The 257,689-nt window shown below is 38.4% G+C and overlaps 1 protein-coding gene, 1 non-coding gene and 1 pseudogene across 2 annotated transcripts; 2 read left to right on the top strand and 1 right to left on the bottom strand.

Annotated features, from left to right (window-relative positions):
• The first annotated feature begins 35,486 nt into the window (after positions 1-35,486).
• Positions 35,487-216,924, top strand: EPSTI1 (epithelial stromal interaction 1). The gene is given in 14 exon segments (XM_090258298.1): positions 35,487-35,815; positions 65,332-65,390; positions 67,149-67,232; positions 70,407-70,480; positions 71,152-71,235; positions 83,066-83,139; positions 127,842-127,935; positions 154,714-154,797; positions 196,644-196,717; positions 208,850-208,949; positions 215,104-215,135; positions 216,377-216,397; positions 216,399-216,495; positions 216,497-216,924. Coding segments are annotated over 14 exon segments (1,188 nt in total). The 5' UTR covers positions 35,487-35,639; the 3' UTR covers positions 216,632-216,924.
• On the bottom strand, positions 42,412-42,518 carry LOC149996102 (U6 spliceosomal RNA). Its single transcript, XR_016507571.1, has one exon. It is a non-coding gene; the product is annotated as a U6 spliceosomal RNA (small nuclear RNA).
• Positions 59,930-60,293, top strand: LOC149996101 (COX assembly mitochondrial protein homolog pseudogene; annotated as a pseudogene).
• Positions 216,925-257,689: the final 40,765 nt, after the last annotated feature.

Here is a 257,689-nt window from a genome sequence, read left to right as displayed (position 1 = left end):
GAATGCTCTCCTTGTGACATCACAAAAACCCTACTTCTACTGGCAACAATCTGATGATAAAATCCAAATTAGCTAGTTTTTCTTTTTCTTCCTGCTATGTAAACTCTGGTATCTATACATGGAGACATAGAATTACATATTCCTCTCCTTATATGTTTTTAAAAGAATATATTCTAGAATATTCTAGAATGTGGGATGGGTGATGATCACTATCTTCCCAGTATGGATGACTCTTTTTGGTCAGGTTACCAGTGACCACCTACTTGCCAAATTCAGTGACCATATTTTATCCTTATCTTCCTTGATTTATCTATAGGTATCTGGTGTTTTTCACTATTCCATTCTTCTTGAAATTTTGTTGGTTTTCATGAACCCACTCTCCTTGATGGGGTACTCAAATGTTCGGAAAATTTTAGCTTCAGGTAATAGCTAATAAGCTTAGTAATCAATGTATGTAGAAAGCTATTGTCTCGGGAATTTAAGGTATTCAATTGAACCTGTTACAGAACCCCTGGGCTGCTCCAATTGAAAACAAAACCCACGGGCTCTTTAGTTAGGGACCCGATTGTCCGCTACAAAATTATAACTCTTAGTATGAGAGTTTAGTGAAAAGAAAAAGAATTGTTTATTTAACAGTTATATAGATTTAGCTATTTACGGATTTCTGCTGTTAAGTCTTATGTTCTTCAAAACACCCATAAACACATATCCTTGCCTCCCCCCTACCAAACCTGGCCAGTCTTAGGAAGGTCAGAAACACCGTTTCCCTACTTTCCAAACACAGTTCAGCTTTACCAGCAGCTGCCAATCACTCAATTCTGATTGGGGAGGTCCTTTCTGTGCTGTGGTGCCCTCCAGCTCTCAGTGCAGAACTGCCTGGATTCTCAGCCTCCTTGTAAACTGCCTTCTTCCTGCAAACCTCATGGATCTCCTCTCCTCAAAACCGCCTGGCAACAGCCTCTTCTTAAAGCAGCCTGTAAGCCCCCTCCTCCAAGCCACACGGAGGGAACTCGCAAGAGCGAGAGCAAGCTAAAATGTCCATAGCTGCTTATATATCCCTGACTGCGTCCTCTGACGCAGTGGGTGTTGCAACCAGTTCTGACCATTCACAGAACCCCACCCAGGCTCTGTGTGCTTTCCATACCGTCCCCTGGTCCAAGACCCCTCCCATCTACCTGAGGCTTTGAATTCATTAAAGCCATTTTGCATAAGAAAGACACTAGCCACCAGCCTCAGGCATGTGGAGGCATTCTGAAAGCTGCTTCTTTCTCCCCATCCCCCAGCCACAAACTCTGGGGATTTTTGGACTCCCCTGTTTCTGTAACAAACCCACCTTGACTCCAGACCATAAGCAGTTCCACCTTTGTGCCTCAGGAGGACTGCAAGCCATTTTACTCCAGAGTGAGACCACTGACTACCACCCAGGAGACAGATGAAAGAATGCTGAAGCTTTTATCTAATGAATTTTTCCCTGAATTCCAAATTTCTTATCTACACTTTTCTTCTCCTTATAAAAAGGGTCCATTTATAATGGAATTTAAGACAGTCTGTTAGGGTAAAAACCCACCATCTTCTCAGATCGCTGACCATCTGAATAAAGCGCCCATAAAGATTCAACCCCTGTCTCTGCTCATTGGGTCTGGTAGATGACAGGCAGCACAAACGTCGGCCTTTCCAGTTTCATCCTGACTTCTATTTCTTCTCTGTCTCTGGAATGCTTTGTTTGCAAATACAGAAAACTCAGCTAAGAACGAGCTGAAATATAGGGTGATAGTTTATTCAATAAGTCAATAGCACAAAAAAAATACTGTGGAAGGAATTTTTGTGATTAAATGAGACTGATGTACGTAAACATCAACTGCTGTTTGTGGATTTGGAAGTTTATATGAATAAACCAGCTACTTAAGTTTCTTTTTTTTTAATAATCAGGGAAATTTGAATTTGAATAAGAACTGGCTATTAAGTGACACACAAAGTTATTAATACTTTTTGCAAGGTACGTTGAAAAGAAAAGCCATAGGCCCAAAATGGTGTCACTTGTCCTAAAGCCCATGAGATCAACCCTCCTTGCAGTTTCTGCTTCTTTTGGGAGTAGAATTTTAAGCCAATCAGTCTGGAATTTCCTGGTTGATGAGAATGAAGTAATATGCCTGATAAGACCCACTGTCTTCTCCTAAGGCAGTGGTTCTCAACCTGTGGGTCACAACCCCTTTGGGGGTCGAATGACCCTTTCATAGGGGTTGCCTAAGACTATTGGAAAACACATATATAATTACATATTGTTTTTGTGATTAATCACTGTGCTTTAATTATATTCAATTTGTAGCAATGAAAATATATCCTGCATATCAGATATTTACATTACAATTCATAACAGTAACAATATTACAGTTATGAAGTAGAAACAAAAATAATTTTATGGTTGGGGGTTACCACAACATGAGGAACTGTATTAAAGGATCATGGCATTAGGATGGTTGAGAACCACTGTCCTAAGGGAAGGTGTCCTTGCCAGGAATAAACCAGTTTGAACTTCTTAGTCCCACCCTCTTTCTGCCTATAAAAACCTACTTTGTACAACCCCTGAGAGGGCTCTTCTAGTTTGTAGATGGGATGCTGCCCAATTCATTAATCACTAATAAAGCCAATTAGATTTTTAAATTTACTCAGCTGAATTTTGGTTTTTTAATAGGTTTCACGAGGGCTTGATAAGTAAGGAAATGTTCATATTTAGCAGAAACACATGCTGAAATACTCAGAGTGAAATAACACGGTATCTTGATTTGCTTTAAAATACTCATAAAATAAAAAAGAGCAAATAGAAGAATTGTGGCAGAATGTTGACAATTGTTTAATGTGGATTTTGGTGTGTGAATGTTCTTTATACTATTCTTTCTTTTTTTAAATGCTTTAAGTTTTAAATACAAAATTAAAGAGAAATTAAAGTAAGGGGAATTTTTACTACATAATTTTTTAATCTCTTTGTGGTTTTCAATGCTCTTCGCTTCATCTAAAGGACATTTCTTCTAATGGTAGGGGCATCATATATCCTGGTTCACCAGGCAGTCCCCGTTATATTTATTGCCTTAACATAATTATTTATACACTACATTTTATTTAAATGTGGCCAAGTTTTGGATGATAAACAGTCACCTTAACCCATGGTTGCCAAATGATAGCCAACCACAGCTACATCTTCACAATTCTCTGTTTGTGTGCAGCTGAAGAGAGATGAAGCTGCTTTTCCAGAAGCATCCAGGAAACTTTTCATATCATTCCAGTTTTCTGGAAGGGCTATGTGCCCATCCATAAAACAAAGACCATGGTTAGAATGATGGGATGTATTGGTTGGCTATGTCAATCATGGCTCACCTTGAGAGTAGAGGAGAAAGTCAATCCTTGGTTACTTGTTAGGTGAGGACAAGAGAAATTAAATGTGTAGAGGAAACCAGTAACGGTTACTACACTTCTCCTTGCCATGTCCTTGTCACTGCCCTTGTTTAGGTCTCAACTTCTCTTACTCAGATGTAACACGCAGAAACCTTATTTTATTTAACCTGGTCTTTTATTTTGATTTTTCTTCTTTTGACTCAAACTGGCCTCACCCAGCACCCTGAGACACCCAGCTCCACCTCCCTTGTTCAATCATTAAGCTCCCAGGACAATGAAATTCTGATCAGCGTCCAGTAGTCTTAGGAACACTGTTCTAGCTGTATTGACTACAGAGACAGCTTTCGATCAAACAAAAGATAACATTTTGGCCTCAGTTGTGTTTTAGCTCCAGACCCAGGAAAGCAAAACGATCACACCAAACAAATCCTTGAGAAACCAGACAGAAAGACTCCATGGCTGACATCAGGATCACATGCAATGATCAATTACTCCTAGCACCCCTAACCCCTTTAGTCACCATGATTAATGATTTTTTCCCCTTTACAATCCATCCCCCAGAAGCCATTAAGAAGCCAGGTCTTTGAGCATTAGCTCATTTTTTAGTCTGGGCATGGTGCCATCTCCTCAATTAATAAACCCTTACTTTTTACTTTTTTGGCTGCAAACTATTCTTTGTGTCTTACTGGGTTTGATACATGCAGGTAAATGGACACCTTCAGTCTGGTAACAGAACTGCAAGATCAGCAAGAACTTTTCTTACTGGTGCTCCTTTAGTTTTGGCCCATCAGTCCCATTTGCTTATTAAATAAATCTGTTCAATATCTGCCTTTGTCTAGTTGTCTGTTTACCCTTATCCATGTTAAGCTTCAGCAAAACTGAATTACTTGTAGTACTGTTTATATATAACGATTTCTCATACCTTGTTCCCCCAAACCTACCTCATTCTTACCATTCTAGGAGCAGATTTGTATTCAGCTTGAGTACTCTCTGTTCTGACTCCTTCTTCAGTTTCTTCAGGGCCCTTCTCCTTTGTGCCCTCTGCACTTTGTCGAACAGTAGAGCTCTCTTTTTCTGACCAGACCAGGATAGTGGTTTGTGGATTAATTGAAAAACCAATTAAATTTGGGATCATAACAATAATGATACATATTTAAACATTATTGTTTAAACATAACTTACAAAATTCTGTTTTTTCTATCTGTTTTTTAATATCTCCCCTAAAGAGCTTTGTTAGATTTTGTTTTTTTTTCTAATGATACCACCTCCTTTGCCCCCCTATGAAATTTAACACCGCAACAGACTACACAATAGCTAGTCATATAAGTTCTTTATATATTTTGGAGATCAAACCTTTGTCCGAGGTATCATTGGCAAATATGTTTGCCCATACAGTTGGTTCCCTTTTCATCTTGCTGATGTGTAATTTCGCTGAGCAGAAGCTTTTTAGTTTGATGTAGTCCCATTTGTTTATTCTTTCCTTTATTTCCCTTGCCCTGGGAGATATATAGGCAAAAATATTGCTATGTGGGATATCTGAGATTTTACTGCCTATGTTCTTCTCTAGGACTTTTATGGTGGCACGGCTTACATTTAAGGCTTTTATCTGTTTTGAGTTTCTTTTGGTGTATGGTGTAAGTTGGTGTAGTCTGGTTTCATTTTTTTGCACATGCCTGTCAAGATCTCCAAGCACCATTTATTGAAGAGGCTATTTTTACTCCATTTTACACTCCTGCCCCCTTTATCAAATATTAATTGACCATAGAGACTTGCATTTATTTCCGAGCTCTCTATTCTGTTTCATTGATCTATATGTCTGTTCTTATGCCAGGACCAGACTGTTCTGATTACAGTGGCCTTGTAATATAGTTTGATATTAGGTATTGTGATTCCTCCTACTTTGATCTTCTTTCTCAAGGTTGCTAAGGCTATTCAGAATCATTTTGGTTCCACATAAATTTTCAAAAATTTTGTTCTAGATCTGTGAAATATGTCATTGGTATTTTAATAGGAATTGCATTGAATCCATAAATTTCTTTGGATAGTATGGACATTTTAATGATGTTAATTCTTCTAGTCGATGAATACAGTATATGCTTCCATTTATTTGTATCTTCCTTAATTTATTTCTTCAGTGTTCTATAGTTTTCTGAGTATAGGTCTTTTACCTCTTTGTTAAGTTTATTCCTAAGTACTTTATTTTTCTTGTTGCTATAGTAAATGAAAATTTTTTCTGGTTCTATCTGATATTTCATTGTTGGTGTACAAAAATGCCTTCAATTTCTGAATGTTGACTTTGTATCCTGCTATTTTGCAAAATTCACTTATTGGGTCGAGTAGTTTTTTGGTGGAGTCTATAGGATTTTCTATGTACACTATCATTTCATCTGCAAATAATGACAGTTTTACTTCCTCCTTTCCAATCTGGATGCCTTTTATTACTCTTTCTTGTCTGATTGCTGTGGCTAGAACTTCCAATACTGTGTTGAATAGAAGTGGAGAGAGTGGACATTCTTGTCCTATTCCTGATCTTAGGGGGAAAGCTTTTAGTTTTTGCCATTCAGGATGATGCTGGCTGCAGGTTTTTTGTATATGGCCTTTATTATGTTGATATATGCTCCCTCTATTCCCAGTTTGCTAAGCATTTTTATCATAAACGGGTTCTTTACCTTATCAAATGCTTTTTCAGCACCTATTGATATGATCATATGGTTTTCTCTTTCATTTTGTTTATGCATGTAGTACATTTATTGATCTGGGAATATTATAGCATCCTAACATCCCTGGGATGAATCCCGCTTGATCGTGGTGTATGATCTTTTTAATGTGTTGCTGGATCCAGTTTACCAATATTTTGAGGATTTTAACATCTATGTTCATCAACAATATTGGCTTGTAGTTTTCTTTCTTTGTTGTGTCTTGACCTGGTTTTGAAATTAGGATAATACTGGCCTCATAGAAAGAGCTTGGGAGTCTTCCCTCTTCTTGGATTTTTTTGGAATAGTTTGAGAAGAATAGAAGTTAAGTTCTTCCCTAAATGTTTTGTAAAATTCACCTGTGAAGCCATCTCGTCCAGGGCATTTGTGTGTCAGGAATTTTTTTGATTACTGCTTCAATTTCACTTGTTATCAGTTTATTCAGGCTTTCTGTTTCTTCTTGCTTCAGTTTTGGAATATTATATGTTTCTAAAAATTTGTCCATTTCACCTATGTTTTCAAATTTCTTGTCATATAGTTGTTTGTAGCAATTTCTTACAACCTTTTGTATTTCTGTGGTTCAGTTGTGATTTCTCCTCTTTCATTTCTGATTTTATTTATTTGGGTCTTCTCTCTTTTTTGCTTGATGAGTCTGGTTAAAGGCTTGTTGATTTTGTTTATCTTTTCAAAGAATCAGCTCCTGGATTTATTGATCCTTTGAATTGTTCTTTTAATCTCTATATCATTAAATTCTGCTCTGATCTTGATGATTTCCTTCCTTCTACTTGTTCCAAGCTTTGTTTGTTGTTGTTCCTCTAGTTTATGTACCTGTAGGGTTAGCTTGTTTATTTGAAACTCTTCTACCCTTTTTAGGTAGGCCGGTATTGCTATGAACTTCCCTCTCAGGACTGCCTTCGATGTGTCCCATAGGTTTTCGGTTGTTGTGTGTCTATTTTCATTTGTTCCCAGAAACTTTTTGAGTTCTTTCTTGATCTCATTGTTAACCCACTCATTATTTAAAGCATGTAATTCAGTCCCCATGAATTGGAATAATTTTTAGTTTTTTCCTTGAGGTTGGTTTCCAGTTTCAAGCCATTGTGATATGAGAAGATGCTTGATACAATTTCTATTTTCTTGAATTTGTTGAGGCTTGTTTTGTGTCCTACCATGTGGTCTATCATTGAAAATGTTCCTGTGCACTTAAAAAGAATGTATATCTTGCTTATTTGGGGTGAAAGATTCTGTACATGTCAATTAAGTTCATTTGATCTAGAGTTTTGTTCGGTGCCTCAATATCCTTGGTGTTTCTTTGCTTGGAAGATCTGTCCATTGTTGAAAGTGGGGGGTTAAAATATCGTATTATCCCCTACTATGAGCGTGTGCTGTTGGTATCCTTCTTGAAGTCCTCCAAGATTTTCCTTATATATTTGGGTGTTCCTATGTTGGGTGCATATATGCTTACAATGGTTATATCTTCTTGATGGATTATCCCCTGAAATATTATGAATGCCCTTCTTTGTCTCTTTTTAAGGCTTTTGTTGTGAAATGTATTTTCACAGATGTAAGCATTGCTACCCCAGCTTTCTTTTCATGTCTGTTTGCTTGAAATATTTTTTTCCATCCCTTCTCTTTCAATCTGTGTAGATCTTTTGTTCCGAAGTGGGTCTCTTGTAGACAGTGTACATGCGGGTCACATTTTCTAATCCATGGCACTACCCTATGTCTTTTGACTGGGGCATTTAATCCATTTACATTTAAGGTTATTATTGATAGGTATTTATTCATTGTGATTTTCTTCCTCTGTACTTGTGTTCCTCTCTCTCTCTCTCTCTCTCTGTTTATTCTTCTTCTTAAAGCAGGCCCTTTAGCATCTTTTGCAATGCTGATTTGGTGGAAGTGTATTCTTTTAGATTTCTTTTGTCTGGGAAACTCCTTATTTCCCCTTCCATTTGAATGAGAGCCTTGCTGGGAAGAGTAGTCTTGGCTATATGCCTTTACTTTTCATTGCTTGGAATATTTTCTGCCATTCAGTTCTGGCTTGTAGTGTTTCTGTTGAGAAATCAGCTGTTAGCCTTATCAGGGCTCCCTTATATGTTATTAACTATTTCTCTCATGTTCCCTCTTGGATTTTCTCTTTGTCTTTGAGTTATGGCATTTTAATTATTATGTATCTTGGTGTGAGCCTCTTTTGGTTCACCTTCACTGGGACCCTCTGTGCTTCCTGGACTCATGAGACTTTTTCTATCATCATGGTCCAGAAGTTTTCTGTCATTACCAAACAGGTTTTCTATCTCTTGCTCCTCTCCTTTTCCTTCTTGTAGCCCTATGATATGGATATTATTATGTTTCATGTTATCCTGCAGCTCTCTTAAAACCTCTTCATTCTTTTTCAGTCTTTTTTTCATTTTGTCGCACTGTCTGGCAATTTTTTTCTACATTGTCCTCCAGCTCACTGATCTGATCCTCTGTTTCATCTAGCCTGCTTTTGATTCCTTCCACTGTGTTCTCCAGTTCATAAATTGTATTCTTCATTTTATCCTGGCTCTGTTGATAGTTTCTATATCCTTTTTAATGCTGGTGTAGTTTGCAGTAAGTTCCTTGTAGCTTCCTTGGAATTATTTGTAGTTTCCCTGGAGTTCTTTGTATTTTTCTCTGAGCTTGCTGAGTTCATTGAGCTTCTTTATAACCATTATATTGAATTCCATGTCTGATAGTTTGCTTGCCTCTATTTTATTTATCATTCTTTCTGGGGATTCCTCCTTTCCTTTCTATAGGGGTTTTTTCTTTGTCTCCCCATTTTAGGTGATTCTTCTTGTTTATTTCTGCTTCTTAGATTGATCTGCTTTGACTTCCTGTCTTCATGGTGTGACCTTCTGTGGTAGGAGACCACTTTCTTCCTTTTCTGGGTCCACCCCTGATGACATCAGATAATGTCCCAATCTGGGCCTAGGCAGCCTGTTCGAGACTTCTGGCATTCTACTGACTGTGGCTGTCTCCTTCAGTTGTTAATCCATTCAATCTGTAATCAGTAGTCAGCCTTAAGCACCCAGGATAGGGCCAAGTAATTCCAGTGGGCAGGGCTGTTGCTTCCTCTCAGGTTGATGCCACTTGGAGGAGAGTGGTCTGCCTGAGCTAGATAGCTCCTACAGTATGGGGGATGAGTCATCACTGGGGTCTCATCAGCTGCTCCCTCAGTTCCCTCACCAAAGCCACCACTCCACACTCTCCTCAATTTTCTCTAGTCCACTCTGCCCTCCCTCTGCTAGAGCCCAGGGTAAGTGAGTGAGAATGAAATTTTGTGCATTTTCCCTTAAGAATCTCTCTCAGGCTGGAAAACAAACAAACAAACAAACAAAACAAAACAAAACAAAAAAATTGCTTTTTGCTTTTCACAGCTAGATGCTATCTGGTTTACTCTCAGCTCTGATGCTGTAGTCTAGGGGGGCCCAGCTTGAGGTTTAGACCCCACATTTCTCAGTAGGAACCAGAAGCAGATTAAGGTCAGTTGAGGTCCCAGGCACAGAAGAAAATATTGTTCCCCTTAAAAAAAAAAGAGAGAGAGATGGGAATATAAAAATACATGTTAACCATATTTTTAAATAAATAAAAAATATTATGTACTATTAATGTTTTATTTCCAATAAAATTAGAATATATGTATAATTAATAATAGCATAATAATAATCACAAAGTTTTTAACTAATAATTGAATATATGTAAAAATATAATTATAATTAATGATAATATACATATAATAGGAGTAACAATCAGAAACTGAAACAAAAAAATCGTAGAATTTTATTTGAAATTAAAATTACAAATGTGAAAATATTTAAATAAGCTAAAAAATTATTCATAAACTATGAAAATCCAGATGCTGATGTAACAACAGGAATTAATTTTATCTTAATATAATTTCAACAATAGCAATTAATTTTATTTTAGTATAATTTCAACTACCTGAATATTTATTTATATGCACAGAAAACTATTTTTTAAACCATAAATGAAACAAGTATATATCCACAAACTAATTTACATACCTGCATATTTGCGTACATTGTAAATCTGCACTGCAGGAGAACCTTTGTAAGTACAAAGTAGAAAATATGATTTTATTGCTCCAATGAGCAGTAGCGCAGCTGTGTGGGGCCTATGCAGTGTAGTATGTGTATAGTATGCAGCATAGTAATGAAATAATAAAAATAAGTGAATATAAAGATACTATCAGGTTTTACCACTGATTGTAAACTTGTATGTAATTAAAATTGCATATATGAAACCAAACTTGCTGTCATTAGAAAAAAGTATAAAGTTGGGGTTTTGCGGGGCCCTTCAGAAGTCGGGGCTCAGGGTGCACTCCCGGTTCACCCGCTGTTAAATCCGCTTCTGGGAGGAACTCTTGGGGCACTGAAATATTTTCTGTACCTTCAGCTATCACCCTTGGGAGCCCAGTCCTCTCGCAGCTCCTCCGCACTCTGTGCCAGACACATTGTGACGAAGCAGTTTCTTCTGTCCATCCGTGGTTATAAGTCTTCTCTCCAGCTAGTGTTCAGTTGGTTATTCCAGATGACTTCTCCACAATTAAGTTGTAATTTCAGATTCATCCTGGGAGGAGGTTAGTGTAGCTTCCACTACTTCTCTGCCTTCTTGGATCTCCCTATATTTTCTCTATATGTCTTCAGGAAGCCTAGAAGCAATTACATTCCAGTAAAAACAAGCATATCTTGCAAATGTTGGTTTCTAAATAACAAGTCCCCACTCAAATGAAACAAGGTACCTTGAAGAAATGGACAATTCCATGGCTAAAGCAGGGAAAGTACAAGATAAGCCTGGAACATTTTGTTATACCAGAACACACGGAAGTGCTCAAAAAATGATGAAGACATTTCAAAAGGATACAAGGGCTGGCATAAAGGGGCTCTCACTGGCCAAATGTGACACTCAAGTAATGACAGTAATGGATTATAACCCATTGAATAAAATAACTATCCATGAGTCCTATTTATATAACTGAATACATAGGGTACAAGTGAAAGCTCTTCCTTAAAGTAGAATGTCAGCTAATAAATGTTGAAATAATGAGGGAGTTAGATATTACTATGTTGCAATCATAAATGATTCTGACAAAGAACATCAGTGGATGCTAAAAAGAGTGGTTTTAAAGTTTGATGAGAAATAGGATATTTACTCAGCCTCACAGTAACTCCTTATAAATTGCAAACCAGTTTCTTATTAATTATTCATTAACTATACAGTGGAGAAATTCAGCATGTACTATCTTAACCAAGTGATCATAGTCTGCATAGCTAATAATGGGACAGGTGGCCATCATATGTTTCCCAATATAATGCACTGAGAAAAGCAGAGCAACTCTGCTGCGCTATTTCTGCCAAAAAGCATAGCTTTAGTTGAATCTTGAGGAAACATCCAACAAAACTTTGTAAAAGACACTCTGCAACAGAATTGGCCTGAACTCTTCAAAAAATGTCAAGTTTGTCCTGACAAGTGTGGCTCAGTTGGTTAGACTGAGGTAGGTAGGTAGGTAGCTGGTTTGAATCCTAGTCAGGGCACAAGTCTGGGATGTGGGTTTGGTCCCATTGGGACTGCATGTGAGAAGCAATGGATGAAAGTTTCTCTCCCTATCTCTCTCCAACTTTTCCCCCTCTCTAAAACTAAATAAAATCTTTTTTTAAATGTCAGTGTCATTATACACAAGAAACACTACACAGGTTCCAGTGTGAATAATATCAGGGAAGAATTTTGCTTTTGTTCTTTGTTTTTTTATGAAGGTTTTTTGGGACAACTGGAAAAATTTGAATGGAATCACACTTAGATGGTAGTAGGCATCCATGTTAATTTCTTGGTTTTTATCAGTGAAAATACTGCTACATGAGATATCTGAAATTTTCCTGCCTATGTTTTCCTTTAGGACTTTTATGGTGTCACAGCTTACATTTAAATCTTTTATCCATCTTGAGTTTATTCTGGTGTGTGGTGTATTTTTGCTGATAATATCTCCTAGGGCAAGGGAAATAAAGGAAAGAATAAACAAATGGGACTACATCAATCTAAAGAGTTTACTGCTCAGCAAAAGAAAACATCATTAATATGAAAAGGGAACCAACCATATGGGAAAACATATTTGTCAATAATATCTCAAACAAGGGTTTGATCTCCAAAATATATGAAGAACTTGTATGACTCAACACCAAAGGACCTGAACAGACACTTCTTCAAAGAGGTCCACAGGCGTATGAAAGAATGCTCAACATCACTAGCCATCAGAGAGATGCAAATTAAAACTACAATGAGATACCACCTCACACCAGTCAGAATGGCCATCATCAATAAGTCAACAAACAAGTGCTCATGAGGATGTGGAAAAAGGGAACCCTAGTGCACTATTGGTGTAAATGCAGACTGGTGCAGCCACTATGGAAAACAGTATGGAATTTTCTTTTTTTTTTTTTTTTTTTTTTTTTAAGTATATTTTATTGATTATATTGTTACAATAGTTCCAATTTTTTTTCCCCTTTGCTCCCCTCCGCCCAGCACCCCCCTTCCCCAACAATCCCCTCTCCAAGTCCATGCCCATGGGTCGTACATACAAGCTCTCCCGCCTCACCCTTTCATATATTCTTCTTCTTCTTTTTAAAAATTAATTAATTAATTAGTTAAATATTTTAACAATAAAAAATAACAATTCCTCCCTCTCAGACTTAAGACCCTTTACAATCTTATAAAGGACAATGGATGAAGGTCTCGAGCTCCTCTAGCTGCTTCAAGCTGGACATGGTCGTCGTCCTACCTACCCGTGGGTCAAGAAATCCCTAATAAGAGTGGGGATGTGGAGGGGAGGGTGGCCTTCCCACAAGGGGAAGGATCGTGCAGACTCCAGGTTGGTTGGCTGTCTCTGGACAATGGCATGCTTGGTTTGACAGGCTGGCATCCTTGTTGTATTCTGGGGGCAACAGGGTTAAAGGACATCATTTAATCCGTAACCACTAGATGACAAAAGACAGGTATTAATTTTTCAATGTCCCACATTAGGGAAAAGAAGGGCTTCTTTGGAGGAAGGTGTGCCAGGTACATCTCACCTGTCCAAAACCCTTTTGCCCATTATACTTATTTTGGACTGAGGGAAATATTTTAGGTTTCCCCCATCTCAGGCCTCTGGGCTTTTTCTGTCCAAGCCATTAGGATAGAAAAGAGAAACCAGTTTTAAAGTGAAGCCCACAGACCACCCCGTTCTTCACCAACCCAGCCACTTAGTTCAGCCAAACCATTGAGTCTCAGGAGGCAGCAATGCAGACAGGATTAAGTGAGGCCTATGCATACAGATAATCACTCAGGTAATGAGATTGTAGGCTTATGCCCTTTGAAAACAGAAAACACATGTTAATTTATGTAACATAACCCACATACAAGTCTCTAAATCTGTAGGACTGTCTTATCGGAAGGAAAATCCTTGTCCTTCTAATATTCACTGAACTTGCATTTCTATTCTTTATATTTTTATTCCCCCCCCACTAAAAAATTTTGTTTGTTTGTTTTTCCACTACAGTTGTCTCACTTTTTTTCCCCCTCTTGCTTCCCTGCACCCTGCCCCCCCCCACAGTCAGTCCCCACCCAGTTGTCCATGTCCATGGGTCATTCATACATGTTCTTTGACTAGACCCTTCCCCTTCTTACCCCTTCTCTCCCTCCCATCTCCCCCTTTGTTACTGTTAGTTTATTCCTTGTTTACATACCTCTGGTTCAATTTTGCTCATTTGTTTGTGTTGTTCATTAGTTTCCTGTAACAGGTGACAGCATAAGGTAATTTTCTTTTGTTGCCTGGCTTATTTCGCTAAGCATAATTCTCTCTAGTTCCAATCATGTTGTTGCAAATGGTAGAAGTTCCTTCTTTCTTTCAGTACTTATTCATTGTCATTTTCCCCCTTTGTACTCGTGTTCCTCTCTGTCTCTCTGTTTCTTCATCTTCTTAAAGCAGACCCTTTAGCATCTCTTGCAATGCTGGTTTGGTGGAGATGTATTCTTTTAGCCTTCTTTTGTCTTGGAAACTCCTTATTTCACCTTCCATTTTGAATGAAAGCCTTGCTGGGTAGAGTATTCTTGGTTGTAGGCCTTTGTTTTTCATTGCTTGGAATATTTTTTGCCATTCCCTTCTGGCTTGTAGTGTTTCTGCTGAGAAATCTGATGATAGCCTTATTGGAGCTCCCTTGTATGTTATTAGTTGTTTCTCTCTTGCTGCTTTTAGGATTCTCTCTTTGTCTTTGAATGTTGGCATTTTAATTATGATGTGTCTTGAAGTGGGCCTGTTGGGGTTCATCTTCATTGGGACCCTCTGTGCTTCCTGGACTTGCGTGACTCTTTCTCTCGTCATGTTAGGAAAGTTTTCTGTCATTAGTTTTTCAAAGAGGTTTTCTATCCCTTGCTCTTCTTCTTCTCCTTCTGGAATTCCTATGATACGGATATTATTACGTTTCATGTTGTCCTGCAGCTGTCTTAGAACCTCTTCAGTCTTGTTCAGTCTTTTTTCATTTTGTTGCATTGTCTGGGAGTTTTTGTGTAGGTTGTCCTCCAGCTCGCTGATCCGATCTTCTGCTTCCTCTAGCCTGCTTTTAATTCCTTCTACTGTGTTCTTCAATTCAGAGATCGTATTTTTCATTTCCTCCTGGCTCTTATTGATAGCTTCTATGTCCTTTTTCATGCTCATGTAATTTTCTGTGAGTTCCTTGTAGTTTTTCTGGAGTTCTTTGAAGTTTCCGCTGAGCTCATTCAGCTTCTCCATAATCCATGTTTTGAATTCCATATCTGATAGTTCGCTCCCCTCTATTTCATTTAGCACTCTTTCTGGGGATTCTACCTTTCCTTTTGATGGGAGGTTGTTTCTCTGTCTCCCCATTTTTTTGACTCCTATTGTTTGTTGGTGCTTCTTGGAATGATCTGCACTTCCTGGATCTGCCTCTGGTGGCGTCAGATCATGTACCAGTCTGGCCCTAGGCAGCCTGTTGGAGACTTCCAGGGATCTACTGCTGTTGTCTGTCTTCTTTGATTGTTAATCTATTCAATCTGTGATTAGCTGTCAGGCTTAAGGACTGTGGGTGTGGCAGCTTAATTCCTGTAGGCAGGGCTTTTGCTTCCCCTCAGGCTGACGCCACTTGGAGGGGAATGGTCTACCCGCAGTACTGGGGATGAGTCAGCACTGGGACCCAGTCAGCTGCTCCTCCAGTTCTCCCCTCAAAGCCACCGTGCCAAATTCTCCCCAAGTGTCTCCAGCCCTCATTGCCTTCCCTCTGCTTGAGCCCAGGGTAAGTGGTGGCCAAAATATTTTCGTATGTGATCCACTTAAGAGCTCTTTTTCTCCTGCTGTTTCTCTCCGGCTAGCAAGAAAGCCTGTGGCTTTTCGCTTTTCACAGCTGATACTATTTTACTTTCCACTCTGTCGCTGTAGGCTGGGAAGCCCAGCTGGGGGTTTAGACCCTGCCCTTCTCAGGGGGAATCCCCGGCTGCTGAGCTGTTTCTCAGCCCCTTCAGCTGCCACCCGTGGGAGCCCAGCCAGCCCTTCCACGTCTCCGCACTCCCTACCGGTCACGTTGTGATGTAGCGGCCTTTTCTGTCTCTCCGTGGTTATAAGACTTCTCTCCAGCTGGTGTTCGGTTCGTTATTTCTGGAATTTTCTTAAAAAACTAAAAATGGAACTGCCTTTTGATATAGCAATTCTATTGCTAAGATTATACCCAAAGAATCCTGAAACCCCAATTCAAAAGAACCTATGCACCCATATGTTCATAACAGCACTAATTACAATAGCCAAATGCTGGAAACAGCCTAAATACCCATCTGTAGATGAGTGGATTAAAAAACTGCAGTACATTTACACAATGGAACACTATGCAGCAGAAAGAAAGAGGAACTCCTACCATTTGCAACAACATGGATGAAACTTGAGAATATTATGCTTAGCAAAATAAGCCAAGCAGCAAAAGACAAATACCACATGATATCACCTAATACAGGACACTAATGAACAACACAAACAAATGAGCAAAATTGAACCAGAGGCAAGCAAACAAGAAGCAGACTAACAGTGACAAGGGGGGAGGGGGGAGGGGCAAAGGGGGAAAGAAGGGAAAGGGTCCAGTAGAGGAAATGCTATAAATGACCCATGGACATGGACAACAGAGTGGGGGTTGACTGTGGGAGAAGGGGTAGGCAGAATAGGGGGGGAGAAATGGGAGAAAAAGTGGGACAACTGTAATAGAAAACAATAAATAAATTATTAAAATTTCTTGGTTTTTGCGGTATACCGTGGTTATGTAGAAAAGTCCCTATTTTTAGGAAATGCACATTGAAGTATTTAGGAATGATGGGGCTATATGGTTGCAACTCACATGTAAATGTTTCAGCAAAAATTTTTAAAACCCTGTTATTGGTCAAATTGTGTCCACTAAAGAGAGTTGTTGAAGACCCAACTCTGTACCTATAAATGTGGTGGTTTTGGAAATGGAGCCTTTGCAGATGTAATCAGGTTAAGATGAGGACATACTGATTGCAGTGGGCCCTCAAAACAATCAATAATCAGTATCCTTATAAAAGACAGAAATTTGAAGACACATGAACATGCAAGGAAGAAGACCATGTGAGAGCAGAGGCAGAGATTGGAGTGATGCAGTTATAAGCCAAAGAAAGCCAATGATTTCCAATATCAGGATCTAGCATGGAACAGATTCTCTCTCAGATCCCCCAGGAGGAACCAACTCTGCTGACACCTTGAGTTTGAACTTCTAGCCTCTAGATTGTGAAAGAATACATTTCTAGTGTTTTAAGCCACTCAGTTTGTGGTACTTTGTTATTTCAGCCCTAGAAAACTAACACAAATCATTTGTTTGCTTGCTATTAACATCGGCCTCTTATGTATGTCATTTTCTGGATTCAAATATTCCAAAGGACTGGTTAAAAGAGGTATATGAGAATGTATTACAATAGAGACAGACATAGATAGAGAGCAGGCTGACAGCTCTGGGGGCAGGGTTAGGGGGTGGAGGGATCCAGCAAAAAGGAAAAAGGACTCATGGACATGGATAACAGTGTGGTAATTGTGGTAGGGAGGCAGATATAAGGAGGACAAATGGTAATAGAAAAAGAAAAGGAATGTATTGCTATATACATGCAAGAAAAATGCATCACTTTGCTATGTATATATCTGTCATCCACATACCTATGGGAGACTTGCTTGTGATTTCACTGTATTCACTATAGTCTGAATGTTTGTGTCCTCCCCCCCACCAAACAATTTGTATTAATTGGATTAGTGGCCCTTTAAAAAAGATTTCACAAAACTCCTTAGCCCAGTCTACCATGAGATGACACAACAAGAAGTCTGTGACTTGGGAGAGAGCCCTCGCCAAGCTATGCTGGTGCCCTGATTACAGACTTTTGGTCTCCAAAATTGTAAGCAATGCATTTCTACTGTTTATAAGTCACCCATTCTGTGGTATTTTGTTATGGCATCCTGAATACATTAAGATTATATCTTTTAATCCTTACTTCCTTGCTGTATAGTGTCTCATTTAAAATGCCCAATATGGTTGAACAGAGCTAGGTAGTGGAGAGAGCAGTAGAGAGGAATTAACTTTGAAGCCTGATTTTAGAACTAATTAAAGAGGTAAAAGGACCAAACAGCATATGTCATATAGTTGTAGCCCAGTAACTGTGTATGTGTGTGTGTGTGTGTGTGTGTGTGTGTGCTGGTGGTGGTGGTGGTGGTGGTGGTGTGGCAATAATTGTGAGTTGCTTACTTTACTTTTAAAACTCATAGGTTAGCCTGGCCAGGTAGCTCAGTTACTTAGAGTGTCATCCTGATACACCAAGTTGCAGGTTGGTTTCCCAGTCAGGACACATTTAAGAATCAACTAATGAATGCATAAATCAGTGGAACTACAAATATCTCTCTCAATCTCTCTCTCTCTCTCTCTCTCTCTCTCTCTCTCTCTCTCTCATCAATAAATAAAATTTTAAAAATATAAAATAGAATTCATAGGTTTTATCAGGATAAATAATGAAATGTAATTTTTCCTTTTAACCTCTAAACCCTCCTGTAGAGAACATCTCCTTTACTGTATAAATGTCACCATCTCACTAATACATGCTACAGTACTATTTGCAGATCCAGATTATGGAGTATGCCATTGTTAACTTGTTAAATAATAACTACAAAAACACTTTATAATTTCCAGGGTAAAATTATCACATTTGGTCCTTAAATCATGTAAAAACAAATGGGTAAGACAGGTCTTACAGAGAAAGAAACAGGTTCAGAAGAGTCGAGCAACTTACTCAAGGTGATGTAGCTTTTAAGAAGAGACAATATGTGTAGCTTTCCTGTTTAAAATTAATACACTACCAGTGTCAGCCATCTATTTAGAACACAGTTTGGCATTCTGACCAGAATTAAACATCTAGTTTGAAGCACAGATTGTTGATGCTTTCTGAGAACTAATCCACCGATTACTATTTTTAACATGATACATTTGATTGCTTCATTTATTTTCTCAGTGGTTTGAAACTCAACCTTGGCATTTCACAACCCAGAGGCACCTTTTTCTTGAATTAAATGCACCTTAAAAGGAAATAACAACATGGTGATCCGAGGCCTTTTACCTCAGAAAAGCATTGCAGAAAAGCAACGAGGAAATAGAAAACATTATGTTTTTATTTGGGTTTCCATTTTGTTTTTGTGGTCAGATTCTTTGTGAATATGTGAGGTTTTGGGACAAAATCTGTTGGATTGTTTTAACTAAATTGAGCCCCCAAACCTCTATCTAATACTGACATAGTACAAACTGTATTGCTTTTCTAGCATTTTACTTATTCTTCCTACATTGTTGCCATGTTACTTTATAAAGAACAAAATGGTGATGAGGGTTTGCTCTTCAACTGCTTTCATTTTTTACCACACTGCCACAAAACCCATCTGTAGATGTGACATTTCAGCACTCCAGCCACAAGGACTGTGTGACTTCTTCAGCGTCAGCTGCATGGGGTCTAACAAAGTGACATACCAGAACTATGTTTGGAAGGAGTTCTGAAAGCAATGTCTAAACAGTTATAAAATTCTTATATTAATAAACAATTTTTATGTCCTTATTTTTTCCACATTCTCCTGAAAAATATCAGGTATTAAAGTCACCACCATAGCCTGGGTTTTAGTACGTTCTGTCTACACATTTCTGTTATTCTTTATTCCCAGAGCAGCTGATGATTCTTCTGCTCAGTCACAAACTACAAAAAAACACAAAATATCCTTATGCTTGCATACAGCCTATGGTCCTCACCTAATGCTCTGAGAAATGACCTACTAGAAGCAATTCACAATATATAGAGAATATCAGATTATGTTGTACACATGAAATGTAAATATTGACCAATGAATAAAAAATTAATTAAAAATATGTTCAAGACTTCTCCATATACTTTGTCTATTTTTCAGCTTTCTTCATTGTCATTCTGTTACAGTTTAGTAATTTCTCTCTAAAGTCTTCTGAACAGGAAGCAGAGCTGCTCCTAAAAGTGCCAGTAATGAAGATGTTAATTGTAGTGTTCTGCATCTACAGTGCTGATTATCAACCTTGTCTGGACTTTGGAATCCTTGGTAAGCATTTAAAACTCCCAGTGTCTAGGCTGCACCCCAAACCAATTAAATCAGAATTATTGGGTGGGACCTAAGCCTTAGTGATTCTAAAGCTCTCAAAGTGACTACAAAGTATAGACAACTTTGAGATCTATTGAGCTAGAATATTGTCGGCAGCCGTCCGTCTCGAGAGACGATGGTGTAGCTTCTTAAGAGTCTATCTGCACCGCCGAGAATGGCTGTGCAGTCCGACTCGGGAGTGACACGGTATCTGTCTCCTCCCGTGTTGAATCGACATCTTACGATGACGCTGGAGTGTCCTCTCCAGTGAAGCTGAAGCTACAGAGCCTGGGCAGGGTGATATGGAGGGTCTGCTGTTGCCCATGCAGCAGACCCCCTCTCTCTTCGCAGCTGAAGGGTCCAAGGGAAAGACGGAGTCAATACAGCTTGGCTTCAGGTGCGCCGCAGGAGTTGCCGGTGTTGACTACAACGTCAAACCGCCTTAGGGACTCCGGCTCCGGATTTTCTGTCGGGGTTTACTCCCTTAGCCTTTCCCCTGAAGAGGTATGCCGCAAGGCAACGGAGGTTTTTTGGAGTCAGAGTTTTCCTTCTCTGATGTACCCTGACTGGAAGATCGAACCAGCGACACTTAGCTCGCAGGCCGACGCTCAATCCACTGAGCCAAACCAGCCAGGGGTAGCTAGAATATAGAGAACTGGATTACCAGCTACTAGTCAGCAGCTTTTTTATCTCATCTAGGATCATGCTCATGATTGGACTTGAGATTTGGAGGTTCTGATGAGTTCTGTTTGTTCTTGCACTCTCAGTGTTGACCCCACACCCCTGAAACTTTGGTCTGGTTTGCTAATGTCCATCCTTGAATACCCATACATTTCTACTAAATGACCAGCCTCAGCCTGGACCTGGAATGAGCAGGGAGAGAATTCTAGTTATCTTTCAATATCCTTTCCCCCTTTCTAATATAGTGATAAAATTGATTCTATAATTTAAAATTAGGAACAGGGACACCCAAACTTTTCTATCTAAATTATTTTCTAGGTAACCTCATCCATTCACTCAACACTGCTGGCAAAGATGGAGGCCTATACAGACACACTGCATCTCCCTCCACAACTAAGAAGGAATACAACTACCTCAAAACTAAAGACAACCAGAGTTTCAGAAAATCAAGCTACATGAAAGTCCAACAAACAAAGAAATAAAGAAGAAATACTCATCCAGACAGGTAGGAGGGGTGGAGCCAGGGTGGAGAGGATGCGGTGTGGTGGTGGCAGCAGCAGCAACAGTTACAGGCCAGCAGAAAGTACAGTCACATGTTTTAAAAAGTAGGGAGGGACACCTGGGGAGCACTACTAGCCCCAGACCAGACTGCACAGCTCATGGTTCCAGCACTGGGGAAAATATGGACTCATTGGTTCTGACTGTGCAAACCAGTGGAGGTTGGGGCGGAGGAAGAAACTGCCAGTCTTTCAGCAAAATCCGCTTATTTAAAGGTCCCCCATGGTCCTAGAACATCTGCAAGCTTACCCATGCTGGGAACGATGGCCAGGGCAACAGCCAGTCCCATACGGAAGCAGGAGAAAGCCTGGAAAAGGGGCGAGTGCTGAGCAAGCAGCATTGTTCCCTCTCAGACCCGTCCCCAACGACAGTGCCCCAACATGGTGAAACAGGTTGCCTGTATCAATAAATACCTCAGGCTGCATCCCTTATAATTTAGCAGATGTGACAGCTCTACCTAAGACACAGAGGCAAACAAATGCAGGAACCTGTTGAGATGAGGAGACAGAGAACTATGGCCCAAACTAGGGAATGGATCAAGGTTCCAGTGGGAGAACTAAGTGACAAGGAGATAGCCAACTTAACAGATGAGGAGATAGCAAACTAACAGGTCTAGAGTTCAAAACACTGGTGATAAAGATGCTCACAGGCTCGACAGGTATGCTTCAGTATGGCAAACACATAAGGGACAAAGTGAAGGCTATGCTAAATGAAACGAAGAAAAATCCACACAAAACCAATGGTGAAGGGAAGGAAACCGGAGTTCAAATCAATAATTTGCAACATAAGGAAGAAAAAACAGTCAACCAGTACAGAATGAGAAAACAAGAATTGCAAAAAATGAGAAGAGGCTTAGAAACCTCTGGGATAACTTTAAACGTGCCAACATCCAAATCATAAGGGTGCCAAGAGGAGAAGAGGAAGAACAAGAAATTGAAAGCTTATGTGAAAAAATAATGAAGAAAAACTTTCCTAATTTGGCAAACAAAATAGACATACAGGTGCAGGAAGCACAGAGAGTCCCAAACAGGCTAGACCCAAAGAGGACCACACCAAGACACATCATAATTAAAATGCCAAAGGTGAAAGATAGAGAATCTTAAAAGCAGCAAGAGAAAAGCAGAGAGTTACCTACAAAAGGGTGCCTATAAGACTCTCAGCTTATTTCTCAAAAGAAACTTTGCAGGCAAGAAGGGACTGGCAAGAAGTATTCAATGTGATGAAAAACAATGACCTACAACCAAGTTTACTCCATCCAGCGAAGCTATCATTTAGAAGGGAAGGGCAGATAAAGTCCTTCCCAGACAAGGTAAAGCTAAAGGAGTTCATCATCACCAAGCCATTATTATATGAAATGTAAAAGGGACTTATTTAAGAAAAAAGAAGATCAAAACTGTGAACATTAAAATGACTACAAACTCATAACTATCAACAACTGAATCTAAAAAATAAAAACAATCAAACTAAGCAAACCAGAATAGGAACAGAATCGTAGGTATGGGGATCATTTGGAGGGGTATTAGCTGGGAGGGGAAGGGGGATAAATGGGGAAATGGTGCAGCGATTAAGAAGCATAAGTGGTTGGTACAAAATAGATGGGGAAGTTAAGAATAATATAGGAAAGGGTGAAGCCAAATAACTTATAATCACAACCCATGAACATGAACTAAGGGGCGGGGGGTGGAACTGCTGGAGGGAGGGGCATACTGGATAAAGGGGAACAAAGGGAAAAAATTTGAGAAACTGTAACAACATAATAAAATATACTTTAAATAAATAAATAAATAAATAAGTAAATAAATACACTACAGTCATGAGTTTCAAATTTATATCTTCAGTCTGGATATCTTCCTTGAACCCACACTTGTACTTCAGAAACTTGCTCTTCTTGGGTGTCTAGTAGACTTTTAAAACTTAACATATCCAAAAGTGAACCCATGACAATACCTCCTCCTCAGCACCACTGGCAGAAATCCCCTTTTCATAGTCTTCCCCAAGTCTGTTGATGGCAAATTCATTCTTCCAGCTACTGATGCCAAAAGCCTTGATAACATCTTTGACTCTTACATTCAATCAGTTCTTGTTTATCCTACTTTCAAAATTCTGTCCATTATACTTTTAAAACATATCAAGAAACTAACCGTTTCTCGTTACTTCTTGTGTCATGCTCTCCCAAGACACCATTATTTCTCATCTGGATTATTGCAGTAAACTCTCGACTTGCTTCCCTGCTTTTACTCTTGCTCTCCTCAGGCAATTCTTTCATGGACGATAAACACTTTTTTATTTTAAGGTTAAAGTGGACACATAATATTATATTAGTTTCAAGTGTACACCGAGTAATTAGATATTAGATAACTAAGTGCTCACCCCAATAAGCCACCCAACACCATGCATACTTATTACAGTATTATTGACTATATTATCCATGCTGTACTTTACATCCCCGTGACTATTCTCTAACACTCATCCCCCTAATCCACTCCCATCTGGCAACCATCAAAATGTTCTCTGTATCTATGAGTTTGTTTCTGTTCTGTTTGTATGTTTTTGTTTTTCTGGATTCCACATATAGGTGTAATTATATGGCATTTGTCTTTCTCTGTCTGACTTATTTTGCTCAACACAAAACCCTCTAGATCCACCCACATTGTTGGAGAAGGCAAGATTATATTCACTTATATGGCTGACTCATATTCCATTATATATATGCACCCCTTCTTCTCTATCCAGTCATCTATTGATGGACTCTTAGATTGCTTCTATAACTTGGCTATTGTAAATAATGCTGCAATGAACATAATTGATGCATATGTCTTTTCAATTTTGTGTTTACGGATTTTTCAGAAAATACCCAGAAGTGGAATTGCTGGGTCCTTCTCTTTCCCTTGTTATATAGCCTTTTAAAAAAGTCGAATTTGTCTGGCATAAGTATTGCTACCCCAGCTTTTGTTTGTTTTTTTCCACTTCTGTGAAATATCTTTTTCCATTCCTTTAGTTTAGTCTGTGTGGTCTTTCAATCTGAACTGTATCTCTTGTACACAGCATATGTAAGGTGGTTTTTCTTGCTTGTTTTTTTTTTTTTTTTTTTTTTTGTTATCCACTCGGCCTCCATCTGTTGATTAAAGCATTTAATACATTTGCATTTAAGGTAATTGTTGATAGATATGTATTTATTGTCATTTTATTATTCATAGTTTTGATCTTTTTCTTTTTTCTTCTTAAAGAAGACCCTTCAACATTTCTTGTAATACTAGTTTGGTGGTGATGAACTCCTTTAGCTTTTTCTTGTCTGGGAAGCTCTTATCTCTGATTCTAAAAGATAAGTTTTCTGGGTCAAGTAATATTGTTCTATTTTCTTGCTTTTCATCATTTAAAATATTCTTGCAACTCCCTTCTGGCCTGCAAAGTTCCTGTTGAGAAATCAGCTATAATCTTACAGGAACTCTCTTATAGGTAATGAACAGCTTTTCTCTTGCTGCTTTGAAAATTCTCTCTCTGTCTTTAACCTTTGATATTTAGTTATGATGTGTCCTGGTGTGGGCTTCTGCATTCATCTTGTTTGGGACTCTCTATGCTTCCTGGACTTCTATATCTATTTCCCTCACCAGGCTTGGGATGTTTTCCAGCAATAATTTTTCAAGTACGTTTTCAATCCTTGCTCTTTCTCTCCTTCTGGCACCCTCTCATGTGAATGTTGGTACACTTGAAGTTATCCCAGAGGCTCCTTATACTATCCTGATTTTTTTTTTTATTCTTGTTTATTTTTGCTTTACTGATTGGGTACTTTTTGCTTTCTGATCTTCCAAGTTTCTGATTTAATCCTCTACTTCATCTACTCAGCTATTCAACTATTAATTACCTGTAATGTATTTTTTATTTCAGTTAATATATTCTTCATTTATGCCTACATTTTTTATGTTTTCTATCTTAGATATATATTTCAATAGTATAAATGAAGTTATCTTGTAGGAAATTTAAATGAAACTGAATGGTAACAATAGCAGAGAACTGAAAACCCTAAAAAGGAAGTACAACTAAAGCATAATTTGACATTTAGTATTTCATCTTCAGTTTTCATTGACACTTGATGCTTGCAAATTTTGAAACAAACTTTGAAATCAGGATGACTATTCTGAAGAGATTTATTTAAGCACTAGCACTCAGATTTGTACATTTAGATGGTTTGCAATTATGTTTCCTATCACTTTGTTGAAGTTCTTACTAAGTGTATCTACTCTTCTCCTAAATTGATTGAACATCCTTATAACCAGAGGTTTTTTTCAATATTTTATTTATTTATTTTCAGACAGAGGGCAAGGGAGGGAGAAAGAACGGGAGAGAAGCATCAATGTGTGTTTGTCTCCATTTTGTTTAGTTCTTTTTCTGGAATTTTGTTCTGCTCTTTCATTTGGGACATGTTTTTTTGTCTCCTCATTTTGGCAGCCTCCCTGTGTTTGTTTCTGTGTGTTAGGTAGACTTGCTATGTCCCCTGGACCTTCAGAGTATCCTAATGTAGTAGGTTTCCTATAGGGCCCAGTGGTACTGTCTTCCTGATAACCTGAGCTGGGCACTCCAGCTATATCCCCCACATGGGGTATATACATTCCTCTTATAGTTGAGCTTCGATTGCAGGCTGATTGGCTGCAAGGACTGGCTGTGACCACTGTGGAGGATCATTTGCACAGGGGCTGGTCCCACAGAACAGGACTTGCTTCACTGGGGCTTTGGTGCCTGGCGTGAGCTATAAAGATCTGCAGATGGCTGCTCCTTGTGCTGGGCTTGAAGATGCCCAGGAGAAGCCAAGCTGTAAATCAATGCCAGCTGCCACTGGTGTCAGGCCTGGGGCCACTTAGTGAGAGGTATGGAGCATGCCAATACCAGAGGCTGCTTGGGTTTTAATTTTTGTTTTATTTTTCAACCACAGTTTACATTCAATGCCATTCTGCACCAATTTCAGACGTACAGCAAATTGGCCAGAAAACCATTCACTCTACAGAGTGGTCCCCTGCTGCCCCAATCTCTCACCTGGCCCCATAACCTGTTATCCTGACATTATTGAACCTTTCTCTATGCTGCAGTCTAAACCTCTGTTGGCTATTCTACAACTACCAATTTGTACTGCTTAATTTCTTCACCTTTTAAACTCAGTTCCCCAGCCTCTCTCTTCTCTGACAGCTGTCAGTCTGCTCTCTCTATCTATGAGTCTGTTTCTACTTTGTTTTCTAGTTTATTTTGCTCCTTATGTTTCCAGGGAGAGACCTGAGTCAGGGGATCCCCGAACTTGTTCCTTGGTTCTTGCCTCACTCGCAAGAGATGAATTCAAATGAGAGACAAACATGTATAGGGAAATCAGATAGCAAATTTATTTACGAAACACATATGAACATAAAGCTGTAAGCAGGCACCTGGCTAGTCTGAATGCCTCATGTAGAGAGGAAATAAAGTTGTTAGTAAGTTTGTTGTATACACTCGAGCCCAGGCTACAAGTGGCACTCAGCTAACCTGAGTGTCTTAACTATTGTGGTTCAGGGGTGATATACTTTAGTCAGTTTCTAGGTACTCCTCCTTCTCCCCCTTCTAAACCTTGGGAATAATGTACAGCTACAAAGGCTTTCTTTCTCAGTTAGTAAAGGCTCTTTGTCTTAGTGACATTGCTACAGAGACTCCCTTTCCCAACACAGAGTCTCAAGGACTCCCTTCCTCCTGCTCTATCCTTGCTTGTGATGTTCAGAACACCCGGCAATCTTAATGAACCAGGCTCAGGACTGCTAAGTCAACAGGTGAGACATGTCTCCCTCCTCCCTGCCTTAGTTCACAACCTATCCTCCCTAACAGGAGGAGGCAAATACTACTTTACCTACACTGGCATCTTGACTGGAACCTTCCTCAATCTATTCTAAAGAATCACTGGAGGCCTCCTAGTCTTCAAAGAGTCTGTGTCTCCCACATGCAAATATACTAACCTCCTGCCAAGGCTTCATGAGTCTCATCCTATTAAAGCATTATTGAGGCTTCTCGCATGTAGTTCCCCTAATATATACAAAACAATATGGTAAGATATGCTTAGGATATTCTATTGAAAGGGAAAAATGGGAGGCACATAGGTATCACTGGATATAGCAATTCTGAAATCTAGCAAGCTACACATTGGCATTCCCTGTATTAGTACTCAAGGTATTAGAATAATTTTTTGTGGCATTTGGTTAGCTGCTCTGGGCTTTAAGTTCGGTCCTTTGAATCATCTTTCCTCTTTCATGAAAGGTAGCCCATGCATGCAGTTGCAGTTTTCCTGGCCTGGTTCCTGTCAGTGCAAGACTTCTGTTTGTTTCATAACGTATCTGTCTCTTGTATTCCAAACTGGTGGAGTTTGTGCAAATACAGTTCTCTTAAAAAGTCTCAGCATTTTTTAATGAATCTCATATGAGTTTTTCTACTGAACAAAAACACACCTGGACTTTTGTCTACTTTGGGCTTCTGCTGATACTGTTGAAGGACAACACTCTTAAGCTTCTGAAAATTTTATTCTTTGACTGAATGATTCCCTGAGATATTTATTACCTTAGATCACTCTGATGCCTTAACAATGGGATTAACAGCCACTTTCTCAGTTTCCTCTTTAGATCTGGCATTCCCCAATTTGATGGTGCTCTGACTTGATCTCTTCCAGGAGCAGAGCCATTTCCTCATGTTAGCATAGTTTGCCATTTAGAGAGGATGGGAACTTCCCAAACCAGAAAGTCCTAGCTCCATTATAAAAAGTAATTTTTATTTAGGTTATCTCTCTCCTTTGACTATAAATGGCAAGCATAAATTAGGCAGGATTTTCAACATTTTGCATGGACATATTTTTTAGTTATCTCACTCAGTTTATTGGTATATTTTATTTCTTTTTCATTCTTTCAGATTTATTTTATTTTTTGTGTGATTTAAAACAATTTTTTAAATTTTTTTTTCAATTACAGTTTACGTTCAATATTACTTTGTGTTAGTAGATACATTTCCTACTTTCTACATTATAATAGATAGTGTTGCTAAGCTATCTACTGCTACATAACACGGATCCCTTATTCTTTAGTAGCTCATAACATTTTCTCTAATCTTCCATAGCAGCAGTTTCTTTAATATTTTTACACTTGTGCTAACACTGTTCTCAAAGTCCTTTTAGCTTCTGCCTTCTGATCAGTTCCAAAGCCAAGCCCATATTTCTATTTTTGTTAAACTGCACCACACTTCCAGGTACTAAAATCTATATTACTTATCTACTGCTACATTACACTCTATCCCAAATTTGGGGTAGGAAGCAAGAATCACTGGAGGCCATCTTGAAACCTGACTTCTTGGCAATATCTAATGCACTACATATTTTACTTATATACTTTGTTGGTTGCCCATCTAGAATGAAAGCTTTATTGTGTCAGGCCTTTTTGATGGTTTTATTCACTACTAAAACCCCAGTGCCTGGAATTGTACGTGGTATTCATGAATATGTTTTGAATGACTGAGTGAAGATTTTATTTTTTGTCCTTTATTGTATCTAGGTTTGGGTATGTAAATTTAGATCAGTGAAATGTGATCAAAAGTGATCAGTGCAATCTTTCGGTTGTGCATTTAAAGGAAACAGACTTGTCTTTCAGTTTTCTTTTCTCCCTCCTCATTGGCTAGATTATTTATGCATTAGGTACAGATAAGGGAAACACCTTAGAGAAGTCAGGGTAACTAACATATGGAAGCCTGAACCCTTGACACCGTAAAGTCACTATACTAGCCCTGGCCTGCATATGCCAGGACTAGTACATGAGAGAAAATTGCTAAGCTGTTTAAACCACAGTCACTTTGAGTCTTTGCTATTGCAGATGAACCTGTAGTTTAATATAAGTTTCATGAGTGAGGGGGGCTATCTAGAAGTACAATAATGCTTGAAAATAGCCTGAGGAAGTAAGATAATGGCCAACTAGTACTTAGATAATAACAAATATAGATCTCATATAAAGCATTGTATTATAGGGTATGCCACAATTTATTCATCTATTGTTGATAGGCATGTGAATAGTTTCTAGTCTTATACCCTTATGAATTAATGCTCATATAAACATTATTGCACATGATTTGGTGAACACAGTTACAGTGGATTGGCTGGATATGAAAAAGTTCAGCTTTAGAAGATTATGCCAAACAGTTTTCTAGAAAGGTTATGCTACTTTACAAGCCTACTAGCAGAACACAAAAATTCAGTTGTTTCATATCCTTGTCACAGTAGTTTTTTTCTCTTTCATTATGCATTCTGTTAAGTGTATAGAGATATTCATTGTAATTTTAGTTTGCATTTCTCCAATGACAAATGAAGTGGGGTTCCTTTTTATATACTCATTAGCCACTTGAATATCTTTTTTGTGTAAAGTTCTTGTTCAAGTATCTTGCTCAGTTTAATTTATTTTTTGAGTTTAAATAATAACAATAACTAGACTTATTGATTATACCATGTTGGATATATGGTACTGAGCACTTTGTACTTACTGTATACAACAGCACTATTCAGTAGGTTTTTATGACTCTCATTCCCATTTTAGAGTTGAATACTGAGTCCCTGAAATATTCAGTATTTCACCCAAAGGTTCTCAGTTGTAAGTGTTGGAGTCAAGATCTAAATATAGGTTTGCATGATAGCCTGAAGTATGAGTGAAAAACCCTGGTAGATAACATAGAATCACTCCTTTCCCTCAGAATGCATGTAACTTCATTATCTTAGCCATTTTCAGGGCTTGTCTTACTGGTACCTCAAGAAAAATAGCCCTAATTGGTGGGCTGCTGAGGACTACTCAGGAGAGTCTTGAACTCCACTCTGTATGGTATGTCTGTGGGGAATTCCAACCCTAACCCCACTCTTGGAAGCATTCAAAGGCCATGGGAATTTCTGATATGACTTCTTCCCCAAGTCTAGTCATATGGAACACTATATTTTAGCCATAGAAATGAAACTCTTATCAGCTTCTTAAAGACATTACAGATCAAACAATGTCAAAAAATGTCCATGGAGTGCTCAGTGCCTTTCAGTTATGCCAAAAGAGTTCCAGCTTTGCTAGGGACTACTCCTGTGCAAGGTATTTATATGTTGGTAAGTAAAACTATATATACTGCTTTTTTTTTTTCTGTTCTGAAAGGGATTTCAAGATAAAACACACTAAGGATATAACTCTGTAATGTTTTAGCAATTGAAAGCCAAGAGCTGCTGGGACTGAAGTTAAGAACTGATCAAGGACAAATCTAAGTATTATTAGAAAATACATTTAAAGCTCTTCCATTTATATAACATCAAGGTGCAATTTATGAAACATTTTCACATATGTTATCTCAATTGGTGTTCATAGGCCCCTAAAGGTAGATCAGACATATGTAGTTATGATTAATATTTCCACCTTTACAAGTGAAGCAACCAATGCTTAGGGAGTTTTAATGGTAGTCTGAGGTTACAAAATTCTTAAATGGCTCTTCCAGGTCTCAAGGTCAGGTCTTCTACCTTTTATCCTGCACCACATATTCTCTTACATCCCTAGTGATATTTAGAAAAGACTGTCAATGCTCACAAAAGAGTTGGCTTAGAGTTAAAACATCAGAACAATTAGGAGTTCCCTAAGAGGGAGCACTTTTGGAAAAGGCAGAGTGGTTGAGTAAAAAATGAGCAGCGCTGTAGAGAGTTTCTGTTCAATTCATTTATCACAGCTAAAGAAACCATTCAAGGGAATCTGACAGAGTCCTCAGAAGTTTTTTTGAAGTTAAGGGAAATATCTTTCATCCCTGCAGCCAGCAGAAGTGTTGTGACAGCAACTCAAGAGATGCTAGAACCCAGAAATGGGAGCAACTATCTAGCCCTCAGATGTGAATTTACAAACAAGGTAATTCAGTCACCTTCCAGAAGATAGAAAATATCACTGAAAGCACATTTCTACAGTCCTCATGTCCCCAAGTGACAGCACACATTGTCATCAGAAAAACAGAAGGAATAAATGTACATCTTCCCATTCTTAAGTAGAATTCTTTGTGTTATACTATAAAGCTCATTATTTTAATGAGCTAAATAAACTAAATTCTAACCAAAACTAGTGTTTGCTATTTATGAAAATTTAATGAGTCCTATAAAGCACTGTCATTGTATAGATAATTTTGATCATGTAGTTTTGAGATGAATATTGGAGTGTTAAGGCTTTTATTAATGTTGATTCTGATAGATATAAAAACTTTGACATACGGTTTTGAAAAATAATACACAGCTGCTCATTGGGAAACTTATAGTAAAGAAAAAGCATTCCAAACCCTGAATTTTGTCAGAAGATATATTTGTCAAAATCATCTTCCAATATGTGTGAAAAAGTACACTTGGACTCAGAAGACCTAAATTCAAGTTCTGGTTCTGTCACTAATTTGTTATACAATGCTGGCAAGTCACTTGACTTTTCTAAGTTTCTGGGTTTTTTTTTTGTTGTTGTTGTTGTTGTTGTTTGTTTGTTTTTTTGTTTTTAATGTCTAAAATGAGGTGGCTAGATGAACTTAAACATGTATCTAGAATAACAAGGTTCTGTCTGTTCCCACCTTTGGCTTCAGGGTCTTACAGAGTGAGTGGTATATGCTTATCATTCACTAAATATTTATTGCATGAACTTAAGGTGACTATAATTGTAGCATTCCATAATTCTATGATATAAATTTGAAGAATTTCTAAAAAATATGAAATTGTCAAGATACAAATATGCACACACATGCACACACATTTAAAATGAGATGATGCCAAGTATTAGTGGAGTTTTACATTATTCCTTTGTTAGAAGAGAAGAAAGCTTTAAAATAACTTCTCCTTAAGCTATTGGATAAATCTAACTTTTCACTGCAGAATCAAATTTAAGAAAGCATGGCTTTTAGAATCTTCAGAAACTTTTTTCATTGAGATACTTCATGACAAGAAAAAGCTGAATCTGAGGATCTTTATTTTACACATATTTATTAATACTAATGAAGGAGTAAGTCACCTAATTTACAACTCGGATATACTTTTCCATTTGCTTCCTTGGAAGATAAAACATAGTTGGATATGTCAACCTCAGACCAAACTGGTAAAGGTTCTTTTTGAATTAATTTTATCTTAGCTCACTGGGCTAGCTAAAATTGTTCATTGTAGTCCTGAATTGCCATTTTCCATAAATGTCTCATTATACATTTTCCTTTGTGCATCTTTTTGAATCCTTTCATTTTCACTTAGCTTCCCTCTTTTTTAACCAAGATGGTTTTTGCTCAGATTAAACTTCTTTACCTAAAGGAATACATAAATGATTATTTCCTGGAGGTAGTTATATTTTAAAAGAAAATCACTCCTTAAACAAATCTGTAACTGGCCAAATTTCAGGCAATTTAACAATCTCACTAGATCTCAGGTGTTTCCCATATGCCATATAACATATAGGTGATAGTCTAGTACAGTGGTTCTTTAAAGTTGTGAAGCCATGGAACTCACACTTCAAACAAAATCATGCAGAAGTCCAATGTGTAGAGGAGATGTGGATTAAAGTACTCTGGTGCAAGCAGGGGTGGAAATCCAGAACCTTCCCACTCATCCTGCTTCTTTCTACCAGCCTTTGCTATATAGAAATACACCCCAGAAAAATCCTGGTGAAAGGACAGCCCATGTTCTTATAGCAATGAACACACCAAGTGAGAGAATGGGTGATATAATTCACTATCCAGCAGCCTAAGGGAGCCTGTAGATGTCTATTGCAATCATAAATCACATTCACATTTTTTAACACTTTGAGAATGTAGTGAAAAGAGAAGTGAGCAAAATAAGCAGTTCAGATTTTTCCTATTATTTTCTATTTCTACTTCATGTTTGAAAGTTTGGTGTGTTACAAAATAAATATGGTCAACCAAGAGTATTCCTGAGGTCAGTAGTACTAGTATTATTTCTAGTTCCTTTAATATAATCGGTTTTCCCCTAATTTGGGTTTTCTCGTACTCATAATTTGAATTTAATCCAACCACCAAAACAATTGCTCTCTCCTCTGAAACAAAACTTCCAGTGGTATTTCCCACCAGTAAAGAAGAAAATGGCCTCCAGAAAGACCACCAGATCCACTTTTTTTTACATTTCTCATCCTGCAGGTACCTCCAACCCAAAAGTTTCCAAATCAAATTCTTTCACCTTTACTTAAAACCTGACTCTCTTCCTGGTTAATGGTTGATGGTTCTGCCATCTATCCAATCACAAAGCTAAAACCTTAAAGTCACCATAAAAACAGCACCATTAAATTATTGGGGCTTTAATCTAGGCATATTGTATGTTGAGCAGGATTTCTCAACTTCAGCACTACTGATGTTTGGGGCAGGATGATTCTCTGTTGTGGAGGTTGTCATGTGCATGGTAGGTGTTTTGTAGCATCCCTGGCCTCTTCCCATTAGATGCCAGTAGCCTGACCCCCACCTACTTCTTAGGCTTCACAACAGAAAATGCTTCCAGGCATTGCCAAATGTCTGCTGGAGATAAAATCAACTCTATTTGGGAATTACTGATGTGAATTATGTCTTTATTCCTCACAATACCCAACAAAGTAAGTACTGTAACTTCATTCCGCTTCATACACATGCAGAAACTGGGCCTCTGAGAAATTAAGAGACTTAGCCTTGGTCGTATGTCTAGGATGTGGCAAAGCTGGGTCAAAGTACTGTATAAACTATTCTCTTTGGGCCTCTCGTGCTCAGTTCTCCTTTGCATCTAGTGATTTTTGTTGTTGTTATTGTTGTTGTTGGTTGGGTGTTTTGTTTTGTTTTTTACTTTTAGTCTAACCATATTAATCTTTGAGTGGGAATGTCTTGATTTTGCCCCCTGCTTTCTATTTTTATTTTTTCCTTAGCTCAGACCTGTATTTCTTACCTAGATTATAATAACTGGACTCTTAATTTATCTCTCACATTTCAGTCTATTTTCAATCTCTCTTTTACATTGCTGGTAGAGCTAGCTTTTTCTAACTGGTATTATTATGTAACTGCCCTACTGAAAAGCGTTTTGTGTCTCCCACATTGCCTAAAGCAGTGGTCCTAATAGGTGGTCCTAGCACCAGCTGCATCTCCTGGAATCTTATTAAAAATGCAAATCCTTGGGCCTCATTTCAAACCTATTGAATCAAAAACTCAAGTGTTAGGGCCCAGAGTCTGTTGTGACATACCCTCCAAGTGGTTCTGGTGCTTGTTAAAGTTTGAGACCCTCTGGCCTAGTTGATAGAGCTCAAAGGCCTTAGGGTGCCACGGAAAACCTTACTTCCTTTTCTCCCATCTTCCTTGCCACTACCTTCTCCCCTCCTGTCCTGCCCCCTGCATTTACCTTATCTTGCTTCAATTCATTCTTTCAACATCTATCAAACATGTATCTCTGTTCTAAGCAGTATTATATAGCAAGACGGTCCAGCTCTTAAATGGCTCACTGGCCTGGGGCTGGGATGCTCCAGTGTCACCACCCCACCTGGAGTTAGCAATACATGTTGCCCTTTTAAGCCGCAAGTCTCTGCCATTGTGTCTCCTTCCTGGTGAACTCTTATGTCTTTCATGGCTCATTCCCAAATGTCCCTTTTCCTTGAATTACTCAGAGGGCTAATCCCCAGTTTCCCCAAGCACCCACTTGTTACTTCACTTATCTCATGGTAGCATTAGCATCTGTTTACCTGTCCCTAGAACACAGGTTAAGTGAGGGAAGAACCTTCTCTCATCTTTGTATAGCCAGCATTATGACCATGATGAAAAATCCAGTACACATCAGAATCATCTGGGAGCTCTTTAAAATACCCTAGTGCCTACAGAAGCAGAATCCTACAAATCTGTATTTTTAAAAATCCCCACATGCGAGTTAAATTGTTGCCCAATGTCTTGCACAGAGCTGGTATTTAACTAATATTTCTTGAATGCCTGATAATGACTTAGCAAGGCTGCCTGGAGAACATCTCTGTCTACCCCTCAGCTTGCTTCTCCAGTTTTGTGTTTTCTCTACTTTTGATTTCAGTTTCCATTTCCTTTAACTTGAAAGTACTTGCGCAACAACCAAAGAACAGTCATTACTGCTAAAGTCAAATTTTTGTTTAGGTGATTTTAAGTGAGGACCAAATCTCTGGCATCTGAAGGTTAATATATAGTCTCAAATACCCATCGGTAACCTCAAGTTAGGGATACCTGTGAAACAGTCCCTAAAGTATCTTTCAGGAATCTAGCCATCTTGTGGCTACTCACAAGTTGTAGCTGATCATAGAATAGTTTACCTTTATTATCCTCTAAGGTTGGTTGTGAGACTTTACACTGACTCACCTGTCGCGCACCTGTAGCTCGACTCACCACCCCAGGAAGGGCAAGGCAGGGCGGGCGGGGCTGGAGCTGTTAACTGAGATAATTTTGGGTCTGCTCCAGTGGAGCACAACTGGGGAAGTCCCGGGGGCGGGCGCAATCTGCAGCTGTAGGCAAGAAATTGAAACTCGGCTGCTACAACCGCTGCCCCTGCTCTTTCGAATCTCATCTCGAGACTCGCTAAGCACCCAGCCCCTCATCCCCCCCTGCAGCGGCGGCGGCTGGGGTCCAGGGGGATCTGAACCATGTACACTCGCAGCAGGCAGTTGGGCTCCGGGCTTGGCTCCTCCGCTTCACGCCCAGCCCGGGACTCCTCTGGGCAGCATCGAGAGCCGGGCGCGCTGCAAGCCCTGGGGCAAGGTTTGGCGGCGCCTCCTGAGAACCCTTCGCGGGAGAGACCGGTAGACGCTGGCCAGAGACTGTAAGTATTTCACAACAGGTCACGGGGAGCGTAGGATCCTAGACCTACTAACACACTGACTGACACCTCCTTGATCATTAGAGTTTGAAATGACATTAGCCTAAACAAAAGCACACGTAAATCGAATGTGCCAGTCTGCTGTTCTTTCTTTCAAGACCACTAGTCTCCTGATTCTGGTGACTGGCTACAGGATTAAAAGACATGGGTGAGGAGAGATTGCCTTAGCTTCTTACTAATTTTCCAGGTATCCTCAGAACTCATACTCTAACAAGTATAAACAAATGTTCCTTTTGGTATTACAGTTTGGTGCCCTAAATGGTATCTCCACATCAGATGCAAGGGAAGGGTGAAGAGGGCAAGTGATCTGGGTAGGTCCAAATGCTGCCTCCCAACAAAACTCCCACATAAGCTAGCCACTTAGGACAAGAGGAGTCAGAGTGAGTGAGGCAGTGACTGCAGTTTCCTGTCCCTGACCTTAACTGCTCTTCATTGGAACAGACAGGTACTATTTACTCTTCATCTTTGGTTCAGGGACTGCAATTGGCATCTGGGAAACATTTATTATGCAAAGTTTCAGTGGTTCTCTTTCTGCCCCATGGAATAAGCTTCTGTACCTCAACAGTATGGTTTGTATAGACATTATTGCTTTGAATTGGAACTGTCCAAGTGGTTCATTTTTGGTTCCCCCTTTTCATTAACTTCTAGTCACATGAAAGACAAATGCTGGTTACTGAGGAACAATATATAATCTTATGACCAATAAACAGATTTTATTTCATCTCTTAACTTTTGGGAGACTCTGTAAATAGCAGTCATTTAATATTCAGCTTAGGGTTAACCTTAGTCGAGGTGGATAATCTAGGTGATTTCAATTAGAGATTGCTGCACTTCTCTCCCCCTCAGAATAAGAGGTATCATGCCATAGTAGAAGCTCATCAATTTCAAGTAAAATATATCTCTATAAGCTGTAGCATTTAATGTATCAGAGGTCATGAACATTTAGTTTCAGATTGATGCTAAGCACTCTCTACATTCTTTGTTTCCTATTAAAAAGCATCTACTTAGATATAATCATTTATTTACAAGCTCATATCTCATAAACATTTGCAATTTTATCTGTTTTCTTATTTGATTGTAAATTGACCTGGCATCTTACTGGATCAGCCTCTTCGAAAGGGGCAATTCTTCACTGAATACTATTTTGTGATTTCTAGGGTTTTCTAATAGGCCATTAGAGATTACATGGGAGAGTTCAGTTATCTCTCATAGAACTCTCTTATTTATTTACTTTTCATGTGAACCAATTGCCATAGCAGAGCATTATAAGGTATACCAAGTCTGTCTGGAAAAAGTCCAGTCATTGTTAATATAATGAGAATGGTTTGTGCTACATCAATGTAACCTGGCTTCCAGGGAGAGTGGACTGGAATGTGCATGCATGAACAATGACGACTTCACTGTACTAGTTATTCAGAGAGCATGTGTACTGTGTGGCTGTTGCATTCAAAATGACTGCAAAATGACAGTAGAGAAACTAAGCTGCATAAAATTTTGCATTAAGCTTGAACACTTCTCCATGGAAATTATTCAGATGATTAAGAAGGCTGCAGCTATGGGCACCTGGTGATTGGCAGCTTCATCACAACAATGAGCCCGCTCATGCATCATGTCTCGTGCAGAGTTTTTGGGCAAAATATCAAATCACCCAGGTATCTTAGCCCCTCAATAGCCCAGGTTTGGCACCCTGAGACTTTTGGCTTTTCTCAAAACTAAAATCACCTTTGAAAGGGAAGAGATTTCAGACTGTCAATGAGATTCAGGAAAATATGATGGGGCAGCTAGTGGCAATTGGAGAACTGTTTGAGGTTTCAGGTCCCTACTTTGAAGGGGACTGAGACATCACTGTCCTATGTACAAGGTTTCTTGTATCTTGTATATTTTTCAATAAATGTCTCTGTTTTTCATAGTACCTGGATGTATACCTTCCGGACAGACCTTGTATTCCCTTTTAGGTGTTTAACATCAAGATCCAATTGGCCCACTCTAAATTCTTTTTATATCTGCATTAGTCACTTTTATCCTCTATTTTTTTTCACATCTTTTTAAAAAACTTATTTTTAGAGAGAAGGAAAGGGAAAAAGAGAGGGAAACATCAATGTGTGGTTGCCTCTTGCATGCCCTCAATCAGGGACCTGGCCCACAAACTAGGCATGAGCCCTGACCGGGAACCAAACCGGCAACCCTTTGGTTTGCAGGGCGGTGATCAATCCACTGAGTTACACCAGCCAGGGCTCTCATGTCTATTTTTTTTAAGTATATTTTATTGATCATGTTGTTATAGTAGTCCCAATTTTATCCACTTTGCTCCCTTCTTCCCAGTACCCACTTTCACCATGCAATCCCACCCCCCTTAGTTCATGTCCATGGGTCATGTATATAAGTTCTTTGGCCTCACCCTTTCCTATATTATTCTTAACTTCCCCATGTCCATTTTGTACCAACCAATTATGCTTCTTAATCCCTGCACCATTTCCCCATTTCTCTCCCTTCCTCTCCCAGCCGATAACCCTCCAAATGATCCCCATACCTATGATTCTGTTTCTATTCTGGTTTGCTTAGTTGGATTTTGTTTCTATTTTTTTAGATTCAGTTGTTGATAGTTGTGAGTTTGTTTTCATTTTAGTGTTCATAGTTTGTTATTCTTTCTCTTAAATAAGTCCCTTTAATATCTCATACAATAATGGCTTGGTGATAATGAACTCTTTTAGCTTTACCTTGACTGGGAAACACTTCATCTGCCCTTCCATTCTAAATGATAGCTTTGTTGGATAGAGTAATCTTGGTTGTAGGTCCTTGCTTTTCATCACTTTGAATACTTCTTGCCAGACTCTTCTTGCCTACAAAGTTTCTTTTGAGAAATCAGCTGACCATCTTATAGGAACTCCTTTGTAAGTAACTCTCTTCTTTTCCTTTGCTGCTTTTAAGATTCTCTCTTTATCTTTCACCTTTGGCATTTTAATTATGATGTGTCTTGGTGTGATCCTCTTTGGGTCTAGCCTGTTTGGGACTCTGTGCTTCCTTGACCTGTATGTCTATTTCCTTCACCAAATTTGGGGAGTTTTCCTTCATTATTTTTTCACATAAGCTTTCAATTTCTTGCTCTTCTCCTTCTGGCACCCCTATGATTTGGATGTGGGCACATTTAAAGTTGTCCCAGAGGTTCCTAAGCTTCTCCTCATTTTTTGCAATTCTTGTTTCCTCATTCTGTACTGGTTGATTGTTTTTTCCTTCCTTATGTTGCAAATCATTGATTTGAACCCCAGTTTCCTTCCCTTCACCACTGATTTTGTGTGGATTTTCCTTTATTCCATTTACCATAGCCTTCACTTCTTCCCTTATGTGTTTGCCATACTCAAGCATATCTGTCAAGCCTGTAAATATCTTTATCACCAGTGTTTTGAATTCTGTGTCTGTTAGGTTGGCTATCTCCTCGTCGCTTAGTTCTATCACTGGAACCTTGATCCGTTCGCCCTTTTCGGCCATAGTTCTCTGTCTCCTCATCTTGACAGGCTCCTGTGTTTGTTTGCCTCTGTGTCTTAGGTAGAGCTATTGCTCCTGTGATGTTGTAAGGGGCTGAGCCTTAGGTATTCATCAGTACAGGGTGACCCATTTCACCATGTTGTGGCACAGTATGTGGGGGAGGGGTCACAGAGGGAACAATGCTGCTTGCTCAGCACTTGCCCCTTTTCCAGGCACTTCTCCCTCTTTTGTATGGGACTGGCGCCCCTCTAGCTGTTGCCCTGGCCATCGTTCCCAGAGTGGGTGGGTCTGCAGATGTTCTAGGACCGTGGGGGCTCTTTAAACAAGCAGACTCTTCTGAGATATGGGCAGTTTCTTCCTCCATCCCAACCCCCACTGGTTTGCACAGTCAGAAGCAATGAGGAATGAGGCTTGATTTTTCCTGGCGCTGGGACCATGAGCTGCATGATTTGATCAGGAACTGGGAATATTCCCCAGGTGCGCCTCCCCACTTTTTGAAATGTGTGACTGTGCTTTCCACTGGCCTGCCACTGCCACCGCTGCCACCACCACACCATGTCTTCTCCGCCCCTCCTACCTGTATGGATGAGTATTTCTTCTTTATATCTCTGTTGGACTTCAATGCAGCTTGATTTTCTGGAACCTTTGGTTGTCTCTAGTTTTGAGGTATTTGTGTTCCTTCTTAGTTGTGGAGGGAGACACAGCGTGTGTCCGTCTAGGCCTCCATCTTGGCCGGAAGTCTCTCTTACGTCTTTTTTAATGGAAGTGGCAAACCAAGGAAAATGGTTGAATGAAAAGTAGCATCTTAGTAAGATCAACAACAACAAAAAGTCAATTAAATTTGAATTATTATTTTTTGAGAGAAATTGGAAGCATATTCTGATATAAAATTAAGAAAATAAGGGATAAAATTAACTGCTTAACAGTCAGACCTAATTTGTTCACTCTTATAATGAGCTTAATTGTATGATAAAGGGTTGGAATTTGACCTTGTTTTGTGTTCCTCCTTCTATGTGTTCCTTAAGAAAGCCTCAGTGTGGGCATAGGAGCATTGGCTTTGATGCCAGGCAGATTTGGGCTGAAGTTCTGATTGTGCCATTACTTGCTCTCTGGACTTCAACAAGGTGCTTAGCTACTTTATGCCTCAGTTTGTCACTCCTTAAAATGAGTTAATACCAAACTTTCAGAGTCTCTTTCAGTATGCGTGTGCATGTTTGTGTGTATGCATGGATATTTTGCTGGATATTTGCAATACTTTATTAGATACTTGCTTTGTATGTTTATGCATAAAACAAATAAATATCCAGTATAATATTGAGTGCTGATGGCCTTACATTCATTGAACATATGTATATTGACTAAGTACTGTGCTGTCACCTTGAAGTGGAGTGTTTATGCCTTGTAAAAACATACTGATTTAAAACACCTACTTACATATAAATATAAAGACATGTTAAGACAGTCTCTTAAAATGATTTCTGAGGACCATTACCTAATAGACTCCAAAGCAAGACAGAGTTCTTGACTATATTTGGATTTAAATAATTATAAGTACTTACTAATTCATATTGGATTTTCAAATTATTTTTAGTTGGTGATTTTTGTCCTTAAATATCATAAGCTATCTACATAGACTGAAAGAGAAAAAAGCTGCCACAAAGTTCTAATCCAAAGTAATCTTTTACCCTTTCTTTCAATATTTTTCTTGTTTGTAAACATCTTGTTCTACTTATTTATAGCTAGATAACTAAGACTAAGGCAGGATTTTTCTGGGAGGGATTTTTATCTTGCTTAATCCAATTCTTGGCAATAAGCTCTTGCCTGTGACCACAATAAAGGCAGGGTATTCAGATACCTGTCTATAACCATACCTGGATCCTTTTGATGTTGTTCAGAGAAAATCAAAAGACATTATGAAAATGTCCCCACAGTGTGGACTTTTACTAAACAGTTAACTTTAACATCGTGTGCTTACAAAGTCATTTTATCTTAATGTATTTGTAGCCTACTTTATACTGAGAACTGCAGAGACTTAAAGTTGAGCAGTAATAATAGCAAACACATGTTGTGCTTGATATGTGAAAGTACATGATATATATTCACTCTTTCAATGCTCACACAACAACCCTATAATAAGAGAAGATGTCTAGCTCTGAATATTTAATTTAAAATATAGGGACAAATAACCACTCCACAAAAGACAAGCCCTTATGAGGCTTACATTCTAATTAATGGGGAAGACAGTTTTCAGATAACTACATGAATAACTCTTTATATGCATTATAAAGGAAATCCAGGCCCTGAGCTATTCTTGGGAGCAGGAAAGGCCATCCTAAGAGGTGATGTCCCAGCTGCAAGTCCTCAGGATGATTAGGAGTTGTGTGAGTTTTTTTCTCTCACAAAGATGTCATTTCAATACCAAATAACTACAATTGAATTCTGACTCTAACACGTGAGAGGTTGCACAGGTCCCACAAGTTAAGGGTTTATTTCCCTAAGTCTGTTCTCACTTCAGGAGCAATCCACAAGTGTAGTCCCCAGGCAACTCACATTTCTGTCCTGATTATGACAAATTTGGGATTTCCATGACTTCTCTCCACCTTCAGTTTCAGTAATTCACTAGAATGAATTAAAGGCTCATGGAAACCACTCTACTTATGATTACAGTTTTATTATAAAGTATATAACCCAGGAACAGTCAAATGAGAGAGATTCATAGGACAAAATATAGGGGGTATGTTGTACAGATTTCATACCCCACCCTCTCTAGATGGGTCACCATCCTAGCACTTTGATGTGCTCACAATCTCTGAGTTCCCTAAACTTCATTATTCAAAAAATTTTTTAAAGAATTATTAAGATTATTATTATTAGGGTTTTTTTTTGTTTCTGAAAACAAGTTTTATTTAAATAAGGGCTTAAATACATTACACAACATTAAAACTGAAGGTGAAAAACACAAAAATCAGTTTGTTACTTCACATGGCATTGGGCAGCTGTTCCTAGTATGTTGTAAGCTCTATAGCTAGCTACATGAGTAACACAACAGTTGGAAAAAAAATATGGAATGTTTCACGAATTTGCATGTCATCCTTGTGCGAGGGCCATGCTAATCTTCTCTGTATTGTTACAATTTTAGGATATGTGCTGCCAAAGCGAGCACTATTATTAGTTTTTAATAGTTTATTTTTTATTGTAATGAAAAAAAATAATTTATTTATTTGTTTGTTTTTATTTATTTATTTTTAGAGAGAGGGGAAAGGAGAAAGAGGGAGAGAAACATCACTGTGTGGTTGCCTCTCACTCGTGCCCCCGCCCCCCTCCCCCGCCCCCTGGTGACCTGATGTGCAACCTAGTCATGTGCCCTGACTGGGAATCAAACCAGCGACACTTGGCTCGCAGGCCGATGCTCAGTCCACTGAGCCATAGCAGCCAGGACTTGAAAAAACTTTTTTGAAAGAATTTTTATTCAGTCTCCACTCCATAGGCATAATTGATTACATAACTGGCCAGTGGTGATTGAACTTAAAGCCCCAAAGATAAGGGGCAGAGTGGATCTCAAAGTTCTAACCTCTAACCACATGGTTGTTTTTTGTGGCAAACAACTTCCATTCTGAAGCTTCCTAGAGCCCTCACAAGAAGTCATCTATTATGTTAGCGTATAATCCAGGCCTTTATTATTTGGAATTCCAATGATTTTAAGAGCTCTGTGCCAGGAGCCAGGAACAAAGACTAAATGTTTATTTATGTATTTATTTATTTTTAATATTTTATTTTATTGTTTTTATATTCCAGTTGTTCCATTTTACCCCCATTTCTCCCCCCCCACCCAGCCCACCCCTTCTCCCATCGTCATTCCCCACCCTGTTGTCCATGTTTATGGGTTATTTATATTATTTCCTTTACTAGACCCATCAGAGAAGGAAAACTCTGACTCCAAAAAACCTCCGCTGCCTTGCGGCATACCTCTTCAGGGGAAAGGCTAAGGGAGTAAACCCCGACAGAAAATCCGGAGCCGGAGTCCCTAAGGCGGTTTGACGTTGTAGTCAACACCGGCAACTCCTGCGGCGCACCTGAAGCCAAGCTGTATTGACTCCGTCTTTCCCTTGGACCCTTCAGCTGCGAAGAGAGGGGGGGTCTGCTGCATGGGCAACAGCAGACCCTCCATATTACCCTGCCCAGGCTCTGTAGCTTCAGCGTCATCGCAAGATGTCGATTCAACACAGGAGGAGACAGATACCGTGTCACTCCCGAGTCGGACTGCACAGCCATTCTCGGCGGTGCAGATAGACTCTTGAGAGGCTACACCATCGTCTCTCGAGACGGACGGCTGCCAACAACTAGACCCTTCCCCTACTTACCCCCCTTCTCCCCCCCCAATAACTGTTTTTTTGTTCCTTGTTCAATTTTGTTAATTTGTTTGTGTTGTTCATTAGTCTCCTATATTAAATGATATCATACGGTATTTTTCTTTCATTGCCTGGCTTATTTCACTAAGCATAATTCTCTCTAGTTCCATCCATGTTGTCACAAATGGCAGGAGTTCCTTCTTTCTTTCTGCTTCATACTATTCCATTAAATAAATGTACCACAGTTTTTTAATCCACTCATCAACAGATATGCATTTAGGCTATTTCCAGCACTTGGCTATTGTAAACAATGCTGCTATGAGCATAGGGGTGTCTAGGTGCTCTTGAATTGGGGTTTCAGGATTCTTCGGTATAGTCCTAGCAGTGGAGTCGCTGGTTCAAAAGGTAGTGCCATTTTTAGTTTTTTGAGGTAATTCCATACTGTTTTCCATAGTGGCTGCACCAGTCCGCATTCCCACCAACAGTGCAGTAGGGTTCCTGTTTCTCTACATTCACATGAGCACTTGTTGTTTGTTGATTTGTTGATAATGGCCATTCTGTCTGGTGTAGAGTGGTATCTCATTGTGCTTTTTATTTGCATCTCTCTGATGGATAGTGATGTTGAGCATTCTTTCGTGTGTCTTTGGACCTTCTTTCTGTATGTCCTCTTTGGAGAAGTGTTTGTTCAAGCCCTTTGCCCATTTTTTAATTGGGCTGCTTGTCTTCTTGGTGTTGAGATGTGTAAGTTATTTATGTATTTTGGAGATCAATCCCTTGTCTGAGGAGTCATTGGTAAATATGTTATCCCATATGGTTGGTTCCCTTTTCATCTTGCTGATGTTTTCTTTTGCTGAGCAGAAACTCTTTAGTTTTATGTAGTCCCATTTGTTATTCTTTCCTTTATTTCCCTTGCCTTAGGAGATGTATTGGTGAAAATATTGTTACACGGGATATCTGAAATTTTCCTGCCTATGTTTTCCTCTAGGACTTCTATGGTGTCACAGCTTACATTTAAGTCTTTTATCCATCTAGAGTTTATTCTCATGTGTGGTGTAAGTTGGTGGTCTAGTTTCACTTTTTTGCACATCCCTGTCCAGTTCTCCCAGCACCATTTGTTGAAGAGGCTCTTTTCACTCTATTTTATGTTCCTTCCCCCTTTGTCTAATATTAGTTGACCATATAAACCTGGGTTTATTTCTAGGCTCTCTGTTCTGTTCCATTGATCTATATGTCTGTTCTTATGCCAGTACCAGACTGTTTTGATTACCATGGCCTTGCAGTACAGTTTGATAATAGGTATTGTGATTTCTCCTACTGTGTTCTTCTTTCTCAAGATTGCTGTGGCTATTCGGGGTCTTTTTTGGTTCCATATGAATTTTTGGAGTATTTGTTCTAGGTCAGTAAAATATATTGATGGTATTTTAATAGGAATTGCATTGAATCTATAAATTGCTTTGGGTAGTATGGACATTTAATGATGTTGATTCTTCCCACCCATGAACATGGTACTTGCTTTTATTTATTTGTATCTTACTTAATTTCTTTCTTCGGTGTTATGTAGTTTTAGGAGTACAGGTCTTTTTCTTTTTGGTTAAGTTCATTCTTAGGTACTTCATTTTTCTTGTTGCTATAGTAAATGGGATTTTTTTCTAGTTTCTATCTCTGACATTTTATTGTTGGTGTACAGAAATACCTTCAATTTCTGAATATTGACTTTGTACCCTGCTATTTTGCCAAATTCACTTATTATGTCGAATAGTTTATTAGTGGGGTTTATGGGGTTTTCTATCTTCACTGTCATGTCATCTGCAAATAATGACAGTTTTGCTCCCTCTTTTCCAATTTAGATGCCTTTTATTTCTTTTTCTTGTCTGATTGATGTGGCTAGAACCTCCAACGCTATGTTGAATAGGAGTGGAGAGAGTGGACATCCTTATCTTGTTCCTGAACTCAGTGGAATGCTTTCAGTTTTTATCCATTGAGCATGGTATTGACTTCAGGTTTCTCTAATGGCCTTTATTATGTTGAGGTATGCTCCCTCTATACCCATTTTTCTGAGAGTTTTCATCATAAATGGGTGTTGTCTTTATCAAATGCTTTTTCAGGATTCATTGATATGATCACGTGATTTTTGTCTTTCGTTTTGTTTATGTGGTGTATTACATTTATTGATTTGCAAATAATAAACCATTTTTGCATCCCTGGGATGAATCCCACTTGATTGTGGTGTATGATTTTTTTAATGTGTTGCTGGATCCTGTTTGCCAATATTTTGTTGAGGATTTTAGCGTCTATGTTCATAAGCGATATTGGCCGGTAGTTTTCTTTCTCTGTTGTGTTTCTTGACCTGATTTTGGAATTAGGGTGATACTGGCATCATAGAAAGAGTTTGGTAGTTTTCCCTCTTCTTGGATTTTTTGGAATAGTTTGAGAAGAGTAGAAATTAGTTCTTCCCTAAATGTTTTTTAAAATTCACCTGTGAAGCCATCGGTCCAGGGCTTTTGTGGGCTGGGAGTTTTTTGGTTACTGTTTCAATTTCACACTTTGTTATTGGTCTGTTCAGGCTTTCTACTTCTTGATTCAGTTTTGGAAGATTATATGTTTCCACAAATTTTTCCATTTCATCTAGGTTGTCAAGTTTTTTGCCATACACTTGTTTGTACTAATTTCTTACAATCCTTTGTATTTCTGTGATGTCAGTCATGATTTCTCCTCTTTCATTTCTGATATTTTTTATTTGGGTCTTCTCTCTTTTTTTCTTGCTGAGCCTGGCTAAAGACTTGTCTATTTTGTTTACCTTTTCACAAACCAGCTCCTACTTTTGTTGATCTTTTCATTTGTTTAGTCTCTATGTCATTTAATTCTGCTCTGATCTTGATGATTTCCTTCCTTCTTCTTGCTCTAGGCTTTGTTTGTTGTTGTTGTTCTAGTTCTTATAGCTGTAGGGTTAGATTTTTTTATTTGAGATTCTTCTATTTTTTTTGAGGTAAGGCTGTATTGCTATGAACTTCCCTCTCAGGACTGCTTTTGCTGTGTCCCATAGGTTTTGGGCTGTTGTGTGCTCATTATCATTAGTTTCCAGAAACTACTTGATTTCTTCCTTGATGGCATTGTTAACCCATTCATTATTGAATATCATGTTATTCATTCTCCATGAGTTTGAATGTCTTTGAGTTTTTTCCTTAAGGTTGATTTCTAGTTTCAAGGCATTGTGGTCTGAGAAGATGCTTGATATAATTTCTATTTTCTTGAATTTGTTCAGGCTTGTTTTGTGTCCTACCATGTGCTCTATCTTTGAAAATGTTTCATGTGCATTTGAAAAGAGTGTATATTTTACTTCTTTGGGGTGAAAAGTTTTATATATTTCAGTGAAGTCCATTTGATCTAGTGTGTTGTTCAATGCTTCAATATCCTTGGTGTTTCTTTGCTTCAAAGATCTGTCTATTGTTGATAATGGGGTGTTAAAGTCCCCTACTATAAGTGTGTTGCTATTGATATCTTTTTTGTAGTCTTCTAGTATTTTCCTTATATATTTGGGTGCTCCTATGTTGGGTGCATATATGTTTACCTGGGTTATATCTTCTTGATGGATTGTTCCCTTAAGAATTAGGAAATGTCCTTCTTTGTCTCTTTTTATGGCCTTTGCTGTAAAATTGGTTTTGTCTGATATAAAATTGCTACTCCAGCTTATTTTTCATGTCCATTTGCCTGGAATACTTTTTTCCATCCCTTCACTTTCAGTCTGTGTAAATCTTTTGTTTTGTGGTGTATCTCTTGTAGACAGCATATATGTGGGCCATGTTTTTGTATCCATTCCACTCCCCTATGTCTTTTGATATACATTTAAGGTTATTATTGACATGTATTTATTCATTTCCCTTTGTACCTGTGTTCCTTTCCCTCTCTCTCTCTCTCTCTTTCTTTTTTTTTTCTTAAAGCATTGGCTTTAGCATGTCCTGAAATGCTGGTTTGGTGGAGATGTATTCTTTTTATCTTCCTTTGTCTGGGAAACTCCTTATTTCACCTTGCATTTTGAAGGAGAGCCTTGCTGTATAGAGTAGCCTTGGTTGTAGGCCTTTGTTTTCATTGCTTGAAATATTTTTTTGCCATTCCCTTCTGGCTTGTAGTGTTTCTGTTGAGAAAGCTGATGATAGCCTTATCAGACAGAGCTCCCTTGTATGTTATTTGCTGTTTTTCTTTTGCTGCTTTTAGGATTCTCTCTTTTTCTTTAATTGTTTCCATTTTAATTATGACGTGCCTTGGAGTGGACGTTTTTGTGTTTATCTTCATTGGGACCCTCTGTGCTTCCTGGACTTGCATGACTTTTTCTCTCATCAAGTTACAAAAATTTTCTATTATTACTTTTTCAATTAGATTTTCTATCCCTTGCTCCTCTCTTCTCCTTCTTGTATCCCTAGGATTCTAATGTTGTTTTTTCTCATGTTGTCCTGCAGTTCTTTTAAACCCTCTTCATTCTTATTAAATCTTTTTTCATTTTGTTGTATTGTCTGGGAATTTTTTCCTACATTGTCCTCCAAATCACTCATTCGATCCTTTGCTTCATTTAGCCTGCCTTTGATTCATTCTACTGTGTTTTTTAGTTCATAAATTGTATTCTTCATTTCTTCCGGGTTCTTATTGACAGTTTCTATGTACTTTTTTAATGCTCAAGTAGTTCTCTGTAAGTTTCTTGTAGCTTACCTGTAGTTCTTTGTAGTTTCCATGGAGTTCTTTGTAATTCCCCCAGAGTTCATTGTAGTTTTCTCTCAGTTTGTCAGTTTCATTGAGCTTCCTTATAACTATTCTTTTGAATTCCACGTCTGAAATTTTGCTTACTTCTGTTTCATCTATCTCTCTTTCTGGGGATTCCTCTTTTCCTTCCGTTGGAAAATTGTTTCTGTGTCTCCCCATGTTGTATGTTTTTTGTTTGTTTTTGTTTCTTAGATTGATCTGCTTTGATTTCCCGCCTTCATGGTATGAGATTCTGTATAGGAGACCTGGGGGATTTAGTGGTGCAGTCTTTGATCTCCTGAGCTTGATGCTCTTGGGATGCCTTTTATGTTGTTTGTTTAAGCTGTCTGGTTGTATTTCAGTTACTCTTTGGTGTATCCTTCCCTATGGCTAGCGATTGAGAGTCACTCTGCCCACCTTATCTTGAGTTCTTTTGTGGAGATGCTCTTAAAACATAAACACACAACCCAGGCAAGAAATCCACACCCTCAAAAATACCCCCCACCCACAATCACACTATCAGCAGCAAATGAGCCAGTATTCATATACATAAAGAGGTTAAGACTATTATACTATATGAAAAACTGATGAGTTTTTTTAACTGATAGAGAGATGATTTTTGAGAGGGAAGTTGGTAGTATAATAGTTGTAGCAAGTAGGGTCAAGGCTATGAGAGACAGTAAGTAGTATTTTATGTTGTGTGTTGAAAAGTGGAGGGAAGAATGCAGAATGACGTGAGAAAGTGGAAGTGTATAGTATTAGGTTTATATAACAGTTAAATGTTGTATATTTAGTGCAAGAGGGAGGATAAACAAAACAGACAAACAAAAAAAAGTGTTAAAGAAAATTTAAAAGAAATTTTTAAAAAATTAAAGAAGAAGAGGAGGGAGAGAAGGTAGGTAACATTAAAGAAAGAGTTTTTCTCCAGTACAACTTTTGGGCACTGTCCTTCTTTTTCTGGACCTGCCCCTGGTCAAAATTCCATGGGTTTCAAATCTTCCTTTCTGGCTGGCTGTTAGGAGATCTAGCTGGATTCTGGGGGCTGCTATTCTCTCACTCATGGGCCTGCCTCAGCTCTCTGCTGTAATCTGTACTTAGTCGCCCCCTGCCCCCAAGTCCTGTGGCACCCTCTGGCACTCCTCAGGCTTGTCTAGCAACTCTGCTCTGCTGGAAAGCCAGTGGACAAGCCCCTAGTCCCTGCCCAGCCTCGGGTCCTGTCTCCACTCCTCCTCCAAAAAAAGTCTCTGTGTTGCCTCCAAGCTGCAGCTCTGGCCTGCATCCCTGGCTGGCAGCGCCTTGTTGTGCGCCTGTGCATACCGCCTGCCTGCCTGGGGTCCCTACCAAGTCTGCGTTTTCACCACAGCATTCCTGTATGGGCCCCTGTCCGCCGCTCAGTTCTGATTTTTTTTTTTTTCTTTTTTGGTGGAGCTTTGATGCGAGTGCTTGGGACGCAGGGTTGCCAGCCCAGGGAGTCCCCACCTAAACTCAGTTCGTACAGTTTCTCGCAGTCCGGGCTATATGTCTTCCCATGCTTCCGGCTGTCTCAACCAAACTTTCTCGCTGACTCTCTCTGGGACTTTGCTGGCCAGATCGCCTATGGCAGGGTGAAGTTTCTAAGCAGATCCAGGCTACTGAGATGGTCAGATGTCCCTTTCGGGTGTGGTGCGGCAGAGGCACCGGAGTGGGAAGCCCAGCACCTCCGCTTGGAGAGTGCAGGCTGAGCTTTCAGCCCTCTTTCACACCACTCCCACACTTCCATCCCTGTTCATGCTATCTGGAATCTGCACTCATTCACTCCTCTCCGTGTTTGTACTCCTGCTTATTTGCTTTTTATTATACCACAGGAGTTGAAGTAGCTTCTCTAGTGGCCAGGGAAGCTTGCTATTCAGGTCTTCTTCAAAAGGACTTACTGTAAGGGGCATAGTCAATGATGGCCTCAGTTATCACTTTTGGATCCATTATTTTGCTTCGAGAGCATACATATTCTGCACTCTTCCCAGCCAGTATCTGGGCAGTCCAGGGTACTAATGCCAGCCTATTCCTGCCCATGTGGAACTCCTCTATTGGTCAATGTTTGCCAGAAGACTCCCTATTGATCTATCCAAGATTTTCTCAGAACTGTATAGCAGCAGTTTGAAACTCTTCACTCTTCAATCTCCATATCCTTTTTCCTTTCATAGGTATTAGCCCTGCTTATGTTCTCAAGGCTTTCCTGCCTACTCCTGCCTGCTCCCATGTTATCCTTTACTGGCATTCCCCCAGTAAATCTCTTTCATGTCTAATCCCATCTTGGTGCATCTTGATGTCTGCATCTTGGAGAACCCAAACTGACACAGCCTTTAAGATGCACCATATCCCTGATCACAACAGCTTAGACACTTTGTCTGTTGGAGTGTTCTATATGTGTACGGTGAAAGCCACTCCTTTGTCTCACTTCCTCCCTTGGGGCTCAGGAGACATTCCCTAGCTTTCTTACTCTAACTTCAATACTTTCCACAACTCACTGTGCTACTGGAAAGGAAATGACCCTGGTCACTAATTCTTTTCCTTTCCTTCATCCTCAAACTCTCAAAGAAGAGTGAAGGGAGAATAAAGGTGTTACTGGACAGGGGCCTGGCCCTTAGTGGGTCTTCCCAGGGCCAGTTGGTAGTGTGTGGGTTCTTGACTTTGTGCAGGAAAGATTTCACAACGTGAGTCCAGGTGACTAGGAGAGTATGTTTATTAAAGCTGGGGACAGTGAAACAAGGAAGGGCTCAGGGTAGAAGAAGCAATAGGAGAGCCTAGGCTGGGCTGCCTTAACTCACTGGGAAGTCAGAGAAAAGGAAGCCTTGGGACAGGTTCAGGGGATTAGCCTGGAATGAGCTGCTGCTGCCCATTGCTCCCCTGGTTGCATGTCCTGTGGAGACCCTTAGAGTTTAGGAGATGTATGCCTGTAGGGGAAGAAGAGAGTGAACAAGTGGAGGAAGAAGAGGTGGAAGGGAATGGCTCAGGATGTTCCCCAATGGGAGAGTGCAAACTGGGTCCTATGTCTTGAGGCTTTTCTTTCTCTCTTGCAGGTGAGAGTCTTAGGGGAGGTCTCAGGGTAGGGTTTCAGCAGACTATTTAACAGTTTTCCAGGTGTGCTCTTTCAGGGTTGTTGTCTCTACTGATTGGTCAGATCCAGGGCAGGGAGTCATTAGTCATTGCAGCTGGTCCTAGGCCACCCACCTGGATTTGCTGCTTTTCTGGGCCTGGAGCTTAAGTACAACTAAGGCATAGAGGTGACCTTCTATGTCTGGTTGTAAAATAAGCAGCCAGTTTGTTCAGCTATTTGTCTCAGTTTCTCCATTTCAGTCCTAGCTTACTGGCCTGTCTCAAAGGACAGCTTAGCAAGACCACTTATTAATGGCCAATCCCTGGTATTTCTCTCTTTTCCCCTTAAATAGCACTGTGGTACATTAGTATTAAACATTTTGTAAATATAAATTCAGATAGAAGGTGGAATATATGATAACATAGTCATTTAGTTTTAGTCCAATTTTTCTAAACTGCTATTTAATAATTGGTATGTATATTCTGAACCCTTAAGTATAATTTCTTATGTCTGAGAGAGATTATCAAAAATTTAACTCATTCTTGATTCACCTTGTTTGAACCCAAACTAGCCACATAAAACAGCCTTAAACAGAATGCAAGTTTCTACAAACTATGAGAGCCAATGAGAACTGCTTTTACTATTTACTATTCTTCACTGCAATGCTTCAGTGTCTGTTCATGGGGCTATGAGAAAATAGTCTTTGCTTATAGATGCTAAATGGCATGAAAGCATCAGGCCATCACTCCTCCCTGGACATAGAGAACTGAATAATGCCAAAGTTCCTTTTAATGCTATGCAATAGTAATACACAGGGAGAGAATAATCTGTGATTGATTCTGATGAGTACTCTTCTTGATGGCTTAATATTGATGGTTGTTCATTAGGGGACTATTTAACCCAATCTCCAGGCAAGACTCATAAGCACTCAGGAAGTTTGTAAAAAACAGCATATAGTATTTAACAGTACTATTTAATGAATTTCTAACTTTATGATAATAATATGGCTTAATGTGCTGGGTAGTCCCTCAGTGAGGATCAGATTACACTACCAAACTAATCAGTAGAGCTCTCCCTAGTTGACCTATTTTTTTAAAGATTTTATTTATTTATTTTTACAGAGAGGGAAAAAGAGGGAGAAAGAGAGGGAGAAAGAGAGGGAGAGAAACATCAATGTGTGGTTGCCTCTCATGCACCTCCAACTGAGCACCTGGCCTGTAACCCAGGCATGTGCCCTGACTGGGAATTGAACCAGTGACCTTTTGGTTCTCAGGCCAGCACTTAATCCAATGAGCCACACCAGCCAAGGCAGTTGACTTATTTTTGAAATGAGAAGTGTGACAAAGCAATGCAATACTGTGGTAGCATAAAGTGTATTAGTTGTGACCTGAAATAATTAAACTGAGAGACTAAAACAAAAATAACAACCAATAACTGGAACTTTTATGTCTGGAACTCTTAACCATGTAGTAGACCTTGTACTAAGCATATTACATACTTTGTTAAATTTTCTTTTCACAATAAAGACATTGTTACTTTATAGATAAAGAAACTGAGTCTTGAGAGATTAAATGATTTCCCCAGGTCTCAGAACCAGCATTCAAACCTGAGTCTACCCACCTCAACCTGGATCCTGAACATGATGTAGAGCTGGAGGAAGGAGTGAAGTGCAACTAGATAATTTCCTGTCAGTTGTCAGATTTTCACATCCAGAAAATAGAACTTCTATAGGCTTGTGGTACTATAGACACAGTATTGTGACAGTTGCTTACAGCTTTAAAATTATTTGGATAGAGAAGTAGTTTGTAAGAGCAAAGTTTCTGTGGGGATCCTTGCAACATATGATACACTCCTGACATTTTCTCTTCTTATTCATTAAAAATAAATGTTCCATTAGTGGGTCACCACCTACAGTTTGAAAATCACAGTTCTGTGTGTGGCTGAAGAGATTACTGAAGTGAATGGAAGGAAAAGACATTTTGGTCTGATTAGATAAAATTTACCTTCCTGTTTATGCAGGAGGGTAGCAACTATAGTCCTGCTTAGAATGGATTTCCCTCTTCTTTGCTAGATTCCACTCAGTATGGTATGAATTCACAGCCTGCCAAGTCTTAGGGAGTAGTCATTTTTGTTCAAAGACAATATCGTAAAAAATGAGCAGGCATTTCTCAAAAAGCCTTTGACAGCTGAAACAGTGAAACAGTAAATCAACAAGATGATGAAAGCTCCAAAACACATAATACCTATAATAATTGGTAGACACATAGCAGAAATGAGGGGGAAAAAAGAAACTTAGTTCAATTACACAGTAAGGTTACTTACTTCAAAGTCAGTACAGTGCTGTAAGGTTATACATATTGTTAAGGTTAATTGCATCTATTCAGAATGTATTTGAATCTGAAACAAAAGCTTAGGAGGAAAAACATCAAAGGGAAAAGACTGCATTTGAAGGTTCTTTTTATATCAGAGGATCAATTGACGATGGTTCCTTTGTTCTGTAATGTTTTTAATCCCCCCCCCCCAAAATGAACACTTAAAAGGCAATCCATTAAAGTCTTGTAGGAAAACCGAAGACATTTACCATCATTAAAACTCAATTGCTCAGTGATTGATTGTTTTACAGTAGAACAACTGGGAGTGGAAATCCTGTGCTACCTAATCTTGTAAGAAAATGAGAGGCTCCAAGTCTTTAAATATTTTCTCATTTAAAAATCTTTGGAATATTTTTCCTTGCTTATAGAGGAGAAGTTACATCTGCATGTTATAAACACTCAAACATTGCAAAAATAATATAGAGAAAGTCCCCATGCAATTCCAGTCCTTAGAAATAAACACTTCAAACAGTTTGATATAAAGACATTTTTATTTTTAATATGTAGGTTGTGCTCTTTGACTCTATGCCAAGTAGAAAGTCTTAGGGCCATCATTATATCCTTTGAATTTTACTGCCAACAGAAGGTGATAGGTAGATGACATGTGCTCTTTCTAATCTTTATTTTAAAATGTGATTGCTTTCTATCATGTAGGCAGATAGTGGTTTTCACATTGGTTTATTATTTATTTGTACAAGGAGACAGCGCTAGTTCTAACAATGGAATCTTGGATAACATCTAGTATGTGGTACTCTTCTCAAAAATGCTTAACCTAAATTAATATTTAATTGTGAGGGAAAGCATCCTTTCTCAAATTCAGATTGTGGGGCATTCTGTAAGTTCTGTAAGACAATTTACCTGGTGTATTAATCGGGGTTCTTTAGTGAAATGGAACCAATGGTGTGTGTGTGTGTGTGTGTGTGTGTGTGTGTGTGTGTGTGTATGTGTGTGTATGATTTATTGCAAGGAGTTGGCTCTCACAATTGTAGAGGCCGAGAACTCCCATAATCAGCCAGCTGCAAGATGAAGACCTGGGAAGATGGGTGGTGTAGCTTGAAGGCCTGAAAGCCAGAGAACTGATGGTGTACTGTAGATTCCACTCCAAGTCTTAGGGCCCAGGAACCTGGAGCACTGAGGGCAGGTGAAGATCACTGTTGCAGGCAGAGTGGTTTTAACCTTTTTTTTTCTATTAATGAAGGTCCTCAGTGAATTGGATGATGCCCACCCATATTAGAAAGGGGCATCTGCTTTACTCAGTTTATCAATTCACATGGTGCTATCTTCTAGAAATACCCTTACAGACACATCCAGAATTAATGTTTAACCATATATTTGGGCATCCAGTGGCCCAGTTAAGTTGACACATAAAATTAACCATCACACCTGGACTCTTCAAAAATGTCACTCATAAAAGGAGTCTAAAAGAGACATGTCAAACCATCGGAATATATGATCTACGATTGGATCCAGGACGAGGCAGGGTTAGGGAAGAATATAGAAAAATTGGAGCAAGTTAGAAATTTAAATATAGATTGAATATTAGACGATATTGTATTAATTTTAAATTCCTTGGTTATGATACTGTTATTGTGTTTAAGTAGAAGAATGTCTTTGTTCCCAGGAGGAACATGCTGAAGTATTTAAGGATGATATGTCATGACTCTGCAGCTTACTTTCATGTGATTCAGAAAAAATGAGAAGAGGAGAGAGAAAAAGCAAATGTGACAAAACGTTAACAATTGCTAACTTTAGGCAAGTAGTGTATGGGTTTTTATTTTACACAATATTTTAATTTTTCTCATTGGCTTAAAATTTAAAACATTAGGGAAAATAAGTTAGATAATATTCTAAAATTTATGCTGCTTCTCTTTTTTTCCCCTTTTTTCTTTTTCTTTCTTTGGAATGTGGAAAAGTTAAAAGTAGGCTTGTCATGGAGCTGTATATTTAAATTTTGAGTGGTTTAACCTGGGCTCAGAGGAGACCTCCAGCCAAGAAGGAGGCCTAGACTGACAGACTCCATATCCCTCCACAATTAAGAAAGAATACAACTACCACAAAACCAAAAATAACTAGAAGTTCCAGAAAATAAATGGAAGTCCAACATATGAAGTTATAAAGAAGTGGTGCTCGTCCGAATGGGTAGGAGGGATGAAGCCAGAGTGGAGAGGTCAAGCTGTGCTGGTGGTGGCAGCAGTGGCGATGGCCGTGGGACAGTGGCGGGACAGCAGTAAGCACAGACACCCGTATTTAAGGGGAGGCGAGAAGTGCCTCGGGAGCACCCCCGGCTGCAGACAGACCTGTCAGCTTGTGATTCCAACGTCAGGGAAGGCAGACTCCCATTGCCTTGGACTGTGAGGCCCTGAGGGGGTGGGGATGGAGGAGGAGGCTCCCAGTATCTCAGCGGAGAGTGAGCAGCAGGATCCATCTTGGACCCCCACCCCCTGCAGAAAACACCACAGTGTGGTTGAGAAGGTTTGCCTGGTTGTGACAAGTGCATGGAACTCTTCCCCCTATAGCATAGGAGGTGTGACAGCCCCACCCAAGGAGCGAAGATAAACACAAAACTGTCAGGATGGCACAGATCACGATAGAGATTCCAGCGACACAGCTGACCAGACAGCAAATATCTAATCTAATGAAGCAGCAAATAGGAAATCTTCCTGAGGCACAGTTCAGAGCTTTGGTTATAAAAATCCTTACAGACCTAACAGCAGATCTTAAACAAGACAGGGAAGCAATGAAGGCTAGTCCTGCTGAAATGAACAAAAACATATATGAAACTAGTGGTGAGGGAAAAAAACCAGGGATCAAATCAACAAATCAAAACATAGGGAAGGAACAAACAGTCAACCAGTGCAGAAAGAGGAAACGAGAAGTGAGGAAAATGAGGAGAGGCTCAGAAACCTATGGGACAGCTATAAGCGGGCCAACATCCAAATCATAGGGTTGCCAGAAGGTGAAGAAGAAGAACTAGAAATTGAAAAATTATGTGAAAAAATAATGAAGCATAACTTCCCTAACTTGGGGAAGGAAATAGACTTACAGGTCCAGGAAGCACAGAGAGTTCCAAAAAAACTGGACCCAGGGAGAACCCCACCAAGACACATTATAATCAAGATGTCAAAAATTAAGGATAAAGAGAGAATCTTAAAAGCAGCAAGAGAGAAGAGAATTATGTACAAAGGGGCCCCAATAAGACTCTCAGCTGATTTCTCAAAAGAAACTCTTCAGGCAAGAAGGAACTGGCAAGAAATATTCAAAGTAACGAAAAGCGAAAACCTACAACCACAATTACTCTATTCAGCAAAGCTGTCATTCATAATAGAAGGGCAGAGAAAGTGCTTCCAGGACAAAGTAAAACTGAAAAAGTTCATCAGATCCAAACCACTGTTATAGGAAATGTTAAAGGAACTTGTTTAGGATAAAGAGGATCAAAACTATGAACATTAAAATGAAAACTGTATCACAACAACCAGCAACAGAACTAGGGAATCAAAACAAAGGCAAACTAAGTAGGCAACAAGAGTAGGAAGAGAATTATAGGTATGGGGAACATTTTGGGGAAGGGGCGAAAGGAGGGAGATGGTACAGGAATTAAGAAACATAGTAGGAGGGAGTGGAGTAGACAGGAAGATGTTGAGAAGCACTATATGCACAACCAATGGGCATGGACTAAGGGGGCAGACAACTGGAGCAGGGGTGTCAGTGGGTGGAGGGGAACAAAGGGACAAGAAATTGGGACAACTGTAACAGCATAATCAATAAAGCATATTAAAAAAAAAAAAAAAAACCTGGGCTCAGCCATGCTATTTTTCTAGAGGAAAACTACTTAGTAATGTTTAATGACATATTATTTATCAATACCATTTTTTCCAGTGGTTCTTATTACTCCTGGGACACAGAACAAAGAAAAGAATCAGGAACCAGGATGTAGATGTGAGAGGGAAGAGCCAGAACCAGGGATGTAAAACAATAATCTGAAAAATTAAATTACATATTTTGTAGAAGAAGATGCAACAACGGATTTAGTGAGAGCCTGAAAAAGGACATGTACTTGTGATTCTGGGCTTGGATCTATTACTGTATGGATAATAGAAGTCTGTAATATTATATCTGTTATATATAATTATTACAAGTACATACAATAAAATATCTTCAAATAGGTGTCTTAATAGATGACTTTATTTATCCACTTCTCTCCTATAAAATAAGTCTGAAGGTAGGTAGTCTAGGACTGAGATAGTACAAATAGTAGGCAACCATAATGGAACACTTATTTCCAAGCATTGTTGTTGTTTAAGAATTGAGGAGTGTTAAACATAAGAGCAGAAATTAATTATATGATCAAATTGTCTCTGGATTTTGGTAATGCAAATGGGATATCTAAAGAAGAAAATTTAAATGTGGTCCACATTCCTCTTCAGGGTACTGATTTTAGAGGCCTATTAGAGTTTTCTTCTGGATATTTTTCTATACAGAGGTTTATGTTTTACAATTTGTACATCCTGCAAGATAGTTTATAATAGTGAATAATAGAAACATGGCAAAATGAGTAATTATGTTATGATGTGTCTATGTTATGAAATATTATAAGGCCATTTATTATTAAGCTTGTTATAGGTATAATTGGGAAAACAATTTATAAATGAAAGCAGAATATAAATTTCCACTTAAAATATAATTGCAACTTAAGACATGCACAGAGAGAATATAGAGTGGGCTGAAATATACCCAAATAAAACTGCAGTTGCAGTATCTGAGGGGTGGGATTATGAGGAACTTTAAAATGTTTTAAAAATAATTTTATGCATTTTTCTATGAGAATGTTTCTTTTAAAGTCAGAGGTAAATAATGAATATCATTTTTAAATGTTCTATACAGAAATTTAGATATAATTTCCTATTTCTTGCATTTCCTATTTTTTTCCTTTAAGTTACAAATAATCTTGAGGAGCTTTTCCTAAAACATATGTACATAACTAGATCATAGTCTATTAATAATAATAAAAAAGAAAATGTATAGCCCAAGTTTTTATGCAAATGCTGATTTTCTTATCATTTTGCCTTTATTAGAAAAGAAGGTTAAGCCTAAATATTCTGTTTTTGGAAAAGACAGTCTTCTTTGGGATTCTTCACTCTCATATGACTTACTGGGTGTGCCAAGACTGACTACTTGACCATTCTTTAACCTGGACAACTTCTCAGGGTTGTTATGTAGCTTAGAAGGATGAGGAACACTCTCTCCTAGGACAAAGACCAGTCTTGCTTACTACCTGCCATAAAAATGGTAGATCTCCCAACTCAGTGTTCCTCAGCTGCAATGCAACCATAATGTGCAGTGTTGCCCCATAAGACTCAGGGCCAGAGAGAGCAGATGTAAATATGCTGGTGTTCATGCTGCCTGCTGTGCCATTAGTCACCAAGTCCTTTGTTTCTGACCCAGAGTCTTATGATTTCTGTCAGCCTCCATGAAAGAGTAACAGGCTAAGGTTAGTTCATTGGGTTAAGGTTAGCATGTAAGTAAGGTCAAATCAAATCCCAGACCTATGTCCTATATTCTGAAAATGTGAATTTCTTGTTGTTATTTTTACTGAGGAAGCATGTTTATGCATTTTGCAAGTATAGCTACTAGGTGGTTCCCACCTCAACTTCCATCTTTGGTTTTTGACATCTTAAAGATGATGAATCTCTATAATATTGTATTTCATATATACCTTGGTATCTTCAGAGTGAATCCTTCTTGTTTTTTTTTTTTCCATAGATTTTATCATTTATGTGTGTGTATGTTTTAAGTAAAGAAATTTGACAGTGTTCAGGTCCACCCTGTAAGATTGTGAAGGTTGGTAACTGCACAAACTCCTCTGGCTAAGGTGGTAATTTGGAGCTGAAATACAGTTGACCCTTAAACAAAATGGGGGTTAGAGACCCCGACCATCCCAGCAGTGAAAAATCCACAGATAAGTTTTTACTCTACAGTTGGCCCTGTGCATTCACAGGTTCAACCAATTGTGGATCAAAAACAGTATTTTTGGCTTTCCCCTGTCACGGAGATGGCACTTGACCCGGTAACATAAATCCTGAGAAGTGTGTTTGCTAGGTCATATGAGCACCATCTCAGACATGTCAAAAATATATTCTGATCCCTAAATTAATGAGAGAAAGAGCCCAAGGAAGGTTTCTGAAGAAGTCCAAGATTTTACCAAATGTTGTAAGGGGACTGGAACCCTTAAGGTAGTAAAATGCCAAAAATAAATTCTTCATTGGAAGAACAACTAACAGCTTACTATAATGATCCTGTTTTTTCTGAAGAATGCAAAAATGGAATACTGGAAGAAAAGGGAAGAATTCAGTAAAACTGGAATCCCTACCATAAAAAGGCTACAGAAGCTTCCAACAAGGCCAATATTCAAATGATACTCAGTAACTCTATTCATGAAAATGACAATTACCTAAAATAATAGACTCAAAGAAGTGTGTTTGCTTTATCCTAAATTATGGAAATATTAATTTTATTTGAACTAAAGATTTTTTAAATTAAAAAAGAAACAGTATTTTGAATTAGAGGTGAGACTCTATGCTTGAGAATGTGAAAATATTAGTTTTGATCTGTGGTTGGATGCAAAGGGCAGACTGTTTTTATCGATAAAAACATCCAACATCAAACCCATGTTGTTCAAGTCTCAACTATATACATCAAACCATGTGTCCTGGTGTGGAGTTACCTCCGTCTGAAAGAAGAGGCACTTTTTTATCATTTGCCTAAGTTTACTGTGCCTCACTAAGCCTTGGACCTGCATGGGAATCTGGCATGGTTTGTGTGTGCATGTATACTTCTTTCTACTTTCCTTCAAGGGATCCCGTGAACAAAGGCTCTGATGACCTGATGATCTCTTGTTTGTTTATCTTTTCCCTCTGGGCATCTGGTCAGCCCTCTGGGTATCTATTTCGCTCTCTAACAGAAGCTGTGAGTTGTAGAACTAAGCAGCTTCACATCAATCAGCCTCTTGGGTGTGCAGACAATGTTTTGGGATCTGCACATTCTGAAACTGAAGTGAATTCACGCAGGAGATGTTCAAGATTATTTAGTAAAAAACAATATGGAAAGCCTCACCTAGAGAATCTCTATCCACTGCCTTTGATTAACCAAAAATTCTTCCTTTTATAATCTCACCTAAGGATAAGATTTTTTTTTAACTATGAAAACCTCAAACCAATTTTTTAGTAGGACAATAGACTATGTCTAGTAGTCTGCTTGAAATTATATTTGTCATATAATCTACCACTTTCTGAATTTTTGCTGTTGACTTTTTTTTTTTTCAGTCAACCAGTGTTGTTCTTAATTAGAATTGAAATTACATCTGCAGTTTGTACACACCAGAGGATATATTTATGTAATACTTTTAGCCAGCCAAGATATTTTTCATAACTTCAACATAACATTTTTTCAGAATGCTTATTGATGAGACTTTATAAAAACTGTGCAAGAATGTATGCAAGAGGAGCAGTTGCATAGCTCAGGAGAGACCTTGCAAGAAAAACATTTCTTGAATATATTTATTTTTTATGGTACAGGAAAACATTTTTCTTTTTGTGCTATTATTTTATATGTTCTCCCTTTGTATATCTCTGATACATGCTGTTGGAAAGTGAAAACAATCTTACAAATTGAGATAGTTCATTAAATTTCAATGGGGCGATTAAGAAAATTTATTTTTAAAGATATGTATTTATTTCAGTAGCTTGAATGTTGCTTAATCAGGAAATGACCAGAATACTAAATACTAAAAGGTAGGTTGAGCTTGTGTAGATGAGCAGCTTTAAGTCAGACTTTGAGTCAGGCTGTTGAAAGGGATGACAGGGAGGTCAAAACAGCAGAGGCCCTTGCTATGGGCAGAAACTAATTGGCTTGAAAACATGAATAAGTTATATTTGTTATTTATGTCGAGGAAAAGCTAAAAGGGAAGGGACTAGTATTTTTATTTTCCAAGGTATTATGTTCTGCCATATGATATAAAAAATAAAAAGCAGATCCTTTGAGTTAAACTCTTCTTCCTATAGCAAGTAAGAGGAATAGAAGCTAAATTTCTGGGTAGGGCTTTCTTCTGGATATTATTACTTATATTTGGCATTCTCAGCCAATACAATATTACTAAGATGGTTGCTAAGAAATTCTGTAGCAGGGAAGGAGGGGTGGAGGTGGAAGAGGGTATGGGGGGAGCAATGGTAATGGAAAAATACAATTAAAAAATTTCTAACATAAAACATTTATACTGTGACCACTGTCCTTGAGCCTGGGATTATGTCTAAATGCTTTCAATGAAAAACCTCTGACTTCAGGGCTAGACAACTTTATTCCCTCTTTTCATGGCCCTGAACTATGCTGGGTACCTGTAGCCTACAGACACTGGCCATAGATTGACCACAGCAACATTATTCCCAAGACTAAAAGATTTTAGTATGATGTTATCAGACTTAAACTTAATCAGCTCAGATATTGTAGAATGAAATCTTTTACAAACATATTCATTTTACTTTCCAAACCTTTTGCAAAATTTTTATAAGTGAGACCCATAGAACTTGGAAAATTCTCTATGAAGTTGCTCTTAACAAAGTACAAGCAAAAAACACTTATAGCCATTTTTAGATCCTATCTTTTAAGCCTCAACTTGCTATTCTTCTCTGAAGTATTCTCCCCTTCTGGGGTCTCTAATTCCTCCACCTTAGATCTACCACTACTTCTTTCTTCTCACTTTGATGCTTATTTGGGTATCCTTGTGGTGTTCAGCTCTGTTAAAGTGGTTGTATCTGTTTTTGGTATTGTCCCTAACAAAACAAGCCCATGTAGGTGCTCAGTTAAATTAACTACATTACTCTGAAATCTATCAAGAGGCTGAAGTTAAGGACGGTCATATTTTATGCTTTCTACATTGAACTTAAAAGTTAGCTGCAGACACCCAACTGATCTAAGTCAAAAGTCCTGGTTTGCACCTCAGCACTGGTTCTTAATTAACCTCATAATCTTTGGCATATATGTCCATATCGATGGTTTATTATTTCCTAAGTTCCCTTTTAGGCCAGATGTTCAAAGTCAGCTTGAGATCAAAAACACCGGCATTACCTGGGACTCTTAAAAATGCAAGTTATCAGGCCCCAACCCAGACCTACTGAATCAGAAATTGCACTTTAACAAAACTTCCAGGTGATTCTGCCATGCACTAAAGTTTAAGAATGACTAATCTGCACTATAGTCAAATCCCTGGTATGGTGAGAAGCTTCATACCACAATCTTAGTGAATATTGTGGATTGTGTAGTCATTTCATGGTTGGCACTTAAGTCCATCATCTCATATTTCATCTTTAAGGCTCTGCAGAATGGCTTATTGTTGTATCATACTCATGTTTGCAAGGCACTATCCACAGAATTGCAACTCTCAAGCTCCTATAAAGTGCTGGCAAATGAGGAGTGAAAAATCTTTCTTAGGGTGAATGAGAAATATGCAATGGACTAGGGATTAATGTTCAGCAGCAGCCTCCTAATTTTGTATTCATGATGTGTATGTATGTTAGGCTACATGTGCAACATCTGCTGATATACATTAGGTAATTGGGCATCCAGCAGCCCCATTTGTATGCAAAGGTGGGTGCACACCTCCTATTTACAAGTCAAAAATTAAAGTCCAGCTTGAAGCTGGCTGAAGGCTCACTGCCTGGAACATAAAGAGATAAGGAAGACATGGCATCAGTTAATCAGCACTTTTGGCCTCTACTGTTCACTCTTTGCTAATTTGTTCTTTGAAACTGTGCACTCTCTGTTGAATAGAGATTTATAAGAGTGTCTTTTTTAAAAAAATAAAAACTACATTTATAAGCTGATTGTGTTTATCAATAACATTTCCCCTAACACTGTAACCACATGCATACTACAGTCTGTTGCTATGCTATATTTTTGCTCTATGAACTATTCATGCTCTTGTGGGACCACGTGAATCACCTCAAAGAAGAGACATCCGGCACAGACTCACAGATGGAATGTTGGCATCATTTCATTTCATTTAGCCCACATTCATCAAGTAGCTACTTTGTGCTAGGCACTGTGCCAAGGGCTGGGCCCATACAGATCAATCAAGCACAGTTTCTGCCCTCAACAGTTCACAATATTTTAACAGCTTCTTGATAACTCAGAGTTGAAGATTTTTGCATAAATGAAGTTTTCCCTTATAACCCCATGAATTGCAGTGACTCCTTGCTTCTTTGAGCTCCTAATTATGCTCAACCAGTGTCCCAAGGAGAATGAGGGATCCATGCCTGGAAGAGTCAAACTCAAAAGCACAGGAGTGTGGTCAGCTGGCCACTCAGATGGGTCATCAAGAAGAGGTGACTGCATTAATTCAAAAGAATATATGCATTCCTATGTTCATTGCAGCATTCTTTACAATAGCCAAGATTTAGAAGCAGCCCAAGTGCTCATCAATAATGAGTGGATTAAAAAAAAAAACTGTGATACATTTACACAATGGAAAAACAAGGAAATCTTACCTTTTGTGATAACATGGATGGACCTGAAGAGTATTGTGCTAAGTGAAATAAGCCAGTCAGGGACAGATAAATCCCATATTATTTCACTTATGTGTGGAAGCTAATGAACAAAACAAAGTAACAAACAAAATAGAAACAGACTCATAGATACAGAAAACAGACTGACAGCTTTCAGAGAGGAGGGGTGTTGGGAGGATGGATAAAAAAGGTGAAGGGTTTAAGCAAAAAATAAATAAACAAAAACAAAAAAACCAACCTCATAGACACAGACAACAGTGTGATGATTACCAGAGAGAAAGGGGGTGGGGTAGAAAAGGGTAAAAGGAGGATAAATGGCAATAGAAGGAGACTTGATGTGGGTTGGTGAATACACAATACAATATACAGATGATGTATTATAGATTTGTACACCTGAAACCTATATAATTTTATAAACCAATGTCACCTCAATCAAGTAAAAAAAAATAATGTAAGAAGAGATGGCTGCATTGCAAATGGCTCATATTCCCAGTTTGTGGAAACAAAGAATGCATGAGCATTTTTTGTACTCCCAATACAGGTCACATGAAAGAGAAGGCTGATCTAAAGCCATCTCAAAGGGACTTTCCCATGAGCACCACCTAGAGGTACAGTGGATCCCTGCAAAGAGAGTTTACCAAGAGCCAACAGTGAAGCAGTCACTTGTCACTTACCAACTGCTTTGTATTCCCTATTTGGCCACGTGCATTTGTTTTATTCTGGCAACTAGATAATAAGCTTCTGGAGAACACACCTACTTTTTAAAAAGATTATCTTCCATAGTACTTATTTGATGATGATGATAGTAAATACAGTATATTAGCAGGAAGAATGTCTGGTGGTTTATAGGCATTAGTAATTTCTCATGATAATAAGCAATTTTTTTCCTTTGTTCTAGAGTAGGTGCATACACCTTGATAACACCAAATGAAAACCGAAGAAATCAGATACAAAGAAGTATGTATATTTATTTAATATTCAGAAAGCTTCTCATTCTCTTATAGCATACAGTTGGCTTGCTTTGGTCTGAAGTATTCTTATTTTCTGATTTGAATATACTCACCAGATCTCATCAATTTTTTTCTTTATTTAACTTTAGCAGCTTAATTATACTTTTAAAAATTATTCTTTTGTTAATGCTTCTAAGTTTGTTTCTCTATATTAACAGCAGAATTGTAAATCTTAGATTTCTGTTGGGCTTAAACAGTTTCATACCTGTTGCCAATAGACCCATTTAGTTGCCATGAAGTTGGGCTGACTGCAGACATTTTTATAGAACTATGAATACTTTTGAAATAGACAAGTTGTATACTTGAAATAATTATGTAATTTAGATAATTGGTCTCTTTCCTGATATATTTTATCCCTCCTTAATGCAATTGTTTTTAAGCTTCTGTGCTCCCATAATCTGTAACTTATCACAGTCTACTCTCAGCTATTTTTGTGTACAGTAGGTAAATACACTTCACATAGTTGATAGCTTTTGCAACTTCAAGTGCAACAACGTATAATGTAACCAGTTTTACCATAGGCTACTTGATATAAACAAGAGCTAAGTTCCTATGGCATCTCATCAACATTATAATGAAACAACATTATTGGAGGATCTGCTGTACTTCCATTTCCTTCTCTAGAGTATAATCTGTTTGAGGACAGGGACCACACTATACTCGCTTTTGTGCTTATACCTAGTGGATGTATAGCATATTTAATTGAATTTGTACAGTAAACTACATGCTGCCATTTGAAGTTACAGCATTAAAATTAGAGTTGGAAGGAGAACTAAAATTAATTTAGTTCACAAAGAAGTTTTGAGGCTTGTTCATGTCAAGTTGTGGGAGTAGCGCTGAGATTCTGTGCTCTCCTTCATTAGATCTTGGTAGCAAATTTAATTTTATGACTAAAGATGGACGACACAAGGGCACAACAAGAAAGTAACTCTGTAAAGGGTCTCCACCAGAGAGGTATCCCCCCTGGTGTTAAAACTGAGTACGTGCAGAATATGACAAAGTTGCTGTGCAGAGTGCCACATATTTTGACATCTCACAAGCTTTTGATTTAAATACTTAAGCCTTAGTGTGGTCCAGATTTTTGAGGTATATCAAAAGTTATTTTTCTCTAATAATTAAAAAATATAAAAAATGGACGTTTGGAACAATCAGGTCTAATGGGGAGATTTGGGCATGCGTTAGTACCAGTATCTCTGGCACCCCCTGCTGTCACTCAGTGTATACAAAGGGAATTAGCACTGCTGTCTCAAGTGCCAGAAACCAGAGCAAGGTTGCTCACCTGTAGTGCAGAACCCCCACGCCCTATAGTTGCAATACGTTTAGGGAACATTTAAAATAAAGAATATGGGCATCAGGATTACCTGGGGATATATATTTACCTATGTGTGAAAAGTTCTTATTGACACGAATATTCTAGTTTTGCACACATTCTATAGAATTGGAAGAAAAACAAAACTTATTTTAGTAGTAGTTCAGGTTGTTTTCCAGAATTGAACCTCCTATGCACAGGAAGTGCCACAGATGTGGGTCCAGGGTGACTCTGAGGGGTTAGGAGTGAATGGTGTCTTCCTTTCCTGGATAGCTCTTCCACCCATGCTTGCATGTGTTTAATTGCCCTCTGATGGTTGCTTTTAATGCTTTAAAGGGACCAGTTTCCTTTTAATATCCGAATAATTGATGATTTGATATTTCTCACTTGGTTTAGTTGCTGAGAAAGAGCTAGAGAACCTGGCAAAGTGGAAGGAGCAACACAGAGCAAAGCCTGTTAACCTGGTGCCAAGCCGGCTAGGTAAGTGTCTGAATAGGGGAGCACAGGGAGTGCTTGATCCTGTCAGCACCTTGCCTGGGACTGTCTTTGAATGCATCTTACAGGTTGTTGGGTCACTATGCTGCTTGGAATGGAATGCATTTAAAATGGAATCACTTAAGTAGGAAGGTATATTGTTCTTAATTTTCTGCAAGTAGCAAATGTATGATGCCATAGATATGTGAGAATAAAGTGATGACTTAATTCCCAGATAATGTAGAGCCTCTTAGATGATCAAGTCTGAAGAAATCTTACCTGGGGCACTGCACATGCCATATCATAGCACTAGTCAAGATGGGAGTAAAAGCTATCACAAGCATAGTAACCGTTTCACTTAAATGCTAATGGGGAAAAATGAATGGAGAGTCCATTTCAAAGCTAAGATGGAATTGAGCTGGGGACCCAGTGGTGGGTCATGTCTGTTTTCATTCTGCAGATAGAGATGTTTGGGCCTCTGAAGCTCATGCTGCCAGTGTGATGAATTGTCTGGGCTGCCTTTGCCTGGTGTTTGAATTTTTCAATGGGGAGGCCATCTAATGGGAATCAGTCAGTCCTTTCTTTTCTTTCCTTTTATAGCAGCAGCTAAAACTTAAGGACTGGGCACACAGTTTCCACATATTTAGTTAATATAAATGTGTCCAGCATCAGGGGCCACTAACTATCATAATAGTTTTAGAGAAATCTTTTTTGCCAGGATATAGGTAAAAATAAGCTAACTTGGAAATAATTTAATGGGTGAAAGTAATAGTATTATCACCATACCCCCACTGTATTTCATGAAAAGGGTTAATCAAGTGTTACTTTATACTGAATGAACCAGATCTGAGGGGTACACCAGGAAACAGCTTTGTCCTGCCTAACTGGACGACTCAAACTGGCCATGTGGGACTATTTTTTTCCCATAATATTTGGATGAAATTCTATTTTTTTTTTTTTTTTGTCTTTCTCAACTAATAGTGTTGTTCACCCAATTCTAGGTATAAAACAGTGTCATTTTAGTAATTAATCTTCAGTTCTAGCTACCAATCAAAACTGTTACTGATGGAGATTAAAACTTCTTCCACACTTCAGCTCAGTTCTATTTTGGGTAGAAATATAGCAAAGGAAATGGGGGCATAGCTGAATTTTTCTCTATTGGCTGCTCTGTTTCCACATTCTGGCCCCTCCAGAGTCAAAGGGAGAAGGGGAGAAAAGAGACTAATCCCAATTTCTTCAAGTCTTGGCATATGCTTACTATGCATGATCCCCTTTGGGGTTCTTGGAGTTCTTCTGAGTCCCTCCTTGCCTACCCTCATATTTCACCTGGGTTCCCCTGATGATACACTTTCCTGCAGGTGTGCTTGGCTTCACCGTTGGCTCTTGGTAGGTAGCATCTCTTTGTAGAGCTGCATTGTTCCTCCAGATGGCCCACATGGGCAAGTCCTTTTAGGACAGCTTTAGATTAACATACTCCTGTTTGACAGCCCAGACTGCGAGTACAGGAAACACTTGTTTGTCCTTCGCCACAAATTTTGGGAACATAGGCCATTGGTCATGCAGCCACCTCTTCTGAGTAGCCAACTGACAATAGCCTTTAGGTTCTGACTTTTCTAGGCCTGGGTCCACTAAGCCTCTCAGTCTTTTGGGGACATGGATTGAGATCTCCAAGTGATCTTCTTTAAAACTCTCTTGTTCATATTATGTGAAGATTCCTCCTTCCCCAAACACACAGAGAAGATGAGATTTACAAAGACATCTTTCCTCTGATTTCTACCTTACTCTGACATATCCAACCTCTTTTATAGGATGAAGATAAGTTGCTAGTTAATGTTCCCCAAACTGGTTCAGTTACCCCTTTGAAGATCCTGCTTAGGGACCCAAGCACCTTGTTTTGGAATTTGGAATAGTTGGCACCTCTTGTCTTCGGACCTTAGCTAAAAATGAAGACTCTCATTTTTGACATATCTAGAAATGGCCAAGAATATTTGTGCCGGAAGAGGCTAGGGGGTAGAAAAAATGTTCTAAAATGTATTAAACTTTGTGATGATTTTTGAAGAAAACCTGTAAACACTTAAGCATTTGATGTTATTCATTTATTTTTTTATTCTCAGGTCTTTCCCTTTTCCTTTACCCATTAAAATATTGGAATAGTTTGAGAAGATAATGAAAGTGGCTGTAATATTAGGTAAAAGCTTCAACAGCCCTCACTGTTTCTTTCCCTTTCCTTCATCCCCTATGACAGAGATAGAAGGGTCAAAACCAGACAGGCTTTATGTATTTTTTGGGACTCAGATGAGAAGTCTCTATTGTATCTTTATCTGTTCAATTATAAAAACTATGGTAAATGCAAATTGTTTTAATGCATCTTCTGTGAGAATGAACCTTTCAGAGAACTGACACTTTTAGAGACTAAAACACCAGAGAATTATATCAAAGGGATCATTATAATACACACATCAAACTTGCATAAACACTGAGAAATCCCTAAACAGCAATTCTTAGATGATTATCAAGCTGCATTCTGGCCCCAAATTACTTTAGATTTAAGAGGGAGAAGGCACATGATCTAACATCCATATTTTTCTCTTGAATACCTAAAGAAAACAAATAGTATAAATTGGCAATTAATTACTAACTAGAATATTTCCATTGTACTTTAAAAAATTGGGTTATACACGCTACATATTTGCTTAGTGGCAAGAGCCTGAGAGTTTCCAGAGCTTTGCCACTTGAATACAGTGCAGTAGGATCCTAAGAAGAAAAGCAATGGAAGTATCATTGATCATAATCTTTATTAGGTTAATGAATGGCCATACTCAGGCAGGAAGAATGTTCTAGAATTTCCAAGACAGGCACTATTTCTTATTATTTAGTATGGATCTCGAGGTATAATTTCAGTCTAAATGAAAATTTGAATACTGAATGACTGAAAAACTTTAGTAGGATTGCCCTGTTCTTTTAGGAATTATGGCCTTTCTGTTTAGCTCTGTTTTTCTTTTAAGTGATTATCATTCTTTAATGTCTTTTTAAGAAAACTGGTTATGTTCTTATTTCTCAAGGTATGAAAATGTTAAAGAAACTCTTGGTGTTGTCTTGTCATGCATTAATTAGTTTTTGATGGTTGACATTTCAGCTTAACATTCATGTTTCAACTTCATGAGTTTACTTTTTCCTTAGGTGGAAGCCAATCAGAGACTGAAGTCAGGCAGAAGCAACAACTCCAGCTGATGCAATCTAAATACCAGCAAAAGGTCAGAATCCATCTCTTTTAGTTTAATTTTGGCAAGGAATTTGAGCACCAGCACTTTCTGGTAACCATGAAATAGCACAGTAACTTAATCAAAAGTGTAAAACCTTTCAACCAATTGTGAAAGGAAGCTTTCAAGAGCAAAGAAATCAGGACTGAGAAGTACAGAGATAAATACCTAGAATTTTCATCCAAGTCATATATTAGTCAGCTGGACCTCTGATTTAGGTAATTTTTTCTACTTTAAGTTAATTCTACTATGTTTTGAATATTTTGATTCCAAGAACACAGATTTGTTTACTTAATAACTGTTATGAAAGTAGTACACCCCCCCCCCCAAAAAAAGATTTAAGGTACCTAGTGATTTCTTTTTTACAATGAAATCTGAGTTTTATAATCAGGAAAAATGATCTGCCCAATTTTTTTCCTGCAAAGGGTGGGGTAGGTGCAGAGAGACAGAGAGACCAAGGAAGAAATACAAAGGGAAATTTCATAGGCAGGAGAAGTAGCATGATCATTCTCTGTGATCTCAGTGGCTTGAAGTACTAACCTATAATCATGGTAAGGTAGAACACAAACAATACTGTAATTTGCCTTTCATCATAATTTTGTGTTCTAGAGGTTCAGACAGAAAAATAGTAACTTTTTGTCTTCTATAATCTCAATAAAATTTAGCTAAAAAGAGAAGAGGCTATAAGAATCAGGAAGGAAGCTGAAGAAGCTGAAATCCAAAAAATGAAGGCAATTCAGAGAGAGAAGGTAAGACTGTGGAGAGGGTGATTCGCTAACATTTACTCAGGGTGTTTTATGTGCCAGGTTCTCTTCTAGACATGGTCCATATACAAACTCATTTAATCCTCATAATAACCCTATGAAGTATATGTTATTCTTATTATCCTAGTTCACAAATGAGGAAACTGACACAGAGAGGGTATATAACTTGTCCAGGCCTCACAGCCAGTAAATAGAAGTAGGATTCAAATTCAGGCTGATGGGTCTCAGAGCTGGAGTTCTTAGTCAACACACTATCTTGACTCTCAGGCAAGTTATCAAAGTGGTCACTGTATATTTGGCTACAAGCAAAACAGTTAGTAAGAATGGCAATCAGTGGTGCACAACCATATCTATATCCAAATGTTGACTTTCCCAGGGTGAGTGTGACATTGGTGAACATACTCTCTTACTGATAGAAGAGAACACTTGCATTTGCATTTCAGTATTAGTGATATGATCTATTCAAACCTCCAAGTGTTTTTAGTGTTGATACTTATTCTGGGACTTGGGGAAATTAACCTCCTAAAAATGTTCATCTGCTAGAGAATAAGGAAGAAGGTAGCGTTATTCTTTCACACCCTCTCCTCCTACTTTCATTCCCCACAAAGCCCTAAACTGTAATAGGTTTTAAGTGCTGAAGGTTTAGGGGCAAGGGGTTGACTCATGATACTGACTACCAAGTATTACCTCTGCTGCAAGTATAAGTCATGGAAACATAACTCCTGTTTCTGCTGTCTGTCTGTCTGTCTCTCTTCCCCTCTTATTCTCTTTTTCTTTTAAAGATTAACTACATGTCAAGATTTAAACTTGGTTACGAAAGAATAAATATTTTTACCAGTTAGAGTTAATGAAGGCAAAAGCTGATGACTTATAGAATGCATGAGAGTATATGAGCCTCTTCTTCCCCCGAGGAGCTCTCTACCTGCTGGGGAAAGTGAGTTTTTCTTGGAAGGTGTCCTGTTTTACTGTGTGACCTTGAATAGGCCACACTCCTTCTTAAACTATTGGGTTGGCCAAAAGAGGCCATATAGTTTTTTCCATAAAAGACACATTTTTCATTTTCACCAATAACTTTATTGATTTGGATATTTTTGAGTATGTCAGCTATCTCCCATGTGGTATAACATTAATTGGTCTCAATTCTCAATTTGATTGCTATCAACTTCAACTAGTCTCCCAGATTGTGGAGCATTGTCCAGTGAGAAATCCCCAGCACAAAACTCTGCAAACCACTTTTGACACATTCGATTAGTCACAGCACCTTCTCCATACACTACACAAATCTTTTCTTTTCTTTTGCATTTCAGTTCCATTTTTACCTTTCTTGAAATAATAAAGCATAACATGCCAAAAATGTTGCATATCTTCTTCAATCTTCAATATTTAAATAGCTACATAAAAACTCATCAGTTTTGATAAGTTTTTAAAAAACTGCATGCCAATATGACAGCTGTCACAATACAATCTAACAAAATTGTCTCATATGAAGTTAAAGAAAACTAAGTGCTACTAGTTTGGAAAAATATAAACAAATTCTTTGGCCAACCCAATATTTCTGTAAAATGAGTCCATGAGCCACACCTCCTCTTCTCCCAAGGCCTAGGAAGATATGTAGATTTAGATGCAATATCTATAAAGATGGAAGCTCTGGGGAGGAGATGACTGGACTTACACATGTGGAAATGTAGTGAAATGCTGAAGGTATAAGGAAAAAAGAGTATAGGAACTCTGGTTACAAAGTTCAACTCAGCAATTTGTTTCCAACTGGTCAGATATTACACCCTCACTGAAAACATTTTTTATTACAACAACCTTTTAAAACCCATCTTTCTCTTTCTTTCTATTTCTCTATTCCTCCTCTTTTTTCATCTAACTCCCCCTTTCTCCATTTTCTTCTTCAGAGGTTCACACATTGGTCTTGTGGTTGTAGAGGAGTGCCCCATTATGTAGAACATAGTTTGTGTGCATTGCAGGTGGAACTGGGAAAATCATTAAATCATTACCAGGAACTGATTAAAGAGGCTTTCAGATTCTGAAGAATTACTGTGTTGCAACCTTTTAACTTAAAATCATTTACTACTTGTTTAATGCCAATAACTGGCTGGCATGTGGGTCATTTGTAACTCATTTCATCATGGGTCAAATAATGTATATGATTCAAATATGTTAGTGGCTGAAATGGTTTTCTTTAACATTGAGTAAAAGCAGCATTTTTCCCTTTTCAAGTTATACAGTAACATTAGTTGTCTATCAATCAATAACTATAGAAATCTTAATTGGGTTGGCTTTTCTAGCATAACTGTAATAATTATTGGTATAAATTTGTTTGAAAGTGAGAGATGGGAAGACAAAGTATGTAAATCCTTTCCATTCAAAATGTGGTCCCTGGACCAGCAGCACTAGCATCACTTACTAGAAATGCAGAATCATGAGCCCCACCCCAGACCTTTGGAATCAGAATCTGCATTTTAACAGGCTCTTCATGTGATTGTTGTGCACATAAACATTGGGGAGCATTGATCTAAACTACCTGACAAGAGATGGAGCAGTCCACCCTGGTCCTTCCACAGACTTGATTTTTTTTTTGGCTAATTGGCCTGCACTGCCACCATGACCTAGCTCTTCCTGTTGTATATAAATCTGTGGCTTTTCATACTAAATGGGAGCCTATTTAGTAGTTTGTGTCGGATAAAAGAAAAATGATGTTAGCCATCTAGACACAGCATACTTCACATTGCCCTTGTGAAAATGGTCAAGGGACTATTTGATAATAGCTGTGCTTATGGAGCATTTATTCTTTAAAATGCACAGTAAACACACACATGGACACTGACCTGCAAAATACTGCCCTCCTCCCTAGGCAGCTGGCTGCCATACAGGAACTCTGAGCCCAGTAGAATCCATGCAGCCTGTTGCCACGGGAGAGCCTCTCCCTTGGCCTCTGGTCTTAATGCCTGTACCCCCCCACCCCCACCCCAGTTTTCCCTGGGTCTCTCTCTGATTAGTCAGCTCCTGTGTGTAATTGAGGGGAGAGGAAACCACATTCTCTACCAGCACATGTTCTTTGATTCTTAATAAGCACAGGGGTGTGATTGGCAGCCAGCTCTTTAGCATCTGGTCAGGTCAGTGGGGTCCAAGAGGAGTTAATTTATGGTTGAAGGGGAGATTTGGAGAGGGCACTGGTATGCCTCAGTCAAACTTGTATTCCCTATGCTAGATTATGTTAGTGTTATGTAGTCTTCTCGAGGTGTGCTGGAGGGTTGTTACATTTTCAGGATTTTTTTTTTAACTAGTTGACTTTATATTGGGAGCTTGATACTGACCATGTGGGAGTGTTTTCACCATGGCAAGCAGTAAATAATTTTTTTCCAGACTTTCATAATGCCCACAAATCAACCTCCCATCCTTCTCCTTGCAGGAGCTAGTTAAGTTTATCAGCACACCACTGCTTAACCCTAACAGGTTCTCCCTCACCCTCCCCTACCATTCACATTCCAAAGCCAAGCCTCAGAGGACTAGGAGGGCAAGAATTTTGTGAATTATCTGCCATATTATGTGTGTGACAGTTATTGATTTAAAAACATTTAACCCATGTGGTAAGCAAAATAATGCCCTCTGTTTGCCCCTCCACATTCTAATCCCCGGAGCCTAGGACTGTGATATGTTACAGGGCAAAAGAGCATTGAGTTTGCAGGTGGAATTAAGATTGCTAATTGACTTACCTTCAAATGGAGGGAGTAGCCTGCATTATCCAGTAGCCTGGGTCCTATGTAATCACCAGGGTCCTTAAATTGGAATAGGGAGGCAGAGGATTGAGAGCATGAAGAGATAGTAGCAGAAGAAAGATTTAGGCTGCCATTGCTGGCTTTGAAGATGAAGGAAAATGTCATTAGCTAAGGAATGTGGGAGACCTCTAGAAGGTGGAAAAGACAAAGAAACTGATTCTCCGATGGATCCTCCAAAAGGAACGTGAATGTGCTGAAAACTTCATTTTAGCCCAGTGAGGCCCATTTTGGACTTCTGACTTCTAGAACTGTATGATTATTAATAAGTTTCTGTTATTTTAAACCACTATGTTAGTGGTAAGTTGTTACTGCAGCAATAGGAAGTTAATAGAACACGTCTGGTTTTATAATGATGTATTAATGTCCCTTCCTGGAAATTTATAAAGCAAAGAAAATATCTCAAATATCTAGAACGTCAGAGTGAAAGAAAGTTATTAAAAATAATAAAACAGCAGCATACCAGATGCAAGTGTTTTCTTTGCCACTGGAGTTTACAGCGTACATAGACAAGTTTTCATAAATCCTCACAGCAAGCATCTCGCTGGATTTTAGTGCTTCAGAAGTGAACCTCCACCATGTTTTCCCCTCATAGTCACATTGAAGAATTAACTAATAACTTGATTTTTCAACTTCCATAATGCCCACAGATTTAAAAAGCAAAAATCTTCCAATTCTATGTCAAAGATCCTCCCCACCTCCTGGGTTCATCTTATTCTGCCTTGGGCTACTTGTGCTTGAAATAATATTATACAGTGCTATATAGTATACAAACACTTTCATTTAATTCTTACAACCTCTTGGGGTAGCATAACTGCAGAAAGGGCAGGAAAACAGCTAGAGATCTGAGTGGCATCCAAAGCCTTTCCTTGCTCTTTCCAATAAACCATAAAGTTGTAAAGCTAATAAAGTTATTGGGAGCATTGGAGGTCACGGTGTCTTATACAGACAGTGAGAAGTCTTAATAGCATTGCATTTAATACTATTAAGTGAAGTAGGAACTCCACCGTAGGAAATAAGGTGTACATATTAGATGCAGAGATGCATACATATACATATTTTTAAAGAATCAAACTTGTTACTTAGTCTAGGAAACTGGTAGTAGCAAGGGCTGAGGGTTTTAAGGATAATTTTTGGGTAAATCCCAACATTGGGAAAATTATTTCAATATTGTTTTTATAAACTAGGAAAATGTTCATTTCTGAAAACTTTCAAGGAACATCAGTATTTCCCAGAAATACAGTTCCACCTCATGCATTTCTTTCTGATGCATTGGTATGGAGCATTAAACCTCTAGTTGTTGAAATGCTGTAGGACCCCATTAATTAATTGCCTAATGTTGGGATGTTAGTAATATGCCTGAAATATGGATGTAGTACTAAGAGGGTAAGCTATTAGCTTCTCCATGCTTCACTTTCTCTCTCTGTAAAATGGGTATAATAGGATATAGTAATGGGACTGGTAGGCTTAAAGGATGCAATGACTTGCACTTCATAAACACTAAGTGAGGGTGCCCTAACTAATTAATTAAGCATGTGAAGAAATGCCTAAACACTATCTCATTTGATTCTATTATATGAACCTCTTGAGTGAAAAGCAGGCAGAGGGGATTATTCTTATTTAAATGCAAATTAATTGGCTCAATTATGTCAGTTCCATCAAGCCTTCATGAATAAGTTTGCTGGAGAGAAAAAAGAGAACACTCAAGAATTTTTTTCTTTTTTTTTTTTTTTTTTTTGATACTCTAGATTTCTGGGCTTCCTTCTCAGCTGCGTATTTAACAATGCCTAAAGCCTGACATTTTTCCTTTGCAGTCAGGCCCATCTCTAATTACCAAGGTTCCTTCCCTTGCTTTTGAAAATCCTCTTCTTTCATTTTTATCTCATCTCTTACCTTCTAGGAAGTAAAGGCCATCAGGACATAAGTACATTTATTTTTCTGTTTCCTTACTCTCCCTTTGCTATTTGTACCCCTGCCTCATCTCAGGAGGAAAAAGTGCTTTTCTTTGCTGCTATAATGAATTCTGCTGCTCATGCTTACCATCTCATCTTGCTTTCATTTTCTTGGAACCTTGCTGCTATAACATTAAGCCTCCTTTTCTCTTGTCACGTTTTTTTTTTTTCTTTTCTTTTCTTTCTTTCTTTTTTTTTTTTTTTTTTTTTTGCGATCTTGGAATATAATCATACCAAAGTCTCTCATCTTAGAAACAAAGTGTCTCTCTATTCTCATTTGCTTTCTAATCTTTATTGTATATATTTTCCATTACCATTTAGTCCCCTTACACCCTCCTCTCACCAGCCATCACCACACTGCTGTCCATGCCCATGAGTCCTTTTTCCTTTTTGCTCAGTCCCTCCATCTGTTCACCTCCCCCTGCTGGCTGTCGTCCTGTTCTCCATCTATGAGTCTGTCCCCATTTTCCTTGTTAATTTTGTTTGATCATTAGATTCCAAATATGAGTGAAATCATATGATATTTGTCTTTCTCTGATTGGCTTATTTCACTTAGCATAATGTTCTCCAGTTCCATCCACACTGTTGCAAAGGGTAAAATCTTCTTTTTTATAGCTGAGTAGTATTCCATTGTGTAAATGTCCCATAGTTGTTTTATCCACTCATCCACTGATGGACACTGGGCTGCTTCCATATCTTGGCAATTGTAAATAATGCTGCACTGAACATAGTGGTGCTTCTGTTCTTTTGAATTAGTGTTTTGGGTTTCTTTGGATATATTCCTAGAAGTGGGATCACTGGCTCAAAAGGCAGATCCATTTTAAATTTTTGAGCTATCTCCACACTGCTTTCCACAGTGACTGCACCAGTCTGCATTCCCACAGACAGTGAAAAAGGGTTCCCCTTTCTCCACATCCTCATCAGCACTTGTTGTTTGTTGATTTATTAATGATGGCCATTCTGACAGGTGTGAGGTGGTATCTCATTGTTGTTTTAATTTGAATCTCTCTGATGGCTAGTGATGTTGAGCATCTTTTCATATTATATACTTTTTGGAGAAGTGTGTATTCAGGTCCTTTGCCTATTTTTAAACTGGGTTGTCTTTTTTTCTGGTGTTGAATTTTGTAAGTACTTTATCAATTTTGGATATTAACCTCTTATCAGATGTATTGGCAAATATGTCCTCCCATTCTGTGGGTTGTCTTTTAATTTTGTTGATTATTTCCTTTGTTGTTCAAAACCGTTTTAGTTTGATGTAGTCCCATTTCTTTACATTTTCTTTTATTTCCCTTGCCTGGGAAGATATATTGGATAAAAAATTTCTATGAACGATGTCTAAGATTTTGCTGCCTATGTCTTCCTCTAGGATTTTTATGGTTTTGAGTCTAACTTTTAAGTATTTGATCCATTTTGAATTTATTCTTGTGTATGGTGTAAGAAGGTGGTTTAGTTTCATTCTTCTGCAGGTACCTGCCCCATTTTCCCAACACCATTTATTGACTAAACTATCTTTAGCCCATTGCAGGTGCTTGCTTCCTCTGTCAAATATTAATTGACTATAAAAGTTTGATTTTATTTCTGGACTCTCTATTTTGTTCCATTGATCTATGTCTGTTTTTATTTCAGTACCATGCTGTTTTGATTACTATGGCCTCATAGTATAGTTTGATATTAGGTAGCATGATTCCTTCAGTTTTGTTCTTTTACAAGATTGCTGTTGCTATGTGGGTCTCTTGTGGTTCCATATACATTTTTGGTATATTTGTTCTAGATCTGTGAAGTACACCATTGGAATCTGGATAGAAATTGCATTGACTCTATAGATTGCTTTGGATAGCATGGACATTTTAATGATGTAAATTCTTCCTATCCATGAACATGATATGTGCTTCCACTTATTTGTATCTTCTTCAATTTCTTTCTTCAGTGTCTTATAATTTTCTGAGCACAGTTTTTTTACGTCCTTGGTTAGGTTTAGTCCTAGGTATTTTATTCTTTCTGAAGCAATTGTGAATGGGATTGTTTTCTTAATTTTTCTTTCTGTTAGTCTGTTATTGGCATATAAAAATGCAACTGATTTCTGGATTGTAATTGTGTATTCTGCTACTTTGCTGAATTCACTTAGCAGTTTTAGTAGTTTCTTGGTGGAATCATTGGGGATCTCTATGTACATTATCATGTCATCTGCAAATAATGATAGTTTCATTTCTTCCTTTTCAATTTTGATGCCTTTTATTTCTTCTTGTCTGATTGCTGTGGCTAGGATGCCAGTACTATGTTAAATAAGAGAGGTGAAAGCAGAGATCCCAGTCTTGTTCCTGGCACTTACTCCTCCAACATCTTGGATCTTTCTCATTTGCTTTCAACTCTACCCCAAACATCATGACTTAACTTCTGAAAGCTCCTCTACCACATGTGGTTTCCACATGTTAGTCTGTGCACTGGCTCTAACAATCACCTGAACCACACAGAATCTCTGTTGCAGAAAATGTTTTTCAGGTGTTACTGAGTTCAGCTGGCTTGAGAACCTACCTTCTTTGAGTCCTTGCCTGAGTGTACTTCTTCCTTGGTGGGCTGAATTTGCCTTGTCTCTAGTATTTCACTGGCATTGATCTAGCCAAGATCACCAATGGTGCTCTTAATCCAAAAACCCAATGGAGACTCTTTAATTCCTAACTTATTAAAACTCTTTGTAATACTCTAACTATCAAGAACTCTGTCCTTCAAATTCCACCCCTCTAGAATTCTTCTGGATCTTTTTCCTTCACTTATTTTTCTAGTATTGATGTTCCATCTTGTCCCATCCTTGTTCTTTTCTAATATTCCTATGCCTATACCACCCTATTCTTAAGTTGAAGCACCCACATTTCCACATTCAATGGTTCAGTTATTGCATGTGCTGCTGATTTCTGAAAGCCATAGATTCAGGCCAGATCATATTCCTAAATCCCAGTACAATATATTTTACTGTATGCTTGATATTTCTCTCTAGATGTTCCACAAGTATATCTCAAATCCAATAGGTACAAAACAGACACATATATCCATCCTGATGCTCTTAAATGGCATTCATCCTGTACTCTTCCTTCTTTTATTACTCATCCTATATCAATATAGTCATACCTTCTGTTATTTCAGTTTTCCCTCCCATCCCCTGCATTTTTCTAGAGTTTGTCCTTTCTTCTCTGTTCCTGCTGCTTTAATTTGGTACTCTTAATTTATAGATTACTGTGAGAATCACCCCGTTGGTTTTTATATTTATGGTCCTTCCTCTGTGATACTTTCAGAGTGAGTTGTTTACTTTCATGCTTAAAATAATGTAGTGGCTTATCATTGCCTTTAATGAAGCCCAGACTTTTTTACTTGGCATACAAATTCCTTTATAGTTGCCCCTTTTTACTTTCTTAACCTTATCTTCCACCCATCTCACTACAACCACCTTTAAATTAATCAAGAAGCTTCTTAGAGTTCCCTGAACTGGCATATTCTCTCAGGCCTTTGTACACTGAAAATACTATAAGCTGTGGGAATGCCCTTTTTCCATCCAGGGCCACTACAAGTCCATCATTGCCTTTGTGCAAATTAGAAACAATTCTCCATCCAGGCAATCAGTTTTGTGGGAGTGCAGGCTGGTGATAGATGTTACCTTTGTAATAAATAGAAAAAGACACCTCTGTTGTGCTGAAGCACCCCATTCTGGGATGTAAGGGTGGTGAGCTGAAAGCTGGCTGTTTTTCAGTCTTTCCAATCCTGCCTGCTTGGCTCCCAAGGGCAGTGAATAACTTGTACAATGGAGTACAGTAGCCCTACTCCCATCATCCCCTTCTCCTCCTGGAAAGCTCTTGCTTGTTTAAGATTGGCCTCTATCTAGAATTTCCACCTCTCATTAGACCCTTGGTTCACATCCTCTTATTTGATCATCAGTCCCTTGGGGAATCTGAAGAAAGCTATGAGCCCACTCTTGGTAAAAGTGAGCATGCTCCTAACATACAGCTCATCCCTGAACCCAAGGATAGAAAGCACATTCCCAGTGTTATTCAGCCACTTGGCTCCCACGCCCAGGATGTGGCCTGACACTTAGTAGGCACTAAATGAATGTTAGTGGAACTATTGAGAGCATTTCCCAACAACCCACTTTCACGATCTTTCTGTGTTCATATTACATTATTTGTAAACCTCTATCTTCTAACATATTTTACATACTGCCATCCTTGTTTTCTTGTGTATGTCCCCGCTAGCTTCTGAAATTTTTCAGGATAGGCAAACTGCTCTGGTCATATCTGCATTCCCAGTCTCTAACACATGACAAGAATATAATAGGCATTTCATAAATGTTTGTTGAGAGTCAATGATATTAAGTGACTTAAGGTCACTCAGTCAGTGTTAGTGAATCTAAAGTAGATTCTGTATTTTTTTCTTCTAGGTCTCATGTTCTTAGATATTTTAAATTATATATATGTATATATACAAATATACACAAATATATTTGGGTGATTGGTTAACTAAATGGAAAGAAATAAAGTCTGAGATCCAAGTATTTGGGTACCTATAAATTGGTAGGTATTGGATATAATTTTTCAAATAATCCAGTATTTTGCAAGATACTTCTCTATAAACTTCTGAGGGATAAGCAGACCTTTGCTAGATCAAATTTAGCTACTGCTTTTGTGAGATGAATTCAATGATACTCTATTAGTGAAGAGATTAAACCATTTTTAAATTTCTGACCTTGCCAAAGGAACCCAGCCTTGGTCTCTAGGTACTTGTGTGGCTTTTTGCCTCACCATTCTCAAAATAGCATTCTAATACTGGTTTTAGCAATACCTACTGCTTGCTTGCTATCTCTTAAAGGTTTTCTCCCCCCCCCCCCCCCACAGATGTAGGGAGCTCATCCTAACTGATCAGTTTTGGTTTCATGAGTCAGAATTTTTTTCTATATTGGGATCATATTTATTTGGGCTTATAATTCTCTATAAGTTTACTTCCTAGAACTGTGTTTCATTAATATTCCAGTTGCTTTGTACTGCAGTTGATTCATGTTGGTTGTAGTAAATTTCCTTTTTTTTTTCTTTCTGAAACGGAAATCATCTACATTACCCTTCAGAATGGGTAAATAGTACTGTTAAATGAAGTGTTTTATCAAAATGAAAAATATGAATAAGTTCTGCCTCTCCTTGAGAGGTGAAGCCAAACTTACATCATGATTTGGAATGGATGATCTCCATTAGTTCCTTTTCACAGGTCTTCCTGCTGGGCAAACCTGGTTCTTCCTATTAAAGTAAACCCAGCTGCTTACATCTCCCTTGGATTTGTTTAAAACTTCAAGTCTCTCCTGTGTTGTAGAACTTGTTTCAACTGCCCATTAACTTTGTTGTTTAGGACTTTTACTCGTTTTTCATAGGCAAGTTTTTAAAAAATGACAGTTGTGGTGTAGTGAATAAAAAGCAACTGCTCTGAGTTATTTAAGTTGGATTCAAATATGCCCGAGTCATGATGACTGTAATATTAAATAGGAAGTTCATTGTCTCTAATAAACAACTAATTTTAAAAAAAGAGACCTTTCTATTTAAGTGGATGGCTTTTTACTGGCATTATACTGTTCAGTCTCTCGACAGCTTTAAGTGTCTGATTCTAAGTCAGAAGGGAGTTGGGTTGGCTTATTGAATATCTTGAATGCATTAGTATATAGAAATTTTGTATAAACTATTAACCATTTATTATAATTTTAATTTAACATACTTGGTGTAGAAATTTCATGTTTCCCTCAGAATATTTTGAAAACACTGCTTAAAATATAAATGTTACTTAGTTGTTTGAACAAAGGAATAAAAATGTGAAATGCAAATTCTGAGATTATACCAAACAAGTTGAAAGCAGGAAGCCAATGAAAGAACTTGGGGATCCTGGTTTTCAGTATAGTGCGTGTGGGCTCTGAGTGGCATATGCTTTGTAATCCCTGGTAGGTACTGAATTGGACTATTGAGGCCGTTTAAGCCTAAAGGCTTCGGCCCTTGGGTAACTTTAACAGTATGATTCTGTTTGCTTCTCTAATAAGTTACATTTTTAAACTTGAAATTTCAGAGCAAAAAACTGGAGGAGAAAAAAAGACTTCAAGAAAACCACAGAAGAGAAACATTTAGAGAGCATCAACAATAGTAAGTTTATTTTATTTTATTTTTTTTACGGCGCGTGCGACTCGGCCTCGATGCGAGCCGGCCCCAGCGGGGCGAGCGGGCGGGTTGGGGTTGGGGGGGAGGTGGTGGGGCACACGCCCGCCCGACGACCCACCCCGTCCCGCATGGCCGCGGGCCGGTAATTTTATGTTTTCAGAACTTTGTACCGTTATAGGCATATTATTCATTATACTTTTTACTTCTGATATGGGATTATTGGTTGTTATATTAATTATGTAATTGAATTCCTTCATTATGTAAGCAAGGTTCTAAGGTTAGAAACATCTATATTTACCGAAGTATTTTTTAGTCAATACTGCTAAACTTGAGGAATTCTTCATTATAAATGATTTGGAGGACTCTGGTGATTTAGGGCACTTCTGATTATATTGATTTCCAAAACACTGACATAAGGAAGAGGGTGTTTGAAAAAAAGTACCCATGCAGAATCTAAACTAGGAATTAACCTAATGGATAGAGGACTATTCCACACATGTATTTTTATAGACAAGAATTGAAAATTTTTTTTAGCAATTATTGGCAAAACTGCCAATTGGTGGTCATACACCAAGGTACTTTTTCAGTGTGATTTGTGAATAACAGCAGCTAACATGTATAGGACAGCTACTCTGTGCTTTATAATGTAGATAATGTATTCTGTTATTTAGGCTTTAAGGATAAGCTCGTGTGCTAAACTCTGTGGAGCTAGGTTACCTGCACACTACTTAAAAGAATAGACAAAACCAAAGGAACATATTTCTGGCCCGAGACTGATTCTTCTTTTTAAGTATATTTTATTGATTATGTTGTTACAGTAGTCCCAATTTTTTCCCCCTTTGCTCTCCTCTGCCCAGTATCCCCCTTCCCCCAGCAAAATGAAAGTTGGCTGATTCATTCAACAAGGACCTCTATAAATTATAAAGTTTCATTTCAAATCCCTATAATATTCAGGCATGTATATGCCCTTTACAGGAGATATCTTATTTAATCCTTGCAAACTGACTATGGGAAAGATTATCATCCCCCCCTCTTTTTTTTTAAACTGAAGTTCAAAGAGGTTTAGTAGTTTGTCCAGGGTCACAACTGGGAAACAGGGATAGGACTTAGAATGCAGATCTGCTTGATTTTAATTCTACCACATTAAGAATTACCTCGGGATTTCCAGCCAAGATGGAGGCCTAGACAGACATGCTGCGTCTCCCTCCACAACTAAGAAGGCATACAACTACCTCAAAACTAGAGACAACCAGAAGTTCCAGAAAATCAAGCTGCATGAAAGTCCAACAAACAAAGATATAAAGAAGAAATACTCATCAAGATAGGTAGGAGAGGCGGAGCCCAGGCAGAGAGGACGCAGTGTGGTGGCAGTGGCGGTGGCAGCGGCAGGCTGGCAGAAAGCGCAGTCACACATTTTAAAAAGCGGGGATGGACATCTGGGGAGTGTTCCCAGCTCCTGACCAGACTGTGCAGCTCACAGTCCCAGTGCCAGGGAAAATCAAGCCTCATTGCTTCTGACTGTGCAAACCAGTGGGGGTTGGGGCAGAGGAAGAAACTGCCAGTCTCTCAGCAGAATCTGCTTGTTTAACAGGCCCCCATGGTCTTGGAACATCCACAGACTCACTCACTCTGGGAACAGCCAGGACAACAGATAGAGAGGTGCCAGTCCCATAGGAAAGTGAGAGAAGAGCCTGGTAAAGAGGCAGGTGCTGAACAAGCAGCATTGTTCCCTCTCAGACCCCTTCCCCACATACAGCGCCACAACGTGGTGAAATGGGTCACCCTATACTGATGAATACCTAAGGCTCTATCCCTTACAATGTAACAAGAGCAACAGCTCTACCTAAGACACAGAGGCAAACAAACACAGGAGCCTGTCAAGATGAGAAGACAGAGAAGTATGCCACAAAAGGGGAAATGGGTCAAGGTTCCAGTGCGAGAACTAAACAACAAGGAGACAGCCAACCTCACTCATGAGGACATAGCCAACTTAACAGAGGAAGAATTCAAGACACTGGTGATAAAGATGCTCACAGGCTTGACAGATATGCTTGAGTATGGCAAATGCATAAGGGAAGAAGTGAAAGCTATGCTAAATGAAACAAAGGAATATCCACACAAACCAGTGGTGAAGGGAAGGACACCATGGTTCAGATCAATGATTTGGAATATAAGGAAGAAAAAAACAGTCAACCAGTACAGAATGAGGAAACAAGAATTTTTTTTTAAATGAGGAGAGGCTTTGGAACCTCTGGGATAACTTTAAATGTGCCAACGTCAGAATCATAGAGGTGCCAGAAGGAGAAGAAGAAGAGCAAGAAATTGAAAGCTTATGTGAAAAAATAATGAAGGAAAACTTCCCAAATTTGGTGAAGGAAATATATGTACAAGTCCAGGAAGCAGAGAGGGTCCCAAACAAGCTAGACCCAAGGAGGACCATACCAAGACACGTTCATAATTAAAATGCCAAAGGTGAAAGACAAAGAGAGAATTTAAAAGCAGCAAGAGAAAAGCAGAGAGTTACCTATAAAGGGGTGCCTATAAGACTGTCAGCTGATTTCTCAAAAGGAACTTTGCAGGCAAGAAGGGACTGGTAGGAAGTATTCAATGTGATGAAAAGCAAGGACCTACAACCAAGATTACTCTATCCAGCAAAGCTATCATTTTGAATGGAAGAACAGATAAAGTGCTTCCCAGACAAGATAAAGCTAAAAGTGTTCATTATTTCCAAGCCATTATTATATGAAGTGTTAACGGGACTTATTTAAGAAAATGAAGATCAAAACTATGAACATTAATATGACAAAAAACTCACAACTATCAACAACAAAATCTAAAAAAATAAAAACAAAATCCAACTAAGCAAACCAGAATAGGAACAGAATCATAGGTAAAGGGAGCATTTGGAGGGTTATCAGCTGGGAGGAGGAAGGGGGAGAAATGGGGAAATCATGCAGAGATTAAGAAGCATAATTGGTACAAAACACACAGGGGGAAGTTAAGAATAATATAGGAAATCCGGAGTCGGAGTCCCTAAGGCGGTTTGACGTTGTAGTCAACACCGGCAACTCCTGCGGCGCACCTGAAACCAAGCTGTATTGACTCCGTCTTTCCCTTGGACCCTTCAGCTGCGAAGAGAGGGCAACAGAAGACCCTCCATATCACCCTGCCCAGGCTCTGTAGCTTCAGCTTCACTGGAGAGGACACTCCAGCGTCATCGCAAGATGTCGATTCAACACGGGAGGAGACAGATACCGTGTCACTCCCGAGTCGGACTGCACAACCATTCTCAGCGGTGCAGATAGATTCTTAAGAAGCTACACCATCATCTCTCGAGATGGACGGCTGCCGACGATGATGAGGAAAGGGTGTATGAGATTTCTGGTCCATGAGATCTAGTCATTGACCTTCCATTTTCAGCTGGATTGTTCTTTGACTACGTCTTTTCTCTTCTCATCATTGTACGTCCTTTGCAGAATTTAAGTTATTTTGATGTTGGGTTAAGCATATGTGACACCCTGAATCATGCACCTCCTGTAAGTACAGTATGTTCTGGTTTTCTAATTCCACCGAAATTGTCCTGCCTCTATCATTAGCACCTCTTTCTTGCCCTAACACTCAGAGGTAGGGACTAGAAAAGAAGTTTCTCAGCACTTCATTTTACACCTAAGCAAGTTAGGTACTTGGCTCTGCTACCCAGGCTAGAAAATGAGTGGAAGATGAAATAGGGTTTGGTGGAAGTGCTAATGGGTGACATTCTCTTCTCTAAGTTAAAAGAAGCATTACTCTTATTTGAGTCATAACATCCATAGTTTGTCTTTCCCTACTCTTCTTCTAAGGCAATAACAGTGAATTGTTGTTGAGGGAGCTGATGGGAAGCTAAACACCAGAAATTCTATATCTTAGAGTGATAGCAGGAGGGAAGCAATAAATTAAGGGTGTTACTGTATTACTGAACCCCATTCATAGGTAAAGAATGGATGAGAGTTTCGTTCTAGGCCAAACAGAGCAGGTGAAGAAGATAAGGAAATATCATGGGGCAATTGTAGCCTAGAGATACAAGAATAACAAGTTTATTCATCCTATGGCATCCTAGTTTTACACTGGAAAAATGGAAGACCTGCTTATCAATGAGGGCTTGTAGGTACAAGACTGGGAAATTGCTTGAGTCTATTTTCTGAAGCTTTAAACATGGTAAGGTGAAGTATGAGAGATGATTTTAGAGGACATGGAGACTGGGCCTCCTTTCTTTCATAGTCTTCCAGCTTCTTTTTTTTTTTAAGATTTTATTTATTTATTTCTAGAGCAAGGGGAAGGGAGGGAGAAAAACATCTACATGTGGTTGCCTTTCGCATGCCCCCAACTGGGGACCTAACCTGCAACCCAGGCATGTGCTCTGACTGGGAATCGAACCAGTGACTCCTTAGTTCACAGACTGGTGCTCAATCCACTGAGCCACTCCAGCGAGGGCTCTTCCAGCTTCTTATGTTTTTGTTTTACTGAATGCTAGAGATCAATCATCATTTTTCCATGAAGAAAAAAATGTTTTACCCTCAACAGCCTCACAACTATCAGTGGAACAGAATTCAATTACATGCGCATTTCACTCTTGATCTTTTTTCTGCTTATCCTGAGAGTCCCAGTTAACCAGGAAAAAGAGAAGTTGACTAAAAATGAGAAACATCTCAAATTGATTTTTAAAGCTTGTTGAGAAACATTAGCATTTTGAGTTTTTTTAAAGAGCATTTTTGAACTAATAAAATTAAAAGATAAATAGTTCATGAAATGAATGACCATTATATAACTAGAACTACAAAAGGCACTTTTTAGAAAATATGGATCTTCTAATAACAAGCCTTGGTCATACCTTCTTAGAGTCAGTTTATGGGGCAAAAATTGTCTAGGAGAGCTGTAAGAATTTTAATAGCACAAAGATCTCACCAGACTAAACAGGACAGTCTCCATATCACTCCCCATCCCACCATCCCCTCAAATTAGCTTCTCCTAAAGCTGTTGGACCAAAAAACACAAAACAGAGACACAAGTAAGAAAAAATTTTGAACTAGTCAATACTTCATGTCCTTGCCAGTTTCAGTGTACTGTGACATGTGGTTCAAAGAGCAGATCAGGGAGCGTTTTTCTTTCTTTCTTTCTTTTCTTTCTTTCTTTCTTTCTTTCTTTCTTTCTTTCTTTATTTTCTTTCTTTCTCTCTCTCTCTCTCTCTCTCTCTCTCTCTCTCTCTCTCTCTCTCTCTCTCTCTCTCTCTCTCTCTCTCTCTCTTTCTTTCTTTCTTTCTTCCTTTCTTTCTGTAGAGAAGGGTAACCATGGACTTGAGCAGGCTGTAAATCCAAGCTGCTAGTGAAAATGCTCGTGATAGCATGCTGGGGCACCACCATGAGAATCTTAATGTTCTCTTTCATAGCACCTCGTTCCTGACTTTGTTCATTGGCTTCTGATTATTTTTAGTGTTGTCATTTATTTAGCTAACAGGCAGAAAACTAGGCTTTTATTGACATCCAAAGGGACTCTCCTGAGTGTAATAATGAAGGCAGTTTATTGAATGCCTGTGAGGTTGCTTTCTAATTGTATGCATTAATCTGCCCAGGCAAGCTGGCTGAAAATACCCAGCAGATTGCATGTGCAGATGGAGCACACAGGATGATTTTTATGAGAAGACCTCTGGAATGCACTTCTGCAGTACTGTCTTTTCCTTAAAAATCAAACAACTGTGACTATTTCAATTGGCAGCTGAGAGCAGACAGATTAATAGTGCATTAAGTCTGCTACTCTGGCTGGAGACAGACTTAAATTTCACAACTTAGTTTTTGTTCTAGGATTCTTGAGCATGAAAGTGAAGGGTAGAAATCGACATCTAACCTTGGAGTAGTTTTCACTATTATTTTTGCTCTCTAAGTTTTTCCCCCTTATAAAAAGTCCAATGTCATACTTTTCAGGATGGTATTTTCTATTAATATTGCTGGTAGATTTGAAGATTTGAAGTAACAGTTAAACCTTTTTTTTTTTTAAATATCAAAGAAAGGATGTTGTGATTTAGATTATTTAAAACACTGAGTGAAACCTCAGCACTTAAAATTTTAAATAGTAATTTATTTTGAGGGCTATAGTCATCTTTCTAATCATTTTTTTTTGATGGATATAGAGACAGGTTTAATTTTTGAGCCTATTTAACCAATGGCAGGAGCTTGGGTGGGATACATGGAGGGTAGTCAGATGCATTTTGTGTGTGGGTGTCAGGAAAACAATGTTCTCTTACAGCTTTGCTGAAGAGATGAGTATTGGGTAGCTTTCAAACGTTTAAAATGTTATTTCATATCTAATAACAATTTAAGGTAATAGATTATACATTTGTAGAAAATACAAAGTGCTTGGCTTATTTAAATTAAATAACCAAAGTAATAATAAGCTGCTGCTGTATTATTGAGAATCTATGGGGTGTCAGATGTTATAGCTACATTTTTTTCATTTAATTTTCAGATCAGCCCTATTAGAGCTATATTATCCTATTTTACAGTTAGAGAATTGAGTAATTTAAATTGCCCAAAGTCACAGAGTCAGTAAGCACTGTGGCCAAATCTTGATCTAGAGATTTGATGGGTTAGAGAAAATATGAATTACCTTTTGGAGGGCAGGCCCCTTGTACTACAGGCTTCCCCTGCTAGGTGAGAGTTCTAGGAACTCATTTGTATCAGTGTACCGCTGGCATTGTTGTGAGAAGCTGCATTTGGCTTCAGTGAATTTTTTTTGGAAGACTTTCAACAATCCATTTGTCCATTTCATGGTGGGTGATTTACAAGTGCACCTACCTACACCGCACTGAATGTTCAGCAGTTTTGACCAAAAATGGCATGACCCCCATGCCCCACCCTCCCTATTTATCCAGTCAACTTTTATTTTTGTTTTCCTGGATGAAAAAAGTCCTCAAAGGGAAATGTTTTGCCAGTGTGAAAGAAATGAATCAAAAAATGGCAGAAGCACTAAAAGGCATCAAAATCAGCAAGTTCAAAAACTGTTTTGAGCAGTGGAAAAACATCTCAATAGGTGTATTGCATCAAATGGAGAGTATTTTGAAGGTGACTAAAGTTTAAACATGTAAGAATAAATGCACAATTTTTAATAAATAAATTCCATTTTTTTGCCCCTCACCCCGGGTTGTAGGTAATTTAGAAATATGGTATACTTTGAAGGTTAGAAGTGTCTGCCTTGGGTGGGGGTGATAAGTACTGTAGCAACATGAGGGACATGTGGAGAAGACTACAGGGTAGGTCAGTGCAGAGAGGAAGACTTGGGCAAAGTTGACTTCTGTTTCTTCCTACCAAGATCTGAATTTTGTCTAGTGAAAGAAAAACTAAGGAAGCTTGTCTTATCTGATTTTCATTATATGTGAATGGGTTTCTCTTCCAGGTCCAACACTGAGTTAGTACCACCATTAAACTTATTTGTAGGGTATATGGGCTTTGTACCTTCCTGCTTATACTCTACTCCTAGGTCTAATTTCCAATACTTATAGGGTTTTATTCTTAAAACCCTAGCTTGAAAAGGTCTCAGGATCTAGCTCATTTCAAAATAGGATGTTCCTATTTCTAAACTGTGAAATGCCACCTTGTGCTCAGGCTGTCAATTGTATTGTTGGGAAGTTTTCTGCATTTTTGCTATGAAACCATGCATCTTTTTTATTTCCATTTGAATAATAATGTGATTAGTTCCTAGGAGGCACATCTTTATTCATTTTAGTTTCTTAGAGCTAAAGATCTAGACAGGTATGCTGAATATGCATACTTAGGCCTCAAGTTTGCCTTCTAATGTGCTCACAAAACTTCTAATGTCCTTCATGGGAGCTTCTGAAAGACACTTCAGGGCTAAATTGATCCCTTATTCATATGGTAGGTTTAAAGCCAAGCTCACATTTTATAATCCAAGTAAGGTGAATCAAAACTCATCCTTTTCATAACTTTCTATCTTAGACTAATGAAGTGAACTTAAAGATACAAAAATCCCCTATTTTGCTCAGTGTAAGACTGACCATTTTATGAGAAATCTGATCTCTGCCTACTGAATGTTATATCATGTTGATGGTTAAGGCCGTATCAAAATTTTTACCCACTCTCAATTCTTTCTGCAGATATTCTAGTGCATGTTAACTCATTTTTATTCCCACTGCCACCACCTTCATATGCCGTTTGCATTGTGTCTTCTATCTCCTTGTCATCCTCTGGACTTCTGGAATGGCTTCATAATTGTCTTTGCTAACAGTCTCCTCTTCTCTTGATTGTCTTAAATGTTTTGTCAGATTTTGTTTTCTAAAGCACAGCTTTGGTCATGTTGCTACCCTACTCTAAAAGCCTTGATTCTTTCCCATTGCTCATAAAATAAATTCTAAACACCTTATCCACACCATGGGCCACTTAGTAAGAAGATGTCATGGCTACTGTTGTAAGAAGGTACAAGAAATGATTAATAGGAAAGAGTTGGCCTTTTGTCAGGTGATTTGGTGGGGGAGGTTTTGAAGCAGCAGGGCTTTCCTCCAGAAACAGGGGTAATTCTATTTTGGTATCTTAATCAATCTTACCTAAAAGGAGAGGGGATACCCCAGTGAGATTAATTCTGTAATAGATAAAGAAGCAGCAGTCACTCATATTAACCAGAATTTGAAGGTGTTGGTCACTATATTGGCTAAGAAAGATTTATATGTTTTTCTTTAAAGGTTCATATATTATTTTTCCTTGTTCAGACATGTTGTGGAGTAATCTTATTTTTTATCATGATCCATCACAGTTACAGAGTAACCTCTTCTGATGTTGATATTGTGTAAAACTACTTTCAACAGGAGAACACCAGGGCCCAGCCCTGAGGGTCTGGCTGTCAGGGATAGCTTCTGTCTTTCTCAGTATTTAGTGAACAAATGGTAAAAGATAAAAGTTGACCAATGCCTTATTTTTAAACTAGTTTCACTTAATTATCTCATCACTGGAACCTGGTACCATTGATGCACCCACTTGGGAGGGCAGATCGGGGATTAGACTGGCTGTCTGGGGTCAAACTTGAACCTCCCTCCTTACTAATTGAAGAACATTATTTCACTTTCATGAGCCTCTGTTTCCTCATGTTTAGCATGGGGTGGGGTTAGAAATTGCTGCTAATTCAAAAGAAGATTAATCAATATAATTCATGTTAGAAATATAGTACAGTGCTTGGAGGATACAGGGAAAGAAAGTATGAAGGAATTCCAAACAGGACTGTACACCATAAAAAAATTTATTATGAGACCCAAGATGGCAGAGGAGTAAGTGGAAGCTACACTAATGTCCTCCAAGGACCAATCTGGAATTACAACAAGTTGTAGAGAAAGCATCCTGAATAACCAACTAAACACTAGCTGGAAAGAAGTCTTATAACCAAGGACAGACAGAAGAAACCACCTCACCACAACATGACTAGTAGGGAGAGAGGAGGAGGTGCGAGAGGGCTGGGTGTGCTCCCACAAGTGGCAGCTGGAGTTCTGGAGGGACATTTCAGTGGCTGGAGGGCTCCCCCTGAGAAGTGTGGTATCTAAACCCCAAGCTGAACTCCTCAGATTAGAGCACCAGAACCAGGAAAAGAACCCAAATAACATCCAGCTGTGAAAAGCAGCAGGGTTTCTGTCTGTTAGGGAGATACTGCTGGAGAAGCAGAGAGCCTCATAAAGAGCCAATCCACAAAATATCATTTGCAGCCACTTACCCTGGGCTCCAGGAGAAGGAGGGCAGAGAGGACCAGAGATACTTGAGGAAAGCCTGGGCCTGGTGGCTCTGCAGAGAGAACTGAAGGAACAGATACCAGGATCCTTGTGCTGAGTCATTCTCCATACTACAAAAGCCATCTTTCTCAGTCAAAGCACTCCTCTCTGAATGGCATCAGCCTAAGGGGAAACAATAACTCTGCTCACAGGAATTACTCTGTCACCCTATGGTGCTTAAGCTGGAGTTTACAGCTTAAACTGATTAACAGATTAACAGCTGATCAGTTTAACAACTAATTACTTTAGCACCTAAGGTGGGAAATAAAGACAGCAGCCAAAATGGGAAGACAAAGAAACAGACCCCAAATAAAAGAACAAGAGAATTCTCCAGAATAACTAGATGAAATGGAGGCAAGAAATTTATCACATAGTTTAGAGTAATGATTATAAGGATACTCAACAGCATGAAAAAAAGACATATAAACCATAAAAGAGGACCAGTCAGATATAAAGAATGCAATATCTGAATAAATAATACCCTGGAGGGAATAAATAATAGATTAGGCTAAGAGAGGATTGAATCAGTGTTTTGGAAGACAAAGTATAAAAAGACTCCAAGGCAGAGAAGCAAAAAGAAAAAAGAATTTAAAAAATGAGGAGAGCTTACGAAATATTTTGGACAACATGAAGCGATCCATATCATGGGAATACCAGAAGAGAGCAAGCAAAAGATTGAGAACCTATTTGAAGAGATAATGACCAAAATTTCCTTAATCCGGTGAAAGAAAAAGTCACGGAAGTCCAGGATGCTAAGAGAGTCCCAAACAAGTTGAACCTAAAAAGGCCAACACCGAGACACATCATAATTAAAATGATAAGGCTAAAAGACAGGAAAAGAATTCTAAAAGCTGCAAGAAAAAGCAGATAGTTACCTATAAGGGAGCACCAATTAGACTGGTGTCTGATTACTCAACAGAAACATTTTTAAATCAGAAGGGAGTGGTGTGAAGTACTCAAAGTGATGAAAAGCAAGGACCTACAACCAAGACTACTTTACCCAGCAAAGTTATTTAAAATCAAAGGGAATATAAGGAGCTTCCCAGGCAAGAAAAAGCTAAAGGAGTTTGTTAACACAAACCCAGTACTGCAATAAATGTTAAAGGGATTGCTTTGAGAACAAGAAGACAGTCTGACAATAAAATAGCACTACATATGTATATATCAATAATCACCTTAAATGTAAGTGGCTTAAATGCTCTCACCAAAAGACATAGGGTAGCTACATATATGCTGCCTCCAAGAGACCCATCTCACATCAAAAGATACAAACAGACTGAAAATAAAGGGTTTGAAGAGATATTTCATGCAAATGAGAAAAGAAAAAAAAAGCTGAGGTGTAGTGTTTGTAGTGTTGGATGTGATCAAGGACGCTTGAGATAATTCCAGCAGACTGAATTATTGGACGAACAGGGGGACTACTGCACGCTCAGGCAAGTCAGCACTGAGCAGAGCAAGCACCGTCCTTTTATTGAAATCTGAGGGTGGCAATTACAGGATACACACCATATTGCTTAAGGAGAAAACAGGATGCCAGGGTTCAAACATTAACTAGTTTGGAGATAACAACAAAACTATAAATCCTTAAGGCTAAGCTTCAAACAAGATGATAGGACAAGGGAGTAATGGAGTACTCAGCAATGTCTCTTTATTCTCAGGATACCATAGCTCAGTGGCCTAGAACAGCTTACAGCTGCTGGCGTTAGCAAGTCCAGCTTCCTTATCTGAGTCACAGGACACCTGGATGGAGGGGCATGAAGAAATGCCACTACCCAGAGACTTGATTTCCACCAACACTGGGGTAGCAGTACTTATATTTGACAAAATAGACTTTAAAACCAAGGCTATAGTAATAGACAAAGAAGGACACAACAGAATGATAAAGGGAGCAATCCAACAAGAGCATATAACCCTAGTAAATATTTATGCACCCAACATAGGAGCACCTAAATATGTAAAGCAAATCTTTAAAGGTATAAAGGGAGAGATTGACAGAAATACAATCCTAGTAGGGAATTTTAACACTCCATTGACTTCAGTGGATAGCTCTTCCAGATCGAAAATCAACAAGGAGATAACAAGGACACAATAGATCAAATGCATTTAATTGATATCTTCTGAGGATTTCATCCCAAAGCAGCAGAGTATACATACTTTTCAAGTACACCTAGAACACTTTCTAGGCTAGACCACATGTTAGGACACAAATCAAGTCTCAGTAAATTTAAGAAAATTGAAATCATATCAAGCATCTTCTCTGACCACAATGCTATAAAACTAGAAATAAATCACAAGAACGCTGAAAAACACGCAAAGATATGGAAGCTGAATAACATGTTATTAAACAATGAATGGTCAACCATGAGATCAAGGAAGAAATCAAAAGATACCTTGAAACAAATGAAAATGAGAACACACAGTCCCAAACCTGTGGGGCACTGGGAAAGCAATCGTAAGAGGAAAACCCAAAGCATTACAGGCCTATCTCAAAAAACAAGAAAAAGCTCAAATACACAATCTAACTTCATACTTAAAGGAACTTTAAAAAGAACAACAAACAAAGCCAAAAGTTAGCAGAAGGAAGGAAATAACAAAGATCAGAGTAGAAATAAATCTAAAAAAAAATAAAAATTAAAAAATGTCAGTGAATCAAAGAGCTGATTCTTTGAAAAGATAAACAAGATTGACAAGCCTTTAACCAGACTCATCAAGAAAAAAAAGAGAAAGGACCCAAATAAATAAAATCAAAAATGAAAGAGAAGTGAAAACAGCTGACACCAAAGAAATATGAAGGATTGTAAGAAAATATAAAGAACAATTATATGCCAACAAATTTTGACATCCTGGATGAAATGGATAAATTCCTAGACATCCAAATATAAATCAGGAAGAATCAGAGAATCTGAATAGACAGATTACACTTAGTGAAATGAAGCAGTAATCAAAAATCTCCAAACAAACAAAAGCCCTGGACCAGGTGAATTTTACCAAACATTCCAACATGAACTATCACCTCCCCTTCTGAAACTATTTAATAAAATTCAAGAGGACGGAAGGTTCCCAAACTTAATTTATGAGGCTAATTCCTAAAACCAAATAAAGATACTAAAAAGAAAGAAAATTATAGGCCAATATCCCTGATGAACATAGATGCTAATTTCTCAACAAAATGTTAGCCAACTGAATACAGCAGTGCATCAGAAAGATCACACATGATGATCAAGTGAAATTTATTCCAGAAATACAAGGTTGTTATGACATTTGAAAATCAATAAGTGTGATTCACCACATAAACAAAATGAGGGATAAAAACTACATGATCATATCAATAGTTGCAAAAAAGCTTTTGATAAAACCCAGTACCCATTTATGATAAAAACTCTTAGTAAAATGGGAATAGAGGGAGCATACCTAAACGTAATAAAGGCCATATATGACAAACCCACTGTCAGCATCATACTCAATGGGCAAAAACTACAAATGTTCCCCTTAAGATTGGGAACAAGATAGTAATGTCAGCTTTCACCTCTCTTGTTCAACATAGTATTAGGAGTCCTAGCCACAGCAATCAGACAAGAAGAAGAAATAAAAGGCATCCAAATTGAAAAGGAAGAGGTAAAACTGTCTTTGTTTTCAGATGACATAATACTGTACATAGAGAACCCCAAAGATTCCACCACAAAGTACTAGAACTGATAAATGAATTCAGCAATGTAGCAAGATAAAAAATTAATATCAAGAAATCAGTTGCATTTTTATATGCCAATAACAAACTAACAGAAAGGGATATTGAGAAAACAATATCATCCATAATTGCTTCAAAAAGAATAAAATACTTAAGAATAAACCTAACCAAGGATGGAAAATACCTGTACATGGAAAATTATAAGACACTGAAGAAAGAAATAGAAGATACAAATAAGTGGTGTTCATGCTAGGAAGAATTAACGTTATTAAATGTCCATATGACCTAAAACAATCTATAGATTCAGCACAATTCCTCTCAAGATTCCAATAATGTATTTAACAGAACTAGAACAAATATATCAAAAATTTATATGGACCCACAAAAGGCTCTGCGTAGCAATAGTGATACCGAGAAAGAAAAATAAAGTTGGATAAATCATGCTACCTAATGTCAAACTATAATACAAGGCTATAGTAATCAAAACAGCATTGTACTGGCATAAAAACAAACACATATATCAATGGAACAGAATAAAGAGCCCAGAATAGCCAATTAATATTCAACAGAGGAAGCAAGCATTTACAATGGTTTAAAGATAGTTTGTCCAATAAACAGTTTTGGGAAAATTGCACAGATGCATGCAGAGAAATGATTCTAGACAATCTTCTTACACCACACACAAGAATAAATTCAAAATGAATTAAAGATTTAAATGTTAGACCTTAAACCATAAAAATCCTAAAAGAAAACATAGGCAGCAAAATCTCAGACATTTATCATAGAAATTTTTTATCTGATATATCTACTCAGGCAAGAGAAATAAAAGAAAAATTAAACAAATGGGACTACATTAAACTAAAAAGTGTTTACACAGCAAAGGAAATCATCAATAAAATAAAGACAACCCAGAAAATGGGAGAATATATTTGCCAATACATCTGGTAAGGGGTTAATATCCAAACTTGATAAAGTACTTATAAAACTCAACACCAAAAAAAAAAAAAAAAAACCACCAAACAAGTCTATTAAAAAATGGGCAAAAGGACCTGAATAGACACTTCTCCAAAGAGCACATACAGATGACCAAGAAACGTATGAAAAGATGCTCAATGTCACTAATCAGAGAAATGCAAATTAAAACCACAATGAGATATCATCTCACACCTGTCAGAATGACTATCATCCATAAATCAACAAATAAGTACTGACAAGGATATAGAGAAAGGGGAACCCTTTTTGCACTGTTGGTGGCAATGTAGACTGAGGCAGCCACTATGGAAAGCAGTATGGAGATACTTCAAAAAATTAAAAATGGATCTGCTTTCTGACCCAGCAATCCCACTTCTGGAAATTATCTGAAGGAACCCCAAATACTAATTTAAAAGAACATGAGCACCCTTATGTTCACTGCAGCGTTACTTACAATCCCAATATATAGAAGCAGCCCAAGTGTCCATCTGTGGATGAGTGGATAAAACAGCTATGGGACATTTACACAATGGAATACTACTCGGCCATAAAAAAGAAGGAAATTTTACCCTTTGTGACCATATAGATGGACCTGTAAAACATTATGCTAAGTGAAATAAGCCAGTCTGAGAAAGAAAAATACCATATGGTTTCATTCACATGTGGAATCTAATGAACAAACTGAACTAACAAGCAAAATTGGGACAGACTCATAGGTGAAGAGCAGATGACAGCTAGTGGGCGGCGGAGGTTAGGGGTGGAGAAATTGGGCAGAAGGGAAAAAGTACTAATGGACAGGGACAGCAGTGTGGTAATTGCTGGGTATAAGGAGAGTAAATGGTAATGGAAAAAATACAAAAAAAAACCTCAAGAAAATAAAGTGGCAAGTTACATAGAAAAATTAATTATGAGATATAATTGAAAGAGAAATTTTATTTGTAATAATCATTTACACTATATGACAGGTGGGCATAAGTCTAATGGGTAGATGTATAAAAAAGTAAAATACTTTAAAAAGATGACAATAAATGTAGACCACCTATTTATTATAAAAGAAAAAAATGAAGACAAGGATATTTTCCCTCTTTTTAATATATAAATAAAATAGGATTTCTTGTGGAATTTGACCCAGTTTTAAAGAAAAAATATTCAAAAACAGACAAACTTGAAAATGAAAAATTGAAGGGACATGAGATATTCCCTTTGTACTGCATTAAATATATAGATATATATGTGTGTGTATATATATAAACATAAAGAGATATGATAGTAATAATAAAGTGTTATTGGCATTTTAATAAATAAATAGATCTACTGAATGAGCATCTACAAGTAGATTTGTGAATATATGAGAATTTAGTATTTAGCACTTTAGCTATTGATAAAAGTATTTTTTCAAATCAATTTCAAAAGGAATAGCAATTTAATTGTATTTAGTCAACGCAATTATAATAAATGTGATGAAGAATGTATAGAAACTTTTTTCTAAGCTTTGTCTATAACTCAGAAGCCATAAAGAAAAATGCAGATTTGACTACAGAGAAAATTTTTGATAGAAGTCACAGTGAACAATGTTACAAGTAAGTGATAGGTTAGGAGAAAATATTTGCCTCTAAAGTGATTGTCAAGGGCTCAATTTCACAAAGAACTAGAAAAATTGGCAAAGGGCTTGAATAAGCAGTTAAGAGAGAAGAAACATAAATCAATAAAAATATTCAGCCTCACTAATGACCAGAGAAATGCAAATAAAGTTTTTATTTTTTACACTGTCAAAAATATAAATGCATTGATAATGTTTAGCTTTAGGAAATGTGCTTCCATTTATTCAACAGTGAGCACTTGGCATGTGTTAAGCACTAAATTACTTTAGTAGGTTCTAAGCATGTATTGTGAATAGAGTAAACAGGGCTCCATGATCAAATGTGGAAAGCAGATAATAAAGAAGCTGACAAAGAAATATATAGCATAACAGACTATAATAATTCCTGTGAGGGAGCATAGTGGTGGAGATAGTGATCTCTATTTGTGATCAAGAATAATGGGACTGGGAGGAGAGAATCTCCTTAGCATCGTAGGGGAGAGAAAATGGCACTTGAACAGAAAATAGGAGGTTGGGAAGGAACCAGCCATGCTGAGAACCAGGGAGAGAGCACTAGGCTGAGGGACTAGCATGCAGTGTATTTCATAACCTGAAAGAAAGCTGGTGAATGTGGGTTGAAGTGGAAAAAGAAAAGAGTAATCATGAAGTTGACAAGATAGGCAAGAGTCAGATATTCAGGCCATGGCACAGGGGTGAGCCTGGGTTTTATTAAAACCACAGGGGTGAACCTGTAGAAGCTTTTTATTCTTTTAAAGATGTGACTACTCCCTTTCGTTGTGTTGAGAATAAGTTTGAGGAGACAAAAATAGAAAAGAAGGAGCTAGTACATGTATAACTTGTTTTATTGTGCTTTGCTCTATTGCATTTTATATATACTACATTTTTATCAACATCTAGGCAACCAACAAAAAGATTACAACTTGCTGAAGGCTTCAAAGATAAAGTACTTTTAATTTAGATATGCATATTTTTAGACATAATGCTATTACACACTTATTAGACTACAGCATAACTTTTATAAGCACTGGAAAATACCAAAAATTAGTGTGACTCACTTTATTGAGGTGGTCTGGAACCAAACCCATAATATCTCTGAGGTATGCCTCTTAAAATATTACTGCAGTAGTCCAGGTAGGAGTTGGTGGTAGTCCAGATTAGTGTGATGTCAATGCAGAGACGAGTAATACGGAAGTCTCCCCTCATCTGTGGTTTTACTTAACACAGTTTCAGTAACCTGTGGTGAACCATGGTCCAAAATTCCAGAAATAAAAAATTTACAAATTTTAAATTGTGCACCATTCCAAATAGTGTGATGAAATCTGACACTATCGTGCTTTGTCCTGCCTTGGATGTGAATCATCCCTTTGTCCAGCGTATTCATCCTGATTTTGTTGCCTGCCCATTAGTCACTTAGTAGATGTCTAGGTTAGCAGATCAATTATCAGAGAGAGACCACATTCACATAACTTTTATTATAGTATATATTATAATTGTTCTATTTTATCATTAGTTATTTTTTAAAATCTTTTCCTGTGCCCAATTTATAAGTTAAACTTATGTATGTATAAGAAAAACATAGTATGTGTGAAGTTGATACTGTTCATGGTTTCAGGCATCCACTGAGGATCTTGGCATATTCCCCCATGGATAAGGGGGACTACTGTGTATGCTGTATGGAAAATCAGTAAGACATTTTTAGGAATGAGGAAGAAGGAAGAATCATGGATGATTCCCCAGTTTCTGACCTGATATATTGGATATACAATGTAATGGTGTCATGTGCTGAGATGGGGACTATTAGAAGAGGATCAAGGTTTGGGAAGAAAAATATCAAAAGCTTGATTTTTAACATGCTAAGTTTGAGATGCCTGAGGGATGCAGTTATACATATGAATTTGGTGCTTGGTTGAGCAGGTAGGTGGGAGATAGAAGTTTAGAAATTATGAGCATGTAAATATAAAGCCATGAAAATGAATAAAATCACTTAAAATGTAGTACAGATACACTATGGAATATTACTCAGCCATAAAAGGAATGAAATCTTGCCATTTGGGACAACATGGGTATTAAGTAAAATAAGTCAGAAAGAAAAAGACAAATATATTATTGCATTTATATGTGGAATCTAAAAACAAAATAAATGAACAAAACAGAAGCAAAATCATATATACAGAAAACAAACTGATGGTTGCCAGATAAGGGGGCAGCTGGGATAACAGGTAAAATAGGTGAAAGGAACTAAGAAGTACAAATTGCCAGTTATAAAATAATATAGGGATGTAAAATACTGTACAATCAATAATATTGTAATTACTATGTTTGGTGCCAGATGGGTACTACACTTAGTGTGGTCATCACTTCATAAAGCATATAATTGTCTAATCACTATGTTGTATTCATTGAAACTAATATAATATTGTATGTCAGGTACAATTGAAAAAGTAAAAAAAATATTAAAAAAGAAAAAAAAAACAGTTGTGGATTTGAGAAGGCTCACAAATGCAGAGGAGCTCTATCAATTACAGTATCAATAGATATGAAAGAGCACCTGAGAGGTAGGGTAAATGAAGAGTGTGGTGTCATAGAAATCAAGACATATGTGTTTCCAGAGAGAGAGATTAGTGAATTTTCTATGGCTGCTGGAAGGTGAGAGGAGAGGAGGACCAATGGACATGGCTTTAAGGAAGTCATTTACCATCCTGTCAGGAATAATTTGGCTATAATGGTGGGGATAGAGTTTGACTACAAATGGACTCGGGAATAAGTGGAGATATGGAAGTAGAGATGGCATTTATCAACACTTTTTTGAGTAAACTGAGGTGAGCAAAAAAATGAGCCAGTAGCTGGGTGGGGCTATGGGATCAAGGAAGAGTTTTTTTGTTTGTTTTGTTTTTTTTGTTTGTTTGTTTTTTTATTAGAGTTACTGGGGTGAAATTGATTTAAAAAATTATATAGGTTTCAGGTGTACAATTCTATAATGTATCATTTGTATTTTGTATTATATGTTTACCAACCGAAGTCAGGAAGGGAGAGTTTTCTTAAACTGGGCACTCCTGATACTGATAAAAATAATTCTGTAAAGTAGGGAGAGACTGGACAGAATGGGTGACAGAACTAACAAAGTCCTTGAAAAAATATATGTGGATAGGTTCCTGAGCATATACAATCAATGAATTAGCAAATGATTAAAAAGAGATCACCTCTCTATTATAAATGAGGAAGTACTCTTTTTTATTTGTTTTTTTTTCATTTTTTATTTTGTGTATGCTTGACATTTTTTATAATTACAATAAAAAATCCTAATTTAAAAACACTTTTTAAAAAGTTGCAGGTCAGGGTTTATCCCAAGAAATGGTTTATAGTGAGAAATATCACAGTCTCTGGAAGGCAGCAATCTTTTCACCTACTTGGATAAACGCCTTTTTTGAATACATATCAGATCACTTTGTACACTGACCTGAGAAGAAAAATAGTTTCAAGGTTCAGAAAAACCAAATATACCCAATAATGTATAATTAAATCAAAATAGCTCAACAAAACTTTACCTGGCATCATGGTAAAAACATTCATTTGCACTGAGATTTGTATGACTGAAGTGGATTTATTGGCTTCAAGCTCTGATCACTATTAAAAGGCAGATATTGTTGGGAGAAAGAGACTGAGTGCATATAGAGGGAGTCTCGAAGACTTGGTTTGGGGGAAAATAAAAGATGTGATTTCTCTGTTCTTGCTGAAGTATGAGGAGATTGTCAGCTGAGAGTAAGTTGTTAGCAGAATGAATAAGACATTGAGTAGAATTCGTAAGTGAAATGGAGTAGAATTACTGAGTGAATGGGGTCATGAATTTCATGTGAAAAAAATTATTGCCACTCCTTATCCATCCTCCTTCATATCTACCATCCCAAATACCTATTCTGTTATTTTCCCCAAGTTTGATTCACTTGCTCTGGTGCAGACCCAGAGAAGGCACATGGTTGACTTTTATCTGGTTTCAGTTTTTCCAGGAAAGTACTATTAAGGAAGAGAGAGAAGAGAGAGAATTGAAGGCATTTGTAATGGAAAGATTGTGAGAATGGGTCATGGTATTTAAGCTGTACAACGAGTAAAGAAAGGCGGGAGCTAATGATGAACAAGAAAGGGAAACATTGGTTTGGAAAATGGTTGTAGTGAGATGTTTGTGCAAAGAATATGAAATGATAGAAAGTTCTGTTGAAGAGAAGGATTTGTCATCTTCTATTTTGCAGGAGGACATTTGTTAATGACAATGAAGTCTAGAAGTGTGACTCAGGCAAAGTGAAGCACTATTAGAGATGAGAAAATCAGGAAATAGCCAGGGTATGGAAGGTGGGGAGGAGATAGAGCACATCCATGTTGAGAGAGAGGAAGGTCTTAAACAAGTGAGATGTGGTTGACAAGAGGGTTGGAAGACGACAATGGCAACGAGGGAAGATTATGGTATGTACTGATGCTAGGAATGCTACAGGGACAGACAATTTTTTGCAAGTAATGAGGAGAGAAGTAATGGTCTGGACATAGCATGGGGAGCAAAGAGGATGATGGCTTCACCCCTAAGCACTGAGGAATATGTGTAGTGTGAGAAATAAAACAGCTTCTTTTAGGGAACTCAGGGGAAAGCACTGTCTTCAAGACAAAAGTAATGGTTTCAGGTAATGCAGAGAGCTGAAGGAGATTTTTTTCTTTTTGTTGTGAAATAATTTTCAGCTTAGAGAAAAGTTGCTAAATAGTAGTATTTTCCAGTAAACTCTTCACTTAACCTCTCCTAATGTTAATATCTTATATAACCATAGTGTAATTATAAAAACCAGAAAATTATCACTGATAAAATAATGTAAACTACAGACTTTATTAGAATTTCATCTTCTTCCCAGGGCTCTTTTTCTATTTCAGGATCCAGGTCAGGAGCACATAATATATTTTAGTCATCACAACTCCTTAGTCTCCTCTAATTTATGACAGTGTCTCATTTTTCCATTATCTTTCATTACCTTGACACTTTCAGTGGGTACTATTGGTTAGTTACTTTGTAGAACGTCCCCCAATTTGGGGTTTGGCTGATGTGTTCTCATGACTTGACTGAAGTTTTAATTTTTAGAATACTAAGAAATGATGCTGTGTCCTCAGAGCATCATGTCAAAGGATACTTTATGTTAACATCCTTGTTACTGATTATGTTAACTTTGATTATTTGGTTAAGGTACTTTGTGTTGTAAAGTAACTGGTTTTCTTCTATAATCAGTACTTTGTAATTGGAGAGATATTTTAAAACTATTATTATTATTTTAATATCCTGCCATTCTCAAATTTTTCCCCATAGATTTTAGCATTCATAGGATCTTGCCTGCAATGATTTTATCTTAGTGTTTGCCTAATACTGATTTTGTATTTGAGGAATACTTTCTGAAATAAGGTAAAGATATAGAATTGTTAGCTCTAATATCAAAAGTTTGCTGCCACTGTGGAAGAACCTAGGAGGGTAGATGAGGTGTGTGGGCTACAGAGTGGCAAATGTCCAAGGTAGCACAGGATTGAGAGACTGAGTGATGATGGGGGAGGTGGGCCACATGGAGGTGAATGAGATAAACAGAAACATGTGAGACAGGATGGGATTGATACTTGAGAAGTTTGGCAGTAATTCTGAACTTCACTTTCATACAGTTAATTTTTGATAAGAATATAAATTTATATAGAGAAGCTTGGCACTGTTATGCATAGTTTAAATTTAAACAATTCTACTTGCAGATATATATCCTAGAAAATTACTCATACATGTGCACAAAGATATATGAGGTCTGTCTGGAAAAAGTCCAGCCATTGTTTACGTATCAAGAATGGTTTGCGCAACATCCATTGTAACCTGGCAGCCAAGGAGAGTGGACTGGAATGTGCATGCATGAATAATGATGACTTCACTGTCCTAGTCAGTGGGGTGGTAGACTGAGCATATGTACTATGTGGCTATAGCATTCAAAATAACTGAGCGAGTAGAGTAATGAATCAGCACCAGATTTTGCATTAAGCTTGAGCATTCCTTAGCGGAAACTATTCAGATGATTCAGAAGGCTGCAGGTATGGGCAACTGGTGATTGGCATTTTCATCACAACAACACACCCACTCATGCATCACATCTCATGCAGAATTCTTTGGTGAAGCATCTAATCACCCAGGTGACTCAGCCCCCCTACAGCCTGGATTTGATGCCCTGTGACTTCTGGCTTCTCCCAAAACTAAAATCACCTTCGAAAGGGAAGAGATTTCAGATGGTCCATGAGATTCAGGAAAATATGACAGGGCAGCAGAAGGTGACTGGGAGAACTGGGAGATCCCAAGGTGCCTACTTTGAAGGGGACTGAGGTGTCATTGTCCTATGTACAATGTTTCTTCTATTTTCTTCAATAAATGTCTTTTTCATAGTACATGGCTGGATACCTTCTGGACAGACCTCATATATATCAGGATAGTCTTTGGAATCAATATAACTATCTTATCAGTAGCAGTGGTTAACTACATTATTTTTATCCATATTATAGAATGCTATACAACTGCCAAAAGAATAAGGTAGCTATAGAGTAATATGAAAAAATCTCAAGGATATTGTTAAATTTAAAAAGCAGGTTTATAGAACAAAATATAATAGTATTCCAGTTATGAAAAAAAAAAACCTCTGTTAAGGTAGGAAATGCTATGGTTAAAAAAAAAAAAGACATCAATTTTAAGTAACTTAAAGAGCAAGAAGTTTATATTTTTCTTATGGGATAGTCCAGGAATACTGTCTGAGACATCAGGCTGGCTTTCTCTCCTCCACAGGCAGTAAGCAACTCAAAGTGTGGATATACCATGGTTAGCAAGTAACTTCCAAGCTCACTTTAGGTGCTGCAATCAGACAGAAAGAGGGAAGACTATTAAGAATCACATGGGAAATTACTGATGTGTGTCACTTTAGTCTCAGCTCATACTTTTCCTTACATTCTATTAGCCAGATCTTACACAGGAGGCCACATATAATTGCAAGGGAGGCTGGGAAATGTAATCTAGCTATGTATCCAGAAAATTGGAAAACACATTATAGAGAACAGCTGGCAGTCTCTGCCTTACCTAAATTATCTCTGCCGCCAATCCAAAGTAAACCACTGCTCATCATTCTAAATAGATATTTGTCAATTAATAAAGACAGTCTGTAAGACTGCATACCTGTCAAGTCATGGTATTTACCTCTGGGGAAAGGAGTGAGGTTGAGGGGGATTTTAAGCAGGACTTTTAACTTTATTCTTTATACTTTTCTATTTTCTATTCCTATGTTATGGCTTATATTTATACACTACTTTTGTAATTAAAAATTAAAACATTAAAGACCAGTTAAACTTGGAGAAAGAATTGTTTAAAGTACATGAGTGGTTTGATTACTATGATAAAATACAAAATTTAGCTCTCCTGATGTTACTACCTCGAATCCATGCCTAGTTTCATACCTCTCATTCTGAGATCTTTTAAATGGAACTTGTATACCTATTCCAGTATATTTTCTCTCACCTTGCTACTTAAATGGGCTCTATGTATGCTTAAAGGTGTGCAAAGGTCTTTTGCTCACATCCAGTTATATGAAACTGACTTAGGCAAAGGAATACCTGTTTAGATTATTCTATAACATGTAATTTTAAGCACAAAGCAGTGATGGGGGATATATTTGCTGCATGCGTGAATGCATGTGTGAGTGTAAGAAAGGTTACTTGCTCACCTAAACCTCATCGTGGCAAAGTTCAGGTTTGTGAAGCTTTGTGAAATGTAGGAAGAATGTAGTGTTAAATAGTACTTATAGAGAAGATTCCTAAGACACTCTGAGGTTTTGTTTCAAAACATGTTGTATAATAAAAAGTGTTCATAAGTCAGAATAATGTGGACCTGAGATACTTATGTATATTAAATACCCATGTGTACTACCATAGTAGTTCTCAAGGCATGCTTTTAAGATACACAGATTCCCAGATCCCAGATCCCATTCCAGATACATTGAATTTGGAAGTTCAAGTCTTGAGTGCAATTATTTCTAAGAAGCACCACAGATAATTCTCATGGTTCCAGCCCCACACATGTCTTCCTACTGGCATTTTGGAAACTATTACTGTTTTATGGAACCCACCATGGCATATGCCAAGCCTTTCCCTAATAAAAACCACAATTATTAGTGAAATTGAATTATCTTTTCACATGGTTATTGCTCATGAGAAGCAGTCAAGTATAGTGACCAAAAGCATGGACTCTGGAGCCAGGCTGCCTGGGTCTGATCCTGGCTTTGACATTTAATTTACCAGCTCTACTGTATGATTTTGAGCATTGTAATAGTGCCTTCACAAGGTTGTCATGAAGTCAATATATAGAATGTGATTACAACAGGGCCTGACACATAATAAGCACTATATATGTCCTAAGCTATTTTGTTATCTTTATTTGCCCACTTTTCTATTGGGTTGTCTTTTTATAATTGATTTATTATATCTTTATATACTTTTTCAAATTAATCCTTTTATTTTTCTTTTGTTATGAATATTTTTGTGCATTATATTTTCATCTTATAGTGTCTCACCATTATTTTCATGTAGTAACACAAATATATACATATAATTATAGACTATAAATCAAATGATATACTTTAATGTTTGATATAAATATGAACTATGATATACCTTCTCTCTCTTGCTATTAACTGATACACATAAACCAGTGTAGCAATTGTTCCTGAATACCCTCTTCAATACCAGAATTCAACCTTACTTGTTTTTCCCTTTTTTATTATGAGTATAAAGAATATATAATTAAATACACAAGCCTGGACATGCAGAAATGAAATCACCTTGTCACAATCAGGTGGCCTTTGGGGTCACATTTGACCTGCCAAGGATTTTTTTTGGGTGGGGTTATTGTTGGGGTTTCTTGTTTGGGGGGGGTGTTGTGGAATTTGTTTTTTCAGCACAGTATTGGCCCACAGTATTTAGTTTTTTTAAATTAATTGCCAACATATTTCATCTTAAAAGTTGTTAGCATTTTTATTATACCTACAAAAACTAAGACATCTGGTAGTGCTGGCCAGGGTCCCCATGAGGCAGTGATGACCTGGAGCTGAGTAGCAGATGACCTTTTAAAAAGAGGATCATGCTCCAGTTTGTCAAAATCCTCTCTGCTCTCTCTGGTTTCTTCAACACTGACCTGAGTGGCAGTTGTCATTTATCATTGAATCTGAGCTCCTGTGCCCTCACTCCAGGCCCACTTCATTCATTGACATTACTTGTCTACACCCTGCAGACATTTGAGTCATTGGAGATGATAGAAGGTAAACTTGTCCTATCCACTCCCAGCAAGACAAAAAGTACCAGGGTGTGTAACTGGTATTTTTTTTCAGTGAGGGCACCTTCCTAATTATGATGGTTTAACTTTAAAAACTGTAGCTTACATTTTTATTAGAATATTTTCATGTGCCCTGTCATGTTGAAAAGTTGACAGATATGGGTTAACCAGGTAGAGAAAGGTACTTAGCCCTAAATGAAGTATGATGAGTGGCAGGTGTGTGACTCATAAACTCCTAAATGTCTAAGTTAACTTTTCGATTGTTTCTTGAACACTAAAACCTTAGTGTTCTTTTCTAACTAAAAATAAACAAGTAGCCTTATAGGAATTGTCTTTTGCAATTCTATGCTATTGAAATGAGCTAACAGGCACATATTACACTCTATGTGGCCTTCTCTTGTATTTTGTCCTTTCAAAAATGTCATATTTTGTTTTTTTATTGATGAATCTCCATTAACAGATTTTAAATATGCCATCATATTAAATATAACAAGCCACATTCCTTTTCTTAACTTTATTACGATGCAGCTTTTTTTCCCAGACCCCCACCTGTTCTGAAACTAGACAAGATTGATATTATTAGTAATTGGGATTAATGCCATTAGTGACATTAGGGCACATTTTATACATCAGGGTGGTGCTAGCTCCCAGATCTGACAGAAGGACAGCTCAAGGATGAATAGGGTCCTCCCTTTGCCCACCCTTCCCTCTCCCCACTAAGGTTCTGAAGAAGCAAAGATGCCTAGATGGATTCTTTTTTTTTTTTTTTTTTGTTAAGGCATAATTTATTGTATTTTTCATTACTATTTATCCCCCTAATACCCTCTTCCAAATCCACCCACACCCTTCCCCAGCAATCATCACACTGTTACCTGTGTTCATGAGTCCTTTTGCTTTTTTGCTTGATCCCTTCACCCCCTAACCACCCTCTCCTCAAGCTATCAGCCTGCTCTCTATGAATCTGTCTCTATTTTTTTGTTAGTTCAGTTTGTTCATTAGATTCTACATATGAATAAAATGATATGCTTTTTGTCTTGCTCTGACTGGCTTACTTCACTTAGCATAATGTTCTGCAGGTTCATCTATGCTGATGCAAAGGGTAAAATTTTCTTCTTTTTTTTTATGGCCAAAGAGTATTCCATTGTGTAAATGTACCATAGCAATTTTTCTAATCATTTATTGGTAGGCACTTGGGCTACTTCCAAGTCTTGACAATTTTAATAGTGCTGCAATGAACATAGTGTTGCTTATATTCTTTCAAATTAGTGTTTCGGGTTTCTTTGGATAAATTCCCAGAAGTGGAATCACTGGGTCATAAGGCAGTTCCATTTATAATTTTCTTAGGTATCTGCATACTGCCTTCTACAGTGGTTGCACCAGTCTGCATTTCCACCAACAGGGCAAAAGGGTTCCCTTTTCTCCACATCCCCATCAGCACTTGTTTGTGGATTTATTAATGATAGACATCCTGACAGCTGTGAGATGATATCTCATTGTGGTTTTAATTTGCATTTTTCTGATGACTAGTGACATTGAGCATCTTTTCATATGTCTGTTGGCCATCTGTATGTCCTCTTTAGAGAAGTGTCTACTCAGGTCCTTTGCCCATTTTTTAATTTGGTTGTTTGTTTTTTTTGGTGTTGAGTTTTATAAGTTCTTCATAAATTTTGGATATGAACACCTTATCAGATGTACCATTGGTGAATATGTTCTTCCATTCAGTGGGTTGTCTTTTTATTTTGTTGATGGTTTCCTTTGCCATGCAAAAACTTTTTAGTTTGATGTAGTCTTATTTGATTATATTTCCTTTTTTTTCCCTTGCCTGAGGAGACATATAAGAGAAAAAAAATATTGCTATGGGCAATGTCCAAGATTATGTTGCCTATGTTTTCTTCTAGGATTTTTTTTGGTTTTGTCTCTAACATTTAAGTCTTTAATTCATTTTGAATTTATTCTTGTGTGTGATGTAAGATGGTGGCCTAGTTTCATTTTTCTGCATGTACCTGTCCAATTTTCCCAACACTGTTTATTGAATAAACTATATTTAGCCCATTGTAAATGCTTGCTTCTTCTGTTGAATATTAATTGACTATAAAGGTGTGGGTTTATTTCTGGTCTCTCGATTCTGTTCCATTGATCTATGGTCTGTTTTTATGCCGGTACCATGCTGTTTTGATTACTTTGGCCTTATAGTATAGTTTGATATTAGGTAGTATGATTCCTCCAACTTTATTCTTCTTTCTCAGGATCAATGCTGATATGTGGGACCTTTGGTGGTTTCATTCAAATTTTTGAAATAACTAATTCTGTGAAATACATCATTGGAAACTTGATAGGAATTACATTGAATCTATAGATTGTTTTGGGTAGCATGAATATTTTAATGATGTAAATTCTTCCTGTCTGTGAACACGGTATGTACTTCTACTTATTTGTATCTTCTTCAATTTATTTCCTCAGTATCTTATAATTTTCTGAGCACAGGTCTTTTCCATCCTTGTTTTGGTTTATTCCTAAGTATTTATTCTTTTTGAAGCAATTGTGAATGGGATTGTTTTCTTAACTTCCCTGTATGTTAGTTTATTATTGGCATATAAACTGCAACTGATTTTGGATATTAATTTTGTATCCTACTACTTTCCTGAATTCATTTATTGGTTCTAGTAGTTTTTGGTGGAATCTTTGGTGTCCTCCACATACAGTAACATGTCCTCTGCAAATACATACAGTTTTACTTTTCCCTTTCCAATATGAATGCCTTTTATTTCTTCTTCTTGTCTGATTGCTATGGTGAGGACTACAATACTATGTTGAATAAGAGAGATGAAAGCAAACATCCCTGTCTTGTTTGCCTTCTAAGGGGAATGCTTGTAGTTTTTGCCCATTGAGTATGATACTGGCAGTGGGTTTGTCATATATGGCCTTTGTTATATTTAGGTATATTCCATCTATTCCCACTTTGCTGAGAGTTTTTATCATAAATGGGTGCTGAGTTTCATCACATGTTTTTTCTGCATCCATTGATATGATTATATGGTTTTTAGCCTTCATTTTGTTTATGTGGTGAGTCACATTTAATGATCTGTGTGTTGTACCAAACTTGATCATGGTGTATGATCTCTTTGATGCATTTCTGTATTCAGTTTGCTAATGTTTAGTTCAAGGTTTTATCATATGTGTTCATCCAGGATATTGGCCAATAATTTTCTTTTTTTGCATTGGCTTTATCTGATTTTGGAATTAAGATAATGCTGGCCTCATAAAATGAGTTTGGAAGCCTTGCCTCCTCTTGAAATTTTTGGAATAGTTTGAGAAGAGGAGTTTGTTCTTCTCAAGATGTGTGATAAAATTCACCTGTGAAGCCATCCTATGCAGGGCTTTTGTTTGTTGGGAGTTTTTTTATTATTGCTTCAATTTCGCTAAGTGTAATCTGCCTATCCAGATTCTCTGATTCTTCCTGATTTAGATTTTGAGGTATGTATTCCAGGAATTTATACATTTCCTCTGGGTTGTTAAGTTTGTTGGCATATAGTTGTTCGTATTTTCTTACAATCCTTTGTATTTCTTTGGTGTCAGTTGTTATTTCTCCTTTCATTTCTGATTTTATTTATTTGGGTCCTCTCTCTCTCTCTCTCTTTTTTTTTTTGATGATTCTGCTTAAAGGTTTGTTAATCTTGTTTATCTCTTCAAAGAACCAGCTCTTGGATTCATTGATTTTTTTATATCATTTTTTAAAGACTCTATTTCTGCTCTGTTCTTTATTATTTCCTTCCTTCTACTAACTTTGGGTTTTTTTGTTCTTTTTCAAGTTACTTTAAGCGTGAAGTTAGATTGCTTATTTGAGCTTTTTTTTTTTTTGGCTGTATTCCTGTAATGCCACGAAAGTCCCTTTTAGGAATGCTTTCCTAGTATCCCAGACATTTTGGATTGTTGTGTTCTCATTTTCATTTGTTCAAGGTATCTTTTGATTTATTCCTTAATCTCATTGTTGACCCATTCATTGTTTAATAACATGTTATTTACCTTCCATGTATTTGTTTGTTTTTCAGTGTTCTTGTCATTAATTTCTAGTTTCACAGCATTGTGGTCAGAGAAGATGCTTGGTATAATTTCAACCTTCTTAAATTTATTGAGGTTGTTTTGTGTTCTAACATGTGGTCTATCCTATAAAACATTCTATGTGCATTTGAAAAGTATGTATATTCTGCTGCTTTGGGATGAAAATCTCTAAAGATGTTAATTAAGTCCATTTGATCTAGTGTGTCATTTATGGCCACTGTCTTCTTGCTGATTTTCTATCTGGAAGATGTATCCACTGAAGTCAAAGGAGTGTTAAAATCCCCTACCATAACATTATTTCCATCAATCTCTTCCTTTATGTTCATCAAGATTTGTTTTCCATATTTACGTGCTCCTATGATGGATTATAAATATTTACAAGGGTTCCATACTCTTATTGGAATGTTCCCTTTATCATTGTGGAGTATTCTTTTTTGTCTCTAACTATAGCCTTGGTTTTAAAGTCTTTTTTTGTCACACATAAGTATTGCTAGCCCAGTTTTTTTCCTTTCCATTTTCATGAGATATCTTTTTTGATTCCTTTACCTTTAATCTCTGTGTATCTTTCAATCTGAGGGGAGTCCCTTGGAGGCAGCATATATATGGGTCTTGTTTTCATATCCATTCAGCTACTCTCTGTCTTTTGGCTGGAGCATTTAAGCCACTTACATTTAAAGTGATTATTAACAGAGATGTATTTTTTATGTATTTTATTGATTATATTGTTACAATAGTTCCAATTTTCTCCCATTTGCTCCCCGCCACCCAGCATCTCCCGCCCTCAGCAATCCGCCCCCCCCCCAAGTCTATACCCCTGGTTCGTAAAAAATAACTATCCCTCCCTCTCAGATATTAAGACACTTTGTAATCTTGTAAAGGACAATGGGCGAAGGTCTCAAGCTCCTCTAGCTGCTTCAAGCTGGACATGGTCGTCATCCTACCTACCCTTGGTTCCAGAAAACCCTAATAAGAGTGGGGGTGTGGAGGGGAGGGTAGCCTTCCCACATGGGGAAGGATCGTCCAGACTCCAGGTCAGTTAGCTGTCTCCGGTCAACGGCGTGCTTGGTTTACCAGGTTGGCGTCCTTGTTGTGTTCTGGGGGCAACAGATTTGACGAAAAGGGTTAAAAGACATCATTCAGTCCATAACTACTAGATGACAAAAGGCAGGGATTAATTTTTCAATGTTCCATATTAGGAGAAAGAAAAAAAAGAAAAAAAGGGCTTCTTTGGAGGAAGGTGTGCTAGGCACATCTCACCTGTCCAAAACCCTTTTGCCCGTTATACTTACTTTGGGCTGAGGGAAATAGTTTACAATTCCCCCCTCTCAGACCTCTGGGCCCTTTCTGTGCAAGCCATTAGGATAGAAAAGAGAAACCAGTTTTAAAGTGAAGCCCACAGACCACCCCATTCTTCACAAACCCAGCCATTTAGTTCAGCCAAACCGTTGAGTCTCAGGAGGCAGCGCTGCAGAGAGGATTAAGTGAGGCTTATGTGTACAGACAATCACTCAGGTAATGTGATCATAGGCTTATGTCCTTTGAAAACAGAAAACACATGTTAATTTATGTAACATAACCCACAAAAAAGTCTCTAAATCTGTAAGACTGTCTTATTGGAAAGACACCCAGTTGCAAGGCACTTGACATTCTACTTGCTTGTGACCTGATTATCTTTGATGATATCACAGACATGGTTTAATTTTCAAGTGAAACCATATTTTAAATGAGAAGAAACTTTTAAGACAGTTAGTTGCCCTATTTTATAGTCTACTACTGCTCATTGTGATTTTCCTTGAATAATAATTTTTCTCCTTAAGATTACCCTCCTTGTCTTTAAAGGGACTACATTAAGTCCATTTTTAATTTATCCTGTTCATTTGCATAAACATAATAAGAGCAGCAAATGATCACTTATGATCCTTAGTTCTGCTTTGCTGGAATTTGCCCAAGGAATATTTAGGGTGACCCTCAGTCTGTTCTTCAGGGCACAGAAGCTGAGCCACATATCTGGCATTCATCCTTGCCTGTACACACCTGTCCTTTTCAAGTCTTTCTGGTTTTTCATTGTGCCTTAAGGTCCCTTCTAGCCATCTTTCAGGAAAACAACCTTCATTCCTTCCCTGGAAAGATTGCTGTGGACCGCACAACCAACCATGGTACCAGGCCTTTTATCTCACGGGCTTTTATTACCTTTGAAAGTCATTCCCCGTTCCTCAGGGCTTTTTGGTTACAACCTGAGCCCAAGTATGTCTCCTTTAGGCTTGACATTCCAGTCAAAGACTTGAAAAAAAAAAGGAATCTTTATTAACAACTGGTCTTATTAGTTCTATGCAAAGAAACTAATGTCATTACTTACTTCTTTAGAATGCCAAACTCTGGAGAGATCAAATAGGGAGAAAAATATACAACGTGAAGGAAAATCTTTGTCCTAATATTCACTGAACTGGCATTTCCATTCTTCATATTTTCATTTTTCCCCCACTAAAAAAAAAAATTTTTGTTTGTTTTTCCATTACAGTTCTCTCACTTTATTCCCCCTCTTGCTTCCCTGCATCCTGCCCCTCCCTTCCCCCACATTCAGTCCCCACTCCATTGCTCATGTCCGTGGGTCATTTATACATGTTTTTTGACTTGACCCTTCCCCTTCTTACACCCTTCTCTCCCTCCCATCTCCCCCCTTGTTACAGTTAGTCTACTTCTTGTTTACATACCTCTGGTTCAATTTTGCTCATTTGTTTGTGTTGTTCATTAGTTTCCTGTAATAGGTGACAGCATAAGGTATTTTTCTTTCGTTGCCTGGCTTATTTCGCTAAGCATAATTTTCTCTAGTTCCATCCATGTTGTTGCAAATGGTAGAAGTTCCTTCTTTCTTTCTGCTACATAGAACTCCATTGTGTAAATGTACCACACTTTTTTGATCCGCTCATCTACAGATGGGCATTTTGGTTGTTTCCAGCACTTGGCTATTGTAAATAGTGCTGCTATGAACGTTGGAGTGCATAGGTTCTTTTGACTTGGTGTTTCAGGATTTTTTGGATATAGTCCTAGCAATGGAATTGCTGGTTCAAAACACAGTTCCATTTTTAGTTTTTTAGGAAATTCCAAACTGTTTTCCACAGTGGCTGCACCAGTCTGCATTCCCACCAGCAATGCACCAGGGTTCCCGTTAGTCCGCATCCTCTCCAGCACAAGTTGTTTGCTGATTTGTTGATGATGGCCATTCTGACTGGTGTGAGATGGTATCTCATTGTGGTTTTTATTTGCATCTCTCATGGCTAGTGATGTTGAGCATACTTTCATATGCCTATGGACCCTCTGTATGTCTTCTTTGGAGAGGTGTTTGTTCAGGTCCTTTGCCCATTTTTCAATTGGGTTGTCTGTCTTCTTGGTGTTGAGTCGTATGAGTTCTTTATATATTTTGGAGATCAATCCCTTGTCTGAGATGTCATTGGCGAATATATTTTCCCATATGGTTGGCTTCCTTTTCATCTTGCTGATGTTTTATTTAGCTGAGCGGAAACTTTTTAGTTTGATGTAGTCCCATTTGTTTATTCTTTCCTTTATTTCCCTTGTCTTAGGAGATATATCAGTGAAAATGTTGCTACGTAGGATATCTGAAATTTTCCTGCCTATTTTTTCCTCTAGGACTTTTATGGTATCATGGCTTACATTTAAGTCTTTGATCCATTTTGAGTTTATTCTGGTGTATGGTGTAAGTTGGTGGTCTAGTTTCATTTTTTTGCAGGTCCCTGTCCAGTTCTCCCAATACCATTTGTTGAAGAGGCTCTTTTCACTCCATTTGATATTCTTTCCCCCTTTGTCAAATATTAGTTGACCATATGAACCTGGATTTATTTCTGGGCTCCCTATTCTGTTCCATTGATCTATATGTCTGTTTTTATGCCAGTACCAGATTGTTTTGATTACCGTGGCCTTGTAGTAAAGTTTGATATCAGGTATTGTGGTTCCTCCTACTGTGTCCTTCTGCTTAAGATTGCTGTGACTACTTGGGGTCTTTTTTGGTTCCGTATAAATTTTTGAAGTATTTGTTCTAGGTCTGTGAAATATGTTGCTGGTAGTTTAATAGGGATTGAATTGAATCTATAAATTGCTTTGGTAGTATGGACATTTTAATGATGTTGATTCTTCACATCCATGAGCATGGTATATGCTTCCATTTATTTGTATCTTCTTTAATTTCTTTCTTCAGTGTTATGTAGTTTTCTGAGTACAGGTCTTTTACCTCCTTGGTTGAGTTTATTCCTAGGTATTTTATTTTTCTTGTTGCTATGGTAAATGGGATTTTTCTTACGGTTTCTATCTCTGAGTTTTTATTGTTGGTGTATAAAAATGCCTTCGATTTCTTAATATTGACTTTGTATCCTGCTATTTTGCCGAATTCACTTATTAGGTTGAGTAATTTTTTTGTTGGAGTCTACAGGGTTTTCTATGTACACTATCATGTCATCTGCAAATAATGACAGTTTTACTTCCTCTTTTCCAATTTGGATGCCTTTTATTTCTCTTTCTTGTCTGATTGCTGTGGCTAGAACTTCCAAGACTATGTTGAATAGGAGTGCAGAGAGTGGACATCCTTGTCTTGTTCCTGATCTCAGGGGGAATGCTCTCAGTTTTTGCCCATTGAGTATGATGTTGGCTTCAGGTTTCTCATATATGGCCTTTATTATGTTGAGGTATGCTCCCTCTATTCCCATTTTGCTGAGAGTTTTTATCATAAATGGGTGTTGTACTTTATCAAATGCTTTTTCCGCATCTATTGATATGATCGTGTGATTTTTGTCTTTCATTTTGTTTATGTGTTGTATTACATTTATTGATTTGCGAATATTAAACCATCCTTGCATCCCTGGGATGAATCCAAGTTGATCGTGGTGTATGATTTTTCTAATGTGTTGCTGGATCCAGTTTGCCAGTATTTTGTTGAGGATTTTAGCATCTATGTTCATCAGCGATATTAGCCTGTAGTTTTCTTTCTTTGTTGTGTCTTGACCTGGTTTTGGAATTAGGGTTATACTGGCTTCATAGAACGAGTTTGGGAGTCTTCCCTCTTCTTGGATCTTTTGGAATAGTCTGAGGAGGATAGGAGTTAGTTCTTTCCTAAATGTTTTGTAGAATTCACTTGTGAAGTCATCCGATCCAGGGCTTTTGTGTGCTGGGAGTTTTTTTGATTACTGCTTCAATTTCACTAGCTGTTATTGGTCTATTCAGACTTTCTGCTTCTTCTTGATTCAGTTTGGGAAGACTATAGGTTACCAGGAATTTGTCCATTTCCTCTAGGTTGTCAAATTTCTTGCCATAGAGTTGTTCGTAATAATTTCGTATAATCCTTTGTATTTCTGTTGTATCAGTTGTGATTTCTCCTCTTTCGTTTCTGATTTTATTTATCTGGGTCCTTTCTCTTTTTTTCTTGATTAGCCTAGTTAAAGGCTTGTCAATTTTGTTTATCTTTTCAAAGAACCAGCTCCTACTTTTGTTGATCTTTTGAATTGTTACTTTAGACTCTATGTCATTTAATTGTGCTCTGATCTTGATGATTTCCTTCCTTCTACTTGATCTGGGTTTTTCTTGTTGTTCTTCCTCTAGTTCTTGGAGCTGTAGGGTTAAATTTTTTTATTAGAGATTCTTCTAGCATTTTTAGGTAGGCCTGTATTACTATGAACTTTCCTCTTAAGACTGCTTTCGCTGTATCCCATAGATTTTGGGTTGTTGTATGTTCATTATCATTAGTTTCCAGAAACTTTTTGATTTCTTCCTTGATGTCATTGTTAACCCATTCATTATTTAATAGCATGTTATTCATTCTCCATGAGTATGAATGTTTTTGAGTTTTTTCCTTGAGGTTGATTTCCAATTTTAAGCCATTGTGATTTGAGAAGATGCTTGATGTAATTTCAATTTTCTTGAATTTATTTAGGCTTGTTTTGTGTCCTACCATGTGGTCTATCTTTGAAAATGTTCCATGTGCATTTGAGAAGTATGTATATTTTGCTTCTTTGGGGTGAAAACTTCTATATATATCGACTAAGTCCATTTGATCTAGAGCGTTGTTCAGTGCTTCAATATCTTTGGTGTTTCTTTACTTCAAAGATCTGTCCATTGTTGACAATGGGGTGTTAAAGTCCCCTACTATGAGTGTGTTGCTGTCTATATCTTTCTTGGAGTCTTTCAAATTTTTCCTTATATATGTGGGTGCTCCTAAGTTGGGTGCACATATATTTATAAGGGTTATATCTTCTTGATGGATTTTTGCCTGAAGTATTATGAAATGCCCTTCTTTGTCTCTTTTTATGGACTTTGCTGTGAAATCTGTTTTGTCTGATATAAGTATTGCTACCCTGGCTCTCTTTTCATGTTGATTTGCTTGAAATACTTTTTTGCATCCCTTCAATTTCAGTCTGTGTAGATATTTTGTTCTAAGGTGGGTCTCTTGTAGACAGCATATATGTGGGTCATTCTTTGTAATCCATTCAGCTACCCTATGTCTTTTAATTGGAGCATTTAATCCATTTACATTTAAGGTTATTACCGATAAGTACTTATTCATTGTCATTTTTCCCCTTTGTACTCGTGTTCTTCTCTGTCTCTCTCTGTTTCTTTATCTTCTTAAAGCAGACCCTTTAGCATCTCTTGAATTGCTGGTTTGGTGGAGATGTATTCTTTTAACCTTCGTTTGTCTTGGAAACTCCTTATTTCACCCTCCATTTTGAATGAGAGCTTTGCTGGGTATAGTATTCTAGGTTGTAGGCCTTTGTTTTTCATTGCTTGGAATATTTTTTGCCATTCCCTTCTGGCTTGTAGTGTTTCTGCTGAGAAATCTGATGATAGCCTTATTGGAGCTCCCTTGTATGTTATTAGTTGTTTCTCTCTTGCTGCTTTTAGGATTCTCTCTTTGTCTTTGAATGTTGGCATTTTAATTATGATGTGTCTTGAGATGGGCCTGTTGGGTTCATCTTCATTGGGACCCTCTGTACTTCCTGGACTTGAGTGACTCCTTCTCTCCTCATGTGAGGGAAGTTTTCTGTCATTAGTTTTTCAAAGAGGTTTTCTATCCCTTGCTCTTCTTCTTCTCCTTCTGGAATTCCTATGATACGGATATTATTACGTTTCATGTTGTCCTGCAGCTGTCTTAGAACCTCTTCAGTCTTGTTCAGTCTTTTTTCATTTTGTTGCATTGTCTGGGAGTTTTTGTGTACGTTGTCCTCCAGCTCGCTGATCCGATCTTCTGCTTCCTCTATCCTGCTTTTAATTCCTTCTACTGTGTTCTTCAATTCAGAGATCGTATTATTCATTTCCTCCTGGCTCTTATTGATAGCTTCTATGTCCTTTTTCATGCTCGTGTAATTCTCTGTGAGTTCCTTGTAGTTTTCCTGGAGTTCCTTGTAGTTTCCCTGGAGTTCGTTGTAGTTTCCGCTGAGCTCATTCAGCTTCTCCATAATCCATGTTTTGAATTCCGTATCTGATATTTTGCTCCCCTCTATTTCATTTAGCACTCTCTCTGGGGATTCTACCTTTCCTTTCGATGAGGGGTTGTTTCTCTGTCTCCCCATTTTTGTGATTCCTATTGTTTGTTGGTGCTTCTTAGAATGATCTGCTCTTCCTGGGTCTGCCTCTGGTATCGTCAGATCATGTACCAGACTGGCCCTAGGCAGCCTATTGGAGACTTCCAGGGATCTACTGCCTTTGTCTGTCTTCTTTAGTTGTTAATCTACTCAATCTGTGATTAGCTGTCAGGCTTAAGGACCTTGGATGTGGCAGCTTAATTCCTGTAGGCAGAGCTTTTATTTCCCCTTAGTCTGATGCCACTTGGAGGGGAATGGTCTGTCTGCTGTACTGGGGCTGTGTCAGCACTGGCTGGTCCTGGGAAGAGGTTAGTGTAGCTTCCACTTACTCCTCCGCCCTCTTGGATCTCCGTCTGTGTTGTCCTTGATGTTATTTCTTTAATCTGTCTGGTTGTATTTCAGCTACTCTTTGGTGGATCTTTTTTTCTGGTTAGTTGATTGAGAGTCACTCTGCCCACCTTGTCTTGAGATCTTTTGTGGAGGTGCTGCTAAAACATAATCACACAACCTAGGCAAGAAACCCACACCCTCCAATATCTCCCCCAACTACAATCTCACTATAGGCTGCAAATGAGCCCGTATAAATATACTTGTGGAGATATTGGGACTCTTATTTCGTAGGAGAAACAGATAGGAGTTGTTTTAAATGAAGGGTAATTTTTGAGAGGCAAGTTGATAGAGTAATAATATTAGTAATTGGGATCAAGGTTATGTAAGACAGCAATTAACACGTACACTGTATGTTTGAAAAGGAGGAGAGGGTTACAGCGTGGAGTGAGAAAGTGGAAGTGTATAGTATTAGGATTATATAATCGGTATATGCTATATGATTAGCGTGGGAGGGAGGATAGACACAACAGACATCCAGGCAGACAGACAGCCAGAAATTGAAAGAGAGGGCTGAGGAGGTTAGAAGGTAGAAAACAGATTGAGAAAGAATTTTTCAATAATAGAAATACAGAGTAGAAAATAGCAAGACAGGAAGGGAGAGAGGGAAGAGAGAGAGAAAGTAGAGAAGAGAAGGGTAGGAGAGAGAATGAAAGAAGAAGGGGAGGTAGAAGAGGGGGCACTGGATTGAAATTCTTTTTAAATTATATATTATAAAAAAGATTAGGAGATTAAAACATGATATAAAATTGGAAGATAGAGAGAAAGAGAGAATATAGAGAGAGAGGAATAGGAGATGGGAAAGCAAGAGGATGGGGGAGGGAAAGAACACAGAGGAGAGAAGGAAATCAGGAGGAAGAGGAGATATTAGGGAGGGAAAGACTGAAATTGAAGAGTTGACAAAAGATAGGATGAAGGAGAGAAATATAAGAGGGAGAGAAAGAAGAGGGGATGGGGTGGAAAGAGAGAAGGGGTAAAAATGAGAGGGTGAAGGGAGAGGGGGATAGATTAGAATTGTAATTTGAATATTAAAAGATTAGAATATAAAGTGGAATAGGGAGAGAGGAAGAAAGAGAGAGAGAATATGTATATGGAGAGAAGGAAAATAAGGGCAAGGGATGAAAGAAAAATGAATGTAGACTGAAGGGGGACAAAATAAAGAAAGAAATTTAATAAAATTGAAGGAGTTTAGCGCAGAGAAAGGAGAGAGAGAGAAAGGGAGAGAACGTAAAATTAAAAAAATAACTGAGAATAGGATGCAGGGGAGACATGCTAAGGGGAGAGAAGGGAGGGAAGAGGAGGGGAGAAAAGGAAAGAGAATAAGAAAGGACGGTAGGGGCAGTTAGAGAGAGAGTGAGAAATAAAAGAATGAGAGGATTTTAACTCAATTCAACTTTTAGGCACAGTCTCTGGGTATTTTTGGTTTGTTTGTTTTTTTGTTTTTCCTTCCTTCTTTCCTGAGTCCGCTCCTATTCAAAATTCCATGAGTTTCAAATCTTTTCTGGTTGGTTGGCTGGCTGTGGGAGGGTTCTGCTTGATTCTGGGATTGCTAGTCTTTTATTCGTGGGCCTACCGCCTCTCTGCTGTGAGCTGCATTTAGTTGTCCCCTCCTGAGGCAGCCTCAGCCCTCCTCAGGCTTGTCCAGCTACTCCTTCCCTCTCTTGGTCCAGACTGTGCCTGCCAGCAATCCCCGTCCTGCCTCCAGTCCTGTCTCTATTCCCAGGCTACAGCTTCTGCTCTCTTCCCTGTCTATATGCCTGCGCACCCTACCTCTCTCCCTGTCTCAAGACCGTCCCTTTGTTCTGCAGGACTCTGGCACAGTCGGTCAAAGCGCCAGGCCCAGTGGCACTTTCCTGCTCAGGGCCTCTCCCCTAGTCTGGAGCTCTGCAGCGGCTTTCCCGCGTGGGCTCTTCTCCTTGCCCCCAAACTGTCTCTATTCCGAGCTACAGCTTCCACTGGCTTCCCTGTCTATAGGCCTGCGCGCTCTATCTCCCTCCCTGCCCCAGCACCGTCCCTTTGTTCTGCAGGATTCCAGTGTGGTCGGTCAGCGCAGCACTCTCCTAACCAGGAGTTCTCCCCCAGTCTGGAGCTCCACAGCAGCCTTTCCCTTCGGGCCCTTCTCCCCACCCTAAAACCATCTCCAATCCAGAACCTCCGCCTCCGCTCTCTTCCCTACTTACACACCCTGCGCGTCCTATTTCTCTCTTAGCCCCAAACCCACCTTTTGTTCTGTGGGATTCTAGTGCGATTGCTCAGTCCTCCCCCAGTCCGGAGTTCAGCAGCAGCTTTTCTGTGCAGCTGGTCTCCTTGCCCCAAAACTGCTCCTTTGTTCTGTAGGGCCCTAGCGCTAGTGCTGGGCTCGCCCGGAGTGCCGAGCTTTCAGTCGGAGGTTGCAGCTGAGGATGTTTCCCTCTAGACTCAGATCACACAGTTTCTCCCAGTCCTGGTTGTTCACTGTTCTCTCCCTCCTCTGGCTTTTTCGGCCAAGTCTTCTCCCTAACTCCCTACAAGAATTCACTTATCGGTGTGCCCCTAGCAGGGGGAGCCTCCAAGGAGCTCCAGGCTATTGAACTCTCCGGCTTGTTACTGCAGATGCACCGAGTCTTGGAATGACTCAGCCTACAGTGTGTGGTAAACCCCTCCACCCCCCTCCAGGCTGCTCCCACGCTCTCCTCCCTGTTCATGCTATCGGAGATCCACACTCACTCAGTCACTCCTCTCCGCATTCATTCCTGGAGTCTCTCCTTAACAGGAGCGAGCTGAGAACACTGTCCCTACTCCGCGGCCATCTTCCCCTCCTCCAATAGATATGTATTGAATGCCATTTTATTTTTAATTATTTTCCTTTGTTGTTTTTTCTTTCTTTTTCTTTCTTTCTTTCTTTCTCTTCTTCTTCTCTCCTCCTCCTCCTCCTCAAGTGTATTATTTCAGATATTGCATTCTTTATTTCTGACATCCTTTTTTATGATTTCTTTGTTTTCTTTCATGTTGGTGAACACCCTTATAATCATTAGTCTAAACTCTCTATCTAATACATTGCTTGCCTCCATTCTATCTATTTTTTCTTCTGGAGAATTCTCTTGTTCTTTCATTTTGGCCTCTTTCTATGACTTCCCATTTTGGCTGCTTCTTTGTATTTGTTTCTATGCATCAGGTAGATCAGCAAAGACTCTGGTTCAGATCTACATTAAATTCTGTTTGTGACTGGCCCTGGGTAACCTGTTTGGAGCTATACAGGATTCACAGTTTATGGCTCCCTCTACTTATCTGGAGTGTGTGCAGAAAGACCCAGGCTGCATACCAGTGCTGGATTTTATGATAACCATGCCTGGGGGAGGGTCAACTAAAATCTCTGAGCTCCCAGAGATCCACCTTAGTTGTTAAACTTAATCACTGAGATAACAACTTCCAGCTGTACTCAGCAGCCTGGTTTATGCTCCACAGGGTGGGGCTATTGCTTCCCCTCAGGCTGATGCCACTTGGAAAGGAATGCTCTCTGCCTGAGAAAGTTGGCTTATGCAGTGTAGGAAATGACTCAGCACAGGGGGATCCTGGCAGATGTTCATGAAGTTCTCTTTCTGCAGCCACCCACGCCAGACTCTCCTTACACATGTAAAGGCCACTCTGCCCTCCCTCTGCCAGAGCCCAGGCTAAGTGGCTGCAAATGATAGTTTGTGTATCTGCCCTTTAAGAGGGTCTCTGCATCTCCAGCTATTTTACCTGGTGGACATAAACCCTGCTGCTTTTCACAGCCATGTTATTTGGGTTCCATTCCCAGATCTGGTGCTGTAGGCTGGAGAGACCAGCTTGGGGTTTACACTGTTTAAGGTGAACCACTCGGCTGCTAAAATATCCCTCTGGAGCTTTAGCTGCTGCCTGTGGGAACCAAGCCAGCCTTCTTGTGTCTCCTCTGCACTCCATGCCAGTCTTGTTTTAGTGGTGTGGCTTCTTCTATCTGTCTGTGGTTTTAAGTCTACTCTCCAGAGAATGTTCAGGAGCTTATTCAGGATTATTTTTCTATAATTTAGTTGTAATTTTAGTTTGCTCTTGGGAGGAAGTTTGTGCAGCTTCCACCTACTCCTCTGCCATCTTGGGTTCTTCCATCCATTTACTTTTAGTCTGTGTGTATCTTTTTGATTTGAAGTGGGTATTAGGAGACAGCATACATATCAGTCTTGTTTTTTCATCCATTCAGCTACCCTACATCTTTCGATTGGAGAATTAGGTCATTTACATTGAAAGTGATTATTGATAGATACGTATTTAGTGCCATTTTATTTTTTAAACTATTTTCCTCTGTTTTTCTTTTTCTTCGTCTTCTTAAAGCAAGCTCTTTAACTTTTTTTTTTTTTTTTTTTTTTTTTTTTTTTTGCAATACCAGTTTGGTGTTAACAGGCTCCTCTAGCTTTTTCTTGTTTTGGAAACTCCTTATTTCTCCTTCGATTTTAATGATACCTTTTCTTGGTAAAGTAGCCTTCGTTGTAGGTTTTTGCTTTTCATCACCTTGAATATTTCATGCCAATCTCTTCTGACCTAAAATGTTTCTGTTAAGTAATTATATGACAGTCGAATGGGAATTTCCTTATAGGTAAGTAAGTGCTTTTCTCTTACAACTTTTAAGATCTTTCCTTGTCTTTAAGCTTTTCCATTTTAATCATGATGTGTCTTGGTGTGGGTTTGGTCCATCTTTTGGGGGCACTCTCTGAGCTTCCTGGACTTCTGTGTCTTTTTCCTTCACTAGGTTAAGGAAGTTTTCAGTCATTTTTTCTTCAAATAGGTTCTCTATCCCTTACTCACTCTCTTTTCCTTCTGGTATCCCCATGAGGTAGATGTTACATTTCATGTTGTCCCAAAGGTTTCTTAAACTCTCCTCATTTAAAAATTTTTTTCTTTTTGCTACTCTTATTGTTTTCTGCTATCTTTTCTTCCAAATTGCTTATTCAACCCTCTGCTTTGTTCAACCTACTGTTTTTCCTTCCAGTTTATTATTTCAGATATGCATTCTTTATTTCTGACTGGTTATTTTTATGGCCTCTATGTTCCATTTTATGCTTGCTATCTCTTTGTAAATTCTTTTTTATGATTGCTATGTCTTGAGAATTCTTTATTCTACTCTTCCTCAACAAATCTCAGCCTCTTTGTGTACTTTTGAAATTGATCACCTAAATTGAGAAATTATTCTCTTGTGAATATTACCTTATGTTGTATTATTTGAGTAGGGTAGTTGCTGTATAAGTAGACCTCAAAATATGTAATTGCTTGGTTACTATATATTTTTCATGCTCATTTAAGACATGGATGAACAGGTTTGAGAGGAGGCTCCCTCCATTCATATATTCAGACAGCAAAACCAATATAGGTCCTTCCATCTTTAATATATATGACTTTCAAGTTTGTGCTGGGGGTTGTTTTCTAGGTAGCCAGAAGAAAAGGTACATGCATTGGAACTTTATAATTAGTTAGTCCTGGAAGTGGTGGTGTATATCACTTCCTTTCACATACTGTTGGTCAAGACTCAACCATGTGATACTGTGCTAATAGTAGAAAAATATCTGTTAATTTGGTAACTTGAGACTTGTCTTGTTTGTATAGTTAATCATTTGGGAGTAATTCATATTCTCCATAGGCTACTACTTACATTTTTGTGACAGTTCTGTGGCCTTGTCATTATGATTTAATCTTGTGGCATGAGCGGGACAGTGACACTGGCACAAAGTGCATACTGGTAGTTAGCTATCCAGCCTGCTTTGTGCTGGAATTCGCAGGTAAGAAGCAACCATCAGAACACAATGCAGGGCTGTCAGTCAGTTTGGTCTGAACTTCCTTCCTTGCTTGTCATAGTGTTTCTTTTTCAGTGCTTTTTCAGTGCTTTGCACTAAACTAAGGATATTCAGAAATCTCATCCAAACTTCTGGCAACTTTCTTGTCTTTATACTTTTGATTGATGACTTTATAAAGCCCCAGACACTGGGGCAACTTCCAGACTCTGAGACTTCATTAGTCTCCTTGTCTATTCTTGGCAAGATAAGCAATTCTGGACAAATGGAAAGGCTGCTTGTCTCAGCTGCTGAAGCTTTATGTTTCTCAGGGTTATGTACATCATTGAACTTTTAGTTCTTTCTTTCCCAGCTCAAGCTTCTGAGCTTGTTCAAATGCCATGTTCCATTTAAGTAATTATTTGAAGTGATGTTGGCATCTCTGCTTATTTTCTTATTCCTTGTTTTGATTTTCACCTAACTGGATATTATTTATTTTTATCAGGCTGTTTGTGTTCCCTTGATGCCCATGTCCCAAGTGCTGATGAATTGGATCTTAGCATTAGACCTAAAATATCAGGGGAAAGCAGAAATATACAAGGAAGGAAGCAGATGGTGCAACATAAATGAGGTGTTTTGTTCTGAATGAGGAATGGAGGAGTAATAAATCCCACAGATTACATGGAGGAAAGGACAAAGGAATGTAAATAAATCAATGATAGGTAGAATGGGGCAGTTATTGAAGTAAGGGCCAGGGAACAATTTCAGTGTTCTATGCTTGACATACCTGAGAGGCAAAATTGGGGTGATGGTTTATATTTTTAAAGGAAAAACAAAGAACCGAACTCTGAGGACATGTCTAGACCAATATTTTATGTCATAAATGCAGACCAGAATTACAGCACTTCTTACAAATCAAAGACGTGTGTGTGTGAGTGCCAGGAAGCAGATGGTTCATTTCTGCCTTCAGAATCCCAAAGGGGTCTATGACCCATAAATGTCTAAGAGTTAATGGATTAGAGGGTCCGTGTATCCTGAAAGTAGTCAGAACTATGAAGGAAATGAGATGACCAGGAGAAAGGTGAATGGCCTAATGCAGAACCAGTGCAGAATAAGATGTTGTGAGGATTAATGTTTCCCTCTGTAGTGAAGTCTGAGTATCAGGCTTTAAATGTTCAGATAGGAAATTAGGGCCCTATATGTGGAATCTGAGAGAGTACCTATTTCCATGTCAAAGTATATGAAGTAGAAAAGCGAAAGAATACCTTTAAATTACACAAGCCTAAACTTATATTTTTCAGACTAATGTTCTCTAAGAATACAGTTTTGCAATAGCATTTTGTTTTGGATTTTCTACTCCACTCAAACTAACCTTTTGTTCTACCTAAGAAGTTTTTAGGCATCACTCAATACAAGCCTAGGCTAGTATCCAAAGTCACAATAAATAATTATTTCTATCTTTATGGAGGAACTAACACCTATTTTTGTGCCTGTTAGCAAAACTGCTGAGTTCTTGAGCAGAATGGAGACAGAGCGGCCAAACAGAAGTACTTGTCAGACTGCTCGCTGTGACCCACAGTCTTCAACTTTGGTAAGTAGAATGCCATGCAGGGTGTGTCTGGCATTTTCAAAAGAGGTTTTTAGTAAGTGAAGATTAAGTGCATAGAGTGTAACCTATACAACATAGAATATTGGAAGTAAAGGCAGATGTCCTAATCTGAAACTTTAATTGCTGCTTCAGCTGTAAAACAATGTTTGTATTTGTTACCTGTATTATGGGCACCTGAACTAAATAAACATAAACCTCAGAAAAGCCTTTGATCTCACCCAGTCATCCAACCATGTATCCATCCTCCATGTAAGGACTTTAGTCAAGTGGAGAAAACTGTAGTTATAAAGCAAAGTAGTGAGTGTAGAATGTATAGTAAATAGAAAGCTGAGGTTTAAAATATGAGTCTATAAAGTGAAGAGAGTCATTCCAGGTGTCAAGTTAAATTAGTCAAGACACAGAAGCAAGAGTTAAGGTATAACGGCAAGAAAAAACATGACTTGTGCTAGGAGTTTTGTGTAGGTGCAGGCTAAGGAGTGCAACTCTAGAAAAACTGCAGTCTAGAATGCTGGAGAGGTAGGTAGGAGCCATGAGGACAATTTCTCAGAGGGCTCTCTTGGATACCACAGGATGTTTAGCATTCCTGACCCCTGGGCACAAAATGCTAGTAGCATCCCCCAGACATTGAGACATCCAGAAATGCCTCACACAGGAAACTTTGGTGCTCCTGATAGAACACTACTGCAGAAATTTGTGCAGCATCTTGGAGACTTGGACCTAATTCTGTGAGGACTGAAGGTAATGAAAAATTTTAAACAGGGAAGGTTCAATGTCAGGTTTGTACTGGTAACCATGTAAAGGATGGATCTAAAAGAACAGAGGAGGCAAAGGGGCCTGTAAGACCCTTCTGTATTAGGCTAGGTGAAGAATAATGAAGACTTGAAGTTGAGTGGTGGATGAGAGGATAGAGGTTAGAGTGCAGGTCAGGGAACTGCTAACAGGTGAAATTGGCAGGGCTTGGTTATTGACTAGCTGATTGGGTACAACAAAATAAGTATAATTAAGGATCAGTCTGGGAAAGAGTTGTAATTTAAAAAAATATATCAGTTTAAGTCTTAAAAGGTCAGTGTTTCCAGGATTTGAGCAGGTAAAAAATAAGTTGATAGAGAAATCTGATCTTCATCTTCTCCCACCCACCCCCTTTCTCATTAGTGGCCACATTTTTAAAATGTCACGAAGTTATTATGATACTCTATGGGAAAAGGTCATTTTTTTTCTTGCTTCTAATGTGATGTTCCAAAGTCTGAATTTGCTAGTATGGGCTCCTCAAGCCATGTCAAATTTGTAGTTTCTCTCCCCTCATTGCAGGGCTCTGGAAGAAAGGGTTAAGAAGTTATAGGTAGTAGAGTTAAATCATGTGTAGGAACAGCCTTTGCATTTGTCCAGATACCCTGTGGCAGTGAGAAAGGGGAGCGAAAACAGGAGCTGGCTAGACTTACCAACTGGGTGTTTGGCTGCCCAGGATGGTCTTGCTTTCTGTTTCAGAGCTTCCTGATGCCTTTGGTTTGAACACCTGGTGGAACTGTGTGTGCTTGTTCTGTTGATTTTGGCTCAATTTATCAATTTAACAAGATCATCCTGAATTTTAATACTGTCATAGAAAGCATTAGTAGTGTCTCCCAGAGCCTCATGTTTTGTGGACTGATAGTGCATTAGCCACATGGTCCTCAGCATTAGTAATAGAAAATATGAAGCAGGATTAGACTCAGGATGATTCCTTATGAACTGCATTCAATAGCTTCTGATTTTGACACCAAACTGTTACTAATTTTGTGCTATTTATTTAACTTACTTTTTACTCATATCATCCTCTTCTTATTCTGTCTAATGCATCTGCATAGAACTCCTCTGGGAACGCTTTGCAGGAACCATTTCTAATGCTTTAGGAAAGTCAAACATGTACATTGCATGTTTGCAGAGTTATGACACCTGTGGTTTGCCTTAACTATGGTCAATATATGGAACATGAATACTGTGTGATACTCATTTATATGGGATGTGAAGAGCTGCAGGGTTTCAACTTTTTTAAAGAAACAATTTTAATTTTACTACATAATGCAACTTTCCTGAGAATACTGTTTTCCTTATGCTGTTTATTTGTGGATCTGTCATGGGCAGATAGGAATTTAATAAGTACTATACAATTATGTCAGTGAAGAAGACAAGAAAATTCATTTAGATGCTACACATAAGGACTTCAGACAAAAGATTGTACATTAAATGGTTTCCGGTCTCTGGTTTGCTATCCCCTGCTTCCTCTTCTTCTAGAGAAAATAATAATTGTTTAAACTCTAATCCTGTGTCCCACTGCCCAGTGGCCACTATAGCTTCAAGGATAAAGTCAAAATGCCTTAGCTTAAGGAAAAAGTGCTCTCTGCTCTCTGCTCTCTTCCTTTTAACTCACCTCTCTGTAGTCGTAAAGTCTATGTCTTTGCCACTCCTATTATGGTCCATGGACCAGCAGCATAGGCGTCACCTGAGAGCTAATAGAAATGTAGGCAAATCTCAAGACCCACTGCAGACCTAAATCAGAACCTGCATTTTAACATGGTCTGTGGGTGATTTGTGTGCACATTAATGTTTGAGGGACACTTCTCAATCACTCATGTCTTTATGTTCATCTCCTTTCACTTTCACTACTCTATAAACACTTAGTGAAGGTTGGTTATTTTAATTTTTCTTCAGGTCACATATTCTTTAAAAGTCAACACTTAAGAGCCTATGTCCCTTGCATGCCTTCAATCTCACTTTTACATCAATACTTTAAACTCCTTTTATTAATTTCCCTTTGCTTATAAGATAAGTAATGGGTATTTAAGGTGTGACATGATGACTATGGTTAATACTATAGCACATATTTGAATGTTGCTAAAGCATAGATCTTAAAAGTTCACATCATAAGAGATTTTATAACAATGTTGGTGATGGATGGATATCAATTAGATTTACTGTGTTTATCATTTCATAATAGATACAGATATTGAATTATGTTGTAAATGTGAAACTAATATCATATGTCAATTATACCTCAATAAAAACATTCCCATTACTACTATAGCAAATTACTGTAAACTTAGTGGCTAAAAACAAACAACACAGATTTATTCTATTACTGTTCTGGAATCAGAAGTCAGAAATGAGTATAAAGGGGCTAAAAATCAGTGTCAGCAGGGCTGGTTCCTTCTGGATGCTCTAGCAGGGAATCTATTCTGTGCATCTTTCAACTTTTCTTGGCCACCATCATCCTTTGGCCCCTTGGCATGTGACTACATCATCCTGATTTCTGCTTTCATTCTCACCTCACCTTCTGTGCACTGACTTTGTTTTCCTCTCATAAGGACACTTGTGATTATATTGGGCCCACCTGGATCACCCAGGATCCTCTTAAGATCCTTTTCTGAAAATTCCCTTTTGTCACATAAGGTAGCATTCACAGCTTCCAGGGATTAGGACATGGACATCTTTAGGAAGCCATTATTCATCCCACGATACTCCACCAACTGCTTCTTTTATTTTTTGACTTCACATATCTGTTAACATATATATATATATATGGCTAATTCATGATTAATCAACTTTAGTTCTTAAACTCTTTCCAGTGTTCTCCTAACATTACTATTCAGTATTTCATGCTTTTTCTTATTATGACAATGTAAATATTTTCTTGCTACTAAGCCAATTACATTTTCTTTTTTTCACATTTTAAGATTTCATTTTATTTTTGCATTTTGTTTGAACATTTTACTGCTTTCCTTCAGCTTTTGTGACTCTTTACAAAGTGCTTCTTCATGCAAATTTCTATGCAATTTCCATTTATTTCCCTGTTAGCTATCTTGTCAGTGCCAGGTTTCTTCCACTCTTGGAAATGTCCCTTCTGCATCACTCTTACCTCCTACCTTAACCTGGGCTGATTGCTCTTTGGGCCTTCCACACCATTCTTGTTCTGAAACTTTCCTTTCACAGGATGGTTGTCATCCTTGTCTGCACATTGAAATCACCTGTGGGGTTTAAAAATTCACTAGTGCCTGGGTCATACCCTCATATCCTGCTGTATTGTGGCCTGGACTTCAGGGTTGTTTTTTTTTTAAGTATATTTTATTGATTATATTGTTACAATAGTTCCAATTTTTTCCCCTTTGCTCCCCTCTACCCAGCACCACCCCTCCCCCCAAAATCCACCCCCCCCAGTCCATGCCCATGGGTCACACATACAAGTCCTCTGGCTTCACCCTTTCCTATATTATTCTTTTTTAAAAAATTAATTAATTTTTTTTAACAATAAAAAATCACAATCCCCCCCTCTCAGACTTAAGACCCTTTATAATCTTATAAAGGACAATGGGCAAAGGTCTCATGCTCCTCTAGCTGCTTCAAGCTGGACATGGTCATTGTCCTACTTGCCCTTGGGTCCAGAAATCCCTGATAAGAGTGGGGGTGTGGAGGGGAGGGTGGCCTTCCCACATGGGGAAGGATCTTGCAAATTCCAGGTCAGTTGGCTGTCCCCGGACAACGGCGTGCTTGGTTTAGCAGGCTGGCATCCTTGTTGTATTCTGGGGGCAAAAGATTTGGCAACAGGGTTAAAAGACATCATTCAATCCATAACCACTAGATGACAAAAGGCAGGTATTAGTTTTTCAATTGGACTTCAGGGCTTCTAAAGCTCCCCAGGTAATCTTAATGTGCTGCCAATGATAAGAATCACTGCTGTAAATTCATCTGGGGAATTTTTGTTATTGCCTTCATATGTTGGGTCCCTGATTTCTGGGTCTCATCTATATTCTTGCTTTATTTATTTAGTTAGTTTTGGTGGAGCATATTTTTAGTAGCTTCTCAAGAGAAAATGCATGTTCAGATTCTTGCATGTCTAAAATTATCTTTATTCATCTCTTATTCTTAGCTTGCAATTTTCTAGTAAGTATTCCAAATTGGAAATAATTTTCCTTCAGAATTTTGCATGCATTGCTCTTCTAACCTTGAGTATTGTTTCCTGAGAAATCCAAGGCTATCTGATTATTAGTCCTTATATGAGGGCTTTTCCCTGTTTCCCCTGGAAATGCTTTAATATCTTCTTTTTTTTTCTTGGTATGCTGTAATTTCATAGTGATATGCCTTAGTGTGAGGTTATTTTTATTCCTTTTCAAAAATAAAGGAAACTTCTCTCTAGATTTAGATGGTTTTCTTATGTTATTTCTTTGATTTATTTCTCTTCATTTTCTCTTAATGGAATTCTTATTATTCAAATTTTAGACCTCCTGGATTTATCTTCTTACTTTTTTGTTTAAAAAATATATATTTTTCTCCTCTGACTTATCTCTGACTGCTTTCCCCTCACCTCCTCCTCCTGGGATATTGAGTTATAAAATAATTCCAGTTTCTTCCCTCCTGAGTGCCTGCTTTACTCATACTCTCTCAACACTTCTGGCACCAGAAGCATGGGTTTTTTTCCTCACACCAAATAATTTTGTTACACTAGGCAGGTGCCCTACAACTTCACTCTGCTATTACCCTAACTACCTGGAGATGGTGTCAGTTTCCACTAGTTAAGGAGTCAGTCCTACAAGACTGCCTCCACTTCAGATGCCAGTCACAGCTTGTAGGTTCCTAGGTTACTCACAACTTTGATCCAACATGGCTACAAGCTGGAGGTTCCATGGATTTGGTTAATTTGGTACTGCAGCTTATAGAGTTCAGGGTAACACATCTATCAGTTTATTAAAGGATATGATAGGGTATCCAAGATGGCAGCATAGTAGGTGGAAGCTACACTAACATCTTGCCAGGACCAAATGAGTTACAACTAAATTATAGAAAAATCATCCTGAATAAATAACTGAACACTAGCTAGAGAAAAGCCTTTAGCCAAAGACTTACAGGAGAAATTACATCACCACAACAAGACTAGTAGGATGTACAGAGGCACAAGACGGCTGGCTGGGCTCCCACAAGTTGCAGCTAAAGTTATGGAGGGACATTTCAGCAGCCTGGGGCACTGTCCCCAAGAAGTGTGGGGTCTAAACCCTAAGCTGGGCTCCACAGCTTAGAGCACCAGAACCAGGAAAAGAACCCAAATAACATCCAGCTGTGAAAGCAGCATGGTTTATGTCCACCAGGGAGATATGGCTAGAGATTTAGAGAGCCTCTTAAAGGACCAATTCACAAAATTTAATTTTCAGCCATTTACCCTAAATTTTGGCAGAAGGGCAGAATGGGCTGGAGACATAAGGGGGGTCTGGGGCTTGTTGGAGGCTCTGAAAGAGAACTGAAGGGTCAGTTGCCAGGATCCCTTTGCTGAGTCATTCCCCACACTGCAGACGCCATCTGTCTTGGGCAGAGTGCTGCTCTCCAAGAAGCATCAGCCTGAGGAGAATCAAAAGTGCCACTCACAGGTATACCTCTCACCCCACCCTGTGAAGGTTGAGCCAGGCTGCAGAGGGGTACAGCCAGAGTCAATTTCAGTGTTTAAGCTTAACAGAAAGCCTGGAGGTGAAAGTGGAGCTCTGGGAGCTCTTAGACTTTAGCTGACCCTCCCCAAGGACCAGTGCTGGTAAAAGCTGTACTTAGTGCGTGGCCTGTTTTGTTCTGCACTTACCCAGGCCCAGAAGAGGGAGCCACAAGCTGTGAATCACTGATAGCTCCAAACAGGTTGTCTAGGACCAGTCACAGAGAGTCTCAGAGTCTTTTCAGATCTACCTAATACAAAGAAACAAAAACAAAGATGCAGCGGGAATGGGAAGACAAAAAAGGCCAAAAATGAAAGAACAAGAGAATTCTCCAGAAGAAGAGATAAATTTAATGAGGGCAAGCAATTTATCAGACATACAATTAAAAAAAATGATTATAAGGATGCTCAACAGCATGAAAAAAGACATAGAAACTATCAAAAGAAACAATCAGAAATACAGAATACAACATCTGAAGTAAATAATACACCAAAAGGAATAAACAGTAGGTTAGATGAAACAGGATCCAAACAGCAACTTGGAAGACAAGGTAGATAAAACAACCAAGCAACGCAGAAAAAATAAGGAGAGTTTAAGGGACTTTTAGGACAACACAAAGCATGACAACAGCCACATCACGGGGATGCCAGAAGGAGAAGAGAGTGAGCAAGGGATCAAAAACCTATTTGAATAAATAATGACCAAAACTTTCTTAACATGGTGAGGAAAATGAGACACACAAGTCCAGGAAGCTCAGAGTCCCAAAAAAGATGGACCCAAAGAGGCCCACACCAAAACACATGATAGTTAAAGTGGTAAAGCTTAAAGAAAAAGTGAAAATCTTAAAAGCTTCAAGAGAAAAGCAGTTAGTTACCTACAAGGGGGTTCCAATTAGACTGTCATATGATTACACAACAGAAATATTTCATGCCAGAAGGGATTTGCATGAAATATTCAAGGTGATGAAAAGCAAGAACCTACAATGAAGATTACTTAACAAAGAAGGGTTATGATTTAAAATTGGAGAAATAAAGAGCTTCCCAGACAAGAAAAAGCTAAAGGAGTTTGTTAACACCAAACCAGTATTGCAAAAAAAATGTGAAAGGGATTGCTTTAAAAAGAAAGGGGAGGAAAAAAAAACAGAGGAAAATAATTAAAAATAAAATGACAATAAGTATATATCTACCAATAATCACTTTAAATGTAAATGTCCTAAGTTCTCCAATCAAAAGATATAGGGTAGCTGAGTGGATAAGAAAACAAGACCCATATGTATGCTGCCTCCAAGAGACCCATCTCAGGTTGAAAGATACACACAGAATAAAAGTAAAGGGTTGGAAAAGAAATTTCATGCAAATGGAAAAGAAAAAAAAAGCTGGGGTAGCGGTACTTATATCCAACAAAATAGACTTTAACGTCAAGGTTATACTAAGAGACAAAGAAGGACACTACATACTGATAAAGGGAACAATCCAACAAAAGGATATAACCCTGGTAAACATTCAAGCACCCAACAGAGGAGCACCTAAATATGGAACACAAATCTTTATGGACATAAATGGAGAGATCAAAAGAAATATAGTCATATATCTTCCAAAACAAAATCAGGAAGAATCAGAGAATCTAAATAGACAGATTACACCTAGTGAAATTCAAGCAATAATAATAATAAATAAAAACCTCCCCCCAAACAAAAACCCCAGATCAGACAGCTTTGGTGAATTTTACCAAATACCCTGAGAAGAAATAACACTTCTCCTTCTCAAACTATTCCAAAAAATTCAAGGGATTCTAGAGCATGGAAGATTCCTTAGCTCATTCTACATGCTAGCATTATCTTAATTCCAAAACTAGATAAAGCACTACAAAAGAAGAAGAAAATTATAGCTCAATAACCTTGATAAACATAGATGCTAAAATCCTCATGAAAATATTAGCTAACTGAATTCAGTGCATCAATAAGACCATACAACATGATCAAGTGAGATTTATTCCAGGGATGCAGGGTTAGCACATTTGCAAACCAATAAATGTGATGAACCACTTAAACAAAATGAAGAATAAAAACTACATGACCATATTGATAGATGCTAAAAGAGCATGTGATAAAATCCAGCACCTATTTATGATAAAAACTCTCAGCAAAGTGGGAATAGAGGGAACATACCTAAACATAATAAAGGCTGTATATGGCAAACCAACTTCCAGCATCATGCTCAAGTGTCCCTATAAGATTGGGAACAGGACAGGTATGTCTGTTTTCACCTCTCTTATTCAACATAGTCCTGGGAGTCCTGGCCATAGCAATCACACAAGAAGTAGAAATAAAAGGCATCTAAATGGAAAAGAAGAAATAAAACTGTCTTTATTTTCAGATGACATGATACTGTACACAGAGAACCCTAAAGATTCCACCAGGAAACTACTAGAACTGCAAATGAATTCAGCAGAGTAGCAGGATACAAAATTAATATTCAGAAATCAGTTGCATTTTTATATGCTAATGAAGAACTATCAGAAAGGGAAATTAAGAAAATAATTCCATTCACAATTGCTTCAGAAAGACTAAATACCTAGGAATAAGTCTAACCAGGGAGGTAAAAGACTAGTACTCAGAAAATTATAAGACATTAAAGAAAGAAATGGAAGAAGATACAAATAAGTAGAAGCATATAATGTATTCATGGATAGGAAGAATTAACATCATTAAAGTGTCCATACTCTCCAAAGCAATCTATAGAGTCAATGCAATTCCTATCAAGATTTCAATGATGTATTTCACAGAACTAGAACAAATATTTCAAAATTTTTATGGAACAAGTAGCCCCATATAACAACAGAAATCCTGAGAAAGAACAGTTAGGGGAATCACTCTATCTAATATCAAACTATACTATACCAACATAGTAATATAAACAGACTAAAACTAGCATAAAAACAGATATATAGATCAATGGAACGGAGTAGAGAGCCTGGTAATAACCCATGCCTTTATAGTTTATTAATATTCAACAGAAGAAGCAAGCACATAAAATGGGCTACGGATAGCTTATTCAATAAATGGTGTTGGGAAACTTGGACAGATACCTACAGAAAAATGAAACTAGACCACCTTCTTACACCACAGACAATAATAAATTCAAAATGGATTAAAGACTTATATATTAGACCAGAAACCATAAAAATCCTAGAAAAAACATAGGCAGTAAAATCTCCAACATTGCTTGTAGCAATATTTTATTGGATATATTTCCTCAGGCAAGGAAAACAAAAGAAAAATTAAACAAATGGAACTACATCAAACTATAAAGTTTTTGTACAGCAAAGGAAAACATCAATAAAAAAGACAGCCCACTGAACGGGAGAATATATTTGCCAGTGATATGATAAGTAGTTAATATTCAAAATTTATAAAGAACTTATAAAACTCAACACCCCTCCCCCAAAAAACCTCAATTAAAAAATGGACAAAGCCACCTGCCGGCACGCCCAGGTACCCCTGGCCTGCCCTAACAGGTGCAAAACCAACCCGCCTGCCAGCACGCCCAGGTGCCCCTGGCCCCTCCAACAGGTGTGCAACAAAACCTGTCTGTTGGTGTGTCCAGGTGCCCTGTAGTCACCACCAATAGGCAGGAAACAAACCCGTCAGCCCGCACACCCAGGCGACCCTAGCCTGCCCCAACAGGTGTGCAATAAACATGCATGCTGGCACGCAGAGGCCTCCCCGTCCACTGGAACAGGTGTGCAACCAGTCCGCCCACTGTTGGCCCTGTGCCAGTGCACAGAAGAGCCATGGACGTGCCCGCCCCAGTGTGCAACAGGATAACCCACCCCTGGCCTACACAAGGGAGTGCACTCACCCCTGGCTGAGGCCAAAGGAATGTGTAGTGAACTAGAGGACCTTTATAAGTTTTGGGCGCTGGCTCTGGAGAAAGAGTTAGGAGAGCAGCGGACTAGGTCCCAGTACAAAATCATCCCCAGTGCTATGGGAGAAATCACGTAAGCAGACTTCCCCTCTAAGTGGCATCAGATGGAGGCAACAGGTCATCAACTGTATACAAGAAGGTCACACTACTAAGGCATAAAATAAAATCAGATCAATCTAAGAAGCAGAAACAAATAATACCAAACACCTAAAATGGGGGGCAGAATAACACCCCATTGAACAGGAGCAACACCCCACCAAAAGAAAAAGAGGAATTCCCAGAAGGAGGGGTAGATGAAATAGAGGCAGACAACCTATCAGAGGATTCAGAACATTAGTAATGAAAAAGCTCAATGAACTCAACAAACTCGAAGAAAACTACAACAAACTCCAGGGGAACTACAAAGAACTCCAGGGAAGCGACAAGGAACTTACTGAAAACTACAGCAGCATAAAAAGGTACATAGAAGCTACCAATAAGAACCAGGAAGAAATGAAGAATACAATTTCTGAACTGAAGAACACAGTAGAAGCAATGAAAAGCAGGCTAAATGAAGCAGAGAATCAGATCAGTGAGTTAGAGGACAACGTAGAAAAAAATTCCCAGACAATGCAACAAGATGAAAAAAGACTAAAAAGAATGAACAGGGTTTGTGAGAACTGCAGGACAATGTGAAATGAAACAATATCCATATCATAGGGATACAAGAAGGAGAAGAAGTGGAGCATGGGATAGAAACCTGATTGATAAAGTAATGACAGAAAATTTTCCTAACTTGATGAGAGAAAAATCATGCAAGTCCAGGAAGCACAGAGAGTCTCAATGAATATGAACCCAAAAGGGCCCACTTAAAGGCACATCATAATTAAAATGGCAACATTCAAAGACAAAGAGAGAATCTTAAAGGTAGCAAGAGAAAAACAGAAAATAACACAAGGGAGTTCTGATAAGACTATCAACTGATTTCTCAACAGAAACACTACAAGGCAGAAGGGAATGGCAAAAAATTATTTGAAGTAATGAAAAACAAAGGCCTACAACCAAGACTACTCCACCCAGCAAGGCTCTCTTTCAAAATGGCAGGTGAAATAAGGAGTTTTCCAGACAAAGGAACACTAAAAGAATACATTTCCACCAAATCAGCATTGCAAGAGATGCTAAAGGGAATGCTTTAAGAAAAAGAGAGAGGGAGAGTAACACAGGTACAAAGGGAAATGAATAAATACCTGTCAATAATAACCTTAAAAGTAAGTGGATTAAATGCTCCAACCAAAAGACATAGGGTAGGGGAATGGATATAAAAAGATGACCCACATATATGCTGTCTACAAGAAACACACCAAAAAACAAAAAACTTACACCAACTGAAAGTGAGGGGATGGAATAAAAGTATTCCAAGCAAATGGACATGAAAAAAAAGCTAGGGTAGCAATACTTATATCAGACAAAACAGACTTCACAGCAAAGGCCATAAAAAGAGACAAAGAAGGACATTTCATAATACTCAAGGGAACAACTCATCAAGAAGATATAACCCTGGTAAACATATATGCACCCAACATAGGAGTACCCAAGTATATAAGGAAAATATTGGAAGACTACAAGAAGGATATACACAGCATCACACTCATAGTAGGGGACTTTAACACCCCATTATCAACAATGGACAGATCTTCGAAACAAAGAAACACCAAGAATATTGAGGCATTGAACAACTCTGTAGATCAAATGGATTAATTGATACATATAGAACTTTTCACCCCAAAGAAGCAAAATATACATTCTTTTCGAGTGCACATGGAACATTTTCAAAGATAGACTACATGGTAGAACATAAAACAAGTGTCAACAAATTCAAGAAAATTGAAATTATATCAAACATCTTCTCAGATCACAATGCCTTGAAACTAGGAATCAACTTCAAGGATTCAAATTTATGGAGAATGAATAACATGCTATTAAATAATGAATGAGTTAACAATGACATCAAGGAAGAAATCAAGAAGTTTCTGAAAACAAATGATAATGAACACACAACAGCCCAAAACCTATGGAACACAGCAAAAGCAGTCCTGAGAGGAAAGTTCTTAGCAATACGGGCCTACCTAAAAAGGATAGAAGAATCTCAAATAAAAAATCTAACCTTACAGCTACAAGAAGTAGAGAAACAACAACAAACAAAGCCCAGAGCGAGTAGAAGGAAGGAAATCATCACGATGTGAGCAGAATTAAATGACATGGAGACAAAACGAACAATTCAAAGGATTGACAAAAGTAGGACTTTTTTTTGAAAAGATAAGCAAAACTGACAAACCTTTAGCCAGGCTCATCAAAAAAAAAAAAAAAAAAAAAGAGAGAGAGAGAGAGAGAGAGGACCCAAATAAACAAAATCAGGAACAAAAGAGGAGAAATCAGAACCAGTATCACAGAAATACAAAGGATTGTAAGAAATAACTACAAACAACTGTATGGCAAGAGACTTGACAATCTAGATGAAATGGACAAATCTCTAGAAAGATATAATCTTCCAAACTGAATCAAGAAGCAGAAAGCCTGAGCAGACCAATAACAAAGAGTGAAATTGAAGCAGTAATAAAAAAAATCCTGGCACACAAAAGCCCTGGACTGGGTGACTTTATAGGCAAATTTTACAAAACGTTTAGGGAAGAACTAACACATACCCTTCTCAAACTATTCCAAAAAATCCAAGAAGAGAGGATTCCCAAACTCTTTCTATGAAGCCAGTATTACCCTAATCCCCAAACCAGGTCAAGACACAACAAAGAAAACTGTAGGCCTTATCCCTGATGAACATAGATGCTAAAATCCTCAACAATATATTGGAAAATTAGATCCAGCAACACATTAAAAAGATCATACACCACGATCAAGTGGGATTCATCCCAGGGATGCAAGGACGGATTAATATTCACAAATCAATATATGTAATACACCACATAAACAAAATGAAAGACAAGAATCACATAATCATATCAATAGATGCTGGACAAGCATTGGATAAAGTATGAGATCTATTTATGATAAAAACACTCAGCAAAATGGGAACAGAGGGAGCATACCTCAACACAATAAAGGCCATATACAAGAAACCTGAAGCCAATATCATACTGAATGTACAAAAACTGAAAGAATTACCCAGAGATCAGGTACAAGACAAAGATGTCCACTCTCTCCACTCCTATTCAACATAGTGTTAGAAGTTCTAGCCACAGCAATCAGACAAGAAAAAGAAATAAAAGGCATCCAAATTGGAAAAGAGGAAGTAAAACTGTCATTATTTGCATATGACATGATAATGTACATAGGAAACCCCATAGACTCCATGAAAAAACTTCTCGACATAATAAGTGCATTTGGCAAAATATCAGCGTACAAAATCAATATTCAGAAATCAAAGGCATTTCTGTACACCAACAATAAAATATCAGAGATAAAAAACTAGAAAAAATCCCATTTACTATAGCCACAAGAAAAATAAAGTACCTAGGAATAAACTTAACCAAAGAGATAAAAGACCTGTACTTGGGAAACTGCATAACACTGAGGAAAGAAATTAAGGAAGATACAAATAAATGGAAGCATATACCATGTTCATGGATGGGAAGAATCAACATCATTAAAATGTTCATATTACCCAAAGCAATTTATAGATTCAACACCATCCTATTAAAATATCAGTGACATATTTCACAGACCTAGAACAAACACTTCAAAAATTTATATGGAACTAAAAAAGACCCCGAATAACCACAGCAATCTTGAGACAGAAGAATGCAGTAGGAGGAATCACAGTACCTGACATCAAACTATACTACAAAGCCACTGTGATCAAGACAGTCTGGTACTGTCATAACAACAGACATATAGATCAATGGAACAGAACAGAGAGCCCAGAAATAAACCCAGGTCTATCTGGTCAACTAATATTAGACAAAGGAGGAAGAAACATAAAATGGAGTGAGAAGAGCCTCTTCAGTAAATGGTGCTGGGAGAACTGGACAGGGATGTGCAAAAAAATGAAACTAGATCACCAACTTACACCACATACGAGAATAAACTCAAGATGGATCAAAGACTTAAATGTAAGCCGTGACACCATAAAAGTCCTAGAGGAAAACATAGGCAGGAAAATTTCAGATATCCCACATAGCAATATTTTCACCAATACATCTCCTAAGGCAAGGGAAATAAAGGAAAAAATAAACAAATGGGACTACATCAAACTACGGAGTTTCTGCTCAGCAAAAGAAAACGTCAGCAATATGAAAAGAGAAACAATCATATGGGAAATCATATTTTCCAATAATGCCTCAGACAGGGATTGTTCTCCAAAGTATATAAAGAACTTACACATCTCAATGCCAAGAAGACAGACAGCCGAATTCAAAATGGTCAAAGGATCTGAACACTTTTCCAAGGAGGATATACACAGGGTCCATAGGCATATGAAAGAATGTTCAACGTTCCTAGCCATCAGAGAGATGCAGATAAAAACCACAATGAGATACCACTTTATACCTGTCAGAACAGCCATCATCAACAAATCAACAAACAAGAAGTGCTGGCAAGGACGTGGAGAAATGGGAACCATAGTGACCTGTTGGTGGGAATGCAGACTGGTGCAGCCACTATGGAAAACAGTATGGAATTTCATCAAAAAAATAAAAATGGAACTGCCTTTCGAACCAACAATTCCACCTCTAGAGTTATACCCAAACAATCCTGAAACCCCAGTTCAAAAGAACTTATGAACCCATATGTTCATAGTAGCATTATTTGCAATAGCCAAGTGTTGGAAACAACCTAAGTGCCCATCTGTGGATGAGTGGATCAAAAAACTGCGGTACATTTACACAATGGAATACTATGCAGCAGAAAGAAAGAAGGAACTCCTGCCATTTGTGATAACATGGATGGAACTAGAGAGAATTATGTTTAGTTAAATAAGCCTGGCAATGAAAGAAAAATACTATGTAATATCACCTAACACAGGAGACAAATGAACAACACAAATAAATAAACAAAATTGAACCAGAGACATGTAAACAAGGAACAGAGTAACAGTTATCAGTTGGGGGGAGGGAGAGAAGGAGGTAAGTAGGGGAAGGGTTTAGTAAAGGAACTGGTATAAATAACCCATGGACATGGACAATGGAGTGGGGATGGACTATGAGAGAAGGGGTGGGCTGGGTGGGTGGGGAGTAATGGGAGAAAAAGTGGGACAACTGTAATATAAAAACAATAAAAATAAATTTTAAAAAAATGGACGAAGGACCTGAGTAGACACTGCTACAAAGAGGACATACAGATGATCAATAGATATATGAAAAGATGCTCAACATTACAAATAATCTGAGAAATGCAAATTAAAGCCACAATGAGATATCACCTCACACCGTCAGAATGGCTATCATCAATAAGTCAACAACAAATTCTGGTGAGGATAGGAGAAAGTGGAACCCTTTTGCACTATTTGTATGAATACAGATTGGTGCAGCAACTGTGGAAAACAGTGTGGAGATACCTCAAAAAATTAAAAATGCAACACCTTTTGACCCAGCAATTCCACTTCTGGGAATATATCCAAAGAAACCCTAACCACTAATTCAAAGAACATAAGCACCCCTATGTTCATTGCCGTGTTATTTACAGTCACCATGTAATGGAAGCAACCCGTGTCCATCAGTTAGGAGTGGATAAAATAACTATGGGACATTCACACAATGGAATGTAAAAAAGAAGAAAAATTTTATCCTTTGCAACAGCATGTATGGATCTGGAGAACATTATGCTAAGTGAAACAAGCCAGTCAGAGAAAGACAAATACTATATGATTTCACTCATAAGTGAAATTAATGAACAAACTTAACTAGCAAGCAAAATAGAGACAGATCCATAGATAGGAGCATGCTGATAGCTATGAGTGCAGGGGTTAAGGGTGAAGGGACTGAGCAAAAAGGAAAAAGAACTCACGGACATGTACAATAATGTGGTAATTGCTGGAGATCGGGGTGGCATGGTGATATAAAGAAGATAAATAGTAATGTGAAAAAATACAGTAAAAAATAAACATAATTAGACTTGGGTCAAAAAAGTAGAGGATATGATAAAAGATAAACAGCCACACAAACATATCCATAGGACGAGGCCTGGGAGGGGCATGAACACCAGAGCTCTATTCCAATGGAGTTGAGGTATAGCCAGCCTCCTGGTACATGGACATTTTCTCCTAGCTAGAAGTTCCCTGATCCCTTTATTTTTGAGATTTTTATAGAGCTTTTTCACAGAAGCATGACCAATTATTAATTCCATCTTCAGCTCCTCTGCCCTCTCTGGATAATGGGGAGGGTGGGACTAAAAGTTCCAGGCTTCTCATCATGGCTTGTTTTTTGTGGTCACCAGCCTCCATCCAGGAGCCACACAGAGTCACCACACTATAACAAAAGTATTACTAGTGCTCTTATAACTTGGAAAATTATGATTTTAGAAGCTCTGTTCCAGAAACTTGGAGAAGATACATAATGTGAAGAAAATATGTGTGAGGTAGGACAAAGAGTATATATATAGCTTCTTCTAAACATTTTACTGATTGTCTTTTCATGGAGGAAGAGGTAATAGTTTTAATTGCCAAGAGCTTTTATTTTTCTCTGTTGCTATTTTAAAATAACAATTGTTTCTTCTTTCGTGGATAAAATATCACCTCCCACCTCTCAGAGGAAAGTGGCAGAGAGCATAAGAAAACTTCAAGGAGGGATATCCAGTCAGGTTGGTGGCATAGGCAGGCATGGCTCACTCTTCACACAACTGCATCAAAATTACAACTAAAATATAGAACAACCATCAGCCAGAACAATTGAAATCAAGTTGAATGAAAGTCTAACAACTACAGAATTAAAGAAACCATATCTATCCAGACTGGAAGAAGGGGCACAGATACATAACAGGTTGGTCCCTCACCCACCTGTGGTGGATAAAAATTTGGGAGGGATCTTGGGAGCAAGGAGTCCCAGCAACATACCAGACTCCCCAGCTCAAGGTTCCAGTACCAGGAAGATAAGTCCCCACAACTTCTGGCTGCAAAAGCCAGTGGAAATTGAGTTGGTGGAAGAAATTGCAGTTCATCTTTAAGAACCCACACTCAGATTCACGTACTTAGACTCACTCCTTCTGAGCTCCAGAAGTGGGGTAGCAGCTTGAAAGGCACCAGTGGTATACAGGGATAAACTGAAGTGTCTAGCATCAAGGCCAGCAGAGCCCATTGTCCTTTTTCTAAACCCTCCCTGCACAGAGCCTGCAAACTGGCACCATATCTGAAACTCCATTAACCTGGCTAATGCTGTTTGACCTGCTTGGAGATCATCAAAGTCTCTGTCTCACACGACATGTGGGCCAACCTAAGCTGCTTTTCCAGATAAATGGCTGGTCTTGGCTCATGCTTCATAACTCTCTAAATACTATCAAACAAGAAATAGCTGGCCTCAGTGAGCCCCAGTCCTGCCACTACCAGCAGACAGCTTAGATTCATAGCTTGGCTTCACCTGGGAATCTCCAAGCCCAGCAAAGTAGCAGCCATCTCAGATTGCTTTATAGCTCAGGCAGGGTGTCCCCGGGCAAACACAGATGGGGGCTGACCTTGGCCTCCTCCACCAAGGAAACCCCAGGGCCAGTGCACCCAGTGGGCTGCTATAGGCCACATCAGAATACCACCACCCTGACTCTGCACAGCTGATTCTACACAAAGGGGAGAGGTTGGTGGTAAGTGGACACAGTGAGTCCTTGCAGCTTACTGGCCTGGTTAAATACTTCCCATTGATCTGCCGACAGCAACCAAGGCTCAACTAAACAGGAGAGGGTAGTCAGCCTGCATGATGAGCATGCCTCGAGTACCCAGCTTGGGTGATAGGGGAGGCTGTGCCACTGGACTCTACAGGGCACCTACTACATTAGGCCACACTACCAGGAGATGGAGTCAAAGCAGTTCTACCTAATACACAGCCACAGACACAATGAGGCCACCAAAATGAGACAAAGAAACATGGCCCAAATGAAAGAACAGATCAAAACTCCAGAAAAAGAACTAAAAAAAAAGGGAGATAAGCAATCTAGCAGGTGCAGAATATAAGGATGCTCAAGGAACTTAGTGAGGACCTCAACAGCTTAAAAAAGATTCCAGAGAGAAACGAAGGATACACTAATTTAAATGAATAACAATTTACAGAGAGACAACAGTAGAGTGGATGAAACCTAGTACAAATCAATGATTTGGAACATAAGGAAGCAAAACACAACCAATCATAATAACAAGAAAAAAAATCCATGAAAATGAGGCTAGTGTAAGCAACCTCTGGGACAACTTCAAGAGGTCCAACATTCACATCATAGGGGTACCAGAAGTAGAAGAGAAAGAACAAGACATTGGAAATCTATTTTAAAAAATAATGAAAGAAAACTCCTCTTACTTGATGAAGGAAATAGACATGCAAGTTCAGGAAGCACAGAGAGTCCCAAACAAGAGGGATGCAAAGAGGTCCACTCCAAGACAAATCATAAGTAAAATGTTAAATATTAAAGATAATGAGAGGATCTTAAAAGCAGCAAGAGAAAAGCAGTTAGTTATCCAAAGGGGAATTCCCATAAGACTGTCAGCTGATTTCTCAAAAGAAACTTTGCAAGCTAGAAGGGATTGGCAAGAAATATTCAGTCATGAAAAGCAGGGACCTATAGCCAAGATTGCTCTATCCAGCAAAGACATCATTTAGAATTGAAGGACAGATAAAGAGCTTCCCAGACAAAAATAAACTAAAGGAGTTTATAATCACCAAATCATTATTATATGAAAGGTTAATGGGACTTACTTAAGAAAAAGATAAAAACTATGAACAATAAAATGGCAATAAATACATATCTATCAACCATTGAATCTAAAAAACAAACTTAGAACAGAAACAGAATCATGGATACAGAGGGCATTCGGATGGTTGCCAGAGGGGTGTGTGTGTGGAGGAATGGGTGAAGAGGTGAGGGGATTAAGAAGTGCAACAGAATAGCGCAGTATAGGAAATGTAGCAGCCAAATAACTTATACGCATGACCTATGGACATGAACAATGATGTGGGGATTGCCTGAGGGAGTAGGGGTTCCTGGATAGAGGGGTGGCAAAAGGTGAAAGATCAGGACAACTGTAATAGAATAATTAATAAAATATGAAAAAGAAAACTTCAAGGAAGGTGACCCAGAGGCTCGCTGCTCAGTATACAGGATTTTATAGTATCCTTTCATTCTCAGCCAGGGATTTGACCACTGCTGCCTTCTGTACAAGGTATTGCCTTGTTCAATACATTTTTTTATTTTCCATGATGGTTGGGAGAATTAGCACTTGAATTTTCAGGGTTGGAGCAGGCATCGGCACTTTCTCATCATCCATCAGACTCCCCCAGTAACTACAAATATTGGGCACTCACATGGATCTGTGGAGAAAACTGGAATCTTATGAGTGTACTCTATTCCCTTGGCAGTGAGCTATCTCTTGGGTTCTGAAGATAAAGTTGGTTTGTTTTATTTCCTCCCCTGTTTAGGGTAATTTTTGAGAGAAGGATGGAACAAAAGCACTTTATTCCACCATCTGAAATAGGAACTAAATGCTTGTCATGGGTTGGATCGCATCTCCCCACCCACATTTATATGAAGTTCTAACTTCCAATACCTCAGAATATGATCTTATTTGGACATTGGACCTTTACAGTAGTCGTCATCGTCGGCAGCCGTCCGTCTCGAGAGACGATGGTGTAGCTTCTTAAGAGTCTATCTGCACTGCCGAGAATGGTTGTGCAGTCCGACTCGGGAGTGACACGGTATCTGTCTCCTCCCGTGTTGAATCGACATCTTGCGATGACGCTGGAGTGTCCTCTCCAGTGAAGCTGAAGCTACAGAGCCTGGGCAGGGTGATATTGAGGGTCTGCTGTTGCCCATGCAGCAGACCCCCCCTCTCTTCGCAGCTGAAGGGTCCAAGGGAAAGACGGAGTCAATACAGCTTGGTTTCAGGTGCGCCGCAGGAGTTGCTGGTGTTGACTACAACGTCAAACCGCCTTAGGGACTCTGGCTCCGGATTTTCTGTCGGGGTTTACTCCCTTAGCCTTTCCCCTGAAGAGGTATGCCGCAAGGCAGCGGAGGTTTTTTGGAGTCAGAGTTTTCCTTCTCTGATGTGCCCTGACTGGAAGATCGAACCAGCGACACTTAGCTCGCAGGCCGACGCTCAATCCACTGAGCCAAACCAGCCAGGGCTCTTTACAGTAGTAGTCAAGTAAAAATGAGCTCATTAAGTTGGGTTCTAATTCAATAGGAAAAGTGTCCTTATAAAGGAAAAATTGGACAGACAGACAGACATGTACATAGGGAAGACGATGTCGATCTGCAAGCCAAGAGGAGATAGCTAGACCCTTACCTCATGGTCCTCAGAAGGAACTGACCTTGCAGATACCTTGATTTTGGACTCCTAGCCTTGAAAAATGTGATAGAGCAAATTTCTGTTGTTTGAGCCACCTAGACTGTGATACATTGTTATGAAAGCCTGAGCAAGCCAATACAATGCTATTTTTTAAAAGATTTTATTTATTTACTTTTAGAGAGAGAGGAACAAAGGGAGAGAGCCATCAATGTGCAGGAGAAACATCAATCGGTTGCCTCTTGCACACCCCCAACTGGGGACCTGGCCCATAACCCAGCATGTGCCCTGACTTGGAATCAAACCAGTGACCTTTTGGTTCACTGGTTGGCACTCACTCCAATGAGCCACACCAGCCAGGGCAGAATGCTATTTTTCATTTGCTCAAATACTCTTCCCCCTACTTAGTCTGATTTGTACTCTTTAAAACACAGCTTAGTGTCACCTACTTTGAAAAAATATCCTTAATCCAGTTTAATTAAATATCCTTCTTTGTAGCTTTCTTTTTCACAATACCTATCATGATGTACTATAATGATTAATCTTCTTGTCTAACTTCCATGCCAGGCTGTAAGAACTTGAGGTCTGGGATCATGTCTTACCACAGTCCTTGTACACAGGAGGCTTAAATATTGTTTATTGAATGCTTACATTATAAACATAGCTTCTGGGAGAGGATGATTAAAACTGTGTTTTAGTTGAATAACAAAAATTTGTTTTAAGATATTAAATTAGTATTTAATGATAGGAAAATATGTGAATACAGTGAGATAGAAATTTCTAGCGTTTAGAACTTAGAAAAATAGTGATCAAAAGTTTTTTCTCCCCTATTTTTGAACAGAAACTCCCTGTCCTGCCTAGGAATCACGGCTTGGTAAGCATGCATTAGGATTGCAAATAACTTTGAAGTCTTCACAGTTAAGGTGCCATGTGACCTCCCAGTTCGTGTGGCCTTTTAAATGACACTTTGTGTCTAACTTTTTTTTCTTTATTTTTTTTTAGTCAAAAACTAGGACCCATATTCTGATAAAAGAACAAACGGTTAATTTTAAAAGGAAGGAATACAAATAGAATTTAGGTTCCCCACTCAAGTCATCATATCTGATGTAGTAAACGTTTTACTCCTTTCAATCTCTTGAGTAGAAGATGAATTCCCTTTTCTCCTTCCCCCCTGTTAGGTTTTATGTGGAATATCTGTGGTGAAGACTAACCTTCTGTAAAAATAAGGGTCATTTCGGAACGACTCCTCACCTTCTGTCTTATTACAGTCCCCTTTTGTTTAGGATATAGATAAGAGAAAGTCCTAGGATGTTTCCCTGAGTAATGTAGTAGGATTTGGATATATAAGGGCTTTTTGAACAAATGCATCCAAGGCTCCACTATTCTAATTAGTAGTATTATAGACAATACAATCCCCTTCTGGCAAGAGCTTATTATTATTTTATGGAATATGGGTTTTTTATATGTTTTATTGATTATGCTGTTACAGTTGTCCCAATTCTTCTTCCTTTGCTCTCCTCCACCCAGCACACCCCCTTCCTCCAGTAGTCCCACGCCACCCCTTAGTTCATGTCTATGGGTTGTGCATATAAGTTCTTTGACTTTACTCTTCCCTGTACTATTCTTAACATCCCCCTGTCTGTTCTGCACCCTCCTACTATGCTTCTTAATTCCTGCACCATTCCACCCTTCCTCCTCCCACATGACACCCCTCCCCATGCTCCCCATACCTATGATTCTGTTCTCATTCTGGTTGTCTGCTTAGTTTTTTTTTGTTTTTACTTTTTAGATTCTGTTGTTGATAGTTGTGAGTTTGTAGTCATTTTAATGTTCATAGTTCTGATCTTTTTTTTCTTAAATAACTCCCTTTAACATTTCATATAATAAGGGCTTGGTGGTGTTGAACTCTTTTAGCTTTACTTTGTCTGGGAAGCACTTTATCTGTCCTTCCATTCTAAATGATAGCTTTGCTGGATAGAGTAATCTTGGTTGTAAGTCCTTGCTTTTCATCACATTGAATACTTATTGCCAGTTCTTCTTGCCTGCAAAGTTTCTTTGAGAAATCAGCTGATAGTCTTATAGGCACCCCTTTGTAGGTAACTCTGCTTTTCTCTTGTTGCTTCTAAAATTCTCTCTTTATCCTTAGCCTTTGGCATTTTAATTATGTTGTGTCTTTGTGTGGTCCTCTTTGGGTCTAGCTTGTTTGGGACTCTCTGTACTTCTGGGATTTGTTTGTCTATTTCTTTCAACAAATGAGGGAAGCTTTCTATTATTATTTTTTCAAATAAGTTTTTAATTTCTTGCTCTTCCTATTCTCCTTCCTGCACCCCTATAATTTGGATGTTGGCACGTTTAAAGTTGTCCCACAGGTTTCTAAGCCACTCCTCATTTTTTTCCATTTTTGTCTTCTCATTCTGTACTGGTTGACTGTTTTTTTTTTTCCTTATGTTCCAAATCATTGATTTGAACCCTGGTTTCCTTCCCTTCACCATTGGTTTTGTGTGGATGTTCCCTCACTTCACTTAGCATAGCTTCACTTATTCCTTTATGCGTTTGCAATACTTAAGCATATTTGTCATGCCTGTGAACATCTTTATCACCAGTGTTTTGAACTCTATGTCTGTTAGGTTGGCTATCTCCTTTTCGCTTGGTTCTCCCACTGGAACCTTGATCCGTTCCCTCTTTTGGGCCATACTTCTCTGTCTCTTCATCTTGACAGTCTTCTGTGTTTGCCTCTGTGTCTTAGGTAGAGCTCTTGCACCTGTACATTGTAAGAGGTGGAGCCTTAGGTATTTGTCAGTACAGTCAACCTGTTTCACCGTGTTTTGGCACTGTTTGTTGTAGAGGGGTCTAATAGGGTACAATACCACTTACTCAGCACTCGCCCCTTTTCCAGGCACCTCTCCCACTTCCAGATGGGTCTGACACCTCTCTAGCTGTTGCCCTAACCATTGTTCTCAGAGTGGGTGGGTCTTCAGACATTCTAGGACCATGGGGCCTTTTAAACAAATGGACTCCACTGAGACACTGTCAATTTCTTCCTCCGCCCCAACCCCCACTTGTTTGCACAGTCAGAAGCAATGAGACTTTATTTTCCCCAGCGCTGGAACTGTGAGCTGTGTGGTCCGGTCTGGTGCTGAAAGCACTCCCCTGGTGTCCCTCCTTACTTTTTAAAATGTGTGACTGCACTTTCTGCTGGCTTGCCACTGCCGCCACTGCTGCCACCACCACACTGCTTTCTCTCTGCCCCAGATCTTCCCCTCCTACCTGTCTAGATGAGTATTTCTTCTTTATGTCTTTGTTTGTTGGACTTCCATGTAGCTTGATGTTCTGGAAATTCTGGTTGTCTCTAGTTTTGAGGTAGTTGTATTCCTTCTTAGTTGTGGAGAGAGATGGAGCATGTCTGTCTAAGCTTCCATCTTGGCCAGAAGTCTTGTTGTCATTTTAATGTTCATAGTTTTGATCTTTTTCTTAAATAAATCCCCTTAACATTTCATATAATAATGGCTTGGTGATGTACTTCTTTAGTTTTACTTGTCTGAGAAGCACTTTATCTGCCCTTCCATTCTAAATGATAGCTTTGCTGGATAGAGTAATCTTGGTTGTAGGTCCTTGCCTCTCATCACTTTGAATATTTCCTGCCACTCCCTTCTTGCCTGAAAAGTTTATTTTGCAAAATCAGCTGATAGCCTTATTGGTACCTCTTTGTAGGTAAATCTCTTCTCTTGCTGCTTTTAAGATTCTCTCTTTATCCTTAACCTTTGGCATTTTAATTATGATGTGTCTTAGTGTGGTCCTCCCTGGGTCTAGTTTATGTGGGTCTCTCTGTGCTTCCTGGACCTGTATATCTATTTACTTTGCCAAATCATTATTTTTTTACATTATGTTTTAATTTCTTGCTCTTCTTCTTCTCCTTCTGGCACCCCTATGATCTGGATGTTGGCACATTTAAAGTTATCCCAGAGGTTTTTAAGCTTCTCCTCGTTTTTTTCAATTCCTTTCCTCCTTCTGTACTGGTTTACTGTTTATTTCTTCCTTATGTTCCAATTCATTGATTTCAACCCTGGTTTCCTTCCTTTCTTTCACCACTAGTTTTGTGTGGATTTTTCTTCATTTTACCTAGTATAATTTTTATTTCTTCTCCGTCATGGTTAACCTTTTCTGTCAGGTCTGTGAGCATCTTTATCACCAGTGCTTTGAACTGTGTGTCTGCTAGGTTGGCTGCCCCCTTGTCTGTTAGGTTGGCTATCTCTTCGTTGCTCATTTCTCCCACTGGAACCTTGATCTGCCCCCACTTTTGGACTGTACGTTTGTTTCCTCATTGTGACTTTCTGTGTTTGCCTCTGTGATTTAGGTAGAGCTGTCACACCTGTTAAGTTGTAAGTGCTGGAGCCCTAGGTATTTCTTAGTGCCAGTGTCCTGTTTCACTAAGTTGTGATGCTGTATATAGGGGAGGGGTCTGATAGGGAACAGTGCTGTTTGCCCTACACTTGCCCCTCTTCCAGTTTCTTCCTCCATCCCTATCCCCCTCTTGTTTTCAAAGTCAGAAGCAATGTGGCTCTATTTTCCCCAGTGCTGGAATCAAGAGCTGTGAGGTCTGGTTTGGGCATGTGATTGGTTTGTTTTTGATCTGGGATTTCTTCCCAGGTTTAAAATGTATGATAGCACTTTTCACGGGGGTACAGTCCCTATGCCACTAGCTGCACCACCAGCTTCCACAGCCAAGCTCCACCCCCACAGCCACTGCCTTAGTGCTGCACCTGATTCTCTCCTTCCCAGCTCCACCCCTCCTTCCTTTCTGGCTGAATATTTCTTCTTTATTTCTTTATTTGTATGAACTTTTCTAGATTTTTCTTTGTTTGTTTGTTTGGTTGGTTTTGAAGTGCTTGTAAATTCCTTCTTAGTTGTGAGGAAGACACAGCATGTCTACCTGCACCTCCATCTTAGCCAGAAGTGCCATGAATATGGGTTTTATAGTGACAGAAATGGGGGAATGAATTAAGAAGTATTTAAGGAAATATAGTAAGAGAAAAGGTGGGGAGGACCAGTTTACATAAGCTTTATGGATTATTAGTCCAAAGATTTAGGCCTATAATATGCAACCTACTGCCATGAGGCTGCTGGTAGTTTTATGAGAAACATGGAATTTTCTATACATTAGCTTATCAGTCTGACCTTTGTGTCTTACAGAGGCTGAGCTACAAATCAGTGTGAGAGAGAGACAGAACATTTGATCTTTCATAAATTCCAGAATATCTGGTCACTATGCAAGTGTGTTGAACCCTGCTGTGGCGGGCCAGTGGGACTAAAGACATCCTGCTGTGTGTGCTAGTTCTCCTGAGGCTCCCCCTGATCCTAATTCAGCCAGAATGATGACTCCTGTGTTCCTAAAAAGGCCTTGTTTTTCTGCTTAGAAACAGAAGTAAGCTTCATGTACAGATTGAGGATGCAAAGACTTAGAAGGAAATGCACATCTGGAATCACGTGGTGTCAATCACCAGTTGACAGGCTATTTAATAGGATACCATTATTGAGCAGTAGATATGTCAGTGCTTCCAAGTCACTGTCACTACTGCTTCTCCCTGATATTGACTGATCAGCTAGTTGGCATATTCTTGAAAAATATTTAACTTTTCTCTATTTCAAAGCCTTCTCACTAGAAAGAATACACTATGTTGACTGTCTCTGAGGTGATATTTTTAAAGCTTAATTGATAGATCATACTTTAAAATGTACTTATACTCACCTTCTTTTTTATATATCCCAAGGTATATTTTCAGACATATGCATAAATTACTCAACAGGAAAGTGTGCATGGAGCGTGTGCTGTATGCTTAGTACAAAGGTTGAGTTATTAAAACAATATCTATGGTAGGTAGATTAGTATATTGTGGTGATATTTTTTCTGTGATTTTCTTCCTATGCCTTACAGGCCAGAAGCAAGGCTTATAAGGATTCTCTAAAGGAAGAAGAAAAGAGAAAATTACAAAAGATGAAGGAAGAACAACATCAGAAGGTATTCACAATACCCTATTAGTCATTGCTAGCTATTATTTACTTCTGTCAATAACTGTGAAGGGTTTCTGAACAGAAATATTCAAATTCATGAAAATCCTGAAAAAATAACACAAGTGTTAACACTAAAAAGTGAGATGTGGGTATGTCTTAAGAGTATGGTAGCTAATACTAGTCGAAACTATCATGGTACTTTATGTTATAGGGGGCTACAGTGTGTCTGTTATCATTTGTGCCAACAGTTCACAGAGATAATAGAACACTTGTGAACTTCTCATCTAACAAAACATAACCAATGTCACTGCCATTTTTTAAACCAAAGATGTACATGTAATATTACAGTGTCCAGGGAATGCAATAGGTCATAAAAAAGTGGGTATATATATTCATCAAACTGGCTTAAATATTCACCTAAAATGCACATATAATAGAACATAAAGATACTCTATACATGTATACTAATATGTGAAATAGTTCAAAAGTTCTAAGCAATAGAAATAACTGCAATAAATGCAGAGCCTCCTAAGAAGAGTGCTTAAAAGGGTAATCCTCATTAGAATATGAAATTTCTGGCATGGTAACTAAGAACATTCAGCGTTTTGACTTGATGGGCATACCTGCTCTGATACATAGGCTTAGAAAGGGCCAGAAGCCCCTCAGCATGGGCTGAGAATAATGAGGAATACCAGTGGTTAGCTCTGAGGTGCCACTGCATTCCAAATACTTTGAAAAAGCAAAATAAGTTATTTGGCTAGTTGGAGACAATTGTCGTCCCCATAATTCTTATTTTTCAACTTCTATTTTTACTATATTGGTGATTGATATATCCTGTCATTTATTCCAGGATACCTCTCAAATCTGTTTCTTCAATTATACAATTAACTTGAATTTTCATTTCCTTGGTTTAATTTAATTGTTTTTCATCCTTATGTCTTTTCCACACAAAGATAATTTATAACAGCAATTGTATGTGAAACTCACATTATGAAATGGACTATATATATTGTACTAATTGTTGTTCCTATAATTTGACTCTTTTGAGTGCTACCTTCCTTCCAACAGTGGTCAATCCCTTACTCATTCATGGTTTCACCCTGCATACACTATAAATGACTGTGTCACTAACCTATTTTGTTCATGGTAGGCAGTAAATTGTTGAAAGAATAATGCAGATGCTAAATTTAGTTATTACACTACTATATAAGCTAAGAAACATTTTTATTCCCCAGTGTTTTTTTTTTTAAGAAATATATTTTTCTTTTGACAAAGGTCATATTGAAATCCACAATTAAATAAGCATTATTGTAGTAATATTCTAGTAGTTAGCAAGTAGATGCTAAATCTGGTACTGTATCTCATGTTGTATTTTCAATGTTATTTAACTTCAAATGGCACAAAAGTGTTCATCTGTTCCTGTGATCTTTTAACTTACTACCAAGTCCTGAAGTAGCTACAGAGGAGATTGTTATGAAGTCAGTGTACATATGATTTATTTTAAAGTAACTTCCAGTGAGTTTTATGAAGTTTGGTGCATATTTTTGGAATCTGAAAACCATTAAAAGTAACACATTTTACAAAGAGAATGCTCAACAGATTAGAAAATCAGATCTGGGATTTAATTTTCAGGTTGAGCAGTTATTTTAAACAGTAAAATTGAGTTTTTATTTCTTAATCTTGTTTTTCTTCTTGAGTTTGACAAATATTGCTACTTACATATTTCCTGGTTATTGATTGAACATACTTTTACATAAACTATTTCCTTTTACTTACTGTAGCTTTCAGTAGAATGAATAATATTAGCACATAGATAATTCTATCACCAGGGATTTCAAGAGCATTATAATACATAAGGGTATTTATCATATTTTTGTTTAATCTGTTGTTAAAAAGTGTCCACTGAAGGCATTCCCTGGTTGATAGAATCTGTCATTCCTTATCACTTCAATGATTTAGCTTAAGAAAACAAGAAAGATCATGTCTTTGATAAGAAGATACAGAAAACAACACATTTATATTATTGCACCTATTCATGTATCTGTTAATTCCATTCATTTAACAAGTGTTTATTGAATATCTTTCTAGAATAACTTGTAGGTTGATAGTTTAGGTTAAGTTGAGGTGAGAGCACATTTATTTGGTTCTCTATGTCTTTGACTTTACCATTCTTTTACTCTGGTCCCTGGGGAGAGTAGGTTTTTCTCTGTTTACATTTGATTAAGTTCCTTTTTCTAGAAATTTTTTTATAATTCCCTTTCCCCCTCTATACCTTCAATATTTTTTATATTGACTGATATGTATATTTTATCAACTAATATGCTCACTGTAGCCATTCATTCTAAAATGAACAAACTGACTTCTTCATTGATTCTGCTCTTCTCAACTATATCACCTCTTCTGCTTCTATCAAATTAATAAAAAGAAAGACAAAGGTAATATTACTGTAATCATATCACTTTTAGAGTATTTTTATTGTTATTCTATTACAATTGTCCCAGTTTTTCCATACATGTCCCTTCCCCTTCTTTCCAACCATCACCACCCTCCCCTGCTCTCTGGTCACTGTCAATCTGTTCCATGTTTCCATGCCTCTGGTTCTATTTTACTCCTTTGTTTTGTTCATTAGGTTCCTCTTATAGGTGAGATCATATGCTATTTGTCTTTCACTGACTGACTTATTTTATTTAGCATAATATTCTGCAGTTCCAACCATGCTGTCACAAAAGGTAGGAATTCCTTCTTTCTTTCTGCTGCCTAGTATTCCATTGTGTAAATGTACTAGTTCTTTGATCCACTCATTTACTGATGGGCACTTAGGCTGTATCCAGCACTTGGCTGTTGTAAATAGTGCTGGCATGAACATCAGGGTGCATAACTTCTTTTGAATTGGTGATGTGGAATTCTTAGGGTATATTCCCAGGCTCAGAACCACTGGGTCAAAAGGCTGTTCCGTTTTTAGCTTTTTAAGAAAATCCCATATTGTTTTCCACAATGGCTGCACCAATCTGCATTCCCACCAGCAGTGCAAAGGGTTCCCTTTCTCCTCATCCTCACCAGCACTTGTTGTTTGTTGATTTGTTAATGATGGCCATTCTGATCAGTGTGAGGTGGTATCTCATTGTGGTTTTCATTTGTATCTTTCTGATGGCTTGTGCTGTTGAGTATCTTTTTATATGTGTGTGGGCAATCTGTGTGTCCTCCTTGGAGAAGTGTCTATTCATATACTTTGCCCATTTTTTAGTTGGATTGTTTGTCTTCCTGATGTTGCATCAGAGGAGTTCTTTATATATTTTGGAAATTAAACCCTTATCCAATGGATTATTGGCCAATATGTTCTCCCATATGGCTGGTTTCCTTTTCATTTTGGTGATGGTTTCTTTAGCCATGCAGAAGCTTTTTCATTATATCTTTATTACATACATCATCCTTAATTCTTTACATTCACAGAAGCTCTTACTCAAACAACTCTCTAAAGGTAAAATCCCTTCTGAACATTCAACTCAGTACCTAACACCACCTTAAAACTTTTCTTTCCTGGCCTTTTAACTGCATTATTTTTGTTGAGTTATCTTAGAATAATTTATTTCCATATTCATTCATCTATCCATCCATTAACTTATTCTATCAACAAATATAGATTGAGCTCCTATCATGTGCTGAACCTTGTACAAGATGCTAGAGCTTCAATTAAGAACAGGATAGTCCCCGTATACAACAATTAACTCAAAATGAATCAAAGACCTACATACAAGACATGAAACAATAAATTAGATAGAAAAAAATACAAGTACTAAACTTATAGACCTTGGTCTTAAAGAAGGTTTTATGAATTTGACCCTAAGGGCAAGGGAAGTAAAGGCAAAAATAAATGAGTGGGATTATATCAAACTAAAAACTTCTACACAGCAAAAGAAACCACCACAAAACAAAAGAAGTAATCAGCTGAATAGAATAACATATTTTCAAACAACAGCTCTGACATGGGGTTAATATCCAAAATACAGGGTGGGGAAAAAGTAGGTTTACAGTTGTTTGTATGTAAAATAACACTATAATAAATAATAATACAAAAATAAACTGTTTCACATACTCACAAGTGTAAACCTATTTTTGCCCCACCCTGTATATGAAGAACTCATACAACTCAACACCAAGCAAACGACCCAATTAAAAAATGGGCAGAGGACCTGAACAGACATTTCTTCCAAGAAGACATACAAATGGCCAATAGATATATGAAAACACGCTCAACCTCACTAGCTATCAGGGAAATACAAATCAATACTACAATGAGATACAACCTCACACCTCTTAGAATGGCTATTATCCATAAGACAAGTAATAACAAGTCTTGGACAGCTTGTGGAGAAAAAGGAATGCTCATTCACTGCTGGTGGGAATGTAAACTGGTCCAGCTACCATGGAAAACAGTATAAAGTTTCCTTTAAGAATTAAGAATAGAGTTACCATATGACCCAGCAGCCTCTTTTCTGGGTATCTACCCCCCAAAATTGAAAATGTTTATTTGCAAAGATATATGCACCCCTATATTTATTGCAGCATTATTTATAGTGGCTAAGACATGGAAACAATTGGTGTTTTTCACTCGATGATTGGATAAAGAAGATGTGGTACAAATATACAATGGAATACTACTCAGCTGTAAGAAAAGATGAAAGATGACATGCATGAACCTTGAGAATATCATGCTAAGTGAAATAAGTAAGACAGATGAATTTAAGAACCATATGATTTCACACATGTGGGATATAAAACTGAAAGCAACAAATGAACAAACAATAAAAACAAAAACTCATAGATACAGACTACTGTATGGTAGTTAGCAGAGGAAAAGGGTGGGGGATAATACAGCATAAAAGGGTGAAATATATGATAACAGAAGATGATTTGACTTTGGGTGGTGGACATAAAATGCAATATACAGATCATCTATCATAAAAATGTGCACTTGAAACCTGTATAATCTTATTACCTAATGTCACTCCAATCAATTTTATTTTAAAAAAGAGAACAGTATAAACAAGGTTTCTGCCCTCCTGAAGTTTACGTTTTAAAAGAGGAGATAGACAATTAAAAGATGAAATGAGATATACTTTTTATTTTATAGTAGTTAATTACTTCATAGTAATACCACAAAAGACATAAATTGTGTTGTAATAGCTTCAGAGTAGTTTATACAGTTTTGTGGATTGCCTACCTCTCTCCTGAGACCCTAATTTTTTCTTCAGGTATCCATCCTACTTACCATGACCTATGTTTCAGAGAAGACAGACACCACCACAGTCCGAGGGATCAAATCCCAATTGGTTTAACCTTTCTTGAAAATTTAATTCCTCTTGATTGTGATTGGTTTAGCCATGATATGAGAAGGAGTTTCAACCAATGAGACTTATGGGTGGCCTGTCCTTTCAGTATAAATTTTGATCAGTATGAAATATATTGCTCTTTCCATTTAAAGATTTTCAGCTAGATTGCTTTTTGTCTTTCTATTTTGTCTGATTCCAACATTTTATCTGCCAGCTTTTTTGTTAGAATGTATGGGACAATTTCTTTTTCCATCACTTACTTTTAACTTCTCTATGTCACTTGACTTAAATTAAATTTCTAATGACAAGAATGACTGATTTTTTACACTGTTTTACAATCTCTTTAATAGATAAATTTAATATAGTCTCATTTATTGTGATTACCAGTGCATTTGCACATATCCTTGCTACATAATTTACTTTTTTTATTGCAGAAATATATATTTAAACCACTACACACTGATTAGAATGACTAATAAAGCAAACCCAAACAAATATCTAAAACTAAGAGAAAAACCCCTGATCACAACTAAGTGCTAGTAAGAGGGTGGAGTAACTGGGACTGGCACACATTGCTGTCTGGAAAACAAAATGTTCCAGTCATCCCAGAAAATAATTTGAAACTTTCTTATAAGGGTAAACATAAGTATGTGACCTAGCAATTTCATTCCCATGTATTTACACTAGAGAAATGAAAAGTTATGTTCATGCAAAAAAAAGTATGAAAAGTTTACAGCAGTTTTATTCATAATCACCAAGAACTGAATACAACCCAAGTACCTTTCAATGAGTGAATATGTAAACTGTGATACATTTGTAGAGTGCTGCTTAAGAATAAAAAGGAATGTACTACTGATGCATACAACATGTGTGACTCTCAAAGGCATTATGCTGAGTGAAAGAAGCCAGTCACAGAAAGTTATGTGTTATATCATTGAATTTAAATGACATTCTGAGCAAGGCAAAAATAGAGGGACAGAGAATAGAACAGAGATTGTCAGAGGCTGGGGCTCTGGGATGGGATTGACTATAAAGGGGTAGCAGGAAGGAAGTTCTGGCATCAATGGAATTATTCAGTGTCTTGATTGTGGACATGGTTACATAAGTCTATCTTGGTTTTTAAAATTCATAATTTTACAACAAAAAGACTCTTTTCCAAATACATTCACATACACACACACACTATATATACACACACACATATATAGGTATTGCCTATATATATATGTACACACATACATATACATATTTTTTTATTATGCTCTAGGGTTGTACTTAGATGTATGCATTTGTCAAAACTTATTAACACTTAAAATACAAACAGTTGTATACAAACTGTTCCTGAATAAAATTGATTTTAAAAATGTGGTGCCCAGAACAGAACAGAGAAGAACCAAACAACTAATTAGCATTAGGTAGAACTGAACAGTTCTCTACTTTGTTATATGCTGTATTATAGTCTGAATTTTATTAATAAGGTATACAAAAATATTTACTGGAAAATCACAGTGTTGCAGAGTATTGATCTATGAGTGATATAAGAATTAGAGGTGGTTTCTGCCTTTTGAAATACCCTCAAATAATTATGAAAGAAGTAGTGTGGACATGTCATATGGAAATAGAACAGATCATTTAAATTCTAGGCATTGTACTTTTCTTTCCTTTTTTTTTTGTAAGTATATTTTATTGATTATATTGTTATGATAGTTCCAATTTTTTTCTCTTTTGCTCCCCTCCACCCAGTACACACCTTCTCCCAGCAATCCCACCCCCCTTAGTTCATGTCCATGGGTCATGCATACAAGTTCCTTGTCTTCACACTTTCCTATATTATTCTTTTCTCAAAATAATTAATTAGTTTTTTATAACAATAAAAAGTAACAGTTTCTCCCTCTCAGACTTAAAACCCTTTATAATCTTATAAAAGCCAATGGGCAAGGTCTCGTTCTCCTCTAGCTGCTTCAAGCTGAACATGGTCATCATCCTACCTACCCTTGGGTCCAGAAATCCCTAATAAAATTGGAGGTGTAGAGGGGAGGGTGGCCTTCCCACATGGGGAAGGATTGTGCAGACTCCAGGTCAGTGGGCTGTCCCCGACCATGGCATGCTTGGTTTAATAGGCTGGCATCCGTGTTGTATTCTAGGGGCAACAGATTTGGCAACAGGGTTAAAAGGCATCATTCAATCCATGACCACTAGATGACAAAGTGCAGGAATAAATTTTTCAATGTCCCACATTAGGGAAAAAAAGGCTTCTTTGGAGGAAGATGTGCAAGTCATGCCACACCTGTCCAAAACCCTTTTGCCCACTAAGTTTGGACTGAGGGAAATATTTTAGGTTTCCCCCCTATCAGACCTCTGAGCCGTTTCTGTCCCAGCCATTAAGATAGAAAAGAGAAACCAGTTTTAAAGTGAAGCCCACAGACCACCCCATGCTTCTCCAACCCAACCACTTAGTTCAGCCAAACCATTGAGTCTCAGGAGGCAGCAATGCAGACAGGACCAAGTGAGGCCTATATGTACAGACAATCACTCAGGTAATGAGATTATAGGCTTATGCCCTATGAAAACAGAACACACGTGTTAATTTATGCAACATAACCTACAAACCAATCTCTAAATCTGCAAGACTGTCTTATTGTAAAGATATCCAGTTGCAACATATTTGACCTTCTTCTTGCCTGTAAATTAAGCAACTTTAATGATGTCACAGACCTAGTTTAACTTTCAAATAAAAACGAACTTTAAATGAAACTAAACTTTAAAGACACTACTTTATATTTTACCACTGAGCATTGTGATTTTCCTTGAATCATGATTTTTCTCCCTAAGATTACCCTCCTTGTCATTAAATGGACCGCATTAAGCCCAGTTTTAATTTATCCTGTTTGTTTGCATAAACATAACAAGAGCAGCACATGATCACATATGATCTTTACATGTTTTGCTGTAACTTACATAAGGAAACTTTAGGGTGACTTTCATTTTGCCCTTCAGGGCACAGGAGCTGAGCCACATACCTGCCATTCAGCCTTGCCTGTAAACACCTGTCTTTTCCAAGGCCTTCGGGTTTTCCATTGTGACTTAAGGTCCCTTTTAGCCCTCTTTCAGGAAAATACCCTTCATTCCTTACCTGGAAAGATTGCTGTGGACCGCACAACCAATCACAGTACCAGGCCTTTTTTCTCATGGGCTTTTATTACCTTTGAAAGTCAATCCCAGTTCCTCAGGACTTTTTGGTAACAACCAGAGCCCAAGCATGTCTCTTTTAGGCATTACATTACAGTCAAAGTCATGGTCAACAAAACCTCTATGAACAACTGGTCTTATTAGTTTTATGCTAAGAATCTTATGTCATTACTTAATTCTTCAAAGACAAATTCTGGAGGGATCAGGTAGGGAGATAATTTACTTTTTAATTATGCTTTCTGTTCTTTATTTTCTTGACTCCTTGAATTTTCTTTGTTTTACTTATTTTCTTTTGGTATTTTCTCTCTTCTCTTCTCCCCATGATAAGAAATTTCAGTGTTTTTGTTTTTAATCTTGTAAAACATTTGCTTGACCCATTTAATTTCAGGTGTAGAAAATTCCATTTTTTTTTTTTTTACATTTCTTCCTAAATATATATTACCTCTGTCCTCCATTTCTGGGATAGGTATCAAATAGATTTTTTAAATTCTCCATGTTTCTTGTTTTTCTTACACTTTGTGTCTCCTTGGCCTCTTTCACTGCATTCTGAGAGAAACCTGTAGCTAGATCACCCTGCTTACTAAGTTATTTCATGTTTTTATTCTGCTTATTTGGAAAATGTATTGAATTTGTTTATTTACCATGATTGCTGATTTACTTTTCGTAGCAATGTTCTGCTTTATAAGTACCATATTCTTCATGATTTCTTCATGGATGATAAATAATTATACAGGCATTAAATTTTCTATTTACTATTTCAACAACATTTTTTCATTTTCATTTTAAGTTTTATTTTCAATGATTTTTTTTCTCAAATGTTTGGTGATTCTTGGTTATCGTGTCATATTTACTTGGGTATTCTGCTAAGGGAGGTATGCAAGGACTTGTCTTCTGTATGTGGTAGCATCTTGTTTTCCTATAATCACTAGATTCCTGGAACATTGTCTTGTTTCTCTGAATCACACACCCTTTCCTATTTACTGTTTACCCTGTGGGCCATGTCAATGCTGTGTAGTGTGTAGTGTGGAGGGGAGAGAGCCCACTGCCAAATTGCTTTCAATGCAGTTCTCTAGCTAATCATCTAATGACCATGTCATTATTCCCTCCTGGAGTTCATTTGGAAGCCATGCAAGCTCAGGTTGTTTATACCACATATTTGTTTCTCTGTATAATTTTCCCTGTCTCCGTTTAAGTAGATTTTATTGATTATGCTGTTAGAGTTGTCCCAATTTTTTACCTTTGCTCCCCTCCAGCTGGTACCCCCCTCCCTTCCAGCAATCCCACCCCTCTTCGTTCATGTCCTTGGGTCATGCATATGTTCTTTGGCTTCGCCCTTTCCTATGATATTCCACAGGGGCACAATTTTTAACATAATTCCTGTTGAGTGTTATTTTTCTGCTGTTTTAGACTTAAACAGGCATGCCAATTTCAAAACAGCAGTTAGTTTTCTTCTATCATTTCAAGTTTTTCTCTACAGCTTATCTTTTTTTTTAAAGATTGTATTTGTTTTCAGAAAAAGGGGAGAGAAGGGAGAAAGAGAGGGAGAAAAATATCAATGTGTGTTTGCCTCTCGTACGCCCTCAACTGGGGACCTGGCCTGCAACCCAGGCATGTGCCCTGTCTGGGAATTAAACCAGAAACCCATTGGTTCACAGGCTGGCACTCAATCCACTGAGCCACACCAGCCAGAACTCTCTACAGCTTATCTTAATGTGATAACTCTAGGCTGGATCAAGCCTGGATCAAGGGAAGCACTAGTGCTCTCCTACTGGCTGAGAGCAAACTTCCCTCAAGTGGGAAGGTGTGGGGGACGACCTTGGAGACCAGCGATAGGTTCATACTTGTCTAGGCTATTCAGTTACACATGAGACAGTGTGGTGAGAGGTTGTGTGCTGCTCTGTATAGTGAATCATATTCTGAAGTGTAGTCCAAGTTCTTGTCTATATACAGGGAGTTAGCAGAATTTATTATTTTATTTACATATGTATTTATTTCCTTTCCTCCAGATCATGTCTGCCTCTGCTATTTCTCATCATAAGTGCCTAAACAACCCTGATTTGTTTTGTTATATCTCTGACAGTTTCACCATTCCCAGTCAAAGGACAAACATCAGTGCATTTGTCAGGCAAGCCTGTTTTGCATATTTTAAAGTAAAAATTGGTGATCAAAATAAGTCTTAGGCCCCTCACAAGGTGTGCAAGCAGTGTGTTGAGAGTTTACAGATGTGGCTGAAGGGAACATGTGATAAATTGCCATTTGGTATACTATGGTTTGGCAAGAGTCCAGAGGTCATTCAAGTGACTGTTACTTTTGTATAGTGGAAACATCAGGATATAGCAAGAAAAATAAATGTAAAATAGAGTGTTCTAGTCTATCATCAGCTGTATTCCCAGTGCCTAATTCAGCTGAAATCCCAGTGCCAGTTTTCATTGAACTATCCCCTTTTGAAAAACAGAAGTATGGTGAAGAACTAAGTGACAGCAACGATGAAGATTTTGAAATTGAAGATGACTTAGTTCATAAGGGATTTGATCAGCATGACTTGAATGATTTGGCATGAGATTTGGGATTATCCAAAAAGTCTTCAGAACTCCTAGCATCAAGACTTCATGAGAAAACTTACTTGAAAAAGGAGCGAAGGTATCCTACTTTCAATCAAGAGAAAGTACATCTCTGCAATACTTTTGAAATGACAGTGGTTTTTTGTATTGCCATAACATCCATGGTTTAAAGGAGGAATTGGGAATTCCAATCTACAGCGCAACTGAATGGCGACTGTTCATAGATAGCTCAAGCGGAGCTTGAAGTGTGTCCTTCTCCACAATGGCAATTTATTTGGTGCAGTCCCAACTGGCCATTCAGTTTATTTTTGTGAAGACTATGAAGACATAAAGAGAGTCATTGATCTGTTGTAATATCATAAGCTCAATTGGATCATCTGTGTTGACCCTCAGGTGGTCTGTTTCCTTCTTGATCAGCAATGTGCATACACCAAGTATCCCTGTTTTCTGTGTGTGTAGGACAGCAGAGCTTGTGAGAAGCATTGGGTGGAGTTGAATTGGCCTCCAAGGTCTGACCTCAAACCTGGTAATCCAAACATTCTACATGAGCCATTTGTTGACAGAAAGAACATTCTATTCCCATCTCTGCACTTAAAACTGGGTCTCATGATGCAATTTGTGAAAGCTTTACCAACTGAAGGAGACTGTTTCAAATATCTCATTTTGGCATTTCCTAGGCTGTCATTTGAAAAGATAAAATACCTTAATATGTATGTTTGGTAGCAGAACTTTACTACTTGTACACAATTTGACTTATAGTAACAATATATAGCCTTTATATGAATGAAATAACTCTAAATAAACAGTATATTCAAGTAATTTTTTCTTCATTTTCTTTTGAATGTGCATTTTGTATGATTTTTGGGACAAAGGGAGGGTATCCTGTACCTTAAAAAGTTGATGTGATAGAGAAAAACTTGGGTCATATTTGAATTCAGATACCAAAAGTTAGTCAAAAACAAGTGTCAGATCTAACTCAATGAAAATTTTGTTCCTCGGTGTTATTAACGCCCCTCTCTCTATCTTGCTCCTATTATTCTTCATCTTGATTCCTGTACATTTCCCCCTTTCTCCCCCTTCCTCCTCCCAGCTGATAACCCTCCATATGATTCTCCTACTTATGATTCTGTTCCTGTTCTGGTTGTTTGCTTAGTTGGTTTTTGTTTTTATTTTTTAGATTTAGCTGTTGATAGTTGTGAATTTGTCATTTTAATGTTCATAGTTTTGATCTTCTTTTTTTTAATTAGTCCCTTTAACATTTCATATAGTAAAGGCTTGGTGATGATGAAATCCTTTTGCATTACCTTGTCTGGGAAGCACTTTATCTGCCCTTCCATTCTAAATGATAGCTTTGCTAGATAGTGTAATCTTGGTTGTAGGTCCTTGATTTTCATCACTTTGAATACTTTTTTCCAGCCTCTTCTTGCCTGCAAAGTTTTTTTTTTTGTTTGTTTGTTTTTGAGAAATCAGCTCATAGTCTTATGGGAATTTCTTTGTAGGTAACTCTTCTTTCCTCTTGCTGCTTTGAAGATTCTTTCTTTTTCTTTAACCTTTGGCATTTTAATTATGATGTCTATTGATGTGGTCCTCTTGAGTTCAAGTTATTTGGGACTCTGCTTCCTGGACTTGTATGTGTATTTCCTTCATCAAATTAGGGAAATTTTCCTTCATTCATTTTAAATGAGTTTTCAATTTCTTGCTCTTCCTCTTCTCCTCTGGCACCTCTGTGATTCAGATGTTGGTATGTTTAAAGTTGTCTTCTTACTTTTCTTCCCCTGATTCTTGTTTCTTCTTTCTGTACCGGGTGAATGTTTATTACTTCCTTATGTTCCAAATTGTTGGTTTAAATCTCAGTCTCCTTCCCATCACTGTTGGTTCCCTGTATTTTTTTTTTCTTTATTTCACTCTCTATAACCTTCACTTCTTCCTTTGTTTTGTGGCCATATTCTATCATTTCTCTGAGCATCCTTATCACCAGTGTTTTAAACTCTGCATCTGATAGGCTGGATAGCTCCGTTTTGCTTAGTTCTTTTTCTGGGGTTTTTCTGTATTCTTTCATTTGGGCTATATTTCTTTGCCTCCTCAGTTTGGCAGCCTCCCTGTGTTAGTTTCTGTGTGTTTGGTAGACCTGCCTTGACTTCGTGTCTTGGTAGTATGATGTAATGTAGTAGGTGTCCTGTAGGATCTAGTGGCACAGCCTCCCTTATCATTCAAGTTGGGTACTCAAGTTACACCCTTCCTGTGGGCTGAGTGCACCCTCCTCTTGTAGTTGAGCCTTGGCTGCTGTTGGCAGGTCAATGGCAGGGATTTACTCATGTCAATCAGCTACAAGGACTGGCTGCCACCACTAACCACCAACTTCTGCCCTACCCAAAGGATCAGCTGTGCAGGGGTAGGGTGGTGGTGCTCCAACATGGTCTGTTGCAGTCCACTAGGTGGGCAGATCCTGGGGTTTCCCGGGTGGAGCAGGCAAAGGTCAGCCCCAAGCTGTGTTTTCCTTGGGGTACCCTGCCTGAGCTGTAAAGCAATCTGAGATGGCTGCTACTTGTGCTGGACTTGGAGATTCCCAGGCAAAGGCAAGCTGTGAGTCTAGGCTGTCTGCTGGTACTGCTGGGCCTGGGGCTCACTGAGGCCAGCTGTTGCTTGTTTGATAGGATTTAGGGAGTTGTGAAGCATGAGCCAAGATCAGCCATTCCTATGGAAAAGCAGCTTGGGTTGGCCATGAGTTGGTTTGGGTGGAGTCTCTGAGAATCTCCAAGGCAGGTCAAACAGTGTTAGCCAGGTTGATGGAGTCTCAGATATGGCACCAGCTTGCTGACTCTGTCTCAATGGATGTGGTTTCTTTAATTCCACAGTTGTCAGACTTCCATTCAACTCCATTTATGATGGTTCTGGCTAAAGTGAGTTGTATATTTTATTTGTAATTTAGAAGTTATTGTGTGAAGAGGTAAGTCACTTTTGCCTATGCTGCCATCTTGACCAGAACTTTGGTTATTGATTTTATATAGTCATTTCGAAAGTAAAAATAAAGCAAAAAATAAAAATAAAATATTCTTAAATTATTATGTGAGAGAGAAAATTATTATATAATATATAAAACTTATTGTGAGAGCACCTTATGAAGAATGTATGCAAAACTGTATTCTGGACTTCCAGCCAAGATGGAGGCGTAGACAGACATGCTGCGTCTCCCTCCACAACTAAGAAGGAATACAACTACCTCAAAACTAGAAGCAACCAGAAGTTCCAGAAAATCAAAGTGCATGGAAGTCCAGCAAACAAAGATATAAAGAAGAAATACTCATCTAGACAGGTAGGAGGGGCAGAGCCGGGGCAGAGAGGACACAGTGTGGTGGTGGCGGCAGCAGCAACAGCAGCAGGCTGGCAGAAAGCTCAGTTACAGGTTTTAAAGAGTCAGGAGGGACACCTGGGGAGTGTTCCCAGCTCTTCACTGGACCATGCAGCTCACTGTCCCAGAACCGGGGAAAATCAAGCCTCATTGCTTTTGACTGTGCAAACCAGTGGGGGTGGGATGGAGGAAGAAACTGCCTGTCTCTCAGCAGAGTCTGATGGCTTAAAGGGCCCCCACAGACCTAGAACATCTGCAGACCCACCCACTCTGGGAACGATAGCCAAGGCAACAACTAGAGGGGCACCAGTCCAATGCAGAAGTGGGAGAAGTGCCTGGAAAAGGGGGGGTGCTGGGCAAGTGGCATTGTTCCTTCTCAGACTCCTCCCCCGCATACACTGCCGCGTTGTGGTGAAACAGGTCACCTGTCACAAATACCTAAGGCTCCGCTCCTTACAAAGTAGTAAGAGCGACAGCTGTCCCTGGGACATGGAAGCAAACAAACACAGGAGACTTCCAGCCAAGATGGAGGCCTAGACTGACACACTCCATCTCCCTCCACAACTAAGAAGGGATACAACTACTGAAAAACCAGAAATAACCAGAAGTACCAGAAAATAAATGTAAGTCCAACATATGAAGTTATAAAGAAGTGGTGTTCGTCTGGACAGGTAGGAGGGGAAAAGCCAGGGATGAGAGTTCAAGCTGTGCTGTCTGCAGCAGCAGCAGTGATAGAGGCAGGATAGTGGTAAGCACAGACACCCGTATTTAAGGGGAGGTGAGAAGCACCTGGGGAGCACCCCCAGCTGCAGACCAGACCTGTCAGCTTGCAAATCCAAAGCTGGGGAAGGCAGACCTCCATTGCCTTAGACCTCCATTGCCTTAGGCCCGGAGGGGGTAGGGACAGAGGAGGAGGCTCCTGGACTCTCAGTGGAGAGTGAATGGCAGGAATCCATCTTGGACCCCCACCCACCGCAGAAAATACCACAGCGTGGTGAGACAGGTCACCTGGTTGAGACGAGAGCATGGGGCTCCGCCCCCTATAGCGTAGGAGGTGTGACAGCCCCACCCAGGAAGCAAAGGTAAACACAAAATGGTCAGGATGACACAGATCATGACAGAGATCACGGTGACGCAGCTGACCAGACAGCAAATATCTAATCTAACAAAGCAGCAGATAGGAAATCTTTCTGAGGCTCAGTTCAGAGCTTTGGTTATAAAAATGCTTAAAGACCTAACAGCAGATCTTAAACAAGACAGGGAAGGAATGAAGGCTAGTCCTGCTGAAATGAACAAAAACACATACGAAACTAGTGGCTAGGGAAAGAAAACCAGGGATCAAATCAACAAATCAGAACATAGGGAAGGAACAAACAGTCAACCAGTGCAGAAAGAGGAAATGAGAAGTGAGGAAAATGAGGAGAGGCTCAGAAACTTATCAGAATGCTATAAGCGGGCCAACATCCGAATCATAGGGCTGCCAGAAGGTGAAGAAGAAGAACTAGAAATTGAAAAATTATGTGAAAAAATAATGAAGCAGAACTTCCCTAACTTGGGGAAGGTAATAGACTTACAGGTCCAGTAAACACAGAGTCCCAAAAAACTGGACCCAGGGAGAATGACACCAAGACAATTATAATCAAAATGTCAAAAATTAAGAATGAAGAGAGAATCTTAAAAGCAGCAAGAGAGAAGAAGAGAATTACATACAAAGGGGTCCCAATAAGACTATCAGCTGATTTCTCAAAAGAAACCCTGCAGGCAAGAAGGGACTGGCAAGAAATATTCAAAGTAATGAAAAGCAAAAACCTACAACCACAATTACTCTATCCAGCGAAGCTGTCATTCAGAATAGAAGAGCAGAGAAAGTGCTTCCAGGACAAAGTAAAACTGAAGGAGTTCATTAGATCCAAACCACTGTTATAATTGGCAGCCGTCCGTCTCGAGAGACGATGGCGTAGCTTCTTGAGAGTCTATCTGCACCGCCGAGAATGGCTGTGCAGTCCGACTCGGGAGTGACAATCCCTGCCGCACTTGGTACAGGTGAAGGCAGATGGCTGTTGTTGCTGCTGTTGACGCTGCTTCCGCCTCGATTTTTTCTGGACCGCCTCCTCATTGTGCGCAGCCTCTGCGCGTGAGGTACCTTGCCTGACCGCGAGCCTCCAGGCTAGGCGGTCATCTGCTTGAACTTCCCATGTGTTGAGATTGATGGAGCATTGTGTCATAACCTTTTTGCAGATGTCTTTGAACCACAGTTTTGGGCGCCCTGTCATCCTCTGGCCTTCTGCTAGCTTGCCATAGAGGAGGTCTTTGGGAATACGGCCTGCATCCATTCTTTTGACATGGCCGAGCCACCTGAGGCATCTCTCACTAAGAACTGCATGCAAACTGCTCATGTTGGCTCGCTTCAGCACCTCGGTGTTGGGAACCTTATCCTGCCAGGCGACATGCAGGACGCGTCGCAGGCACCTCATGTGGAAGCTGTTGAGTTTCCTTTCGTGCCTTGCGTAGGTGGTCCACATCTCGCTGCCATAGAGGACAGTGCTGAGTACACAGGCTTGGTAGATGCGCAGTCTGGTTTTCTCAGTGAGGCTGGAATTGTTCCACACTCGCTGGTTCAGTTTGGCCATAACTGTGGCTGCCCTGGCGATTCTCCGGTTGACCTCCAAGTCAACTGACAGAGAGCTCGAGATGGTGGACCCGAGGTAAGTGAAGTCGTTGACAACCTCCAGGGTGTATCCGTCGATGGTGATGCATGGGGGAGTCCCCGTGCCTTGAGCCATAACATTCGTCTTCGTCAGGCTGATGGCTAGTCCGAACTCCTTGCATGCGTGGGAAAGGCAAGTGACTAGCTGCTGGAGTCCCTCTTCGGAGTGTGATGTCAAAGCTGCGTCGTCGGCGAAGAGCATCTCACGGATGAGCACCTCTTTGACTTTGGTCTTGGCTCGTAGACGGGCCAGGTTGTAGAGCTTGCCATCGGATCTGGTGTGAATGAAGACACCCTCGCTGCAGTCCTTAAAGGCGTATTGGAGGAGCATGGAGAAGAAGATTCCGAACAGCGTAGGAGCGAGGACGCAGCCCTGCTTTACTCCGCTGCTGACTGGGAAGGCCTCAGAGGTTGCGCCGTTGTAGGACACCGTGCTGTGCATGTTGTCGTGAAAGGACATGACCACAGCAAGCAGATGTGGTGGACAGCCAATCTTCCATAGCAAGCTGAAGAGTCCGCTTCAACTGACCAGATCAAACGCCTTCGTGAGGTCGATAAAGGCGAGGTAGAGTGGTTTGTGCTGCTCGTGACACTTCTCCTGCAGCTGGCATAGGGAGAAGATCATGTCCACTGTTGATCGGCCAGCTCTGAAGCCACACTGGGACTCTGGGTAGACGCAGGAAGCAAGGGTCTGCAGGCGGGCAAGAGCGACCCGGGCAAATACTTTGCCGACGACGCTGAGGAGAGAGATGCCCTGGTAGTTGTTGCAGTTGCTGCGGTCTCCTTTGTTCTTGTACATGGTGATAATGTTGGCATCTCTCATATCCTGGGGGATGTAACCCTCCTTCCAGCAGAGACAGAGTAGATGGTGGAGCGGCTGTAGCAGGACTGGTTTCCCGCTCTTTAGGATTTCTGGAGGGATTCCGTCGCTTCCTGGTGCTTTCCCGCAAGCGAGGCGGTGGATGGCTTTGCCGAGCTCTGCCGCAGTAGGTGGGGTGTCTAGCTCCTCCATGACTGGTAGGTCTGGGATGGCGTTAAGAGCAGTGTCTGTTACGGTGTTCCTCGTTGCGTACAGCTCGAGGTAGTGCTCGGTCCACCGCCGCATTTGCTGTTCCTGGTCAGTGATGACCTCATCTGTCTTGGACTTAAGGAGGGCGATCTTGGAGGGGATTGGGCCTGTTGCCTTCTTGATACCCTCATACATTCCTCGTGCGTTGCCTATATCGGCGGCTTCCTGGATACTTCTGCACAGGTTTAGCCAATAGGTGTTGGCACAGTGGCGGGCGGTCTTCTGGACTTTGTTCCTGGCAGCCCGTAGAGCTTGAAGTGTACTGGGAGTGGGCGTGGCCTTGTAAGCCAGTAGGGCCTTCCTCTTAGCCTCAATCACGGGTTCCATTTCTTCCCAGTGAGCCTTGTACCAGTCAGCGTTCTTCCGCTCTTTCTTCCCGTAAGCAATAATGGCGGAGTTGTATATGGCGTCGCGGAGACGTGGCCAATTGGATTCGATAATGTCATCTGCTGCCATTCCCTAGCCGAGTGCATCTTCCATCCTGTTGATGAATTGCTGGGTCTTAACTGGGTTGCTGGAACAACTGGTGTTGATGCGTGGGCGACCCTTCATCTTGGAGTGGTGCAACCTCTTCGGCATTATGCGCACCTTGCTTACCACGAGGGCATGGTCCGTGTCACAGTCTGCACTGTGGTAGCTGTGGGTGAGGAGGGTGCTGCCAATATCCGTTCTTCTGGTGATGACGAGGTCAAGCTGATGCCAGTGGCGGGAGCGGGGGTGCCTCCATGACACCTGGTGGATCTCTTTGCACTTGAAGAATGTGTTTGTCACGCACAGGCCGTGGTGACACGAAAGCTCAAGCAGTCGCTGACCATTCTCATTGATCTTTCCTCTCCCAAAGTTTCCGAGGCAGGTGGGCCAGGCCATGTGGTCAGCTCCTACTCTTGCGTTGAGGTATCCAAGGAGATAAAGAGCGTTACTTCTGGGGATCTTGGATAACGCTTCGTCCAGTGCATGGTAGAACTGTTCTTTCTCTTCGGTGGTGGCGCAGAGGGTTGGGGCGTACGCGCTAAGAATGCTGACTGGGCCGAAAGTTGTTGACAATCGGAGGGTAAGTAATCTCTCTGTGCCTCCTGTGGGTGGCTCTATGGAGTTAACCAGCCTCCTGGCTTGTTTGGCTCAGTGGATTGAGCGTCGGCCTGCGAGCTAAGTGTCGCTGGTTCGATCTTCCAGTCAGGGCACACCAAAGAAGGAAAACTCTGACTCCAAAAAACCTCCGCTGCCTTGCGGCATACCTCCTCATGGGAAAGGCTAAGGGAGTAAACCCTGACAGAAAATATGGAGCCGGAGTCCCTAAGGCAGTTTGACGTTGTAGTCAACACCGGCAACTCCTGCGGCGCACCTGAAGCCAAGCTGTATCGACTCTGTCTTTCCCTTGGGCCCTTCAGCTGCGAAGAGAGGGGGGGTCTGCTGCATGGGCAACAGCTGGCCCTCCATATCACCCTGCCCAGGCTTTGTAGCTTCACTGGAGAGGACACTCCAGCGTCATCGCAAGATGTCGACTCAACACGGGAGGAGACAGATACCGGTTACAAGCTCATCCGATTGGCAAAGGAAACGAGCGCCAGGGGTCTCCTCTGATGGTGGGAGAGGTCATCGCACCTCACTGGACAGCTACCGCCTGCCTCAGTCTGGGCAGCCCCCAGCCAATTAGGTGCCGTCTCGCCATGGCTCGCCTGCCCCACTGGGTGCGTGGGGATCAGAGAGGCGTCTCTTGAAAAGTGGGCCACAAAACACTCGCACCAGGCAATTCCAAGCAAACAACAAGAAAGAAGCCTCCAGCTCTTCGCCTCGCTAGCTGGAACATCAGGACCATGTGTCCCGGACTTACTGCAGACCTTCTGTGGATCAATGGTGCCAGGAAAACCGCCATCATCGACAGGGAACTGGCACGACTAAACATCGACATTGTGGCTCTACAGGAGACCTGGTTGGCCGACAACGGAACTATCAGAGAAACCAACTACACCTTCTACTGGCAAGGGAAGTCTCCGGACCAACCAAGACAGCACGGTGTTGGGTTCGCTGTGAAGAACACGCTTGTTAACTCCAAACCACTGTTATAGGAAATGTTAAAGGGACTTGTTTAGGAGATGGAGGATCAAAACTATGAACATTAAAATGAAAATTGTATTAAAACAACCAAAAAACAGAAGTTAGGGAGTTGAAACAAAGGCTAAGTAGGCAACAAGAGTGGGAAAAGAATTATAGGTATGGGGAACATTTTGGGGGGAGGTCAGTGGGGAGGGGGAAGAGGGAAAGGGAGGGAGATGGTACAGGAATTAAGAAGCATAGTAGGAGGGAGTGGAGTAGATAGGAAGATGTTAAGAAAACTATATGCACAACCAATGGGCATGGACTAAGTGGGGGGACAGCTGGAGGGAAGGGGGTCACTGGGTGGAGGGGAACAAAGGGAAAAGAAATTGGGACAACTGTAATAGCATAAACAATAAAGCATATTAAAAAAAAACAGAAAAAGACGATTCTGTGACATACTCAGAAAGATCATAACTTTAAATCCAGTCCGTATTTAAAAAAATGATGAATTAAATATCCAGTTCAAGAATTTAGAACAGGAACAATAAACAGTTACTGAAGGAAGATAAGAACAGGAATTAATAATAAAACTTCAAGAAATGGCTGTTATAAAAATCCAACAACTTGTTCTTGCATAAGATCTACAAAATGAACAAGTCACTGGCCATCTAATTGATAAGAAGTGATTAAAATTGCAAATATGCAACATTAGAAATGCAAATCTGTGGATTGAAAGCATAGATTTAGAAAAGATTTAATTTTATATTGCTATAGATAATGTACTCTAATAGTAAATTGAATATCTGTATTAAGTAAATGATTTCATAAGAAAATATAAAACTTTCAAATAGCTGAAATGATCAAAATATATAAAGACAAATAAAAATGCAAGTGATTTCTGTAGTTTTATAAGAACTGCTTCCCCCTACCAAGCTAAACTTGGGTCATTTTATGGTCAAGTTCATTGGAGTTTATGAGGAACAGATTTTTTTCCTATGCTTTATAAATTGTTTTGTAGTGAGGAAAAGAATTAAACACTTTAGAATTAATATTATTTAGCTATCATTTGTATAATATCACAGCCTAATAAAAAGAGCACACACATACACACAGTAACTTATAGAAATTATCATCTAGAAGAAAATTCTAATTTATGGTATTATTCTCTTAAATAATTCATCATAGGAAAGTAAGGTTTATTGTAGGAATGCAAAGATTATTATATAACTTTAAAAAATTGATGAGAGAGAGAGAAAGAGAAAAACATCCTCTTTTGTTCTTCTACTTATTTATGCATTTATTGTTTGATTCTTGTATGTGCTCTGACCAGGGATTGAACCTGCAACCTTGAAGTATCAGGATGATACTCCTACCAGCTGAACTACTGGCCAAGGCCACTAGTTACATAATTTTTTATATCTATCACTGGAGTAAGATAGGTCATGAGAGAAATAACATTTAACTACTTTTATAGATGTAAAAACAGTTATTGATAAATTTCAGCCTCTACTATTACTTTAAAAAGAAAATGAACGAATTAGAAATAAAATTTTTTTCTTAGTACACATATAGTCTTTCAAACCAATAACCAATATTGTACTCAGTGGAGAAATACTATAATAGTGAACAACAGAAGGCTATCTGCAATCCCTACCACCAACCAGTATTGTACTGGAAATTCTAACCTGGTGCCTCTTGTACTTATTTGAAAAAAAAAAATTCTTTCCAGTTAAAAAAAAAAAAAACCTCAATATAAAATTGACAAAGGTTGGGAATTGTTTTAGCCAACTTGGTAAGACAAAAATTAAAAAAGAGCTTTTCTATTTTGTTGTGGAGTAAGTGCGAGAACCAAACGGTCAGAGACAATCAAATTAGAATTTAAAGAGCCTTTATTAGCTGGCCAGCGACTGCCCACCTGTGCACAAGCCGGACTTAGGTGGACAGCCCCAACCTTAGGGATTGGGGGGTTTATAAAGCATTTCAGGTGCATTCATGTTCCTGCAGGTGCAAAAACTTGGACAGAAATACAGCTTCTGTAAGCAAAAAAAATTTTTCCACTATTCCCCAGGTCATTGCTCAAAGGAATAGGTCACTGCTATTCCCTAAGTCACTGCTCAAAGGAATAGGTCACTGCTCAAAGGAGGAACAGTTAGGTCAAGTTCCTTGTTCTGCTTGGTTTAAGCATACAACCACGGGGGTCTGGTTCCTGGGACCCAAGTTCAGCTGATTATCCTACTGGCTAGACATCTAAGAAATATCCTTTAACATTCCCCACTAAGAAATACCCTTTAACATATTTATTGGAAACAAGTAAAGTTATCTATGGATAAGAGAAATTTGCCTGTACAATCCATGAGAATCAACTGAAAAATGATTATAACAAATGAATATAAGTAAGCAAGAGTTGGTTATAAAACATATATATATATAGCCCTGGCTGGCATGGCTCAGTGGATTGAGTGCCAGCCTGAGAACCAAAGGGCCACCAGTTTGATTCCCAGTCAGGGCTCATGCCTGGGTTGTGGAATGGGTCCCCAGTTGGGAGTGTGCAGGAGGCAACCACACAACCACCCTCTTTTTCCCTCCCTTCTCCTCTCTCTAAAAATAAATAAAATAAAACATTTAAAAATAAATTATGTATATATCAACAACTTTCTCACATATTAGCAAAAATTATTTAGAAAATATAATGATAAAATATCCCATCAAAAAACAATGTAAAAAATTGCTCAATTTCTAAAAATGAAACAAAACAAACAAACAACCAAACCCCTAAAGTTTCCTGTAATCCATGACTGTCAACTTGAATAGAGATGAATGATGTACCTGAGTGGTAAAATTCAATATTGTAATAAGTATAGTTCTATACAAATTAATTTGTGAGTTTAATGCAAATCCAAAAAAATTTCAATGGAATTTGAGGCAGTTTGAAAAACTCTTTCTACATTTCAACTGGGAAAATAATCATGAGATTAAACAAGAGGCTTTTGAAAAATATGGATAATAATCTGTGTGTTTGCTGGGGCAAAAAGAACTTAACATGATTAGCTATTAAAATATACTTCAAAATCCCTTGTACTTTTCTTTGGTGAAAGGCGAACTGAAGGGCTCTTTGCAAGATAAAATTCTGAAGTGTTTCCTATAAGTTAAAGTATTAGATCTTAGTGATGTATTTTTATTCTGAGGAAATAATCAGGGATGCACACAAGATGTATGTACAAGGTGGTTTATTTTTTAAATATTAATGGCAAGTTTGAAACCATCTGGTCAGTGATAGAGGATTTGAAGATTTTGACATTTAGAATATCGTGCAGCAATTACTGCCATGTTTTAATGGCATGGGACTATGCTCACCTACAGGAAAATGAAAGAAAATGTTATAAAATAGTCTGGGGGAGTTTGGAAATCTACCTCTTCTTATTGTACTTTGTGCAAAAATTACTTCATTTCTCCAAGCCTCATATGTTATGTCTGATAGGGATGTTATTTATCTCATGACATCACTTCTAGGATTACATGAGAGAAGGCATGTGGAGAGTTTATCCTAATGCCTGACACATGGGATGTCTGTAAATATGACCTGAAATTATGATAAATAGTGTATAAATCAAGAAATGAAGGAAATATAGACATTTTAAAGAGCTTATCTTTGGGTAGAGTTTTTAATGAGTGATTATTATGTTTTCTTTTATAGTTCCTGTACTTTATATATTTTGTACAATAAATAATTTTTATGAGAAAGAAAGTGTTTTTTTTTAAAAGAAAGTTGATAGGAAATACAATGTCTGTCCAGAAATTATCAAGCCATGTACTATGAAAAATAGGGATGTTAACTGAAGAAGGTACAAGATATAAGAAACATTGTACATAGAACAATGATGCCTCAGTCCCCTTCAGAGTAGGCACCTTGCGACCTCACACAGTTCTTGCAATTGCCATCAGCTACCCCATTATATTTTCCAAATCTCATTGATGTTTGTCTGGAAATTTTCCAGCCATTGTTAATATAATGAGAATGGTTTGCATGACATCGATGTAATCTGGCAGCCAAGGAGAGTAGACTGGGATGTACATGTGTGAACAATGATGACTTCACTGTACTAGTCAGTGGGGGCAGTAGACACAGTTGAGTGAGCATGTGTACTGTGCAGCTGTCACATTAAAAGTGAGCAAGTAGAGCAACAAATCTGCATCAAATTTTGCATTAAGCTTGAACATTACTCCACAGAAACTATTTGGATGATTCAGAAAGCTACAGCTATGGGCAACTGATGATTGTTAGCTTTTGGCAGCTTCATCATGACAATGCAACCACTTATATATCACATTTCATGTAGAGTTTTTTGGTGAAACATCAAATCACCCAGGTCACTCAGCCCAAATTTAGCACCCTGTGACTTTTGGCTTTTCCTCAAACTAAAATCACCTTTGAAAGGGAAGAGATTTCAGATAGTTGATGAGATTTAGGAAAATGTGATGGCAACTGAGAGAACTGTGTGAGTCCCAAGGTGCCTACTTTGAAGGGGACTGAGGCATCACTGTCCTATGTACAATGTTTCTTGTATCTTGTATCTTCTTCAATAAATGTCTCTATTTTTCATAGTATTTGGCTGGATACCTTCTGGACAGACCTCATGTAGAGCTGTGTGAGTAAATGATTATTGTTGCTAGGATTCCCCTTTATAGTATAATGATAGAACTAACAATAATAAGAGGTAGTAAACATTATTAATGCTATTTTTGAACCTGTACCATTAGTATTTACTCCCTTTGATGGGTTGATCATCTTAATTTTGGAGGGTAGTTTTCACTTTTTTCCTCATACCCAAGGCCATCTTTGTCCTACTGGGCAAAGACATTACCATGGGGAGCAGCAGAACCTGGAGTTCTCTAAACTGTCCCCTCTCCCCTCAGAATTCTCCTGTATTAAAAATATATTCAAAGGAAAGGGTTCTTTAACTGTTCTTTTCCCCTTGTTGAGTTAAGAGGACATCCTATCCTGGAAGAAGTTTGACCTTCCTGGGTGATGGCACTTTAATGCTTCCACAGAGCAGTCAGGCTGAACCATACGAGAACACACTTTACTGGAATTCAGACACAATTTTAAAATGACCATATCCTACTCTTCAATTATTGCACCATAGCCTTACTCTGGAGCATGCTGTTTACTCTAGCCTCATCTGGTTTCTCAAGCACCCAGCCTTTCACATATCTGTCTGTTGTATTGGGTTGGCCAAACAATTTGATCAGTTTTAAAGTAAAAATAAGACATTTTTCATTTTCACCAATAACTTTGTTGAACAATGTATCCACCATTTTGTTTCACTACTTTATACCATATTTCAATCAACTTTATAATTCTGTCTTCTCAAAAAATTTTATATATTTTTGAGCAAAGAACTGTTCCGGGTGCCTTTTGCAATCTTACAGGGAATCGAAATTTTTTCCATTGAGAATTTTGTAAAGACTGAAACAAATGGGAATCTGAAGGCACAATGTCTGGTGAATATGGCAGATGAATCAAAACTTCCCAGCCAGGCTGTAACAGTTTTTGCCTGGTCATCAAAGAAACATGCAGTCTTGGGTTATCCTGATGGAAGATTATGCATTTTCTCTTGACTAATTCTAGATGCTTTTCATCGAGTGCTGCTTTGATTTGGTCTAATTGTTTGTTTTTTGGGAAGGAGCTCATAATAGAGAATCACATGTGGAAATATGATCAAAAGGTGTTTTTCACTTATGTGGAACGCAAAAAATCAAAACTATTAACATAATCAAGCTGGTGGAAATGATTTTCAATAGTTGATTTGGATATTTTGAGTATGTCGAGTATCTTCTGTTTAGTATGTTGACTGTTCTTAATTAATGTCTTGATTTGATCGCTATCAATTTCAACTGGTCTACCTGACCATGGAGCATTGTCCAGCAAGAAATCTCCAGCACAAAACTTCACAAACCACTTTTGACACGTTTCATCAATCACAGCACCTTCTCCATACACTGCATAAATCTTGTTTTTCATTACAATTGTGTTTTTACCTGTTTTGAAATTATAAATCATAATATACAAAAAATATTGCATATTGTCTTCCATATTTAATATTAAAATGGCTGCACAAAAAATTCATTAATTTTGATAAAATTTTAAAAATTATTTTTATTTATTTTTTAAATTTACTATACTATGTATTTTATTGTGGTTTTGGACTGTACACTTTTTTAGGTATATTTTATTGATTTTGTTTTTACAGTAGTCCCATTTTTTATCCTTTTGCTACCCTCTGCCCAGTACCCCCTTTCCCTCTAGCAATCCCACCTCCCTTATTTCATGTCCATGGGTTGTTTATGTAAGTTCTTTGGCTTTCCACTTTCCTATATTATTCTTAACTTCCTCCTGTCTATTTTGTACCAACCAATTGTGCTTGTTAATCCTGCATCATTTCCCCATTACTCCCCCTTTCCCCTCCCAGCTGGTAACCCTCCAAATGATCCCCATACTTACAATTCTTTTTCTGTTCTGGTTTGCTTTGTTGGGTTTTGTTTTTATTTTTTTTAGATTCAATTGTTGATAGCTGTTTGTTGTCATTTTAATGTTCATCATTTTGATCTTGTTTTTCTTAAGTAAGACCCTTTGACATTTTATATAATAATGGCTTGGTGATGATGAACTCCTTTAGCTTTACTTTGTCTGGGAAGCACTTCATCTGCTCTTTCATTCTAAATGATAGCTTTGCTGGATAGAGTAATCTTGTTTGTAGGTCCTTGCTTTTCATCACATTGAACAGTTCCTGCCAGTCCCTTCTAGCCTACAAAGTTTCTTTTGAGAAATCAGCTGAGAGTCTTATAGGCAACCCTTTGTATGTAACTCTGCTTTTCTCTTGCTGCTTTTAAAATTCTCTCTTTATCTTGAGCGTTAGGCATTTTAATTATGATGTGTCTTGGTGTGGTCCTCTTTGAGTCTAGCTTGTTTGGGACTCTCTGTGCTTCCTGGACTTGTATGTCTGTTTCCTTCACCAAATTTGGGAGGTTTTCCTTCATTATTTTTTTATTTAAGCTTTTAATTTCTTGCTCTTCCTCTTCTCCTCTGGCACCCCTATGATTCAGGTGTTGGTATGTTTAAAGTTGTCCCAGAAGTTCCTAAGCCTCTCATTTTTTTCAATTCTTCTTTCCTCATTCTGTACTGGTTGGCTGTTTGTTTCTTCCTTATGTTCCAAATCATTGATTTGAACCCTGGTTTCCTTCCCTTAACCATTGGTTTTGTGGGGATTTTCCTTCGTTTCATTTAGCATAGGCTTCACTTCTTCCTTTATGCGTCTGCCATACTTAAGCATATCTGTCAAGCCTGTGACCATCTTTATCATCAGTATTTTGAACTCTACATCTGTTAGGTTGCCTATTTCCTCATCTGTTATGTTGGCTATGTTTTCATTGCTTAGTTCTCCCACTGGAACCTTGGTCCATTCCCTCTTTGGGTCCAGACTTCTCTGTCTCCTCATCTTGACAGGCTCCTCTGTTTGTTTTCCTCTTGTTATGTTGTAAGGGGCAGAGCCTTAGGTATTCATCAGTACAAGGCAACGCATTTTACCACGTTGTGGCCCTGTGGGGAGGGGAATGGGTCTGAGGGAACAATACCGCTTGCTCATCACTCTTCCCTTTTCCAGGCACTTCTCCCACTTCCATATTGGACTGGCGCCCCTCTGGTTGTTGCCCTGGTCGTCGTTCCCAGGGAGGGGGGAGGTCTGTGGACATTCTAGGGCCATGTGGTCCTTTAAACAAGTGGATTCTGCTGAAAGACTGGCAGTTTCTTCCTTTGCCCAAACCCCCACTGGTTTGCACAGTCAAAAGTAATGAGGCTTTATTTTCCTTGTCGCTGGAACCATGAGCTGTGCAGTCTGGTCCGGTGCTGGGAGCGCTCCCAAGGTGTCCCTCCCCACTTTTTAAAACGTGTGACTGCACCTTCTGCCAGCCCGCTGCTGCAGCTGGTGCTGCCACCGCCACACTGCGTCTCCCCACCCCGGCTCTGCCCCTCCTACCTGTCTGGATGAGTATTTTTTCATTATATCTTTGTTTGTTGGACTTACATACAATTTGATTATCTGGAACTTCTGGTTTTCTCTAGTTTTAGGTAGTTGTATTCCTTTTTAGTTGTAGAGGAAGATGCAGCATGTCTGTCTTAGCCTCCATCTTGGCTGGAATTCTGATAAATTTTTTTAAATGCATTTTGATATAATAACTGTCACAATACAATCTAACAAAATGGTTTCCAATGAAGTTATAGACAACTAAATGCTACTAGAGCCATCTTACAGAAAAAAAAAAAAAAGAACTTCTTGGTCAATTCAATATTTAACCTTTGTGTAAATGGAAACACAGAAGCAATTTCTACAATTTCTAGCAAGAGATGGTGATGATCACATTGCTGTAAACTGGGGCCCTCAGCACAGACTCTTGGTACTCACCTGCAGCTCCCCAGCAGAGTAGCCTTTCCTTTGGTAGGACATCCCAGCAGGGTGCACACAAGCAGTGGCATCATTTGCAGTGTTGTTACCATTTACCACTTGGCCACTGTTTACAGCAAGTTCTGTTTTGGGCATCTCCAAGATGATATTCTCTTGAAATGGAGCTCTGACTGAATCTAGGGAGTTGTGCAGAGCAGTGAGAAGATATTCTCTTTCTTCTGGCGGCCTTCATGAGCACACTTAAAATATCAAACAACACCCAGCAACATTTGCTCCTTGTTTCTCTTGTTTTTATTCCTTCATATTCCCATGTTACATTGCTTGAAATTGTATTCATCAGCGCATTTATTTCATTGTGATTTGTACTGTGGTTGCCTCTGGGTCTGTCTCCCTCACTAAATTGTTATTTCCTCCATGGTAGGGCTGCATCTATTTACACCTGTGCCTTCAGAATGAATTCAGGTGTCTGAAAAATGACTGGTGCTTAAGAAATATGTGTTGCATGGAAAAGAACTTAACAGTGTCTTAGATGCTGTATGGTATGTACCTCCTGCTTAGAGTATTTTGATTTTCTTAATGTTCAAAGCTCAGTCCTTGGACCAGAAACAACTTATTTTGTATCTGTCCAATTAGGTAGTGCACTTCTGTGTTATAATCCAGTAAATGAACCAAAAAGATGCTCATAAGGCATGTGGATGCATCAGTAGTGGCTGTCAGTTCAGTAGAACATATTAATTAATTGAAATTATTCTTCATGGTACCAAAGGAAAGCCAGCCTGGCCCTTGGAAATATGTTTTGCCAATTGTAGAATGATTATCCTGAGTGCAACCAAGCCAGATCTCTCCTTCTGTTGTCCAGAGCAATGTTCTTGCATGGTGCAGCCTCGTTAACTGCCCATTCCCATTTTTCCCTGTTCTTGGTTTTCTCTTTTCCCCATTATTTACCTCTGTCATAAGACACTGCATGTTTCTCTTTTCTGTCCTCATTTCTTCCTCCCTGACAGCTCTTGGTATTATAATGCAGTATTTTGCTCTTTTACATCTTCAAATATTAAAAACAATAATTATTGAGATTTTTAAACAAAAGAAAGCATAAAGAAACAGAAATGGTGTCCCATACAGATAAACCTCTGTTGCTGGTATGAGGAAATACAATATTCATATGGTTCAGAAATTTAAAAACTAAAATGCGATATGATATTTAAATTCCTAACCTGCCGATGCACCCTCCATGTTTCTCTCCACAGTGATAATTTCAGTTATTTTATATATGATGTACACCAACAAATAAAAATTGAAATGGGTTTATGTATATCTTCTCTATTTACATGGAGCAGTGCCATGAAAGCTGCTCTGAACTATCTGTTATCATTTAATGTACCTTAAGAGATGTCTCCATTGCTGCCTCCCCACTCCTTCATCTACATTAGTCTTTGTAACTGTTACAAGTATTCCATTGTGTAGACAGTCCTAAGTTATTGTGCCAGTTCCTTATTAATGGGCATTATGACTTTCTCTTGAATTAAAAAAAAAAAACTTATTGTTGTTCTATTACAGGTGTCCCATCCCCCCCACCCTCGCTCTCCCTTGCCCTGTCTACCCTATCCTGTCTCCCACAGTCAGTCCCCAGCTTGTTGTCCATGTCCATGTTCATGGGTCATTTATACTAGTTCCTTGCTCTTAAACTTTTTAATTTATTTTTATCATATTTTATTGATTATGCTCTTACAGTTGTCCTAGTTTTTACCCCTTTACCCTCCTCCACCCAGCAACCGCCAGTCTCTCAGGCAATCCCCACACCATTGTCCATGTCCATAGGTCATGCATATAAGTTCTTTGGCTTCTCCATTTTCTATACTGTACTTTACACTTCTATGGCTATTCTGTAACTACCAATCTGTACTTCTTTATCCCCTCACCTCTTCACCCATTCCCCCAATTTCCCCTCCCCATCTGGCAACCATCAAAATGCTCTCTGTATCCATGATTTTGTTTCTGTTCTTCCTGTTTACTTAGTTTTTGAGATTCATTGTTGATAAATATGCATTTTTTAACATTTTATTGTTCACATATTTTATCTTTTTCTTAAATAATTCTCTTCTAACATTTCATATAATAGTGGTTTGGTGATGATGAATTCCTTTACTTGTTTTCTTGTCTGGGAAGCTCTTTTTCTGTCTTTCTATTCTAAATGATGTATTTGCTGTGTATAGCAATCTTAACTGTAGGTCCCACTTTTCATGACTTTGAATATTTCTTACCAATCTCTTCTAGCTTGCAAAGTTTCTTTTGAGAAATCAGCTGACAGTCTTATGGGAATTCCCCTTTGGATAACTAACTGCTTTTCTCTTGCTGCTTTTAAGATTCTCTCATTATCTTTAACCTTTAGCATTTACTTATGATTTGTCTTGGAGTGGACCTCTTTGCAACCCTCTTGTTTGGGACTCTCTGTGCTTCCTGAACTTGCATGTCTATTTCCTTCATCAAGTTAGAGGAGTTTTCTTTCATTATTTTTTAAAATAGATTTTCAATGTCTTGTTCTTTCTCTTCTACTTCTGGTACCCCTATGATGTGAATGTTGGACCTCTTGAAGTTGTCCCAGAGGTTGCTTACACTAGCCTCATTTTCATGGATTTTTTTTCTTGTTATTATGATTGGTTGTGTTTTGCTTCCTTATGTTCCAAATCATTGATTTGTACTAGGTTTCATCCACTCTACTGTTGTCTCTCTGTAAATTGTTATTCATTTAAATTAGTGTATCCTTCGTTTCTCTCTGGAATCTTTTTTAAGTTGTTGAGGTCCTCACTAAGTTTCTTGAGCATCCTTATAACCAGTGTTTTATATTCTGCACCTGACAGATTGCTTATCTCCCTTTTGTTTAGTTCTTTTTCTAGAGTTTTGATCTGTTCTTTCATTTGGGCTATGTTTCTTTGTCTCCTCATTTTGGCAGCCTCCCTGTGTTTGATTTTATGTATTAAGTAGAGTTGCTATGACTCCATGTCTTGGTAACATAACATAATGTAGTAGATGTCCTGTAGAGTCCAGTGGCACAACCTCCTCTATCACCCAAGTTGGGTACTTGAGGTGCACCCATCATGTGGGCTGAGTACACTCTCCTCTTGTAGTTGAGTCTTGGTTGCTGTTGGCAGATAAATGGGAGAGATTTACCAGGCCAGTCAGCTTCTAGGACTGGCTGTGGTCACTTACCACCAACCTCCACCCTCTGTGGAGATTCAGCTGCGCAGGACCAGGGTGGTGGTCTGCTGATGTGGTCTGTAGCTGTCCACTGGGTGTGCAGGCCCTGGGGTTTCCTGGATGGTGCAGGCCAAGGGCAACCCCCACCTATGTTTTTTTCTGGGGCACTCTTATTGAGCTATAAATCAATCTGAGATGGCTGCTACTTTGCTGGGCTTGGAGATCCCCAAGTGAAGTCAATTTTTTAATCTAGGCTGGTTTCTGGTAGTGTGAAGCCTGCAGCCACTTAGCAAGAGGTACAGGGGTGGTGGTGGCTCGCTGTGGCTGGCTGTTGCTTGTTTGATAAGATTTTAAAAGTTGTGAAGCATAAGCAAGACCAGCCATTCATATGGAAAAGCAGCATGGGTAGGCCAGTAAGTGAAGTGGGACAGATCTCTGGGTTTCTCCAGGGTGGGGCAAACAGTGTTAGCCAGGTTGGTAGTGTCTCATATATGGCACCAGCCTGCCAGCTCTGTTGCCCTGTGGGGTAGGGCTCATAAAAAGGACAATGGCCTCTGACCATCCTCTGCCCCCCAGCTTTTGCCTTGATGCCAGACATTTCAGTTTCTCCCTGTATGACACTGGTGCCTTTCAAGCTGCTGCCCCAGTGCTGGAGCTCTGAGCAAGTGAGTCCATATGTAAGTTCTTTAAGAGAAACTGCTTAGGACCCCATCAGTTTCTTCCACTGATTCACTCCTTGCTGGTTTTTGCAGCCAGAAGTTATGGGCACTTATCTTCCTGGCACTGGAAGCCTGGACTGAGATTCCTCATGTTGGGCTGGGACTCCTCACTTATGAGATACCCTCCCATATTTTATCCATCACATGTGAATGTGGGACCACCCTGTTCTGCATCTGCACCCCTACAACCAGTCTGGATGGGTGTGTTTTTTTTTAATTTCATAGTTGTCAGACTTCCATTCAACTCAATCTCTGATGATTCTGAGTGATGGTTGTTCTATATTTTTGTTGTAATTTTGATATGGTTGTGTGAGGAGGCAGGCCACATTTACCTAGGCCATGATCTTTACCAGAAGTCAAGAATCAACTCTTTCTTGTTTCTGTAATACATCTGTGACTCTTATATGGACATTTTTGAACAATTCTCCAAAAGATGTATACATTTTACATGTTCATGTTATTGCTACATTGTCCTCCAAAACCTAAATTACTTTTCACTAACTTAGACACTCCCCCCAAATGCTTGAATGTACCTGATAGACTGTTCTACTTTCGCCAATACATAGGAGAAATTTTTTATTTTATTATTTCAATGTATGTTTCTTTGATTGCCCTGGCTGGTTTAGCTCAGTGGATTGAGCGTCGGCCTGCGAGCTAAGTGTCGCTGGTTCGATCTTCCAGTCAGGGTACATCAGAGAAGGAAAACTCTGACTCCAAAAAACCTCCGCTGCCTTGCGGCATACCTCTTCAGGGGAAAGGCTAAGGGAGTAAACCCCGACAGAAAATCCGGAGCCGGAGTCCCTAAGGCGGTTTGACGTTGTAGTCAACACCGGCAACTCCTGCGGCGCACCTGAAGCCAAGCTGTATTGACTTCGTCTTTCCCTTGGACCCTTCAGCTGCGAAGAGAGGGGGGGTCTACTGCATGGGCAACAGCAGACCCTCCATATTACCCTGCCCAGGCTCTGTAGCTTCAGCGTCATCGCAAGATGTCGATTCAACACTGGAGGAGACAGATACCGTGTCACTCCCGAGTCGGACTGCACAACCATTCTCGGCGGTGCAGATAGACTCTTAAGAAGCTACACCATCGTCTCTCGAGACGGACGGCTGCCGACGACGATGTTTCTTTGATTATGTGTGAAGATGATGAATGAATTTAAAGTTATAAGCAATTTGTAGTTTATCTGTGAACTTCTTCTTTATATTCTTTGGCCATTTTTCTGTCTGGTGGCAATTTTTCCCTTATTGGTTTATATGAGGTCTTCAGCCACCTACTCAGGTGTTCCTTGAGCCGCTATCTAAAATAATAACTGAGCCATAGATCCTTATTTCAACCTGTTTAATCCTCTGCAAATAATTACCATTGGCTATTTTTCTCACTTGTTTATTGTTTCCTTTATTTTAGAATATAAACTCACCTATCATGTTCATTACTCTATCTCCATCACATCAATTCAAGCCTGACTCATAATAAGCACTCAGATGTTGTTTAACAAATGAACAAAAGAATAATAGAATCAGCCTATGTATGTCATGAACATTGAATGGTTTTGAGTTTGTTGATGGTATTTTTTCCCAGGGGAAGCTTTACATTTTAATTTAGCCAAATATATCAATCTTTTTTCTTTATGTCTTTTATAAATTTCTTGCTCCAAGTTTATAAGTTAATTTACCAAACCTCCTTTGAAAATATCTATTGTTCCATTTTTTTTACATTCAAATCTTAGACCTCTGAAACATTTACTGCGATATAAAAAATAAAGGTCCTAGTTTTAATTTTTCTCACAATAGTTGGCTAGCTAATTATCATTCATTGAACTATCCTGTATTAACATAACAGCAAACATAAACTACACTTCCATGGATTAGGTCTTTTCCTGGATGCAATCAAATAGTTTTAATTACTGTAGTTTTATAACATCTTTTAATAGTTGTTGAAGCTGATTCTTCCTCACTTCATTTCTTTTTTTTTCCATTTTTAGTTATTTTCATGGTTATGATCACATATTTATTTTTTCCAGATAAATGTCAGGGTCATTTCTGCTAAGACTGAAAAATTTATCTTAAAAATTATTCTAGAGAACTAAGTAATAATATGCATATACTATATACATGTTTTAAAAATGTATATCTCATGAACAGAACTGATAAAATTTAGTTTGTTCAGAGTTCATGTTATTAAGCTTAGGATGGGCTAAAATCCAGAAGCTGTACCTTAGGGAAATGGGCCAATGCACATGAGAATACTTAGCATCCTTTGACAAGAAGGATTTGGGTTTGGGTTTAGATATGTTCTGCTAGAACTTTTGAGTATAAATGGGTCTTATAGGCATTAATTGAGTATGATGAACTATTGACAAGTTATCCTCAGTCTTAATCACCTGTTTTGGATGTGTCTTACAGAAGATTAGATACAAGGAAATGTAAACCCTAGTTTTTATTTTGCTACTAATGAGCTGTTTAGCACTTGACAATGGACTTAAACTGAATTTCTATCCTCTGCTTCATCACCTATAAAACAAGCACATAATGCTCATTCATTCATTCATCAACTAATATTTTATTTGCCTGCCTTACCTTTGAGTATTGTATGGATCAAGTACCAGAATTCTGGTAAAATTTTTGTTTGGAAATATTGAGGTCTTATGGCTAAACATTGAACCTTCAAAATGTTTCATTTGCTTATTTCAGTCCTTAGGACATAATCCAGTAAGAACAGAAGAACAGGCCAGGAGGCTTCTATGAATTTTAAAAGATGGAAAGTAAAGAAGGAAAAGCCAGAACTCCTTTGTAAGAAGTAATCCCAAGGCACATCAGGAATTAGAGGCACCTGGTACCTCTGAAGATTAGTGGTGAAAAGAGGAGGGTAAATTAGAAGTCTAAATGTGGAGTGCTTCCCCTACCATGATGAAAGTTGGAGGAAAAGAATTGTAAGGATGAAGAATGAAAGTGGTGGTGGACTGAGAGGGAAAGTTAAGACTAGGATTGAGGTTGTAATAGAGTCAAAACTCTTCCTCCGTAATAGGAAGTCAAAAGATAATACAATTTAAAAACAATTAAGAAATAGAAGAATATGCATGTTTTAAGATGATAATTGAAGATGAACACACACACAGTATTGGAAGTGATTGTGTGGGCTACAGGGAGAACAGTGTAAGCCTTAGTGTAACAGAACCCCTGGTCTGCTCCAATTGAAACAGAACCCACAGACTGTTTTGCTAGGGGCCCAATTGCCCACCGCCAGAATTATAATTCTCAATACCAGAGTTTAGTGAAAAGAAAAAGAATTGTTTATATAATAGTTACATAAATTTAGATTATTTGCGGATTCCTGCCATTAAGTTTTATGTTTCTCAAAACACCCAAAAACACATATTTCTGCCTCCTCCTACCAAACCAGGCTAGTTTTAGAAAAGTTAGGGAAACTGTTTCCCTACTTCCTAGACACAGTTCAGCTTTACCGGTAGCTGCCAATCATTTAATTCTGATTGGGGAGGTCTTTCTGTGTTGGGGTGTCCACCAGCTTTTAATCCAGAGCCACGTTAATTCCCAGCCTTTCCTTTCCAAAACCACAAAAGTATTCCCCCTTCTCCAAGCTGCAAGGTGTTCTCAAAGCTGCATGGTATTCCTTCCTTTCCCAAGCTGCATGGAGTTCCCCGTTTCTAATCCGCATGGAGAGCACCTTCTCCAAACCGCATGGAGAACCCTTTTTTTCAAAGCAGCATGGTGTGTGTGTCCCCTTCTCAAAACCACATGGTGTACCTCTGCCCTCCTTGCAAACTGCATGGAGAACTCTTCTTTTCAAAGCAGCATGGTGCATGTGTTTAAAATGCCACTTATTTTTAAATCCCTGACCGCATCCTGTGATGCAGTCAGCATGGTACCCAGTTATGACCATTCACAGAACTTCACACAGGCTCTGTATGCTCTTTCCGTACTATCCTATGGTCCAAGACCCCTCCCGTCTTCCCGGGCCTTGGATGCATCAAAGCCATTTGCATAACAAAGACACTAGCCACTAGCCTCAGGCATGTGAAGGCATCCTGAAAGCTGCTTCCTTTTCCCCATCCTCCAGCCACAAGCTCTGGGGGTTTTGGACACCCCCTTTCTGCAACAGTTTCCCCCCTCTCAGACTAAGACCCTTTATAATCTTATAAAGCACAATGGGCAAAGGTCTCATGGTCCTCTAGCTGCTTCAAGCTGGGCATGGTCATCATCCTACCTACCCTTGGGTCTAGAAATCCCTAATAAGAGTGGGGGTGGAGGGGAGGGTGACCTTCCCACATGGGGAAGGATCTTGCAGAGTCCAGGTCAGTTGGCTCTCTCGGGCAGTGACATGCTCAGTTTCCAAGGGCTGGAACTGTTGGACAAGCTGGCATCCTTGTCGTATTCTGGGGGCAACAGATTTGGCAACAGGGTTAAAAGACATAATTTAACCCACAACCACTATATGACAAAAGGCAGGGATTAATTTTTCAATGTCCCATATTAGGAAAAATAATGGCTTCTTTGGAGGAAGGTGTGCAGGGCATGTCACACCTGTCCAAAACCCTTTTGCCCACTATACCTAGCTTGGGCTGAGAAGTATATTTTAGGATTTCCCCCTCTCAGACCTCTGGGCCCTTTTTGTCCAAGCCATTAGGACATAAAAGAGATATCAGTTTTAAAGTGAAGCCCACAGACCACCCCATACTTCACTAACCCAACTACTTAGTTCAGCCAAACCATTGAGTCTCAGGAGGCGGCAATGCAGATGGGCTTCTTAAGTGAGGTCTATATGTACAGACAATCACTCAGGTAATGATATAACAGGCTTATGACCTATGAAAACAGAAATAACACACATGTTAATTCACACAACACAATTTACAAACCAGTCTCTAAATCTGAGAGGCTGTCTTATTGGGAAGACATTCAGTTGCAAGGCATTTGTCATTCTTTTTGCCTATAAATTAAACATCTTTGGTAATGTCACAGACCTGGTTTAACTTTAAAATGAAAACACCTTTAAATGAAAATAAACTTTATAGGCAGTTAGCTGCACTAGTTTATAGTCTATTACTAAGCATTGTGATTTTCTTTGAGTCATGATTTTTTTTAAGATCACCCTCCTTGTCAGTAAAGAGACTACATTAATTCCATTTTTAATTTGCAAAAACACAACAAGAGCAGTGATTGATCACATATGATCTTTAAGTCTGCTTTGCTGGAACTTACACAAGAAACCTTCATGTTGACTTTTAGTTTGCCCATCAGGGAACAGAAGGTAAGCCACACACCTGCCATTCAGCGTTACCTGTAAACACCTGCTTTTCCAAGTCCTTCAGGTTTTTCATTGTGCCTTAAGGTCCCTTCTAGCCATCTTTCAGGAAAGCAACCTTTGTTCCTTCCCTAGAAAGATTGCCATAAACTGCACAACCAACCAAGGTGCAAGACCTTTTTCTTCTGGGCTTTTCTTAGCTTCAAAAGTCAAGTCCAATTCCTCAGGGCTTTCTGGTAACAACCAGAGCCTAATCATTCCTCCTTTAAGTGTGACATTCCAGTCAAAGTCTTGGTTAACAGTACCTTTATTCACAACTGGTCTCATTAGTTTTTACACAAAGAAACCTAATGTTATTACTTACTCATTCAAATTGCCAAATTTTGGAGAGATCAGGTAGGGAGAAAAATATACAGTGTGAAGGAAAATCCTTGTCCTTCTAATATTCACTAAAACTGCATTTCCATGCCTTGTACTTTCTTTTGTTCACTCTATTACATGTGAAGTTTTAACTTTCCCTGGGAAACCTCAATTTTCCTTTCAGTTTATATGGCTAATTCCAATACAGAGAATTCTAGACCTTTCCTAGGTCTCAACGGCCAATACCAAACCAATACAAAGATTTCTAGACCTTTCCTAGGTCTCAATGGCTAATGCCAACACAAAGAATTCTAGACCTTTCCTAGGTCTTAATGGCCAACAACAATACAGAGAATTCTAGACCTTCCTAGGTCTCAATGGTCAACTCCAATACAGAGTACAGTAACCATACAATCAAACTGCAGGTAGTTGAGGTTTCCTTTTCTCAGGTTTAAAAACTTTCACAACCTTTCTATACATTTTTATGACTTTCCACAGACCTTCTGCAATATTCACAAACTTTCTATATATTTACCCATTCAGATTTAACCATAACCCATTTCCAATTCTTGTTCTTTTTCACACTGTAAAGGACTATACTTAAACTCAGTATTTGGCAGCTAAAAGTTCCCTAGATTTGTAGAGATATTCTGCAGTTTTCTGAAGCTTAGACCTTGCAAACACCCTGTCAAGCAGCAATGACCTGAATGTCTAGACATATACCATTTTGCAAACAAAGTACATCACCTGAAGAGCATACCTAACCCACCATTTTACCCACTTCAAAGATGGTGGCAGTATTGCATGAAGCATCTTTAAAGATGGTGGCACCCATAAGTACCACCTACAAGATGGTGGCAAATCCAGGTAACTCATCCACCATGGTGGAGCACTCATGTGGCTTACCCAAAATGGCAGCGCACCTATGAGGCTTAGTGTCCAATTCACAACCTTCCTGTAGGTTCTGGTGGGGGGAGACCCATTCCTCCTCCTGCAGGGGTGGGGTCATTGGCCTTGTGGTCACTTCAGAGGCTGGCACCAAAAAGGGTGGTGCGAGAAAAGTCCCTTGAGTTTGCAAAGGGTTGGGCACAGTGGAGGCGGCTCCCACCTGTGAAGGAGGTGGTACAGTGAAAGCAGCCTCTACCTGCAGAGGGGGTAGTGCTGCGGGAGCTGCCACCATGGGAGCTGCCCCCACTGAGCATGGTTTGGTGCCAAAACCGAGTCTTTGTCCCTCGCATTCAGAGTGTTAATGAGGACTATTCCCTCACTTTCCCTTTCTTACTGTGCTTCACTCTCAGGAAAAGGTTTCAAGACCACTTTTTTCCTCTGTACCATTGGTACATTTCTGTTAAGGCTTTATTATACAGATTCATTTACATAATAGATCTCTTCCCAATTTCCCGATTGCTGGCAGTACCTTTTCAATTGCTTAATGACATGGTAATTCGGGGAACCATTTACAGGCCACCTTTCCTTACTATCCAGAACATACTCAGGCCAAATAGTGTTACAATAATAAATCAATATTTCTTGAGACATAGGATAACAACAGTATATATCCCAGTTTTCCAAAATTTTCCCCAGCGGACTGCCCTCAGGGACTTGCCCAGAACTGCTTTTATTGACCCAGACATACATGCCAATGGTTATAACCAGAAAAATCCCAAGGACCAGAAAGCATATGTACCACTCAGGCATCCATAATTCTATTATTACCAGGAGTATTCTCAATTGGACAAACAAATCTAGCATCCACGATTCCATTATTTCAGAAATGCTCAGAAATAATTTTTTTAATCCAAACAATTTTACTTCTCTAAGCCCTTTCCAGTTCTGTTTTCTTTTCATTTTTGAGGCATATTTAGGCGGCCGGCGCCCTCAGAAGGTGTCTCCCAAGGCGGTCAACCTGCCATGGGCAATTATTAACGTCCCTTCATGGTTGCCAAATTGTAACAGAATCCCTGGGCTGCTACAATTGAAACAGAACCCACAGGCTGTTTCATTAGGAGCCCGATTGCCCACCGCCAGGATTATAATTCTCAATACCAGAGTTTAGTGAAAAGAAAAAGAATTGTTTATTTAATAGTTTTATAGATTTAGATTATTTCTGGATTTCTGCCATTAAGTCATATAGGACCTCACGCAGGCTCTGTGTGCTCTTTCCATACTATCTTACGGTCCAAGACCCCTCCCATCTTCCCAGGCCTTGGATCCATCAAAGTCATTTGCATAACAAAGACACTAGCCACTAACCTCAGGCATCTGAAGGCATCCTGAAAGCTGCTTCCTTTTCCCATCCTCCAGCCACAAGCTCTGGGGGTTTTTGGACACCCCCTTTCTGTAACATTAATAGTAGTGTTACTTGATAGGCTTTTAAAATTATGTACGTATGTTTTAGTGACAAAAAATAAAATGAAAAAAGACTTTAGGCTATTGGGAAAAAGTGAATTTCTCTAGCACAAGATTTGGCCTTTTGTGTTTAATAAATGCAGGTAAAATTGTTGAACAAATATCATTCAATTATTTAGAAAACTCCACTTTTTCCCTTGTTGTTGGTGCTATATAGAAATTAGAATTAAATTATATACTTTAAGGATTGATGACTCATATATTTGGAATATCACCATATAAGAAACCAGTTTTTATTTTGAGAATTATAGATTGTTGGAAGACCTTCGAATAAAGTTAAAAAACAAAATGTCAATTTGAACTTTGAATTTATTTTATACTTTTATCAAGGAATTTTTGGAGTTAAAAATACATGTGTTGGTATATGTTTATCAAGATGTGACAGTATTTTCTGTACCAGAAAATCTCTGGCTCAGGCACTAACTTAGGAGCTTGATAACACTTTCCTGTACCCTTTTCTGTCTTTGAAATGAAACTCAGTCTGCCTCAAGGTATGTAGTTAATATTAGACAAATCCTGGCACCTAGTTCTTTGGTTTAATACTGTGAACATAGTAACTGAGTTTGGAAGTTGTTACCTCTTCCAAGAGGATAATCAAAATGTTAGATGCTAGAGATTTAATTGTAAGTAATGTGATCTCCTATTTGAAGCAATGTATCCCTCCAGAAAATTTAAAGTTCTGCTAATATTAGAAGTAACTAGTCAATAAATAGGTTGAGTGATTATTCTCCAGGAAGGAGAATGTTTTGTTAATGGAATTGCACTACAAAATTGAGTCCAATATTTATTTTTAAGTGTCTATAAATTTGTTTGATAAGGAATGCTAATGACCAAGAAATAGTATTGTGTGACATTAATGAAAAAACAAATATGATTGATTGATTTTTTTTTTTGTAAGGCACAGGTAAGTTTGACTTACATTGTGCTTACCTCTGTATATGTTGTACCAATTGATCTAATACCTTGAACATGCACTATGGCTTTTTAATTTCACAATTTTATACTCAAAGAGCTATTGTTTGACTAAGGCATCATGATTTTTGTTACCTAGTTATATAAGAAAATAATTTCACATGAAAATTATACTTAAGTAAAAGTTTCAAAAATGAAATATTGCACCTGCTAAGGTTAAATATCTAATTGATTTTGGTGTCTTTTGTATAACCAAGTGAATTGAAAACCATATTTTAAAACTTTTATTGTACCTAGAGTGAATTACTGGAATTTAAGCGACAGCAACAGGAGGAAGAAAGAACCAGAACCCACCAGGCTGAGCACAGGAGGTATAATGGCTAATAATTATCATTCTTGGTTAGAATAATTGCCTATAAATTGTTTGCAATGTTTCAGGAAAACATTATAGTAATATTGACTATAGTTTTTAAATCCATATTATCTTTTTAATCTTTTTATTATGGGGATGTCGTATGTGTGTGAGGATGCCAGTTGCTGTGCACAGATGTACATACACATACAATTTTCTGCATAGGTGGCATAAATTTACACTAGAAAACTGAATTATGCTCTCAGGCTATATGTTTATTTAGATTATATTTAATTTGCCTGCCATGTAAGAAAGCATCTTCATCCTTTGAGATGATGCTTTAGAACAATTAAGCTAGTGTTGGTGGTGAGATACCCATACTTGAATACAAAAGCTCAGACAAAAACTACCATAAAGTTCTTTTATATTGACTAACATATTAAGAAAAAAGTCTTAAAATAGGACCATTAAAGACTTTTTAATAGTGTAAGTACTTTCTATTTTATTCCCAATAGCAGATATTCAGTACCCAGTAAAATATCGTGTTATTGTTGGGGACATGCTAATAGCCACCATATCTGTCATTATTATGTTAGGGTTTTCCTGAAGGGCATTGAGTTATTTGAGTTAATTGCAATATGAGTGTCTTAGGGGAATAATTTAATTTAAAGGCTCTCATGATTTAAAGGAACAAAGTCTTCTTTTGAAACTTAGTGACTTCTTTTATATGTTTAAATTCCCACTATCACTAATGCATATTTTTAAATTGTGGCAGTTTCATTTTGTAAATGAGACTTTAAGAGGTGTTAATGGAAACTCCCAGTTCTGCTGTAGCCACTAACTATGGATGAGTGCTCATATTCTTTTGACTAGATTATGCTGCTTTCATCACCCTAGCTTTAAATTGTCAAGTGGGAATTTATGTGTTCTCCTCAATTTTAAGGAAACATCAAAACTCTGATACACTCATTAGACTATTTGTGGGGTTAAGAGGACACCATTACTGCTACCTATTTTTTAAAATAAAATATACCACAAATTACTTTAGTGTTTTATAGATTTTTTCTCATTTTCTCTTTAAATGTCTTTCTATTAAAAAACCTGATATTATATAACAGTTGCTAGTACTAGTCAGTTATTTCTCTGGATTTTTGAGGATTAATTGGATTGGAAAGCTTTAAGCATTTAAAGATAGTAATATGTCATATTAATAAGCCCTGTTGCTAAGAAATTAATCTTCAGTAGGCATCCAATTAAAATGCAAGTTACTTAATTCGATGTGGAAAGGATTACTTTTGTTTTGTTATAGAAACCTTGACCCTCCTCACTCTTTAGGTTTATTTTCATACTGCTAAATTTAGCTTAAATACTGGTGGAGCTATTAATTGGATATTTTCTATACCTTATTTTCTATTTCTATTGATTCTAGTTAAATGTAGATCCAAACTTAATTCATGAGGAAATCTCTCTGGATAATAAACTTAATGATCAAGTTTGAAATAACTGATTAAGTCTTTAAACACATTTTTTTAGTATTCTCAACCAGTTTTTGAAAAGAATTTGTTTATTTTTATCTTTTAGAGTTTACAGTGAGATTTCCCATGTTATGATCTGAAAATACTCATTCAGTAGCCTCTTAATAAATAAAATAGCTGTGTTCACTCCTGCTGAGGATAATGGCAGAAGCTACCTAGTCTGCATGTAGGTCACATGTTAGCTTTTCTCCAGGGATGTGAATTTCCTTAGTCAAAAAGACAATGTGCTTTCTTTTTTTTTTTTTCCCCCTTTTCCCCGAATTTCTCTCCCCCACCCAACCCACCCCCTCTCCCGCAATCATATCCCTCCCCGTTGTCCATGTCCATGAGTCTTTTATATGGGTTCTTTGACTAATCCCTTCCCTTACTTATCCCCCTTCTCTCCCTCTCCCCTCCCCGCTATTGACTGCTATTCTGCTCTTTGTTCTATTTAGTTCCTTTGTTTGTGTTGTTCTTTAGTTTCCTGTATTAGGTGATATCATATGGTATTTTTCTTTCTTTGCCTGGCTTATTTCACTAAGCATAATTCTCTCTAGTTCCATCCATGTTGTTGCAAATGGCAGGAGTTCCTTCTTTCTTTCTGCTACATAGTATTCCATTGTGTAAACGTACCACAGTTTTTTGATCCACTCATCTACTGATGGGCACTTAGGTTGTTTCCAGCACTTAGCTATTGTAAACAGTGCTGCAATGAACATAGGAGTGCATAAGTTCTTTTGAATTGGTGTTTCAAGATTCTTCGGGTATAATCCTAGTAGTGGAGTCGCTGGTTCAAAAGGCAGTTCCGTTTTTAATCTTTTGAGGTAATTCCATACTGTTCTCCATAGTGGCTGCACCAGTCTGCATTCCCACCAACAGTGCAGTAGGGTTCCCGTTTCTCCACATCCTCGCCAGCACTTGTTGCTTGTTGATTTGTTGCTGATGGCCATTCTGACTGGTGTAAAATGGTATCTCATTGTGGTTTTTATTTGCATCTCCCTGATGGCTAATGATGTTGAGCATTTTTTCATGTGTCTATGGACCTTGTGTATGTCCTCTTTGGAGAAGTGTTTGTCCAGGTCCTTTGCCCATTTTTTAATTGGGTTGTTTGTTTTCTTGAGGTTGAGTCGTATCAGCTCTTTATATATTTTGGAAATCAGTCCCCTGTCTGTTATGTCATTGGCAAATATGTTTTCCCATATGGTTGGTTTCCTTTTCATCTTGCTGATGTTTTCTTTTGCTGAGCAGAAACTCTTTAGTTTGATGTAATCCCATTTATTTATTTTTTCCTTTATTTCTCTTGCTTTAGGAGATGTATCCGTGAAGAGATTGTTACGTGAGATATCTGATATTTTCTTGCCTATGTTTTCCTCTAGGACTTTTATGGTGTCACGGCTTACATTTAAGTCTTTGATCCATCTTGAGTTTATTCTCATGTGTGGTGTAAGTTGGTGGTCTAGTTTCATTTTTTTGCAGGTCCCTATCCAGTTCTCCCAGCACCATTTGTTAAAGAGGCTCTTCTCACTCCATTTTATGTTCCTTCCTCCTTTATCAAAGACTAGTTGACCATAGAGGCCTGGGTTTATTTCTGGACTCTCTATTCTGTTCCACTGATCTATATGTCTGTTCTTATGCCAGTACCAGACTGTTTTGATTACAGTGGCTTTGTAGTATTGTTTGATATCTGGTGTTGTGATTCCTCCTGCTGTGTTCTTCTGTCTCAAGATTGCTTTTGCTCTTCGGGGTCTTTTTTGGTTCCATATGAATTTATGGAGTATTTGTTCTAGGTCTGTGAAATATGTCATTGGTATTTTAATAGGGATTGCATTGAATCTGTAAATTGCTTTGGGTAGTATGGCCATTTTGATGATGTTGATTCTTCCCATCCAAGAACATGGTATTTGCTTCCATTTATTTGTTTCTTCCTTAATTTCTTTCTTCAATGTTATGTAATTTTCAGAATACAGGTCTTTTATCTCTTTGGTTAAGTTTACTCCTAGGTACTTTATTTTTCTTGTTGCTATAGTAAGTGGTATTTTCTTTTTTGTCTCTGTCTCTGCTGTTTTATTGTTGGTGTACAGAAATGCCTTAGATTTCTGTATATTTATTTTGTACCCTACGATTTTGCCAAATTCACTTATTATATCAAGTAGTCTTTTAGTGGAGTTTATAGGATTTTCTAGGTATACTATCATGTCATCTGCATATAATGAAAGTTTTACTTCCTCTTTCCCAATTTGGATGCCTTTTATTTCTTTTTCTTGTCTGATTGCTGTGGCTAGGACTTCCAACACTATGTTGAAAAGGAGTGGAGAGAGTGGACAACCTTGTCTAGTTCCTGAGTTCAGGGGGAATGCTTTCAGTTTTTGTCCATTGAGTATGATGTTGGCCTCAGGCTTCTCATATATAGCCTTAATTATGTTAAGATATGCTCCCTTTATTCCCATTTTGTTGAGTGTTTTCATCATAAATGGGTGTTGTACTTTATCAAATGCTTTTTCTGCATCTATTGAAATGATCATGTGATTTTTGTCTTTCATTCTGTTTAGGTGATGTATTATATTTATTGATTTGCGAATATTAAACCATCCTTGCATCCCTGGAATGAAGCCCACTTGATCATGATGTATGATCTTTTTGATGTATTGCTGGATCCTGTTTGCCAATATTTTATTGAGGATTTTAGCATCGATGTTCATCAGTGATATTGGCCTGTAGTTTTCTTTCTTTGTTGTGTCTTGACCTGGTTTGGGGATTAGGATAATACTGGCTTCATAGAAAGAGTTTGGGATTTTCCCCTCTTCTTGGATTTTTTGGAACAGTTTGAGGAGGATAGGAGTTAGTTCTTCCCTGAATGTTTTGTAGAATTCGCCTGTGAAGCCATCCGGTCCAGGGCTTTTGTGTGCCGGGAGATTTTGGATTACTGTTTCAATTTCCTTTTTTGTTATTGGTTTGTTGAGACTTTCCACTTCTTCTTGATTCAGTTTTGGAAGGTTGTATGTTTCTAGAAATTTGTCCATTTCTTCTAGATTGTCAAATTTCTTGTCATACAGTTGTCTGAAGTAATTTCTAACTATCATTTGTATTTCTGAGGTATCAGTCGTGATTTCTCCTCTTTCTGATTTTGTTTATTTGTGTCTTCTCTCTTTTTTTCTTGATTAGACTGGCTAGAGACTTGTCGATTTTGTTTATTTTTTCGAAGAACCAGCTCCTAGTTTTGTTGATCTTTTGGATTGTTTGTTTAGTCTCTATGTCATTTAGTTCTGCTCTGATCTTGATGATTTCATTCCTTCTTCTTGCCCTAGGCTTTGTTTGTTGTTGTTCTAGTTCTTGTAGCATTGTGGTTAGGTTTTTTATTTGAGATTCTTCTAGCCTTTTCAGATATGCCTGTATTGCTATAAACTTCCCTCTCAGGACTGCTTTTGCTGTGTCCCACAGGTTTTGGGTTGTTGTGTGCTCATTATCATTAGTTTCTAGAAATTTCTTGATTTCTTCTTTGATGTCATTGTTAACCCATTCATTATTTAATAGCATGTTATTCAATCTCCATGAGTTTGGGTGTCTTTGATTTTTTTCTCTGAGGTTGATTTCTAGTTTCAAGGCATTGTGATCTGAAAAGATGCTTGATATGATTTCAATTTTCTTGAATTTGTTGAGGCTTGTTTTGTGACCTATCATGTGGTCTATCTTTGAAAATGTCCCATGTGCAGTTGAAAAGAATGTATATTTTGCTTCTTTGGGGTGAAAAGTTCTATATATATCAGTTAGATCCATGTGGTTTAGTGTGTTGTTCAATGCCTATATATCCTTGATGTTTCTTTGCTTTGATGATCTGTCTATTGTTGATAATGGAGTGTTGAAGTCCCCTACTATGAGTGTGTTGTTGTTGATATCCTTTTTGTGGTCTTCTAGTATTTGCTTTATGTATTTGGGTGCTCCTATGTTGGGTGCATATATGTTTATCAAAGTCATATCTTCTTGATGGATTGTTCCTTTAAGTATTATGAAATGTCATTCTTTGTCTCTTTTTATTGTCCTTGCTTTGAAATCCATTTTGTCTGATATGAGAACTGCTACCCCGGCTTTTTTTTCTGGTCCGTTTGCTTGGAATATTTTTTTATATCCCTTTACTTTCAGTCTGTGTAAATCTTTTGTTTTCAGGTGTGTTTCTTGTAGACAGCAAATATGTGGGTCCTGTTTTCTTATCCATTCCATTACCCTATGTCTTTTAATTGGAGCATTTAATCCATTTACATTTAAGGTTATTATTGACGTGTATTTATTCATTGCCCTTTGTCTCTGTTCCTCTCCTCTCTTGTTTTTTCCTTCTTTTTTCTTAGAACACTCCCTTTAGCATCTCTTGCAATGCTGGTTTGGTGGAGATGTATTCTTTCAGTCTTCCTTTGTCTGAGAAACTCCTTATTTCACCTTCTATTTTGAATGAGAGTCTTGCTGGGTAGAGTATTCTTGGTTGTAGGCCTTTGTTTTTCATTGCTTGAAATATTTTTGACCATTCCCTTCTGGCTTGTAATGTTTCTGTTGAGAAATCAGTTGATAGCCTTATCGGAACTCCCTTGTATGTTATTTGCTGCTTTTCTCTTGCTGCTTTTAGGATTCTCTCTTTGTCTTGGAATGTTGCCATTTTAATTATGATGTGCCTTGGAGTGGGTTTTGGGGGGTTCCTCTTGATTGGAACTCTCATTGCTTCTTGGACTTGCATAGCTTTTTCTCTCATCAGGTTCGGAAAATTTTCTGTCACTATTTCTCCTATCAGATTTTCAATTCCATGTTCCTTTTCTTCTTCTTCTCGTATTCCGATGATCCTTAAATTATTTTTCCTAATGCTATCCTGTAATTCCCTTACATCTTGTTCATATTTTTTCAATCGTTTTTCATTTTGCTGTATTGTCTGGGAGTTTTTCTCTACATTATCTTCTAACTCACTAATCCGATCCTCTGCTTCATTTAGTCTGCTTTTGACTGATTCTACTATGTTTTTCAGTTCAGAGATTGTATTCTTAAGTTCTTCCTGGTTCTTGTTAACAATTTCTGTGTCTTTTTTTATGCTGGTGTAGTTCTCTGCAAGTTCCCTGTAATTTTCTTGGAGCTGTTGGTAACTTCCTTGAAGGTTGTCATAGTTGATTTTAAGGATGTCGAGTATATTGAGCTTCTTTACCACCATTGTTTTGAATTCCATGTCTGACATTTGGGCTATGTCTATTTCATCTATCTCTCTTTCTGAGGATTCCTCTTTTCTTTTCATTGAGGGGTTATTTTTGCGTCTTACCATGTTGGATTCTTTTTGTTTTTATTTATTTATTTATTTATTTATTTGGGGGGGGTAGTCTGCTTTGACTTCCCTCCTTTGTGGTGTAATATTCTTTATCGAAGGTCTGGGGGTTTCAGTGGTGCAGTCTCTTTGATATCCTGAGCCTGATGTTCTTGAGTTACCCTTTATGTCGTTTGTTTATGCTGTTCGGTTATATTTCAGATGTTCTTTGATAGGATCTTCCTTCTGGCTAGTTGGTTGAGAATCACTCTATCTGCTTTGTCTTGAGTTCTTTTGTGGATATGCTGTTAAAGACATAAACACACAGCCCAGGCAGCAGACCCACACCCTCAAAAAGTATCCCCCACTCTATCCTGCTATCGTTAGCCAACTAGCCCGTATTAATATAAATGTAAAGAGATTTGAGCTTTTATACTATAAGAAGAATAGATAAGAGTTGTTTTTGGGGAGGAAAAATATAATTTTTGATAGAGGGGGTGATAGATTAATAATATTTGAGACTGTGCAAGCCAGTTAGTAATATTTACATTGTATGTTAATAAAAATAGAAGAAAAGGATAGAAAAATACATAATATAGTAAGAAAGTGGGATTGTATTGTATTTGAGTTTATATAGTAATTATATTATATTATTTAGAGTGATAGGGGGGCTAAGCTAGACACACAAACGAATAAACAACGATTAAAGAGAAAGGATGAGAAGGAGAGGTTATATGCAACACGTTAGAGATAAAGTTTGTTATTATTGGAAGAGGTGAAGGAAAAACACCCCCCCCAAAAAAATCCCCAAGAAAATAGAAGAAAGAAAAGAAGAAAGAGAGAAAGAGAAGAAAATGAAAAATTTACCACAAACCCCCCCCAAAAAACCCCAAAAGGTAAGAAAGAAAGGAACAAAGAAAGATAGAAAAGAAAGAATAAAGAAGAAAGAAAGAAAAAAGAGAGAGAAAAAAAATATTGAAAAAAAATATATATATACCCCCCAAAAACCCCCCAAAAAAACCCCAGGAAAAGAATAAAGAAAGAAGGAAAGAAAAGAAATAAGAAGAAAGAAAGAACAAGGGAGAAAAAATTTGGGAGAAAAAATTTGGAAAAAAAAAAACGATGTTTTTACTCCGTTTAAGCCTTGGTGTGTTGCCTTCTTTTTCTGGGTCCGCAGCTGGTCTAGTGTGGCAGGTCAGAGGTTCTTGTTTTTTGCAGGACTGGTGTGCACCCCCGGTTGCCGCTATGGTGTGCGCCCGCGGTTGCCGGCACGGCGCGCTCCCTTGCTGCCCGCTGGAGCCAGTTGAGGTGCCCTTGCGCTCGAGCCCTTGAGCGCGAGCCCCTGCGCGCTCAGGCAGCCCAAGAGTTTGCCCCACGGTTGGAGCCCACTGCTGCCGGGCGCGGTGGTTCCCCGTTCGCGCCGAAGTGTCCCTGCACGCGACCCTGCCCGCGCGGGCGGCCCGAGCGCTTTCCCCGGGATTGGCTCCTGCTGTCGCTGGGCTGCGGCAGTTCCGCGTTCGCGCCGGGGAATCCCTGCGCGCATCCCTGCACTCGCGGGCGGACCGAGAGCTTTCACTGGGATTGGCTCCTGCTGTTGCTGGGCTGTGGCAGTTCCGCGTTCGCGCCGAGGAATCCCTGCGCGCGTCCCTGCACTCGTGGGCGGCCCGAGAGCTTTCCCCGGGATTGGCGCCCACTGACCCCGGGCTGAGGTGCTTTCTCGCTTGCGCGCCGCCCCGTGCCCTCAGTCCCGCTGAGCCGAGCTCCGGGAGTTGGTCTCTGGCCTCTTAGGGCAGGGCCGGGGACACTTGTGCTCAGTGGAAGTGAGTGTCTGTGGGTCGCCTCCTCCCACTGTTCCCGTGCTGCAGCCGCCCGCCTTCCCTCACCCGTCTGGGCGGGCACAAACAGAGCCTGCGCTAGTGGTCTGCTTTCCGGCCTGGGGCCCTGCGCCCACGGGAGCTGTCTAGGGGTGTCTGTGCACGGTTCTCTGCCTGCTCAGTGGGCCCTCCCTGTGCCCGTAGGGGCACTGATCTTATGTCCGTTGGGGAGTGTCTGAGGGACGCCTGGACTCACGGCACCGCGCACCTGGGCCAGTGAGTGAGAGCACTTCCCTATGTGCATCCCCGTGACCCAAGGATAGGGTTGGGGAGTGGATGAGCGCGCCTCTGCGCCTGTGCTCCTCCAGAACGGCCTACCACCCCCAAACTTTCCTCCCCTCTCCACCGTCCACTAGAGAAAAATATAAAGGAGAATTATGTTCTCACTTGCCCAGCAGCACGCTGTCTCCTGTCCTTCAGCGCCAATGCCACTTGGTCGAGTCCCGTCTCTGCCAGCGGGCAGAGATCTGCTCTCTGCCTGACTCCTCTCCGGGCAGCCTGTGGTCGCCAAAAATCCTTTGTGTGCTTCCCGCCACAGCTCGGGCAGCCGCCCCAGTCAGGAATCCCGTTTCGTCCCCTTTTTCTCCGCTATCCTCACTAAACAGGTTGTTCCCAGATGGATTTTCTCTAATCCAGCAGTGCCTTGGCTCAACTCCCACCAATGTCCAGCTGCTCACTGAGATGTTCTGTCTGCAATTAGCCCAAACTGCAGACGGGTCTCCGGAGCCTAAAACCGCAACCTCTCCTCACTCCTCTGCCATCTTACCTCTCTACCGACAATGTGCTTTCTACTGTTTAGAAGTTCACATGGCCTAAAACTCAACCTTGAGTTTATAATATAAAGCTTATGGGATTCCTCACAAGGTTTTCAATTAATTGTATGATTGAACTTGAGTGCATCTGTACCTGCTCAGTGTAACTTTTTGAGTAAGAGAAGAAAGCTTAAACTCCAGAGAGAAAGGACAGACCATGCAGGTCAAGGACTTGAAAGGAACTGGATTGTGAGCTGAAACCTGGAATGAACTGAATTGATTTACTGAAACTTGAACCATTCTTGAATAACAGTTTTTTATACAAATTAACCCTGAAAAGAAAATCCAGAGCATTAGTTTGACAGCAATAAAATGTGTGTGTTGTACTTTCTAATACTGGTAAACAAAAATATAAACTAGTAATTTTCTTAAATTTGAATTCTCAATAAGAATTGAGAAAAGTAATCTCTTTACCACCCATAATCTCTGGTTGACCCCCTCAGTTTCCTCCTAGTAACTAATGCTGAAAAGTGAATTGCATCACTTCACATGCATGACAAATCAGCAATCTGCACAGTGTTTAAGTGGACAGTGGGCAGTTTTGCAGCCTATACTCACCACCATTGGTGGTTTCACAATGCAGCTGCAGTCACAGAAGCAGGCAGAGGTGGGGATTATGCACCTAAATAATTCACTCATTTACCTTTTACATATGAGGACATGTGAAAGCTTATGTCTCAGCACTGGGAATAGACTAAACAAGGCAGAGAAGGTCCCCGACTGCGTGGAAATTGCAAACTGGAAGAAAGAAATAGAAGTCAAGAAGTTAAGAGCAAGATGTTGATGGAGAGATTGGAGGTGATAATTCCTCAAAAAAGAGGCAACATTCCAGGACAAGAGCTAGTCACATGGAGACTGGGGAACAAAACATATGAACGTTTTCTATTCAGGCATAAGAACAAATGTGAAGGCCCTAAATGGGGAATGAGTTTGGACTTTTTGAGTCCCAAATGACTGGATTATAGATGGTAAGGAAGAAAATACTATGAAGTAAGGTAGAAAACATAGGTAGAAGCCAGAAAGTACAGGATGTTATAAGCCACTGATTTTATTCTAAGAGTAATAGAAAGTCATAGAAGAGTTTTAAGCAAAAGGAAGGCATGCCCTCTTTCATGATTTATTGAGCTGGTTATGTGGAGAATGAATCACAGAGGCAGAAGTGGAAGCAAAAGCAAGATGAGAGAGGATAGCAATTTGGGCTATATTGGTGGCCCTGGAAAGAAATGGGTGAATTCAAGATGTGTTTGGTGGGTAGAAACAACAGGACTTTTAGTGGTTTGGCTATGGGGTGGAATGGGGATGTTGAGGGAGAGCCCATTTTTGTTACTTACAAAAAGACTGGATAAAAAAACCCCTAGGTATATGAGCAGTCAAGAAAAGCATTGGTTGTGGTGTTTAAGGGGGAGCAGGGTCAGCTTTCATTTCCTTAATATGCAAGTCTCCAGCTCAATAAAATACTATTCACATTGAGCTCTGCAGTGAGCCAGGCTGACCAGACATGGCACTTGGGTAGATTTTATGGTGAGAAGAAAAATGCTTTCTAATAACTAAGATGTAACCAGTGTTTGAGTTGTTGAGAAAACAGCAACACAATAAGCCCAAGATCCAGCTGGATCAATATGCAGTTGGCATTTTAGGTATCCCTGAACAAGCACAGACAGGCAAAAAATATCCTCTGACTTCTCCACCCAGCAGTCATTATCCTTAAAGTCCCCAAACCTCCCATAATTATGGACTTACAGCAGAATGTCCACATTCTGCTAACCTTCATGATTGAACAGGAAGCTAATGTGAGTGAGGCCAGTCTACCCTTTCTCCCATAAACCTATATTGAGTCGCTGCTGTGCACCAGGCAGTGTTTCTAACAAGAAGCTTATGGTCTTATCCCTCAGTAGTTTTTCGACATTATAAGGTATCTATCACAATGTTGGTTTTCTAGCCTTCACCTCCCTGACTCTACTCACCCATACCAAGGCAAGTCAGAGCATACTGTTTCCTCCACATTCTGAGCTTTATAATAATCATTTTCTTACCTCTCTTCAAGGTTTTACTTCCTATGTCTTAAATTTAATTTTTGAAATTGGTTGCTGCAAGTATGACTAAATATCATTGAAAGATGTACCAATTCCCTCTTTTGAAAGTTCAAGTTCCTCTCTTTTGATATTTCCTCTTCCCCATACACCTGTCCCATTTTCCATTTTTCACTTGTGGGATTTACTTGAGCAAGGCTAACAATGGATCCCAGTGCATAAGGGAGGGACATCTATCTTGCAACAACAGTGCCACAGAACTATTTTGGTTTTCTTTCATGTTTTAGTTCTTGTGAAGTTTCTATCTTTCCTCCATTTCTGGGATTCATGCCTTGCCTGGCCTGGCCATTAGGGGTCTGGTTGCTTGGATGAAGAAGGTTCTTGAACTGACAGAAGACTGTCCAGGGAAAATGAAATTAGGAACTGTGCCCTCTCTGGCCAAGCCACAGCCCATGGCCAGCACCAGCTCCAGCAAAGGATTGTTAACAGCATGTCGTGTGATTAATGTGAAAAGAAGTTTTTGTAGATTTCTTTTAAACTGAAGGGAGGAGAAGCAATCCCCACAGTCAGTCATATAGCACATTAGGTTCTCAAAAATCCTTCAGCTTTGCAACAAGCTTTTCACTTACACACATTTTTCATTGTTTTAAAGGGTAAATAGTGCTTTTCTGGACCAACTCCAAGGCAAAAGTCAACCAGGTGGCCTGGAGCACTTTGGAGGCTATTGGAATATGAATGGTGGTAACAGCTGGGTGAGTTTTTCCTATTCTCTTAAAAATATCTTTCAAATTTAAAGATAAAAACAATGAAAATTTAAAAAATATGTTGTGGTCTTCTCCCCAGGAATTTTTTTCCTGTGTTGTTCAGCTGTGTGATGGGCAGTCAGCCGGAATGATTACTATAAATTCCGCAATAGCTTCTGAAAGAGGGAAAAAGTCCTGATTTCAGCTCTGGCCAATCACAAGAAAAAAAAAATGACACTTGCCCTTTGTTCTCAATGTGATTTCCTGGACTGTAAGGATTTTTATCACCCCTGGCCTGACCCACAACAAAAAGAACATTTTTTTCAGGAATATTTTAAATGAAATATGGTTATAAAAATAGTAAGCATTCTCTAGTAATACACTTTCTCAGAGAAATTTAGCATATCAAAGAAACCAATATTTAATTTTTCACTACAGAATGATTTTTTCATAAACCATACAGCTAAAGGCACTTTTTAAAAATGAAATGTTGATAGAGATTTTTGTGAAGAAAACCTTGTGACTGTGTTTAATGTGTTTTGCATGCTTTATAATTTAACTGAAGCCCAGGTACATATGTATCTACTAAAAAAAATGCAACAGATAGAATCTTTAAACTGGTAAAATATAACAAAATAATCAAGTAATTGCTGACCTGCAAACTCTAGAGAAGATCACTCCTTAATACATACTTGATGGCCCTGACCAGGCATGGCTCAGTTGGTTGGCCATTGTATTGAAAGTGAAAGGTGGCTGGTTTAATTGCCCATCAGGACATGTCAGGACACATGCCTGGGTTGAAGGTTTGGTCCTCTTGCTTAGGAGAGGCAGCAGGCAGCCGATCAATGTTTCTCTCTTGCTCATTGTTTCTCTCCCTATCTTTCTCCCTCCCTTCCCCTCTCTCTAAAAAATAAATGAAAAATTTATGAAAAAATAAATACTTGATGGACAGAAGATTTTTTTTGAGAAGACAGTATGTTAGGAGTCTTACATGCATGTTTTCTTAAAAGGTATCCAGTAGTTAAAATTCGTATGTATATTTCACAAATGTATATATAATGAAGAGAACTAAAATCAGGCACATTTGCAGAGAATGCATGGTGGATGTGTTTATTTATCCATAATGCATGCTCATGTGTGTCACTATGGCATTCAGAAAAGAGACAATATGGAAGAGAGAAAAGATTCTAAACACAGTTTTTGCATCATATATTACAATTTACAAATTATTGACTGATACGAATATGTGCATAAGAGTCATGTGGCAAATGGAGCACTGTGAGTTTAATACATTATCTAACTTCGTGGAACTTACAAGTTATGAAACGTGATTGAAACTCAGATTTTGGAGAGGACTTGGAAATTGCTGCACATTTTCTCATCTATTCAGCTACTACCCAAATTTAGAAAGTACCTAGAAAAATACTTGGGATTGAGGGCAAGATAATGAGAGAGAGTAAATGAATACTGTATGGGCTGCTGCTAAGAAAAAAAGAATTGAGCTCACCAAAGACTATTGGTAGGCCTTATGTAAGTGAGCTATAAACCTTTCCTCACAGGTTAAAGAGAGAGGAATATTGTTTTCTCATGATGTGTTATGAGTGAGGATAGTTAAAGTTTTCTTAGTGGGGCAGGCATATCCAAGTTTAAAGTGGTTACTGGTTCTTCCATTACTTGAAAGAAATGTGATAGGAAGGTGAGAACTTCTTCAGATTCCCAGCTTCACCTTCACATCTACTTGCCTCACGACGTCCCTAACTGTATGCTTGCTCTACCCTGTGAGACAGTTCCTATCTTCTTCACTGACTGGGGGAGTTTTTCCTATCAATACTCCCCCCTTATCCTTAATTATCAGATGTTCCAACTATAAAATGCCCATCAGCATAAAATATTAAGAAACATAAATTAAGAATCCTGGCCAAGATGGAGGCCTAGACAGACATGCTGCATCTCCCTCCACAACTAAGGAGGAATACCACTACCTCAAAACTAGAGACAACCAGAAGTTCTAGAAAATCAAGCTACATGGAAGTCCAACAAAGAAATAAAGAAAAAATACTTATCCAGTGAGGCAGGAGGGGAAGAGCCCGGGGTGGAGAGGATGCAGCATGGTGGTAGCAGTAGCAGCGGCAGTGGCAGGCCAGCAAAAAGTGCAGTCACATATTTTAAAAAGTAGGGAGGGACACCTGGGGAGCACTCCCAGCACCCGACCAGACCACACAGCTCACAGTTCCAGCACTGAGGAAAATAAAGCCTCATTGCTTCTTACTATGCAAACCAGTGGCGGTTGGGGCAGAGGAATAAACTTCTGGTCTCTCAGCAGAGTCTTCTCATTTCAAGGGCCCCCATGGTCCTAGAATGCCTGAAGACCCACCCACTCTGGGAATGATGACCAGGGCAACAGCTAGAGAGGCACCAGTCCCATACGAAATGGGAGAAGTGCCTGGAAAAGGGGTGAGTGTTGAGCAAGTGGCATTGTCCCTATCGGCCCCTCCCACACACACAGTACCACAACGTGGTGAAACAAGTCCCACATATTGACAAATACCCAAAGCTCCTCCCTTTACAACATAACAGATACAACAACTCTGCCTGAGACTCAGAGGCAAACAAACACAGGACCCTGTCAAGATGAGGAGACAGGGAAGTATGGCCCAAAAGAGGGAGTGGATCAAGGTTCCAGTGGGAGGACTAAGTGATGAGGAAATAGCCAACCTAACAGATGTAGAGTTTAAAACACTGGTGATAAAGATGCTCACAGGCTTGACAAACATGCTCAAGTATGGCAAATGCATAAGGGAAGAAGTGAAGGCTATGCTGAATAAAATGAAGGAAAATTCACAGAAATCCAATGACAAAGGCAAGGAAACTGAGATTCAAATCAATGATTTGGAATGTAAGGAAGAAAAAAACAGTCAACCAGTACAGAATGAGGAAACAAGAACTGAAAAAAATGAGGAGAGGCTTAGGAACCTCTGGGACAACTTTAAACATACCAACATCCAAATCATAGGGGTGCCAGAAGGAGAAGAGGAAGAGCAAGAAATTGAAAGCTTATGTGAAAAAATAATGAAAGAAAACTTCCCAAATTTGGCGAAGGAAACAGAAATACAAGTCCAGGAAGCACAGAGAGTCCCAAACAAGCTAGACCCAAAGATGACCACACCAAGACACATAATTATTAGAATGCCAAATGTTAAAGATAAAGGGAGAATCTTAAAAGCAGCAGAAGAAAAGCAGAGAGTTACCTACAAAGGGGTGCATATAAGCCTGTCAGCTGATTTCTCAAAAGAAACTTTGTAGGGAAGAAAGGACTGGCAGGAACTATTCAATGTGATGAAAAGCAAGGACCTACAACCAAGATTACTCTATCCAGCAAAGCTATCATTTAGAATGGAAGAGCAGATGAAGTGCTTCCCAGGCAAGGTAAAGCTAAAGGAGTTCATCATCACTGAGCCATTATTATATGAAATGTTAAAGGGACTTATTTATGAAAAAGATCAAAACTATGGACCCTAAAATGACAACAAACTCACAACTATAAACAACTGAATCTAAAAAATAAAAACAAAATCCAACTAAGCAAACCAGAATGGGAATAGAATCATAGGTATGGGGATCATTTGGAGGGTTATCATCTGGGAGAGGGAAGAGGAGAAATGGGGAAATGGTGCAGGGATTAAGAAGCATAATTGTTAGGTACAAAATAGACAGGGAGAAGATAAGAAAAATATGGGAAAGGGTGAAGCCAAGGAATTTATATGCATAACCCATGGACATGAACTAAGGGGGGTGAGATTGCTGGAGGGAAGGGGTGTTCTGGATTGAGGGGCTCAAAGGTAAAAAAAAATTGGGACTCTTGTAACAACATAAGCAATAAAATATACTTTAAAATATAAATTATGTTGTTACAACCTTTCCTCTTGATGTTTCTTTCTTCCTTTTTAGAGCAAAATTTCAAAATGTATCAATTTTTGTTGTCTCTAATTTCTTCTTATTTCTTTTAAACCTACTCTAATCAGGTTTTAGACTTGCTCTGCTCATGGTCACTAACAGTGTCCACAATATAAAAATCCAGCGGTTATATCTCAGTCTTTATTTTTTGACCTAGCAGCATCATTCATCATGATGAGTCATTTCCTCCTCTTCAAAACTTTTTTTCCTTGGCTTCTAGGATACTATATTCTCCCAGATTTCTACCTATTTCAGTGGCCTAGCTGTTTCATTCTCCTTGTCTGAATTCTCTTCACCTTTTTGTCCTTACAGTATCAGAGTGCTTCATGGATCCACCTTGGACAACCTTCTGAGCTTTATGTTCACTTAATATCTTGTTAGCCTCATTTATTTTTTTTGAAATTTAATGTATATGCTTATTATTCCCAAAATTTAATTTCCAGCCTAGACCTCTTCCTGCAAACTCTAGGCCTTTATATCCATTTGTCTATCCAACATCTGTACTTGCACATCTAGTATACATTTCAACATTAACATGTCTAAAACTTAACATTTAATTCCTTTACCTTAGCTCTCTATCTGCACTTCTTCCTGTTTGCATAATGCTGCAACCCATCTCTCACATCTCCCAACAGATGATCCATCAGGAAAAATTCTTGACCCTCTACATATATCCAATCCAGTAGCTAATCACCACCTTCACCACAGTTATCCTGCTTCCAGCCTTTATCAATGATCACCTAGATCTTGAAGGTGTCACAGGTGGTGTATTTGCTTCCACTCTTCCCCACTTAGAGTCTACTCTCCATATGAGAATGATCACTTTGAATCAGAAGTCAGATCCTGTCACTCTTCTGCTCAAAATCCTCCAATGGCTCCCATGACTCTCCAAATCACTTGGAGTAAAGCCGAAGTCCTTACAGTAGCTTAGCAGACATTACATGAGCTAGACTCCACTTTACCCCTCAAGTGCTCTCCTACACTGCCCGTCCTCATTTTTCCTAGCCATGCTTGCTTCTTGGTTTTTTTTTTTTTTTTTTAAACTTGAGGAACTGGAAGCTCTCAAATTATGGCCTTTGCACTGGCTGCTCCCTCTACAGTCTTCTCCAAAAAATCCATATTATTTGTTTCCCTTTAAGTTTTTTCTTAAATTTCTCCTCAGTGAGGGTTCCTTGACCATTTATTTAGTATTACCACCTGTGTCTTTACCCTTGGCTCTTCCCATCCTCTTTAGAAGTTTCCGTTCTTTTTTTTTTTTTTTCATAGCACTCTGCAACTTCTAACATAATTTTTAAATATCATTTATTTATATGTTTTGTTGACTACTTACTCTTAGTCTCTCCCTGTGTTTATATATGTTCCATATGCCATCAGAGCAGGACCCTTTGGTTGTAGTCCAAGCATAAAACTGACTAGAACTTACCACATGCACAAGGAAATAGGTGGCTATGATTGAGGGTCACCAAAAAACAAAGATTTAGAACTAAATGATGTGATTTACTAAAATGACTAGATATTGAATTTTTAAAAGCTATGTATAAAACATTGGATGAAATAAATATTGGATTTAAAACAATGAGTAAAATGAGAGACAATGCCAACTGAGAGCAACTTTTAGGAAAAAAAAATAATCTTTGAAATTAAAGCACTCAATGAGATTATCATAAAAAAGGGAATACAAATTAAGAACTAAATCAAAATACTATTTTCATCTATTATTTGGCAACCCCCCACTTCCACAAAATAAAAGATATGCACTCTGTTGGCAATATACTCTGTTGGCAAGGCTGTGGAAAAACAGGTTCTTTCACACGTTTTTGGTGCAAATTCAAAATGATACAAGCACTGGGTAGGTTAATTTGTTACTGTCTTCCCATAAAATAAAAATGAGTTCTACACATATTACAGAAAAGTTCTAAATGTTCTAGGAACAGATGATTTCAAATGTCTGGGAAGATTTTCTAGATAAATGAAACATGATAAAACTATGATGAAAGCCAAGGAAAGATAAAGTAGTTTTCTGAAACATAATACAGACACTTAAGCAGTGAGCTTCTGATAAATGTATGTTGGTAGGAAATTAGGTAAATCTTTATTTTTAAACATTTCAAAATTTAAATCATATTCTTTTCATAATACTTAATATATATTTATTATTTGATAATTTAAACTTCCTTTTGTATTTAAAAAATGCATTTTGCTTTTCTAGAGTCCTCTATTAGTTTTCATATTGCACCTAGGGTGGGCCATTTAAAGAATCACTTAAAATGATTTTTTTTTTCTGATAACAGTAGGTGAGACCCTTTGGGATACTATGAAACTAAATCTTTAATGGTAGTTAAGTATTTGTCATGACCTATGAGACCAACCTGAGATTTTAGTTTCCCAGAATGTTAGAACAGCAATAGTCTGAATCCCAAGAATGATGTGGTCCTCCTTTCTAGGTGGCTTGATGGAGATTTCTTGACCTTTGCATATAGTTGGCAGGAAGGGGACTCATTTAATTTATCTTTCTTTCTCAGAGTCTCCTTAGAAGTCAGCTTCCTGAGGCCTAATGCAATACAGCTGTACTCTATATATTTCCATTTAAATTGCTCTGCTCCACAGTATTAATCTTGTCCTTGCTGTAACTATGGAGATGGGTGGCAATATTTGTGAACATTATTATTTGTGAACATTATTATTTGTGACCCATCTCAGCCTATTTCAAAGAACACAGCTGATAAACGATAACTCAACTAGCCATACATTGTTGACGAAGACTATTTTGTGAATCAAATGCAATGGGACTTGAAATTAAATAATTTCATTGGGACTTTAAATTATTAACAAATAGTCACTGAAGCTTTGTCAGGGCAGCCTTACTCTGAGAAATCACCCAGAGACCACTGTGGGATTAGGCAATGGGTTTATTGAGGGCAAAAGAGGGGAAGGGAAGAGGCAGCTCCCCAACCAACTTAATGGCCCGTAGGAACAAGGGGAATGGGGAATGAGGAACGGGGAATGGGGACCCTCGATTCTCCTCATGGGCCCATAGGAGTCCCACCTGCACTTCTGCAGGCACCTTTTTTATACTTATCAACCACACATTTTGGTGAGGGTGAGTTTACTTGTCAACATATTCAGTAGATCATTTACATCTTATTGCTCGCCCCCACCCCACACAAACACACACACCAGGTTAGTTAATATATCAAGCTAGGTTCATTACCGTTTCCCCTGGGAATGGTTTCAGTACATCAACACATCTTTTGGAAACTGTAAATCTATCAGCATATCTTTGGGAATGGCTAAGTCCAGGGCCAGGTTTATTATATACCAAAAGTCCAGGTGTGCCTTCCAGCTGCCTCCGTGTCCTGACAAGCTTGATGTAGTAAGAGTATTCTTTGAAAGGACTTCATTGTGGTTTACAAAAGCTTTGAATTTTGTTTTGCTTCTTATAGTAATTGTTGTTGTTTTTTTGTTTTTTTTTTTCCTTCTAGGATATATGAGAAACATTTACTTCATCTGGTCTTTGTCAACTGACCTTGAAACCCCCAGGAGATACTTTTTTTATAGTGTGATTTTGTTCACCCTCACTGCTTTTACCTTGACTTCAACTGACCACCCACACAGCTATCTGAGCAGCTGGGCATGAAAGGTTTCTCCCTATCATTATTTAGGAGTGTTTGCAGGAGCTGATTACTAAACTCACATTTAATCTCTATTGCCAGTGAGATATTGCCGTATTTTTCTAATTGTTTTTTTTTTTTTTGGCCTCTTATTGGAAGTATAATCACAGCAATGTTAATAAGATAGAAAATGAGAGAATTATTTGATGCCTTCAGGTTAGTGAGAGCTATGGATGCTGCATGTGTGTCTTTCTAAGCAGCTAATTCTCAGATCAGATTTAGGGAGGTTTTGGCATCTTTTTAGCTTTTAATCTCTACTTTCTAAATTTTATGTATAAACGTGAGCAAATGAAAAAAATAAATATTTTAATATCTTTTAAACAAATTTATAAATAAAATTTGAACTACTTTTGCATAAATGGTTTATTTTTATTTTTAATGAAAAGCTCTTGAGTCTTGAATTTTTCTCTCTTAAGGTGTCTCATCTTTACATTCTCCTTTACAATTTTTCGAATGTTTTTGAGTTTTTTACTTGAGGTTGATTCCTAGTTTTAAGCCATTGTGATCTGAGAAGATGCTTGATATAATTTCAATTTTCTTGAATTTGTTGATGCTTGTTTTATGTTCTACCATGTGGTCTATATTTGAAACTGGTCCATGTGCACTTGAAAAGAATATATATTTTACTTCTTTGGGGTAAAACGTTCTATATGTATCAACTAAGTTCATTTGATCTAGGGAGTTGTTCAATGCCTCAATATTCTTGGTGTTTCTTTGTTTCGAAGATCTGTCCATTGTTGATAATGGGGTGTTAAAGTCCCCTACTATGAGTGTGATGCTGTGTATATCCTTCTTGTAGTCTTCCAATATTTTCCTTATATACTTGGGTACTCCTATGTTGGGTGCATATATGTTTACCAGGGTTATATCTTCTTGATGAGTTGTTCCCTTGAGTATTATGAAATGTCCTTCTTTGTCTCTTCTTATGGCCTTTGCTTGAAATCTGTTTTGTCTGATATAAGTATTGCTACCCTAGCTTTTTTTTCATGTCCATTTGCTTGAAATACTTTTTTCCATCACTTCACTTTCAATCTGTGTAGATCATTTGTTCTAAGGTGGGTCTCTTGTAGACAGCATATATGTGGGTCATGCTTTCTAATCCATTCAGCTACCCTATGTCTTTTGATTGGTGCATTTAATCCATTTACATTTAAGGTTATTATTTATAGGTATTTATTCATTGTCACTTTCCTCCTTTTTACTTGTGTTCCTCTCTGTCTCTCTCTGTTTCTTCATCTTCTTAAAGCAGACTCTTTAGCATCTCTTCCAATGCTGGTTTGGTGGAGATGTATTCTTTTAGCCTTCTTTTGTCTTGGAAACTCCTTATTTCACCTTCCATTTTGAATGAGAGCCTTTCTGGGTAGAGTAGTCCTGGTTGTAGGCCTTTGTTTTTCATTGCTTGGAATATTTTTGGCATTCCTTCTGGCTTGTAGTATTTCTGTTAAGAAATCTGATGATAGCCTTATTGGAGCTCCCTTGTATGTTATTAGCTGTTTCTCTCTTGCTGCTTTTAGGATTCTCTCTTTATCTTTGATTGTTGCCATTTTCATCATGATGTGTCTTGAAGTGGGCCTGTTAAGGTTCACCTTCATTGGGACCCTCTTTGCTTCATGGACTTGCATGACTTTTTCTCTCATCATGTTAGGAAAATTTTCTGTCATTAGTTTTTCAAAGATGTTTTCTATCCCTTACTCTTCTTCTCCTTCTGGTATTTCTATGCTATGGATATTATTATGTTTCATGTTGTCCTGCAGCTCTCTTAAAACCTCTTCATTCCTTTTCAGTCTTATTTCATTTTGTTGCACTGGCTGGGAATTTTTTTCTCCAGGTCACTGATCCGATTTTCTGCTTCCTCTATCCTGCTGTGTTAATTTCTTCTACTGTGTTCTTCAATTCAGAAATTGTATTCTTCATTTCCTCCTGGCTCTTATTGATAGCTACTATGTCTTTTTTCATGATGGTGTAATTTTCAGTAAATTTCTTGTAGTTTCTCTGGAGGCCCTGGTAGTTTCTCTGGAATTCTTTGTAGTTTTCTTTGAGCTCACTGAGCACATTGAGCTTCCCTATAATCCATGTTTTAGATTCCATGTCTGATAGTTTGCTTTTCTCTACTTCATTTAGCACTCTTTATGGGGATTTCACCTTTTTTTTTTTTTGATAGGGGGTTGTTTCTCCATCTCCCCATTTTTGTGACTCTTCTTGTTGGTTGCTGCTTCTTAGATTGATCTGTATTTCCTGCATCTGTCCCTGGTGGCAGCAAATCATGTACCAGTCTGTACCTAGGCAGCCTGTTGGAGACTACCAGAGATCTACTGCCTTTGTCTCCTATAGTTGTTAATCTATTCATCTGTGATCAGCTGTCAGGCTTAAGCACCGAGGGTGTGGCAGATTAATTCCTGCAGGCAGGGCTTTTGCTTCCCCTCAGACTGATGCCACTTAGAGTGGAATGGTCTGCCTGCAGTCGTCGTCGTCGTCGTCGTCGTCGTTGGCAGCCGTCCGTCTCGAGAGACGATGGTGTAGCTTCTTAAGAGTCTACCTGCACTGCTGAGAATGGTTGTGCAGTCCGACTCGGGAGTGACACGGTATCTGTCTCCTCCCGTGCTGAATCGACATCTTGCGATGACGCTGGAGTGTCCTCTCCAGTGAAGCTGAAGCTACAGAGCCTGGGCAGGGTGATATGGAGGGTCTGCTGTTGCCCATGCAGCAGACCCCCCCTCTCTTCGCAGCTGAAGGGTCCAAGGGAAAGACGGAGTCAATACAGCTTGGCTTCAGGTGCGCCGCAGGAGTTGCCGGTGTTGACTACAACGTCAAACCGCCTTAGGGACTCCGGCTCCGGATTTTCTGTCGGGGTTTACTCCCTTAGCCTTTCCCCTGAAGAGGTATGCTACAAGGCAGCGGAGGTTTTTTGGAGTCAGAGTTTTCCTTCTCTGATGTGCCCTGACTGGAAGATCGAACCAGCGACACTTAGCTCGCAGGCCGAGGCTCAATCCACTGAGCCAAACCAGCCAGGGCAGTATGCCCTGCAGTATGGGGAATGAGTCAGCACTGGGATTCGGTAAGCTGCTTTTTCAGTTCTCTTCCCAAAGCCACCACCCAAAATTTTCCCCAAGCATCTCTAATCCTCTCTACCCTCCCTCTGCTTGAGCTCAGGGTAAGTGGGTGCCAAAATACTTTTTGTATGTGATCTGTTTAAGAGCTCTTTGTCCGCTGCTGTATCTTTCAGGGTAGCAAAAAACTCTGTGGCTTTTCACTTTTCACAGCTGGATGCTATTTAATTTCCGCTCTGTTGCTGTAGGGTGGGAAGCTCAGCTGGGAGTCTAGACCCTGCCCTTCTCTGGGGCACACCTGGCTGCTGAGCTGTTTCTCAATCCCTTCAGATGCCACCCGTGGGAGCCAAGCAGCCCTTTTGTGTCTCTGCACTTCCTACCAGTGACATTGTGATGAAGCGGCCTTTTCTATCTCCGTGGTTATAAGACCTATCCAGCTAGTGTTCAGTTGGTTATTCCGGAAGATTTCTCCACAGTTAAGTTGTAATTCCAGATTGGTCCTGTGAGGAGGTTAATGTAGCTTCCATTTACTCCTCCACCATCTTGGATCTTCTCTCTAGTATTGAAGTTTTAAATATTTGTGTATTTGGATATATTAATCTTTCTCCTTTGTGATTTCTTCTTGGTATTATGTTGTTAGATTTTAAAATGTACAAAGCAACAACCCACCTAATGCCCCATTTCAAGAATATGAAGGATTTTTCCTACTGCTGTGTGTGGTTATGAGCAGTGCGGGGCAGGGTATCTTATTTCACTCATAGCATAGACCTGAGCACCCATGCGTGTTTTTACCCTGGAGAAATATTTCTTCTGATTTATAAAGACTGTGTTTACATTAAAACAAACATTGGATGTTTTTATTTAAAATGATTTTGTTAAAAAACATTTTATAAAAATATCTATTAGAAGTTTATTTTTAACTTGAAGATTTGTTTGTCTTTTCAGCAAGTATCTTTAGGAAATCACATTGTAGTTATAGTAAATGTGGACATGCACATATTTCCCTTCAAAGTAAAACATTTGACATTTATAAAAATTAAAACTTAAAAGTCAAGATTTTGTGATAACCATAGCTGAAAATTTGAAATTGATTACAGAAAATATATAACCATAGAGATAGTGAACATGAGCTTAATTTTAATTTCTAGGATATTAAACAGATGAGTGATGATTAGTTGGACCTTTTCCTATGAAATGGTGTGTTTGGAAATGTTACTTTCAGAGGAGATAGCAGGCATTGTGTTAGAGTCATTAACAGGGGTAAGAAAATAGTAAGGCTATGTTTTTCTGTTTTGTTTTGTTTTGTTTTGTTTTTTTAGCTCTATGAACTAGTGCATATAGTAGCTAACTCTTTGCTGATATGCATGAAATAAGATTGGAATAACCTATAATACATTTACATGGGAAAAAGTATGCTTTTCAAGTTACTGTAAGGATTACAGAGAGAATAACTATGTAAGACGTTTCTTTCAGGAAGAAGCCTGTGTTGGAACTCTTTCCTTTCTAAATATTTCATTGTTTAACAATGGAGTTTAAAAAAGATCATAGAAAGAGGATTTTTTTCTCACAGAACTATATGCTCAAAAGTGAGGATTTTTATAGGCAGACCAAGGTAAATGGAGGAATATTTCAATACATTTATTGCCATGTCATTGTGCCACCTGCTGAGGCATAAGGCATGGAAAAATATGCTGCAACACACATCCCCTAGGAAGCTAATTATTGCAACCCCTTTGCTATGCTGCCCAAAGCTGTATGCAAATGCCTGCCATCTCCCTTCTTTCTCATTCCTTTAAGAGCACTGCCTATAACTGTGCTGTAGGGTTTGTTCAGTCATCAGGAGGCAGACATTCCATTCTACACAAATGTTACATGAGTGTTCATGTAACTGATTAAAAAATTTAATTTGTATGTTTTAGAAACCATAATTGTGCCAAAATAGAGCAAAAATTGTGCTTTAGTAATGAGGTAGAGCAAATAAGAGTGGAATATTCGAAACTGGACATTGTGAGTTATCAGAAATAAAAATTTAAATATGTTTTATTCTGGTGTGTTTTGAATATACACTATGGAAACACAAAGATAAGTATCAGAGCTCGTGTACTTAGGGAACAGAATGGTCAGACAAGGTATGTGACCACAATAAACAACCTCCACGTCTCAGTGGACCTTAGTGGATGGTAATGTTTGTATCTTTCTTGTGCTACGCATCCAGCATAGGTTGGCGGGATGTCCTGCTCATCTTTGTCACTCAGGGATCCAGGATGATAAAAGCTCCATTTCTTTCTGTTTCCCCTGTAGTGAGGGGAAAAGATAGCAGCAGTATATTGCACTGGGTACTTAAATGCTTTCACCAGGAAATGAAATGCACTATTTCTGTCTATATTTCGTTGGCCAGGACAAGTCACATGGCTATCCCTAATAGAATTTTATGATGTTTCCAGAAGAGAACTGAAATATTTGTAAGTAGCTCTAAAGACTACCCCCCAAATGCACTATCAGGTCAAAGAATCAAGATACAGGCACAAGAAAGCTTAACATTAAAAATACATATAAATGAAAATACTAGCAGAAACCTAGTTCAGTTCAAAATTTATTAAGGGGATAATATATCCCAGGGACTGTGATAGGTGCTGAAACTACAAAGATGTAAAAACCAGCCATGAAAGAACTTTATGTTGACCTAGGAACATCCACAAAGATAATCTAAAACAGAAATGAAATATGAACTCTGCAAAGCAATAAGGTAAGAAATGTAAGACACTGGTAATAGAGGGCTTTGGGCCATATCAAGTAGCTTTGGGCTTTGAAGGGTTATGAGCAGGGAATGGACCTGATTAGATTTTTGTTTTAAACCATGACTGACCCATGGAAGATGGATTTGAGGAAGGCAGGACTAGAGGCAGAGCAACTAGTTAGAGGTGATCACATCAGTCATAGTGAACAAAGATGAGAGTTCTAAGCTAGAACATTGAGTGGAGATGGGGAGAACAGAGTGAGCATATGAAGTTTGAAGAATATTGAAAAAAAATGCAGGATTTCTATAAGTGTCTGAATGTAGATGGAAAGTGACAAGTTATATGAGTTTCTTATTTCTAGCCTGGCTGATGGTAATGCGACCACAAGACAAAGTCTGTGGCATATCAAAGAAAGAGGAGCACTGGTGTGGTCAATTGAGTTTTCAAGACTATTGATGTAAGCCCGTTAAGTTCAGGGACATCATCTTGTTCAATGCTGTGTTGCCAGTGCCTTGAATGGAGCCTAACATATAATAGTGATTCAATAAATATGTAACAAATGAATGGATTTTATGGAGTAATATTTCCATAGATGAAGAAATGGAAGTTTGGTGGTGGTGGGTGGGGAATTGAAAGCAGGGACATTTAGGGCATTGGGCCCAAGTGGCTGGACCTTTACACCCACACTTTACCCAGTCACCACGGTTGTCTGGGTAGGGGCATGATATTGGATAGGGCCACTCTCTGTAGCTGAGGCAGACCCTGAAGTAGCTGACAGAGGCTATCTTATTCATTGTACTATCCGAAGCTGAGCAGTAAGTCCTTATTTGAAGAGGCATCTGGGTATCACATTGTCTATGACATGTTGGGTCTAGACAAGATTGGAAAAAGTGAGATAGGTTATCTCTGGGCATCCTCTGATCTAACCTTAGTGAGAACACAGTATTTGTGTCTACTAGACAAGTCCAATGTAGGAACTAAAAGCACCAAATGGCCAGTGTCAGAGGCTGTGATGGACATTAGAGAGTTGGAGTTTATTAGAAAGTGCTCTTGGGATCACGAGTTCTGGGAGGAGAAAGAGGAAGAGGACTGAGCAGGAGAAGCTGGCCTGTGAGGCAGCCTCAACACAGGAAACTCTGAAACTGGGAAATGGGGCTAGACCTTGGTTCCTCCACATAAACCAGTCATTGGACATGGGTACCCTGGGAAGAGGGTGTGGCCATAGTTGAGATGACACTCTCCAGCTAAAGCAATTCTGATGAGGGCTGACAGCTGGTCTTCCTGCCAGAAGCCCTTCTGGCAGCTGGGAGAAAAGTCCTTCAGTCCTGATAAGGGCTCTGAGAGGTATATCCCAGCATCACACCCCTACTTCCTGCAGAAGTGTACTGAGTCCATCCTGGCTAACTTTAATGCCAATAGTAGTAGTAGTGACAGTAGTAGTAGTAGTAGTAGTATTAATTGGTGTAAAAAATTCCTGAACGAATGCTGAAAGAATTAAGAACTGAGACAACAGGTAGGAACTAAAACTGTCTCTAAGCAAATCAGAAAAAGTCACTCTCTATAGTGGAGTTCAAGGAAGGATTTCTAGGAGAAACGAATGACTTATATTTGACGGCCTTGACGATAAGATGCTGATCCAGTCATATTTTTGAGGTGACTTATTTGAATTTTCACTTGGGCTTCTTCAATCAAGTGCCAAAGAATATAAGTAGATTATTTAACCCATTTTTTTCTAGTGTAGTATGGCAGTGCTTTTTCATTTGTGATGTCTTCTTTCATTTTCAGCAGTCTCCATTTAATCCTTGTGCCTGCAGCCCTGTTCTGAACATTCAGCAGACCCCACTACCATGCAGGGCTCTCTGGCTGTGGGTTCCAGCATGCTTTGTGCCTGATTATTTGGCCCCCACTCCACACAAAGCCAGCAACACTATCCCTTGAGCTGTGAGCAGAGGATTTTTTCACAACAATCGTAGAACATAGGAACTCATCCACTCCAACCCTTTACAAAGAGCCCAGGGAGCCGAAGCTCTTCCAAATGAGGTGCTTCTGCCAAAAGAACGCAGCAAAAGTGACTCTGGCTAGGAGAAGGAATCAGGTGCATTTCGTTTTATTATGAAATCAAAGCAGGGTTAAGAGGAGGTTAAAATACCTTTATTTGGCTCTCAATCATGGTCATAGCTGGCTCACAGTGCTATGGAATTGTGAAGGAGGGAGACATAGCAGAAGGAGCTCTGCACTTGACATCAGCCCTGCTTAACCCCTGAGTTCTGATTCTCCATTGATCAGGGCTCATTTATCTTATCACTCCTACTGCCCAGGAGAGTGTCTGGTTCACAGTGGGTGCTCAGAAGTGTGTGCTTTTGTTTTAGGAATTTTTTTCCTTGGCAGATGTAGCTTGTAGAAAGAAAGAATAAAATAGGGGTGAAAAAAGACTAAGGGGTTATAAAAGTTTTTCATCCCACACTGTACATTCCTCCACCCCCATCATGCAGAGCACAATATACTTTTTCTAACATTTTACCTTGCAACCCGGTGGAAACATCTTATATCTCCCAACATCATATATCTACCCTAGCAGAATATTCTACCTGGACTTGTTTAGCTATGTGCTCAGACTTGGAGCAAATTCTATGTCCAAAAGAATAGAGTCCTGTGATTGGGCAGACTTAACTATTACTTTTTCACCATTCTCTACTTCTTGTTATCCTACTAGATATATGATGAATCTTTTCTTCTATTCTTCATGTTTCTTAATCTCTCCTACATAATTTATATTCTATTATAGTAGATTGTGCTGCATTTTGTATAATTTTCTCAAATATGTTTGTAGTTTATTAATTCTATCTTGAGCTGGTTTCATCTGCTATAACCTACTCATTGAGTTTTCTTAAATTTTAATAAATAATTTAAAAAAAATAAAAGTTTATTAAAATGTAAATTTTTTCCTAATACTTTTTACTTTTGTAAAAAACACAACACACATCTACCCTCTTACCAAATTTTTAAGTGTCTAATATTAAGTACAGGTACAATGTTGTCTAGCAGATCTCTAGAAATTTTTCATCTTGCATGACTGAAACTCTATACCCATTGAACAGTAACTCCCCATTCTACTTTCCGTTTCTATGATTTGGACAACTTTAGATATCTCATTTAAGTGGAATCATACAGTATTTGTCCTTCTGTGACTGGCTTCTTTCACTTAGCATTATGTCCTCAAGGTTTCATCCATGTTGTAGCAGATAACAGAATTTTTATTCCTTTTAAATACCAGTGTAGGTATATACTACATTTTCTTTATCTATTCATTTGTTGTTGGGTCACTTAGGTTGTTTCCACCTTTTGGCTACTGTGAATGATACTGTTATGAACATGAAAGTGCAGATATCTTGAGATCTTGATTTTTAAAAAAATAAATACCCTGCAGTGGTATTTCTGGATACCTCGATATGCTGGTTCATATGGTAGTTTTATTTTTAATATTTTGATGAGACCCTATACTGTTTTCCACAGTAACTTCATCAGTTTATGTTCCCTCCAATAGCACACAGGGCTTCAATTTCTCCACATCCTCTCCAATGCTTCTTATTGATTTTGTTTTGTTTTGTTTTGTTTTGTTAAAAATGGCTATCCTAACAGGTGTGAGTTGATACTTCATTGTGGCTTTGATTTGTAGTTCTCTGAGCATCTTGTCATATGCCTGTTGGCCATTTGTATATTATCTTTGAAGATATGTCTATTTAAGTCTTTTGCCCACTTTTAAATAAGGCTGTTTGATTTTGGCTATTGAGTTGTAGGAGTTTCTTAATATTATGGATATTAAACCCTTATTAGAGAGATAGTTTACAAATAGTTGCTGCCATTCTATGGGTTGCCTTTTTACCCTATTGATTTTTTTTTTCTTGTGAAGAAGATTTTTAGTTTCATGTAGTCCCATGTCTGTTTTTCCTTCTGTTGCCAAATCCAGGTAATCATTGCCAATGCAAGTGTTATGAAGATTTTCTTTATGTCTTCATCTAGGACTTTTATTATTTCAGGTCTTATATTTAAGTCTCTAATCCATTTTGAGTTGATTTTTGTATGTGGTGTAAGATAAGAGTTCAATTTAGTTCTTTTGCATGTGGATATCCTATTTTCCCAGCACCATTTGTTGAAGAGAATATGCTTTCTCCATTGTATAATCTTGGCGTCCTTGTCAAAGATCATCTGACCATATATGCATGGGTATTTCTGGGATTTCTATTCTGTTTCATTGGTCTATATATGTGTCTTTATGCCAGTGCCATACTGTTTTGATTACTGTAGCTTTGTAACATTTTTTAGAATTTTAAAAAATTTATTGATTTGAGATTGAGAGAGAGAAATCAATTTGTTGGTTGACCCATTTATGCATTCATTGGTTGCCCCCTGTGTGTGCCCTGACCAGAGATCAAACCCACAAACCTGGTACATCAGGATAATAGTCCAGCCAACTGAGCTACCTTGCCAGGGCTGCTTTGTAACATGTTTTGAAGTCAGAAGATATGAGGCCTCCAGCTTTGTGTTTTCTCAAGATTGTTTTGGAATAAGTAATTTTTTAAATGTGTTTTGTTTTTGTTTTCAGTTTTTTCTCCTCTTTTTTTTCTAGTGCCCAACTCTTTTCTTTTAGTTTCTATTCTTATTTTATAATCTCAGGTTTTTTTTATTAACTACTCTAGAACTTGCAGTGTTAAACCTACTGATGATCTTTACTAATGGTTCTCCTTCAAGTGGTTTCATTTCTTGTGTGATTTGTAACTTTTTACTGTAAAGTCCTGTTTAAATGGGGTTGGTTTTTCTATGTAAGTCATGCACTCCTTCGTAGCTCAATTTTGTATGTATTTTCTTGGGCTTTAGGGATTCACTAGTACTAAAGCAGTTTTTATAATCTCTTAGTTTGCATTTATTATATCCATTGGTCATTATAACTTCTGATACCATATCTGTGTGGGGTTTCAATTTCATGGAAAATTTTTCTTGTTTTCCACACAGATTCCCAGCAATTTGCAAACTTTCTATTTAACTTCCCTGAGTTGTGGGTGCTTATCTTGTCCTCTTTATCCAGACCAGGAAGTCCTTTCAGAAACTTAGCTTTATGCAAGATTCTTATTTTCAGCTCCTTGTCTCACACTATCTCAGGGCCTTATCTCATTTTCTATCTGCAAGGTAAAGCCCCTGTCCTTAGAGTTCAGTGCTGATATTGACACCCATGTCCCTTTGGGCCTTTCTCTCATTAATTGTAAGAATTACCACTCTATGAGGTCTTTTCTTAATCCTGGTTTCTTATAGCTTTTTTCTCTTTCTTGTTTTCTCTTTCTTTCCTTTTCTCTTTCTCTCCCTTTCTTCCTTCTTCTTAGTTGACTGTGCATTCTATAGTATTCCTCTATGCTTCTACCTGGCATTCATATGTGTTTTCAATAGGGTCAATAGTAGCTATGTGTGGTGGTGATAGCAGTAGAAGAATTCAATTGAATTCAGTTCATGCTGCCCAAGGATCTTGAGTGATCTTTTAAAAATGAAATAGACCTTATCACTCCTCAAGTTAAAGTCTGTCAATGATTTGCTATTGCGTTTAGATAAATAAACTCCAGCCTCCTTGTTTTGGCTTAAAATACTCTATATGAGTTGACTCCTATTTCCCTTTGTAACCAGAGCTCATGGTACATTTCTCCTCATTCAAACCAGTACTTTTTCTTGTCTTAGAGTAATCATCCTAACTGTTCCTTCTTTCTGGAATGGCTAGTCCTTAGACCTTTGTATGAACATCTTTATCCAGATATCCAAATGACAGAATTGTCACCATCCTGAAAAATGATTTACCTGACTATTCCTTCTCTCTTGTATCACCCTGTTTCATAGTCTTCATGACACTTACCACTATGTTAATTACTATTTTTAATTTAAAGTTTTATTTCTTTATTGTTTATTTTTGGAAGCTAGTCAAACAATGATTGCTGATGGAAAGAGAAAAAATAATCAAGGATGCATCCTACATCTGGGGCTTGAGAAAGTGAGTAGATACCTGTGAGAGAAATAGGTGTGAGAAGAAAATCAAGAGTTCTGTATAAAAAAATGTTTATACTTGAGATTTGTACTCTTAATCCTAATGGATAAATCAAGGAAGAAGTTGGTATGACAGTCTGGAACTCAAGCACAAGTAGGGGATAGATATAAGTTTTAGTGTCATTAGCATATAAATAATATATAAAGCCATATAAATAGCTCGTAGTACCCAGGGAATAGTGAATGCTGCCAGGAAAGGGAAGATGTTACATATTTTGAAATAATCACCAGTGTGGTGTCATCAGAGGTACAAAAAGTAATGCCATTGAACAAATACGTACAAAACAGTGGAGGGCCTCTTCATTGAGAAAATTAAGCAGCCTGATCAAAATTTTATTTAATTAGCCTAACTCTTGCTGCTGTCAGTCAGAGGTTTGATATATAGAATGTCCAGTGATATATTTTCAGAGTGTAATGGGGTGAAGAGCAGGGATCCCCAGAAATAACAGAGTATAAACACCCTCAAACCTGAATTGGGGGAAGGGGTAAGCGGCTAATGTGGCTTAAGATACTTTGCATAACAATGGCAAGTTGATAGCTGTGCTGCTGCCTTGGCCAAAAGTGTACTTGACTTTAAGGGCATATAATGACTCATGACATCGCCAGTGAAGGTGGATGCCCACTCCAGATGTCCATGTACCACTAAGAACTCTTGCCCTGACTAAAGATGGCAGCCAAAAGACAGTAAAAGATATGGGGGAATTGGCAAAAGTAGCACATCATAGGAGGAGCCAGATATGAGGTCACATGGGAAGTTCCAGGCCAAGCATTTAAAATAAGAGCAGGCTAAGAGAGAGTAGCCATGTAGTCTGAAAGGGTATAGAATAGGGGCCTGGTCCACCATGAGGTCTGGTGTGTAAGAAGATGCCACATGGTTAGAGTAAGAGATGGGGTAAGAAAAAGGAGAGCCACTGGGAAACCTGCCTGAAGAAGATGGCAACAGAGCTGATGGATCTGTGTGGGTACCTGCCTAATCAAGCAAGAATTCATGGGAGATGCTTGGAGCTGAACTTAACTGTGACCAAGAATGCTGAGCTGAAGACTTCCGTTTTTCTGAAAGGTGGTACCTCTGACTGGTGTATTCTGAAATTGGCCTGGTTTGGCAAAGTAGGGGCAAGATTATGTCTTTTGGGGTATCTTAAAGGAAATGGGACTTAACAGCAGAAACCCACCATTATTCTGAAGCTGTGTAACCTTCAAATAAACAACCCCTTTCCTTTTTCACCGAACTCTTGCATTGGGAGTCACACTTCTAGACAGTGGGCAATCAAACCCCACAGCTGTTCCAGAACAGCACTGTTAGGGTTCTGTAGCAAAAGGAGAAATAAACTTTCTTGACTCTCTCTCCAACAAGACTTGATCTCCCCAAACAAATATACAAAATGATTTTATGAATATTGATTCTTCCCTCTTTTTCCATAGGGATGGATGTGAGGTTTTTAACAGAGATGACACATGGGTATTGTCCAATACAAACAATTGTATATTAGATATCTCTGTGAAGCTTCATCTTGGCAGTCTCCCTGAAGGCTACTGGGAATGTTCAGTAGAAAATTTTTTCCCTCATTAGTCTGGGGAGACTAAGTTATAAAATTGAGCAACTTATTTGTGCTTCAGAGGAACAGGGTGATATTGTTAAATTTCTTCAGACAATTTAATTCTAAGTGGGAATTATGCTCAGATATTTTGAGGTATAGAATAAGGTTGAAAAATATTAACTGTGGTCCTGGTAATTGAATGAACAGGCTCTCTGCTTTGGCTTCATTTAGCTATAGATCACCATTTCACTTTTAAATATAACATACATACTATTTTCAATGTCTTCTAGACTTAGTTAGGCTAAGAAAGGTTTGCTAAGAGATATGAATTGTTTATGCAGATGGTGTGGCTACAGTTGTGAAATACATCCATGTCTTTGCTTTATGATTTCAGTCTAAATAAAATTAAAGTTTCATAATTACCCTTATTCAGGAAGCAATGATTAATACTTTTAAATTCACATTTTAATTGATCTTTTGTCAAGAATAGGGCTAAAATTACAAATGAGATGCATTTTCTTTTTTTCTTTTTTTGGTTTTTCAATTACAGTTGTCCCATTTTTCCCTCATTGCACTCCCCCACCCAGCCCACCCCTTCTCCCACAATCATATCCCTCCCTGTTGTCCATGTGAAATGCATTTTCTATAATACATGTAGTGCCTAATCTTGAAATAGCTATTGTCTTTGTCATTCTGATTTTTGGGCAGACCATTGGAAATTGAACAATAAAAGATAAGTTTTTGTACATGACATTTCATTTTTGGGTAACCAACACCCAAATTCCCAAGCATTGGGATTAGTATATTCATCTTCATAGGCATCCAGAAATGAAATAAAATGTCACCTAAAGCAGTGGACACACTTCATTGCTGTTACACCCCAAACTTTTCCTCCAGTAAATATTTTATTAAAATTAAATGAAAAACCAAAACCTGCACATTGGTTTTTCAAGGAACATTAATGGGCTTTAGGAAAGAGCACACCACTGACAATTCTTAGGTGGATATTTTGTTATGTACAAGAGAGTTGTTTAAAGAATATAATACTATTTTCCTCATCTTTTTGCTGTGTGTTGTTGAATAAATTGTAACATAAATTTCTGCTTAAAATCTCTGAAAAAAATAAGGCCCTGGCTGCTGTGGCTCAGTGGATTGAGTGTCGGCCTGCAAGCCAAGTGTCGCTGGTTCGATTCCCAGTCAGGGCACATGACTAGGTTGCATGTTAGGTCCCCAATTGGGGGCACAAATGAGAGGCAACCACCCAGTGATGTTTCTCTCCCTCTCTCCTTTCCCCTCTCTCTAAAAATAAGTAAACAAATAAATATTTTTTAAAAATCTCTGAAAAAATAGCTTTTGTTTTTATTTATAGGTACAATATATAGTTTCTGAAAATATTTTCCCTCTCGCTGAATCATCCATTCCTTTCTTATCTAGTTGTTCACTTAGCAAATGTTTATTTATGTGCTGTGTTACTGTGTTCATTCTTAGGAAGATTATTGTAAATCAAGGTCTCTAAGCCCTATGGAGTTTATAATTTAGCCAAACAGCAATAGCAACAGCTTCTTATACTTATTAAATGTTTACTATTTGCTAGATAGTGTTCTAGATGAGGTCATGTGTTAAATCACTTACTCATTACAATAAGATATGAAGTCTTATAATGAGATGGATTCCATAATTATCGCTGTTGCATGGAAAAAGAAACCGAGGCACAGGGAACTTTTAAGTAGCTTACCCAAGATTACATAGCTGGGAAGTGGTATAACAATACAAGGTGATGAGTGTTATGATGTGGGAAGTTCAAGATATTGTGAAAATAGGAAGTAGAGTTTCCTGACCTGGTGTCTTAGCTGGGACTGCTATAACAAAATACTAGAGACTAAATACTCAAAAAATTAGACATTTATCATTGTGTTCCCACAAGGTAGAGAGAGAGAGCAAGATCTCTGGTGTCTCTTTGTACAAGGGCACTAATCCCATCACAAGAGTCTCCTCCTCGTTACCTCATTTAAAACCCAGGTACCTCCCAAAGGTCCAACTCCAAATAACATCACATTGGAGGTATTGGCTTCAACATATGAATTTGGGAGGAACATAACTCAGTCTATAGCACCTGGTTTTAGAAGTTTTCCAGCTCAAGAGTTACAGACCCCTTTCTAGAACAGAAATAATATCTAATCACTATGAGATGTTTATATATATTAGGTCCACACAGCATCACAATAGATTATTGTATGACCATGAGCTTTTTAAGGCCTTTAAGACTTGATTTTCTCATCAATAAGTTGAGAGGATAGTTGTGTTGCTGTTATACTTACATATATACAGCATTTCTAAATGAGAATGGTATATATTTCTATAAATGAATATGTTTCTATACATGGTGTATATTTATATAAATAAATGGTGAGGTCACATGTGTGTTTATGAGATAGGTCAACAATCTTTTTGACATGTTATATGTGCAGCACTCTTTAAAGTACTTTCAAAAGCACTCTGTAAAGTAAATGTATATTATCTGATCATTACATATAAGATATCATTTTTATTCTCATTTTATAAATTGAGGTCAAGAGGTCAAGTTTCTTCTTCAAGGTCATGCAGTTGGTATGTAGCCAAGCCAAGGTAAGGCATAAACCACAGACCTGTGATTCCTGGATCAGTGCTTTTCATCTGCCTGGTGCTAATAATGTACATTCTGCCTGATGCTTGGGCTCTGAGAAAGATATTCATTCTCTGTCATATGCTCAACTGACATTTCATTTTGTTTCCTTGCCATCCATGACTATAGCACAGTGGTGAGTGTTTCAGTGCATTTTTGAAGTATTGATTTCTAGTAGCCCCATTCCAAATACTGCCACATACCCATTTCTATTTGGCTCATGTCAGCTCACTACATGATATTACTGAAAGCTCCTGGTTTGTTCTTGCTCAGCTAATGTAAAGATTTGCATTGTTTTACTGCACCTACCAGGGCTACTGCTAGGAAACAGGTGACTTTCAGAAATTTGAGCAGATTTTGCTATTTTTTTAGTTAAAAATAATCTATACTTGTAGAAATACATGCATTTATATTATTTCATGTAAATCCACACATTGTGTCATATCATAATGTTTTTTTTAAATATTTTTTACTTAATCATCTACTCTTTTCCCACTCATAACACTCTTCACCGCAAACTAGTCCATGTTTATAACCAAACATGTTTCTTTTAAAATAATTCTCAATGTTCATAAAGTCATATGTAAACATACATATATGTGTATATATGTTATATATGTACATGTATGTATATGGGGGGACCCCCCATAAAGCAAATTATCTTCTGGAGGGTGGGCCCCTTGTAGTATAGGCTTCCTGTGCTAGGTGAGTATTCTAGAAACCCATCTGTATCAGTGTACCAATTGGCATTCTTGTGAGAGGCTGCTTTCAGCTTCAATGAATTTTTTTGAAGACTCTTTCAACACATTTGTCCATGCCATAATGGATGACTTAGGGGTGATCCCACCGCACTGAGTGTTCAGCAGTTTTTGATAAAAAATGTCATGACCCTCTATGCGCCACCCTCCCAATTCACCAGGTCTCACCCTGAGTGACTTTTTGTTTACTTGTTTCCCCATGTGAAGAAAAGTCCTAAAAGGGAAACGTTTTGCCAATGTGGAAGAAGTGAAATGAAAAATGGCAGAAGCACTAAAAGTCATCAAAGTCGACAAATTCAAAAACTGTCTTGAGCAGTGGAAAAGTTTTGAGAAGTGTAGTGCATCAAATAGAGAGTACTTTGAAGGTGACTAAAGTTTAAACATGTGAGAATAAATACACATTTTTTAATAAATTCCATTTTGGAGGGTCTCCCTGTGTGTGTGTGTGTGTGTGTGTGTGTATCTGTGTGCATTTTACAAAAACAGATAATTGTTTTACAAAATCAGATTCATATTATTGTTGTTAGCATATACTTCTTGCTTTTTCCACTCAATAAGAAATCATGAAAATTGCTCCAGGTCAACTGGCAGAACTCTAATTTATTACTTTATTATTTTTAAATTAAAAATGAAAAATTTTAAACATACACAAAGATAAAGAAAATATATGATGCATCCCTATTACCCATCACTTAGCTTTGATAATCATTGGCATTTTTTCAATCTTCTGTTATCTATTCTGCCTGACTTTTAATTTTTTTAATCTGTTTTTTATGCTGGAGTACTTTTCAAAATATTTTATTTATTTATTTCTATAGAGAAGGAAAGAGAGAGAGAAAGAAAGGGAGAAAAACATTGATGTGAGAGAGAAACATCAATAGGTTGCCTCTCGTACTCACCCTGACCAGAGATAGAACTTGCAACCTAGGTATGTACTCTGATCAGGAATCAAACCAGCCACCTTTCGCTTTGTGGGACAATGCCCAACCAACTGAGCTTCACTGGCCAGGAATGCTAGAGTATTTTTTTTAACAAGAAGTTTATTTAAAAAACAAGACACTGACTTGAAGGGAAAACTCTCTGGAATTAATTCCTTTTAGAGTAATTTATCTCTACTTAGAGACAGGTTGCCCTACATGTATCAGCTATGTACAAAAAACTATAAAATTATCTCTAGTTTTACAATGATAACTGAAAAACATTAAACTTCTCCATTGGAAAGGGAGGACCTGGTACCCCTTTTGTGAAGTGGCAGGCAGCTGAGGAGATTGGCACTCACCATGGCCTTCAAAAAGCCCAAGGAAAGAGTCAAGACTGAGAACAACACTCATATTAAAGGTGGTGGGCAGGATGGTTCTGTGATGAAGATTAAGAGAGAATTACGCTTAGTGAAATAAGCCAGGCAAAGAAAGAAAAATACCATATGATATCACCTAATACAGGAAACTAAAGAACAACACAAACAAAGGAACTAAATAGGACAAAGAGTAGAATAGTAGTCAATAGGGGGGAAGGGGAGGGAGAGAAGGGGGATAAGTAAGGGAAGGGTCTAGTCAAGGAACGTGTATGGTTGACTCATGGACATGGACAATGGGGAGGGTTATGATTGCGGGAGAAGGGGTGGGCTGGGTAGGGGGGAGCAATGGGGGAAAATGGGATAACTGTAATTGAAAAACCAAATAATAAAAGAAAAAAAATATATATATATATAAAAAGATTAAGAGGCATACACTACTTAGTAAACTAATGAAGGCCTGCTGTGAATGACAGTTTGTCAATGAGGTATATCAGATTCTGACTTGATGGGCAGCCAATCAATGAAACACACACCTGCACAGTTGGAAATGGAGCCCAAAGATACAATCAATGCATTCATGCAGCAAACAGGAGGTGACTACTAAAAAGGGAACTTGCGACTTTACTCCAGAGCTCAATTCCTCCAGACAAAATCTCAGAAAACCTGCATGTGGTTTCACCACATCCTGACTACTACAGTATAGTTTTCTCTATCATTTCATTTCTCCTTCTCCATTCTTTCATTGTACATTAATTAAGAGATGTATTGCATTTTTTAAAGTAAATGACCAGTGATATGTTTTGATAGACATCAAATGGAGATGGGATGGGAAAACTGCTTTTATTAAAACACCCTCTCCTCCATTAGTGGCATGTTCCTTCAGCTCTTACCTTTATTTTCCAGTAAGTTATTTTGCTGGAATATTTGAAACAAATCCCAGACTTTATGTTATTTTTATCCAGTAAATACTTCAATATGTACCACTAACAAAGATTTTAAAAAACATAATCATAATACTATTATCACTTCAAATAGAATTTATAATAGTTCCTTAAAATCATGTAATATCTCATTCGTGTTCAAATCCCATTGATTGTCTCAAAATGCCTTTTTTATGGTTGGTTTGTTTTATGAGGATTAAAATGCCAAACATTACATTTTCCTGATCCATCTTATAAGTCCCTTTTAAATTTACACATTTTAATACCTGCTTAATGCCTCTATTTGTTGAAGAAACCAAGTTATTTTCCTTGTAGAATTTCCCACATTCTAGATTTGGCTTATTGTATCCTTATAGTGTCACTTAACACATTATTATACCCTGTTTTTTCTTTACATAGTTAGCTGAATATAGAAGATTGATTAGATTCAGGTTCAATTCTTTTCACGAGAATAGTTAATAGCTGGTGCTGTGTATTTCCCTTTGCATCGTGTTGGGAAAAATAGAACCTTGGTTTGCCCACTTTTAATGAACCTGAGATTGATCAGTAGATTCAGATGTGGTCAGCTTTATTCCCCCAATATAAACTTCCCCATCAACCTTTATCTAATGGTTTAGCATTCAATATTGAACATTATCTACATTGATTATGTCACTCAAATTTGAAAAATGATAATTTTTCTGCATTTATTAGCTAAAATTATTCTATGAAGAACTCTCCCTTGTCCATCATTGGCAACCCTGAAAAGCAGATTGTGTAAAAAAGGCAAAACAAAGGCTTCTTTTATTTGTCAATATTATGAATAATGAGTTTGTGCTATAACAGCACTCAGAGATGATCAATTACATTTTTGGACTCGGGTTTTTACATATATGTTTTAGTTTGTTGAAATTATTATTTGATTTGATGCCCAAAACGTCTCATCCTTGAGCAATGGAAACCCCTTAGATTTCCTCCTTTTCTCTTCTTTTGACAAAACCCTAAGAGTTTATGCTGTTTTAGTTGCTTTCCAGAACAATAAAATATACTAGATTTACCCAGCACATCTTTACACCATACCTAGATGAAATAATTTCTCCAAGGAGGAATGGTCCCTTTAATTAGGAAATGATATTTAAAGAGTGTAATCTTGATTCTAGAGGTTAATTTATTATCTTTCAGGTTGTATGATACTCCATTACATTACATGATATATTGGGTTGGCCAAAAGTTTGTTTAGTTTTTTTTTCCATAAAAGACACATTTTTCACTTTCACCAATAACTTTATTGATTTGGATATTTTGAGTATGTCAGCTATCTCCCACTATTGGTTTCTAGAGGATAGAGGCCAGCGATGCAGCAAAGCATTTTCCATTGCATGACACAGCCCCACAGTGAAGACTTATTTGGCCAAAATGTCAGCAGTACCAAGAAGCTTCGCAAACCACTTTTGACATGTTTGATTAGTCACAGCACATTCTCCATACACTGCACAAATCTCTTTTTCTTGCATTTCAGTTGCGTTTTTACCTTTCTTGAAATAATAAAGCACAATATACTGAAAATTTTGCGTATTTTCTTCCATATTCAATATTAAAATGGCTGCAAGAAAATTCAACAATTTTTAGGGGAGAGCAATGGGGGAAAGATGGGAAAACTGTAATAGGACAACAATAAAAAATGAAAAAAATTCATCAATTTTGATAAGTTTTTTAAAAATGCACGCTGATAGGACAATCTAACAAAATGATTTCAAGTGAAGTTAAAGACAACTAAACACTACTAGAGCCATCGTAGGGAAAAAACTAAATGAACTTTTTGGCCAACCCAATATTTAACTATTCCCCATCACTGGCATTCACTTTACTCCCAATTTTGCCCAATCCTGCCTTTCAATAGCAAAGCCATATAGAAGATATGAGAAAATTGTTCAATAAGCTGGTTATGGTCCTTATATCATTAGCAGAAATTGTAAGATTAAAAAATGGGATATTGGAATTCTTAATAGAAACTTTGGTAACTCAACAGTTCTTGGGAATTATGTGAAGACTAAAGGAAAGTAATTCTCCAGAAGGATAGACAATTTTTCCTCTGCTTCCTGGAGATGATCTTTACCAAGTGAAAAGCTGGTACTCTTCCTTCCTTTCATCTCTTGGTTGGAGAAAGATTTTTCTTCTCTTCCTTAGGGATCTTAGTGGAAACATACTCTCTGTTTGCTTTTTCTAACTGTGCTCCTAGTAAAAGGATGAACACTAGCTCTCCAAGTTATAAAGCAGCTTGGACCTCTCATCAGCTTCATACAATTTTGGATGGAAGTGCAGCTGTGTCTCATATTGGCAGTACATTTTATTCTCATAGAGGGCATTCTGGCCTTCTTAATTCTATATTTTATTTATTTGCCAATCATCAGACAGTGTGCAATAGAAGAAACAAAATTTACTGAGAGCTTTCATTCAGTTTTGTGACTAGCAATAATCATTTCTGGCTAGTTACAAAGTACCCCAGATGAACCATGCTGTATATAACCCTGACTTTCTAGTTCATTTTAAATTCAAATCACTATATGAACTCTACCAACTTCTCAGTATCTACTCAAAAAGAAAACTCCTAGTAACACTCTTAAAGCTTTTGATAATGATCAACTTTAAAAAATAATTTTATTGTAGTATAATATACATTACAAAAAAATCCAGCATAACTGTACAAATTGATAAATTTCTACTACCTAAACACACTCATATAACCAACATTTGAGTTAATAAATAATACATTATAAGTAACCCGGATGCCTTTTTAATGCTTCTTTCAGTATCTCCTCTTCTTTCTCCAATGTCAACTTTTATCCTGATCCCTAAAAACATATATTAATTTTGCCTGACTTTGTACTTATTATACTTATATAAATGGAACTGTATAGTATATACTCTATTGCATCTGGCTTAATTCTCTCAAGACTTGTGACATTCAACTATGTGAATATGTGTAATTGTAGGTTGTTCATTTTATTTTTTTTATTTTTTATTTTTTCAATTACAGTTGTCCCCTTTTCCCCTAATTTCTCTCCCTCACCCAACCCACCCCCTCTCCCGCAATCATATCCCTCCCCGTTGTCCATGTCCATGAGTCTTTTATACGGGTTCTTTGACTAAACCCTTCCCTTACTTATCCCCCTTCTCTCCCTCTCCCCTCCCCCCTATTGACTGCTATTCTGCTCTTTGTCCTATTTAGTTCCTTTGTTTGTGTTGTTCTTTAGTTTCCTGTATTAGGTGATATCATATGGTATTTTTCTTTCTTTGCCTGGCTTATTTCACTAAGCATAATTCTCTCTAGTTCTATCCATGTTGTTGCAAATGGCAGGAGTTCCTTCTTTCTTTCTGCTACATAGTATTCTATTGTGTAAATGTACCACAGTTTTTTGATCCACTCATCTACAGATGGGCACTTAGGTTGTTTCCAGCACTTAGCTATTGTAAACAGTGCTGCAATGAACATAGGGGTGCATAAGTTCTTTTGAATTGGTGTTTCAAGATTCTTCCGGTATAATCCTAGTAGTGGAGTCGCTGGTTCAAAAGGCAGTTCCGTTTTTAATCTTTTGAGGTAATTCCATACTGTTCTCCATAGTGGCTGCACCAGTCTGCATTCCCACCAACAGTGCAGTAGGGTTCCCATTTCTCCACATCCTTGCCAGCACTTGTTGCTTGTTGATTTGTTGCTGATGGCCATTCTGACTGGTGTAAAATGGTATCTCATTGTGGTTTTTATTTGCATCTCCCTGATGGCTAATGATGTTGAGCATTTTTTCATGTGTCTATGGACCTTGTGTATGTCCTCTTTGGAGAAGTGTTTGTTCAGGTCCTTTGCCCATTTTTTAATTGGGTTGTTTGTTTTCTTGAGGTTGAGTCGTATCAGCTCTTTATATATATTTTGGAAATCAGTCCCCTGTCTGTGATGTCATTGGCAAATATGTTTTCCCATATGGTTGGTTTCATTTTCATCTTGCTGATGTTTTCTTTTGCTGTGCAGAAACTCTTTAGTTTGATGTAATCCCATTTATTTATTTTTTCCTTTATTTCTCTTGCTTTAGGAGATGTATCCGTGAAGAGATTGTTACATGAGATATCTGATATTTTCTTGCCTATGTTTTCCTCTAGGACTTTTATGGTGTCACGGCTTACATTTAAGTCTTTGATCCATCTTGAGTTTATTCTCGTGTGTGGTGTAAGTTGGTGGTCTAGTTTCATTTTTTTGCAGGTCCCTATCCAGTTCTCCCAGCACCATTTGTTAAAGAGGCTCTTCTCACTCCATTTTATGTTCCTTCCTCCTTTATCAAATATTAGTTGACCATAGAGGCCTGGGTTTATTTCTGGACTCTCTATTCTGTTCCACTGATCTATATGTCTGTTCTTATGCCAGTACCAGACTGTTTTGATTACAGTGGCTTTGTAATATTGTTTGATATCTGGTGTTGTGATTCCTCCTGATGTGTTCTTCTGTCTCAAGATTGCTTTTGCTCTTCGGGGTCTTTTTTGGTTCCATATGAATTTATGGAGTATTTGTTCTAGGTCTGTGAAATATGTCATTGGTATTTTAATAGGGATTGCATTGAATCTGTAAATTACTTTGGGTAGTATGGCCATTGGTTGTTCATTTTAGTTGTCATATAGGATTCTATTATGTGTTTCTACCACAACTTATTTATCCATTCTCTGTTTATGAGAATTTCAGTTATTTGGGGCTATTAAAATAATGTTGCTATCAACATTCTAGTACACACCTTTGCTGAACAAACATGTATTTCTGTAGGGCATATACCTAGAAGGGGATTTATGGTCATAGTGTATACAGCATATTATGCTTTATTAGATAATTTCAAATAGTTTCCCAAAGTGGTTGTATCAATTCAAATACCCACAAGCAGCATGTGAGACCTCACCAACACTTGCTATACTTTATAACAAAAATAAAGACAATAAAAGTGCCATTCACAATTCCATAACTGCAACACACTAATAAATTTTGAGTTCCCTCATTCACAAATAAATATACATTTTATATAGTTGCAATCATGATCTATACATAATTTAATATTGTACATTTTGAACTGAATGTAATATCTGTAGTTCTGCTTCATATTCTTTCAATATTCCCTTATTCTATAATTAGATTGCTTCCAAAGTTCTACTATTCTAGAGAGGTCTGTGGAAAATATCTTCATTGGCTTACCTTTTCTATTTAAAGTCTCTTTCTGCCACCATTTATCACCCCTTTGCTCTCTTACACCTTCCTCCAGCCATCCCCATTTCCATCTGGTAATCAACATACTGTTGTCTGTGTCTATGAGGTTTTGGGTTGGTTTTTTTTTTTAGGGTTTTTGTTGTTGTTACTTTTTGCTTAACACCTTTATTTTTTCCACCCAACCCCCAACACCCTTCCCTCTGAGAGCTGTCAGTTTGTTCTCAGTATCTAGAAGTATGCTTCTATTTTGTTTGTTAATTTATTTTGTTCATTAGATTCCACAAATAAGTGAGATCATATGGTATTTGTTTTTCTCTGACTGGCTTATTTCACTCAGCATAATATTCTCTAGGTCCAACTAAGCTGTTGTAAAGGTAAACTTTCCTTATTTTTTAAAAATTAATTAATTAATTAAATTATTGATACTATTACAGATGTCTCCCTTTCCTCTGCCTTTGCCCACCTACACCCAGCCCTGCCCCATCATATGGTATTTGTCTTTCTCTGATTGGCCTATTTCACTTAGCATAATACTCTCCAAGTCCATCCATGCTTCTTTCTTACAGTCATATAGTATTTCATTATATAAATGTACCACAGCTTGTTTATCCATTCATCTGCTGATGGATGCATGGGCTATTTTCAGAACTTGGCTATTGTGAATAATGCACAATGAACATAAGGGTGCATATATTCTTTTGAATTAATGTTTTGAGTTTCTTCAGATATATTTCCCAGAAGTGAAATTGCTGGGTAATAAGGCAGTTCTACTTTTAATTTAAAAAAAAAACTCCATACTGTTTTCCATAATGGCTGTAAATCTTTGGGTGGTGAATGCACAATGTGGTATGCAGATGGCATTTTATACAGCTGTACACTTGAAAACTGTGTGGTTTTTTTTACTTTTATTAACCAATGTCACCCAAACAAATTCAATTAGAAAAGCAAAAAAAAATTAAAATTTAACTTGAAAATATACCTTCACCAGTACAAAAATACTTATGAACAAAGTATATTAGTGTTTGTAATTGAAAAATATTGAGGAAAAACACACAGAAGAGATTGGTTCAATGAACTATGATACATTCACACAATAGTATACTATGAAGCTGTAAATAAAATTTCTTGCTCAATATCTCCAACTCCTTGAAGATCAAGGAGGAGCATGGGCTGCTATGAATTCATTATTATCATGTAATATTTTAGTTTAACAGGTGTAATTAAACCCATTTTAGTACATAATGATAATGAATCAATAGCAAGTTATACCTCTCATTTTTTACCCTACCAAAAAATATGTTCAAGTCCTAACCCCCAATAACTATGTAAGAGATCTTATTTGGAAACATGGACTTCGCAAATATAATCAAGTGAAGAGTAGGTCATATTGGATTAGGGTGGACCTCAAATTTAATGATTGGTGTTTTTATATTATAAGATGAGAGGATGCACAGACAGACACATAGAGAGATCTCAATGTGTAGAGGGAGGCAGAGTTTGGAGTGAAGTAGCTATAAACCAAAGCTCACCAAGAATTGTTGGGAGCCATCAGAAGTAAGGAAGAGGATCTAGGGAATTTTTATGCCCTAGAGCTTTCAGCATGTGGGTGGACCTGCTGACACCTAGATTTCAGACTTCTAATCTCTAGAACTATGAGATAGAATAAATTTATGTTTGTTTTTTTTAATTATCAGAAATGATAATTTGTTACATCAGCCTTTGGGCACTAATGCATATAGCAGTATGTTCTTATTAATTAGTATACTGTGATTTTTAAAAAATTGATGATAATACCAAGGGAAAACTATAAGGTTCTATAGAACTAAATGTCTGATTTTTAGGCCCTGTGGTGAAACTTTGTATTTAAAAAAATGGATCCCTTTTTGTTTTCTCCTTGTTTGTGTCTGTGATCCTGAAGCCAAATCTGTGAACATCATGATTTTATATTAATATAGGATCCCTGAGACACTTCAAGAGCATCTATGAGGTCAAAACTATCCTAAGATTTGATTTTTTTCACTGTGTTGACATTTGCAGCAAGAGTACAAAAGCAATGATAGCAAAAATTTACTGAAATATTAGCACAAATCAAGGCAGTACCACCAACTGTGTAGTAGACATTTTATTCTGAGTATGTGTCTTTTTAGCATATTATATTATAATATGGGAATTACAAATACAGTCCTTCTGTTACATACAAAATTACAAAACAAAAACAAAAACCCACAACACTTGTATGATTGAGTCATGAACTGAACCAGCATCTTTCCCCATGAAAAGAAATTTTTATTTAATAAGCAGACTCTGGTTATTTAGATTGTTTGGACTTGGCTATTTGGCACACATGCCTTTTCATGTCCAGAGATCCTCCTTCAGAGACAACTTAGAGGTTCTGTTTTCTTTGCTGAGAACGACATTTCCTATAAAATCTTAAACACAGATAAGGCTCAGGAAGTCATAGGGATTTGCTTAAGGCATAGTCTTAGAAACCAGGCTCCCTCACTTCCAGCCCACTATCTCTCCCATTTCACTAAATGAGACAGGTGGTTTTGCATATTTCATGCATTCTCTCCTTGATTCAGAGTTAATGCTGTGAAGAAAGAAATGCCAGGTGGAAAAACTAACATCAGATATTACACAGCCACTTAATTTTTATTTTGTAACTTTCACAATCTTAGCAACCAAGTAGAATACATAAAGAACATACTAAAATGTGGCATAATAAAATTTATTTGACCAGAAATATGGGCATCCATGTTTTTGTATTCAGCTCAGTTTTGTTGTTTTGCTTTTTTTTTTTTCTTCAATTTTATGTCAACTGTTTTCTGGGTCCGGCACTCACTTTGGCAAAAGCTACGTTTAGTTGCCAGTTGAAACATGGGGCACAGCTGCTATGATTAAGGAATTCAGAATCTTATCCAATACAGGGCCTTGAGGGCAAAAAGAAATGCTGAGGCAAAAACATTTCCACCCTGCAATGAACAGACGAATGCCTGAAATAAATATTAACTGTTATTCTTGCAAACTTTCCCACTGTTTTATATACTTCATTTCCCTCGTTTGTGGGTCTACAATGTATTTTGGCAACATTATGGACTTCTGCTCATGATGAGTCTTCTCCGCTGTGTTTGCAGCTCAGCTTGCTGGTGCCAGAGTAGAGCGCTCCTCTGATTTGATTCCACCCCAGGCAATGAAGTATTTTCAAGATTTTCCTCTTAATATTTGGCTTTACTTGATAATCCTAGAACATGCTGGGAAATCTCAGCAAGAGGAAAAATTTCATAACCACAGGGAGGCCTGCTTGGAGCATTGTGGGTAAGTATGAAAGTTTATGAAGGTGACTAGTAATGACTCTTGAATGTTCTGCTTTTTGCAAGGTTTTTCATTTTAAAAAGTGTGTGTAGGCTTATGAGGACAGAGGGCTTTTAGAAAATACAGCCGTTTCCAGAAAAATAAATGCATGATTGAGTCATTTTCCAAGAGAGAAGCCTCTAGTCAGTAAGGTATGTGGAACCATGTGGTCCATCTTGCAATTTAGAATTTATAAAGAAGGAGTTGGCAAAGGGTTGCATGGGATTTTGGCCTCACATTTTTATCATTGTTTTTCTTCATATTTGTTGAGCACTGACATTGCCCTTGGTGGAGGCAGGATAGAAGACATCCTATCTGCCTCTGATCAACATTGGAGAAAGTTCTCAATTCAGAAATAAGCTTTGCAGCCCAGAAGGTGACTGAATCCCAAAGGCTTGAAGGTTTATATTGTTCAAACCAGTTTCTCATACATTTTGTTTTTCATTGTTTCTCCTTCTGCTGTTTATTGTTGTTTATATGTGGTCACTAAGATTCTGTGCCCTGAGGGGCACACTGAAGGTCACCCTAAAGGTTCCTTCAAAGGAACCTATGTAAGTTCCAGCAAAGCAGATTTAAAGATCATATGTGATCATTTGCTGCTCTTGTTGTGTTTATGCAAACAAACAGGATAAATTAAAACTGGACTTAATGCAGTCCCTTTAATGACAAAGAGGGTAATCTTAAAGAGAAAAATCACGATTCAAGAAAAATCACATTGCTCTGTGGTAGACTGTAAAGTAGTGCAGCTAACTGTCTTTAAAGTTTATTTTCATTTAAAGTTTGTTTTCATTTGAAAGTTAAATTAGGTCTGTGACATCATCAAAGATGCTTAATTTACAGGCAAGAAGAATGTCAAATGCCTTGCAACTGGATGTCTTCCCAATAAGACAGTCTCACAGATCTAGAGACTGGTTTGTGGGCTATGTTGCGTAAATTAACATGTGTGTTCTGTTTTCATAGTGCTTAAGACTATGATCTCATTACCTAAGTGATTGTCTATACGTATAGGCCTCACTTAATCATGTCTGCATCGCTGCCTCCTGAGACTCAACGGTTTGGCTGAACTAAGTGGCTGGGTTGGTGAAGCATGGGGTGGTCTGTGGGCTTCACTTTAAAACTTGTTTCTCTTTTCTATCCTGAAGGCTTGGACAGAAAGGGCCCAGAGGTTGGCAGGCGGGAGGACCTAAAATATTTCCCTCAGCCCAAACTAATTATAGTGGGCAAAAGGGCTTTAGACAGGTGAGATGTACCTGGCACACCTTCCTCCAAAGAAGCCTTTTTTTTCCCTAATGTGAAACTTTGAAAAATTAATCCTTGACTTTTGTCATCTAGTGGTTATGGTTTTAATGACGCCTTTTAACCCTGTTGCCAAATCTGTTGCCCCCAGAATACAACAAGGATGCCAGCTTATAAAACCAAGCACGCTGTTGTCCAGGGACAGCCAACTGACCTGTACTTTGCAAGATCCTTCCCCATGTAGGAAGGCCACTCTCCCCTCCGCACCCCCACTCTTACTAGGGATTTCTGAACCAGAGGGTAGGTAGGATGATGACCATGTCCAGCTTGAAGCAGCTAGAAGATCATGAGACCTTCACTCATTGTCCTTTATAAGATTATAAAGGATCTTAAGTCTGAGAGAGGGTAATTGTTATAGAGTGGGGGTTCCCCTCAAAAATTAATTAATTAATTAATTAAAAAAAAAGACTCTGTCTTGAAAATGTTTAGCAATAAGGTCGATTCTTACTAGGTCTGGGTGCTCCAAATGTGAGCCCATCCCAAAGAAGGAAAGGTGGGGATGGAGCCTTGCACTCTGCATTAAGGAAGAGCAGATTTCATTGACTGCCTGGTAAGTCTTTGAGGGAGTCTGTACTCAGAACAAGCTCTTTTGAACATGCAGCAGGTGTGTGAAGCATCTCACAGTGGCTGCTCTTGACATAGAGGGAATCCAACCAGAGGTAATCTGTGTATAGCATGTCCCACAGAAGTACAAGGAAGTTTCCTCATGGCTGTACCTACAGGGCTAACATACATGAATATATAAAATATAGTAAGAATGACTCTGTCATCCCCTCTCTGTTGGAAATAACTTCACCTTAATTTAATTGAATTCAGTTTACTTTATTAGATTCCTACTAAGAAAAATGCATGAGGCTTGAATGTAATTAATTCTTGTGATTTAGACAATATTATCCTCATTTTAAAATGTAGAAAACTAAGGATTATGAGAATAAGTCATTTATTCAGGTTTATACAATTGGTTCTTCTTGACACATTATCTTCCTTTTGATAACAGAGATGACTTTCCTTTCTGTAACAACAAGAAAATCAATCTCATACTCTGATCAGTCAGTCTGTAACTTCTTTTTTTTTAACACTTAATTTTTCTAGAGCACTCTTAGGTTCATAGCAAAGTTGAGAAGAAGGTACAGAAATTTCCCATATACAGCCTGACTCTCACACAGACATAGCCTCTCCCATTGTTAACATACCCCTCCAAAGTGGTAGATTTGTTTCAATCAATGAACCTCATTAAAACATCATTGTAACTTAAAGTTTATGTTTACATCAGGTTCACTCTTGGTATTGTATGTTCTAAGGCTTTGGATAAATGTATAATGGTATATATCCATCTTTATGGTATTATATAATTTTACTGCCATAAAAATCTCCTGTGCTCATCCTACTCATCCTCCCCATGGCCTTCCCCACTCCATACCTGATATGTTTGCAGTCTCCATCGTTTTGCCTTTTCCAGAATGTCATATAGTTGGAATCATTCAGTATGCAACCCTTTCAGATTGGTTACTTTCACTTAGTAATAAGTATTCAAGGCTTATTCATATCTTTTCATGGCTTAATAGCTCCATTCTTTTCAGTGCTAAATATATATATTCCATTGTCTGGAAATACACAGTTTATTTTTCCATTCACTTACTGAAGGACATCTTGGTTGCTTCCACATTTTAGCAACCTTGAACAAAGCTGCTATGAACATCCATGTGCAGGTTTTTGATGGACTTAAGTTTTCAGCTCCATTGGGCAAGTACTAAGGAGCACAATTGCTGGGTCTTATGGTAAGAATATGTTTAGTTTTCTAAGAAACTGCCAAACTAAGGTGTCTGTACCAGTTTGCATTCTCACCAACAATGAATGATAGTTTATGTTAGTCCATATTCTCATAAACATTTGGTGTTGTCACTTCAGAAATTTTGGTCACTTAATAGATATATAGTGGTTTTGTTGTTGCTTTAATTTGCATTTCTCTGATGACATATGATGTGAAGCATCTGTTCATATGCTCAGTTGCTAGCTGTATATATCTTCTTTGGTGAACTGTCTTTCCCCATTTTTTAATTTGGTTGTTTGTTTTCTTATTGGTGTATTTTAAGAAATTTCTTTGTAAGTTTTGGATAACAGTTCTTCATCAGATGTGTCTTTTGCAAATGTCTTCACCAAGTCTGTGGCTTGTTTTCTCATTCTATTGACATTGTCTTTCACAGAACAGAAGTTTTAAATTTTAATTTTATTTCTTTGTTTTTTTTAGTAGATTAATTTTTTTATAATTTCTTAGGTTGTACTCAGCTTATTTATATTCAGCCTTTTTTTCTCTAATAAATTACTTGTGGCTATAAATATTACTTCAAGTACCTGTTTAACAGCATTCCTCAAATTTTGATAGGTTGTATTTTTGTTATTGGTTTAAATTTTTAGTATGGTTTCTCCATTGATTAATGCATTATATAGAAGTATATTTTCAACTTTTGAAATACATGGACTTTAAAAATCTATCATTTATTTCTAATTTAATATTACTAAAATCAGAGAATGCAGATTATGATAGAATTCTTTGTAATTTATTCAGACTTTCCTTATGTGGTCAGTTTTTATAGAAAGTTCATGTATACTTGAACAGAATATTTATTCTTTAGCTCTGTTCTGTAAAAATAAGGATATATACATTAATACAGTATTATTAATTGTGTTGTTCACGTATTCTATACACTTACTGATTATTTTTCTTGTTTAATCTCTAAATTATTGAGAGAGGTGTCTTAAAATCTACTACAGTGCCTAATTTCTCCCTTTCATTCTATAAGTTTTTGTTGTATAGATTTGAAGGTATTTCATTGTGTGTTTCCAGGTTTAGAATTTTTACAGTTTTCTGTAAAATTAACATTTTATCAATATATATAAGCCCTCTCCCTTAATATGTTTTTCCCCTTAAAGTTTATTTTTGGTTGATATTATTTTAATTATACAATATTTTTGTTTAGTACATTAAAAGTATAATTAGTACTTTTCGTTCTGCTGTGCATTTTTGTTTTAGATGTTAGATTTGTAAGTATTGTTTTAAATGCGACTTTTAAAAAAATTATAGTTTAACATTTTTTGCCTTTTAGTTGAGCAGTTGAGTTCATTTACATATACTTAGGTCCATTTATTTTATTTTATTTTTTTAGTGTGATTTTTGATTGAACAAATTCATTTTGTGCACTATTAAGTTTGAGCTTCTCAGCTTAAGGTAACTGGAAATCACCAAGGTGTTTACTGTATACAGTTTAATACACATATATAGATACCTACATCCTATAGGCAGTAGGTTATTTTTACCTTCATTGAGGAAACTGAGTTAGACTGAGTAATCATCTGGCTTTATGTCACAGAGCTATTGTGCAGCAAAGATTAAATTTAAATCAAGGTTTTCTGGAATTGGACTCCAACATCCACTATCCTTTCATGCTTGTATCTTGTCTACAGGATAGGGATGTTCTATCATCTATGGTGGAATTGGAGATGACAGAAAAGATCAAGGAGGAAGGGGACATTCTGGAGGAACCAGTAAGGTTCAATGAGGTCAGAATTATTATTGCCTTTAAAAGGAGGTTGAATCGAGTTTTGAAACTGAAAAAAGTTTTGCATTGTTTTTGTTTCTTCTGTGTAACTTACTCATCAGAAAGTGATGATGTTTGCTACAACTTAAGTGGTACTTAAACACAATTGTTTTTTAATTAGTCATGGTATTTCACCCATGATGAATTGAAAGTTTCATAAAACCATAATTTGGAACAGAAATAATGATGATTTTATTAATTTTCTTGATAAGTAGAGAGGTAAGAAGCATATTATTGAACAAGTCTGATAATGAGAAGACCTAAGTACAAGTCCATGTCAATGATTCACAAAAGATTCACTTGGCAATAATTTTTTAAGAATTTTCTTGGGGTCAGTGAAGCTAGTTTTTGGTAGTAAGTTTAAAATTTGCTTAAATGAAACATTAAGTATTAGTTGTCTAGACTCTAGAGAATGTGAGATTAAGGATAGGGAAGAATTTCCACTATTCTTGGGGACTGAAGAATATATAAATGCAAACATCCTGATTTCTTAAAATAGATCCTATGAAATTTCAAGATAATTATTTATTCCATGTTCAATCAGAGCAGAGGCTTTCTACACCCAGTGCCATGTTCCCTTGTCCAATTGTAATACCTTCACAGTCATGTGAAGCTTCTGATAAGAGCTTTAAGCTTGAACATACAATGAGAATCCCATTGGAGCTGGCTTCAGTATTGTAGTTTTGCTGGTCCAGGTGACTAACATATTTGATGGAGTAAGCTGCAAAATCTATTTTCAAATGAAATATACATACTTTAAAAGTAAAAATCCCTTTAAATGAGCAAAATCAGCAATTCTAGGTGTTAAATGAAATTTTTCTGGCTATATAAAAAGATGAAATTCACTTTGATTCACTGATAAGCTAAGTTACCAAAACAGAATTCTCATTGTTGATGTCTCTTTTCTTCTGTAGTAGAATCACCTCTATTTTGTATTCATACAGGAAGAAAATATGGTCTTTCAGATACACCAGTTAAAAGATATTGCAATAGGCTTTTAACTGGTCTTCCCAGTGCTATTCTTTTTTTTTTTCTTTTAGTATATTTTATTGATTGTGTTGTTAGAGTAGTTCCTTTTTTTTCCCCTTTGCTCCCCTCTGCCCAGTACTCCCCTTCCCTCCAGCAATCACACGCCCCTTAGTTCATGTCCATGGGTCATACAAATAAGTTCTTTGGCTTCACCCTTTCCTATATTATTCTTAACTTCCCCTGTTTATTTTGAACCAACTAATTATGCCTCTTAATCCCTGCACCATATCCCCATTTCTGCCCCTATCCCCTCCCAGCTGATAACTCTCCAAATGATCTCCATACCTATGATTCTGTTCCTATTCTGGTTTGCTTAGTTGGATGTTGTTTTTAATTTTTAGATTCAGTTGTTAATATTTCTGAGTTTGTTGTCATTTTAGTGTTTATGGTTTTGATCCTCTTTTTCTTAAGTAATTCCCTTTGACATTTCATATAATAATGGCTTGGTGATGATGAACTCCCTTAGCTTCATCTTGTCTGGAAAGCACTTCATCTGCCCTTCCATTCTAAATGATACCTTTGCTAGATAGAGTAATCTTGGTTGTAGGTTGCTTTTCATCACATTGAATACTGCTTGCCAGTTCCTTCCTGCCTACAAAGTGTCCTCTGAGAAATCAGCTATAGTCCTATCGGCAGCCCCCTGTAGGCAACTCTCCACCTCTCTCTAGTGGCCCCTAGGACTCTGTCTTTATCTTTCACTTTTGGCATCTCAGTCATGATGTGTTCTGGTGTGGTTCCCTCTGAGTCCAGCTCACCCAGGACCCTCCATGCTTCCATTACATGTATGTCCATCTCCTTCACAAAATTTGGGAAGTTTTTCTATTTTTTTCAATTCTTGCTTCCTCATTCTGCACTGATTGACTGTTTTTTTCTTCCTTATGTTCCAAATCATTGATTTGAAACCTGGTTTCCTTCCTTTCACCATTGGTTTTGTGTGGATTTTCCTTCGGTTCACTTAGCATAGCCTTCACTTCTCTTATGCGTTTGCCATACTCAACCATATCTGTCAAGTCTGTGAGCATCTTTATCACCAGTGTTTTAAATTCTGTATCTGTTAGGTTGTCTACCTCCTCATCTGTTAGGCTGTCTATCTCCTCTCTGTGAGGTTGGCTATCTCCTCGTCACTTAGTTCTCCCACTGGAACCTTGATCCATTTTCCCTTTTGGGCCATACTTCTCTATCTCCTCATTTTGACAGGCTCTTGTGTTTGTTTGCCTCCATGTCCCAGGTAGAGCTGTCACTCCTTTTATGTTGGAAGGAGAGAGCCTTAGGATTCGTCAGTACAGGGCAACTTGTTTCACCACGTTGTGGTGCTGTATGTGGGGGAGGGGTCCGTGAGGGAACAATGCCGCCTGCCCAGCGCTTGCCCCTTTTCCAGGTACCTCTCCCACTTCTGCACCAGACTGGCACCTCTTTAGCTGCTGCCCTGGCTGTCGTTCCCACAGTGGGTGAGTCTGCTTATGTGCTAGGATCATGGGGGCCCTTTAAACAAGCAGACTCTGCTGAGACCAGCAGTTTCTGCCTCCACCCCAACCCACACTGGTCTATACAGTCAGAGGCAATGAGGCTTGATTTTCCCTGGTGCTGGGACAGTGGGCTGTGAGGTCTTATGAGGATCTGGGAACACTTCCCAGGTGTCTGTCCCTCCTGAATTTTTAAAACATGTGACTGCACTTTCTGCCAGCCTGCTGCTGCTGCTTCTGCCACTGCTGCCACCACCACACTGCGTCCTCTCTGCCATGGTTCCACCCCTCCTCCCTGTCTGGATGAGTATTTCTTCTTTATGTCTTTGTTTCCTGGACTCCCATGCAGTTTGATTTTCTGGAACTTCTGGTTGTTTCTAGTTTTGAGGTTGTTGTATTCCTTCTTAGTTGTGGAGGGAGACGCAGCATGTCTGTCTACAGCTCCATCTTGGCTGGAAGTCCCCCACTGCTATTCTTATTCTGTCTAATTTATATACGTATTACCACTGGAATAATTTTTAAGCCAGTTGATATTAAAGATAATGTGATTAAAAGCTATTCCCAGCCCTAGGTGCTGTGGCTCAGTGGATTGAGCATTGGCCTGCGAGCCAAGTGTTGCTGGTTCGATTCCCAGTCAGGGCACATTACTAGGTTGCACGTTAGGTCCCTAATTGGGGGCGCAAGGGAGAGGCAACCACAGAGTGATGTTTCTCTCCCTCTCTTTCTCCTTTCCTCTGTCTCTAAAAATAAAATAAATAAACAAACAAATAATTTTAAATTTAAAAATAATCTTAAATCATTAAAAAAAAAAAAACTATTCCCAGTACAATCCTAAACTGTCATTCTGATCTTACTTCCATACTTCATCACTACCATAGACACCTCCTTCACGTACACACACATGGAGTTTTAACCACACATGATATTTGCTCTTCTTTTTTTTTTGCATATGCTTTTCACACTGCCTGAAATATCTGACCTCTCTCTTCTACATTTATAATCTCAGGACCCAGGTTCAATACCACTTTATCTTTGAAGTTATACTGAACCTGCCTCCTATAGTCGCTCCCTCCTCTGTGCTGCCAAAGCACATTATAAGTTCATCATTTTATGGAACTTACCAATCATGTTTTAGTAATCTATGAACTACAAAACATGGCAGCAGTGAAAGCCCACAAAGAGTAGCTGCACAGGGATTAGGTTCCCTCGTCAGTTTACCACCATTGCTTCTGTCTCTCCCCACCTTGCTTCTATTGGCTATGGGGTGAAAAAAGAATAGAATTACTGTCAGTGAGTCTTAGACTTAAGTAAATAAGAGAGAAGATAAAAAGAACTAACACTGAGAAATGACAAAGAGAACAAGGGAGTTTCTATGACCGCAGGGTGGTCAACCTGGGCCTGCTGATCTCAAGCAGCCATCTGTATGTAGGGGATGTACAGAATGTAGATATATGCAAATAAAAGATTACCAGATTTTAAAAATTATGTTTAAGTCTAAGAAAATCCAGAATTGTAATAGCATGTGAAAAAAAAAATAACATTCCCCAAGTGTTGGTATTTCCGTATATCTTGCACTAATCATATGTTTAAATATCACAGTTAACTTATATTTAAATTTAACTATTTATGCTGAGGTATTAGAAAAAGTAGTTCAGTTTTTACATAAAATATGGAAAAATGTAATAATCTTCTAACCACAATTTTAAAAAAATGAGCTATTCAAGACTATAGTGTAGTCTGGTAATAATAGTAACAGTTGCCATTTTTTCAATGCCTATTAAATCCCAAGCACTGTGAGGGATGCTTCACAATTATATTTTATTTTTCTGTATTTTATTTTATCTATACACATTACTTGTCACCTAGGTATGATCATTCCCATTTTATGGAATTTAGAACTGACACCCAAGAGGTAAGATAACTTGTTCAATGTCAAGTAGAATTCAATGTGAGTAGAGTCTAAATTAGAATTGCAATTTTTTTTGCCTCCAAGCCCACGCTCTTTCTGTCATACTATGTTGTCTCAACAAGTAATTTCTGAGGAATATAATGTGTGAAAAAATAAAGAGGTTCCCAAAAGCTGGACATCCAAACAAACACCTGTAACTCACCAATTCTACCAGTTAAAAGAAAAGTGTATTTCAGAAGTCATTCTGGCATCTCCAAACACATAAATCCAATATGTAACTACAAAAACACTTAAAGTAAATTACCAGATGTAGTTATTTCTTGAAGGTTGTCCAGCCCAACAGGAGGCCAAGGGCACCCTGTTAAGCTGTGACCTGACACCCCTGTTTGTCCATGATTCTATCCCATACCATACTCTTCTCTGCTTCTCTTCACTTACTACTTTCTCTCCTGTGTCTGGTCACAGTGTTCAATGATGTCTTCCTCACCTACACAGAGCCCCATCTGCTCAGTGCACAATCTTGGTGATTCCCTTCACAAATTTCTGGCCTCTAATCTGGCAATGTGAAGACTGGCCTTGGCAAATATGCTTATAATGTTTATCTGAGAGTGCTCTGAAGACCTCTTCTATCCAGATTATGTTGGGAGGGCAGCTTGTAAAATATGTGAGTTAACTGAATCAGAACCCACAGTGAGTGGGGCCTTGCAATCTGCACTTTAACAGGCTTTCTCGTTGATTCTTATGTGACCAATGTTTTATAAGTACCGCCCTAAGTTTGATTGGATCCCTAGACATTTCTGTCTTTTTTGTTTTCCTCTGCACTGACTCTCCACCTGTGAGGGCTCCTAGCTTGATCTGAATATATTGTTACTCTGTTCCATTAGTGTTTTTTTTTTGTTTTTTTTTTAAATATATTTTATTGATTATGCTGTTACAGTAGTTCCAATTTTTTCCCCTTTACTCCCCTCCACCCAGTATCTCCCTCCCCCAGCATCCCCCCCCAAGTCCATACCCATGGTTCGTAAAAAATAACTATCCCTCCCTCTCAGATATTAAGACCCTTTGTAATCTTGTAAAGGACAATGGGCGAAGGTCTCAAGCTCCTCTAGCTGCTTCAAGCTGGACATGGTCGTCGTCCTACCTACCCTTGGGTCCAGAAATCCCTAATAAGAGTGGGGGTGTGGAGGGGAGGGTGGCCTTCCCACATGGGGAAGGATCATGCAGACTCCAGGTCAGTTGGCTGTCTCCGGACAACGGCGTGCTTGGTTTAGCAGGCTGGCATCCTTGTTGTGTTCTGGGGGCAACAGATTTGGCAAAAAGGGTTAAAAAGCATCATTCAATCCATAACTACTAGGTGGCAAAAGGCAGGGATTAATTTTTCAATGTTCCACATTAGGAGAAAAAAAAAAAAAAAAAAAAAAAAAAAAAGGGCTTCTTTGGAGGAAGGTGTGCTAGGCACATCTCTCCTGTCCAAAACCCTTTTGCCCATTTTATTTAGTTTGGGCTGAGGGAAATAGTTTATGTTTCCCCCCTCTCAGACCTCTGGGCCCTTTCTGTCCAAGCCATTAGGATAGAAAAGAGAATTCAGTTTTAAAGTGAAGCCCACAGACCACCCCATTCTTCACCAACTCAGCCATTTAGTTCAGCCAAACTGTTGAGTCTCCGGAGGCAGCGCTGCAGAGAGGATTAAGTGAGGCTTATGCGTACAGACAATCACTCAGGTAATGCGGTCATAGGCTTATGCCCTCTGGTTCAATTTTGCTCATTTGTTTGTGTTGTTCATTAGTTTCCTGTAATAGGTGACAGCATAACGTATTTTTCTTTCGTTGCCTGGCTTATTTCGCTAAGCATAATTCTCTCTAGTTCCATCCATGTTGTTGCAAATGGTAGAAGTTCCTTCTTTCTTTCTGCTACATAGAACTCCATTGTGTAAATGTACCACAGTTTTTTGATCCACTCATCTACAGATGGGCATTTAGGTTGTTTCCAGCACTTGGCTATTGTAAATAGTGCTGCTATGAACATTGGAGTGCATAGGTTCTTTTGAATTGGTGTTTCAGGATTTTTCGGATATAATCCCAGTAATGGAATTGCTGGTTCAAAAGGCAGTTCCATTTTTAGTTTTTTGAGGAAATTCCAAACTGTTTTCCATAGTGGCTGCACCAGTCTGCATTCCCACCAGCAATGCACCAGGGTTCCCGTTTCTCCGCATCCTCTCCAGCACAAGTTGTTTGTTGATTTGTTGATTATGGCCATTCTGACTGGTGTGAGGTGGTATCTCATTGTGGTTTTTATTTGCATCTCTCTGATGGCTAGTGATGTTGAGCATATTTTCATATGTCTATGGGCCCTCTGTATGTCTTCTTTGGAGAAGTGTTTGTTCAGGTCCTTTGCCCATTTTTTAATTGGGTTGTCTGTCTTCTTGGTGTTGAGTCGTATGAGTTCTTTATATATTTTGGAGATCAATCCCTTGTCTGAGATGTCATTGGCGAATATATTTTCCCATATGGTTGGTTTCCTTTTCATCTTGCTGATGTTTTCTTTAGCTGAGCAGAAACTTTTTAGTTTGATGTAGTCCCATTTGTTTATTCTTTCCTTTATTTCCCTTGCCTTAGGAGATATATCAGTGAAAATGTTGCTACGTGGGATATCTGAAATTTTCCTGCCTATTTTTTCCTCTAGGACTTTTATGGTATCACGGCTTACATTTAAGTCTTTGATCCATTTTGAGTTTATTCTGGTGTATGGTGTAAGTTGGTGGTCTAGTTTCATTTTTTTGCATGTCCCTGTCCAGTTCTCCCAACACCATTTGTTGAAGAGGCTCTTTTCACTCCATTTGATGTTCTTTCCCCCTTTGTCAAATATTAGTTGACCATATGAACCTGGGTTTATTTCTGGGCTCTCTATTCTGTTCCATTGATCTATATGTCTGTTTTTATGCCAGTACCAGACTGTTTTGATTACCGTGGCCTTGTAGTATAGTTTGATATCAGGTATTGTGATTCCTCCTACTGTGTTCTTCTTCCTCAAAATTGCTGTGGCTATTCGGGCTCTTTTTTGGTTCCATATAAAGTTTTGAAGTATTTGTTCTAGGTCTGTGAAATATGTTGCTGGTATTTTAATAGGGATTGCATTGAATCTATAAATTGCTTTGGGTAGTATGGACATTTTAATGATGTTGATTCTTCCCATCCATGAGCATGGTATATGCTTCCATTTATTTGTATCTTCTTTAATTTCTTTCTTCAATGTTATGTAGTTTTCTGAGTACAGGTCTTTTACCTCCTTGGTTAAGTTTATTCCTAGGTATTTTATTTTTCTTGTTGCTATGGTAAATTGAATTTTTCTTTCAGTTTCTATCGCTGAGTTTTTATTGTTGGTGTATAAAAATGCCTTTGATTTCTTAATATTGACTTTGTATCCTGCTATTTTGCCGAATTCACTTATTAGGTCGAGTAGTTTTTTTGTGGAGTCTATAGGGTTTTCTATGTACACTATCATGTCATCTGCAAATAATGACAGTTTTACTTCCTCTTTTCCAATTTGGATGCCTTTTATTTCTCTTTCTTGTCTGATTGCGGTGGCTAGAACTTCCAAGACTATGTTGAATAGGAGTGGGGAGAGCGGACATCCTTGTCTTGTTCCTGATCTCAGGGGGAATGCTCTCAGTTTTTGCCCATTGAGTATGATGTTGGCTTCAGGTTTCTCATATATGGCCTTTATTATGTTGAGGTATGCTCCCTCTATTCCCATTTTGCTGAGAGTTTTTATCATAAATGGGTGTTGTACTTTATCAAATGCTTTTTCTGCATCTATTGATATTATCATGTGGTTTTTGTCTTTCATTTTGTTTATGTGGTGTATTACGTTTATTGATTTACGAATGTTAAACCATCCTTGCATCCCTGGGATGAATCCTACTTGATCGTGGTGTATGATCTTTCTAATGTGTTGCTGGATCCGGTTTGCCAATATTTTGTTGAGGATTTTAGCATCTATGTTCATCAGCGATATTGGCCTGTAGTTTTCTTTCTTTGTTGTGTCTTGACCTGGTTTTGGAATTAGGGTTATACTGGCTTCATAGAATGAGTTTGGCAGTCTTCCCTCTTCTTGTATCTTTTGGAATAGTCTGAGAAGGATAGGAGTTAGTTCTTTCCTAAATGTTTTGTAGAATTCACTTGTGAAGCCATCCGGTCCAGGGCT

The sequence above is a fragment of the Furipterus horrens genome, unplaced genomic scaffold, assembly GCF_987537825.1.
Source record: "Furipterus horrens unplaced genomic scaffold, mFurHor1.1.pri manual_scaffold_12, whole genome shotgun sequence".
NCBI lineage: Eukaryota > Metazoa > Chordata > Mammalia > Chiroptera > Furipteridae > Furipterus > Furipterus horrens.
This window is presented reverse-complemented; position numbering and strand designations above follow the sequence as displayed.